At 38.0% G+C, this 288,358-nt stretch overlaps 5 protein-coding genes across 10 annotated transcripts in view; 3 read left to right on the top strand and 2 right to left on the bottom strand.

Moving 5' to 3' along the window:
• Positions 1–36,936, bottom strand: part of ME1 (malic enzyme 1) — a 126,870-nt gene extending 89,934 nt beyond the window's left edge. Inside the window, exons 1-3 of one of the 2 annotated variants that reach the window (XM_026665158.2) lie at positions 36,663–36,936; positions 9,829–9,962; positions 2,899–3,048 (exon numbers count right to left, since the gene is read on the bottom strand). In XM_026665158.2, the coding sequence (XP_026520943.2) occupies positions 2,899–3,048; positions 9,829–9,962; positions 36,663–36,749 (371 nt within the window). In that variant the 5' untranslated portion in view covers positions 36,750–36,936. Of the gene's footprint in view, positions 1–2,898; positions 3,049–7,631; positions 7,747–9,828; positions 9,963–36,662 lie in introns of those variants that run through there. The other variant, XM_087944112.1, reaches the window with a different exon arrangement.
• A 35,501-nt stretch (positions 36,937–72,437) lies between these two features.
• On the top strand, positions 72,438–84,221 carry PRSS35 (serine protease 35). The gene is made up of 2 exons (XM_087944075.1): positions 72,438–72,887; positions 81,437–84,221. Exon 2 carries the CDS (start codon positions 81,448–81,450, stop codon positions 82,681–82,683), a length of 1,236 nt encoding a protein of 411 aa, XP_087800201.1. The 5' UTR covers positions 72,438–72,887; positions 81,437–81,447; the 3' UTR covers positions 82,684–84,221.
• A 17,259-nt stretch (positions 84,222–101,480) lies between these two features.
• On the bottom strand, positions 101,481–192,017 carry SNAP91 (synaptosome associated protein 91). Its single transcript, XM_087944065.1, has 30 exons — positions 191,462–192,017; positions 190,308–190,467; positions 150,936–151,078; positions 147,458–147,533; positions 145,528–145,630; positions 142,916–143,009; positions 142,309–142,420; positions 141,160–141,266; positions 139,879–139,920; positions 135,421–135,491; positions 134,323–134,328; positions 132,826–132,853; positions 129,060–129,169; positions 128,113–128,219; positions 123,976–123,990; positions 123,641–123,811; positions 120,900–121,007; positions 120,115–120,384; positions 119,864–119,944; positions 119,634–119,705; positions 117,495–117,578; positions 114,429–114,512; positions 111,308–111,451; positions 108,981–109,130; positions 108,282–108,312; positions 106,353–106,464; positions 105,112–105,192; positions 104,301–104,405; positions 103,653–103,755; positions 101,481–102,856 (listed from the first exon to the last, which is right to left on the bottom strand). Exons 2-29 carry the CDS (start codon positions 190,435–190,437, stop codon positions 103,663–103,665), a joined length of 2,730 nt encoding a protein of 909 aa, XP_087800191.1. The 5' UTR covers positions 190,438–190,467; positions 191,462–192,017; the 3' UTR covers positions 101,481–102,856; positions 103,653–103,662.
• RIPPLY2 (ripply transcriptional repressor 2) lies at positions 191,987–236,352 on the top strand. 2 transcript variants are annotated; one of them, XM_087944054.1, is made up of 4 exons: positions 191,987–192,218; positions 229,762–229,834; positions 230,858–230,922; positions 236,063–236,352. In XM_087944054.1, exons 1-4 carry the CDS (start codon positions 192,142–192,144, stop codon positions 236,226–236,228), a joined length of 381 nt encoding a protein of 126 aa, XP_087800180.1. In that variant the 5' UTR covers positions 191,987–192,141; the 3' UTR covers positions 236,229–236,352. The 2 variants fall into 2 exon arrangements, with proteins under 2 accessions (XP_087800180.1, XP_026520940.1); XM_026665155.2 differs by lacking the exon at positions 191,987–192,218 and adding an exon at positions 229,322–229,539.
• A 4,790-nt stretch (positions 236,353–241,142) lies between these two features.
• CYB5R4 (cytochrome b5 reductase 4) lies at positions 241,143–275,592 on the top strand. Of its 4 annotated transcripts, none has more exons than XR_015745412.1 (16): positions 241,143–241,333; positions 243,288–243,441; positions 246,483–246,583; positions 247,808–247,892; positions 253,778–253,819; positions 261,450–261,504; positions 262,934–262,991; positions 263,528–263,621; positions 264,898–264,930; positions 266,440–266,562; positions 268,177–268,317; positions 268,861–269,013; positions 269,280–269,430; positions 270,984–271,070; positions 272,989–273,127; positions 273,990–275,592. XR_015745412.1 is itself a non-coding variant. In XM_087944017.1 (16 exons), exons 1-16 carry the CDS (start codon positions 241,259–241,261, stop codon positions 274,042–274,044), a joined length of 1,572 nt encoding a protein of 523 aa, XP_087800143.1. In that variant the 5' UTR covers positions 241,143–241,258; the 3' UTR covers positions 274,045–275,592. The 4 variants fall into 4 exon arrangements, 2 of the variants coding, with proteins under 2 accessions (XP_087800143.1, XP_087800153.1); XR_015745414.1 differs by having other exon boundaries at positions 270,844–271,070; positions 272,963–273,127; XM_087944017.1 differs by having other exon boundaries at positions 272,963–273,127.
• The last annotated feature ends 12,766 nt before the right edge of the window (positions 275,593–288,358 follow it).

Here is a 288,358-nt window from a genome sequence, read left to right as displayed (position 1 = left end):
CTGATTCCTGTTATTATTAAAGAGTTGAAGTCACTGGTCAGATGTCTGGTCTCCTTATTCTCCAAACTTAACAGTGGGCGTGGCAGGGGAAGGATACTGTAAAATCTCCAGTCAGAGGTGGTATTTGCCAGTTCTCCGAACTACTCAAAATTTCCACAACTGGTTCTCCAGAACTGGTCAGAACCTGCTGAATACCACCTCTGGCCTACAGGCCTTAGGCTTCTTACCCTACCTAGGCCTTCAGGCCTTGGGCCTGCTTCCCACCCAGCCATTCTGCCAGGCAGGCTCAGGCCAGTTGCAGAAGCTACCAGTGTGCATGAAGCAGATGAGAAGATATGTCACTGGTTCGAAGTTTTATAAAGCTTTATGAATCTATGGAGATGATAATATCATAAATAAGCCAACATTTAGCAAATTATATAGCAGAGTTTTTATTTCAAATTCAATTGTTATTCTACCATTTTTATACTACATTTTAAAAAAAGCAGAAACAGCTTGTTTATAATTTAAAAATACATTTCTTTTTCTTCAAATGATTCCAAATGTGTCTTAAGATTATATAAAAATGAGTATGAGCTATTGTGCTGACATCAATTTTTCCTACTGGGATAATTCAAGAATGCTCAAAGAGAGGCTTTGGTGTCTTAGTGCTGTATGAATGGGTGGTCTGAATGGGTTACTGAGATTGCAATTTTTCATACTTTTGGATATAACACAGTAAAGTGAAATCTGAAAAACATATTATGTCATTTTCCCCCCAATAAAGCTAAATACTCAGAATATGCTATAACATTTTTAGTTTAGCAACCCAGTTGTAACTTCATCCATTATTGGTAATACAGTGGGGTTCAGTGTGCTATTAGGACAAGCGGGTCTATTGAATAATTATATATTAAGACTATAAAGGATATTCTGGAAAAGGCAAGTATCTTTGTGTCTTATTCACATTTATGATTAGTCCCATAGGTTGCATGTAATATTGGAAAGGACCTAAGTAAAGATTACGAAGTGGAAGAGATTGATTCAATGAATTTGGACTTGGGAGTAGTTTCACGTTGGAGGGGATTTTTTTAATTATTATTACAATATGTCTACATTAGGGCTTTCACTACAACTTTCATGTATTTTCTTTCTTATCTCCAAAGAGTAGGAAACTTTTAGCAAATCATAGTGAAAGGGCCTCTAAGAACTATAAAAAAGGTCCTTCTTTTGAAAAAGCTTGGCAGGGTTTGGGTGTGTGAGTCAAATAATATGGTTCCGGTTTATTGAGGTACATCCTCAAAACACAAATATCCATATATGTTAGAGAACATTACAGGAAGTACAGTCTTTTACAGACACCAGATCGCTTCCCAAAAATCAACAGCTTTAAAATAAAAAAACCTCAGAAGTCCTTTTCCCAGAATGCTTGTGAAAGTGAGTACTATATGGCAGTGAAATAAAATGGGGCCTCCGTGATATATCTTGCTAGGAGGATATAACTGAAAATGTATCTGCCTATAAGGTTGTTTCCCTTATTTCTTAGTAATAATATAAATACAGTAATTGGTAAAACGTTACCATAAGGACACTCAGAATTCTTTCTTGACTAGTTCATTCATTGATGTTACAAATGATTACAGGTAGTCCTCGACTTACAACCATTCATTCAGCGACCATTTTCCCTCAGAAAGTCAAAGGGGACACCAGCAGGGAAGACCACATGTCACTGGGGTATATCCTCCCCACCTATCTCTTTAGCCCTCAGTGTTTACATTGCACTGGCCATTTGCGCACCCTTGTACATCCTTCCTGACCCAAAAAGTCCCTTTGGCTTAATGAAGGAAATTCCAGTCCCAACTGCCAATGAAGTCAAGGACTACCTGTATTAATTAGTCTATTTCCCTTTAGGCTAAAATCTAAAAATCCTGACTTGATTAAAGGTAGTTCACAACTTACAACAGTTCATTTAATGGCCGACGTTACAATGATGATGAAAAAAGTGACTTATGCCCGTTTTTCACGTTTACAACCATTGCAGAATCCCCGTGGTCACGTGATCCATTCAGATGCCTGGCAACTGACTCATATTTATGAAGGTTGCAGTGTCCCAGGATCATGTGATTTATTTATTTATTCTGCAACCTTCTGAGGAACAAAGTCAATAGGGAAGCCATATTCATTTAATAGTTGTGTTACAGCTCTGGCAAGAAAGATAGTAAAGGGGGACAAAAGTGACTTAACAAATGTCTCACTTGGCAACAGAAATTTTGGGCTGTAAGTCGAGTAGTGTTTTAATATTAGGAAGGGTCAAGCAGTTCAGTAATGAAGTTTATCACCCTTTAAAAAAAGAATCAAGAGAACTGCTAGAAAACACTGATGTTAATCAAATATACTCTGAGAAAGCTCTGGAACACAATTGGCTATCAATGCAACTGGAAGAAAAATAAATGTGAACTGCAGAAACTGCCTGATCTTGCCAATAGTAGTAATAGCGTCTAACTGCCTTTGTAAATTATGTTTTAATATTTTACAAAAAATACATTATAAAATATCCTCCAGACATTTTTTCTTTGTGATTAAATTATATGTTATATGATGATAGCATATTAACAATATAAATTTATTTTCAATTTTTTAAATCAAAGTAGGATTGGATTTTCAGTTTTATTTTCAGTTTTATTGTTATTATTAGGCAATATTAGTTTCTCTGCAAAGCCATCTAAACCAAACATTTTTTTATTGTCAGTGTTTTAAAAAAATAAAGTATTGATATATTTTTGCAAAGTGTACTTAACATAGTTTGAATTATCTTAATTATTCCAGACTTGGATTACATTCAACTATGCTGAAAAGCAGAAACCTATGAAGCAAGAAAAAATGTACAATTACTTAAATGTGAAGTATAACCTTACATACCTTGGTCTCTGAAATGCTATACCATACTGTTGGCATGCCAGACCCACAGTGGGAGTATAAACAATAGGCATAAATCTTTCAATGTCAGAAGTCAGCACTTTATAAAAGAGTGTTTCATTTTGATCCTGAAGACCCATTAGCAAAATATACCTGTGAAAAATGAATTATAAATTAGACAGATTTCCATATGTTGCTCTGAAGTAAATTGAGTGTAACAAAGTATAAAACAGGGATTGTTTTCTCATTAGAGTTATTTTTACCTATGGAAAATGCTTCTTTCCGTTAGAAAGCTTATTGCTATATCACCAGTGAAGCTAGTGAATCTGTAGCAAATGTGAAATTATTTAGCATATATATCATTTATTTTGCTATTCATTCTACATCTTTAGGGACAGACTGAGTTAGGATAAAAAGATGAATATTGTTTATAAAATGAAACATAACATAATAAAGCATCAAACTGTAACACACTTTTAGAATCTAAAAAAACTGTCTTTTTTATTACTGTGAGAAAGTCAAGGATTCAGTTTTCAATGGGCTAGATAGGTTATTCTCAATATGATTGAAAAAGTGGACCACTGTAACTAAAATAATAATAATAAAAAGAGCTGCGTTCCACACATAATCTTACTTTTACTTTTATGAACTGACTGAAATAAAATGTGACAAAAAGGCTGTTATACATTCAGTAATCATAAATAATACTTTTAAATTATTTTATTTTTCACAAACTACATCAACATAAAGCTAGATATATCTATATGTGAATATTTTGTCCATCTACAGAAGCCTCGCATTGTTTTTCTGTTCAGAGGAGGAAGCACTGTTGCAATCTATTAAAATAGCCCCCAAAGGACCACTCTTCCACAAGCAGCTCCACATATGTAGTCTCCAGGTAATTGCCCAATCACACAACAAACTAAAGAAACCTGCTTTTTCCTCTGCCTTTAAATCCCACTCCTAGTAGTAAAGAAGATCATACGCTAATCACAACTCACAACAGTTATAAATGAATCCTAATGTTTATAAATCTATATTCCTCAACTTAAAACAGCTCATTAAGTGACCGTTCAAAGTTACAATGGCTTTGAAAAAAATGACTTATGGCCATTTTTCACACTTATGACCTTTGTAGTATCTCCATGATCAAAATTCAGATGCTTGCCAACTGAACTCATACTTATGACTATTGCTGTGTCCCAAGGTCACGTGATCCCCTTTTGCAATGTTTTGACAAGTAAAATTAATAGGGGAAGCCAGATTCATCTAACAACCATGTTACTAACTTATCAACTACGATGATTCACTTAACAACTGTGGCAAGAACGATCGAAAAAATAGGGCAAAATTCATTTAACGAATGCCTCATTCAATTTCAGGAGGGTAATCATTTTAAAGTACCTGAATTTATAATCCCTGATTCTGAATGCTACACAATTTGGTGGTTGAACTTTTTTTTAATATACATTTCATTTCATTTCCAAAGGAAAGTAACAGGTGGAAAACATATTACACATTGCCTAATCTAAAGTATGCCAAACTGTTTAAGCATGCATGGCAGCCAGAAATCTGAAAGATAGACTTTTTCTGAACAATTGCCCTTTTTAAAAATTTCTTTATTCTCTATAACCAGCTGCTTCTGCTTAAAAGGTCTCATTTTATTTTATTCTTCTGTTCATTTATTTGATGGCAAATATATAAAAAAACGTTTTGAGTAAGGTATGAGGAAAAAGTCTGCTAAAAGATCTTTCTATACTAGAAAGCCTTGTATGGAGTTTAAAATTTTATTCTGTTTCTTAACTGTCCTCAATTTTATAGTAAGCAAAATATGCTTTTTAAAAAAGCAAAAACATGCAGCATAACTAGGGAGATAATGGAATTTGTGATTTTTCAAAAACACACAATTTATCAAATCTAAAAAATACTTTGAGGATAGGTATTGGGTATATAGCTCTCTTTCCAAACCAGCTGGTGTGGCTTGGCATTTACCATATTTTTCCATGTATAAGATGATACTTTTTCTTCAAAATATTTACCGTGTTTCTCACAAAATAAGGCCAGGCCTTATTTTTTTTTGACCCCCGAAAAAACAGCTAGGCCGTCTTTTCGGGGGTGACTTAATTTCCCCCCCTTGCATCCTCGGGTGGGCAGGCAGCAACAGCTTGGATGTTGACCTCGGCGTTGGTGGGGCACTTCATATCGGGAGACCTTCCGCCAACGTTGCTTTCCCTTCTCCCGTGCTGCTGTGGCGTTTAGAGCAACGCCGCAGCATTTGGCATAGACACGCACGGCCAGCCAGGGCTCCTCCCTGCAACCAGAGCCCGGCGGAGACACTCGGCTTCAGGCGTTCCTGCCGCCGCCTTCCCTTCACCTTCGAAGGCAAAGCCAATTCTTTTAAAAACGACGCCCTACTACCGGTACAACAAAGCCTCCCCTGCCCGAGAGGGCAGCCCAACCTTACGTGGGGAGGCGAATCTCCCGGGGCCGCAGCACAGGATCGGCCCATCCTGGGAGAAGCACCCAGCCGCCATCCCTGCCTGGCGCCAGGCGGAGCACGAAGAGCTTCACCTGGGCGCCCAGCGCAGCTGACAAGCGGGCCTTCCTGCCTGGCGGCGGAGCTCTCGCAAGGCAGCGAGCGCCTCCCCGCCAGGCCCTCCACTCATCCCGCCAGGGCCACACCAGAGCCATGCGGGCTGGGCAGAGCCGGGAAAGCGAGCCGCGGGTGCACGCACGCCTGCCAAGCAAAAGAGCCATGCCGACCCGAGCTTGGCTTCCTTCCCAAGTCCCTCCAGCCTGAACCTGAAGGGGCCACTGAGAGAGGCTGCCCAAGGCAGTGATAGCGCCCACCTGTCCGTGGACAGGGAGGCGAGGTGACGGCAGCGCTGCTTCCCTGGCTGGCGGGTCCGGTGGAGAGAGCCTGAAGCCGCCTGTCCTTTCCACCCCTCGCCCAGCCTGTCCCCGTTCCCACGCATCTCCAAATGCGCCGGCAGCTCCAAATGCTGCAGCGGCACGGGCATTGGGCAGAGGCGCTGACTCGGCGGGGCTCAGCTCAGAGGACGCGGTGCAGGCCGTCGCCTTGCCTCCCTGTCCACGGATAGGTGGGCGCTATCACAAGCTCGGGTTGGCCCGGCTCTTTCACTTAGCAGGCGGGTGTGTACCCGCGGCTCGCTTTCCCGGCTCTGCCCAGCCCACACGGCTCTGGTGCGGCCATGGCGGGATGAGCGGAGGGCCTGGTGGGGGGGCGCTCGCTGCCTTGGTGAGAGCTCTGCCGCCGGGCAGGAGGGCCCACCTGTCAGCTGCGCTGGGTGCCCCAGGCGAAGCTCTTTGCCCTCTGCCCGGCACCAGGCAGGGATGGCAACTGGGCACTTCTCCTGGGGTGGGCCGATCCTGTGCTGTGGCCCCGGGAGATTTGCCTCCCCACGTGGGGTTGGGCTGCCCTCTTGGGCAGGGGAGGCTTTGTCGTACCAGTAGTAGGTTTTTAAAGAATTGGCTTTGCCTTCAAAGGTGAAGGGAAGGCGGCAACAGGAGTGCCTGAAGCCGAGTGTCTCCGCCAGGCTCCAGTTGCAGGGAGGAGCACTGGCTGGCAGCGCGTGGCTGCGCCAAATGCTGCAGCGTTGCTCGAAACACTGCAGCAGAATGGGGAGAATGGAAAGCAACAGTGGCGGAAGGTCTCCTAATATGAAGTGCCCCACCAACGCCAAAGTCAATGCAGGCAGCACCATATCCGGGTATGCAACAAAAGTACTTCCTAACGGCAACCCCCCCGCCATTCCCCGCCATTTCGCATGTTTAATATAGGCCTTAATTTGGGGGGAGGGGCTTAATTTGATTTTATGCCGATAAAACATGCTGGGACTTCCTATTGGGGGAGGCCGTATTGTTGGAGCAACATGGTACCTAAAAATGGAGGGGTGTCTTACACATGGGGGGCAGAGAGGAGATCTGCGGTTGCAAAACTGCCAATACCTTATCTCTGCAAACTCGCCTCAGGAGAGAAACTTCCAATTGCTTAAAATATTGATTTCTGAATTTAGGTAAGAAAAGGGGGGGTATCCTATGCATGAGGGTGTCTTATAGACGGAAAAATATGGTAAGCTAAAGGGACGTAGGCTCTTCACATCAGTCACAGTATCCCCATCATTCATTTTGTTATTGGTTTTCTAGAACTACCAAGAGAGAAGAGACTGTGAAGAATAGCTGAAAATTCTATAATGGAACCCTGGGGCACTATATTCTGCTTCCATAAAGGTAATGGCATAATATGTCTTTAAGATGTCCACATATGTAATGTATCAAGGCCAAGCTACCCATGCATACCCTTTGTCCTTGATAATGGATCTTTTTTTTAACTAATAGTCCCCACTTTAAAAAAAAGCAATGAGTGAAAAATATGGGGGAATGTAAAAGGAAGGAAGTATTCCAACTCCTCATTTAAAAAATTATTTCACAAGGTTCATGTAACCATTTTCCTGATGAGGGAGTGGATGTTTATAAAAACAGAGAATGATCTCAGAGCAGCGCTTGCAAACCAACTAGAGGTAACCAAAATAGAAGCGGAAGTGAAATTCTGAGCATGCCAATCTAATTTAGCATGGTTGAGTCAGCTAACTAGCTTTTATTAATAGTAATAAAATTGCCTGTCCTCCCTTAATCTCTTTCAAAACCCACATCTCTATGGATGAGAGGAAAATATATTTAAGAGAGAAAAGAACAGACATATGATTATTACTTACACTAACAATAACTATTATTAACTATTGTTGTTTCCAGAGCTTGGAATGGAATCAAATAAAACAGAAAGTGAGAAGTTCCAGCTCTTTCATGCTTGCCCTTGCTTTTCCCCAGCAGTCTTGCTTTTGGGTGTAAAAAGGTAAAAAAAAAAGAAAGAAAGAAACATTTATGAACTGATCAGGGGAAAGCAGATGCTCTTTCAGAAGCTACACTTAAAAGTTTTTAAACTTGATTGAAGGAAGTTTGAAACTCTGTTTTTTCATAAGTTTGCTATTTATTATAATCATATCAAACACTTGGGAGGTCCAATCTGTGTGAGGTCTTTCACATTAAATCATTTTAAAGAAATAAACTTTTGCATCTCTAGTTTATGTCTTATTAAATGTTATTGCGCTAATGGTTTCCTGCATGTTATATGATATTTACCTTGCATTACAATCACAAATAACATTTCAGCCAATGCTAATATTTCTCTATGGGTAGAAAATTAGTTGGCAAAGTTTCAAATGTTCAAAGGTTTGGTCAGATTCCCTTATCACTAATAATCCTTTCTGTTGATTGTCATACATGTCTCCTCAATCAAAAATATGCATGTGAACTTGACATATGGCTTGGGAATTTTTTGTTTGCTATTTTTGGCTGATCTGTATGTTCAGATTCAGTTTTATATGAACCATTCTTTGCTTTTGGAATTAATCTGGATCTTATGTACTAAACCTGATGGACAGATATTTTTAGATATTTTCTAAGAAGGGCTAAAAAAATCAAAGCCTTTTACAAATATTTAGCATTATTATAATATACCACATGCATATATATATAATTAGCCCTCAGCCTATGATCATCCAATCAGTGACCATTCCAAGTTATGACGGCACTGAATGAATGGTGATTATGATTAGTCATCAGATTTCTGGCTGTCCAAGCACCCCCACAGTCACACTATAGAAATCTGAGTGCTTGGCAACATGTTTGCACTTATGACTGGTTGTCAAGTGCTCCAGGATTATATGATCATTATTTACAAACTTCCTGCTGGCTTCCCCAGAAAATCAGTGGAGAAGCCAGTAGGGAAGGTTGCACATCTCTGGGGTAAGTCTCTCCACCTACACATCCCTCATCCCTTCTACACTCATGCCACACTGGACACCCACACATCTTCCTTGACTTGCACAGTACCTCTCCAACACTTCCTCATACCATCACACAACAGCCACACAAACATGCAAAACTGATTGGGACTAGTTATAAACTGATTCATCTGTTCAGGAAGTAGGTAGCACAATCCTTAAAGATGCTTCTGCCCACTTGACCACAAAAATTCTCTCTGATTCTTTGAAATTTAATTTTCAAAATGGACAGCCAAAAGTATTTCAAAGAGGAAATATATCTTCTAATAATTCGGATTTATTTGGCCTTATTGCCTGTAGAGACCACACAAAGTTATAGAGCTGTGGTGGCGAACCTATGGCATGTGTGCCGGAAGTGGCACGTAAAGCATATCTCTCTGGGCACGCCAGCTGCTGCCTGTGGTTCTTCTGGATTCCGGCGCACGCATGCATGCGGGAGACCAGAAACTGGAAGAGCAGCTCCCCAGTGTGCATGCGCAAACCGGGAAGCTGAGCTTCTGGCTTCCGGTATGCGCATGCATGCCAGCCAGCTGGTCTTCCGGTTTCTGGTGTGCAGGTGCATGCAAAGACCAACTGGTTGGCACACATATGCACCAGGGAGCTGCTCTTCCGGTTTCCAGCACTCCCCTGCCAGCACCCTGTGCTGAAAAGGTTCACCAATGCTGTTATAGAGTTTATCAATAGGGCGAATGAAACATATCTTGTGGCTTCAAAGAAAGAACAGACCTATTTATTTTTGTTAAAAAGGATGCAAAAATATCCATTTAAATGAAAAGGGAAAAAAAGACTGAAATTTGGGAAGGAAGAAAATTTGGGAGGAAACAAAGGGTGAAACAAAGATGTTACAACAGGCAAGACAGGTAAATGCAGGAAAACATGCATGGTGGAGTATATTTGTATATATGATCCTGGAAGAAAACCAGAAATTAAGATGCATAGACCTTGAGTGTTGGAGCTGTGAATGAAAGAGAGGGAATGCATGAAAAATATGTAACTAATTGAATGAGGTGTTTATAAAAATTCCCCCCACAGTAGAAAGATAAATAAGCATGCCCCTTGAAGACTTCACCTATCCAGGTCAGTTGCTTGTCTTTCAAATTTTTTCAGTTCGATTAAAACTTGCATGTCTTGATTGAAAAAACAGGGAGGTAGTAATCCATGAATATTAAGCTGCTGTCTCTCTTCCAGAGTAAAAGCCAGGCCCTGTATAGAAAAACAAGCAAACAACAATAATCATTTTAGTGAATAACTTTTTTAAAACATGGAGGTCTATTTGCTAGACAAATCAATACTGTTCAACAGTGCCTCTATCATCTATCTATCTATCTATCTATCTATCTATCTATCTATCTATCTATCATCTACACATTTTACTATATAATCATGTTATGCTTCTAAAATATATGCTAAATCCTTCTCCCACACACACAACGCTTGCTCTTCCTATTTCCAATAGCAATTCTGTGAGGTACATTGGTTGGAGAGTTAAGTGATCCAAGCTGCTCAATCACCTATAAAGATCAAGAGTTGATATAAACCCGGTTTCCCCTGCTTAGTCCACTACCTTATCCATCATACCACACCTACTACCTGGGGTCCTTCAAATGTTTAGGCTTTTGGTTTAATATTACTGTGACAAGAGACTGGATCATAAGTGTCCATTCTAATGTGACCACATCAAGAAAGTTAAACTAATGTTCCTATAAATCTGTTCAATTAAATCATTTCTCCAGTACCTCAAATACAACCAGGAAGAAATGGGGGAAACCCAAGAATATGAAAATTGCAGGTGTTAAAACTATTTTACAAAGTTTCCGTGACTGCAGAAAGATTTGATTCATTTTAAAGAAAACATGTTTAATTGAAACCACGCTGCGAAAATTTGAACCACTTGCAGCCAAATCAGAAACCTGAGCTCAGTGGTAAACATAATTTCCAAAGATCATTTGAATTTGTATGTCAAATATTCATTTGTTTTGGCCAGCTTCACAATAGTCCTGAAATCTATATATTATTGATTGGACCACACATTATTTGTTCTCACATCATGTGAAAATAAACGATTTTTACATCTTGACTTATTTCATCTTTTTCTTTCAAATATGATCTTTTTCTGTTTCTAAAAAATATAAACTACATTCTTTCTTTTCTGCTAAGTTATATAAATATGTGCAGGATATATGGAAGGAAATGTGAGCAAGGTTGCATCACTGAAAGAACTATATTCTTTCATAAATAGAGTTTACGCATGAGCTTTACTTTAAGATTATTGCTGTTAGTTACAGAGAGAGATTAGTTCTTAAACATGTCAAATCTGCCTTTAAAATGTTTTTTTTTTTCATTTTAGGCTTTTTTTTACACAATATTGAAAATCAATCTGCTGAATTCAGCAACAAACCTTTCAATAGCCTGAATTATATTCTTTTGCATACTACATGACAAAAAGGGTGAAAAATATTTTAAAATTTAATATGTTACGCTTATTTACAATATTTTCTGGTTAAGTCTTGTTCATGGTTACTGTCAATACAATGGTAGTGAGAACATCTGAAATGAATATAAGTAGTCCTTGACTTATGACGACAATTGAGCCCAACATTTCTGTTGTGAAGCAAGACCTTTGTTAAGTGAGTTTTGGCACATTTTACTACCTTTCTGGTCACAGTTGTTAAGTCAATCACTGCAGTTTTTGAATTAGTTACACAGTTGTTAAGTGAATCTGGCTTCTCCATTGACTTTGCTGGTCAGAATTTCACAAAAGGTTACCCCAGGAAATTGCAACAGTCATAAATATGAGTCAGTTGCCAAGTTTCTAAATTTTGATCACGTTGGGATGCTGCAATGGTCATTAAGTGTGAAAAATTGTCATGTCACTTTTTTTCAGTACAAGTGTAACTTTGACCAGTCACTAAATGAACTGTTGTAAGTCGTGGACTACTTATTTGTAAAAAGCAGAGGGAAAGATTCTACACAAATAAATTCACTGAATATTATTCAGTTGGCTCTTCCTTAGAGTCCTATCTAGGACTCATTTAGCATTACATTCAAGCAATGTACCCTAGGTCATTTGCTCATTTCTTGAAAAAGTTAATTTCCTAATCAAAGGCCCAGTTAACTGACTAATGGCAAACAGGTGTAACTCCATCACAATATTTTGAGACAAAAAGCATTAAAAAGAGAAGGCTCTATTTGTATCTGTGCCTATGCATGTGATGTAGAACCTAAAACAATGGCCCACACCATTAAGTGGATCAGTGGTGGGATTCAAAAAATTTTACTACCGGTTCTGTGGGTGTGGCTTGGTGGGCATGGCCATGTGACTGGGTGGGTGTGGCTTTTTTTTTTTTTGCTTTTTTGCCACCCCCACCCGTTTTTGGGAGCTATTTATTTTATTTTATTTGGTTTGTCAATTGCTTACAAGATAATAGGTATAAGTAAAAACATAGTTATGAATACATGGATACATATAAGAAAAATAAAAGAAACAATAGGACAGGACGGTAGGCACGTTGGTGTGCTTATGCACGCCCCCTACAGATCTCTTAGGAAAGGGGTGAGGTCAATAGTAGAAAGTCTAAGGTTAAAGTTTTGGGGGTTTGGGGAAGAAATCACAGAGTCAGGAAGAGTATTCCAGACATTGACCACTCTGTTGCTGAAGTCGTATTTCCTGCAATCAAGTTTGGTGCGATTAACCTTGAGTTTGGATCTATTGTTTGCTCTTGTATTTTTTTTTTTTTTAAAAACAAGTTTTATTAATTTTTAAAACACACAAATTATCATTATTCATTACATGTTTAAACCTTTTTCCATTGTAAATTTAACAAGTCAGATAAATTATGATTCTGTTTTAAACCATTTCCATATAATATACCAAAACCTCTTATTCAATTTCTCTTTACTTCTCTTTACTCTTATTCAATATCATTATTATTATTTCATCTGATTCTTTCTGACTTAGTTACCATTATTCTCATTCTATATTTCTACAAGTTTTTACCAATTCTCCCCCCAAAAAAGACATATACACACAACACACAAAACATAAAAAAATCTTTTTGGAAAGTAACTTGGACCCAGGTGTCTCTCTCTTCATGGACTTCAATTATATTCATGCTCATCTTACATATCATTACTTATTTTATTTACCATTCTAAGCCTTCTATATTAACTTCTCCACATATTTCACACTTCTTAATTCTACCTTAATTAATCATCTTAGTTTAAATCATTATATTTGTATCTTTTGTCCATTTTTATCATCCCTTTGTCTCATCCCTTATGAAAAAAAAAGAAAATCAGTTTCTCCTGAAATCATTAATCAGAGTATGATGCCTTTCTATCTTCCCCTAAGTTAATCAAATTAATCTTTAAAATAATATCTAATACCCAATCAGATTTTGCTTGGTACATTCTATCTAACTAATACATCCAACACAATTAAGTGCATAATTAGACAATAAATCCAAATATTAAAAAGAAATACTATAATAAAAATTTTATAATAACATCAATACCATAATTTTACTAAACTCTTTAATTAAAACAATATTCTAAACCTCTCCTATTATTAAGTTTTAAAGCCAATCATTTTTAAACATTTTAACATTTTAATCTTTTATCAACTCTTAAACCATTGCAATACTACCATCTCATCTTATGTACCTTGCAAAATCTTTTTTTTAAAAAAAAAATTATACTTTATCCATTATCCATAAAAAATTCCTTTTTTCCATTTAATTTCAAAACATTGTAGCTTTTCTCCACCTTTTCCCTTTCTTTCTTCTCCCAACAAACCTTTCTACCCCCCCCTTCTTCTAGCCTCTGCCTTACCGGCTTCCCTTCTCTGTCGTATTTCTTTTCCCCTTTGTTTACAATCATCATATTGGTTTTGCACTTTATTTTTCCCTTTCTTAAATGTTTTTTTAGATCTTAAGTCCTTAAGTCCTTTAGTTTTCTTCTTTTCTCTTCTTTTCTTTTCTTTCTCTCTTCCTTTTTTCTGGATCAAATTCTGAGATTCATTAAAGATGGCTCCTTCCTTTCTTTCTTGTTCCTCTGCTGTCTTCATCTGTTGTAATTTTTGTTGATAATTAGTAAGCGCCATTTCTAAGAAAAGGAAAGCTTCTTCCACACCATCTTTACCATTTTTTTTTGCTTGTTCATATTCTTTTCTTAGTTCCTCAACAGAAAGAGCCATTATAAATATTTTCTTTTCTTTTCTCCTTCTTTCTTCTTACAACAACCAGAATATTCAAAAGAAAATAAAAAAAGATAAAACAGTCCCAAAGTTATCAATCAGTCCAAACCAAGGCAGAGTTCTCACTTTCTCCTTCTGGGGTAATATCAATCAAAGAGAAAGAAAGTCCAAATCTGTTTAAAATCTTATTACAATATATTCTAGTCTTCAAATCCTTAAGACATCTGCTCCAACGAAATCTTAGCATACAAATATTTTCTTTTTAATCCTCTCTCTTCCCACTCATCGCTTAAAACCAATTTCCACCTAAAAAATAGGTTTCTTAATATCCAGTTATTTATTCCGTAGGAAAGAGGAAAGCTATCCTTTCAGCACCTTCAAGCAGCCGCTTTTTTCCTCTTCTGGCAGGTATTATTCAGAAAGTCATACTTTTCAGGAATTTTATTAAATATGTCTTAGAGTCCTAGGAGCCAAGAAAAACTTTCTCCTCTCAATCACTTTCTCCACTTCCTCCTGCGCATTCTTACCCGGCTGCCAGCTTCTTTGTGGCGGCCATTACGGACCGCCGCTGCACCGTCCTGGGAAAGGGGTTCTGCCGGCCAGGGAGGGGTCTGCAACACCCCAGTCCCTTCTCCGGATCCCCCTACCTTCAGCTGCCCCTGCAGGGCAGCCTAGCTCGTACCCGTGTGGGTCAGAGCCCCAAAAACGGCTAGCGCGGCAGGGATCGCGCAGCTTCGCAAATCCCTGCCGCTCATGGCCGACAAACCGGAAGACCCCTATTGTTTGCTCTTGTATTGTTATGGTTGAAGCTGAAGTATTCATTGACAGGTAGGACATTGCAATGTATGATTTTATATACTGCTCAAAAAAATAAAGGGAACACAAAAATAAGACATCTTAGATCTGAATGAATGAAATATTCTTATTAAATACGTTGTTCATTAATAGTTGAATGTGCTGACAACAAAATCACACAAAAATTATCAATGGAAATCAAATTTAGCAATCCATGGAGGTCTGGATTTGGAGTTACACTCAAAATTAAAGTGGAAAAAGACACTAAAGGCTGATCCAACTTTGATGTAATGTCCTTAAAACAAGTCAAAATGAGGCTCAGTAGTGTGTTTGGCCTCCACGTGCCTGTATGACCTTCCTACAATGCCTGATGAGGTGGCGGATAGTCTCTTGAGGGATCTCCTCCCACACCTGGACTAAAGCATCCCCCAACTCCTGAACAGTCTGTGGTGCAACGTGGTATTGGCGGATGGAGCGAGACATGATGTCCCAGATGTGCTCAATTGGATTCAGGCCTGGGGAACGGGCGGGCCAGTCCATAGCATCAATGCCTTCATCTTGCAGGAACTGCTGACACACTCCAGCCACATGAGGTCTAGCATTGTCGTGCATTAGGACAAACCCAGGGCCAACCACACCAGCATATGGTCTCACAAGGGGTCTGAGGATCTCATCTCGGTACCTAATGGCAGTCAGGCTACCTCTGGCAAGCACATGGAGGGCTGTGCAGCCCCCTAAAGAAATGCTACCCCACACCATTACTGACCCACTGCCAAACCGGTCATGCTTGTCGGGAGGAGGGGAAAAAAAGAAATACCTTAGGCAAATGTCAGGCAGGCGGGTAAGCGAGCATCGGGTGGGACGGCGACCAGATCGGGGGCATGGCCAGCCAGAACTTACTACTGGTTCAGCGACCCATGCCACCTTCTTGCTACTGGTTCGCCCGATGCGGTGCGAACTGGTTGAATGCCACCACTGAAGTGGATCATTTTAAAATAAATGACAGGCTCTTTGTTTTATAAACTTTGTGTGTCTAATGTAAATGAACCGAAGGAAAGTCCTGCTTCTTTTATAAGTGATATTGAATGTTATCTTGCATGTAAAAGTCACTGATATCGTAGCACATTTATAATTTATAAAATTAGCCATTTAATTTGCCTTCAAGCATTATGAACTGCCCACCAAGACATTTAAATTTAAGTACAAAAGATGGAAAAACAGTCAGACTAAAGTATAATATCATACTACAGGTATGATATGAAGAATGGCAAAGCTCTCTTAATCTGAGAATAAACTGTAATGCCCTTGCTTTAGATAAACACTATAAAAACTTAGAGAGGAAATAATTATATTACCACATCTAGCGCTGATCATAAGTCAATCCTGTTTTTAAGGCCACAGCTAGTGGCCATATGAAATGATTTATATTGTTCTGAAAACATTGTGATTTTCATAATATTTTAGAAGTAAGAAAAAATTCCCACAAGTCTGTTATGTTAGTTATGATATCTATAGTGGAACATGTAGGAGCCAGACAGTAACACTGTCTGAAAAATAGACTTTTCTCTCCTGTGACTGTCTTCTGAGATTATTCTGCTTTCCGTCTCTAAATGTGATGGTTTCAAGTTACTGGTTCATGAGACTAGGAAATAATTCTATACTCTTGCACTAATAGATAGTAAACACATGAGATTTTCATCTTTGATCCTCATTACTAACATATGACAAGTATGAGCTAGTCTAACTAACATATGACAAGTAGGAAATTCTGTTATGGGTATTCACTTCCACTGTTGGCTCACACTTATTTATTTTGTCTTATCATATTTTCTACACTTATAACAGCACAAAGCTACCTTTCACTACAAAAAGCTCCTTTTTGCTTAGGTTATTTACATAATATATCAAAATATTGTACAATGTTTGAAATACCCGGAAGTGACCTACACTGGAAATTGTGACAGTATGTATTATAGAAAACTAACTAGTTCATGAACTAGTAAATTTAATGGTATCAGAGATTAAGCATTTAGTTGATTGAAGGAATGAACTCACAACCTCTCCAAAGACTATCTTTGTTTTTGCCATTATTCAGCCAACATTCGGAATGAACCAATCATAACTGCCATTATATAATGGGCCCATAGGAAGTGCAGGATTACGATCCTGCTATGCAAATGAATCTTTATTAATTACATTTCTTTAGTTCACAATATACACATTTTACTATATAATCATGTTATGCTTCTAAAATATATGCTAAATCCTTCTCCCACACACACAACGCTTGCTCTTCCTATTTCCAATAGCAACTCTGTGAGGTACATTGGTTGGAGAGTTAAGTGATCCAAGCTGCTCAATCACCTATAAAGATCAAGAGTTGATATAAACCCGGTTTCCCTGCTTAGTCCACTACCTTATCCATCATACCACACTTACTACCTGGGGTCCTTCAAATGTTTAGGCTTTTGGTTTAATATTACTGTGACAAGAGAATGGATCATAAGTGTCCATTCTAATGTGACCACATCAAGAAAGTTAAACTAATGTTCCTATAAATCTGTTCAATTAAATCATTTCTCCAGTACCTCAAATACAACCAGGAAGAAATGGGAGAAACCCAAGAATATGAAAATTGCAGGTGTTAAAACTATTTTACAAAGTTTCCGTGACTGCAGAAAGATTTGATTCATTTTAAAGAAAACATGTTTAATTGAAACCACGCTATGCGAAAATTTGAACCACTTGCAGCCAAATCAAAAACCTGAGCTCAGTGGTAAACATAATTTCCAAAGATCATTTGAATTTGTATGTCAAATATTCATTTGTTTTGGCCAGCTTCACAATAGTCCTGAAATCTATATATTATTGATTGGACCACACATTATTTGTTCTCACATCATGTGAAAATAAACGATTTTTACATCTTGACTTATTTCATCTTTTCTTTCAAATATGATCTTTTTCTGTTTCTAAAAATATAAACTACATTCTTTCTTTCTGCTAAGTTATATAAATATGTGCAGGATATATGGAAGGAAATGTGAGTAAGGTTGCATCACTGAAAGAACTATATTCTTTCATAAATAGAGTTTACGCATGAGCTTTACTTTAAGATTATTGCTGTTAGTTACAGAGAGAGATTAGTTCTTAAACATGTCAAATCTGCCTTTAAAATGTTTTTTTTTCATTTTAGGCTTTTTTTACACAATATTGAAAATCAATCTGCTGAATTCAGCAACAAACCTTTCAATAGCCTGAATTATATTCTTTTGCATACTACATGACAAAAAGGGTGAAAAATATTTTAAAATTTAATATGTTACGCTTTATTTACAATATTTTCAGGTTAAGTCTTGTTCATGGTTACTGTCAATACAATGGTAGTGAGAACATCTGAAATGAATATAAGTAGTCCTTGACTTATGACGACAATTGAGCCCAACATTTCTGTTGTGAAGAAAGACCTTTGTTAAATGAGTTTTGGCTCATTTTACTACCTTTCTGGTCACAGTTGTTATGTCAATCACTGCAGTTTTTGAATTAGTTACACAGTTGTTAAGTGAATCCGGCTTCTCCATTGACTTTGCTGGTCAGAATTTCACAAAAGGTAATCACATTACCCCAGGACATTGCAACAGTCATAAATATGAGTCAGTTGCCAAGTTTCTAAATTTTGATCACGTTGGGATGCTGCAATGGTCATTAAGTGTGAAAAATTGTCATGTCACTTTTTTTCAGTACAAGTGTAACTTTGACCAGTCACTAAATGAACTGTTGTAAGTCGTGGACTACTTATTTGTAAAAAGCAGAGGGAAAGATTCTACACAAATAAATTCACTGAATATTATTCAGTTGGTTTCTTCCTTAGAGTCCTATCTAGGACTCATTTAGCATTACATTCAAGCAATGTACCCTAGGTCATTTGCTCATTTCTTGAAAAAGTTAATTTCTAATCAAAGGCCCAGTTAACTGACTAATGGCAAACAGGTGTAACTCCATCACAATATTTTGAGACAAAAAGCATTAAAAGAGAAGGCTCTATTTGTATCTGTGCCTATGCATGTGATGTAGAACCTAAAACAATGGCCCACACCATTAAGTGGATCAGTGGTGGGATTCAAAAAATTTTACTACCGGTTCTGTGGGTGTGGCTTGGTGAGCATGGCCATGTGACTGGGTGGGTGTGGCTTTTTTTTTTTTTTTTTTTGCTTTTTTGCCACCCCCACCTGTTTTTGGGAGCTTCCTATTTATTTTATTTTATTTGGTTTGTCAATTGCTTACAAGATAATAGGTATAAGTAAAAACATAGTTATGAATACATGGATACATATAAGAAAAATAAAAGAAACAATAGGACAGGACGGTAGGCACGTTGGTGTGCTTATGCACGCCCTACAGATCTCTTAGGAAAGGGGTGAGGTCAATAGTAGAAAGTCTAAGGTTAAAGTTTTGGGGTTTGGGGAAGAAATCACAGAGTCAGGAAGAGTATTCCAGACATTGACCACTCTGTTGCTGAAGTCGTATTTCCTGCAATCAAGTTTGGTGCGATTAACCTTGAGTTTGGATCTATTGTTTGCTCTTGTATTGTTATGGTTGAAGCTGAAGTATTCATTGACAGGTAGGACATTGCAATGTATGATTTTATATACTGCTCAAAAAAATAAAGGGAACACAAAAATAAGACATCTTAGATCTGAATGAATGAAATATTCTTATTAAATACGTTGTTCATTAATAGTTGAATGTGCTGACAACAAAATCACACAAAAATTATCAATGGAAATCAAATTTAGCAATCCATGGAGGTCTGGATTTGGAGTTACACTCAAAATTAAAGTGGAAAAAGACACTAAAGGCTGATCCAACTTTGATGTAATGTCCTTAAAACAAGTCAAAATGAGGCTCAGTAGTGTGTGTGGCCTCCACGTGCCTGTATGACCTTCCTACAATGCCTGATGAGGTCGCGGATAGTCTCTTGAGGGATCTCCTCCCACACCTGGACTAAAGCATCCCCCAACTCCTGGACAGTCTGTGGTGCAACGTGGTATTGGCGGATGGAGCGAGACATGATGTCCCAGATGTGCTCAATTGGATTCAGGCCTGGGGAACGGGCGGGCCAGTCCATAGCATCAATGCCTTCATCTTGCAGGAACTGCTGACACACTCCAGCCACATGAGGTCTAGCATTGTGTGCATTAGACAAACCCAGGGCCAACCACACCAGCATATGGTCTCACAAGGGGTCTGAGGATCTCATCTCGGTACCTAATGGCAGTCAGGCTACCTCTGGCAAGCACATGGAGGGCTGTGCAGCCCCCTAAAGAAATGCTACCCCACACCATTACTGACCCACTACCAAACCGGTCATGCTTGTCGGGAGGAGGGGAAAAAAAGAAATACCTTAGGCAAATGTCAGGCAGGCGGGTAAGCGAGCATCGGGTGGGACGGCGACCAGATCGGGGCATGGCCAGCCAGAACTTACTACTGGTTCAGCGACCCATGCCACCTTTCTGCTACTGGTTCGCCCGATGCGCGGTGCGAACTGGTTGAATGCCACCACTGAAGTGGATCATTTTAAAATAAATGACAGGCTCTTTGTTTTATAAACTTTGTGTGTCTAATGTAAATGAACCGAAGGAAAGTCCTGCTTCTTTTATAAGTGATATTGAATGTTATCTTGCATGTAAAAGTCACTGATATCGTAGCACATTTATAATTTATAAAATTAGCCATTTAATTTGCCTTCAAGCATTATGAACTGCCCACCAAGACATTTAAATTTAAGTACAAAAGATGGAAAAACAGTCAGACTAAAGTATAATATCATACTACAGGTATGATATGAAGAATGGCAAAGCTCTCTTAATCTGAGAATAAACTGTAATGCCCTTGCTTTAGATAAACACTATAAAAACTTAGAGAGGAAATAATTATATTACCACATCTAGCGCTGATCATAAGTCAATCCTGTTTTTAAGGCCACAGCTAGTGGCCATATGAAATGATTTATATTGTTCTGAAAACATTGTGATTTTCATAATATTTTAGAAGTAAGAAAAAAATTCCCACAAGTCTGTTATGTTAGTTATGATATCTATAGTGGAACATGTAGGAGCCAGACAGTAACACTGTCTGAAAAATAGACTTTTCTCTCCTGTGACTGTCTTCTGAGATTATTCTGCTTTCCGTCTCTAAATGTGATGGTTTCAAGTTACTGGTTCATGAGACTAGGAAATAATTCTATACTCTTGCACTAATAGATAGTAAACACATGAGATTTTCATCTTTGATCCTCATTACTAACATATGACAAGTATGAGCTAGTCTAACTAACATATGACAAGTAGGAAATTCTGTTATGGGTATTCACTTCCACTGTTGGCTCACACTTATTTATTTTGTCTTATCATATTTTCTACACTTATAACAGCACAAAGCTACCTTTCACTACAAAAAGCTCCTTTTTGCTTAGGTTATTTACATAATATATCAAAATATTGTACAATGTTTGAAATACCCGGAAGTGACCTACACTGGAAATTGTGACAGTATGTATTATAGAAAACTAACTAGATAAATGTTCATGAACTAGTAAATTTAATGGTATCAGAGATTAAGCATTTAGTTGATTGAAGGAATGAACTCACAACCTCTCCAAAGACTATCTTTGTTTTTCCATTATTCTCCACATTCAATAAAACTGATATTGCTCAAAAAATAGAAAGCAGTAACAATAGCAAGGCCTGCATAATAATCAACAAAAAGGACCACATAATTGTTCCCCAGACGATCCCTCTACAATGAACTTTGAACAAATTCCAAAGTTAAGATCTTAAAAGCCCATAATAAGTAAATACTGTAATTCAGTTAAGCTAATAAGGTGATTTTGTTTGGAATTCTGTGTGGTTGCTATCTTCTTTGTATTCCTTTTTTTAAAATAAAGATTTGACAATTGACTTAATAAGGGAATTTCTTATTAAATTTTCCTCACCTAAAAATCTGCATTTTTACATGTCTACCTTTTTTTTGTTTCTGGACTGGTGCAAACTTTGTAATAGGCTGTATTCAGAGGTGGTATTCAGCAGGTTCTGACCAGTTCTGGAGAACCGGTGACGGAAATTTTGAGTAGTTTGGAGAACCGGCAAATATCACCTCTGACTTGCCCCGCCCCCATCTATTCTCTGCTTCCCAAGTCCCAGCTGATCGGCTGGATCTTCTTTTGTTGCCCTGCACAGGAGAACAGAGCTGGAAAGCAGATGGGAAGGGAATGAGATTTTGCAGTATCCTTCCCCTGCCACGCTCACCAAGCCACACCACGCCCACCAAGCCCTGCCCACAGAACCGCTAGTAAAAAAAATTGAATCCCACCACTGGCTGTATTTCAAGTTTTTAATAGGATGATTCAAAGCGCCTTCTTTTCTGTTTTTGCTGGGATTTGGCTTAAGTGAAAAATGTATAATGAAGGACTACGCATTCTCTGCCAGACAGACTAGCATCTGATAGAGGTTCGGCTTAACCAGGTTATGCTCTCTCTTTTTTTGCTGGGGAACCCTTGGAAACATTCTGTGATTGAGGCAATAAATTCCATTTCCACTTTAACATGCCAAACAAAGATAAAACTGTGTAAAATATCTTCAAATCTCTTCATCAAAGATGTTACAAAAAGAAATGGGGAAACAGCAAACAAATAAGGCTGGTTATTGATACTAAAATTATGAACTCTAAACAGTCACAATCACTGACATAGTGGAAAATGAGGAATAAACTCAACTCGTATAAACAGTGCCCAGGTGATTATAATATACTGATATTATCTTACTACAACAGAAGGAGCTATGGATACTGTGATGAGATTTCTACTCCCTTTAGTAAGTAAGTAAGTAAGTACTTTAGTAAGTAAGTAAGAGTTGTTAACCTAATCCTACGTAGCTTTTTCTCTGGTAATATCACACTACTAACCAGAGCATACAAAACATTTGCTAGACCAATACTCGAATACAGTTCATCAGTCTGGAACCCACATTACATATCTGATATTAGCACAATTGAGAAAGTCCAGAAATATTTCACAAGAAGAGTTCTCCACTCCTCCACTCGCTGTAGAATACCTTATGCCACCAGACTTGAAATTCTAGAACTAGAAAACCTTGAATTACGCCGCCTTCGGTCTGATTTAAGCATGGTATATAAAATCATACATTGCAATGTCCTACCTGTCAATGAATACTTCAGCTTCAACCATAACAACACAAGAGCACACAATAGATACAAACTCAATGTTAACCGCACCAAACTTGATTGCAGGAAATATGACTTCAGCAATAGAGTGGTCAATGTCTGGAATACTCTACCCGACTCTGTAGTTTCTTCCCCAAACCCCAAAAACTTTAACCTTAGACTGTCTACTATTGACCTCACCCCTTTCCTAAGAGGTCTGTAGGGGCGTGCATAAGCGCACCAACGTGCCTACCGTCCCTGTCCTATTGTTTCTCTTATTCTTCTTTTATTTTTTCTTATATGTACCCATTTCATGTATTCACAACTATGTATTCACTTATACTTATTATCTTGTAAACAATTGGCAAATCAAATAAATAAATAAATAAAAATAAATAAATAATGATACAAACAGATTAAGCTTTTTTCCCAACTAGGAGCCACAGGATCCATTACTACGTGTTATACTCAAAATATCATGGAAGATTTTTTTTTTAAGCCAAACTGGCATTTTTCTAATGAAAGCCCATGCAAAATTCCATCAATGTTGCATGGCTTACTAACTACTATTATATCTCTAACAATTTATTTCCTTCTTTAGTTCTTAGCAAAAACTGGAAATGGAAGATACATTCCTAGCTTCCTGCTGAATTTTTATAAGCTCCACATGAGATCAGAAAATATTCCAGAATAACTAGACTGAAGAATAGAAAGTCAGCCAAGGTTGTTATTGGAATAACAAGGATTTAACCTTTGTTTTATGGGACCATAATATTATGGGTGCAAAGAGGATAATGGGAAAATATTTGCTAGACTTTTAAATCATTGCTGCAGTAATCCTCTCTTCTAGGTCTTCAGTGCAGGTTTAATTTTTGTATTCAGCTCTTGTAAAATAGTACTCTATGAAGATCCAAATGCTGCTTCTATCATCTGCAAAGGACAGTATGAGGGGAAGAAAAGCCAAACCTATCTGCTCCGCCACATTCTCTGCAATTCACAGAATCCTTAGAAGAGGGGGAGGTCACCTGGTTGGGCAGGGTGGAGGGAAATGTGTTACCATGGGCAACACGGCAAAGAGACTGATAAATTTTACACCTCCCCCCCCAAAAAATCTAATCCCTAAGAGAATGTTTCCCTAGGTATCTACAAATATGTCTTGCTGTAAAATAAAATACATAAATCACAATGCTTCTAACTTATTTTGTTAAAGCATCCTCATAAGATCAAATGACGTTTATATGTTTCACAGTAAGGAGCAAATAGTAAGGCACACAGAGTTGCCACATTTTGTAGGATTCCTTTCCACTTTTGTCTTCAGAAAATCATATTCAATTGCACACACTTAACACCCACAAATCCACGTATTAAACTTATGAGAACATTATCCAGAGGTGGTATTCAGCAGGTTCTGACCAGTTCTGGAGAATCAGTAGCGGAAATTTTGAGTAGTTTGGAGAACCGACAAATGCCACCTCTGACTGGCCCTGCCCCTTCTATTCTCTGCCTCCCGAGTCCCGCCTGATCTTCTTTTCCCCCAGGAGTGAGGTGCAAATGGAGATTTTACAGTATCCTTCCCCTCTCACGCCCACCAAGCCATGCCCACAGAACTGGTAGTAAATTTTTTTTAATCCCGCTACTGACATTATTTTTGGAAACACTTTCTGGTGTAATCATGTTGCTGATGTGAAATCAAAATACAATACAAATGTATACAATTAAATAGCTTAATTTATGCTAGTCTATGAACAAAAATGCCATATAAATTAACATATGACATAATTTATTTTGATGACTAGAATTCTGTATGAATACAGAAATATATAAAGAATTTGACAAGAATTTGTAAAATGAAAAAATATTCTACCTTAGTGTTATGCTGAATTTTTTCTTAATTATGGATCATAGTTCACCCAATGTGAAGGTAAATAATGATATTTATATATAACTATGCTGGATTTGAAATGCATTCATTGTGCATGCAACCTCTGATCAGGCTAAGGACTTATCTTAACCACTAAGTACCTTACTAAAAACTGAGTCTCATTCATGAAATCATTATTTTCACTTTAATTAATTAAATTTTAATTAATTTGAATTTAATTTCAGAATACAGTATGCAGTTGTGTACAGTTTGAATTCAAAACTGAGAATAATATGCAAAAGATTCTTTGGAAACTTACTACAGTAATAGCATTTAAAATGTACAGAAGGCCAAAGATATAATACCAGCCCAGAAACTTTAGTAAAAATAACAAAATAAATTAAAATTTTGTTACCCTCTTTTGGTTTTTGGAATTCAGATGGTATATCTAGTCCAGCACATGTGGCCAAAGAAAGATTTATCTATAGCCATCCCTCAAGAGTTGTTCATGGACCAAGTCCAGACAGCTTTTAAAAGTCAAAGCTGCTTTATGCTCACATTAATAATCTCCATGTGCAATTCTCCTGTGTTGAAATCAAAGTAGTTGAAACATATCGCATCCACACAATTCTTTTCTAGATCTCTGTCTTTTATAATTATTTGACTACAAATCAAACCTTCTAATAAATGTATCAACAATGCTTTCAGGAAAAAAAAAAACCTTTAATTTCTGAGCATCTTGGAAAGATACAAGGAAGACATCCTAAATATGCTGATGCATTTCAAATGTATACAGAATCGTATGGCTATATCCTTGTAAAATGTCAAGACTCAAACAATATGTTTGAATTATCATACTTAATGACCACTTATCACTCTAAGCCATCTTTTATTTAGTCGTGATTTCTTGAATCAATCACAATTGGATGGACACATCCAAGTTGTGGTTTATCAAGCATAATAGCAAAGTTTAATGTACTAAAGCAAAAGCAAAACAAATTACTTAATTTAGAGTGATGCACAAATGCTTATGGTAAGTACTGTATATTCTTTTCTCCCTCCCTCCTCTTTTCTCTCTTCCCTTTCCAGAAGGCATGTAAGTGGCTGCTACCTGGCAGGGAAAAGGGCAAAGTGTGCAAGGGACCAATGCAGTATGAGTGCAGAGGGACCAGCAAAGAATCCACAGGTGGGGGAAACTTACTAGTCTGTCAGATTTCCCATTGACTTTCTCCCTACAAGCTTCCTAGGCAGGAAGTTGCACATCCAAAGCCAGCAGACAGTAAATGGTGAATGCAAGGTGGGGAAGGTGCAAGAGAATGTGCAAAGACATCTGTAGGGGGCATGCATAAGCACACCAATCGTGCCTACCCTCCTTGTCCTATTGTTTTTTATTTTTCTTATAAGTATCTATCTCATGTATTCAAAACTATATTTATACTTATACCTGTATCTTGTAAGCGATTGACAAATCAAATAAATACTAAATACAGTACTGAAATACAAAGGGTGCACTTGCAATCTTCCCTGCCGAGTTGTCCATTGACTTTCTCCATGCAAACTTCCCCATCGACTTGAGGGAAGCTGTCAGGCAACGTTGAAAATAATAAACATGTGAGTGCAGCTGACCACAGCTGGGCAGTGATGGTGCTGAAGCGGCAACAACTTTCCCAAATTTCATTCCCACAGGAGTCATGAATCCTAGGATTCTGTAAGTTAATCCATTGAGTTACCTTGGTCCAATAATTGTTGCCATATGCCTTCCAATTTTGCCCAATTGTAGGTTATGAATCCAGCAAACACACAAGATTGAGTAGTATACAGACAGTCAAAACCATCTCTGCATTTGACAGTAACTAATACAGTAGAGATTATTTGAACTTTGCCCTTCCTTTTTTCATACTTATTTATACAGATTACAACCTATATGGAACCCATAAGAAGGAACATGGGAATTCTGTCACCAATTTCTTTGGTAGGCATGAAAGATGCATTACAGAAGCTTGTAACCACAAATCCTTCTGGAGTCTAGACCTATTTTTTATTACTGGAACTCTAAACATCAATATTATGGAATGATAAGCATTATTTCTGTCTAAAAATGATTTAACAATTCACTATATTCAGCTATAGGTGCCTACATAGCTCTCAAATTGCATAATTTAAATTTCCATCACTTCATCTATATGAACTAATTTGAAATATAGAAATATCTCCTCACCTCACTAATAGTAAGAAATAGAACTTTGTTATAGTCAGAAGTGAAAGGCATGAGACAAGCAAAAAACAAAACTTCCCCACTACGGGTATTTCAAGGAATTGATAGGGCACCTTTTTTTTCAAAGAATTCAAGGTGATATCATTGTTCTGCCTCTCCAACATTATACTCACAATATGATACATGTTTTTATTCCAAAAGAGCAAAGGTTGTAGAATAAGAGACTACATGGGCAACAGTTGACGTATACACTCAATGTGCTACTTTACATGAACAATATGCTTTCTCTCCCTCTGTCTTTCTCAGAAACCACTGTATTCTGTAGACATTACTAAAAGCAGTGTGCAGACAGCTGATCATCTAATTGCTAGTTACAAGATGGACTAGGGCAAGGCTGCCTGGTTAATTTTGTGGCAGACCAGGGATTTATAAAGGAGAAGGAAGAAATAATAGCTATTGTTGCAGTACAAATAACAACTTTTCTGGTATTAAAATCAGTAGGTGCTCTCATGGCACTCTTCCAGCTTTCACACCAGGTTCAATATGACACCTACTGTCAGCTGTTCATCCGAGATTGAGGGGGTGAACGATATCAACTCACTCCTGAAGCTTTAGTGAAGTTTTTTATTTGTCTTCCACACCACAACAACAGGTAACAGCAATCAAATTATGTTTAAAGTCACCTCTGGATTGCAATGAAACCCAGAGCTGTATTTATACATGTTATACTTTGGATAACAATATAATTACTATAACCACCTTCCGTCTGGCTTCACTGCCTAACATCCGGCATCCTTTAATTCAGGGATCCCCAACCTTTTCGACGCCGCGGCCCGGTTCCGGCGTCAGCTGGGTCTGCGCCCGGTTCCGGCGTCAGCTGGCGCGCCATCTTTTTGACAAAAATCACTTCCGGTGACGTCACGGAAGTGATTTTTCGTCAAAATGCAGTGGCGCTTAGCGCTTCTGGTGAGCTTTTTCGGGTAGAAATGGCTTTCTACCCGAAAAGCTCACCAAGCGCTGGCGCCATCTTTTTACGAAAAATTGCTTTTTTACCAAAAAGATGGCGGCGCCCAGCAACCAGCGGCCCGGTAAGGCTTGTTCTGCGGCCCGGTACCGGTCCGCGGACCGGCGGTTGGGGACCCCTGCTTTAATTAAAGAAACATGGTAACTGCACCTTTCCCCTGCTCGATGAGCCCATGTACCCTCATTTATTTCTTATCATTATTACAACATCACCCCTTGACATTCAGCCATGAATCATTATTATTACACCACTCCTTGTCAGGAAGCCGATGTTAGTTATTTGACGAATATTCATTATAGCGTCCACGTGGTAACACCAGGCAAGTGGAAGAATATGGTCGTATCACATCCTGGCTGTCTCGGCTCCAGTCCGTTCTTTATTGGAGTTGTGACACCTACTTTTAGCATTATTTCATCTTACATGTCAATATGTCTGTTACAAATAGACATTCATATGATTATGCTTTACTCAGAAACCACTGTATTCTGTAGACATTAGTAAAAGCAGTGTGCAGACAGCTGATCATCTAATTGCTAGTTACAAGATGGACTAGGGCAAGGCTGCCTGGTTAATTTTGTGGCAGACCAGGGATTTATAAAGGAAAAGGAAGAAATAATACCGTGTTTCTCCAACAATACGGCCTCCACCAATAGGAAGCCCCAGCATGATTTATTGGCATAAAATCAAATTAAGCCCCTCCCCCCAAATTAAGGCCCATATTAAACATGCGAAATGGGGGGAATGGCGGGGGGCTTGCCGTTAGGAAGTACTTTGTTGCATGCCCGGATATGGTGCTGCCTGCGTTGGTGGAGCACTTCATATCGGGAGACCTTCCGCCACCGTTAATTTCCCTTCTCCCTTGCTGCCGTAGCGTTACAGCAACGCCGCGGCGTTTAGGCGCAGCCACGTGCAGCCAGTCAGGGCTCCTCCCTGCAACCGGAGCCCTGAGGAGACACTGGCTTCAGGCGCTCCTGTGACCGCCTTCCCTTTGCTTTCGATGGTAAAGTGAATTATTTTAAAAACCTCCGCTCATCCTATCAGGGCCGTGCGAGCTGAGCAGAGCCGGGAAAGCAAGCCGCGGGTGTTTCCTGGTTCTGCCCAGCCCGTACGGCTCTGCCCTGCCCTGGCGGGATGAGCGGAGGTTTTAAAATAATTCACTTTACCTTCTAAGGCAAGGGAAGGCGGCCACAGAGCGCCTGCATAGTATACCAACAACAAAAGGCAAATCCTCAAGGTGGGCTGGAGGGAGGTGGCTCGTGCCCCGGGCTGCTTCAATGCAAGGTCCTGACTTGCAGCATCCTGCCGTTGCCGCCGCGTCCTCCCTCTCCGACTGCAAAACTCGTGTGCTTCGCCAAGCGCTCTGAGCGAGGCGAGCTCTTTCATACATAGAGAGAGGGAAAGCGTAGCGTGCTCCGAGAGGCTGGCTCTTTTCTCTAGCCGAGGCTGACAGGAAGTGCCTCCAGGGCCGTGGCAGGCAAGCGCGGGTGTTTCCTGGTTCTGCCCAGCGCGCGCGGCTCTGCCACGGCCCTGGCGGGATGAGCGGAGGGCCCGGCGGGGAGGCACTCGTTGCCTTGGTGACATTTGGTGCCTCCGCCGCCTCCTCGCCATCGCAGGTGGCGGTGGCGGTGGCAAGCGGCGGCGCTTCGCTGAGGGAAAAGAAGACAGCGCAGCCACCTTGCTTGCTTTCCCACCTGCCCGCCCCAGATGGCCTCAGGAGCGGCGGCAGTGGCAGCAGGCGCGCACACTCCTGCCGGCGAAGGGAGGAGAGGCGAGGAAAGAGAAGGAGTGCGGCAGCAGCGGCTGTCACAGTATTGTCTCATAGCGGGGCAAGGCTGGCAAGCTGAGGTGGCCGCACCAGAGAGCGTCACTGCCAACCCCGTCGTGAGGATAAAGGAGCGGGATAGAGATTCAGTCAGAATCGGCTAGAGAAAAGAGCCAGCCTCTCGGAGCACGCCGGCGTCTTTCCCTCTCTCTCTATGTATGAAAGAGCTCGCCTCGCTCGGAGCGCTTGGCGAAGCACCACGAGTTTTGCAGTCGGAGAGGGAGGACGCGGCGGCAACGGCAGGATGCTGCAAGTCAGGACCTTGCATTGAAGCAGCCCGGGGGCACGTAGCCACCTCCCTCCAGCCCACCTTGAGGATTTGCCTTTTGTTGTTGGTATACTTCTTCCAGGCGCTCCTGTGGCCGCCTTCCTTTGCCTTAGAAGGTAAAGTGAATTATTTTAAAAACCTCCGCTCATCCCGCCAGGCCGCGGCAGAGCCGTACGGGCTGGGCAGAACCAGGAAACACCCGGCTGCTTTCCCGGCTCTGCTCAGCTCGCACGGCCCTGATAGGATGAGCGGAGGTTTTTAAAATAATTCACTTTACCATCAGCAGGAAGGCGACACACAAGCGCCTGAAGCTCAAAATCTCCTCAGGGCTCGGTTGCAGGGAGGAGCCCTGACTGGCTGCGTGTAATGCGCCAACGCCGCGGCGTTGCTGTAACGCCACGCAGCAAGGAGAAGGAAATTAACGATGGCGGCGTCTCCAACATCCAACTGTCGCCGCCCGCCCACCCGAGGATGCAAGGGGGAATTAAGTCACCCCGAAAAGACATCCTAGCCGGTTTTCGAGGTCAAAAATAAGGCCCGGCCTTATTATGTGAGAAACACGGTAGCTATTGTTGCAGTACAAATAACAACTTTTCTGGTATTAAAATCAGTAGGTGCTCTCATGGCACTCTTCCAGCTTTCACGCCAGGTTCAATATGACACCTACTGTCAGCTGTTCATCCGAGATTGAGGGGGTGAACGATATCAACTCACTCCTGTAGCTTTAGTGGAGTTTTTTATTTGTCTTCCACACCACAACAACAGGTAACAGCAATCAAATTATGTTTAAAGTCACCTCTGGGTTGCAATGAAACCCAGAGCTGTATTTATACATGTTATACTTTGGATAACAATATAATTACTATAACCACCTTCCGTCTGGCTTCACTGCCTAACATCCGGCATCCTTTAATTCAGGGATCCCCAACCTTTCGACGCCGCGCCCGGTTCCGGCGTCAGCTGGTGCGCGGCCCGGTTCCGGCGTCAGCTGGCGCGCCATCTTTTGCGAAAATCACTTCCGGTGACGTCACGGAAGTGATTTAGAAATTGGCTAGCGCTTCTGGTGAGCTTTTTCGGGTAGAAATGGCTTTCTACCGGAAAAGCTCAACGTGGCGCCATCTTTTTGAAAAATTGCTTTTTTACCAAAAGATGGCGCGCCCAGCAACCAGCGGCCCGGTAAGGCTTGTTCTGCGGCGGTACGGTCCGCGGACCGGCGGTTGGGGACCCTGCTTTAATTAAAGAAACATGGTAACTGCACCTTTCCCCTGCTCGATGAGCCCATGTACCCTCATTTATTTCTTATCATTATTACAACATCACCCCCTTGACATTCAGCCATGAATCATTATTATTACACCACTCCTTGTCAGGAAGCCGATGTTAGTTATTTGACGAATATTCATTATAGCGTCCACGTGGTAACACCAGGCAAGTGGAAGAATATGGTCGTATCACATCCTGGCTGTCTCGGCTCCAGTCCGTTCTTTATTGGAGTTGTGACACCTACTTTTAGCATTATTTCATCTTACATGTCAATATGTCTGTTACAAATAGACATTCATATGATTATGCAATTGTACCATATGATTTACATGTGACAATGTAATGTACAAGTTGAATTCTGTTGTGCTGAATCAACCTGAGTAGAGTCAAAGAACCAAACCATCAAGAGGTAATTGCAGTATCTGTCACTCCTGACTGACACACCAGAGTAGGTACACAACTCAAAGGAAAATGCTGCTGACAGTTCAGAACAGAAGCTCAAGGATGATTCAAAAATGCCGGTTCCCTGTTTGTTGCTAAGATTTCCATGAAAAAAAAAACTTTTATTATTAAAAGTTTTTTTTGAAGCATTTGAATGCAGGGTGCATCAGGTGCAAATCTTAACATATACAGATAATCTTCAATATATGAGAGCAATTAGGACTGGAATTTCCATCACTAAGCAATTCTGTGGTAAAGGAAGAATGAACCAGTTAGCAATGACAATCCTTGGAGTCCTGGCTGCCAGTAACTGCATCACACAGTCACTAGGCTAGGCAGCTTCCTGCCAGTTTCCCCACAACTGAAGTCAGTGGGAAAGCTGGTAGAAAACTGCAAGACCCAGGTGTACAGGTAGGTAAATGGCTGTTTCTGGGCAGGAAAGGGAATAACGTGTGTAGGAGGCTCAGGGAGAGTGCACAAAAGGTGCAAAAGAGTGTGAGGAAGGGCTAATTTTATTTATTTGAGGAGGACTAATCAAATATCTTTGAAAATATATTTGATTAGCACTATCCAATTCCAAATGACTCTGAGTGATTCACAATACATGCGTGGGAGATGCAAAAAGCATCTCAATGGGTAGAACTTCTAAGATACAGATGTTTTTGAGCCCTAGCTTCATATTCTATAAACAAAAAAGAAACTAAAATAAACATTACAAATCTCTGTTAACAGAAAGGACTTTTTTTTTTTTTTTGCAGTTTTGCAGTATGGCTCCCAATGATGCTCAGGAAAATAATCTGCACATAGGTAAAAAATTTAAGGATCCTTGAAAATTTGAATGTGGTTTCATTTTCCCTAAATTATCTTGCATATGTTATAAAAGAAATAAAGTAGACATAGCCCAATTTTCTATTTTTGGAATTACAATTCCTGTTTCCAAATAAGAATGAGTGTTAATTATAATTTTAAAAAGGTTGACAGAAAATATGCCAATGACCTCCAAGGAAAATAAAAAGTTAAATATCATTTTCACAGCATTTAATTAAAAAATCACCAAACTTTCCTGTTATTTCCACAAGGAAATTGACTTAACCTTGAAAATGTTCTATTTAACTAAACTACTGATAGTTTGTCTATCTTCCTTCCTCTGCAAAAACACTTACTCATATTTAAATGTTAGTTTTTGACTGAAAAGTATGAATGTTATAAAGACGTTCAGAAGATTAGGTTCCACTCTGCCAGGTATATTGTCATATATTGCACCTAGATTGTTAGATGTTAAAGGCAAGGCCTTTGTAGAATTTTTACAAAGTGACATTTATTCCTAAATTTAATCAAGGGCTACAAGGACATGCTATCTTTAAGATATATAGTATAGGATGCCTTTTAAACTGTATGCAAACATGATGGAACTAGATTATCTTCACATTATCATTACAGAGTCACTATGGACACCTGCAACATCCAACCACTTAAACTAGAAATTTCTTAAAGAACAAACACAGCTTTTAACAGGTAATGTTCAAGTCTAGTTCTTGAGAAATAATTTATCACTCCTATTCTAAATCTGATATTCCAACTGATAAAAGAAATCAGGTGAAGCAGAGCCAAATAAATTTTAGGATGGATTCTAGGAATAAAACTAAAAAAAATAAAGATAAGAACATAATATTAATATAAGTTCAACACTCCAATATGTAATGATCAAAAGATCAGCCTTTCTCAAACATTTTGCCTGGATGAACCCTTGAAATGATTTTCACAGCTCAGGGAAACCCTACATAAAAATCATTTAAAAATATGAAAATTTCATAATACAATCACTATTACAATAACCTACAAAACTCATGTTTTACAACATATACAACAGCAAAGTGACAGTTGGCAACTGGCAGCTAAATCATACCATATAAAAATTCCCACGACTATGAGAAGTAGCATTGTGCAGCAAGAGAAGTTTAAAAATACATTTTTCCCACCACACTCTCTTGGAAGTCCTAATAATCTTTCATGAAACCCCAGTGAGAAAGGCTGGATTTGATTGATGACATTCTTCTATTGCCAAATGGAAATACAGTACTTTCTCTTCAGCACCTTTTGCAACAACTAGTACAGATTTAAAATCCAACCCCCAAAACTAAAAAAAAAAGAGCTTTAAGGGAAAAGCAGGAAATAAAGTTGAAGCACAAAGCATAACTTCTCCAATTTTCTGAGTTCACAAAACAACACATGTTGAGTTGTTAAACATGCTGATATAAAATATGATTAGCTAGTGGTTCGATGTTATATAAACATACTCAGTGGTTTAATATCCTTGCAAATACACTGATAATTTGGTAACTCCTCTTTGTGAAAGACTTTATTTTTCACTGCTATTATTTTTAAGCAGAAATATGCTTAAATATTGATAAAGGTAAGTACAGAGGAAAGGGATAAATAAAATTTACTAAGTGATCATATATAGCAGAATATGCTCCGTATAATTTAATTTACAGTACCTGTAACATCTTAGCACTATAGGCACACCTTATTATCACAGCAGGTGGCAGCACCTACCTGACTTTGTCTAATCTGAGAAAAGCTAAGTAGAGGCACACCTGAATATGAGTTAGAAACAAAACTACTATACAGAAAATCCAAGGGCTCTATGTAAATAAGATCAAAACATTTTTTTTAAATAGAGTGGCAAACTATGTCCATATTTTTCTCAAACATGTTCAGGTAGTCATTAATAGTCAAGTTCAACATATTAGGTGCATTTATTTATTTTAGAAATGTATAAGGTTGCCAACTCTGGGTGACATACAATAAAAACCATTATACAATATATTAAAAATCCTAAATTCCATTAAAAGTTGGAAAAGTACAACCTGTTGGAAGAGCATTGGTGAAAATTATATCCAAATTACTGCCATTTGAGCAAAAAAGTTGAAAGAAGCTAGTTGCACAATAACGGAGGTTTCATTTTTATTATTTTAACAATATACAAGATGACTTGAATTTTTTTTCTCATCAACATGACTGCAGTCCTATGATTATTTCTTCCAGAAATAATTCCCAATAAATGCATTAATTTTAATGGGAAATCATTTCTCCTGAGGAAATGCTTGTTTTGCTTTCTACATGAAAGAAGCCCTAACCAAAGGTTTTATCATGTATTTGATGGACCAAATATTTTTACCATTTTACTACATGGCATGGTATTATGAAAGCTTTATAAAGTTATACTGATTCCTGCTCTCAAATTTTTTAAATATAGTAACATCCATGTAGATCTTAAGTTCAATGTGAATTTAGCCTGTTAGGCTTTCTTTCCTGTTAGGCAAATTTCACCCTCATCCCATATTAAGTATCTTTTTTTTATTGCACTGAATTCCATCCCCCACCTCTTTGTGGCCTGATCCACAAAGTCTGGTAGTTTCACTCTAATCAGATGAAGCTGAAAACGCTATGGAGAATGTTGCTTCGATTGTTGTAGCCAGTTGAAGTAGTGTAGGAACAGACTTTTTTAAAAAATGAAATAGTGCACCCTGACAGGAAAAATGAAACAGCACAATGTTCTCATGATAGAGACATTGCTTAATCTTGCTGAAAAAGCCAGATATTGTTGATAAGAAGAAAAAGCTAACTATGGTTTGATTATTTGTGTACATTATGCATGCACTGAAAAGGTTCACACAGTAGATAGCTACGGTAGTACCCCTAAGAAAGCAATGTGGATGGGTAGTACAAGGTTGACCTAACAAGGTATACTGTACAACACAAGCAGTCCTTGACTTACAACAGTTCATTCAGTGACCATTCAAAGTTACAACGGCACTGAAAAATGTGACTTATGACCACTTTTCAGAGTTCTGACCTTTGCAGCATTGTCATGATGATGTGATCAAAATTCAGACTCTTGGCAACTGGCTCTTATTTATGATCGTTGCCCTGTCCCAGGGTCATGTGATCCGTTTTGTGACCTTCTGACAATGGGGAAGCCAGATTCACTTAACAACCGGGTTACTAACTTACCAACTGCAGCAATTCACTTAACGGTGGCAAGAAAGGTCGTAAAATGGGGCACAACTCACTGAACAAACATCTCATTTAAGAGAAATGTTGGGCTCAATTGTAGTCGTAACTCGAGGACTAATTATACTTTCTGCTTACTATTACTAAGAGCTGTCAGTGTTTAACAGGGGTTACCCTCCGTCCCTTGGAACCGCTTCACCTGCTATTTTCAGCATTAAGTGTTTAAGCCGCCAAAAGCAGACGGTCCCCCTTTCCATTCTAGCCTTCTTCTTCTTGTACGTGGAGTGTTATCTTGTGTTGTTTTCACACGTTTTCACACACTACACGCACAACCCGTCCGGTCTGCAGTTAAAACTCCAACTGAGATCGGCGTGGATGGTTCCTGCCCAAGGAGAGCCCAACCAATCGACGGAGCCTGGGTTCAAATTACGAGGGAAGGCGGCTACGGGGCCGCCTGGTTCCTGCGCCGAACGACGGTAGTTCTTGTTTCCCTTTTAGCTGACAGGGCGAGCGCCGAGGCGGAGCCAGCGCGGAAAAAAATACAAGCCGGCTCGGCTAAGCCAAAAAAAAAAAAAAAGCGTGGAAAAAAATGTCATGCCGCCTTAAAGTCTCGGCGCCCAGAGAGAAAACTCTCCTTGCTTTGGAAGCCCGTCCCGGGAAAAAAACGAAGGGCTGGAAGCGAGCCGGACCTGGGCTCCCCCGTTGCTCTCCACCCCAAGACAGCCGCTCTCGCCCCGCCGCGCCCCTCTGCTTCCATCCAGCCACCCTGCCCGACCCGCCAACCTTGTTGAGGGCTGGGTCGCGTAAAACATCGCAGCCCCTCCTGGTGGTCCACCTAGGTTTCCTCCCGGCAGGTGCGACGGCTTCCATGCTCGTGGCCGAGCCGGTTTGCGGAGCAGGGGAATCGCTGGAGGGGCGGATGAGACGCCTGTTGCCGGTGGTTGACGCTTATGGCCGGGACTGCTGAGGCGGCCGCCTCTTGGGAGGAGGAGGAGGAGGAAGAGGGAGAAGGAACAGAGCTTCCCCAACTGCCTCCTCCTCCTTCTCCGAGGTCAGTACGGCGTTGGGAGTCGCTGAGTCATTCCGGAGGAGTTTTGTTGGAAGCAGGTGTTTCTCCGGCGGACGGTATTAGCCGTGAGGGGCGCAGATTCCCACCGATCCGGGTGGCATGGTTTTCCTTGCCTGCCACCTTAGGTTCCCACCTGCGGCACCTTGGGAAATCTAGAGGGAAAAGATAATTTGAAGTGAAATAAGCCCCTTGAGCAAATATTCAAGTGAGGTTGAGTGCATGCTGATGTATAAAAAGGTAGTTAAGAGTCACCACAATTTTAGGATAGGGGACTATTTATTTTATTTATTTATTTATTTGATTTGCCAATTGTTTACAAGATAATAAGTATAAGTGTATACATAGTTGTGAATACATGAAATGGGTACATATAAGAAAAATAAAAGAAGAATAAGAGAAACAATAGGACAGGGATGGTAGGCACGTTGGTGCGCTTATGCACGCCCCCTACAGACCTCTTAGGAAAGGGGTGAGGTCAATGGTAGACAGTCTAAGGTAGACTAGGAAAGAACTGGCTCTTGCAAGCTGCCCTTCTGGTCATGGATGTGGAAACCAAGAGTGTGATTTCTTCCTATGTTGAGATAGGAAGCAAATTAAAAAAATATAGGCCCTACACATGTTTATGTGTTTAAAAATAAAATGCAGATACTCTCAGAAACCTACTCTCACCCACAGTTGAGTTAGTATTGGCTATTTGGGGGCCTTATCCCCATCCCACCATGGTTACCATCTGCCATAAATAGTAAAATATTTCCAGGCAAATTTAAGTTCTGTGTACAAAACAATGGTGATTTTGGAGCAAGAACTGTGTGAGAAGGCTACTTGTATTCATATATTTCTTAACTAATGAATAAAAGAAAAACAATTGTATGCATTTAATTGCTTTACTATTTGAGCATATTTTCTTTCATTGCGCTTAATTCACAACACCACCGTTTGCAAATTAATACAGTAATGGCATAATCTCTCCAACCATTAAATATATTGTCCAGCCTATTTAATAGCCTATAATACTTGGCAACCAGATTCAGTTTGGGTCCTGGTATTTAATCTGTGGTCAGAATCTCTTCATTAGGCAAAAGCTTTTTGAGTTTTAAAATGCTAATATTTTGTAATGTACAATATTTTTGTGGAGACAAAACTTTTCACAAAAGTTGTTTGGGCCAACAACACTTTGGGCTTCAAGGATCAGCCTTGAAAATGCATAGATGTTTAATTTGTAAATGTCAGGAAATACCTCTTGTACTTTCTGGAAACATTTTCTGTCACATCATTTTATAATTTACCTAAGATGGTGTCAGTTTACAATTTAACTATGTGCTGGCGAGTGTGCTAAGCTTGCAGAGACATCAAGGGCATTAATGAAAGTATGGATTCTTCAGCATACATATAATTTATCTGTAAGAACAGCACACATATAATTTATAAGAGCCTACAGTATTGCTAGTGCAATTTATGTAAATATAGTTTAGCTTACTTAATTCTGTCATTCTATTTCTTATTTCCAGCAAAAGCAAAGAAAATCTGTCGTTATAAAGAAAACCTCTTGCCTTTTTATTTAGAAGCAGTTCTAGAATCAAACATCTTTTTTCCTGTAGTAAAAAGTAAGTTTAAAAGGATGAGGTAAGAATGCTTTTACAGCCCAGTGTTTAGTTGCTTATCACAAAATAGATTGCAGTCTTGATGTATTTATTTATGTTGTTACATTAAATTTAGTGTACAACTGTGCTCCAATGCAACAATTGCTGAGAGGCAGAGGATGTTTCTGGCTATGTTCAATGCTCTAAAAGTGGAATGACGGTTTGGTTGAGTCAGCTTTCTAGCCATATGAGATCATGAGTGCCAGGCTCAAACTGTTAATCGAGCAATAATTACTGTATAACATGGGGTTATACTTTTAGCATTAAGGGAAGCAAAAAAAGTAGCACTGTTGTGCAATGAAGTAGTTCATTTTATCTTGTAACCTGAACTGTTACTCTTAGTCCCAATAGTAAAAGGATGCCTTGTCCCTTGAAATCAAGGTAGCTGATCTCTCAGTGTGTTGCATATTCTTACCAATATGCAAGCAAGCCTTCCCTAGATCAGCAAATTGTACAGACTTTAACCTTCAAGTCCAAAAAGACAGAATGGGTTTTTTTTTTTAGTGACAAGGTTTTCAGATGATATGGCCTCAATCTAGCACAAAGGGCAGGTTACTGCTGTTGTAAGCAGCCCCTTCTATAGTCAACTGAGTATAAATAGGTCCAGCTATTTCCTTAAACTTCATTAAGAATCAGGTTTATGTAATTTCATTTAATGAATCAGCAGGAAAGATTATCTATCTTTCCCAGGAGAGCTATTGTTGACAAGAACAATTTAATATTAACATGGAAATAAATTCTTATTAAGTGAAAGATCTACTGAGAGTTGGTTAACTGTGTTAAAGATAACTGCATTGGTGTAGTGGTTAAGGTGCTAGCTAGAAACCAGGAGACTGAATTCTAGTTCTAGTCCCATGAAAGCCTGCTGGATGATTTGGGCAAGTCCTTCTCTCTCAGCCCAGTCTACCTCACAGTGTTGTGAGGAAAATAGCAGGAGGAAGGAGTCTTACATATGTTTGCCGCCTTGAGTTACTTATAAAATCAGAATAATAAATAAATATTAAAGTATTTTGCAAACCACATATATCTTTTTTTTTAAAGTGAAAACCTGGATTTTTTTTTCCTGGTTGAGTAGTTTATTTTAATAAAATACCTTAATGGTGTTGAAAAAAGGAAAGATCTTGGAGACTGCAAGGCTGGCTTTACTGTTGTTAGAGACTGACCAAAAAGAAATCAACTATAGGAAAATGTTAAATCCAACATTTATTTCAAGAGGATTGGTGGAAAAATATGGCAGGAACTTCAGTACATACATGTGCAATCTTCCCAAATCACAGAACAGAAGATTCAAAAGAAAACCTTTCCTAAAGGGGTCAATTTGTCTTGAAAAGTATCCTGGATATAGGTCACAAGACAAAACAATAAAAAAGGGCTCAGAAAGAGAATGATTACATTGCAGCAAAACTCAACCCTCTCTTCTACCTTTCCTCAACTGATAGCGCGCATGCACACTTCACACGCACATGTGCCTGATGCGTGCTGTACATGCGTGTAAAAAACCTTAAGCTGTGCCGCCTGTACAGCTGAAAAGTGCTGCGTGCAGATGCGCAGCGTTTGAAAAGCCACTTTTTTCCTGGTCTATCAACCTCAGCTGTGCTGCGCAAAGCAGCTGACGTTGAAAAAGCAGGAAATAAAGGACAGGTAAGAGCTCAGGCGGTTTGGTGTCTGCTGCTCTTCAGAGCTACCAGTTCTATAGAGCTGGGCAGAACTGGTAGCATCCCACCCAGTGGTGGGATTCAAAAATTTTTACTACCAGTTCTGTAGGCATGGCAGAGAAAGGATACTGTAAAATCTCTAATCATAGGTGGTATTTGCTGGTTCTCTGAACTCAACATTTCTGCTACCGGTTCTCCAGAACTGGTCAGAACCTGCTGAATACCACCTCTGATCCCATCCCTGGAACATACCCAATAAACTTCCTCTGTTTTATTATAGTAGTCCTGCTTACTCATCAGACTCAAGAAGGGACTACAAGAATACAAAGTCATGAAAAGAATTAATGCAATGGGTAAAGAACCACAGCAGAGCTTAGACTTAAAAACTAAGCTAGCTGACCTGTATCTTGCTGGCAGTGATGAGAAAGACTGAGAATGCTTCAGGGATGTTGTCCATTCATGTACACTGAAGATATTAGGACTCTCCAGCAGCATGACTGGTTTGATGAAAATGATGAGATACAAACTTTACTTGTTGAAAAGCATCACTTTTATCATGTCCATCAGGACAGTTTATCATCAGCTACCAAGAACGCTTTTTCAATTGCTCGTAGTCCAAAATAAGCTACATAAAGTGCAAGATGCCGGGCTGAGCAGCAAGCAGACAAAATGTAGGGATATGCTAATAGAAAAGATTTGAAATAGTTTTATTAAGTCTTTAGCATTCCCTGGAGACCTCAGTCTGTTGGGAAGACCAGTGTAGATGGTACAGCTTTCATTATGGAGAAGGTTCAGATCCTGCAGAAATGGTCATCCACAACCAACCATTGTTTATTAATAAAAGATAATAGACAGGATTCCCCATGTTGATACCAACTCCACCATGATTGACCTGATGGTAATAGCATCAAGAGCTGAATTGTACACTTAATGCAACCAGTGTTGATTTCATGAGTCTTCAATACTGTCAACCAAAAAAGCCCATGGAGGGTCATGTCAAAATTTGATTAAATTCAGATGGTATGTCAGTTCCATCTTGGCATGATGGCCTAGTGCTGGAAAATAGAGAATCTTCTAAGGCAGCGGTGCCAAACTTGCATCGTCACATGATGTATCACGATTTTTCCCCTTCGCTAAACCGGGTGTGGGCGTGGCCAGCATGTGACACATTAGCTTGCAAGCCGCAAGTTTGACAGCCCTGATCTAGGCATTCCCAGTTATCAATGGTGTTAAATAGGGCTGTTTGCTTGCTCCCACACAGGTCAGTAGGATGTTTATTGTCATGCTGAATGATGTCTTTCAGAACAGTGATGCTGGAATCAAAGTCCAGTGCAGAGAGGATGGGAAGCTATTGGCAAAGTGAAAGGAAATGGTTCTGGGAGACTTCCTCTTTGCTGATGACTGAGCCCTGAATGCAGGCTCAGAGCCAGAGATGCAAGTCAGTATGAATAAATTCTCTATAGCTTGTGACAACTTTGGATTCACCATCAATACACTCAATCAAAAGGCTGAAGTAATGCACCAGTCTGCTCATCATGTACCACACAGAGTACCCAACATCACAGAATGGCAGAAACACAATGGACCAGTTCAATTACCTTGGCAGCACCCTGTTGCCAGTAGTGACCATTGATCCATAAGTTAACTATAGAATAACAAGGGCATATTCAGCTCTCAAGTATATTGCACTCAATTGTATGGGAATGTCAAGGAATTAGTCCAGCAACAAAATTGAAGTTCTGCAGAGTTGTGGTATTCATTATCTCTCTGTATGCCTGTGAAACATGGACTGCATATTGAAAGCATGCAAAACTGTTCAACCATTTCCACATGACTTGTCTTCTCAGAATTTTAGGCAACAGATGGCTTTTGTTCTTCACACTTCTCTCCACTTGCAGGAATTCATAAACTTATTTTTAATCTTCCACCTCATTCACTCTTTCTATATTTGTTCTGCAGTTTAGTTGTCATTCAATATATTTGTATGACTAAATATTGTCATAATGTATGATCACTTTTGTATTCATTCAGCAACAATATATTCTTGACCCAAACACTTATTTGCTTTAGAACACAACACTTTTTAAGTATCCATTTCCGCTGCATTTATTCAACTTTGATGTTTCTCTTGATAGACATAATTCTCTCTTCTATGTAAGAAAACAAGGTGAAATAGATTATTATAGATAACCATTTTCCATTCTTTCAGTAAGCATTTATTTTTTGAAGCACACCATGTGTATTATCAGAAAGCTTTCTACCCTTCCAAGGTCAGTAAAATGAGGACCCAGATTGTTGGGGGCAATATGCAAATAATACTTACATTGTGAACCTCCAAGAGAGTGCTGTAAAGTGCTATGGGGCAGTATATAAATCTAAATGCTATTGCTATCCACTACATTTCTACCACATTTTTCCACCCATTTTTTTTAAGTTAGCATTCTACCAAAGTTAGAATTCTACAGATTCACTTACTTGTTCCAATCTGTCCATTTTCACTCTAAAGCTGAGTAACAAAAATCTGGAGTAAAACAACTAAAAATGGATCATATGAACAAAAATGTATTTGTTAAATCCAAATGTCTGTTGAATCCAAAATTATATAATCAATGTCAATTACATAATTAAATAGTTGAACTTTAATGCTGTTTGTGTCACTATGGCAGATGCAAGAATTAAAAGACATAATTTGACACAAATAATGTAATATATCATGTTCCTTATAATAACAAAAGGTGACTAGCTTCCATATCTGCTGTTCTTTCAGCAATTGCGATTTTGAAGATCCATTGGGTCAATATTATGGAATGCGCAGAGAAAAACAAAGTATTTTTGCTTATCTGCTGTAATTGTCCTGCCATGAACCAGTTTTATCCCTATGTAAACCTAGTAGCTGTATGCTGCAGATAGAGCCTACATACTATGTATGTAGGCTGTATCTGCACTACACAATTCAACAGTATTATTGTTTCAACTTTGTATGCCACTCAAAGTTACTGTTGTGAGATGAGCAGCCATATAAATCATGGTCCTGATTCTTGGATGGGAGACCAATAGGAAATCACAGGGCTGGACTGGAAAGCTGGAAAAAAAAATCCTGCAAGAAAATGATGGCAAATTGTTTCCTTATTTGATTGATTAATTGATATAGCCACTCATTTCAGATACATCAGGCTGTGTGGCTTACTATCAAAATACATACTTATAATCAGACATCTTAAAACAACCTTTAACGTAACCAGAAGACAGCTATTGCTTTTGGAAACCATCATGCAGACTATGTTACCAACCTGACAACAGAATAAAGTAAATTTTATAAATGTGGTAGCAAGCCTAAAAATACATTTTGAAATTATTTGACACGTTTACGTTTATGTTTAGAAAACTTTTTGAAAAAAGATACAATCAATGTCAATAATCTCATAACAGTCAAACATGACCTAAGAAAGCAGTTCACTTTATTCTTGTCTCTCAAGTACAAATTTATTGAAGACCTTTGTATTCCATATATTGGTAGCCCACCACTTACGATCCCAATTGGGTTCAAAATTTATGTTGCTAAGTGAGACCTTTGTTAAGTGAGCTTTGCCCCATTTTATGACCTTTCTTGCCACAGTTGCAGCAGGGGTTCCACTACTGGTTCGGTGATTACGCACACAGCTTTCCACACACCAGCTGAGGCCTACAGCACCAATCGGCTGAGAGGATTAAAAAATAAATAAAAGCGCCCAGGCGGGTGGGAGGGCTGATTCTGCACTTTTCTTTTCTTTCTCCTCTCAGCTGATCCTAGGATGCTTTTTTCCCCTCCTCTCAGCTGATCGTGGGAGGCTTTTTTTACTACCGGTTTGGCCAAACCAGGCCGAACTGGTAGCGTACCACCACTGCACAGTTGCTAAGTGAATCATTGTTATTGTTAAGCTAATAAACATGGTTGTTAAGTGAATTTGGATTCCCCATTGATTTTGCTTGTCAGATGGTCACAAAAAGGTGACCCCGGGAGATTTCAACCGTCATAAATAGGAGTCAGTTGCCAAGTGTCTGAATTTTGCTCACGTGACCATAGGGATGCTGCAATGGTCCTAAGTGTAAAAAAAATGGTCATAAGTCACTTTTTTCTGTGCTGTTGTAACTTTGAATGATCACTAAATGAACTGTTGTAAGTCAAGAACTACCTGTATTAAGCATCTCTTTGGTCTTCTGATTAAATTTAATATCTGTTGACTTTATGTCAGTACAGCTGAAGTTTCTAATATTTCATATTTTCCAGGAGTTTGGATGTTTTAAGCTAAAGGTAATTATGCAATCCCGAGATTCTGATGCTTTTTCTTGGCAAACGGTTTTGCTGGTTCAGCTTGTTCTTGTTTTCAGTCTGCACTCATAGGCAGGACAAGATCAACTGGTTGATCTTGGGTGGGGGCGGGAATCCTGGCCTACATGTTGTCCTTCTTCCACACATTTCCTACTTTACAATTTCCGTTTATATATATATATATTGAATGGAATGAATCCAGGGCTTGCTTCAAAAGGAATAAATCTTTCTTCTCCTACTTTCTGCTTACACTTACTTTTAAGTGATTGCTAATAGTTCTTTACTCCTGTGGTTGTTTGTTGATTTTCATGATTTCTGATTACATGCTGAGGAACGTCCACCTTTGGCTCTTTTACCTTGCCTGCATATAAATGTGCCATTGACTGCCTCTCAATTGGTTTCAGAGGTTGATTTTTTTTAAAAAAAATGCAAACACGCCCAAAAGATGCCCACCCTTACTATGTATGCTTTTACTTTTGGGTTTGTGATTTTTATCCTTTGTTTCTATAGTCTCCCAACTTTTTGAAGACTGGTTGTCTTCCTGAAGTGACTAGTCAGAAGAAAAGAGACATTGGATTTGTTTTATAGAAGGAAAACACAAAGACAGGAGGAATTCAAACTGAATTGCTTCATGCTGGATTCAAGGAGTACTTTCCAAGAAATTCATCCTTACCGAGTAAATATACACAGGGTCAAGCTGCAGAAGATATAGGAGTTCAAGCACACATTAAGGTGAAAAGATTTTAAAAGAATAAGCAAAATAATATTAGTGAAGAAAATTGGGTGGACTTTGTGCACTAGTTGGAAACAATTAAGCCGAGTGTGCACTGTGGAGGAAAGTTTAATTGCACAATATAATGATGCAATAATGAAAGATCTCAAGAACATTATGTGGATGGTGAAACTAAGAAACAGTGAAAAAAAAAGGCATATTATTTGTACCAAGGTAGTGATTAATTAGGGGTGACGAGTTATTTGCTCAATGAAGGGTTTGGTGATCTTAAAAGCAAGCATATGCCTTACGTTTCTGTATAAATGATGAATACCAGGAGTGGCAGGACTGGAACAATTCAGCAACATAAAAGAAGTTAGACTTGTACCGTATAGTACTATATTGAACATGTGCCCAGTTTTGTAGGGAAGAAGTCTCCATCCAAGGTCCCTCTCATATTTCAGGTTAAGACTGGGAAATGCTTAGAAATGTTGCTAAGCTACTTAGTATGAACTATGTTGAGCTACATAGGATAATGCAGCTTTCTGTGTAGCACGCTTCCTTCTCTGTTTTTGCTGGTGGCAACGTGGAAAATACACAACTGCTTTGTCTTAAAACTATAGTGCAATACTGTTGAAGTGAGGAAGAATTTGGGGAGCGAGAAAAGAAAACAAACATGAATAAAATTGTACAGTTGTTAAAATTAAAAATAACATCTGTTTAGGCCTTGTTCATGTAGTAGCCTGAAGCCTACTCTGGTAAAGTTACTGGAGCATACTGAATGTGGGAGTAAGGATTTACTACAATGTTCAATCATCTCTTTCAGTTTCTTAGAGAAAGGTAAGATTAATATATTTTGTAACTTCATAACGTGAAGTTAAGAACCGTAATTTCATAATGTGAATAGGCATATTACCAATAGTTGGGTGAGCAGGAAAACTTGCATGACCGGAATATGTTTAATCTATAACATCCTTACTTTTCCATATAAAGAGCGCTTCTGAAAATCTGAATCCAGCTTTTCAGGAGCCATATATAAAATCCTGGAACTCGTGAGGCTTTCTGGACAATATCCTTAATACTATGTGGTCAATATCAATTCAAGATCCATTGTTATCTAGAAAAGATAGATATGCATACATTTGGTTTGCAATAATGCCTGAAAGTAATTTGTATGCTGTTGGCAGCCAAGTGATTGGCCTGTAATTTTCACGTTTATTTCTCTTTTCTGCAACCTTTTGAATCAAAAACGTTCTTTCAGTTGTTAGCCATTTTTCACTTTCTGGTGTTTCCAGAACCTGATTCATCTGGTTTGCTAATCTTGCATGCAAACTTGTTAGTGAACCAGGGGCACTCCAGTTCTTGACCTTCTTTGCTTGTTTTTTGCACCATTTTTTTTGCTATGTGAACATCTTCCATTCTATTTAGGGAGCCAGTGGTCATATGTGAAATTCCTAGAATAAAATGATAAACAGGACTGTAGCTGTATTCATGTACTGTTACTCACTGTCTAGAATTATTTAACTGAGATGGGTAGCTATAGATATTGAATAAATAAAAGTCAGATAAGCTACTTAGTTTACTCCACTTGGCTATTTGTACACATGATGCTGATCCCTGTTGACTATGAAGTAACTGCAGATGGACTTTTATAATGAAACGAGTACATACATTTGTTATTCCAGGTCCGGTGGACTCACAAAAAACATAACATCTCTATTTGTACAGCAGCCAAACCATTTGTTTAATGGTAATTTGTTAGAAAAACCACAATGCGCTAAATTTGCAATGCATGTTAAGCCATAAACATATAAACCACAGTAGCTGGTTCATATAATAAGTTAAACTCAAAATGAATGAGCCACATCATTATCTAAGTGTGCTGTATAAATGTAGCTAGCATATTAGTTAGTATTGGTCGATTTATATCAATCCCACACGCTATGGAGTACTCAAGTTAGCTAACAATCCAAACTATAATATAAACCATAAATATTTTTCATTAGGGCTTGACATCATCCTCTCTTCTGTTCAACATCTGCAACATCTGCATAAAACCACGGGTGAGGTTATCTGCCACAGCATCCTTATGATGATGATACCCAACTTTGTATCTCTATCTCAAATGCCCATATGAAGCTACCAATGCATTGACCCAGTGCCTGGAAGCTTTTGGGTCTGAGTTGGGCAGAACACACTTTAGTTGAACCCTAACAAGACTAAGTGGTTGTGACTGTTTGAGCCCCCTGGGTCAAGAATGCCTCTATTTTGGATGGAGTGGCATTTCCCCAGGCAAGATTGGTTCATAACTTGGGAGTCCTCCTTGATTTGAAGCTACTGTTCAAATAATAGGTGGAAGCTGTGACCCAGAAGGCCCTTGCACAGGTTTATCATGTGCATCTTTCCTTGGTTGGGGAGGAGGCTTTGGTTGTCTGGAAGCTACACTGGGTCAAAATGCAATGGGGCCAGCAGTAATTCTTGATGTGCCCAGGTGTTACCACTGCCATATGAGTTGCATAGTTGGCTTTCAAGGTGCTGGTTATTACCTATAAAGCCCTATATGGTATAGGGCCTGGATATTTGAGGAATATTTGCAGGGGTGGATGCTACCGGTTCTGTCCGGCTTTATAGAACCGGTAGCTTTGAAGAGCAGCAGACACAGAACCGGTTCTCTGTCTGCTGCTGTTTGGCCCACACACTCACACTCTTACCTGACCTTTATTTCCTGCTTTTTCAACCTCAGCTGCTTTGTGCGGCACACCTGAGGTTGAAAAAGCAGTAAAAAAGTGCTTTTTCAAATGCTGCGCATCCTCACGCAGCGCTTATCAGCTGTCCAGGCAGCAAACGTAATCACCAAACTGGTAGTAACACCAGTTGAATCCCACCCCTGAATATTTGTTTCCAATTGTTTCTACCTGCCCAATGTATTGAGTGTGGTCCAGATCCCCTCCACTTAACATTGTTAGCTTGCAGGAGCTAACCACCATATTTTCTCTGATGTGGCTCCTATCTTCTGGAACCTGCATCCCTCAAAAACAAGGAGGGTGCCCTCTCTCCTGCGTTCCCAAAAGTGGTAAAAAAATCTGGCTTTTGTCCCAGGCCTGGGGTTGATGTTTGTTATTTGTTCAATAGCCCCCTATTTTGTTTTCTTGCTTTTGTTGACCATTAGATGATTTTAGGCTGGGCTGTCTATGTGATTCAATGTTTTTAGCTGTTTTTTTTTTCCTGTTTTTCCTAGTTTTGTACACCACCAAGAATCCACTGAAGTTAGACTCTGAATTTATTGGCTGGCAGCCAATAAATTTAAATAATTAAATATTTAGTAAAAAATAAATAAAGCTAGAGATGTTATATTTTCTGGCTGAAAAATCCCGGCCAAAAAGCAAGGTCTTGATTGGTTATCTGAAGATGGATAGTACCCAAAAGTTCCAAGAAGTTCCCTTGGAGCTCTGAAACGTATCAGTGAGATGATAGAATTTACTACTGATGCTATAATGTGACTTGGCCTCTCAACTTTATTTGTATGGATTTGGGTAAATGAGAGGGGAAACAGAATAATCCATGAATGGATGTAGTCAGTTCTAATGAGGGCAATCTGTTTCAAAGGAATGTCTGCTTTATAAGGATGCATTTTTGGAACAGATAGTCTAAGACCCTAATTCAGAAAAAAATCAATTTTATTCAGTTAACACCCAGTTTTGTTCAGAAGGCCCAGGAAATAATAGACTGGTAAAGGAAAGAAATCAAAGGTTAGCCAAGATACAGGGTGTAGCAACCTTCAGAATTGCCCAAATTGCATATATTTAAAGGTATTAAAGTTCCATGCAAACCTGGGTCAAAAATGGTGCTAGTGCATTATAACTATTTGCTTATTAGTTTCTCAAAATACTGCACTGAGACAAATATGCAATACACAGACCATTTAAATGAGAAACTATTAGACTTAATAAAAATAAAGTTATCTGGTTTAATACTGTCTTTTTATCAACAAAAAGCAATAGGCACATTATTTAATGTGTATGGAAACTGTATTTTTAGAAGAAGGTTGATATACTACTTTTTCTGCAGTTTATAGTGATAGAAAACACCAATGTTAAAGGCAAGTTGCTAGTTTAAAAAAAAACTAGCATACTGGACTGCAAAAACTTGGACCACTAATAGACTGCAGTAGAGAGCTATAGTGTTCTGTCTCTGATTACTGCCATCTAGTGGTCATTTGTATTTTTGTTGTCCTAAATAAGTAATCTTAATTTTAGGATGCAGGTGAATACAAATGTTGTAAACTAAGAGATTTATATTTCTATTCATAGGGATCAATTTAGAAAGGTTGTTATCATATAATTACTATCCTGAAAGTAAATCCAATTAAACTCAATGAAACTGATGAACTTATGTGAACAAAATAGACTACATATTAACCCCGCATTTTAAAAATGTAAATCTTATATGTAATACAAGCTTGTCATTATTACCATGTATTATTACCAATGCCAAGCCTGTAAGATGGGTGTATCATCTAAAATAATAACTAGAATAGAATAGAATAGAATAGAATAGAATAGAATAGAATAGAATAGAATAGAATTCTTTATTGGCCAAGTGTGATTGGACACACGAGGAATTTGTCTTGGTGCAAATTCTCTCAGTGTACATAAAAGAAAAGATACATTTGTTAAGAGTCAAGAATCATAAGATACAACACTTAATAACAGTCACAGGGTATAATAAGCAATCAAATCATACTAGGAAACAGTCAATATAAATCGTAAGGGTACAAATGACAAAGTTACAGTCATACAGTCACAAGTGGGAGGGGATGGATGATAAGGAGTGATGAGATTAATAGTAATAGTAGTGCAGACTTTGTCAATAGTTGGAGACGGGTGGGGTTCTACTAGTTTGCACCTATTCGCTAGAACCGGTTGTTAACATTCTAAGCAGTTCGGAGAACCGGTTGTTAGAAGAAATTACTGGCCTAATCCTGTAAGGAAGGCAGGAAGGAAACATTCTGGTGTTGCTTACAGAAACTGCCTCTTCGTTAACCCTTATTACATTCTTGGCAGGACTAGACTTCCTGTCTCAGGAACTTCTCTGGAGTTTTTTTCCCCTCCTTTGCTGGTACTTTGCATGTGTGGAGTGACCATTCAAAGTTACAATGGCACTGAAAAGAGTGACTTATTCACAATTTCAACTGTTGCAGCATCCCCACAGTCATGACAGGGCAGGCAAGGAGATGCATGCCTCGATGTGAGTGATATTGAGTTGGCCACGCCCAGCCAATAACATGACCACCAAGCCACGCCCACCAACTAAGCCACACCCACAGAACCAGTTGTTAAAAATTTTGAATCCCACCCCTGGTTGGAGAGTGTTGAGGGAATTATTTGTTTAGCAGAGTGATGGCATTCGGGGAAAAACTGCCCTTGTGTCTCGTTGTTCTGGTGTGCAGTGCTCTATAGCATCGTTTTGAGGGAAAGAATTGAAACAGTTTATGTCCAGGAAGTGAGGGGTCTGTAAATATTTTCACAGCCCTCTTTTTGACTCGTGCAGTATACAGGTCCTTGATGGAAGGCAGGTTGGTAGTAATTGTTTTTTCTGCAGTCCTAATTATCCTCTGAAGTCTGTGTCTGTCTTGTTGGGTTGCAGAACCAAACTAGACAGTTATAGAGGTGCAGGTGACAGACTCAGTAATTCCTCTATAAAGGAATAAATTAATGGCTATTCAATTACAATCAGTACCGTTTTCCTCTAGATTAAAAAAAATCATCATGAAATGTATCTTGGCAATACATTTCTGTGGCTTTTGTAATTTTGATTGGTGGAGTCCTTACTATAAAAAGGTAACTATCTTAAAATTATTTTATTGTATGATACTAGATTTCAGTTAAAAACATCTGAGTAGCCAAAAAGGAAAAGAGAACGGAACTGACCTCTAACATATGACTCAGTGACAATCCCCTATTTATAAAGCTATGCTGAAACACTACAATGGAATGTTATGAAGCTTACTAATTTAACCATTATGGGCCCAAACATGTCTTTAGCAATAAAATTATTATATTTATCAGGCCCAATACATGCACTGTACCTCTTTTTACTAAAAAGTCTAAGGTTATGGATGTTCTGCTTTTTTAAAGTTCTTAATGCAAACACAAATTTAAAAATCTCCACAAAAGCAACAATGAACTTTCCTGGAAAGTTTGCACAGCTAGTGTAAATACAATACACTGTACAGCATTATTTAAGCTAATTGTCTGGGCAGCAGTTTAAGTGGGTTATGAGAACAGAAAGTTCCATTTTACGGTTTTGGCCTATAAACATTCCAGGGCTTAGAAGCTTTTCATAAAAAAAACTTGCTGTGAAGGGTTTGAAGCCAACATATGTATGATTTGCAGCTTTCACACTACGTGTACTGTATATCTACTCAAATCAATGCCCCATTTTTCAGAATAAATTTAGCATTCACTTTTGAGCGTTTGTTTTTGTTTTCCCTAAAATTTTCCAGAGTATGTGAAACAAAATACATTTTCCCCCAATGGAGATAATGCATTTCTTTGGTGAACTAAAATGAAAAAAAAATTAGTCTACCTATTTTCAGAACTTTGCCAGTTATGAAATCTAATTCTAAATTATTCAGGTTTGACCAGCCATTGCAACACCCACAGTTTCTTACATCAGCAATAAATGACCAGAATTGAATCATATAATTCAAAAATTACAGGCTTGATCTGTTTATAGCTGAAAGGAATAACACCTTGAAGTTGCAAATAGCAATTTCCCCCTCTGTGATACCTTCCAAGTATATAAAATTTCAACTCCTGTAAGCTCCAGCCCAGCAAGGCCAGTTGATGAACCAGAATGAGGCATTGCAAGGGATTTTAGGAAAGTTTAGTTTAGTTCCACTGAAATCAATGTGACAAGTATATATTGGACTGCACTGCACCCTTATAGCATAGAACATTATATATAGTTCATGTTATTCCGAGTTTTAGTTGCTTTCATTTAAATCACATATTACAAATTTCTATGTTGTAAAACTATATGCTGAAATAATTTTATGGTTCTTTATTGTAAAAATATGACATGGGCTGCCTCTTGTCCATACCCTTGGTGACCTCAATCTACCTCTTATAAACTAGACCCTAAATGAATATACATCCGAACCCATACATGCAACCCTGTACAATGCTGTTACCACACTATGACTGGATCTATTAGTAACAAAAAACACTAGACTCAACAACTGCCTCGACCTCATCTTCTGCACAGCTCAAACTCAATTTATGGCCTACAAATACAAGAACCCTTTTCAAACAGTGACCACAGTATGATTGACTTTTGTCTCAATTTACGCCCTAACAAAGAAGATCATAATGATGGATCTCCAAAATACAATTTCAAAAAAGCCAACTATGATCTCATAGATGCCGACCTATCATCTCTTGATTGGCACTTTCTGTTCTCTAACTGTAATACTACAGAAGACCATTATAATGCATTCTTACTTGAACTTGAAAGAGTCATTAAACTATATGTACCATTAGTAACCCCTAAAAACAAAAACAAAAACAAATTACCCATAACAATAAGTAAACTTCATTCAAAAAGGGTTGGCATAAGTTTTACTGTGTGTCTTTTGTTTTTATGTTCTGTATTTTTACCCTGTGATACAATGCCCACACTCTATGAATTGAGTCAGGTTACAAAACTCAAAACAAACAAATAAACAAAACAAACAAGAAATAGAATCCTTAGGAACAAATAGTTATTAATTAAAATAATATTTTGGTTCAACTCAAAATGCTAAATTTGCTACATTTATTGGTGACTAGAAATCCTTTGTAGATTTGTAGCATAAAAATAAAAAAGAACTTGTGGATTATGACTGTGATGATTATACAAGATAGATTATATAAAAAATAATATTATGAAGTTGGGAGCAAGAGAAGCTAAAATATAAATGTACTTACAACTGCTGTGGAAAATATTAGAAGCCATTAGCTTGTATATCTCTTAATTTCTTTCTTCTTCCTTTTGCCCTTACTTAGTTTTTATTAGTTTTGATCTTTTCTTTTAAAAGTTTTAAATACACTTGCACCCACACATGCACACAATTTGCAATTTGTTATCATTTCTCCTGATATGCTCTGTGTCTGTTTCTCTAATAACTCTTGATGCTATGAATACAAGGGAATAAACCCTTCAGCGCTTCAGATTATTAGTCTGAGGTCAATCTCCTTCTGCCTTTCTTCCCAGGTGGTAAATTTTAACTAAACTCATAATTTCTTATAAACATATCTCCTTTCTTCTTTTTCCTGAAGGCCATCACTCTGCTAAACAACTAATTCCCACAACACTGTCAAACTGTTTACTAAGACTGTGTTACTTTTATTCTTTTCACCTTTCCTATTACCTATCTCCTCTCACTTATGACTATAACCGTGTTACTTGTATCTTTACAATTTATATTGTTTTATTTGTTTCCTAACATGATTTGATTGCTTATTAGTAACCTATGACTCACTAAATGTTGTATCTTATGATTCTTGATGAATGTATTTTCCCCTTTATGTACACTTGAGAGCATATGCACCAAAGACAAATTCCTTGTGTGTCCAATCACACTTGGCCAATAAAGAATTCTATTCTATTCTATTCTATTCTATTCTATTCTATTCTATTCTATTCTATTCTATTCTATTAATCATTAGTTAAGTTCCTACTCTCAGGAATATTGATGAAACACAGAACACATCAATCTTCAACAGTACACATTTTATTCCCATATTGTCTTTGAGAAAATTCCTTCTTAACTAGCTGCTGAACATTTCATTCATTACTGGATTTCCCAAATGTATCACTGTTACTATTATTGGTACAGTTCTATGTGAGGTCAGTGGGGCCTCTCACTCCTGGATACATATTATAGCATTGTCATCCAAAAGAATATTCCTGATTCTTAGCCTACTTGTTTCATTTTAATTTTTTTTAACTAAAGTTCAGTGTGGAGAAAACATTTTGGATCTCAAATCCATTTATAGTTAGAACTTTGCTCTTGACTTTTGCTGAAATTAATTGCAGACATACTAGCTTCAACATACTGAATTTGACCACAGTTTTTTAAACTATGATTTCTTGGTTAAGCCAAATCTACATAAAACCACATTTCTACTTATCCTGATGTGCAAAATTAACCTAAGTTGTTCCAATGATTTTAGTGAAATGTACCAGAGAAACATAACCCATGAAGTACACCTCACTGTGATTGATGGGACATTTTTCTAGGTACATACAGTAAGTATTGAATTACAGTTGCCATAAATACATTTAGAAAATTGGGCAGGATTGTGCATGCATTGCTTATCTGTGCCCAACTAGATTTAGTCTAAAGCAGACCTGGGCATTTTACGGCTTCTGGGCACATTTCTAGCCCTTTGGCTGTCTTTGCCTGGCCAGGGAGGTGGGAGGTCAATTGGAAATTAGAAATCAAATGTAAATAAGTGAGCTGAAGAAGGCAGGAAAAGCATCCAAGTCATGTCCCACTCTGCGTGATCGCTGTGCAACCCTTCAATCGGCTGGTGGCTGTTAGGGTTTTGAGATTAACCCCTAGAAGAGTATTGCAGCAGTAGTCAAGCCAGGCAACCAAAGGAGAGCGGAAGGGCCCCAGAGTATACACACACTGAATACAAACACTGTTTGTAGTTTAAATAGTTTTTAATCCAGTTAGAGTTCAAAGCATTGTCATTCAGTCCATTAAGTCATTCACAGTATTTCCATCCAGTAAGACTCACTAGTATAGTCCAAGTTAAGAGTCCTTGCAATATCTTTATCAGCCGATAAAGATATCTTCTCCTCCTCCGGTTTCACTCTCCAGAGAAACAAACGCTGGATATTCAGCAAACAGTAGCAAACAATAACAGTTCAGTCACAGGCACTCACAGTCAGTAATCACAGTTAGTCGCAGCAAGACACAGTTAGTCGCAGCAGCACTCAGTTACAGCCAGTTACAGACAGTCACAGCTTCTAATGCTTCCTTATATTGTAACTTCAAACCGCACCCTTAATCGGCTAATTGCCTGCTGCATTGTGCTTAAAGTGATAAGCACTTAAACCATGATATCTAAGTTTTATATATTTATTCACCCAAACCATATTTGGTATCAATGTTATACCTAACATACTCCCTTTTGGGTGAAATAAATATATAATACCTTTACAATCTTATCCCATATTTTTCACAACTCTCCTGGTGCTTACTGGCACCTTGGGCTTTAGTAAAATTATCAGCTAAATTGTCCTCCGACATACAGTACTCTAGCTGAATCATCTTACTTCTTACAGATTGTCTCACGTTTAGGTATCTTAGATCTGTATGCTTGCTCCTTGTTTTTACTCCAATATTTGTGGCCATTTGAATTGCTGCCTGATTATCTTCATGTATAATTATAGGATAATCTACAGTTATACCTATATCAATTAACATTTGTTTATACATTATTAATTCTGTACATAACAATGATAAACAGGAGAATTCTGCCTCCATAGTAGACAAACTTATATGCTGTTGTCTTATTGACTTCCAGCCTATTAATGTATTACCCAGCATTATGGCTGTTCCTGAAGTCGACTTTCTTGTGTCTCTTTCTGATGCAAAACTAGCATCTGCATAAGCACTCAAAATTAAATCACCCTTTGGTTCTAAATACAATGAATAATTCATTGTCTTTTTAAGATATCTTAATATCCTCTTAGCTGCAATCCAGTGTCTTTCACATGGTGCAGAATTGAATCTAGCCAACTGATTCACGCAGTACGATATATCTGGTCTAGACCAATTACTAATATAACTCAAACTACCAATTAAAGATTGATAAATCACCTTATCAAACTCAGGGCTTTGTACATCAGTGTTGCTAAACTCCTGACTCATTGGAGTCTTAGCCGGCTTACAAAGCTCCATCTTGTAATCTTTTAGCAATTTGCTTATCTTATCTTCCTGAGATATCTTAAAACCTTTCCGTGTTTTCTTTATATTCAAACCGAGATACTTCTTTATCTCCCTAATTGCTTGATCTTTATTCTCTTTCCTAATGATGTTATTATTTTATTTGCTTCATCATTAGTTTCAGTTATCAAAGCAATATCATCTGTGAATAGTAATAATAATGATACTTTCCCATTTGTCTCCCTCTTAAACAGACATGGATCGGCTAAACCAGCTTTAAATCCTATATTGTCTAGTTCCTTTACAATATACTGGTTCCATTCATAGCCTGATTGTTTAAGACCATAGAGACTTTTCTTTAACAACCAACAATCATTATTATCCTTATTTTCACTTTTAATACCAACAGGTTTTTCATATAAATAATATGTTTTAATGGGGCATGCAAGTAAGCAGTTTCCACATCTAGATGGTTAACTATATAGTTTTTACTAGCTGCCCACACTAAAGCTGCTCTCAAGGTTGCTGCCTTAAGACTAGGTGCAAACACCTCATCATAGTCATTAGCATTCTGCCTAAAACCTTGGGCTACTAACCTTGCCTTATGGATTAAATTACCATCTTTATCTATTTTTACCTTAAATATCCATTTGCAGCTAATGGATTTCTTTCCTACAGGTAATTTGGCATTTTCATAGACCTTCATATCACTTAATGAATTCAGTTCCTTATTCATTGCTGCATACCATTTTTCTTTTTCCTTATTAGGATACTTTTTAATTTCTTCTACAGAATTAGGAACTTGATTAATCTGGCACACTGTGTTAGCCTGGTACCTATCAGGCGGTCTAGATACACGTGTAGTTCTTCTGGGAATTACAGGGCTTACAGGAGGACTTTGTTGAACTACTACCTGTTCATCTTCCTCATCCTGTTCAGCTATTGAATCTGTTTCTTCCTTTATGGGCACTATTTCATCCTGTATTTGTCTCTTTACTTTATTTTTAAAGTTACAGGGATAACTAATGGGATTTCTATAGGATTCAATAATTACATCTTTATTGGCATCCTGTTCTAATTTCTCCCATCCTTCATGTTCTAGAAATTGGGCACTAGCACTACATAACACTTTAGATGTGCCTTTCTCCCAAAATCTATATGCCCTATGGTTTGCCTGATAACCAACGAAGAAAAATCTTTTAGCTCTATGTTGCCCTTTTTTTCTGATTTGTGCAGGAATATGCACCCATGCTGGTGTACCAAATGTGTGCAGGTAACTTAAATCAGGTTTCCTGCCATGCCACCTGGTAAATGGAATTTCACCTGTTGTTGTATTAACAACGTTGTTCAATATGTTATTAGCACACATTGTAGCCTCCCCCACAAAGAATCAGGTAACCCAGAATCATTTAACATTGTTCTAACCATTGCCTGTAGTGTTTGGCCTCTTCTTTCTATAAAAGCATTGTGTTCTGGCCTGTATGGAGCAGACTTCTTATGCTCTATTCCAGCTACCTTAAGTCTGTTCTGGAATTTGTTATTAATAAATTCCGTGCCATTATCTGTCACCAGGGTTATCAGTTGTCGTTTAGACTTTCTTTCAGCAAACCTAAGCCAATTGAAAAAATGTTGATATGTTTCAGTTTTGCTTTTCATTAAATAGCAAAACCCATATCTAGAATAATGGTCCATAATGCTCAGTATATATCTAGCACCCCCATACTGGGTTTCTTTGGACCTATTATGTCTGCAAATACTACTTCTAAAGGTTCTTTTGTTTTGAAACCATTTAGCCTATTTGCAGGCAATACTTTGCTCTTATCTTCACAGCAAACATTACAACGCAAATATTTATCACAAGGTTTTAACCTTATTCCTTCAGATAACTCAACTGTACGTTTTAGCATTTTAAAATTTACATGCCCCAAACGCCTATGCAATAAATGGATACATTCTTCATGAGGCTTTATATTATTAAATACAGTTTGAGCCTCCCCTTTCTTACTATTATCTAAGACATATAATGTTCCATTTAAAGCTGCAGTTACCCTTTTGTTATCTTTTTCAATTATGCAATTATTATCCTTAAAAGTAATTACATAACCTAATTTATCTAATACCCTTACTGAAAGCAAATTAAACTTTAGTTGCGGTACATACAACATTTTTATATCCTGGTTTATGTACGGACAACGTGCAAAACCTTGACCTTTCGCTTTCAGGTTCCAGCCATTTGCAAGAGATATATGTTGAGAACTTGTAGACATTTTTATAAATTTTGTCTTATCTCTTGTGATGCAGTGGGATGCTCCACTGTCAACCACCCATAAATTATTCTTCACATCAGAGTTGATAAACGTGGCTAGTTCAAATGCTTTCTTTGGCTTTTTTACATTCTGGCTTTTTCTCTTTTTGCAGAATCTTGCCAAATGTCCTCTGCCTCCACAATTAAAACATTTTTAATTGTGTATGCCGTTGAAGATAAATTCTCTTCTTCCGGGTGCTTTATTTTGCTTTGCTGGTTTCTTTCAAGCTTTGAAGATAATTTCTCTTCTTTCTTATCTTCTCTCAGCTCGTCACGCTCACGCCTTCTTCTGGCTTCTTCTAGTAGCCTGCCTGTAATCTCGGTTAATGAGAGGCTTTCTTTTGGCAATACTTCTAACGAAGTCACATAGTCATCATAGCTTTGATCTAATGAAGATAATATTATGTAGACTTGTTGCAGTTCATTAAATATAAGCTCTTTTTCTTGCAAATCTTGAAAAATGCTCTTCATACAGTTTAAATGAACTAACATATCTCCATTCCTCTGAAGATGCGTTCGAAAAAGCTTCCGTGTAAGATTTATATGTGCTCCTACACTGTCCCGAACATAAATCTTCCTGAGGTTCTCCCAGCAGTTTGCAGCATTTTCTTCTCCACGAATATGGACAAGCTGCTGATCACAGAGAGTCAGTCCTATGATGCATAAAGCCTGCTCATTCTTCAGTTTAAAGTCTTGTAACTTTTCTTTATCATCATCATCAGCAGGATCCCATCTACTCACATCTGGTGGGTTTGCTATAATGTCCCACAAACCTTCTCTGCGTAGAAGTAAACTACATTTCATTGACCATGAAACATAGTTTGTTCCATCCAGCCTGGATATCATGGACAGTTGTGACAAATTTACTTGTGCCATTGCTCTTCAGATATTTTGACTATTTTAAACTAATTAAAACAGTTTGTTTTTACAGTAATGTGCAACTCACACCAACTCTCTCTGCTATATCCTGGTTAGTTAGACTATGCTGCTGGGCCCATAACCAATGTTAGGGTTTTGAGATTAACCCCTAGAAGAGTATTGCAGCAGTAGTCAAGCCAGGCAACCAAAGGAGAGCGGAAGGGCCCCAGAGTATACACACACTGAATACAAACACTGTTTGTAGTTTAAATAGTTTTTAATCCAGTTAGAGTTCAAAGCATTGTCATTCAGTCCATTAAGTCATTCACAGTATTTCCATCCAGTAAGACTCACTAGTATAGTCCAAGTTAAGAGTCCTTGCAATATCTTTATCAGCCGATAAAGATATCTTCTCCTCCTCGGTTTCACTCTCCAGAGAAACAAACGCTGGATATTCAGCAAACAGTAGCAAACAATAACAGTTCAGTCACAGGCACTCACAGTCAGTAATCACAGTTAGTCGCAGCAAGACACAGTTAGTCGCAGCAGCACTCAGTTACAGCCAGTTACAGACAGTCACAGCTTCTAATGCTTCCTTATATTGTAACTTCAAACCGCACCCTTAATCGGCTAATTGCCTGCTGCATTGTGCTTAAAGTGATAAGCACTTAAACCATGATATCTAAGTTTTATATATTTATTCACCCAAACCATATTTGGTATCAATGTTATACCTAACATGGGAGGGAGAGGAGAAAAAGTTCTTTTCTGCACTTACGCAGGGCTCACCCCTCAACTGGAGCACCTGAGGATTTTGAGGACATCAAATCAGGGTACATTGGTTCGGGCCAGTGGTGGGATTTGAATAACTTAATAACCGATTCTCTGGCTGGGTAAGCGTGGCCGGTTGGTCATGTGACTGGGTGAGTGATGTCACTGATGACATCCAACCCCGCCTCCCGGCCACTTGCCTCAGAGGTAGGAGTTAGCTGGTTGGGGCTAACCCCACCACTGGGTGGCCCTGCCCATTTTCAGACTGTTTTTCGGGCCGTTTTTAGGCCATTTGGGGCCATTTTCAGGCCAAAAAAGCCTGGAAAATGGCCCAGAAAACAGGTTGAAAAACAAGCAAGGGCGGGGCCAGCCAGTGATAGGATTCACCAAACTGCGCAAAATCCTAATTACCAGTTTGCCTGAACCAGTGCGAACTGACAGCAGCCCACTTCACAACAGTCGCAGTTCCTCCTATGGCTCCTTGGGAAAATAAATTGCCCACCCCTGATCTAATGTATAGCTTGTCACATACTGTTGAGAAAACATATATAATTGGTTATAGATTATGCAGCAGGAAGCATAGACTTTAACAGGAAACAGTTGTAGAAAGGTGTAAGAAAAAAAATAAGATTGCTTCTTTTCAAATTATCTAATTAGTTAAAGATAGTTAAGGTAGTGTCTCTGTGTGTGTGTGTGTGTGTATCTCTATGTAGATATATTGTCATATATCTACATAGAGAGAAAGTGTGTGTGTGTGTGTGTGTGTGTGTGTGTGTATACACACACACACTCTCTCTATGTAGATATATGATAATTACATAACAGTAAGGAAAATATCATAGTACTATGCCTCCCCTCACATTTAATGATTTCCTTTGTTTGGTCATAGTGTGATAATTTGGACCATCTAGTGGGAGAAGCCTTGGTTCTTGCAAGCCTTTCCTTTGAATCACATTTTCTTTCTTGCTTTTACTGTGTCTTTGGTCTTGCTTAACTGTGTCATTGGTCTTGTTTACTCATTCGCAACACTGTAAGGATGTTTTAAAATTCCATTCAGTGAATGGGAATATATTGTAATAGATATACACGTACCCAAAATTCTCGACTTAATCTTGGTTGAGCAGACTTTTGATTTTGACTTGACAAAGCAGGGGGTGATAGCAACCGGAACTGTCTGGTATCTAGTCTTCCCTCTCTTTACTGCCGTTAGAAACACTAGGCCCACAGGATCTGATTCTCAGCCTCCCTGCTTCCTCTTTTGCGGTGCACCAATCTGTTGTGGTTGTGGTTGTCAAATCATCTTCAGTCACAACATGGTTTCTTGTTTCTCAGATTTCCTTTTTTCCTGATAAGTCCATTTTAACTGACAGGCGTTCACTTATCTATTAAATCAAAGGTCTACTATATTAAATTTCAGACTCAACTGAGATTCTCTTTGGGAAGTACAAATTTCAACCTTGCACAGATGTTAATGAGAGGCTATGAGTGTTACTGTGCCACTTTTCTATAAAAGACTGTTTCATTTGTTCCCATTTCTTGTACTATCCAATGGCATCTTGCAGATGTCACTGAAATTATCAGATTGACCATTTAAATTATGTCCTCATGTTCTAATGAAAGTCCTGCCAGATTATTGTCAATTCCTAACACCTTGTGAACAGTTTCCAGGCTTACTGCAGATTGGAAAGTGGCAAAAGGCTTCATAATTAGCAATGGTTTAGTATCAACTTCAAAGCACTAAGTCAAAAAGTCAACGGACTTCTACTACTGCTACTTCGATACAGGCAGTGCCAAGATTTCTCCTATCAGATACATGTTGGTGATGTTCACAGCATCTGTTCATGCATTTTGTTGCCAACTGAATTTCTTTCAGCATCTCCATTCTATTTGACTCAGTAATAGCTTCATCTGTGAAAGCCTTGACCCAATTCACCAAACAAATGTTGTTCTTTCAGTGCCAATAACTTTGAGTTTATCTACACTGTCAGTAGCTCTGCATCAAGAATAACAATCCCATATTTTTGCAGTTGCTTCTGGTATCCTCTGTAAGAGTATTAGCTAGAAAGCATGGGTGTAAAATATTATTGAGGAGATTTTTAAGAAACCTATGTACTGTAGGTCCCCTGCTGTTGAAGTCTTCTCTGAATGTTCTTCTTCAGGTAGTCCTCACCTTATGTCCAGAATGAAGTCCAAAATTTCTGTTGCTGAGCAAGATGTTTGTTAAGCGAGCTTTGCCCCATTTTACAAACTTTCTTGTTATTGTTGTTAAGTGAAACTGCACTTAAATTAGTAACAGTTATTTACTGACAGCGAGAACAATTAATCAGCTTAACGGGTTGCCTCCAGAACTTGAGATTTTTAAGAAGAGATTGGAGAGCCACCTGTCTGAAATGGTATAGGGTCTCCTGCTTGAGCAGGGGATTGGAGTAGAAGACCTCCAAGGTCCCTTCCAACTCTGCCATTCTGTTATTCAGTCTTCTATTTAGACTTCTTTGTGAAAATGAAATGATATGGTAGATGTTACCGTCTGCAGTAGTCAAAAAGTCTCTGGATTTGAGCCCTGCAAGCTGCTAAAATATATGTCCAACTTTAAGGGATTTGCTGATCCCCATGCAATTTTTTCCCCATAATGATCTAACTCTAACTTGGTCCTTCAACAATTCAATGATGCATTCATTGCTACTCTGAGTCCCCCCACCTTTCTCCTCTTTCCTTCCACCAGTCCCAGCATTACAGCCTTCTTTAGAGAGCTAGATCTTTGCATAATGTGTCCAAAGTAGGATAATTTGAGCCTCATTATTGTGCCTTAAGTAAGAACTCTGGGTTGATTTATTTGGTGATCATTTTGCTTGTTTTCTTGACTTTCCACAGTATTCTCAGGAATCTTCTCCGACATCAGAGTTCACAAGTGTACTCTTCCTATCTTGTTTCTTCACAAGTCCAACTTTGGAGAGAATATCAAGACTTGCATAATTCTGATCTTTGTAGGTATGACACATCAGGGCATTGGAATACCTTTTCCATGCTTTACCAAGTGCTTCTCTGTGGCATATTTCTTGTCTGCTTGTTCCTTTAGGATGGTAGATCCTAAAAGGGAAGAGGTAATCCACAGCTCAATCTTCATTGTCAATTCCAAGGCTGGTTGTTCTGATTATGGTCATTAGTTTGGTATTTATATTTAATTTTAGTCCCATTTTTTCACTGTTCTCTTTTATTTCTATTACAATACAAATCCTTTACATTTTCAGTGACATCATGTGACTGCATTGCAGCACTTTCTGGTTTTATTTATTATTTTTACCCAACTTCATTACTTTATAAGTAACTCAGAGTGGTGAACATACATACTCTTCCTTCTTCCTCCTATTTTCCCCACAATAACAGCCCTGTGAGATAGGTTGGACTGAGAGAGAATGACAGGACCGAAGTCATTCAACTGGCTTTCATGCCTAAGGCAGCTCTAGAATTCAGTCTCCTGGTTTCTAGGCCACCACCTTAAGCATTACTTCAGACTGGTTCTTGTTCCTGTCGTTAAGTGAATTCCACATCATCATTAAGCAAGCATGTCATGGGATCTTCTGCCAACTTCCCAATTGACTTTGCTTGTAGGAGGCCAACAAAGACGGTTGTACATGGTAACCAGGTGACTGCAGGATATCGCAACATTGTAAAAACGAGCAAGGTACCAAGTGTCCCGATTGCAATCCTGCAACTATAGGGATGCTGTAACAGATGGAATTTCATGGCCTGGTCATAAGTACCACTGTTCATTATTCATCTCAAGTTTGAATAAATGAATGCTTATTAAGTAAAGACCACCTATGTGGTAAAAATGTTCCAGTACTGTATGTTGTCTTTCAGGTTGGGCTCAAATTATTTCATAATATCTAATATTCCAATCCATTTTGACACAGTTGGTTTGGATACAGTTCTTGCAGCATTTCCAAGGATGAGCCTCCGCAATTTCTTCTTGATTGCCCAAGGAAGCCATTGCTGGTGTTATGTGAGAGCCGTATCCAGATCAGCACATTAAGTAAGAGCTTAGCTGCTACTATGCATGTTGTGTCAATCAGTTATGCGTGAGATGTAACAACTAGCAAAGCTGCTGTACATTGCAGTGTATGACTAAATAATACAAGCCGGCATTACACAAGGACTGTTTTTGTAACAGTAATTTCAAATTATTTTTTAAATTTGAGCCAAAGAAATACAAATACATGTATTTGTGTATAATATAGTGCAGAACATCTAGCTTCAAGATTAGCTTGATTTTTCCAGTATAGTAAAAATCTCTTTTCAGCTGCAAACGAACTGCAGAATTACAGCTCTGTACAGCAAAAGAAACAACTTTCCTTCTCAATCTTTCAGATACAACATACAAACCTCTATTGTAATACAATTCCAAGTCTCCATTAGGATCTTGCTCTGCCCATCTGCCAACATTAATTTCCTTCTTCAGCCCTCTACAGAAATATACAATGGTTTACTCTGATTTTTTAGTTTGTGTTATTTAAAAAAATCACCCATGACACTTAAATGGCTTTCTAAATACAGTTTTCTGTTCCATTCAGCAGACTCCTCAGAAGGCAACAGCTCTCAGAAAGGACCTAAGCCTGAGAAAATATCTCACCCAAACTGGGTGTCAGGTTTACAGACTTTGCAGCCAAAAAGACTTAGGGCTTCCAGGCACAATGAAGGTTCAGTGAAGGTGTTTGATCTGAGTTTTCCACAGAGTTTTGCCAATCAAATAAGTAATACTACATACTGTTTGGCTGTTCTGATGGTGTCCATTCAATTGTCTGCATTTCCCTGCCTCCCGACTCATTTTTCTCCCCTTACACTACAGTACCATGTGGCTTCTGAAGCAGACTCATTGTCTCTTGATGGGCTTGTTCCTTAAGGTTTTAAAGCTGAGAGTGAGATATTGTTTTGTTGTGGCCAATGTGTTTCCTTTGCTAAATTGTCCTAGAATAGGTTTACAACTAAACTTGACTTAAGGGCAGCAACAGTTACAAAATATTCCATTTTAGTGCCTGACTTTGTATTCTGTGATCGCATCAATCTTTGCTATTCACCCTAAAGAAAGCTCCAAGATTAATTGTTCCCAAAGACAGTTCTGCCTATATGTTCAGATGCCTAGGAGAACTTGTTTTTCAAACTTGTCTTATTTTAACCTCACAAAAAAATAAATAAATCATAGGATGTCATTTAGTCTTGTTCCTAATAAATTCGAGTCCATTTCTGGTTGTATCCATAGGAGTTTCTGCAAATAAAATCAATTTAAAAGATACTGTTGAATCTGCAACCCTGAGAATATTAGACTAAAACAGCATACATTGTCATATTATTGATTTAGTTACTTAACTAATATAAGAGTTGTTTATTTTGATAACTATGTAAATGGACTCTTTAATTTTCTTCTGGCAAATCCCATGGTATAAATAGACTGATGGGTTGCTGCTTTTCACTTTTAAAGGATTGTTCTTCCTACATATCCACATTTCTCAGAAAGATTAACTGTGTTTACTAACTTTGCCTAAGAGATTAATAGAAGCAGACAAAATTACCCGCAGGGCATTTATTTCATCATTTTGGAAACTCCCTTAATCCGAATAAAAAGAAAAGGGACACTTGCAACTCTAACTTAGTATTTACATTCCACCTTTACTGGTGTATGTCAAAAGAGGTCAGAAAGTGGGTGGAAAAGGAACCCTCCCATTCTCTGAAACCTGTGGTACCTGTCTTTCTGCTGCTTTGAACTGGATGCTGATTTTGAAGTTTTGGGTTTGTTTGTTTTAAAAAAAGTTCTTTATTTTTGTATGCTGCTCTAAAAGCCAGCTGCTAGTGAGAGACAAATATTGTGGGAGATTATGATAGAGTGGAATAGTTCCACTGTTACCTTGCCAAACAGGAAAATCAACACTGCTCGGAAGGGAGATGGAAAGAGTGTCTGTCTCAGTGTAAAACTGGTCCAGATCATATGTAGCATACATCTTTTTTTTTCCTGGCAGCTTGCTGGAATTAATGAGAAAATCAGATATGCAGAGCAGCATCTTAGGAATCGGGAATTAACAAAACTAAAAGATAAGACTAGAACTTTGGTACTCGACTGATTCCTAGTAATTGATTAAAAACTCACAGTATTACACACTGTTAAGTGAAAATTGGTTAGCAAAATATTAAATAATTTAAGTATTTGACAGGTATGAAAAGAGATGTGCTATTAATGCAAACAAGGGTAATCAATAATATAATTGATTTTACATGCTTTTTGCATTTAGTTATTATCTATTCCATGTCACTGTTGTTTTAAGCGGGTAGGTGGGAGTATTAGTGCATTCAGAAATTATTTAGATCCCCTTTACTTTTGTCAATTTTGTTATGCTGCAGCCTGATTCTACAGTTGTTGAAATCATTGTTTTTCTCATTAATCTACATTCAGTACTCCATAATGACAAAGTGAAAACAGAATTTTAGTAATGTCTGTAAATGTACAAAAAAGAAGAAACAGAAATATCACATTGGCATAAGTATTCAGATCCTTTGTAACAGCACATGAAATTTAGCTCTAGTGCCTCCCATTTCTCTTGATCTTTGCTTGGAGTTTGCAAAAAGCACCTGAAGGACTCCCAGACTGTGAAGAACAAACTCTAAGCAGGCTTTTATGTCTTTTGCATTGAGGAGAGGCTTCCATCTAGCTTCTCTTCCATAAAGCCCAGATCGGTGGAGGGCAGCCTTTTGGAACTCACATCTCCACACAGGATCGCTGGAGCTCAGTCAGAGTGACCATCAGGTTCTTGGTCACTTTTCTTACTAAGGTCCTTCTCCCTCGATTGCTCAGTTTGATTGGGCGACCAGCTCTTGGAAAAGACCTGGTTTCACCAAACTTCTTCCATTTACATAAATGACCTCTGTGATCACATTAAGAGCAACTGCGTTCTTTTCGCTGATGATGTAAAGCTGTTCAACACCACAGACAATACTGCTACCCTACAAAAAGATCTTGACTATGTATCAGAATGGTCAAACAAATGGCAACTTCAAAGCTCAACAAACAAATGCTCTGTCTTACATATTGGCAAAAAAATCAGAAAATAAAATACAAGCTGAATAGTCAAGACCTTGTTGAGGATCCAAACTCTGTCAAGGACCTTGGAGTACTCATCTTTAATGATCTAAGTGCTACAGCCCACTGTAACTACATAGCCAAAAAGGCATTAAGAGTTGTTAACCTAATCCAACGTAGCTTTTTCTCTGGTAATATCACACTACTAACTAGAGCATACAAAACATTTGCTAGACCAATACTCGAATACAGCTCATCAGTCTGGAACCCACATTACGTATCTGATATTAGCACAGTTGAGAAAGTCCAGAAATATTTCACAAGAGTTCTCCACTCCTCTACTCGTTGTAGAATACCTTATGCCACCAGACTTGAAATTCTAGACCTAGAAAACCTTGAATTACGCTGTCTTCGGTCTGATCTAAGTATGGTATATAAAATCATACATTGCAATGACTTACCTGTCAATGAATACTTCAGCTTCAACCATAACAACACAAGAGATACAAACTCAAGGTTAACCGCACCAAACTTGATTGCAGGAAATACGACTTCAGCAACAGAGTGGTCAATGTCTGGAATACTCTACCTCAGTGGTCCCCAACCACTGGGCCCTGGACCAGTACCAGTCCATGGATCATTTTCTACCGGGCCACCTATTTTGCTTGGGTGCCGCCATCTTGTTTCAATGGCACTTGAGAAAGTGCTTCCGGGTGAGCTTGTCGGTCATTGGTTGGAAAGCGGCATTTGGGTGCTGAAGGAATCCTCGCGCCTTAGTTTCGTCGAAGGGGGGGGCTTCGAATGAAGAGCCGTCCCGATGGCAGTGGAGTCTCATGTTACTCAGGAGGAGATTAAGAAAGAGCCCGAAAAGCCCATCGACCACGAGGAGGAGGAGTTGAAGGTTGAAGGTGGCGGGGTGGTGGGGAGAAGCGGGGGACGGCTGGCTGGCCGGTCACTCGGCTCGCCTTGCCTTGGTCGTGCGTGCTGATGCCGGTACCGGTCCGTGGATCATTTTGTACATTTTGTACCGGGCCGTGGTACAAAAAAGGTTGGGGACCACTGCTCTACCTGACTCTGTAGTTTCTTCCCCAAACCCCAAAAACTTTAACCTTAGACTGTCTACTATTGACCTCACCCCTTTCCTAAGAGGTCTGTAGGGGGCGTGTATAAGCGCACCAACGTGCCTACCGTCCCTGTCCTATTCTTTCTTTTATTTTTCTTATATGTACCCATTTCATGTATTCATAACTATGTATATGCTTATGCCTATTATCTTGTAAGTGATTGACAAATCAAATAAATAAATAAATAAAATAAATTTGAGAATTATGGAGGCTGCTGTGCTCTTAGGAACTTTCAGTGCAGCAGAATTGTGCCTTGCAATAATCCTGTCTCTTAGCTCTGCAGGCAGTTTGTTTGACTGCATGGCTTTTGCTGTATGCATTGTCAGCTGTGATGCCTTCTATAGAGAGGTGTATGCTTTTCCAAATTTTTTCCAATCAATTTAATACAGGTTGTACCATTCAAGGTGTGGAAACATAGCAGCCATGATCAAGAGGAATGGGAGGCAGTAGAGCTAAATTTCACATGTTATTGCAAAGGGTTCTGAATACTTATGTCAATGTGATATTTCAGTTTTTTCTTTTTAATAAATTTACAGACATTTCTAAAATTCTGTTTTCACTTTGTCATTATGTAGTACTGAATGTAGATTAATGAGAAAAAAATGAATTTCAATAAACATAGAATCAAGCTGCAGCACAACAAAATTAACAAAAGTGATCTGAATACTTTCTGAATGCACTGTATATTTTCTGAAAATATACTGTATATTTTCCTTTTGGAGGAAGTGGGCTTTTAGACACTTAACTAGGTACCTTTTCCTCATGCAATGAGTGCCATTTTCAAGCCATTTATATCTATCGATCAAATAGATCAGAAACACATCTGTCTGTCTGTCCCACTTTGTTACTTTATAAGTAACTCCAGGCAGCAAATTTCCTAATACTTCTACTTTGTCCTATTTTCCCCACAACAACCCTGTGAGGTAGGTTGAGTTGAGAGAGAGTGACTGACCCAAAGTCACCCAGCTGGCTTTCATCGCTATCTGGCCAATAACACTGTGGTTATATCTCGTTATTTATCATTTATCAATAAATTAAAAAAAACTTCACCATGCAACTGTTTTTGTTTTTAATTTAAGACTGCTATGTTTAGTCCTAAACTGTGTTAAGGTATCAGATTCATGAAGATTTAGTGGTATGAATTTGGCCTTTCTTATAACCTCACTGAACAGTATGAAATTGTTTAGAAGACAGAATTGCAGCTTTCTTCCTTCCATGCACATGGGAGAGAAAGGAATGTATGTAAACAACTATTTCTCAGGCACAATAATTCATTTAATCCGTGGGTCTTAGTTTAGAACTATAAGTGGTTCTCAAACATTTTGGTCTCAGGACCTCTTTAGATTCTTAAAAATGTTTGTGGAGCCCAAAGAGCTTTGGTTAATGTGGATTCTACTTATACTGTATTATTATTATATTCTGATTCCACCTTTTTATAAATAACTCAAGGGATTAACATACCTGATGTTCCAGCCTCCTCTTTTCCTCACAACAACACTTGAGGCAAGTCATTCTGCTGGTTAATTGTCCTCATTGTTAGAAAGTTTCTCCTTAATTCCAGGTTGCTTCCCTCCTTGATTAGTTTCCATCCATTATTTCTTGCCTTGTCTTCTGGAGCTTTGGATAATAGGTTGACCTCCTCTTCTTTGTGGTAGCCCCTCCAATACTGGAATACAGCTATCATGTGCCCCCCCCCTCCTTCTTTTCTCTGGACTAGCCAAACCCAAATCCTGCAAGCCCTTCAAATACTGGAATACTGCTACACTTCAGCCTCTTGCCTATACTGTCAGGTGAATGCAGGGTAGAGTTGACTGTAAAAACAAAAGCTGTGATTGTTTTCTACTGGAATGAACCTTCCTCCTGCTGGGATTTCTAGAGATCCCTTCTTGAAGTTGCTGCTTGTGCACCATTTGTTTGTATCTCAACTGCCTCCCGTTTTCCAAGGAACTCAAGTTGGTGTCCTTTTAGGGAAAAGAATGAAAGCCAGAGTTTTCCTGTTTTCATGTACTAGTAAACTTTCATAGCATGAGCGAAGTCATGTTTGACAAAACCTCATTACCCAGGCATTGTTTGGAGTTGTGGCTCAGGCTATGATTACTTTAGATGCATGTGAATCTGAACCCAAGCCAAAATTGCTTGGGTGTGAAACTAAAATCAATTTGGTGTGAGACTAACATCAATGTTTAATAAAACAGCTGGCTAATATTGCATTAAACCATTGTTCGCTTAACCGTGCTTACTGAATAATCCACAATGATTGGATCTTTACACACTGTGCTAAGCCATAAACAGTGGTGGAAATCCAAACTTCAATTTATAGAACACACTAAACTAAAATTAAACCAACTTCATTAGGTGATGTGAAAGGATAAGGAAATTATATTGAATTGTATAAAAAAGGCTTGGGATAGCAATTCAGGTAATCCTCAATTTACAACCACAATGGAGCCTGGAATTTGTTGCTAAGTGAGAAATTTGTTGAGTTTTGCCCCATTTTATGACTTTTGTTGCCACATTGTTAAATGAATCCCTGCAGTTGTTAAATTAGTAACCTGGTTATTAAGTGAATCTGGCTTCCCCATTGACTTTGCTTGTCAGAAGGTTGCAGAATGTGATCGCCTGATCCCAGGATACTGCCAACTGCCATAAATGTGAGTCAGTTGTCAAACATCTGAATTTTGATCACATGATCATGGGGGATGCTGCAAAGATCACAGGTGTGAAAAATGGGAATAAGTCACTTTTTTCAGTGCCATTGTAACTTTGAACAGTCACTAAGTAAACTGTTTTAAGTCCTAGACTACCTGTAGTAAAATAATTTATTTTTTAAAAAATTGGTATATGTGGATAACTGAATTGGAAAAGTAACCTGAGTTGACTGGACACCTGGAATTATAGCAGTAAGTCTGGCCTTTGCCCACCTCCATTCTCTGAGCTGGACGGGGTGTGTGCACATTGGGCTAGATGACCTGCAAGGACCCTTCCAATTCTGTTAATTTGTTAAATTCATCTGATGGAGTCTTTTCTCTCTTGGATTTTTTTTTTTTTTTTTTGAGGGGTGGGGAGGCCCTTCTGCTGATGTTTCCTTCCCATTCTCTCTAGGGATGCACTTGGAGGCCTGGGCTGCAAAAACAATACAGAAACCCCAACTCTTTGCCACCATTGACCATCATTTGTAGTCCATCTATAGAAGTCCCAAAGGTGCTTTTTCAGGAGACAACTGGACTTTTTTCTTTTTTTTTCTTTTGAAGACGTTTCACTTCTCATCCAAGAAGCGTTTTCAGCTCAGACAGGATAGTGGGGAATGGAAGCATTTATATATTCCTTGCAGACAATCTGCAATTTGCATCTATAGAAACTTTAATGGGGGGGGGAACCCTCCAATGAACCCTTGTATGTGTATGGAAGAGGGGGAAAAACCAAGAAAACAAAGAACCAGCCAGCCTCCAAGTACATTTATAAAACACGAAAAACACTCTGGTTAGCTAGGTTACCTAAAAAAAATTTTTTTTAAAAAAATCACCTCATCTCTCACTTTCTTGTTATGGCTTTTCAATTTAAAGTAAAAGCCATAACAAGAAAGTGAGAGACGAGGGTTTTTTTTTTTAAATTGTACTATATAGAAAAATACCCCTCACGAGAGTCCTCCCTTTCTTGGGATATCTAAATAGACTGCCTAAAGGAGAATAAATCCGAATTGCCCGCTTGCTCTGTGGCGCCCCGTATCGGAATTAAACCAAGGAACGCGTCGAGAGGAGTCCCGAGCAGGAATTACCCGGGAACGAGAACGCGATAGTGTTGTGTATCGACTGCTGGCGTATTTCGCTCTGCAATTAGTCTTGCACGGTTTTGCACAGCGCGCTTCTTCTGCAAAAGCAACCCTTGCAGGTTCCCACCCACCCCCGCCCAATTTGGGAAAGGAGAAGTCCGTTACCACCGACCATCCGTTGTTCCCCCAAGCAAACCGCCGCCAAAAAAAAAAAAAGAGCGCCCTCTGTTCCTCAGGGAAAACGTAACCCCCCACCCCCACCCCGCTTTCTGGTCTCCACGACAGGCGCGAAAAAGCGCCAAATGCCTTTTGGATCTGGTGAATCTGAGGGGGAAGGTTCCAGCCGCTCGGCTCTTGCTCTTGCGGAGCGCAGCCGTCCACCTCGCTGCCCTGTCCGGGAGCGCCGTCCCCACCAGCCCTCCCGCCACTTCGTCGTCCGTCCTTCTCGTTTAGCGCCGCTCTTCCCCCGCCCACGAGGCTGGGAAAGACCCTGGCAAGGCGGGTCCCCCTCCGCCCGCCGCAGTAGCCTTCGCCAGGACTCTCCGAGCGTGCCGTCGCGGCCGCTACTATTGCAGCTACTATCGCCACCATCGCCACCCCCCCACCACTCCCGTAAGAGTCAACCGAAGGCGGCGGGACTTCGGTGGCGCGCTGCCCCTTTGGACGGCTGGCTCTCTGCGCGTGCTTCAGATTTTGGGATTCTCCACTTTGGGACGTCCTCGCGTTAGCGGCTGCAGAGCTTGGGGAGCCAAGAGACTTTGGTGAGCGGTGGTGGCCCGTTTCAGGTGAGGTACCCGGGGTTCCTGGGTTGCGTTGATCTTCAGCCCCCCTCCCCCCCCTCTGAGGAAAAACATCCCTACGGTTGGAGTGGCTTGTCTGGAAGCAGCGCCGTTCCTTGCCTTTTAGGATGATTTTCGGTGCTGAGCAAACCTGCCAGCAAAGCACGATTTCAACGGGCTGTTAAGGGGGGGGAAAACTCGTGGGGTTGTTGACATAGGAAAAGCTGGATGCCAACTTGGATCGTCATCGGTAGCCAAAGGTAGATTTCATGAAAATACGAAACCCAAATGGTCGGGGTGAATCAGAAGTGCGGGTGCGCAAATTGCGCGTCTGGGGAAGAAAAAAAAGTTAGGTTGAGATTCCGTGCCCCTTTAGGAATTGGTACGAGGGAACGGAGCAAATACCGGTCCGGCCATAGGACCATCCCCCATTCCTAAGAGTCACTTGGTTGAGTTGGGCGGCCAAAGAAATGGGAATAACTACATTGAATGAAATAAATAATGCTCTACTGATGAAATCAAAGATATTAAAGACAAATTGGTCGGAAACCTCCGTGAGCAGGATTCAACACTATTTTCTTCTGGTTTGCACATCATTCTTGGAAGTATTCTTAGGAGGGTAACAGTGAAGCCAGAGGAAGATTAAACAGAATTGGGTTTAAAGCCCAGAAAAGTAAGCTTAGGGGTGGAAGTGGTTAGCTATGTGTACTTTAAGTAGAATTTAGGCATTGGTGGATGCATTTTACCATGACAAATATTTTGGTTTTTTGCACCACTGGTACACAAAGGTCTTTGAGTATTTATTGAGCTTCTGTATGGATTTGACAGGGCAAAAGAGTTTGCTCCCTTGAAACAGTCAGCTTTTAAATTCAGAACCAACCCTGCGTTTCCTTTTTGGAAAACTGACACTAATTTTATCCAGATTGCAGCTTCTGAGCTCTTGTGTGTTGGAATCACAAAAGTCTTTCACTAAGGTTACTTATTTGATTTTCAGCTCCAGACACCTTGTTTAAATAAATGAAAATAAGGCAGCAGAAAAGGAGAAAGGGAGGGACCCTAAAATGTAATTACATTTAATAAAAACAGCCAAAGCATTTTGATTAGTCTGTAACACAGAGTTAATTCAGATTCCATGTGAAAGTTTTTGGCTTAAAAGACCTATGGATTCCTTCACTTCTGAATACAAGTGAATATGAGGCAAAATGAAGTCACGGCTAATCCCAATTCCATATTTTTCTTTCATTTTTTAAAGATTTCTTTTATCCTATCTTTATTATTTTTATAAATAACTCAAACCCTGTGAGGTGGGTTGGGCTGAGAGAGAAGGACTAATCCAAAGTCACACAGACGGCATTCATGCCTAAGGATGGACTGCAACTCACTATCTCACTATGAGCTATGGTGGCAGAGTTGTTAGAGTGCAGTACTGCAAGTTACTACTTCTGGATGCCTGCAATTTGGCAGTTCGAATCCCACCAGGCTGAAGGTTGACTCATCCTTCCGAGGTGGGTAAAATGAGGAGCCAGATTGTTGGGGGCAATATGCTGACTCTGTAAACCGCTTGGAGCCATAAAGCACTGTGAAGCGATATATAAGTCTAAATGCTATTGCTATCTCCTGGTTTCTAACCTAGTGCCTTAACCACTAGACCAAACTTTCTTTTACATCAGACCCACAGAAGAGTTTGGCTGCTGGCAAATCTGAACCTATTTTACTTATGAACTATTCCATGGCGCTTCCCAATTTCCACATACCTGTGGAAATTTGAGTGTGAAGGTTTTGTGCTCCCACTGGAATTATTTAGAAAGGAAAGTGATTTAGCAATATATTAAAGATAATTTGAGATTTCAAAGGTCTTCTTATATTGCAGAGTGAAAGGGAAATAGTGTTGACAACCCTAACCCTAAGAACTCAATTAAGTCATTACCAGCACAGAGGGAAGAAAACAGTTTCTTTGCCAAAAGTAATTTTCTCTCTCCTTGTAGTAGTTTCAAGGTTTTTTATTTTTAGAGAATTTTTCTTCCCGTGGGAGCCACTGCCACTTAGGCATTGAAATATTAATTTCCGCGATGCTGCATATACATTGCAATGATTCATAAATCGACTTGTGGGCCATTATTTTGGAAACATACCAGTTCATATTGCATTTTGGATGCAAATGTTCAAGAAATAACTGATAAAATAACTAGAATAAGATTCTGGAGTTTGTCTCAGATTACTGTGCACTGAGCCAACTACACCCTCAGATATAGATAGCTACATTTTATGTTTTCTTTTTCAAGTAGGGTGATGGTGTTTAGTTTCAAAGATCATATAGTATATACTGCCAGTCATTCTCTCAGCCCTAGGAAAGAGGCAGTTACAAACCACTTCTGAAAAAATCTTGCCAAGAAAACTTCATGCACTTTTCCAGGCTTTGCCAGGAGTAAAAAAACTCACCCTAAGGGACAAAAAAAAAAATGGCATAAAATGATTGGATTGGAAGAAAAAAATGGGAGATGGGTGGGAATTTTTCCAGAAGAGAAATAAATAAAATAAAAAGACATCCAGGTGTACTTTAAAACTGAAGCAATTATTAGGGAAACAAAATCTTAAGCGGGAGTCCCAAGAGTGTGCCAATCTTGAACCTTTTTCTAGATAATTCAATCCATTTCAGATAATAATTAAACACCCAACCCGTTGGGTTAGGGTAGGAAATCTACATTTTATACAACTGAAATTCTGAGAAGATATAGTAAAAGTATTCCTTGGGGATGCTATATCTCAATCAAATCAGGGGGAAAAAAACAAGAGACTTTCCAAATTATAAATTAAAACAGGAAGATAGATTGTGATGGCACTCCTAGTGAATTTTATCTGCTTGTACTATAAAGCTTTTACAATCTAAGCATAATAAGGATTAGAGTAAAAGCAGGTTCTGTTGACAGTGGGTTCTATCCATATGCAAGATGTTTTCAGAACTATAAGCTGCTCTGGGAAGTTCTCATTATTATTAAATCTGGCAAACCTTTACAATGTGTTGCATGGATGATAATACAGGTCAAAAGAAGTAAAGGATGAAGTCAGTCAGTGAAGTTCCTTTTAACTGTGCTTATTGCATACCCCTTTGGCCTAATCAAATATCTTACATGCATTTCATGGGTTGGATGCAGAGATTTTTCTCCTTTGCCTTCTTGGCATCTTTCTCAGGCCTTTTTACTTGGAAAGTTCTGCCCATAGAATCCCACTGCTATTTGGTGATTGTTTTTCCTGGCTAGCTTATGGAGATAAGGATGAATAACAGCAGAAAAAGTATTTCCGTACTGTACTGATAGATGATAGGTTGTTTTTTTTTCAAATGTAAGATAGGATTTTGTTTAAGGCCAATATTTAAAGTTCAGGAAGCATTTTATAAAAAAACAAAATGAAATGCTGTGTACTCAGGTTTGCAGAGACTAAAACAGCAGAGAGGGAGATGTATGAATAAGTACATAGGAATTTGAGGAATCCTTGATGCTCTCTGAGTTGGATTGCTTTCTTGTGGATATTTCATTACCCATCTAGGTAACATCTTCAGTGCTAATGAATATGGGGTTTGCTTCTTGTTTTGCATACAGTAGCTTGCCCTATGGGTATTGGTGGGAGTGTGGTTTTCTCTACAGTGGCGCCTTCATATCCCTCTACTTATGACCATAACCGGGACCAGAAAATCAGTTGTTAAGTAAGGCATCACATGACTGCACCCAATTGTATGAACTTTTTGGCTGCAATTATTAAATAAACCATTGAATCATCACATGACCAAGATTTGTTACTTTCCCAATTGACTTTGCTTATCAGAAGTCAGCTGGGAAGGTTACAAATGATGATCATGAGAACATGGGATATGGCAGCCATAATAAATGCACCACAATTGCCAAGCCTCCAAATCACAATGACATGCCATGATATTTTCAGCACTCTCATAACTTCAAATGGTAGCTAACCAAATGATCATATGTCATACCCGAAGCGTATTATTTTTTATTGAATTGTCTGGTGTTAATGCCTTCATTATCTGAGCCTTTGCTACTAGAGAGTATGTGTTTTGGTCTGTTTATTGTTTTTCTTAGCTATTTTTTCTTGGCCCTTTGGAATGGTATGTAAATGTGGTTTACGTTGTGTGTCTGTTAATAGCTGATTTGTCTGAATGCCAAGCTTCCAGGAATTCCCTAGCATTTTTGGACTTAGCTTGGTCTAGGATGCTCACACTTTCCTAATTGAAACTAGGGTTGAATTTGTGCACGTGTTGTGAGAGTAAGGAGTTTTCTTTGTGTCTCCTGACTTCTAGTTGGTGTTCATGGATAGGGTCTGCCAGTCTGTCCTACATAGTGACTAGTACAGTCTGTATGTTGTAGATCGGGGTGTCCAACTCACATCATCATGGCTGTGTCACATGATGTATCGGGATTTCCCCCACTTCACTAAATCGGGCATGGGCAGGGCTAGCATGTGACACATCCGGCCTGCAGGCTGGGAGTTTGACAGCCCTGTTGTAGATGATTCTTGTTTTTTCTTCTTGGGCTATTGAATCTTTAAGTTTACTTAAAAAATTTTGGAAGGATTTATTTGGTTTCTGTGATGCTGTGTGGTTGAAATATTAGATATACCGTAGTTTAGTTATCTATATTCTGCTGTGAGTGTGTGGGTTCTTTCATTGTACAAGAATGGGGATTAAATCAGATAGAAAAATAATGTATAGAAGTGTTATTTTTTTCGTAGCTTGTGTTAATCGTTCTACAGTTGGTTGGGTGGTCAGGCACTTTTTATGAAAACCATTACAATACATACAAGTGTTCAAATCACTACAGAACAACTAAACATCAAATTCAGAAGTAAAGGATCTTTCTTAGCCTTGCTGACAGACAGTAACTAAAAAGTACAAGGACATTCAAAACATATGTACTATCAAGGAACCATTGCTGATTCACACTGTCCATCATATGAATATAATAATATATTCAATGAACATAGTCTGAAGTATTGAAACATTTTTATAATGCATATGCTCTTGAAATAAATTTTCTGCCCTCTAGTGGTTATTTCACAAACATATTTGAGTTTAAGATGAAAGGAAAGTTAAAATTATTTGTTTTACTGTAATTCATCACCCACACAGTCTTCAAATTGAGGCAAAACAATTAAAAATAGATTTAAAACAATATATAAAAATACAATTAGTTATTATATAGCGTATAAAAGATATACTTCAATAACTTAGGCTTAAGCAACTTGCTCTTAGAGTTAGTCTTCCTTAAATCTGGTTTAAATAACTTAAACAAATTTTTAAATAACTTAAATAACAAACAATGGTTAAACTTAACACACAGAGAGAAAAGTCTTTATAAATATGTCCATAGGATAATAGTACAATTAGCACTAAAAAGTATTAGTCTCTGAGATAGTTTAGTAGGATCCTTTCAGATAGGACATAACTAGGTTTATGACCAAAATTGTGCTTACACCACCAAAAATCATTAATCCAAGCATTATTTTTCTATCTGATCTACTCCCCTATCTCCCAATAAAAGAAACCACACATTTCACAGTAGAATATAGTTAACCAACATTTTAGCTCCTTTTAAGAACTAAAGCATACCTTGGCTGATAGGCACATTTGAAAATTGAAGCAATGTTTAACTGTGATAGAAGGATTTTTGTGAGTTTAAAACATGGCTGCAAAAGTGGGAATTGCCAATCATTAACATAAAGGCCCTAAGACGAACTAGTGAGATTTCTCTCCTCATAACCTTCTAAGTGGTCATCTGTCACTCTTTTCAAGGCTTTAATTTTTTTCTGGAAAAATGGTCTTTACTCCCCCACTATTATTATTTTCAAGGAATTTATGGGAGAACTACAGGCCATCTTGAAAGCAACTCTCGTGATGCTATTGCTTAATTTACTAAAGGAGAAAAGGAAAAGTGTCCAGAAGTGCCAATGTTGCCAGTATGGCTGTTTGATTTGTGCCATGAAGAAGGGTGGGTGTTGCGGCCTCATTGGCACCTATGAGAAGCTCCCTTGTGGTAAGCCAAGGAAATCTCACATTACTGAGTACAGTATATGTGGAAATGAATCAGAAGATGGATGAGAAGTTACCTCAGATTTTTATTTCACTACTGGCAGAAGTGAGTGGAAGAGAGACAGAAAACAGGGAAGTGCATGCTTATTGATGTTGTTTCTTTTATTTTTGAGGTGAAGGAGAATATGGTGGCCAGAGGAGGAGTCAAGCCACACGTTTATTCTCTGCTGTGATTAGGATAGCCGCAGTCACACTGTGGCACTGTCCTCCATTACATCAGATGTGCCCACAGTTAATTACAAGTTACCTTGCTGAATTTGCTGCAGTAAGAAGTGTATATTTAACAAACCAAAATGCAATACAAGAAGCTGGTGTGGTTCTTGTGGTTGTGTTTAGGGCTAGTTTCAGAGCACTGCAATATTCATGTTATTCTTTTTATACAAACCATTTGAGGGAAGAGACACTATTAATACCTCCAGGTTTAAAAAAGGATCTCTCTTATTGAAACAACAGGTTGGAAAGGACTAGAAATGTAATATAATTATGTGTGCTGCTGATTTTGAACGTTCATCAAAATAGAGGGAAATAACATTTAATCTATTGTTGCTTTCGAATATACAACTATGGCATCCTGCAGCAGAACATCCCAACTTGGTGTTCTCCACAGGCATTCAGAATAAAATTTACAGAATTTTAGGAATTGCCCTCTGACTAGTTAAGTCCATGCTTAATTTTGAATTACTCAAATTAAATAGTGCAATTTCTATTGATGTGTCAAATAAAAAGTTTAACCCGAAATTAACTTTGGAAGGTAATTGGCTCTGGACTTACTCCAGAAAAGCGATGCAGAAGAGACAAAACAGCTGCATTTCCTATGCAATACAGGGCAGGTGGTTCTTTCCTCTTGTCCTTGCTCTTGGGATTTCCCCTTTCCTCCTAAAACCAGGGTCCCATGGTACTTAACAAGCCATTCTGCCATCTTTGTCTTATCTAAATATGGCTTTGCCAGTGGCTGCTTTTCAAGCTAATTCAAGGGTAAACAGCACAGCAGAAGATAAAAGTTGTTTCAAACATTCCATCATTGGCCAACATGGAAGTACGCTGGATGACTGAAATAGAAAAATGTGAAGATACTCCAAGCAACTACAGAAAAACTAGAGAGCTGGGAGAATGAACTTGGGAGCCATGTGAAAGGGGCCTTAGTGGTTCATTTCAGAGTGGATTTGATTTAAATCAAGTCGATTTAAAGCATGATTTAAATCATTACTAAAATAGCTTGATCTAAAACAACTCAATTTAAGTACTGATTTTTAAAGAGCAGCTGTCATCTCTGTCCCGCAACAGCTCCTCTAACCCGCTGTTGACTCACCGACAGTCCCAATATTGCAGAATATACAGCCTCATGCTACATAACTAAGCTCCATTTCATGCTGAATAAACTAAATTATTAATGTATCTGAAATAGAAAACTACCTTTAGATAGATTTTTTTTTCCCAAAAGCATTTTATTAAAATAAATTTGATAAAAATAAAACATCTGATTTAAATTTTAAAAATCTGATTTAAAATTTAAAAATTATCCATTTTTATCCACCCTCGTGTATTTATTTTACATAGTTTACGAGATATACTGAAGGTCTGGATTCAGTTTGAGTCAACCTAGATGTTTATCAAAGATTCTTGAGAAAGGTATTTCACTTCTGGATCGATCCTGGTTTGTTCTATCTTTAATATTGTTAAATATAACAAGTTCAGTTAGGAGATCTACTGAAAATGCTAGTAAAAAAAAAGATTTAGAAATAAAATTTTCAAAGGCATCCGCTGTGACAGTTTTACCTCAAACTCTTAATTGTTTCTAAAATATGTTAGTTCAGTAGTTATGGATACAGAATACAAGAACTGGAATATGCTGTGTATAAAGTCCTGGATTAAGGTTGAGGAGAGATTGATTTCAATCAACAGCAAAGAATCCTTGATGATTGATTTTGGGGCAGGCAGTTTTTCTCAGCCAACCTACTTCACAGGACTGCAGCTCAGAATAGAAGATGGAGTCAGAGCCCCACATAAGAACCTAGAAGTCCTGAAGGAAAGCAAGGATGTATTAAAATTTTAATTTTTTTTCTAATACTACACAGTACAAGCGTAGAGAATCATATATTTGTAAGGAGATTTTAAAAATTATCAATAAATAAAATATTTCTGTCTTTGCTAGCCACATGAGAAGATATTGGTATATCTAAGATGCAGAATAAAATTTCAAAAACCTAAAACCTAAAAAAAAAAAGGTGCTGATAGCTATTTGAATATATTACCTGTATTATATTTATTGTCTTTGTCCAGTCACACTGATTATTCTGGGAATAAGGAGTACTAAGTCGTAAAGTGGGAGTTTTTCATTGTCTTTATAGGGCCATATTTAATAGTGCTGTGATACAAATTTACAAGATTTATGGTCGCTTTTGTAAATTTATGGTAATTAAAATAATATTTCTCTCACACTTTTTTTTTTTCAAAACAGAAACAAAGCACATGATGGCCTTAGTTCTGCTAATTTCCACTCTTGCCTTCAGCCTCACAAATGGAATAAATCTACAAGATTTTAGCTGGCAGTTAAAAAAAATACCACAGATTGTGAAGGAAAAGACTTTCTTCCTTGACACTCCTAAATATGAAGCCAGTGCCAAATTAGAATTGAGCGGTGTGTGTGGGATTGAATGCCAAAGGACACTGCCAGTGCCACGTTGGTCTGATCTGAAGGAGCTGCTTTCCTATGAGACAGTCTTTGAGAATGGCACGAGGACCTTGACAAAAGTGGAGGTTCTGGGGATGGAGCCCGATGCAGTTGTAAACATTACTACTAAGATGCCAGCAAGAAGGAAGAGACAGGTCTATGGCACAGACAGCAGATTCAGCATTTCAGACACTCGCTTTCTGACCAACTATCCTTTTAACACCGCAGTCAAGATCTCCACAGGCTGCAGTGGTATCCTTATATCTCCAAAGCATGTACTCACTGCTGCCCATTGTGTGCATGACGGTAAAGATTACATTAAAGGCACCAAGAAACTGAGAGTGGGGCTGTTGAAGTTGAAATCCAAAGGCAGTGGCAAGAGACGAAGGGGAGCCAAGAGGAGCAAGAGGGAGATCCCAGAAGTCAAAGAGGATGAGGTTGACTCCAAACTCCAGAAAAGGAGATCTGGCGGTAGAGCTGGAAGAAAACAAAAGACTCTTCCTGTGTTGAATGAGAGGAAGTCAGAGCGTAAGCCTTCTTTCCAGTGGACCAGAGTTAAAAGTACTCAGATCCCCAAAGGCTGGACAACAGATGTGACAAGAGATGTTGCAGTAGATTATGACTATGCAGTTTTGGAACTCAGGCGTCCCCACAAGAAAAAATACATGGAACTTGGCATCAGCCCGAATAGCAAAATGATTCCTGGAAATATGATCCACTTTTCTGGATACGATGCAGACCGAGCTGGCCAACTGGTTTATCGCTTTTGCAGCATATCTGATGAATCCAGTGATCTCTTCTACCAGTATTGTGATGCTGAGCCTGGTTCTACTGGTTCAGGAATCTACCTCCGCCTTAAGGAACCAAACAAGAAGAAATGGAAACGCAAAATCATTGGCATTTATTCTGGCCATCAGTGGGTGGATGTTAACGGAGAACAGCAGGATTACAATGTTGCAGTTCGAATTACACCCCTCAAATTAGCTCAGATTTGCCTCTGGTTAGGGAACAATGACACCTGTGCACAGGGCTAATGATAATGCAGGATCACCTAATATCTAGTAGGGTTAGGCAATGGAAGTCATGCGTTGACTTGCTTTGGTTGTATTTGAACTTGACATCAGAAATTAGATTTCTTTGTATTGAGGAACAACAAAAAACAAATAACTCAGCTTTTATGAGAATTTTTTCTGCTAGGTTAATTAACCATAGACATGAGGTGCACTTAAATCCCAGGTTGTGTATGTATGTATGTATGTATGTATGTATGTATGTATTATGTATGTATATGTCTCCCTCTCTCCCTCCCTCCCTTTCTCTTTCTCTCTGTCTTCTTACACACACATATGTAAGTATAAATCATTCATACTAAAGAACAAATATTCTTTGGTCTTTCAGTTTATTATTCAGTTAACACTTTAAAGAAAAGATTCTTCTCTGGTAACTGGTATTATTAAAACATTTATTATTTTATTTCCAACATGTTAACTTATCTCAGGGTTCTGCTCAAATAAGCATCACACATTCATTATTGAAACATAGAGAGGTAAAAATGGTCTTCACACTTTGATGGTCCTACCAAGTTAGTGTTTAAGTATTTCTAAAGTTTGGGAAAACCATTTTCTTGAATTCTAAACCAATAAATGAAGCTTAATCAAAGTGGCATGTTCCCAATTTGAAGAAAAGAGAACCATGTAATTTAAATGCCATTAAATTATATTTAGAAAATAAACAAAAATTGTATTTGTTTTATTCAGTCACTATTTTGAACAAATCCCTGCCTTTTAAAATATCACAATGGTAACATGAGATACACAAGTTGCACTGTTTCCCAACCTCAACAACATGGGGCTATGAAAACTTCAATTCCTAAAATGCTTAGCAGGGGTTATGCTGGCTGAGGATTTCTGGAAACTTGAAGTTGCTGAGTCACTTAAAGTTGCTGAGATTGGAAAACCTTTATTAGGATTTATCAGTGAACCTTTCTTTCTTCAAATGATAGGCCACATTGTGGAAACAGTTCTTCAGATTTCCACAACTACCAAAGCCAATAATTACCGGTATTTGTTAATTAATCATGATCTAATGTTGTTTACAGAATTTGTAGGTTAACATTTAGGTAAATGTATTACTGATTTCTTATGTATAATTCTTCTTATAAGAATTCTTATGGGTTCTTTTACTAGAAAAGGATTTAAGGTAAGCTTGTTATTTAAAATGTACACATTTCAGTAGTTTTTCAAAATAATATCTCCTGTGCTTTCTGCTTCAAGGATTGTCATGTATGTGAAGGCCATTTGGAGAAAACAAAATCATCGGAACTCTAATATGTAAAGTTAAGGCGAAATATTCCTGGCCGTATGTAATCTTGGTTTTATTAATATTATAATTATTTTAACTTGAATTGATCAACATTTTTGTAAAAAAATGTGTAATAAGAAACAAAGTTTTTAAATATATGTATAAATGTGAAAATCACTAAATTCTTAAAAGCACTTCAGTGTGAATAAAATATTCTTAAATTTGTTTTTTGCTATAACTTTTGAAAAAGTATTAAATGTAGAATTGACATTTTTATTATTTGAAATGTTCATTTCAAAATATTCCATATCAGATTAATTATAATCTACAAACCTTATAGAGAAGTATTCTTATTTTAAATTATTTTTATGAAATATAATATCCTTAATATTATAATATCCATAAGAAAAGAAAGAAGACAATTGTACATCATGATGTTCTCAAAAGATATAAAACATACTAAAGGTTTGCAAGACTAATTTAAAACTAAATTTTATTTGTCTGGAAAATGTGTTCTAGTTTCTGTTATACTCAACAAAATACTAAGCACAATTCACAGGCAATGGATATTCCAATTCAATAATATCACAGGTTTCCTACCAATGGCTTAATAGTATTCTCAAGCAATCATAAGACATCCCTCTTCAAAGAACTATATGTTCTATGTCAGAGTATGAATTGGTATCAATTACTGAAGTACAATGTGAAAATAAGAAAGTGAAAGTTGCATGTTATATTGCTGATCACTGGATTTACTGGATTTAAGAATTGGAGATTAATTGGGGGGAAATTATGTAATATTTTTAATAGATGGGAACCAGAGGAAGAAAAATTCATCTAGGTGTCATAAGTGAATGGGGAAAAAAGGAAAAAATGCAAAACTCCGTAGGGTTACTGTATATACAATATCTCTTTGTTTAATATGGGATTTAAGCAGAAATCAGCTCATATGTACAAATGGAAAAATAATACATATAAATATAAAAGCATTAGTTTATTACAAAAATAGAAAATTAGCAAAGGACAATGTACGAATGACAGTTAGGGATGTGCAGACTATTCCATATACACAGATAGATAGCTTTTGAACAATCTATGAATAGAGTGAAACATGCACGCACAATATTGTTTGCTGTAATTGGAATCTGGTATGCTTTGGATAGAATCCCAATTACAGCCCACCCACTCCCGAAATTTGGATAGCTCAACCCTGTAAACTTTGCAAGGTGTAGAAGTCCTGGCTAGTTGTTTTATATAACTTGTCCCGGTATGTGGGAAAGATCTTGGGAGATGGAGGGAAGAGATGTTGCCTAGGGAATAGTCAGATAAGAGGCAGCATAGCCCACAGAAAGAAACTTCCCTAGGTTCTTGGACTATAAAGGTGATAGTGGAAGAATTGTACTTTCAAACTTGTAAAATATCTGGTTGTGTCTCCTGCCTTGTCTAGGCCCTGGTTCAAATTGATAGATGGCCACTGCTGTCAGCAATATATCGTTTCTGTTTATCATTGGACACCTGCGGTTATTTATTGGGGTTTTGTTTCTCTGTCTTAATCCTTATGAGTAACCCAAAACCTCACTTGTGTGAGATGGGCAGTTATATAAATTTTACAAATATATAAATAAACTGTAATTTTAATCCCTCGCAAAGAGATCTTCTTCCTTTAGTCCTTTACACAAGAGACTAAGGGGGAAAATCTCTGTGAGGAGCTAAGAGAAAAAGTTTTTAAAATGCACAGGCCATCCAGAGTGCCTAGGGCATTATTTTTCCATCTGATCTACTTCTACTAAAAGAAACCACATACTCAGAGCAGCATGTTGTTTTAATGTACAGGGAACGGATGGGATGTCAACTGATATTCAAATGCCACTCTTGATCAGGTACTCCAAGAATTTTTTAAAAAGTTCCATAGCATGAAAAAATAATCTGTTCAGCAGAGAATATGTATCACTGCAAATTTGCTGAGCAAGGAATTATATCTCCTGCTGCCAGGAAAGCCACCAAGATACAGGAATATCTTAGACATATGTTAAAATTGGATGTTTACAAGTGACAAAAGACCAAAAAAAAACAAAAACCTGCACTTTCAATTGAAGACGGCTGCCTTCCAAATGGAAATGACAAGTTCCATAAATATTCCACAAATATAGACTGAGAAGATGCATCGCAAGACCTTTCCTACATCAAGAGTAACGTACTAATGAGAGGGATAAAAAAACATAAAAGAAAAAATACTATATAAACAGACTGTACATTTTTCAGACATCAAGGCATTCGTTCCAACAAGGTTATTAAAGTGTAGATCATTGTTACCACTTCAAAGTAATCCATATTTCCATTTTATCAAATCCTATAATTAGAACAAGGGCAAGTCCAGGTGAAAAGTTCTAATTCATTTGAGGTCCAAAAATGAGTTTGTGAATAGTCTTGAGTGTGCCTTTCCTTATCTTTACCATAGTTATTATGTGGCTGTGGTGGTTGCAATTAAGCTTCCTGTTCCTTGTGGATACAAGTTTTAACCCACAACTGAAAGAACAAGAGACATATTCAGACAATGATCATCTCCACGCAGTATTATACAATATAAAGCCTCTTCATCAATGATGCACTGTCACAGTGCTTGGCTGGATGGAATAATGTTAGTGTTATAAAATTATAAAATGTTATAAATCTCTACAATTAAAATGGTCATTATTGCCATTTTCTCTTGATGTACAATGTATTTTCACAGTGCAATTTAAAATCCACATGAAAAGGTAAGAGTTTCTTTCAATCCATGTTATGTACACATATACATAATATAAGCATATATTACATAAGTTATTTAAAAAAAAAAACACTTGGAGGACAATCAATTAACTTTCTGTTTCTTGTGCCATTCTTAACTCAACAAAAGAATGGCTAGTTGCGTACATTTAGACAGTGAAAGATTTTATGGAACTATTTTTTCATTTTAGTTTGTTAACAAATATGAAACTCAGTGCAGTATGGAATACATAGATATCCAACAGGGTAGTTTTTCTCTCTAGTTTTACATAAATGTAAGAAAGTTGGATCAATTGCATGCTAAAAGTACTGGATTATTTCCTGGACATTAATCTCAATCTGAAGTTTTTTTCATCAATTAAAGAAATCAATGGGATGAGAAAGTAAAGAGGTTATAGAAATATAGTGTGACTGTAGCAAGGTGTATTCTGAAGCAGTAAGACTAAGGTTAGCTATAAATCTGATCTGTGCTGAGATTAACAAAATTATAAATAAAAGATAAATATAAAATAACAGCAAAAAGACAAATCTGTCTCTTTAATTTTTATTTTCTATACTTCATAGTTTCTCAGCAAGAATTGTTTTTGTTTGGAAAAATGAATTCTTACTGATAATATCATGGTATGGTGACATTTACATAGGGTTCTTGTCACACAGCAATCAAAGCTTTCTCAAAAGCAAAGGCAATATAATTCTGTTTCCAGATAAATCTGGTATTCACAACCCCATACTTGAGTTCTCATTTCATAAATGAGATTTTGCCACTGCTATTAAGTATGCCCTTAAGCATCTCAATATATGTGGTGGAAAGTCAACATTAAGCAGGAAAATAGAATGGCAGGATGAAATTTCAGTAGAGAGATGCCTAGTGCTCCTATTCTATGCCCAGAAAGAGGATAAATCTCACTTTGGAAATAAAACTGAATTAATTTTATCCACCGAGCTGGCCATAATGTGCATCAAATGGGAATCTGTTTATCTATATCTATATCTATATATCTATATCTAATCTATATCTATATCCATATCCATATCCATATCTATATCTATATCTATCATCTATCTATCTATCTATCTATCATCTATCTATCTATCATCTATCTATCTATCTATGCAGAAACAGCTTTTGATTAATGGCTAAGGTTATGTAAACATTTGCTGCTCTAGATGAAGGCCCTAGCCAAATTTTGTATTTTGAAATCACAAATTAGGGTAAACTCCAAATGGGGACAGGAGGACAGATGATTTTCATAAACGTTATCTTCTCTGCTTCAGTAGTCACACTTACAAGTATTCCTACATGCACCAAAGATATGAACATGTTGTGAAAATACTATGCCAAAAATACAGGATTTTGACTCTGAAGTTAAGGAAACTCTTCTCCATATTATATCACACAGCTTCACACAGTTCACGGTTGCTACATAGCATCCTTATATTGTTATTTCTAGGACAAGGCTGACACATCCTAATAGTAGTCCTGCAAGGAAGCACAGGTTGCCTTGGCAACAGGGATACATTCTTTTGCCTCCCTTTTTCTCACTTTCCTCCTGGCCATTTCACTGAGGACAAAACACCATTTTCATGACAGTCGTGAAGAGGAGTGCCAGCTAGGATCACACAGCTACAATGACTGCTTGAAGATGGCCTGAAGGCCTCAGAGAGGACAGGAGGATAACACAGGCCTCAGTAACGTTGGAAGATTAAACACCAGAGGAATGAAAGGAAAGGAGACTGGGGAAAAATAGGAAGGGAAAAGAGAAGAGAAGGTATGTGTTATATTTATTTCAGGTGTGGCCAGCTGAAATTATACAGAAGTTGACCAGAATGGCATTAGGGCAGAGAATGAGATCTACACCGATCTCTCTTCAGCCGCCCATGGCTGGGCCTCTCTCCCAAAATTGGTTCCCTGCCGCTGGCTCACTCTAATTGTCAGGCCAGCCAAGGGATATTCTGGGGCTGCTTTAATCCTTTGTTGTGAGGTTTTATGTTTGCAAATGTTATAGTAGTATCCTTCCCAAGAACCAATTACCATCTACAAAAGAGAAGATAAGGAATTGCCTCGAGGTACCTGGAAAACTGCAGGGGGAGCATTGCAGTCTTCAAACAATTAAAAAAAAGACATTTTAAAGTGTATAACTTTAAAGGAAAATATTGGGGAAAATCAGCACACACGTCCAAAAATCAGCACACACATCCACTGCAGCAGAGGTGGTATTCAGCAGGTTCTGACCAATTCTGGAGAACTGGTAGTGGAAATTTTGAGTAGTTCAGAGAACCGGCAAATACCACTTCTGACTGGAGATTTTGCAGTATCCTTCCCCTGCCACGCCCACCAAGCCACGGCCACAGAACCTGTAGTAAAAAAATTTGAATCCCACCTCTGCATTGCAGTCTATTTATTCTAATGAAGTACTCTTCTAGGGCAGGGGTCCCCAACCACCAGTTCCCGGACCGGTACCGGTCCATGGATCATTTTTTACCGGGCCGCAAAGCTTGGGCACCGCCATCTTGTTTCGACGGCGCTTCCGGGTTTTCGGTTGCTTCCGGGTTTTTGGTTGGAAAGTGCTTCCGGGTTTTCAGTTGGAAAGCGGCGTTTGGGTGATCACGCCTTAGTTTTGTTGAAGGGGGGGGGCGGCGGCTTCGAACGAAGAGCCGTCCCGATGGTGGTGGAGTCTCGCGTTACTCAGGTACCGGTCCGTGGAAGAATAAATAATTGTGAAACCGGTCCCTGGTTCAAAAAAGGTTGGGGGCCACTGTTCTAGGGTTCATCTCAAAATCTGCATAAGCAAACTGCATGTAAATATTTATGTGTTGCCTAAAGTCAAATAAAAGCTGTATCAAGCTCAAATAGAAGATAACTGTGTCCTAGTTCTATTATTGAAAAGAAGAAGTAAAAAGAAGGAAACATTTAGTATGAACAATGGTTGCAGTTCAGAAACACATATAACATCATTTTGGATTTGAGAGTCATAGTCCAGGAATAAAACAAAAATCACATGCAGAGAATCTAACCATGTATGTGTTCATGCTACACATCTGTTGTTGTTCAGTGGCCAAGGCATGTCTGACTCTTCCTGACCCCACGGACCATAGCACTCCAGGATTTCCTGTCCTCCACTATCTCTCTCAGTCTGCTCAAAATCATGCCCGCTATGTTGATGACACTACCTAACCATGTCATCCTCTGCCATCCCCTTCTCCTTTTGACTTCCATTTTCCCAACATTGGGGAAAGCAAACACCGTTTTTCCAATGAGTCCACTCTTCTTATTTGGTGGCCAAAGTATTTAAATTTTAGCTTCCATATCTGTCCTTCCAAAGAATATACAGGGTTGATTTCCTTTAGGATTGACATGGGTAATGTAATCAAAATGGTTTATAGCTGCCATTTACTTATACAGGTAATATATGAAAGAGGATATACAATAAACCAGACCTCTGAGGCTGGGTAGGTTGGGAAGACTGCAGCAGTGTAAATGATGGAAAGATAGAAAGCTTGTTTTTTTATGGAATTTTTAGAAGTCAAAATGGATTGAACTACAGTATTAAGTCATTATTACCACCAGTATGTTCTAATGTACACTGCTCAAAAAAATAAAGGGAACACTTAAACAACACAATGTAACTCCAAGTCAATCACGCTTCTGTGAAATCAAACTGTCCACTTAGGTAGCAACACTGATTGACAATCAATTTCACATGCTGTTGTGCAAATGGAATAGACAACAGGTGGAAAGCATGGGCAGTTAGCAAGACATCCCCAATAAAGGAGTGGTTCTGCAGGTGGTGACCACAGACCACTTCTCAGTTCCTATGCTTTCTGGCTGATGGTTTGGTCACTTTTGAATGCTGGTGGTGCTTTCACTCTAGTGGTAGCATGAGACGGAGTCTACAACCCACACAAGTGGCTCAGGTAGTGCAGCTCATCCAGGATGGCACATCAATGCGAGCTGTGGCAAGAAGGTTTGCTGTGTCAGCGTAGTGTCCAGAGCATGGGGGCACTACCAGGAGACAGGCCAGTACATCAGCAGACGTGGAGGAGGTCGTAGGAGGGCAACAACCCAGCATCAGGACCGCTACCTCTGCCTTTGTGCAAAGAGGGACAGGAGGAGCACTGCCAGAGCCCTGCAAAATGACCTCCAGCGGGCCACAAATGTGCATGTGGCTGCTCAAATGGTCAGAAACAGACTCCATGAGGGTGGTATGAGGGCCCAACGTCCACAGGTGGGGGTTGTGCTTACAACCCAACACCGTGCAGGGTGTTTGGCATTTGCCAGAAAACACCAAGATTGGCAAATTTACCACTGGCGCCCTGTGCTCTTCACAGATGAAAGCAGGTTCACACTGAGCACATGTGACAAACATGACAGGGTCTGGAGACGCCGTGGAGAACGTTCTGCTGCCTGCAACATCCTCCAGCATGACCGGTTTGGCAGTGGGTCAGTAATGGTGTGGGGTGGCATTTCTTTAGGGGCCGCACAGCCCTCCATGTGCTCGCCAGAGGTAGCCTGACTGCCATTAGGTACCGAGATGAGATCCTCAGACCCCTTGTGAGACCATATGCTGGTGCGGTTGACCCTGGATTCCTCCTAAGGCAAGACAATGCTAGACCTCATGTGGCTGGAGTGTGTCAGCAGTTCCTGCAAGACGAAGGCATTGATGCTATGGACTGGCCCGCCCGTTCCCCAGACCTGAATCCAATTGAGCACATCTGGGACATCATGTCTCACTCCATCCACCAATGCCACATTGCACCATAGACTGTCCAGGACTTGGGGGATGCTTTAGTCCAGGTGTGGGAGGAGATCCCTCAGGAGACCATCCGCCACCTCATCAGGAGCATGCCCAGGCGTTGTAGGGAGGTCATACAGGCACGTGGAGGCCACACACACTACTGAGCCTCATTTTGACTTGTTTTAAGGACATTACATCAACTTTGGATCAGCCTGTAGTGTTGTTTTCCACATTAATTTTGAGTGTAACTCCAAATCCAGACCTCCATGGGTTGCTAAATTTGATTTCCATTGATAATTTTTGTGTGATTTTGTTGTCAGCACATTCAAGTATGTTATGAATAAAGTATTTAATAAGAATATTTCATTCATTCAGATCTAGGATGTCTTATTTTTGTGTTCCCTTTATTTTTTTGAGCAGTGTAGTTTCTTTCAACCTGGAGCTGTGGATAAAATGATCGCCATCATCATTCCTGTTGCTGGAAATTTTATGTGTTGATTTTTGCATCTTTGGGGAATGCTGGATTATGACAAGTGGGTGGATATAATGCTACATTTATTATCTTTAATATAGGGCAAGGGTGGCAAATCCAGATAGCCTGAAGTTTAAATGGTTGTCCCTGAAAGGCATATTGGGTGCAATTTCACACACTCCTATGTTTTAGCTTCTGTAGTAGATTGTGTAAATAAAATAAAAGTTCTATCTAATAAGAGCACTGTATTTTGCATAAAAGGGACAAAAATAGAACATTGCACCTCACAAAGCTCCCGATCACTAAATTGTGGCTGACATCAGAGATAATTAATCTGTACTCATCTAGAGAAAGTGACTCAGATGTCAGCACTGCTCAACCTAAACTGGAAAAGACAGCCTTTAATTTCAACAAGTTAAGGTGGAGACATCATTGCAAGCGCATGACAGTTTACTAAGTGGACCCTGTGTCTGCTCCTCTTACCACATCAGTTGCTAATTGCTGTTTTGAGCTGAAATTATATAGTGTTTAACAGCTGGGTGCAGCCATGTATTTTATCTGTATCATGACCACATTGGAGTGTTTCTGCAGCTGGAAGCCGGTTTAGAATGACATCTGCAGAACTGGTACCTCCTGTTCATTTTGGAGTCTATTTGTCCAGCTAAATTTGGATGCAAACTTTACAGCTGAACATGAAGCCAGGAACAAGAGAGTACCTAACAGGCCTTAATGTATGTTATATGTATGATACCCCCCACCATTACTGACCCACTGCCAAATCGGTCATGCTGGAGGATGTTTCAGGCAGCAGAACATTCTCCACGGCGTATGTTGTACTGTATGTATATATGTTATGTGCCATCAAGCTGTTTTTGACTCCTAGTGACTGCATAGATTTTCTCCACACTCCATCTATTTAAATCCATCCATTATTACTAAGCAGGGCTCCAAACAGTTTAATTTTGGTCATTAAAAGTACTTAATCTAAAGTATGCTGAATAATTTTATTTTTACCCAACAACATATTCTCTTTCAGAATAGCCAAATATAGGAATTACCAGCATAGTGCTCATGAGAACTAATATAAAACTATTTTGAAGTGTATCTGCAACTGTATAGTCTGACAAACCTTTATAAATTGTGTGACTGAGGCAAAATAGGTCTTCCACAAGTATTTCTAAAACATCACACACACCCCATTTTAACATGTCATCTTGAGCAGTTTCGAAAAACCTTTCCGATAACCCATTTCAACAAGTTTTGTTTTTTGAGCATTTAAATATGCTCCCTTGAGAATATTGTTGGAGTCGTAATTGTATACTTGTTAAAATGCTTCTTTCTCAAGATATTGACCATTTCTTATTGAAATTATTCATCAATCTATGACAGTCCTTTTTGGGTCCAAGGAGGGTATGCTGTTGTGCAGCTCATCTGTGAACACAGAGAGAGTTCCAATCCCCGTCTAGAACACAGAGTCTTGAACAGTGTTGCTGAACCTTTTTGGCACCGAGTGCCAAAACAGGAGCACATGCGGGAGGGAAACCGAAAGAGCAGCTTCCCGGCATGCATCCTCGCACTAGGAAGCTGAGCTTCTGGTTTCTGGCATGTGCATGCATGCTAGCCACCTGGTCTTCTGTTTCTGGTGCATATGCACGTGTGAAGACTAGCTGGCCGACATGCATACATGTACTTGCGCACCGGGGAGCTGCTCTTCCAGTTTCTAGTGCTCCCATACGCGCAAAGAACAACTGGCTGGTGCACATGCGCATGCCGCAACTGAAAGAACAAAGGGTGACAGTTGGCATGCCCAGAGAGATGGCTCTGCATGTCACTTCTGGCACATGTGCCATAGGTTCGCCATCACAGGTCTAGAATAATGGGGGAAATGGAAGTACATTTTCATAGTAACTGTGAATGTTTTTGGCAGTACTGTCTTTAAAGCCAATAGAGATTTCATAGCACTGGATTATTATGAGCTGCGGTGATGCAGTGGTTAGAGTGCAGTACTGCAGGCTACTTCTAGTGACTGCCGGCTGCCTGCAAATTTGGTACTTCAGATCTCACCAGGTTCAAGGTTGACTCATCCTTCCATCCTTCCGAAGTGGGTAAAATGAGGACCAAAATTGTTGGGAGCAATATCCCGACTCTGAAAACTTCTTAGAGAGGGCTGTAAAGCACTGTAAAGCGGTATATAAGTCTAAGTGCTATTGCTAAGTGGTCTTTGCCAGCAGGTTTTGTCAGCAGCCAGAGCTTCTAGTTCGCTTGGCTGGATGTCCCAATGGTGCATGTTTCTTTCACAGCATCTTTGATGCACCTCCCAAACTCCAATACATTACAGAACAATTAGTAAGGCACACAGTGATCATCCATTCTGATAACTTGTCCCACCCACCTCATGTGGGCTCTGATAATCAGAGACTCAATGCTGGTGGACTCTGTGCGATCCAATATCTCCAGGATGCAGATATGGTCTTGCCAACAAATGTTGAGGAATGGGCAGGGCATGTGAAACTTCTCTAGTTGATATGCCTTTGGAACAGAGTCCAGGACTCAACATCCATATAGAAGAAAAGAGACAATCACCTCTCTGTAGACTTTCTGCTCGGTGGTGATCTACCTATCTATCTATCTATCATCTATCTATCTATCTATCTATCTATCTATCTATCTATCTATCTATCTATCTATCTATCTATCTATCTATCTATCTATCTATCTATCTATCTATCTATCTATCTATCTATCTATCTATTTATTTTGATAACAAAAGCATGTATGAGAAAACAAGTATAAATATGAACATAACATATAAACATATAAGTGTACGAATAAATGAATAAATGGGAACAGTAGGATAGGGACAGTAGGCACACTGGTGCGCTTATGTACACCCTCTTACAGACCTCTTAGGAATAGAGTGAGGTCCAGGGTAGACAGTTTCAGGTTAAAGTTTTGGGGGTTTGAGGATGTAACAACAGAGTCAGGTAGTGCGTTCCAGGCATTGACCACTCTGTCATATTTTCTGCAAATGAATTTGGAGTAGTTTACTTTGATTTTGTATATATAGATGTTATATTGATTGAGCATACCAGTGCTTGGTTGGCCTTGTTGATACTGGAGTCATTTCTTTGTCCAAAAACCCATTGATTGAGGTGATGCTTCCCAAATATTTGAAAGTATTTATCAGCTGGTTGTCGTCATCAGTGATTTTTGGTTCTATGGGCTTAGTGTTTGGTAAAGGCTGGTAGTTTACACTCATTCGGAATGATCATACATAGCAGCATCTGAGAATCTGTTCTTCATCAACTGTAGATCATTATCCTTATGTGCCAGGAGTGTACAGTCATCAGCAATGCAGATTTCTTGAATGATCGTATGGAGGCACTTGATGCATTCAAGTGGTGAAGGTCAAAAGAGAAAGCTCTCCAATTGTACTACCAAAAGGTACACTCCATCTTTCAGACCCTGGAGAGCATATAAATATATATTTTATAAATTTATGAAATATATAACAATTATATTTTATAAATTTATACAAAATAAATGGTTTATTATTAAAGTGGTGTTAAAATTCTTGAACGTCTAAGCTGAAGTATTAATTTAGAATAGTAGCTTATACTTCACCATATAGAAAGCTGATCTTGTCGAAAACACTCAAGCAGCACTTGTAGTACAACTCAGATTGTTTTAAAAACAGAGAAGTATGTGTAAAATTGGAACAGAGGGAACACACCACATTCAAATATGAACTTGCACAAAGTAACTCTAATAAAACTGTGGTAAAACAAATTTGTGTAAAAATCTTGGACACATTTTTTTTCTTGAATAGAAACAATATTCCTCACATAAACGGCTGGAGCAACTGTGCAGTTTAGCTCAGCTTTTGAAATTTACCTGAATACAAGTTATGGAGAACTTTATTTCAGGTACCAGATGTCAGCCACCATGTCCCCCACAAAAACCCAGTAACTTTTAAGCTTGTAAAGTACTATGTTGGCAAATTTCATGTTTTATTTGACAACTTTTAAAAATATCTCAAAGCAAAATCTTTTTAGTTGATGATTGACTACAAACAAAAAATATATATGAAAACCACTCAAAAATTACAGAGCAACTTAAAACTAAACCATAATGTTAACTTATGGACCAAAATGTTCTGAAGATCCAAAAAACAAACCAACCACCCAGTAAATAGAAGCTGCAACACTATATGAAGTCTTTCCGCAAAGCACTTAAGACTCCTTGTTTGCTGAAACAATTTAATATAACATAAGAACTGTATTTAGAAAGGAAAAACTGCTTTCACCTATTTATAGATTATGCAGTTTTGATTTTGCTTATTGCTTTTGATTAATCAATAAACCTTGATTATCAAAGGAGGATGAGAGTTTTTGTGCTTATTTTACATTATAAGCTCCTGTAGTATGTTCACAAAGTTGCATGCTGTTTTCAAAGATTTTTTAAAAAATATGGATGCACAAAGTTAACATGCATATACAGTATTTCTCTGGATTGTAGCTAATTAAATCCCCTTAACTTTTTTGAGTTAGTTTGGCAACAGGACATTCTGAAACACTTCAGAATATTCAAATAGGATTTTTTAAAAATGTGGCAAGACAATCAGATACTCAACCCCATATTCTATATGCTGTCATAATTGATAAGGTGACAACTAAAAAGACCAAAGAAGTAATGCCGCCATGTCAACTCCTAATAAATCAACCTTTTTTTCCCCTGAGAGATGCGGCTAGAGACTTTTGATTTGAATGGGGGTGCATGTCGGAGTCCTGCTAGCAGGCCTAAGACAAAAATAAAAAAATAACTTGTAACTTCATCCAAATTTGCAAATGAGAAATGTCATTGAATTCAACTGGGCTTACTTCTGAATAATTATGCATAGGTTGCACTTCCTGTCAGTGCTCTGTTTGGTTTTACCCACCCTTATTATTTTTATAAATAATTCAAGTCAGTAAGCATACCTTGTATTTCTTCATCTTATTTTCCCCACAATCCGGTGAGGTGGGTTTGATTGATTGATTGAGAGAGAGAGACAGACTGGTCCAAGCCATCCATACAGCAGAATGGGTGATCCAAACATTGTATTCTATTTTACTTTAAAAAGGACAAGAACAAAAAATGGAAAGAAGGACATACAACTAAGGCAGAATATCAGCAGATAGCCAGAATCTGCAAAGACGAAGTCAGGAAAGCAAAGGCTCAGAACGAACAAAGACTTGCAACAAAAGTCAAAGATAATAAAAAAAGTTTCTTCCAACATATAAATAACAAGAAAAAAAATCAATGAAACAGTCGGTCCACTAAAAAGAGAAGATGGCAAGGAAATAACAGGCAACAGAGAGAAAGCAGAACTGCTTAACTCATTCTTTGCATCGATCTTCATGCAAAAAGAAACTATAGCTCAACCTACCAAAATCATAACTGTAAAAGACAGACCAGAAATAAAAGTTAAAATAAACAAAACAAAAAAAATAGTAAGAGAACACATGTCTAATCTTGATGAACACAAATCATGGGGCCTGATGGATTACATCCCAGAGTTTTAAAGGAGCTGGCAGAGGTCATCTCAGAACCACTGCACCGTATCTTTCAAAAATCCTGGAGCACCGGGGAACTACCAGAGGACTGGAAAAGAGCTGATGTGGTTCCCATCTTCAAAAAAGGAAATAAAAACAGGCCTAGGAAACTATAGACCAATCAGCCTAACATCAATACCCAGGAAGATACTAAATAATAATAAAAAAACAGATCTGCCAACATCTAGAAACAAGTAAAGTAATAACTAGCAGTCAGCACGGGTTTGTTAAGAACAGATCATGCCAAACCAATCTTATTTCATTCTTCAACATAGTGACTACATTAGTAGACCAGCAAAATACTGTACACATAATATATTTAGATTTCAGCAAGGCATTCGACAAAGTAGACCACAATCTACTTCTTAGTAAGCTAGAAAAAAATGGAATAGATAGCACCACCACTAGATGGACTTGCAACTGGCTGGCAAACTGTACTCAACGAGTAGTTCTTAATGAGTCTAAGGCTACATGGAGGGAAGTAAGCAGTGGGGTGCCACAAGGTTCTGTCTTAGGCCCAGTACTCTTCAATATCTTCATTAATGACTTAGATGAGGGAATAGAAGGGGAACTTACCAAATTTGCAGATGATAATAAGCTGGGAGGAATAGCTAACTCCTAAGAAGATAGGCTCAACATCCAGATGGATCTTGACAGACTAGAACACTGGGCCATATCTAACAAAATGAAATTCAATGTAGAGAAAAGTAAAGTCCTACACCTAGGCAAGAAAAACCAAACGTACGCATATAGACTGGGTGAAACCAGGCTCAATAGCAGTAACTGTGAGAGGGATCTTGGAGTCTTAGTGGACAACCAGCTAAATATGAGCCAGCAGTGTGCAGCAGCAGCCAAAAAAGCTAATGCAATCCTAAGTTGTATTAACAGAGGGATACAATCAAGATCAAGGGAAGTACTAATACCACTCTATAAAGCCTTAGTAAGACCACACCTAGAGTACTGCATCCAGTTTTGGTTACCACATTATAAAAAAGATGTTGAGACTCTAGAAAAAAATACAGAGAAGACCAACCAGGATGATCAGGGGACTGGAGACTAAGACATATGAAGAACAGTTACAGGAACTGGGCTTGGCTAGTCTAATGAAGAGAAGGACCGGGGAGACATGATAGCGGTCTTCCAATATTTGAGGGGCTGCCACAGAGAGGAAGGGGTCAAGCTATTTTCTAAAGTGCCTGTAGGCCAGACAAGGAATAATGGATGGAAACTGAACAAGGAGAGATTTAACCTGGAAATAAGGAGAAACTTTCTGACAGTGAGAACAATCAACCAATGGAACAGCCTGCCCTCAGAAGTTGGGGGAATGCCATCACTTGAGACCTTCAAGAAGAGATTGGACTGCCATTTGTCAGAAATGGTGTGGAGTCTCCCGCTTGGGCGGGGGGTTGGACTAGATGACTTATAAGGTCCCTTCCAACTCTGATTATCTGTTAATCTGTTTTTCCATATGCTAGAGAACAGTTATCTGCACAATTGGTTCTTAGTTGCAACCACAGAAATCCTGTCTGAAAGAATCTTGAGTCTGTGCAGCTCCATTTCACAGCAAATTCCAGACTGTCACCAATTACCTTTATATGATTATCATACCAGTGATGTGATAAGGTGAAAAGGATGACATGGAAAGCGGCATGGTGTATTTCTTTACATTTATCATACCATACTGTTATCCAGCAGGGGGCAGCCTTGGTTTTAAAAGCTTATGTTTCAGTTTAACATTTCTTAAACATTTTGAATGTTTAAGAAACATTTCTTAAACATTATTATTTTATAATAAAACCAGTTCCCAACTCAACCTTCTAAGCATTAGGTTTTTTTTTTCTAACCTTTAAACAGGAATATCACGTGTGAAAACTCAGCAAATATTCATTTTATTTCCAGTTTTAATACAAATTATTTGAATAGAAGTTATAATGAAACAGAAAGAGGCTGTTTCTAAAAATCAGGGCTGCACAGGAGGAAAAAAAGCACCTTCATAACCATTTTTTTTTGAAATACGTTAAACAAGATCTCCACTTAACACTTTCCTCAAAATTAAAATATTGGTCTGCTAAGAAGCTTCCCGCTTAAGCCTTTGCAGTTAATTCAAATAATGCAACTGAACATGTCCAGACTTGATCAACAGGATTTAAAATTAAGGCTTCAGAATTATTACTTTTCCCTTTCGTTTGTGGAGATGGAGAGGGCTATAAATGCAGGGCTATTAAAAATCTCAAAATCAAGAGTAAATTGTCTTTATGAATACATGGCCAATGAAGCAGTCTGGAATTAAAGCATCTTTCTTTTGAATATAACTTTGTGTACAATGTTGAAGTCTTTAACGATCTAAATTAAGATAATATAATTCTCTCAGTTAATTAAAATCTAACCTCCTTCCTAAAGCGGAATCTTGAGCACAATTCTGGGAGTTTTTTGCTATATGGACTGAAGAAGTCTACAGATAGTCCTCAACTTGCAACAGTTCATTTAATGACCGTTCAAAGTTACAATGGGATTGAAAAAAGTGACTAATGACCTACCGTTTTTCAGAGTTACCACCTTTGTAGAATTCCTATGAGCATGTGATAAAAATTCAGATGCTTGGCAACTGGTTCATACTTATGACCATTGCTGTATCTCAGTTCAAAAGCATGCTGCTTCTCGCTCTTATTATACTGGCATATCTACAGCAAAAATACCCCAAAACAGTGCATGTAGCATAATCAATATTACGTCCAACTTCCATAAGCATTATCCTTTCATGAATTTGTCTTATTTCTTTTTAAGCTGGCAGTGCTATAGTAAGGGACTCTGTGATTTAACTAAATACTGTGCCTGTTATAAATTCCCATGATCAACTTTACTGGGTTATCTCACATCTCTCACAGAAAAATAAAATCCAATCTGACTGTTATTAAAAAACACTGTAGCTGCTTTCATCAAACTATAATTTTACATTCCTCTATTATGTTTTTCATAATCCTTTTGATATTTTTATGACTCAGCCAGGTACACTGATACTAAAATTCCCAGAATGTGGCCAGCATACCAAAGACAGGGAATTTCAGGAAATGGCAGTTCCAAGTCCTCATTCTAGTTGAGAAAAGGGTTCCTAGCTTTAGGATAATTTTATTTGTCCTATTTAGAACCTTTTCCAAATCTGCAGTACGTCTTTTGAGATGAAATCACTGTTAAACTTGTTTCAATAGTTAAAAAAAACACGTATTGCAATGTATCAACTGACATCAATATCTTCCCAGTATTGATTGATGCTGCTGTGCATACTTTTTTAGAACCAAGCTTCAATGATTGAATAAATTGCTATAGAATAACAATACAGAGCACTCTATTTCAGATTGTTGAAGTGACTTTGCACATTTCAGGAAATTTATGTATATGAATTTTAAAATGCTAATGAATTCCACAGAGGGTGTGTTGGCATACATCTGACATGACTTAATTTTAGAATAAAATAACAAGGTCATTTTGTTTTGTAGAAAGGTTAAAAAAATGTAAACTCTCACGGTTATATACTGGTTTAGTATATACCACTTTCACTACTGCCATTGGCTGGATAGTGAATAAGCTTTAATGCTAAATGACCCTGGTCTAGAAAACAAGATTTCTTGACATTTCACCATTCACATTTCACTGTGTCCGGCATCATCAGAACAAAGAAAATGAGCAGGGTTTGACTGGGCCCTTGTTTTTAATAGCCGGGTGTTCTGACTTCTAACTGGCCTTAAGTTGAGTTGGTTTCTCATTGGTGCAGGTTGGTGTCTCTGCTCAGTTGCCTAGCAGATCACTTTGCCTTTAAAGATACCACAGTTGCTGACAAAACATCGAGAAACCTGTTCTCTAGACCACAATTATTAAACTCTGAAAACCAACCCTACTGCAGTTGTACTCTACTATAATCATAAACTGGATAATTTTAAAAAAAATAGAGACCACTTTATTTTGAATTTACTTTGATCAAGGTGTTTTATTGCATCTCAGAGGGTATACATGCACTGGGTTTCCTCAAACCAAAATACAAAGCAAATCCATTTGAAATTCTCTCTCTAACTCTCTGTCGTTACAAGGTATGTTATCCCAACAATATACAACCACTTTTTAAAAATAGTACCACATGTTGATTAAATATTAATTTGAAAGACTTAGATGAACATCTTTCCAACCTAATATGCTTTAACAAAGAGCTGCCAAGCCACTTGTAACACTGATCAACAGTGACCTTATTAAGAAGTCAAAAATCTTAAGCTAAGCCATCAGCACACACAGTATGAGAGAACAAACTAAAATGATAAAAGAACACTTTTGTTTACAGTAAAGGGCATAATTCAGGTTCAGTGTGACCTCTAATCACAAACAGTACAGAAAATACATAGTGCTGTATGGGGATGAAAAACACTAATCTAAGATATGTACAGAAAAGAACAAAACTGACAGATGTACATAAAAGCAAAAGGGGAGAAAAATTCATGATTTCCCCCTGGAAACAGTGGGCAGCCCAAGTAGCCTGACAAACCTAAAGGAGTTTGTTTTTGTTATGTTTGAATTATATGGCAAGAAACTTACCCTTTACTTGTTTTCAGTGCATTTTAAATAACAATGATAAATATGATGGTTTTAATGAAAATAAAAGACACTTTTTAAAAAGAAATCTGATAAAATATTTTTATGTGGGGGATTTTTTTAACAACCTTTGTCACGTAACTTGATAGAAGATTATTAATATGAATTTCATTCATATTAGTAGATAAAATGTCAGGAAATTAAAATGTACCCCACAAAAATTTGATAATAATCTTGCTTGGGGAAAAAATACATTCCACACACTTTAAAAAAAAGGATCAACAGTGTTCTTCTTGCTACCTGATATAAACACAATATTGTTTTGTATAACAGATATGCAAAGGGAACTGGATTTGAAGAGAAAATTTAGAGGGTCGCCAAGGTTATTTACATTAAGACCTCCAGAAACACAGACACATCGCTCCAAATGGCTCACCACACAACAGCTGCATAATCTGTTCCTAATGGATTGGTTCAGAAAAGCACTAAGAAGGCATCAGAAACATACATCCATTGTTTAAGTTGAGAAACACATAAATTATAACCCAAGTACACAAACAGAGAGAGAGAGAGAGAAGGGATAACAACTAAAATAGTACACATTCCTATGATCACTTTCACAGCTGTGCTACACGTTTTGAAAGTAGGAGAGAAGTCTGAGTAAGCACTGGGTTTGGTACTGGTGGCTCACTTGGAAATTCTGAGCAACAAAATTCTTGTTTGCAGATTCCAAACTTGCGTCTTCACTTATCCTTTCACAAAACTACAATCACAAAAAGAGGGGGGAAAGAAGTGTTATTAAATTTAAGGGACAGCCATTCAAATTCAGTTTCATAATCTGATTTATATGCCAGACGACCGATGATATAACTTTCCTTTCCCTCAGCTATGTAATGATCTCTTCTTTTTTCCTAAGATGTAAAATAATTGGAAGCACATTTTCTTCCACATCTATTCTATAGAAGAGTTTCATACACGTATCATTCTCTATCTTTGGCACATATACATACACACTGAGAGAGCGACAGACCTGTAACATTTGATTCAAGATACTAATCAAGTGCTTAAATTCCGCTCTTGGAGTGGAGAAATGGTCAGGAGAAATAGGGTTGTTTGATAGCAAGTGTGCTGCACACACGAATGTCTGTGTTTTCTGTGGGTAAGAATCAGAGAAGGGAAAGAAAGATACTGCTGCTTTTAAAGTTCATAGTTTTTACTGCCTAGTGCAAACTTTGTCCCTTGCTCAGGAGTTATAGGTGGCTCATAAGGAAGCCTTCTTTCCTTTTCTCTCCACAATAATCTTTCTGTGAAGCAGAATGGGCTGACAAAAGAGTCCTCCAAGTGAGCTTCCATGACTGGGTGTGAACATATATACCTGGGTGTTTTCTATCCTAGTTCAACCCTTCAACCGCTACATCATGTGAGCTGTTCTTTCAGCAAGCTCAGTACTGAATTAACACCATTCAAATCAAAATAAATTCTTAGCACCCCCTGTGAAATATAAAGGAGAATACAAGCTTGAATATATTCGGGGGAAGGATAGAAGAACAAGAGCATACCTTAAATAGCTCATAAGAAATCTTTGATGTTAAGATCTGCTAATGGGTCCTTTGTTGGGGGCTTCTTGGGGCTCTGGGTGGCAGGTGTTGGACTTGGAGAAACCTTGAATAGTTTTCCATTATTCCAGAAGGATAAGGGCATGAAAGAAAAAAAAATACAATTACAACTATTATGATCCATCTCTAACCAAAATTAATATGCACTTCACAAATATGGGCTTATGCTCTGTCCCACTGAGCAAATATGAGAACTATTGTGATGTTCAGTTTTTAAATTAATAAATAAAAACTGAAATAAAATCACTTTATCATGTATCGTCTCTCTTTGAGGGAGGTGAGAGGTTTAGAAGTATGAAATATAAATAAACAAATACATCTGAACATTCACTGGGAGGAGGAATCATTTTTGCACCAGTGGCATATTTTTAATAGTTAAACCAGCTTAAGAAATAGTTTTTTAAAAAAGGGGTATTAAAAATTAAAAACTAAACAATTACACAACATTTATATTGTAACTTTGAAAAGTCTTGATGGTTTGAATTGAAAACAGTAACATGTCACACTAGACTGCCTTCCAGAAATAAAAAGGACTTAACAAAAAGGGGATTTTTTTCCCCCTGTTTTCTCCAAAACCAGGCAAGTTCTTACTTGTGCACCAGGTCCTGCAGCTGCTCCAAATGGTGGCCTCATCATCGGTTGTCCATATATAAGAGGCTGCTGTGGCATCATCCCAACGCCAGCTCCAGGAGGCGGCTGGAAAAGATTTGAGAACAAATAACGTCTAAGACAGGGGTCCCCAAACTTGGCAACTTTAAGACTTGTGGACTTGAACTCCTAGAATTCTCCAGCCTGCTATGTTGGCTGGAGAATTCTGGGAGTTGAAGTCCACAAGTCTTGCCAAGTTTGGAGATCTCTGGTCTAAGAGATGCCATTTTATCAAGAAATCTCTTGATAAAATAGGAATGTTCCATGGGGGGTGGGGGTGGTGCATGTGCGTGCACACACACATTTTTGGTATCTTTCTCAGATGTGAACCAATTTCCACCTACATGCATCTCAGAGTAGAGTATATTAACTTAAGATGTCAGCTAGAAATTCCAGCAACTGGACTGTGAACATTGCATCAGAAGAATACATTATTCAGTACACAATACATTGTATGCATTTCCCCCCAGAAATAATAACATGTAATGCACATTTTTCCTGGGGGGGAAAAAGCATATATTTTGGCCACAATGTTCAGAAGATAAGCTTCAGGATGTGGATCCTTAAAACGCAGTTGGGAAAAAGACGACTGTTTTCCAGGAAGAACTGCTGTGGTATCTCCAGTAGTTATTCAAATTGTATTTTCCCAGATAAGATTACTGAGATGTTTTAAAAGGCCAGTGTAAAGGAAGAAGAAGTCACTTGGAGAAGTGGAAAGTAGTACTTTTCCCCTCCTATCTGAGTTAGTCCTTACCATCCCAAATCCTGATCCAGTTTGTGGAGAAGCAGCACCTGGTGTAGGGGGGCCAGCACCTGCTGGAGGCACAGATCCTGTCTAGAGATTGGAGTAATAGAGATAAATCACTAACTGGTTAAATTTTATACATATAAAAACAGTTTAAAAGCCCTCATGTATTGACAATTGTCAAATGTCACAATTTTCAGCACTTATTAAAGAACTCTAGGCTGCCAACATTAAGGTGATATCAGATCAGTTAACTGCAGGCATTGTATCCTGCTGCAAATACTTCATTTAATTAATTATGTGTTGCAAAAAGCTAGACTTATTCTGCATACAAAAATGTTGAAAACGACAAACACAGGAGGTTGGTTTTTTAATGGAATCAAACTGTTTCTGATTACTCCAATGCTTTTTATGTGGAGCTACATTTAAACAATGTCCAGAAGATGTATCTGGGAATGCAAAATGTGCCCAAAAGGCAGCTATTCAGCAGAGAGTAAAATGACTGTACCTTTTCCTTATAAATGAAGAGGATAAAATATCTAAAAGAAATATTCCTGCCCCTCTGTTTCACTGCACAGATAGAAAAAATACCTAGAAATACCTATCAAGCAGAAAATAACTTGGTCTACAGATGCAAGGGTTATTTGCAAATTAGTATCTCAAGTTTAGGTTGACTGTAAAAATAAAGAAATTTTGCATTAGTTTGGTAGTAGCCAGGTCTCTCAGTTAGTATAACTTCATAACAAAAGGCTACTTACATAAAAAACAAACGCCCAACCTTTCTGGTAGAAAAAAAAAACACTTGCATTTAGTCTATTGCTTTCCTTACACCGGGAAAGTTCATTACGCTGTTCAATATTTAATATGTTACAGTCTTTTGTTAAAATGTTTCCTGTTGCAATTTCACTATTACATTATTATTTATTAGCTTGCAAGAACACAACTCAATTATATGAAAACTGCAAAACAAACTCAAAATATATTATCATTTGAGAAACGAGGAAGTGTTCCACTGCTAGAACAGTAAGATAACAATGCAGCATATAACAATAATAGGATGGGACTCCCATTTCCGTAAAAATGTATCAAAACTGCAGTTTTGGAATAGACAAATGATGCTGATAATTTTGGATCTCAAAACTTTAGTATATGGCTGCATTTTGACATACTAACTCTGTCCCAATAGTTTAGCAGTCATGTTCACATGGAATTTTCTACATCTACATGAAATGTGCGATATCTCCACATACCAAGGGGCTACTCGGAGGAACCCCAGACGCCCATGTTGCAGGTGCTACTTTCGGTTGCCAGTTGGCTCCTCCTGTTAACTTCTTCTCTCCCGCATTCCACTGAAGGTCTCCCCTAAGATTTAGAACGATTTAGAATACGAGTGCTAACTTATTGGCAGGCAGAACTACATAGCATAGCAAAATTCTGGGCTGGAATCTTGCTGGCGTAATTGCATGATTACAAGCTGGTATAAATTTCAAGTCAACATGACCGAATCTTCACCAAGCACAAGGAAAAACAATGCAATTTGTAAAGTGTTTTCGATGACAAGCGCAAAAGAATTTGAAAACCCATTAACTGCACTCCACAATACAGAAGAAACTGCACCATGCCTCTGGATTAATTAAGTACTATATATAGTGTCACTGCTGTACCTCTTCATATTTATTTAGGAATAGAGATAGTCCTGGACTTAGGACTAGACATTTACTGACCATTTGAAGTTATGAAGGCCTCAGAAAGGGTGCCTTATAGCCCATAAATCATTTTGGGTGTTGTAAAATGTCAGGTCACCATCCTCGCAGTTACCTGATCACAATCTGGGCGCTTGGCAACTTGTTTGAATTTACGACCAGTTGCCAAGAGGCCCACAATCATGTGGTCACCATTTGCAATCTTCTCTGCTGGCTTTCCCAGAAATTAACTGGGGAAGCCAATAGAGAAGGTTGCAAGTTGCTGTTGCCTGCCAAGGGGATTCTCTCTTTTTCTCAAGGGGCTGGCTAAAAGAGCTACCTGCCAAGGGAAGTTGAACTGCTTCAGTTAGGTGAGGAAATGGAACTCAGATCCTGATGATTTGAGCTTCATTGCTGCACCCCATGGAAGGAGTTTCCTTTGACACATGGAGATGACATCCGCAGGGTGCAGAAATGTAGCTCAGATTCTGATGATCTGAAATCCATTTCTGCACCCCAGCAAAGGATTTCCCGTCTGTGTGCGGAGGAGAGATTAGAACCTCCCTGGGGTGCAGAATTAAATTCAGATCCTGAAGATCTGAGTTCCATTTTTCACCCTGCTGAAGGAATTCCCTTCCATGCACGCAGAGGAGCTAACAGCCTTTGGCATGCAGCTCTTTCAGACAGAACGTAGAGGGAGCCAAAATCAAAGCAGAGAGGTAGTGCAATAAGGTAAGGAGCATGGGGCGTCTCAGATGGATGGGAGAGGACTTGAGAGGCCAGTGCAGGCCAAGCACAAGTGTTCCTCCACGAGGACCTTGAAAATCCTGTTTGGGTTTCAACAGGGAACATTTCCAGCCTCTTAAGGCAGGGATGCCAAAGTCATGTTGTCACAGCGGTGTCACATGACATATTGGGACTTTTCCCCCCCTTTCCCCTATCCCGGGCATGGGTGTGGCCAGCGTGTGACGCATCTGGCCCACGGGCCGGGACATTTGACAGCCCTGTCTTAGGGTCTTCCACCCCACATGCATGCCAAATGGGACTCTGTCCACTTAACAACCTGTGTGATTGTTTGATGGCCACAACCAGGAGTGCTGAGGCTGTGGTCATTGAGTGAAGCAGTCATGTGGGCAGTCATGTGGCATCTCACACTTAAGGACTGCTTTGCTTAATGTCTCAAATTCCAGGCTCAATTGTGGTAGCAAGTTGAGGATATCTGTAATTTACATTTGTTTTTTAGGAAAGTGAAGAAATTGTGGAGATTACTGATATTACATTAGGTTGTAAAATCTGACATTTTGGATTGGAAAAAAAAATTACCATTTTGACTGTTTCGCAAAATCATTCTACCTTTTGCAATATTAGATGTATAATAATAATTAACCACCAACACCACCATCAAAAGGCCATATATGGACTATATAAAAATATTGACTACAGTATTACATTAGAAATACACAACTATCTGGGACTTTGCATTAACTAGCTACTTACTTCTTTGTTGTGGTACCAGAAATTCCAAGATCTGCAAAAGAAACCAGGAATCTTAAAAGATTGTTTCATATGATAGTAGATGTCAAGAAATAACATGTTTGTCCACCAAATAAATAGGCAACTCAGGTTGAGCTGACTTAGGCAGCATTCAGTCAGTTATCTAAAAGTTACAATAAACTATATAATGATAAAGTTAGATTTTATATATAATTACACTATATCTCTGAAAATTTTCTTATACCATTCAGTCAGTGATGTCACAACTCTAACTGATCTAGACCTCAACTTACCTGATTACTTTCTTGATTACTTTCCTAACTATAAATACACAGGACATAATAAGCTAAATTTAAGAAAATGTTAATTGTTCCTCCATAACAATCATTATTTTTATATTTTCCACTTTAAAAGCTACTCTTAGAAATATATGTTTTGTTAAACAGTCCATTACATGGACTGAGCAATATGAAAACATGATGCACCTTGGTCTCAAAAGTTCAGGATGAGAAAAGGAACTTTCTGTTACAACCTAAATTGTAACACAACTACACTGTCCTCCCACATAAGGGAAGAAACACACCCTTCAAAACATAGTAACTGAACTCAGGAATAGCCAACTGGTGCAGTAAGTGTAAGTGTAAAAGATCAACGGTCATAAAAAGAAAATCACTGACAAACCTAACAATTTATCTGACTTACTTCCTACTAAGTTTGCAAGAGAGGAATCAAGATCACTTCCAATGGGTTTGGTTGCAGCTGAAGCAGAAGCAATGGCTGTGCCTACACAGGACAAAGTCTGACCAGTTTGCATTGTAGTGGGCATAAGAAGATCACCTAAGCCATCAAACACTGGAAAATTTAAGAAAATCAATAGATTAGGAAAAATACTTTTTCAGGCAATTAAACTTTCACATAATAAACAGATGCTTAAATGGAGAATCCACAACCTTTTAAAAACATACAAAAATCACTACTGATCTTTGAACCATCACACAGATTTAATGCCAACGTAATGCCAATGGAAGGCATGCATGCTTTTTGACCAACACATTGAAATAAATGAATTCCAAACATACTACAATAAGACAAAGCATTAGACAACACTGACTTTTTAAAGTATGAAAACAGTCCATGTTGCTGTACTGCACACTTTTATGTTTTTAACACTCATATATGGTAGAATTGATTCACATATTATTGTGTCCAGAAATCTAATGAGAATGTTACCATTTTCTGGAACAGTAAAAAAGAAAAGTCAGTTTGACATTACTTTCACCCAGTATGGCCCCTAAAATTAATTCAGGTTTTCCTATTCATTTCTGGATTTTTCCAACAACATTTGAACCAAAGGAATCACCATTTATTAGCCAATTAGCTATTTAAGACTTACATGAGGGTTTGTCTGAAGTGGGAGTGTTGCAACTAATTATTATTTCCTGATTTACAGATTTGGAAAATAATCATAATAAATAATGGTCTCTTTTGTAAAGATTATTTTTATTAAAATATTGACATAACAAAGGAAGCTAGAAAGTAAAATGAATGCTTTCTAGGAACAAGTTCAGGGAGAGGGGGGAAAAAGGAGCAGGTAGAAAGTAAAGTAAAAGACAAAGATTTGGGGTAAGCATTGTTTTTGCTGTTGATAGACATAACCTGGGAAATTTTTTTTAAAAATCCAGTGGGTGGGAAATCTTTTTCAGTGGAAAGAGCACGGACTATGTACTTTCAAGTTTGTGTCACTGTTAGCAACCACAGATTTTTCTCCAAGATGATCTGCCATAGACTGGCCCTTTGGGTTTTGGAAAGGGCACAGATAGGAAATTCTTGTAAAATAGGGGGAGGGAGGCTGCATTAATATTGCCATGGGACAAGATGAGGGCCTTTCTCCTTATTGATTGTGGGTAAAGTCATTACTACTCTGCTGCTAATAGAAGCACCACAGTAGTCATGTGTTATTTACTATGCAATTCGTATCAGGCTGTCTGGGTTTGAGATGGATTTCACAAAAAACCCAATGATGCTCTACACAAAACACATTTATATCTTCCAACGAACCATCAAGATATATGGACCAATATGGATAAGATGGGCATCAACTCCCAGAATTCCCAAGCCAGGAAGAAATTGGCATTGAAGGTTCAAATGACAATCATGTAATCATGTGGCACTTGTGGCTTTAAGTACAAATCATGTGGCACTTGTGGCTTTAAGTGCAAATGGGTTGCCAAGCATCCAGATCGTGATCACATGATTGCAAGGATGCTGGAACAGCTGCTGACCAAATGGTTGCATACCAAAAAAAAACAAAAAAAACCAACAACTAATATCGTCCCACTGTATCTAATGAACCAGAACTATCTAATCCAGGCAACATTACATAGTCAGTAACGCCAATTCATAACAGATACAGTATGCATGCTAATGGTAGTAAGCAGAGTTGCACTATGCTCCGGCAAGCAGTAACTATAAAGCAAAGTACTACTAAACTATTTGGTTTCTTTACTTTTTTCTGTTGCAGAACTCACCCAAAACGCAAATTTGTAGCAAGGCCCCAGCATGGTAGTAGACAATGAAAGAGACACAAACAGAAACGACAGAGCAGTAATGAAAAGTCAAGCCTTGTGTCAAAGGACAAAATACACTGGACCTCCTTTATTTTTAAATTCTGGTGCCATGCGTGTTTGGGAAAGGCTGTGGAGAATGGCAGCACCACATAGCCATATGCTGAGTTGTACAGGAATAAAGGTATCTGCAATTTCAGGAGCTTCTTTTAAATGACCATGCATATAAAGCACATGCAAAAAATACAGAATATAGGCACTTTGGTTTGATGTGTGCTGAAATCCTATGGAAGAGAAGTGGGTAGAAGGAACTATTTTGCAAATTATACATTAAAAGTAGTATACTACATATTCATCTGTTTCTGAATGTTTTCATGAAAAAAAAACAAATACTTTAGACATAAGGGAGAATTACAGTAGCATATTTTGGAGACGAAGGCTGCACAGAAGAATCCTTTCACTCACCTGAGGAATCAAAGGAACTGCCAGCAGGGGAAGGAGAAGGGGCTGCTCCAAATGCTGCTTCAAAATTGGGCTGCAATATATTAGCCTGAGCTGGTGTGATAGGGGAAGGTGATGGAGAAGGAGCAATAAAAGAACCTCCAAAGCCTTTTAAAAAAATTAAAGAGAAATAAATTAATTATTAGCCTAATACTAAGAACTAATCTACAGGCCTGAAAAAAACATTATAATTGGCTTTGACAAACAAAGTTCCTTTCCTCTTCTTGATGGGATTATTATTGTTGTTCCCACAGTGAAACTAAAAGGCACCAAGGATAAATGCAGAAAAGTATAGAGGGGGGGTTAGCAAAATTTTGTTGCCCGTAAAAGTATAAAGTGTGGAAATGAGCAACAGTTGGTAGGTTAAATGTGGATTCACACAAGATAAGGAGTTTGCCCTGCAGAATTCTGCTCTTCTACAGGTCCCTGAAAAGCAAATCAATGAGAAACTTTTATTTAAAGAAAACATGTTTTGTGTGAAAGTGTTGATTCCTAAAATAAACAATATACAACAGAAGTATAGCATGCATATGAATGCATGAAAAGGTTAGTGAACTGTTCAATAGAGATTGAAGCCAGGGACATTTGATGTTCCCCTTGTTACATAATGTATATGTATACAAGTATCTAATGAATGCCTGTGATTGGTCTAGTGTTGTCAGGGACATATACAGTAGTTTGGCAGGCAAATACGTTGCAAACCTAAATGATTTACAGCAAATATTAGATACAGTACTTGTATAATAAAATAAGGCAGCGGTCCCCAACTTTTATGGCTTGGCGGCCCATGCGGGAAAAAGAGGAACCGGCCCACAGCTTGCGCTAGTTGAGCTGCACACGCATGTGCACTGGCCCGCTGCTCACGCAAATCAAGCTCGGCAGGTATGTGTCGGCCAGCCGTTCATGCAAGTTGAGCTGCATGGGTGCATGCCGTCCTGCCACTCACACAGGCGCAGGTGTGTGCCAGTCCGCCACTTGTGCAAACCAAGCTGTGGAGGTGTGCGCCGATCCGCTGCTTACGCAAATCAAGCTGTGCGGATGCGCGCCAGCCTGATGCTCACACAAGTGAAGCTGCGTATGCACGGGCCCACTGGTTCTGAAGGCCGTGGCCTGAGGGTTGGGGACTCTGCAAAATGGAGTGTGGTTCTGAAAATTAATGTACTAATGTGAAGGCATTTGTGTTTGACAGGCAAGATGGAATGAATAATTACAACAGATACATAAGTGGCAAAACAAAGCAGACATACAAATTGTGTATCTTAGTAAATATTTTCTAGCCATGAGAAAATGGAGACATTTTGAGAAATAGAAAAGTAGTGGGTAGCACATATTCTAAAAACGAATGGAAGCAAAAAAAGTGAAAAGGCTATCCATAAATGTGTAATTCTGCTCATTTTGTAAGGATTGGAAATGTCAAGAGAAATGAAAACACTAATTGGAAATTGCTTACTTAGAAGTAAATGTGGTAAAACAAGAAGAGATGGGGTCAAGAATGGATGCTGAAAGAATACAGATTGAACACAAAAGCCAGTGGGTATGAAAGGAGTACTTTAAAGCTTGGTGATACACAGAGACTGAATGAGTATCAAATTACAAACAAGTAGGAACAGTGCTTGTTGAAAAGGGGAAAACTGAGACTATTGGATGGAGTTAATAAGATTTTCAGAAAAAGAAATGTAAAAAGTTATTACATTTTACTCCTCCCCCACCTTCTCTGAGGTTTACAAAATGTTGCCTTACTTCACAAGGGATTAGCACAGCTTTTTAAAAAAGGTTAGATTTGCATCTGTGTAGGAGAAAGGTTGCACGTTTACGTTTATTATTTAAAAATTAATCTCAGGAAGACACAATAGGCCAGCAATTAATGTCATTCTTTCCCCCTATGTGTTGTAAACAGTTGGCGGATTTGGCATTGATTAGACTAGCAACCCATTTTGACAACTGCTATTTCGGTTTGTAGGAACTGTTTCTCCTTCCTGCTTTAAATTGCAGAAGGAATAACCTCGAGGAACAGGAGGAAGAACTGCAACCAAGACAACACTGAGATAAAATAAATCTGAGTCAGGCTAGAATTGTAATCTGAGTAAATATTTCAGGCAAGACCCTCCCTACTTCTCAGAAGGTTAAAGGGAAAAGGGAAGCAAATTCAGACTTATAAGACTTTGCACTCTTGTAATGAAAACAATATTAGCATGCATGACTTTAGTTTTCTAACCTGGTTTACCTAGGACTGACGGAACAAAACACATTATACACATTAGCATGCACTATCAAGTTTCAACCGTAGCAAAGAAAATCAAACTATAAAGCATATTTTCTGAACTGTGTATCTCAAATAAAACAAAAGGTGAATTGATACGTAGCTATTTATCAGAATGTATGCTTTCTAATAAATCTGTATCTGTTTTATATCTTCTCTTTTGGGTGTTCATTGAATATTCAAAGCAGTAACAACAATAAATTTATGGAGCTAGAAATGGAATTTCTTTTGAAGTCTAAGTGAATTTCCATTCCTTGTCCTGTTGAAGACCCTAGCTTCAGACATTCAGTAAAACAAGCAGAAAGCCATTCTGAACTAACATAAGAAATACCCTGTCATATAATTTAATTGGTTCACGTACCCTGGATTGAGAGGATCTTATTTAGCAACAATTTGTGCCTTCTTTCCTGACCGTTCTTTCAAATCTAGTACACAGCTGTATACCATAAGAATCAGATTGCTACTAATTACATGTTACTTAGTAATTATTATAGACTAATAGTATAAACCAATATGTAGATAAATAGAATAGTATCATATAAATTCATAGGTAAACAGGGGGAACACATGAGCTTCTCAATGTCTTAATTACAACTAAGGATATTTTCTGCAAGCAGCAATTACTAATACTTATGATTACTAATATTTATAAAGAGAAATTAATATAGCTTCCTGGAGTGGTAAGTGTCACAGAATGTTTATAGTTTGGAAGTATAGTAGCCTTAGTGATGGTTCATTGGCTATTATTTTGGTCACAGTACAGAAAAGATGCAGTAAAAACATGCACACCCTTTATTAAAAAGTACCACAATTATATTTCATTACCAGCTAATAGGTCAGCAGAAGCAGAAGTACTAGAAGCAGTTGAAACTGCAGGTTGGGGCTCCGAAGGGCCACTTCCAAAAGCATCTTTTTTTTCCCCCATAAGGCAGCAATAAAAGATAATAGGATTTAAAGATATTGTAAATATATAAACATGTAACATTTGGAGGAGAATGCAACTATGAATGTGACATGATTTTCAAGACCATAAAGGAAGGATTGGTAAAATATATGAAACAGCCCGAGGAATAGTTGTATCCGAATAGAAGGAGGAGTGGCAGAACCTGAGAGCAGATTCAAAAAGAAGAACCAGCCTGGAGTTTCTATGTTGACCACGTCCGTTTATGGCTACGTAGAGAGTCCAGGATGATTCTTCTTTTGACTCCAAACCCAGCTTCCGTCACTGCTTCTCCTACAAGTTGTTCTAAAATCAGAAGAAACCAAAGAAGGACCCAGACAATTTCAGAAGTATGGCAGATGTACTGATGAGAAGGGATGGCAGTGATAAGATTTTCCACAGGAAGATGACCCCAAGAAAACTGCTAGCTTTCTGAGAGCGTGTTCTTTTCCTCATTTCTCCAAACCCTTTTGAAACTAGTTTTGCAACCCTGTGTAGATCTATGCATAGAAAATTTAAGGAGACCGTAAGTATTTCCTGTCCAAAGTCCAGTAGAATTTTGTAGGGTATCATTCAATTCCTGTGCTGCTGCAAAATACAGGCCTTGGATCTCCCTTTCCCATAAACCATGCAGAAAATTAATAAAATGTATTGTCGCTTCCCTAGTATCATTTCATATTTTCTTAAGATCTTGTATGTACTCATCTAGCCACCTGTAAATACGTCTGAGCAAACAAAGGAGTAGCTGCAAAATTCCAAGCCAAATTTCTTCTTTTGCATTTTAAAGTGTATTGCTAGGTCTGGTGATGAAAAGGAACAGCATGCCGACACTTCGGCAAGGAGGTGCTTTTCTCACTAGCTGTAACCATAGTTACATGAGGGTGTGGTTGTGCAGTCAGAAGGCAAGATATGTTGTAGCCCAAACAAATCCTATACAGAGGCATCATGAACAGGACACTGAAGGTTCATGGGAAATAGTCTGGAAGCAGATACTCTTAATGAAATAAGAAGGGATGGAAAAATATTGGTATCTTGTCATTTGTAAAGTGGCCACTTAAGAAATCAAAAACAAAAAGTACTGTGAGCAATCTGGTGCTTTGCCATTGCCAAAAAAAAAAAAAAAAGTGAATGCAGACAGTAGGGATGTATAAAGCATTTGAATAAAGTGCTTCGCAACTTCACTTCACAGGAAAGAAAATCAATGGAGGTTTCTGTTTGTTAAGACATCTGCAAATAGGTTTTCGAAGCAGGCACAAAAGCTGTGGCTCCAGAATTCAAAAGAAACCCTTTATTTTCTCTTTTCTAATGCACTGTTTTCTTCTTTTCCTCCTCTACATTTTACCTATCCATTCATCATCGCAGGTTTTCTGTGCACACGAGCAAGACAACCTCTGCTTGTTCCCACAAACATACAGTCCCACAAGAATACTCTCTGTTGCCTCTCTTTCCTTGGTATTCTGCAGCTTTCCTTTTCTGGATCTCATTTCAGGAGAACCTGCAGACAGATTGTTCCAGCACCTACTGAGCTGCCTGTTTGCCTGCCTTCCCATCTGCCTTTGGCAAAAATATAAAGGGCATCAGAGCCAGGCGAGACAAAGAGAGAGAGACTAACTGCTATGAAGCATATGGAATACTGATTGCTTTTCGTTTGATTGAGACGGAGGCTCTACCAAAAAATAATAATAATCAATATATCAACAGTATTTGCAGGAGAAAAATTTCCACAGTATTTTTATTTTTGGTATCTGAAATGAACCAAATTTATTTGTAAAATTTAATGAGTGTGCTATCTAATAACATGTTTCATATCTATTGCTATTCTGTAAATCTGAGGATTTCCCTAATTTATACTGCTTCCAATCATAAAAAAATGTATCTTCTGTAAGGTAAACATTCTGCCTGGTTGTATATCATCACTGCTCTTAATGAAAGTTGTCATCATTTGTGCTTTTTCCCCTTTAAGTGTCTAATGTTTTCTTGAATAATATCGCAAATTATGAAGGACATGTCTTTTTGATAAAAAGCAGTAACAGTTTGTGTTTTATGCTTGATCACAGTTATACCCTTCGTGGTTTGTAACTAAAAGACAGTAGATACTATGTATTAAAATAATTTCAATTAACATCCCAGAAGCCCATATACCAAACCTGGGCATTTTACAGCCCCCAGGCCACATCTGGCTTTTTTGGGTGTCCCTAACAAGCCTGTGTGAGGTCAATCGGAAATTAGAAATCAAAGGTAAATACAACACACAATACAACTGCATTACTTTTATTTTGAAGGTGACTATTTTTTTTCCAATTTACGTACGTGCGTCCATGCATGCGTGTAGCCCTATTCGTTTCCCACACCTGCCATAGAGAAATAATTGCTAAGCATCACAAGAGCAGCCTCAATTCTACCAGACTTGTCTGAACAGATAAGACAGATAGATGACAGACAGATAGATGGATGGATAGATGGAGGATAGATGGATGGATTTAGATAGATAGATAGATAGATAGAGATAGATGATAGATAGATAGATAGATAGATAGATAGATAGATAGATAGATAGATAGATAGATAGATAGATAGATAGATAGACAGACAGACAGACAGACAGATCCCTCACTCCATCCCTAACCTACAAATAGCTAACAGGTAGCTGTCAAGAGAAATATACATGCTGTAGAGAAGCATAATTGTAAAACTGAAAATTCTATACTGTAGGAGGAAGAATGAAATAGTTACTTGAACAAGAAAGGAATTCCATGCGTGGAAATAAGGACAGATGACAATAAAAAACACACACCCCAACTGCATTTTATAACAAAATGTTAAAAAGCAAAAGAAGCACAACACAGTATAGCACAACTGTTGTGAAATGTTGAATTGCTGGCAAAGAAAAATGAAATGAACCCTGAAATGAAATGGGAAGTACTTGAATGGTGAGGAACAACAATACCCACCACAAAACAGGTCAATCACACCTGAAGAGTCCACTTTAGCCGGGGAAGCAGTGGGCAGGGACGATGGTGCTGCAAATGCGTCCACTGGAGTAAGCATGATAATATTTAGTATCAGCAAATTAGGAATGATGAGGCCATTACCTTGAACCCATGACAACACAATGTATATATTGGGAAGACTTGGAAAAACTAAATTCCCTTTAAATTTTTCACAGAGTATCCACTATAAAAGCAGATATGTTTAAAAATTAGATTGAAAAGAAAAAAACTGTTCTTTGGCCATTTTTTATCTATCTTGTACACACGCAGGGACTGCATACGGTAATAATACATATGGGTGTGTGTGTGTGTGTGTGTGTGTGTGTGTGTGTGTGTGTGTGTGTGTATGCATGCCTTGGTTTTATATTATTGCATGCATACACTCAAGAGCTGTTGTTTTCAGATTTCTCATTTCATTCATGCTATGGGAATTCTGGTTATCTCAAAATATGATCAAATTTTATAGCCAGAAATGTTTAACTATTTAGATTTCCTGGATTCTGGATAGCAGGAAAACTTCCTGATCATGGCAGCTTCTTGATCCTTCTTTTAATAGATAAGCTGTGGAGGTCAGTATTATGACCCTAGGACCTGAAAATGCTTATTAATATAGCAGGTAACTATCACTTAGAACTACATCTAAATCACCAAGTAAATCTGTCAATAGGGAAGATGCTATAAGACTATGTATCTCATAAATTTATTTTCCTGGGTTACGATTATAAACAAGCTCTCCTGGTGGCTTTTGACTCTGTCCATCTTTCAGCAATAATTTGAACAAGAAATTGAATGTAAACTGCACATAGAAGTCTGTAAACAGGATTAGCACTACAAATTTAGCAGAAGGTGGCACACATTGCCTTCCTAAATTAAAATAATTATGTTTTCATTTTCTATTATCAAGATCTTATGAGTATAATTAACAGTTTCATGTTCTAGGTCAACTGCTTGCGTGGGAACTTGGGCAAGTCTTATACAATCTAAGATTTGTGGGAGGGAGCTGCCTCTTTTTAATTATAACAGCGTAAATGTTTTCAAAGGCAACAGTTCCCAACCTTTTGGGGGACGGGGACAGGGCAGTTTTTCCGTGGACCAGGGAGGCGTGGTTTTGCACGCTGCCTGAATCCCATGTCTATATGGATGGGGGCTTCAGTTGCTTGCACAGCCCGGTTCCTAGTGAGCCACGAACCAGTGCCGGTCTGTGGACCAAGGGTTAGGGATCCCTGATCAAAGGTCATCTAAAATGACTCAGGGAATATTCAGGAGATCAGTTCAGTTTTGACTTTACTAACTTTTCAACAGTGTAAAACTGATCATGTTTCGCAGGTATTGTGCTGTCCCAGCCAGTCTATGGGAATTGGATAGTTACTTAAGAATTATGAGCTGTCCCATTAAGGGAATGCATCATGGTAAATTTAGTTAAAGGTATCCTGGGAAATGTAGTTCATGTCGCATGGTCACATCTGTAATCCCGATTGGTCACTAATTTGACCCTCGATGGGTTGGGGGTGTTTCCCTCACTTTTGCCTGAACTCCCTAACTCATGGCAGCTGCTTTCTATTGCTACGAGATGGGTTAGGAGATAACCATCCTTTACTACCAGGCAAATATACAAAGGATTGGTCATTAAAGAAGAACTTCGTCACAAATGTGAGTTATGAGGATACCTGATGAACCAATAAATGTACTTTGTTATGGATGTTTTGTGGAGTTTATCTATCTACATCTGCACAGCTCGCAAATCCATTACTGTGCAGGATACAGAAAAGTAAAAGATGGCTATCTCCTAACCCATCTCGTAGCGATAGAAAGCAGCTGCCATGAGTTAGGGAGTTCAGGCAAAAGTGAGGGAAACTCCCCCAACCCATTGAGGGTCAAATTAGTGACCAATTGGGATTACAGGTGTGGCCACGTGACATGAACTACATTTCCCAGGATACCTTTAACTATATTTACCATGATGCCTTCCCTTAAGGGGACAGCTCATAATTCCTAAGTAACTATCCAATTCCCATAGACTGGCTGGGACAGCACAGGTATTTTGGAAGGAAAGTGACAAGCCACAAGAGTATAACTTAGGTCTAAAGAGGAAGTGCCTACCTGATAAGAGATCACCAGTGAGAGAATTCTCGGGCCCAGGAGAAGCTCCAGTAATTGAAGAAGAAAAAGTATCTTGCAGAAGCCAAAGGAAAATGAATTACAAATTACATGAAGATTAGAGATAGATATGTATATGATTGAGAAAAAAAATTGCTCAGCAATCAAATAAAATGGAAATCTAAAAACACAAACTTGCATTATTATAGGATAGTACTTTTATATATATTTACCTGTCCCAAATAGGTCTATGCTAGGAGCTGCATCTGGCTTAGGTGGTGCCGGAGCCTCAGCAGGTGTGGATTCAAACAAATCTAGATGAAGAATATATTGTGTCTTACTAATTTGTATCTCCCTGTTGTAAACCTTGTTTCTTTTCAAAAAATAATTGCCATATAGTCTAAATATGCAATAGATTTTCACAGGCTGAAAATCTAATTCACCCCAAAATGTATCAGTTGAAAGAAATAATTAAGTAAGTTACCACCAAAGATATCTAGAGCAGCAGGAGGAGCAGAGGTGGTGATAGAGGTGGTAGTAGCAGATGTAGTAGCAGTAGTGACAGTAGCAGTAGTAGCAGCAGTTGTAGCAGGGACTGGAGGGGCCACAGCAGCAACTGGAGTAGGACTGGTTGCAGAAGGAGCTGCACTAGTTGTAGGGGTAACTACAGGAACGCCGGTCTCAGCTGGCTTCATAGCAAAGAGGTCCAGCTCAGGAGCAGCCTCTGCATTGCCTTCTGACGGGGCAAAGGGGTCTTGTAAAAGGAAACGGCAGAATATACACATATAAAGGATCAGCCGGGAAGGAGATAGGAAAAGCCACACCCTGTGTGGATTAAATCATACACACACGTACCATCATTTATACATACATGCAAAACAGAGATCAAAGGCACAGCTTTGTTAACTACTGTTGATTCTCTGACATCTGTACTAATAGGTGCCCATTTGCCCACATGCATTCTCCCTCTCACTTACTAAACTAAGGTGTTTCTAACTGGAGAAACATTCCACCAGCTACATGCAAGATTCAGCATTGTTAACATTTTTCAATTAAAAAAGGCTTTGGCGAGCAAATCATGTAGGAATGCTTTCTTGACACAATTTTGTTCGATTAGAACTTTTGTCCAAATACCTGGGGAAAACGTGTGTTGGTTTTTTTTTAGAACCCCTCCCCCATCCTTAAGTGATAAACATACTGCCATGAAGTTTATTTTAATTAGTATGACACACACAACAACGACAGATGAGCTAATGAGATGGAACCCACCATTTCCTGAGCATGCATCAAGAGCTGCTGCTACAGGGGTTGGGGTAGCTGGTGCTGCTGCCCCTTCAGGTGCTGTAGGGGCTTCACCAGGAGAAGCTGCAAAGGCATCTTGAGTGCAGGTTTAGAAACAGAAATTAAGAAGAAGAATAAAAAGAAGAAGAAAATATAGTAAAAGAACCAAGTTAAATAGCATAAAAAAAAATCCCTTATACAAAATGCAGGTTCATAGGGTGAAGGTTGCATTTGTTTTGTGCAATTACCGTCAGTTTTCAAACTAAACTCAACCCACGTAATTATATTAGGTCACAAAGATCGCGACAGTCTGGAAGTACGCACAAGATAAGCAGAAAAGCTAATGGCGAAAAATGCTCCTTGTATAAGGGTCTTGAGCAGCATGCATATGTAACCTCCAAGGGGGAGAAAAAACCTAATAAATAACATAAAAATAATTCAATAATCAATATTCAATAACCAATGTTCTTAACAGAGTAACTTTTCCTGTTCTGTCAAATTGTTTCATATATTATTTAAGATGGGGGAAGTAAGTTAAAAAGGAGTCCCTGAGGACTTTATTCTGCTAGTGGTTGTCAACTTTAGGGGGTGATAGTCATCTCTGTTTCAAGGCCATTGAGCCAGAACTTTCTGAAGACATTTCTGTGGCCATGTAGCTTGCCATGACAACATGGTGTGCTGTTACCTTCCCACCGAAGTGATACCTATTTATCTACTTGCATTTGCATGCTTTCGAACTACTAGGTTGGCAAGAGCTGGGGCAAGGACGGGAACTCACCGGTTCATATGGCACTTGGGTCTTTCATGGCACTGCCGGCTTTCCAGTCAACAAGCCCAGTGTCTTAACCACAGAGCTATTGTGCCGCCCTTGGAGAAGTAAAATAGACTAAAAAATGTTATTAGACCACAGAAGGAAAAGTTGAGGCACCCAATTGCTCTTCCCTCTGGTATCTCACAGTTAAAACTTCAAGTTAATTTTAAGGATAAGCTTAGCTTTACTACATCATGAGAACATTATCAATGACCAGTTCCAGTCACTTTGAATAAGGATATTGATTCTAATCTTTTTATCTGGCATCCTCAGTGATAAAAATTCACTAGCCTGTTTATGCAATGCTGAACTATCCTTTAGAGTTAATCAAAGCAAGTCCTCTTTTATCAATCCAAGAAAATGAGGAAATTGGGTAAAACGTAGCTTCTACTTTTTTCAAAGCATTAATGTTACTGAGAGGCAGGAATTTTTTCTAGATTTGAATTTAGAAAACTAGATCTAGCCTTTTTCTGTTTCCCACAACTCAGTGGATATTCCTGGATGTCTCTAATTACAGCAAATGCAAATGCATTGTTTTCTCAACCATGTAGCCCAAGTGAATTGTAGTCTATATCTCTCTGTCTATTAATTGTGTACAGTACTACAAACCCTGCCAACTTCAGCAGCAGGAAATAAGATTGTGCAAAATGATCAGAAGAAACAGGGAAAGATTGAAGTAGCCACAATGGTGGGGAGTTTGAAAAGGCAATTCAGAATTAAAACAGGACATGTTGGTTTTGCTGCCATGCAATTTCCCACTAGAAAGAACAAACTTACAATTTCTCTAGAAACAGGAAGACTCACATGCTTATTACGACACAGACAATTTAAAGTTAAAAATATTCATCCTTGAAAATAAAAATCCTGCTGTCTATTCTAAAAAGCTCACATAGACATGCATCTGATCTGCAACAGAACAAGTTAAAGCTGCCTGTAAGAACTATTAAAGAGCAAAGTAATAAGAAAAAAAGCAACAGGAAATGGAGTCTGCCAAATTCTGATTGTGCTGAACTTGTATTCTAATAAATGAAGCTTTTAAGCAATTTTGTTTTGCTTAACACACGTTACAGAAAACTGTATGGCAGTTGTCCAATAACTGAGAACATTTCAATTTCAAGAACTCTACTTAGCTAAGGTAAACAGGAAGCTATACCCTAAAAGTCACACTGAAATGCTGAAAGCAGATACTGAAAATGGGATAAAATTTCACAGCTGTTATATTGGAAACATTTTGCTTACCTGAAGAATCACTAAATCGATGTATGTATGTATATTTGTTTTATAGTATGTACTTTTCCTCCTGAAAAACTTTTATCTTGTCAAATTATATTATTCTGCAGACTACAACTTACCAGATAAGGCAAGAGAAGGGCCAACCTCCTCACCCCAGTTTAGCATAACATGGTTAATGGTGATAAGTGTAGCAATACCAATAGATCTATTTCTCCCATTCAGAGAAAGAAACCTCTACAATATTTATAACTGGCATCTCTGGTGGGCAGATTTTTTGCTTAATTATCCAAAGTTCAATTTGCTTCAGAAGGTATAGCTGATACATTTGGGGTAGTAAAGTCAGGTTGAATACAGCTTCAGAACAAGGGACCACTCTTAAGCAGAGAAGGGAAAAAAGATTAAGCTCTTCTACAGGTCTCAAACCGATTGCTATTCGCAAGGAAAGAGATTTACGCTGCTTAATATAACACATTTATGACAGGTAAGTTCATTCCACCCATGTTCCTATGAAGATTACTTCCCATAATTATTTTTGCATGCGGTAACATGCACGTCCGGTCTCTTTTCAAAATTTTTATTAATGCTGTAGGTGAGATGAAGAAAGCTACCAACACCGACCAATGTTTCCTTCATCCTCCCCGTGTTTCAGTCGAGAAAGTGGTAGTGAATAAATCAGCTAACTAACCTCCAAAGAGATCCACCTCAGCCGCAGCAGCCGGAGGAACAGCACCAGTGGTAGTTGCAGAAGTAGTTGCTGTGTCAGCAGTTGCAGCAGGAGGAGCTAGGATGGGTTCTGGTGCAAATGGATCTGAAATCTGTGGTTCAGAGGTAACACTGGAAAATCCAGCCAAACTGTCTACATGCGTCCATACAGGAAGATCAAACAGGAACAGTAAGCAGAAAAGGCCAAAGTAATACTAGATTGCACAGTAAAATATATTGAACAGAGACAGGCCTAGTCTAATTGAACATTTAAACATTTCAGCTGGAAGAACTGCTTAGAAATCAAGCATTACTCACCCTCTCCCAGGAGGTCTGTAACATGTCCGTTAAAAGACAGCATTGTAAAGAAATAAAGAGGGTTAAGAAAGTCAACATGCATGCTACTCAGCAGTCACTCTCTGCCAATACGGGGTTATTCCAAATCAGCAGGATGCTGATCTAAGTCCAGGTATGTCACAGGTATTGGCATGCAGTTTTACATGATGCTGTCACTTTTCCTTTTCCAAAGCTAGAAACAAAGACTTAAGTGACTAAGGCTTATCTCAACCCATCTCTGACACAGCCTTACCCAACTACAAACTACTGTTGACAGGAAGAATTAACTTGATATATATTTTGCAAATATTAATAATTATTTTAATTAATTATTAAATTAATAATTGATACCAGAAGTATTTCACGAGAAGAGTACTATACTCCTCTGCTCGCAACAGAATACCCGATATCACCAGGCTTGAAATTTTGGGCTTGGACAACCTTGAACTACGCCGTCTACAGTTGGACTTAAGCGTAGTACACAAAATTTTCTGCTACAATGTCCTACCAGTCAGTGACTACTTCAGCTTCAATTGCAACAATACAAGAGCACACAACAGATACAAACTCAATGTAAAATGCTCCAAACTTGATTGCAGAAAGTACGATTTCAGCAACAGAATGGTCAATGCCTGGAATGCACTATCTGACTCTGTTGTTACATCCTCTAACCCCCATTCCTTTAACCTTGAACTATCCACTATTCCTAAGAGGTCTGTAAGGTCTGTGCATAAGTCCACCATCGTGCCTACCATCCCTGTCGTATTGTCCCCATTTATCCATACCTATTTCCTGTATTCATACTCATGTTTATTCTTATAGCTATCATCTTGTAAGCGATTGACAAATCAAATAAACAAATAAAACAAAATAAAATAAAATAGCGATTAGTTTTTTTCAACACCATGAACCTGAAACTGCTTGAAGAAATGGCACAACACTTCACAACCCAACTGGTAACAAAAGCAGCAGAGAACATACTTTTAAAATCACATAACCAAGGCCGTTTAAAAAGTCTAGAATTAAACATCTCTGCTTGAATGCAAATTAACAATTCTAATAGTGGGTTTATCGTTTGGTTGTAATGAGCAATGACACCGAAGTCTTAAAACTGTTTTTATTACACAGGTTTCCTGCATTTTATAGAAGTGTGTCATCCATCCACTGATAAATAGAAAAGGACTTTTCCCACCTTTGAAGCTGCAGAGGCGAGCAAAAATTGCCTGAATAGCTGTTCAATAATTCTTATCCCTTCCAGGTCAAGAGTGAAAAAAATTGCCTGAATAGCTGTTCAATAATTCTTATCTCTTCCAGGTCAAGAGTGAAAAAAATTGCCTGAATAGCTGTTCAATAATTCTTATCCCTTCCAGGTCAAGAGTGAAAAAAATTATAAGCTTATTTGTGAATTTGGAAAGGAGACCCATAATGCAACCACGTAAACATTGTGAAGCAAAGGAGGCAGCAGCTTTGGGATTTACAGAAACTCTCTCATTGCCATTTCTGCCCTGTGCTTCCAACAAAAGTTGTGACAATTTCCCTCTGGAAAATTCTCTCCTTGTTCCAGAAATTGTCCAATTGATGTTAATTAAGACTGTGCCTAGGAAGAAGCCATCCAACAATAGCAAGAGCAGCCAGAGCCTTAATTCTGGTATAGGATTTGTGATGACCATTGCCCAAACATGCCAATCTTGTTTTGGGTAGTGTGTATGGCCCATTTCCAGAGAAACATATTGTTTGATGGCTTCATAGGCAGCCCAGAACACTCCATACTATGCTAACTGAGCAAACAGGGGAAAGAAGTCTCCAGTTCTTGGGTAGTCAATGCCAAGTTCTGGTCAGACTTGGCCATGTTTCTCAGCAATATGTTTGGCTGTCTGGTTGATTTGATGGCTCTGATGTCTATGTGTGATTGCATGCACATGTTCTCCATTCATGTTCTTGTGTACTAAAGGTACACAGTTCTTTAATGCATTTTGCTGCAAAGCCACATTTGAACTTGTTGGTTGGCTTGTTTGCTGCAGTTCTGTCTTCTCAGATACTTTAAGGAGAAAAAATTATTGTTAACTGAGGGTGAGTAGATTATTGCTTTTGTACTGCCGCTTATCTCAATATTATCACCATTCGTTATTATCAGTTGATGGATTTTGGGAATTATGATCATGAAAATCTTTTGACAGTAATTAGCTAATTCATCTAGTATCACTGATCATCAATAGCAATTTCCCTAAATTACAGTTTTTAAACATTAAATAGCAATAGCACTTAGACTTATATACTGCTTTATAGTACTTTATACAGCCCTCTCTAAGAGGTTTACAGAGTCAGCATATTGCCCCCAACAATTTGAATCCTCATTTTACCCACCTTGGAAGGATGGAAGGCTGAGTCAACCTGGAGCCTGGTGGGATTTGAATTGCCATATTGTAGGCAGCTGGCTGCAGAAGTAGCTTGCAGTAGTGCACTCTAACCACTGCGCCACAGAGGCTCCTAAATGTAGTGCTGTCCTTTAGAACCCATAGAAAAGCTACATCTTTGATCAATCCTAACAAAAACTCTCCGCTCCCCCCAGAAAGGAATTGTTCTCTAAAACTATCCCAGATTGAGCACTACTTGTTTCTAGAGAAAGTACTGCATCTTCTATAATTGTCAAAATCGAAAATTAGATCCTGCAGGAATACAATCCCTCCCTTCACTGTTGGAGCAGTGTTGATGTAGGTATAGGATTAAAAATAAATTTCCCCTCATCCTTCCTGGAAAGACTCTTGAGATAACTCAGATATATGCGGATGTACTGAACAATTCTTGCTTTGATAGGGCAAACTGGGGAAGGAAAAAGATAGCGAAAACAATATTTCATTAAGTCTCAGAAAGGAAAGACCTATCTGCATTGTTCTTTAGGATAGGGCATAAATGGGATATTACATTTTTTTTCTTTACATTTGACCTCCTGAGAGAACAGATGCATAGCCAGAGAAAGCATGCAGCTGACAATACATTTATTTCCTTCTCCTTTTTCCAACACTGCCAAAGCACGTATTAAACAAAAGCAATGAAATGAAGAAGATCTCTTGAATAGAACTCGCTTTACCACTATGAAGATTGAGGGAACCAATTCAAGTGGCAAAAGCTGAAGAGAGAGCACCCTAATTGTTTATATGTATACATTACATGTGACCTTATAGCCCAGAGGGCAAGAAGCAACCCTAGTTGGTTGTCCAAGTCTCTTGGCTTCTTTTTCTATTAGAGAATAAAGGCAGGTGTGCGCCACATAACTTGGCCGGCCACTCTCTTGGGTATAGTGAAGGATACCATTAAAAAATTTAACCCATAATACCGGTGTTAGTTTGCTGCAACAGACAAGGTTGCACCTTTGCACATTGTTAGAAACAATTTTAATGCCACTCATCAAGAAAAAATTATATAACTTAAAATGCTATTTTTAAATGACTAAAATCTTTCTGCCCTGTTGGTTTTATGATAGGTTCAATATTCTCAAAAGATGTTAAAAATGTTCTGAATTCCAACAGTACCCATTGTAGTTCCAACCTCCTGTATTTTGAATGGCAATTTAAAACATTCAGATTTTAAATGTTCACATTCCTTCTCCTTCAATAGAAGGAGAAAATTAAACCCAACAGATATCGGAATATAATATAACATAGTGCCAATAAAATGTAAAATGAGAAACACATTTTAGAATTTCTTTAAATTCAACCACAGGCTGGTCCATGAAACAAAACCTTCAGGATATGTTTGTTTGAAACATACAATGGAATAATGTAAATTATATTCAATTCAAAAATTGTATTCAAAAAGTTTATTCTGAAATTAAAATATGTTATAAAGATGAAACTTTAAAATTCATTATAATGGTATTTCCCCTTTCAAACTGAAGATTTCTAGAGATGTTAGACCACTTAGTTCTGATGGCTGGTAGGTGGAAATGTTGTAGTCTGACATATCCGGAGGCCTGAATGACTGAGAAAGTCCAATTTACAAAATTGCTGTAATCAGCACAAATAGTCTTAGACATATGAAGGTGGATTAAGAAAGCATGGTCAGCATTCCAGCTTTAGTCTGAAATTAAATGTTAGGGAACCATAATCATAAAGGTTTTACCTCCCCATGAAGTTGTTCCACCCGTGGGAGCTGCTGAAGCTGCTTGTGCGGAGCCAGATGTGAAATCTGGTTGAAGATCTAGAAGATCACTGGAGGGCTTGGAAGCACTATGGAAAGGGGGAAAAAAAGTAATTTGGATAAAAGTCATAAAAATAATTTTGAAGAATTAATTTGCAAGAGTTAAACAAACATAATGGCATATTTCAGAACATAATTAGAACAGTACAAATCGTTGTGACCTTATATCAACTTTCCCCAACCAAGTGTTTTCCAGATAAGTTAGGCTACAAAAGTCACAATTTGTAGATCAATAAAGCTCATTTATTCCTTATTAATCCACATTCCACAAAATTTTCAGGCAGAAAGAATTTGTAGGACATTTTGTAGGAATACCGTATGTCTACAGCCTGTTGGGATCTGTTCTCCCCCCTCTGAAAGAGAAACATTAAATTTTGAGGGTGGTTATGATTTGTACACTAAAGTTATACATACATGCTTTGGCTTTTGTTTGCAATGTATTTATAAAAAACGTCTTCTATCATTGAAGAAATTTAACAGAAACAAAAGCAGCAGCACATACTTTATAACATCTTGCATGTAGTGACCACAGTGGAGCCCAAAATGGCTGTTGTTAAGTGAGACATTTGTTAAGTGAGTTTTGCCCCATTTAATGACCTTTCTTGCCCCAGTTGCTAAGGGAATCACTGCAGTCGTTAACTTAGTAACATTACTTAAGTGAATCTGCTTTCCCCATTGACTTTGCTTGCCAGAAGGTCACAAAAGGTAACCACGTGACACAGCAACCGTCCTAAATATGAACCAATTGCCAAGCGCCTGAATTTAGATCACATGATCATGGAGATGATCACTAAATAATCTGTTTTCAGTCAAGGACTACCTGTACCAAATATTTTAAAAGTAAGTATCATAGCTGCAACCAAACTAACCTGACTGGAGCCGTCGTTGAAGATGTTGCAAAAAGATCAACTGGTGGAGATGTATCAATACTTTTTGCTGGGGTAGAATTGGGAGAGGTAACCGTTGTGGCCGGAGAAGACTGGAAAAGAAGAGCTGGTTAGGACATACCACATTTATTTGATTTATTTAAGAAAATTTACATGGCCACACACTCACTCTCAGCAACTCTGGGCAGCTTACAAAAAGGTGCAATAAAAAGGTGCAATTTTTATATGACACATTGTACTTAGATATCATTGTTGAATTATTTACTTCTGTCTTCTAAATATGCTTAAAAGGATAAATATCAATTGGGAGGGGGGAGAAGTTCACGAAATACCCCTCTTAATATTATATCCTTAGTAATTTCTTGTGAAACAGGTTGAAAGCAGGATAAAGAGCAGTAAAAGAGATTGGGGGAAAGTCAGTAGGATACAAGGAAGTTATAACCTTTAGATCCACTTCCCAGCAAGTCAGCATTAATACTTAGCTTCCTTCCTCAGATGGAAGGAAAGCCTGCAAATATATGCAGATTTTAATGGTGAACAAAAAGCTAAAATATCCCCATTTTTATAGGAAGTTTCCAAACCTGCACAGGCTCTCTCAAAAATTCTTTAGTAATATTACAACACAGTAACATGAACACTATTTAATCATTATGTAATAAACTTCAAATTCATTTTATAAAAATCATTCCATTTTAAAATTATTTTATTATTTTTGATAGCCCTTAAGGAAAAGAGCACATAGGCTAATATTAAAGAATCAAGAGCCAAAACAGGAATTACAGTATGAAAAGCATTTCAAAAAGTCTGCTGTGAACATGTCCCTTGAATTTTTGTTCACAACTTAGCATTATTTGGGGATCAATGACTAGTAAGATCTCAAATTTCCTGGCCAGCACAAAATTGGCATTTTGTCAAGATCCACGTAGGAAAAGAAAAAATTGTTGTTTCTCCAACAATACGGCCTCCCCCAATAGGAAGTCCCAGCATGTTTTATAGGCATGAAATGAAATTAAGCCCCTCCCCCCAAATTAAGGCCTATATTAAAACATGCGAAATGGGGGGGAATGGTGGGGGGGGCTTGCCGTTAGGAAGTACTTTTGTTGCACACCCGGATATGGTGCTGCCTGCGTTGACCCCGATACGAAGTGCCCCACCAACGCCGAGGTCAACATCCAAGCCGTCGCCGCCCACCCGCCTGAAGATGCAAGGGGGGGGGGGAATTAAGTCACCCTCGAAAAGACGGCCTAGACATTTTTTCGGGGCTCAAAAAAAAATAAGACCCGGCCTTATTATATGAGAAACATGGGTAGCAGTATATCTTTCCATCAAGAATGCTCCTTTGTTGTAAGAGTTCACATACATTTACAAAAACAGTACACTCCTAATGGAGGGCGCGTTTATGGAGTATAAATCTCTATACAATAAATGCCTCATTTAAAGGCTTCGAAGTCAAGTCTGTTTTAAAAGTTGGCTTTATCATAGTAGATATGATAAAATTCAAGTCCCACTGAAATCTTTTCTGGAAAAGTATTCAGCGTATACCTTAAAAGTTGGACAACCTTGTGGATAAAAGTGATGTTAATATGAAATATTTTGGACAGAAATTTTCATGTAGTTAATTATGTAGGAGGTGACAACTCTGAAATGTAGACTCTTTACTATGTTGTCAGGCAGCTGATGGACAGCAATAGGACCTTTGATTCTGGAATGTTGAATGAAACATTGTAAGACAGGCTTTTGTGTACTATATGAAACATTAAGTGTGGTAAGAGAGGCCTACTATATCATCTAAGTCCATTTGTTCAGGATATGGTAGTAACCTTCAACCATTGTATCAGAACTATAAAACACTCTGCTTTGCCATGCCTTTAGGAAAGAAATTAAAATATTTTCATCCAAACCTTTGAATTACTGATTATTCTTGTTGATTTTTTTTTTCAACTGGATTTTAACTCTTTAAAATTATTCAGCTTTTGTTTTGTCTGTTACCGAGAGGGATTTCAATACTAAATATTCTGCATCTATATTTGGCTGTTAGGAAAACTGCACAGTGTTGATAAAAGACAGCATGGGTTTTTATATAAAGAATCTGCTATGAAATCATCATAAAATGTATTAGTGAGAAGGCAGTCTTAGATTTAATCCTAAAAAGTATTTCCAACCTTATTTAAAAACTCTATTACCAAAGCAGTCTTAGCCACCAACCTCAAAGCTGTCAAATTTGAATCTATAGTAACTAGGAAATGTCCAAGAAACCACTATGTTTCACATTTTTGTTTCACAGTAGGAAATTTTTCCATTCAATTATTTTCGAAGTTAAATCATGCATGAAACCTCATGTAGAATGAATTTTTAAAAAGCTTTTAAAAATATAACCTTCAACATGTCCAGTAGAATGTCAGAAGAGCTTATAAGCATGGAAATTACTTTAAAAAGGGTACATTTGTAATGTGAAAAATAGGTTAAGAGCGTTATTACAAAATAGCTGGCAGGAAGAACAATTATAAATACCACAGACAAACATATCCATTGCTCAAAGTGTAGTTTGCTGGCTCCTCACCCACCTATTCTAGCCCAGTGAATTTCTTTAGATTGGGTTTAAAATTGTCACACATAGGGCAAAGAAAAGCTAATTCTTTCCCTTTTTTGTTGGTTTTTTTTTTATAGCTGACAAAGAAGTAACTCTGTTTTGTGCTCACTACAGAACACAACTCTGTGTCCACTATAGTCCAAGTCCTGTTTCACATTAAACCAAAGCCCAATTTGGCTTATTAGCATGTTGTGTGAATGTGTTCATTACACAATGATATGTGCACTTCCAAGGCAGATTTCTTAGCTGTTATCATGTGCACTTGTGGCGCAGTAAGTAATACTCATTTCGCCAGGCACACTTATTTTCAATTTCCCGTGCCCTAAAATATTGCAGCCTAAATTCTAAGATGATACTGGTGAAAGACAGGACAGCACATGATTAAATCCAATGAATGTACATTTTCTCCCTTAAAATTTAATTGCTGGTTATAAATTCACTCGTCATGCAGTCCTTATATCTTACTTTTGAGTGTGTCAGAGAAGGTGTGCAAGGGTGTGCAACATGTGCTGTATTTGATCAGGGAGTGTATATTGCTCTACAAAAGTGGCTAAACACAGTGTTAATGCAGAGGGGCTGTAGATGAAGCATTGGTGGGGAAGATCTACACTGGCAACTTACAATCTTTGTAAGACTTTCTGGAGATGCTGGCATGGAAAGTTTTCAAATGATGATCCCATGATTTCAGGGTGCTTAGCAATCTCGCGTTAAGTACCATCTTGCAATTTCATGACTCCGGGTAGGCCGGGATGCCCAGAACCTTCAATACCAATTTTAATCTCCATTCATTCTGTGCTGTTGTAACCCGGAACTCATGCTCATGATTCAAAGACTACCTATATTACATAATGTTTGAATCCAGGGAAGCTAGTCTCCCTTTGGTGCCACTGAAATCCCAGCTATTTCAATGAGGCTTGATTTCCTAAGGATACATGCTTATGTTTGATTCTGTAGTTTAATCTTCTGGAAAGAAGTCACGGTGGAAAGAGGCCAACCTGCGTAATATTTTTCACATAGAATTGAAAAGTAATATAGGTGTGTGGGATGTAAACTAGAAGAGATCAAATATCAATTTTATACATTCTTACAAAGCACAAGACTTCTCTAGTTTACATACTTAATTGAAGACTCAAGTAGTAATATCAATTTTTAGATTACCTTGCCCAAGGGGGAAGGAGCACCAGACCTAGAAGAATTAAAATAAGAAAATATGATTCAGGAATAGACTTTATTTGCTAGTTGTAAACTCACAAAAAAATCTGGCAGACTGTTATAAATATAATTTTAAACAATAGTGATTGCCTATGCAATTGCAAAACAAATGTTTTGTTTTAAAAACAGATGGGAAAACATATTAAAAATAGGAACTACTCGTTTCTTCTCAAACCTTTTTTCATTGCTCTTTTTTAAAGTGGAAGAAAATATTTAAAATATTCTCTAATAATTTCACTTTAAATCAAACATAAAATGGTTAAAATGTGAAATTAATTGATCTGTTTGGATATCATGGCAAATCACCATATAAGTGCCCATGAAAATGATAAAAAGATAAAGGATCAGGACAAATAGAAATGTTTATTGTACTTCAGAAAAAGCTGACTTAAATATGTATTTATCTTAATCTTACCCCTGCTAAATATTGCCCTAACTGCAACAGTGACATTTATTTTGTTTAAAAGCAAATAGTGATGGTGTCACCAAAAATAAGAGCTATTGTATTCTCAGAATTCACTAGTTTGGTTTTCATTTTTAGTTTTACATTTTGTTGAGCTATGTTTTAAAAAACAATAGCCTCTTTCAAGAACAGATTCATTCCTAAGTAATCAAACATGCAGTATTTTTGGCAACAATACAGAAGTAGTTTTACGTTGTTTATTTTCCAGAATTTGTTTTTTAGTTCTTACTCTTATCTTCCTGATGCTGTAGTCTCTCATTCAAATATTAATTTAGCTTTTCAGGAAACCTTGGCTAACACGATCTAATCTTGATATGGCTATATTTTAAAGTAAATTAATAATTTTGTAGATATTAGCTGTATAAAAGTATATTTTTAATTCTGTGAATTGTGTAGTTTTATAACCTTATATTATACATGTAGTACTGCATATATTTATATTCATATCTATATAATTTAATTTGATATTTCTGAACTATCCATCCCCCCCTCTATATATATCTAAACCTTGCCCTAAATCCAACTCGTAAATTAGAGACTTATAATCTCCTAACAAAGTTCAATCAATACTTATTACCCAAATCTTTAAAAAAAAGTTTCTTTAACTTCCCTTTGATTTTGAATAGTTTATTAAAAAAGATTGAATGTGGGCTCTAATCACATCCACAAACCATTATAGGAGATTAATCTTTTTATCATTTAGTGCAAGGAGCTAAATAAAATCAGTGAGCCAGTAAGCCAGATAACAATTTAGCTAGCAGTATGAGTTTACAGTTAATTATCTTTTTAGAACAGAAATTATATTTTCAAAAATACTATAAACATGAAAATTACTATTGTGCTTCACAGGCATTTCATTTTCCAGAGTTCCAAAACAGCATGCCAATTACTGGTAAGAAACTAATATTCATAAAATATAAGCTTTCATTAAAGAGACTGATACACACAGGCATACACATTAGTGTATTAAGTTTACTTACCCATCACTAAATGGCAAAAGATCCATTATGCAAATAAAAGAGAGGGATACAGAAAAACAAGATCAGTAAATATGTCAGCCTATTTTAATTTCTTACAATTACTACTAACATTGGATGATAAAATGCAGACCATAAAAAAGTCTGCTTAGAGTACAACACAAGAGACTTTATATGTTAGCTTAAAAAGTGGTTATTTGTAGCATGTATTCTCAGGAGGAATTTCTGGAGTTCTGTTGGCCTTACATTAATTAGGATTACAACCTTGGTTAAACTTAACTGGACTATATTAGCTACCTATAATATTCAGACATATTTTACTTCAATTTCTGTGCAACACAAAGGCCAGATCTCCATTTGAATTAACATCATGTAATTGATTTTGGAATATGCAAAAAATGCAGAGATAAAAAGGAAGCAATTATTAATTTTATATAATCTCATCAATGCATCTAGTTTTTTTACTATACCAAGTGACAGAGCCAAATTCCAAGTGTACTATGTGATTGAAGAAACCCACTGATACAAACTACAAATTTCTATCTGTTTTAATCATTTATAATACCTGTAAATATTTACAATTGCAATCCTACATGGTCAAAGCTACCACGTGTAATAGCACACATCTACTTTGTGTTTCCCCATTACAGCTTCTTTCATCGGCTGGAAACATGACTGTTATGCCATTTTTGCTGCCCAGGACAAAGCAATCATATACTTCATACCAACAGGTAAGCAATAGTATCACAACACATATATGTACCACCCCTTCTGAAAGGAAGACTGGAGATAATGTTTTTGTGTGAAGAAGTATGTGTATAGATACTAGAGAAGTTCTATGTTTCTAATATTCCTTCAATAAGTGGTTATCAAATGCAAGCAATAAAGCTATCACAAAGCAATGAGAAATTCAGAAACAGAGACATACGTGTGGCTTATTACAATCATCAGTTGAGATCCTGTTTTGTGTTTACTATAGCATAATGAACGCTCAATGCTTTTTCTAGTAAGGAGCCAAAAACTTCACCAAGCAATGCTCATATTGATACACAGATTCTCTCCCCGCAACCTCTTTATATCAATCTATAAAATCCTTCATACTTGTTCCCAGGTTTCTTTCCTTCCAAAGTATTCAGATGCTGTTCAAGAGTCTCCATAAGACTACTGGGAGCCTAAAAATATAATGAACAGATGGATTTTAAACCAAAGAGCATTACAAAAAGCAACTGATGCAGAGCTCAAGAGGCATTTCCAGAGGTTTTTTTTTCTTTGAATTGATTATTTGCATGGATATGCTATTTATTTATTTGTTTGTTAAATTTATTTGCCGCCTATCCCACTTAATGCATAAAACAACTATGCAAAAGACCCCTTCCATGCTACTATGGGTTGTACATTATGCCGAAGTACATTTTTTGAAGGAAGAGGTTATTCGTTGGAATACAAGCTGAAACCAGAATGGGTATATATTAAACATTACGAATAGCGCAAATGTTAATCTTTATGAAAATATATGCATACATACCTAAAATACATATTCAATGAAAAATCTGACAATTTGTTCTCTGTAGAATTAGATCTGTAACACAGCAGCAAACTATACACTAAAATGGACACAAAATCTGAGGTCCTTATACTAGACCTTTCCTTCCTGTAATGTTAACCAATGCCTAGCACACTTCACTTTCTCATGTCTTAATAATATAAAGGAGGGGCATAAGACACAGAATGCATTACATATTAGAGGCTCTGAATACTGAAGGTTAGTGGTCGGAATTCTGTTTCTCATAAAACCTAGTTAATCCTTCAAAGTTTATGTTACTGGTCTGAATATTTCTTAGAAGCAACTTATGACGTACTTCAGAATTATTTTTCAGACCTGCTTGGGGCACATTTTAATTTTTTAAAGGATCATAAAGTAAGAGTTTTCCAGTCAGCCAATGTAAAAGCGATAATATAGGTATAATCGCCAACACTTCCCTTTTTTCCAAATGTTAAAGAAATATATTTCACATCCTCCTCTATAATGATATGCATTATATATGTTCTTCCTTTAATATATTGTTGTAATGGATCACTGAAGAATCCTGTTCTTCATCATAAGACAGAAAAGCAGTCAAATATTACAGTTTATCACCATTTCTGGAAATGTAAAAAGGCACTAATAAAATACTGAATACAAAATCATGAAATGTATCATAATTAGGAAATATGTTTCTAATCTTCCCAAAACAGATAATGAAGGGTTCAATTACAATCAAATTTTCCAATTTATTGATTCATAATGTGTTGATAAGGCACCAATTTTTTGAACCCACACATCTGTTGATTAGTTTATATAAATAGTTAGAACATATCTATTTAACAGTAAAATAAATATATAAATGAATATAAATAAAATAATATAAAAACAAAAAGTAGCCTTTATACTACTTCAAAGCATAATCAGAAATCTCCATTCATGAATCCATAGGAAGTTTGATGTATGGAATTTATATGAATTGATAAAGCCAAGTTTTCCTCAAGTTGATATGGATGCTTGAGAATGTCACGGATACATTTATGTTTTCTCTTGGCAGCAATTTTGAACTGGTTTGCCACTGCCTCTGTTTATTTGTTTTTTAATTTTCCAATCTAATCTTAATCTGTTACTCTGGGATTCCCTGGTGCTCTCCCATCCAAGCACCATTAGATCTGCCTTGCTTGATTTTTGAGATCAGCCAAGGTCAGCTAAGTGCTGCCATCTAGCTGGCCATTTTGGAAAATACTTTTGTAATTAAATGATTATGTAATTAAATGATTATTCAATAAGTCTAAACATTACTTGCAAACTGATAAACTTTCTGCACTTTTATTTTGCTTTTTGTCTTTTTCCACCATTTCAACTTCCTTTCTCCCTGCTTGTTTACTTTTTACTCATGTTATTGAAATTTAATAAATTACCTTAAAAACAAAAGAGAACATTAATCAAGGCCACTAACTTATTCTGTTCAAATTGAAAGATGCACAGTTAACTAGGTGGAGCAGACTTTTAGGGAAAATAAATGATTACGCTATTATTTATTTATTTATTTAGATATATATAACAATAGATCATCAACTATGCAACATGATTATGCATGTATTCAAAAGTCAAATTCTGTTCTTGTTTCGTTCATTTATATAGAAACCATTTTTTTACTCTGAATGTTTCACTACCTATGGCTATGGAACCTCAGCAAAACTTTTAAGAAACTGCAAACATGGTTCATATTCTAAACCATGTACAAGGACTTTCAAAACTGCTCATACACTACTTAACAGCAAGGATGTTAAGATATCCAAAAGAAAGCAAATGCTTTCAGCCTCCATGTTGTTTTAAACTACTGCTTTAGCTGCCCGCCAGCAACAGGAAAGCATTAAGTCATGGCATTGGCTTTTATGAGTGAGGAACATTCTATCTTGTCCTCACTGGATGATGATGGGAAAGTCTTCACTCTCTTTTACTGAATATAATACCAACAGCAGTCTTAAAAAGACCAGTGTGTCGAATTAAACCCCTGAACAATTTCCTAGTGCACTAAAATATGGGAAGATATATAAAATATATAAACACTGGAAGATATAAAAATTCTTATTCATGATTAAGGGATTTACAAAACCTCCTGTTTCAATTTAAACAAGATTACATTTCCAACACTCACTTTCTAACTATGATTGAGCATTATCACGTAAAAGCACAAAAGAAAAATGATAACCAAAGCAAGACAAGATACTTCATGTTCCTTTGAAGCTACAGTAATCATATATTCTGTCAAAAGAAAAACATAAGCAAAATGAGAATGGTAGCTGAATTTATTTACTGTACTTCGAACAATTTCTAGCACATTACTGTGAAAAAAGGCCAATGATTATTTTTATAGTTGTGCAACTTTATATCAGTATAATTTTAATTCTATCTACCTGTAATGTGTAATTAGAAATAAATCTGTTTCATTTATATGCAAAGTATTAAATTGTTATACTGATAGGATGCCATTGTAATGCTTGCAAGTACTTAGGTTAAATTTCTGCAGAAACTACTTTATTTTTGTCTAGCAACATACTTCATAAGTTTTTAAAATGTTGCTGAAATATTTGTATTTGCAATAAACAACATTTCCCCAATCCTTAAAGGTAGTTATTATCTCTTTATATTACCAATACAATGATAAATAATAACTGCACTCATGTACAAAGTAGAAATATGAATAAATTTTTTCATTTCTTTGTATTGAAGTATTTTACATGTAATAGTTCATAAGCAATTGGTTTTACTATGGTAACCCTAAACCTATCTCTTCCTTGGAAAGAAAACAATTAAGCGATGTTATGGACCAAGTCAAAGCACTAGATACAAATCCTAAAGAACTTCTTTTCTCAAGTGTACTATTTGCATTCTCAGACCTTCCAAAGGTACCGTATTTTTCAGAGTATAAGATGCACTTTTTCCACCTCCAAAAGTTGTTGGAAATGTCTGTGCGTCTTATACAGCGAATGTTGCTGAAGCCCAGCCCACCCACAGGCCCCTACCCTTTGGCCTCTGCCCCCCAGCAATTTACCTTCTTGCAGGAAACAGCAGCCTCTTTCACCTTCATCACAGCCTGATTAGCACAACCAGCTGATTGTCGGTTGGATTGGCCTCCTGATGATCAGCTGTTTCAGGCAGCAGGGATTGCCACTGCCTCTGTGCCGTCTCCACACACCCCATTTTCAGCCTCTGTGAGCCCTGTTTTCGGCCTCTGTTTGCCCCATTTTCCACCCGTTCCGATCCCTGCCGCCTGGAACGGGCTGAAAATGGGGCATGCGGAGGCAATAGGCGATGGCAATCGCTGCTGCCTGAAACAGCTGGTCATTGGGAGGCTGATCCAACTGACAATCAGCTGCTTGTGCTAATCGGACTGTGCTGAAGCTTAAACAGGCTGCAAGGAGGCAAATTGCTGGGAGGCAGAGGCAGATTTTCTTATCTTGTTTTCCTCCCCCAAAGCAAGGTGTGTCTTATACTTCGGAGCATCTTATACTCCGAAAAATACGATACTTTCTTTCAAAAGGCAACCGAACTTTCTTGTTTTGCTTGAAAACATTTTGCTTCTCATCCAAGAAGCTTCTTCAGTTCTGAAAGCTTCTTCAGTTCTGGTTTCATAACCGAATAAGTTTCTTGGATGAGATGCAAAACATCTTCAACCAAAACAAGGAAGCCCAGTTACCTTTTGAAAGGAAAGCACCTTTGGGACAACCATGACATGGATGATTGAGAATCTCCATAGACATTGCACTTTCAGAGATTGGGAACAAATTGTACCTCTAGAAAGGAGAAAAAGATGGAGGCTTTCATTATATACAGTATTTTTAAATACCCTAAAAATGGAAATTCTAATCTAGAAACAAACATATGATCAAACTATATTAGTCAAATGGTTGCCATTTTCAGGAAGCATATCTTTAAAATATTTAAAATAGTTAACGCTTTTAGGCTGCATGCTAAATGAACAGAACTTTTTTGTGTTACCTTTAATTACTGTCAAGCTGAATGCAACTTACTTGCGTGAGATCGGGAATATCGCCTTTGTCAATTCCAACTTGCTGTGGATCAAGGAAAAAATGAAAATAAAATGGTTTCTGTCAGAATATATTCATTAACTGGAATAGAGCTTCGTAACAAAGTCAGCCAATGAGAGCTGAATTGGGGGCTGAAACTTAAAGAGAGAATCTGGGCATGGTTTATCTCTGTTCTGTGCTCAGCTCTAAAGTGAAAGAGAAACTAGCCTGTCTTGCTTGCTTACTGGAAATGAGAGATCTGCTCTGAGCTACTGCTGCTTGTGTTTTTGCTTATGTTACCTTGAAAGAATCTACAAATGGTATTGTACTCATTTTATTATGTTAATAAAGAAGTTAATTATCCTGCTGAACCAGTCATCTGTGTATTTTCTGGACTTGAATTTATGCTGCAAACTCAGTTTCAAGTTTCACATTTGTGATCACAAACCAAAAAGCAATATAAATCATCAAGCAACAACAGGTGAACTGAATTAAGTGTAACATAGCTTATTACCATCTGACAGAGAGAAACTTCTAGAAGCTTTCAAGATTGAACACAGCCTTTTTGAGATAAGCCAGGCGAAAAAACAGATACTTTGCGGATTTCACAAATGCAACTCTGTTGTTGTAGATTGTAGTAATCAAATTTTATTTAAGTGATATTAATTAATTAATCAAATAAATAAACAAATTTATTTTCAAGTTTCTCTCTGGCCCATCTTATTGTAAACAATCCCAAGATTTTTAGTTGTTTTTTTAAATACATCTATTAGACTTATTGTACATCACTCAGAATCTTTTTGGAGTTTGGCTGTTTTAACAAATACAACAAAATCAACAAAATCAAGAAGAATTTTTCTTATGCTTGCTTTAATCTCTGGATTGGGTGGTCTTTAAGGCTTTCCTTAATACCGTTAATTCTTTCACACATTCTCCAAGTATATCTCTATTTATTTTATTTTATTTTACAGTTTGAGGCATAAGTCTCTGGGACTTTTTTTACACACTATGAAACATTCAGCTGAAAAATCATGCATACATTCAGTGTTGAAAACCAACCACCTGGTGAATACTTCCATTAATTGACTGTCATTTCTTTCAGTTTTAGGAATGTTCACTACTAGTTAAATCACAAATCAACATACTATCGTTTTAAACGTGTAACTGACATTAAATATAATCATTATCTCTTCCATCTTCGGCTGTTTTTCACAAAATTCAGTACATTGCATAATATTTGCAATCTTTACAGCCTATTGTTCTTTCTATGAACGTTTCACTTACCTCTGCAACTTTAAGAAATTCTGATACTCTCGTCATCCTAGTAAGAAACCGCTTATAAATTTCAAGGGCATCTTTGCACTGTCCTTTCTTCATTTCAAAAAACTTCTCTGGAAGAGATACATTCGACAATCTCAATCTCTAGTATTCTTCATAAGCAGAACATTTGAAGATTTGACATTTCACTATGAAGAAAAATCTTCATAAGTGATATTATTAAAAAGATGGCAGAAAGCAATTGTGGGCAGATTTGTTTTTTGTCCTATTCCACCCATCAAACTTCTATGAACGATCCCAATTTCAAGTTTTATTTTATAGTATTCCCTATTCCTTTTTCTTTCTTTAAATGGAAATTCCAGGAAAATGTGTTTCTAAGACAAAATCAATAATGAATTAAAAAAACCTTAGCTAGCTGAGTGTGTTTGCAACCATTTGCTTGGTACAACTTTTTTTTTTCTGATAGGAGCTATTTATTTGGGTGAAAGAACAAAAACATGAAAAGATGATCTGTGCCAAATAGGAAGTTTGCTTCATTAATATATTGCCAAAAGCGTATGTTAAAGTGCTTATCTAAGCATCACTAAATACAGTATTTGGACACAGCCAGATGTTTGTAATAAAAAACAAGCCTTCAATATTTAAAATAGCAAAATAAGACTTTGGCCTTGAATTTGCTACCTGGATTTCTGAGACTTATTCTTCCACTCTATTATTTTACAATAAGAGCCGTGGTGGCACAGTGGGTAGAATGCAGTACTGCAGGCTACTTCTGCTGCCTGCTGGCTGCTTGCAATTTGGCAGTTCGAGTCTCACTGGCTCAAGGTTGACTCAGCCTTCCAAAGTCAGTAAAATGAGGGCCCAGATTGTTGGGGGCCAACATGCTGACTCTGTAAACCTCTTAAAGGGGGCTGTAAAGCACTGTGAAGCGGTATATAAATCTAAGTGCTATTGCTATAATGATGCTGGTTCTTATTGCTTAATGCAAGTTGCCTAACTAAAGTGCTTGAGCATAGAGATGTTCCATGCCTGTGATTAGTTAGTTAGTCAGTCAGATTACAGTGTTTCTGGAAAAAAAAGATTTAATCTTCTTTTGAAAGAATATGACTAAAAATAATTTGGCCACAATCATAGGTCCAGAAAAGAATGACATACCTAATAAATTAATGACTCCATCATTGTAACAAGCAAAAAGCTTGATGAGATCTTTGAACAGAAGCATAAATGCAGCATTTATGACCCCATTTGTCAATTCATTTGGATGAACCTATATAAGAAAAGCCCATGATTCATTATAAACATACAACATTCAGACTAGCTTTTCTTTCAGCACAATGTAAAACATTAGCCAATCTATTTATTGTTAAGATTAAGGAGTCTAAACAGAAGTCTAAACAGAAAGTATGCTTCTGAAGATACAGTAAATTCAGCAATGCTAAACTACAAGAATGATCAGCTGAAGTTAGGCTGCTGAAACTAATAAAATCTAGATAAACCTAGTAAGAAATTGAATATTAATGCACATCACATCATTTTGAAGTTTACGCAACATTAATGGTGAAATGATGACACTTGGTTGTGACCTTCAATGAAGCGCAAAAAGGTAATTTAATCTTCAGTCTTCAGCTTTTTTTTTCTGCAGCTTGACAAAATGCAATCACTTTCCTTTTACAAGCTAAATGTTTCATGGTTTTGTAAAATATTCAAAGTAAGAAGCATTTTTCTATAACCATAAAAGTGTAAGGAAAATATAAGCACATACATCAAATTCAAGAAGTGCATCTATTTGTCCCTGTAATATTGGCATGCTCTTCAGTAGTTTTTCCGGGAGCATTGTCCTCATTACACCATCAGCCCTGAGGAAATAAAAGTAAACCCAATTTATATATCTTATTGTATAACAAATACTTTGAGGCATTCTGTAGCATTTAAAAAATATTCAATTCTGGATGAAATAGTCACATAATCATGCTTGTAATACTGTCATCTGAAATTATCATTAATATTGATAGACTACTGGAAATAAAGAAAAAAGAAATATTGTATCTAAATATTTATTATCATCAACTAGTAATGGTTAATTTTCAATCAACACTGTGTTAATATCATTGTACTGAAACAATATAACATATTAAGGTTTGTAAAAACATAAGGAAAAAAAGGGAAAGATTAGTCAAATATATTAATGGCAATTCAAATGCCACAAGAGGAGTTTTAACCTGATTAATAAATCTTCAAAATCTGTGGCCAAGCTCTTGGCATCTGCCAAAAATGGTATCATTTATAGGGAAAGGCTGATTAACATTATTTTATGTGATCAGTGTTTGATTTGCTATTTAAAAACTGAGTATGTTCTGTATTTTAGTCCTTTCTTCTTTGCATCATGATTTCTGTATTTTTTATATGTTAAAGTAATACTTAAAAAAACATATTGGATATGTAATCTCTGGAGTTTCTAGAGGTATAATCTGCTACTTGGCAAAAGACATTTCTCCAACATGAAACACTTTAATGAGTCTCTGTGTTTTGCCTGGGAGTCAGATGCAAAGTACTATTTTTCCCCCTATGAAAGTATTGGTAAGTAGCCACATAAGCCTGGAAATCAGAAAGGGAGAGTCCATCTGACAAGTAAAGAAAGGTTTAAGTTTTTGCTACAGCACATTAAATAAAAACTGGGAAGCTGCAATGATAATTGAAATTGAATAGGTGGTTAAAAAAACAAGTAATGTTATACCTAATATAAACTCTTGAGATTTTGATGTTTGCATAAACAATGGTTTCAATCAAAAGTCTTTCGCCATTTATTATAGGCCATTAGCACTAGGAAATGTGCAATGTGGCTGTAGAATCTTACATTAGTTAAAAATAAGTCCTGTATGAAATATGGCCACAAATCATAAGGGAACAAACCCTTTAGTGATCTATTCCATACACACTCAAATACTTTCTGATTGCATCAGGAACTATAGTGCAATGTTAAATAAACTATGTTTATTCTTATACCTGTATCTTGTAAGCGATTGACAAATCAAATCAAATCAAATCAAATAAATCAATAAATAAAATGTTCTCTTCAAGAGCTGGGTGCAAATCTGGTCTGCAGGAGTGCCTAACAAAGATCATCTCTTAAAACTAGGCTGATAGTCAAGCTCCCTCAAAGCCAATTTAGCTACAGAAACTGTTTCACTGAGAGTCTTTCCCCAAAGACATGCCCTTAGGTGAGAAAGTCCTATTTGATAAAGATAATGCATACACGATTCCAGTGATGGGATTCAAATATTTTTACTACTGGTTCTGGGGGCTTGGCAGGGGAAGGATAATGTAAAATCTCCAGTCAGAGGTGGTATTTGCTGTTTCTCCAAACTACTCAGAATTTCCGCTACCGGTTCTCCAGAACTGGTCAGAACCTGCTGAATACCACCTCTGCATGATTCCCTCACAAAGCAAAAAAGGCACAATGGATGTCTTTCAGTTTATTGCCAGAGTTTTACTATTTCCTGATGGATGCTCTGATGGCCATAAAACCCAAGCAGCAACTTAGATCAAAAGACTAAAAGTTGAGAGGAACAAGATCCAAGTACTAGAGGAGGAAGAAATCAAAGATGTTACTACTGAAACCATCAGAAGAAAACTAATGGAAAGAGACTGAATTCAATTTTTAAACAGAATATGGCGCGAGAGAAGACAGGAATCCTAGCAAAATGCTGGGCTCTTTAGACATTCTATTGCAGAGGTGTCAAACTCAAGGCCCATGGGCCGGATCCAGCCCATGGGGTGCTTAGATCTGGTCTGCAGGGCTGCCCTGGAAATAGTGAAGGATCAGCCTGCCGTGCCTCTGCTCTCCCCAAGCTCTATTTTTGGCTGTGACTGCCTCCTGTAACACTCTGCCAGCGAAAATGGACCTCTGTTTTCGCTGGCAGAGTGCTTGGGCCACTACAGGTGCCCCAACATGAGAGACGTTGAGCTAGCCATGCCCCCCTGGCCACACACACACACACACCCTTTGATGCGGTCCTCAATGAAATCGAGCTTGACACCTGTCTTCTATTGGATAAACACACAAAACAACCTATGTTATACTTAACAAATGGCAATACTTGCATGCCAGAATCCTTTTTAACACGTTTTCAGTTTGGTTCCTTTTTAATTATTCACACAAATATAATAACAGGAGATTGTTAGAAATAATTATAGCAACATTCAATTTGTTGTATTGAATAGTAGTATAATATATTTCAGATCTATTTACTTCATTCAATTTAGGTTAGGTTAGGTTAGGTTAGGGTAGGGTAGGACCGCACCAGAAATAATTACAGCAACATTCAATTAATTACTTTGCAACAACAATATTGATACTAAATAAGGACAACTTACCCCTTTTTTACTCTTGCAAAATCAAATGCCATTTGTCTGTATGAAAATGCTTTCTCATTCAAATATCTACTGTAGCGCCTGATAAAAGTTGACATATCGTATCCTAGAAAAAGAAACCATAATATGGAGAATTTTGATTTATTAATTTATTACAGTGAGTGAGAAAAAATAATAATGTTAATGATGCAAATCTATTGGGTATTTCAGACATTATTCCAACACTCTAAAAGTCTAAGTAATAGAAGGGCCACATACAGTAATTGCCTAGCTATTGACATCAAACCAATTGTTATCACCAATGTATTAGTACAGGGGTCAGCAACCTTTTGGACCTCAGGGACCACCAAACTCATAACACTAATATGAATCCAGCATGCTGCTCGCTGAAGCGCCTGGACTCCCACTGATGGGATGGGGTCCTTCAGGCACTTAGCTTGGCTGCCTGTTTCTGCAACCTTAAATACTCAAAGAGGCATTTGGACCCGCTTCCCACAGAAAACAAAACACCAGTTGCGCTGTGGCCCACCAAAATTTTCTCACAGACCACCAGTGGTCTGCGGCCCACTGGTTGGCGACCACTGTATTAATATAACATATATAGTTTTTTTAATTATTTCTCAATCAATGAATATTTCCCAAAATCTCTTCTTTAAATACAGGAGGTCACATTAATAAACCCCAAAAGAACAGAAGAGAGTATCTCATACATTTCAAGATACGATTAGTTTTGAATAACAGGCAATACTTGTTACAGTAATCACTGGTATACACATTCTGATCTAAAAATTTGTTAAACTAGAAAACTGTTGGATCAATGTGTATTGGATGCTGATAAAATAAGACAAGCTGCACTATATGATTGATAGGGCTATGACGAAAGAGTAAGAAGACAATTCCCCTATAAATATCCCTGCAATGTGTTCATGGAGTTTTGCTGCAGAGAAAGGTTTACATACAGTATAGCAGAATTATGCAATCTTTACACTGCCAGGATTTAATTCATAGAATCCTATATGAAGTTATTTGTTGACAGCCTTGGGGAAAGAGTACACTATTAAAACAACTTTTCGTCTTAGAAGGTTTTCCCCCCTTTTCATTTTTTCTTTGCACTGTCTCTTTTCCAATTAACCTGACTGTGGTATATTTAAACTTTTCTGTATTAAGAGAACAAGGCACCTACATTCCTCCTCAGATACTCACATCAACAAACCTCAAGTGACAGCCTGCCAAACCATATTTCAGAGGAATTAACAGATGTAAGGCTGCCTACAGATTTTTTTTTTTTTTTAACAAAACATGTTTACCAGGAATTGGAAACTTACACTAAACTGACTAGGTCTGACATCATAGCAAAGAATCAGTATAACAATCCTTTGCAGAGTGTTGAGCCTGGTATAAGTTCTTTGTTCCTTATTAAACAAAAATGACCATTCATTATTAAGCATTCAACTTTATCTTTTATTTTTATCCTCATTCGATATAGAGAACCATATCTGGAACAAACACATAAACACATACAAATACATTTACTTATATTAATGACACAATATTCATTATATTAAAGCCTTTTTTCCAGAGTATAAGTTTTTTATTACCTTCACACTGAGGACTAATTTTCATTTGTTTTCTTAAGAAAAATACTTTAAAAAAAGCGGAATTGTTTCATTTTAACTGTGACTTAAAGTAACAATGAGGTAGCATCTCAAAGTGCTTAGAAAGGCTATTTTGGTGTATTTAGAAAAGTACACAGAAATGCAGATTAAGAGCAAAGATAAATTTAACCTTTACTGTATAAGTTTATGATAAATATTTGCTTTAATCCAAATATGTAAACCTAAAACTATAAAAAAAAATGTTACGTTTCTGCTCATGTTATTTTCAGTAAATAAAATACCACACTAAACTTGATAAAGTGAATTGCTTTTCTCACCGTGTGATCCACTTTTGTCCAAAAAATTGCTGAGATTGAATAGTGTGTTTCTAGATGCCAAATATTGAATAAATCTCTAAGAGGAAGAAAAACAGAATAAAATGAATTATCTCTCTCTTCCTTTTTCACTACAGATCTCTAAACATATTTCATTTCTGCTGTAAAAAAAAACCACAAAAATTTCATTACATGATTAGTATCTAATTTGTATATATCTCTAGTTATATAAGCTTATATACAATTATCTAGACTCAGATGGTAAGTTCAAAAATCTGAATATGCACTGAATCCTCCCATATTAAAAAAAAGTTAAACCATTCATGTTGTATTAGACATACCAATGTTAGAAGTGAATTATTTGAACATATGACAAGTTTTAATCTAAAAATTTACAGACAACTGCATTTTACATACAGTCAGTACCTCTGATCATATGTAAAATGCAATTAACATATTGCTTCTTTGAACAACATTGACACAACAAGATTACTGCTAACATATACTAAACAACCATGTCTCGTTGGGTCATCCTTTCAAAGTTATTTCCTTACCTAAATAGAAAAACAGAATGGTCAACAGCAGGCAAAAAAGTAGTGGAAGCAACAGTGATTTCTGACTTCCTGCCGGCTTTCCCACTGACTTTCCTTGTGGAAATTTGGCAGGGAGCACCAGAAATCTCCTTCCCTTCCCTTCCCCTGCAGGCAGTAAAGGAAGCAGGTTGGGTGAGGGAGGGAAGGAGGGACTGTGAGACTAGTTAAGAAACTGTCATGCAACACTGGAAATAAAGATCAGGTTGAAGGATGCAGCAGCAGCCACCAGCACTGAAACAGCCATAACTTTCCAACTTTCATTACCTTGGGAGTCATTGAGCCACAAATTTTGGACAGATACTATAAATTAGTTCATTAGAGGTGCCTTGATTCAAAAATGCTTTCCCTAAGATGCACCATTTCTCCCACTTAAGACTACAACCTACTTCTTGGTAAACTAAAAAAATGCGGGATAGACAGCATCCCCACCAGATGGAGTCATAACTGGCTGATGAACTACACTCAGCATCTAATCCCAAATGGAACTATATCTATATGGAGGGAAACAAGCAGTGGGGTACCTCAAGGTGCCACTTTAGCCCCAGTACTCTTCAATATCTTTGTATTCTGAAAATTTTAGTGGTATATAGATTATATTAAGGAAAGCATTGTTTTCCATTTGAATTCCAATTCAGGAAACCGTAAGATCACATTTTACTATTATAGTACAAGAAATTATTCTGGATAAAAATAAAATAACAGTCTATAGTCTGAGTAAAAGAATAGAGACCCCACTCTGTTTATATGCTAGGTTTCCAAAAGAGCAAATAACGTGACCAATGTATAGAAATACTAGTTCACATAAAACTAAGTTCTCACTCTCCTCCAGTTTTAGATAAAGGAATTGTTTTCTTTTCTAGGCAAAAACTTATTGTGTATGGGGTATCAGCAGATATTTATTGAAACTGATAAGGGAGACTCTGTAAAAAAAAAAACTTTAAAGATAAGATTTGAAGCAAATACTTTGCCATGCATTCAAAGTAAAAAAAAAATATAAAATGAGATCCCAGTTCATAAATACACACATATAGTGTAAGAAAATAAAAAAAGGTTGCCTCTTTTTAAAAATTATGAAAATATGTGTAGATCAAAGCACTTTTCTTTGTACCGTATTTGCGGCGTATAAGACGACTTTTTGCCCTGAAAAACATGCCTCCAAGTGGGGGGTCGTCTTATACGCCGGGGGACTCCGACTCCCACTTCGAGCTTGAGTTGCAGCCAGGAGGGAGGCTGGGGGGGCGTGTGTGTGTGTGTGTGTGTGTGTGTGTGTGTGGCGGGTGTCACTCGCCACGCGCTGCGCAACCTTTCCCCTCTTCCTTCCTTAGCGGTGTGGGGAGGAGAGGATTCAAGATCCTCACGTGCGACGTACTTTTCTTTTTCTTTTTGCACGCAGGTTTTGCATGCGGGCGGCTGTAGGTTAAGGATGGGGAGCCCCGGGTGGGTTATCAGGTTTTACGGTGCTTCCAACATGTGCGAACGGTGGGAGAGCGGAGAAGAGAGCAGCGAGCGCCCGCTGTGTGAAATCCTGCCGTCAAAGCAACACTGGGGGAGGCAGGGTATAAATTTACCAGGTTAATGTAGCAATGGTGATTAATGCCCAGAACATTGTTTGCGGGTATTGGTGTGTGTGTGTGTGTGTGTGTGTGTGTGTGTGTGTGTGGTGGTGGTGAGGAGAGGTTGTCCTTTGAATGCGGAAAAGTAGGTGTGACCTTGTGTAGGAAAATAAAGAGATCCTTTTTAGCGTGTTTGGCTTCTTTGCCTCCCTCGTTCGTTTTGACGTGGAGATAATGGCCTTCGGGCGGGAGGGAAGAAAACGGTAGCTGGATCATTTCAAATTTCACTTACTCTCCTGCCTCACTTCAATATGTCTGAGCGATTCCAGATACTGGAAGACTTTTTGAATGAAAGTGTTACCTCCATTTTTTTTTTAAAGAGGGCCACTTGGGGAAAAAAAGATTCTAAGGAATTCCTTGTTTCTTGATTAAAGAGAAGGCATTGAATATACTGTTCCTTGGCAGCCTTTTCAGTGTCCGGGTTTTTGGTGTGTGTGTGTGTGTGTGTGTGTGTGTGTGTGTGTGTGTGTGTGTGTGTGAGAGAGAGAGAGAGAGAGAGAGAGAGAGAGAGAGAGAGAGAGAGATCAGCTGTATTGAGAAGAGAACGTTTCCTGTGTTCTCATTTTATTTACAACATATTTTACGCTTAATGGTAAGCAATGAAAAATATTTTTAAAACTCATTTCTAAACTCCATAGCTATTTGCATATTCTTGGTTCAAAATTGGATTAGCTCATTTCAAAATTGTCCAAAGCAGAAAAGTGCGTCAAAAAAAAAAAAAAGTGCAAAAGTGGAAGGTGTGTGGAAGAGGGGTAGTCTTATACGGCGAGTATATAACAAACTCTATATTTTGAGTGGAAATGTTGTGGGGTCGTCTTATACGCCCAGTCGTCTTATACGCGGCAAATACGGTATATCAGAGAAGTACAGAGATCTTATTTTTACATAATAACACTAAATTCTTTCAGCGGATTCTAACATTGCATGACCAAAGGCCTAACAGCCTAATGCAGTTACCTACCTAAATCCTGAATTTCCATATTCTCTAACCTAAGATTTATTTCAAATGATCCCCAATCTCCAGAGCATATATATCTATTAGATGCATGAAACGCTGGGGTAGAATTATCTCCTTCAGTAAGCAGAGTGGATCATTTATCCTCTGAAACATTCATAGAAGAAAACCCCACATAAACTAAATATTTTATACTGCCTTAACAGCGTATCAGATAAGCTCACTACTTGCTATAACTTTTTCTTTTTTTAGAGTTTATGAGACAAACACAGGCTTTCTTAACAATCCCTTGCTTTAGCTTTGAGGGCTAAAAAGCTTACCTCATTGCCATGAACCATTAGATGATGTGTTGCAACTAAGGCTTTGAAGACAACAACCCAACTAGTGTTTGTCGCTCTTTCAAAGAGGGTATCAGCCATTTGTGGAATGTTGACATTTGTCTCATTTGTGGCCTGGATTAGGTCTACAATATTTGGAGAAGAATAGTAACAGTAAATATAGAGAGAAGATGATGTACTGGTTAAAGAGAATATAGTTACAAATTACTGACCAAAATCATTACATGAACAGTAGTAATTTCGCTAAAAAATAAGTTTAAGGTTAAAAATAAGCCATTTGGTGTATAATACTTAGAAAAACCAATATAAGATAAAATGGAAAACAGTTCCTTATTGGATGGTCTAACATTATTGCTATTGCCAAAGTTTATTTTGTGAGAGTTTGTTTTTGCAGTGAACGAATAACAAGGGAGAAGAAACAGTAAAAAAGCAGATAAAAAAATATGCGGCCCAAGTCCATTTTGGATTTGGCTCAATTAAAAATTATAGCCATATTTGTGTATATGTATAAATGCTTTGCTGTTTTAGTCTTTTTTTTAAAAAGTTTTTATTGGTTTTTAAAAACAAATATAAACAAACAAAACATAAAAACATCAAACCATCTTCCATATGTATACATACAGTGTGCCGGTTGGTTTACAAATTGTTTTGTGCTTCCATTTCGTAGTCTTCAATTACAATTACATTGCATATAATCTTGTATTTTCAATCAAAAATTAAATACCTTAGTATCATTATTAATCAATCATTTGACTATACTTTTATTCATTCATGTTTTACAAGATAATAATAATTTACTTAGTTTGTTTTATAATAGTTCATATTATCATCCCAAATCTATCCTAAGATCATTTTGTAGATATAATAAGAAAGAAGTAAATCTTTATATATTTATTATTTTCTAAAAGTCTACATATTTAATTACTGTATTTTATTGTCTAACCATTGATAGAATAGACCTCAAATTTTATAAAATTGTTTATCCTCTTGTTCTCTAATTTCAAATGTCAATCTACTCATTTCAGCACATTCCAATATTTTCTTAATGATTTCCTCCTGTGATGGTGGTTTCTCATTTTTCCAGTTTTTGGCAAATACAATCCTAGCCGCTGTTAATACATTTACAATCAGATATTTCAGGTCTTTACTATATATTTCAGGTAAAATTCCCAATAAAAATATCTCTGGTTTCAAGTCTATATGTTTTTTTGTCATTTTTTCCAACCATGTGTGGAATTTAGTCCAGTATTTTTTAGCATCCACACAAGTCCAACACATATGGTAATATGAGCCAGATGTTTGATGACATTTCCAACATTTTTCGGATTTATTCTTGAACATTCTTGATATTCTTGTCGGGGGGAAATGCCACCTGTAAAACATCTTATACAAATTTTCTTTATATGCTGTTGAAATTGTCATTTTATAATTTTGAGACCACAATTTTTGCCATTTCTCTAAATCGATCCCATATCCAAAATTCTTTCCCAAAGCAATCATTGTTTCTTTGACTTGTTCTTCTTCTAGCTTAATTTCTAATAAATATCCATACAATTTTTTAATCACCTTTTCATCAGTACCTGTCAAAATCTTATCTAAATCAGTCAATTTATCATAGAAACCTTCCATTTTAGAATCTTTATCATACCTTGAATGTATTTGTGCATATGAAAACCAATTCATCTTTATAACTTGTTCCTCTAGTTTTTGTATAGATTTGAGTTTCACTCAATATTTCACCATATCTAACTGTTTGTTCCTTTTTGTATATTATAGGATAAGAAAATGCTTCAATTGTCGATAGCCAGACTGGAATTTTCAAATAACATTGTCTTTTAATCTTCTCCCAGTTTAACCACAGAGACTCCCGTATATAATGTCTTCTAAAATACCCCTGTGTGTTAGTTCCTTTATACCATAAAAAAGCATGCCACCCCAACAACAAATCATGTCCTTCTAATGTCAACAATCTAGTATTTCTTAGTGTTATCCATTCCTTAACCCACATCAGATTTGTAGCTTGATAATACAACTCTCAATTAGGCAAACCAAATCCTCCTCTAATTCTAGCATCTTGCAAAAGTTTTAACTTTATTCTCGCTTTCTTACCTTGCCATATATATTTCAACACAATTTTATTTAAATCTTCAAAGTAATCTTTTCCAAGCCTAATTGGAATTGTTTGAAGCAAATATAAAATTCTGGGTAATATATTCATCTTGATTGTTGAAATTCTCCCTATTAGTGACAGTTGCAAATTTTCCCACTTTGCCAGATCTAGCGCTATCTGCTGTTTAAGTTTGATATAATTATTCTCTTTTAATGTACTACATCTTGCTGTCAAATATATCCCCAAGTACTTGATCTTATTTGTGACCTTAATTTTCAATATGTCTGCCAGTTCTTCCTTTTGTCTTAATAGCATATTCTTTGTCAAGATCTTTGTCTTGTCTTTATTTATTTTCAAACCAGCCACCTTTCCATATGTCTCTATCTTTTCTATCAATTTTGATGCTGTTTCTAAAGGGTCTTCTAAGATGAAAACCAGATCATCTGCAAATGCTTACAGCTTAAATTCTTCCTTTTTGATTTTCATTCCTTTTATATTCTTTTCATCTCTAATATTTACAATACAAAAATTTATGCCACCAGATAAAGACCGAATGCACCAATTATCACATTAAACAAGAGGAAAACCTTCTAAGCACCAATTCCACCCGTGCTTTTACAATTTTGTAAACAACAAACTAAAAGGCTCAAGGTCCATCCCTCCCTTGATAGGACCTGATGGTAAAGACTGCAACGATGACACCATTAAAGCCAACATCTTTAACACATTCTTCGGCTCAGTATTTGTAAACAGCAATGGATCATGCCCAGTATTTCCTAGCCGTACCACAGATAACAACAATGATCTAATACATATCGATTTCACAGAAGACAATGTTGAAAAATCACTACGCAATCTAAAACCATCTCTATCTATTGGACCGGATGGAATATGTGCCTACTTCTTAAGAAAGCTATCCACTGCCATAGCCAAACCTCTAAGCATAATCTTTGAAAAATCTTTCAGGACCAGCTCCTTGCCTAACCTATGGTCACAAGCCACTGTCATCCCCATCTTCAAAAAGGGAGACCCAAGCCTAGTTGAAAATTACAGACCAATCTCCTTATGCTGCGTCACCTGTAAAGTCATGGAATCAATTATTAACCAATCCATCATCCTCCACTTAGAGACAAACAACCTACTCTCCAATAAACAATTTGGTTTCAGAAAAAAACTATCCTGTAATCTGCAACTCTTACACTGCAAAAATATATGGACGACACAACTCGACCAGGGCAAAGCAATAGACGCAATCTACATAGACTTCTGTAAAGCCTTTGATTCAGTGGTACACGACAAACTACTCCTAAAAATAAAATCTTCAAATCTCAACAAATAAATGCTCTGTCTTACATATTGGCAAAAAAATCAGAAAATAAAATACAAGCTGAATAGTCAAGATCTTGTTGATGACCCAAGCTCTGTAAAGGACCTTGGAATACTCACCTCTAATGATCTAAGTGCTAGAGCCCACTGCAACTACATAGCCAAAAAGGCATTAAGAGTTGTTAACCTAATCCTACGTAGCTTTTTCTCTGGTAATATCACACTACTAACCAGAGCATACAAAACATTTGCTAGACCAATACTCGAATACAGTTCATCAGTCTGGAACCCACATTACATATCTGATATTAGCACAATTGAGAAAGTCCAGAAATATTTCACAAGAAGAGTTCTCACTCCTCTACTCGTTGTAGAATACCTTATGCCACCAGACTTGAAATTCTAGAACTAGAAAACCTTGAATTACGCCGTCTTCAGTCTGATTTAAGCATGGTATATAAAATCATACATTGCAATGTCCTACCTGTCAATGAATACTTCAGCTTCAACCATAACAACACAAGAGCACACAATAGATACAAACTCAAAGTTAACCGCACCAAACTTGATTGCAGGAAATACGACTTCAGCAATAGAGTGGTCAATGTCTGGAATACTCTACCCGACTCTGTAGTTTCTTCCCCAAACCCCCAAAACTTTAACCTTAGACTGTCTACTATTGACCTCACCCCTTTCCTAAGAGGTCTGTAGGGGGTGTGCATAAGCGCACCAACGTGCTTACCGTCCCTGTCCTATTGTTTCTCTTATTCTTCTTTTATTTTTCTTATATGTACCCATTTCATGTATTCACAACTATGTATACACTTATACTTATTATCTTGTAAACAATTGGCAAATCAAATAAATAAATAAAATAAATATTTCTGTTTAGCACTTCCAAAGTTAACACAAACAACAAAGGTGATAGTGGGCACCCTTGTCTTGTTCCTTTTCTTATATTGATAGAGTCTGTCAGTTCTCCCTCTATCATTACCTTTGCCGTTTGCTTATACTATATAGCTTCTATTGCTTGAATAAATTTTCTAGCAAAACCCATCTGTTCCAACAGTAATAACATGAATCGCCAATTCACATTATCAAATGCCTTCTGTGCATCTAGAAATATCAGAGCCATTTATTTTTCAGGATGTGCCTCGTAGTATTCCAAGGTGTCCAAGATTACTCTCATATTGTCTTTAATTTGTCTCTTTGGCTGAAATCCATTTTGATCAGGATGAATAAAATTATTTACATATTTTTTAAGTCCTGCCAATATTGAAGCAAAAATTTTATAATCTGCATTTAGTAGAGAAATGGGTCTATAGTTCTTAATTTGTAATGGATCGGCCTCCTCTTTTGGAATAAGTGTAATATAGGCTTCTGACCATGATTTAGGTATCTTCTTCTTTAACATAACTTCATTCATAACTTCTAGCAATGGAAGATTCAACGATTCTTGTAATGTTTTGTAAAATTCTGCCGGAAGTCCATCTGGGCCTGGTGCCTTTCCATTATTTTGCTTCTTGAGTGCTTCAGTTAACTCCATCATCGTTATATTGCTTTCTAACATTGTTTCAGTCTCTTTAGGTATCTGAGGTAAATTAGCATTCTGTAAATACTGTTTAACTCTTTCCTCATCAATATTCTCTTGCATATATAATTTCCCATAGAAGTCTCGAATGATTTCCTTCTTCTCTTTACTACCATAGCAAACTTGGCCTTGGTCATCTATTAATTGCAATATTTTCCTTGATTCTTTCTCTTTTCTCAATTTGTATGCTAACCATCTACCTGGTTTGTTTGCGTCTTCAAAGTAGTTCTGTTTAGCACCTCTAATTTTCTGTGCTAATTCTTCTTTTTCTATTTGACCCATTTTATGTTTAATTATATCCATTTTTAGCTTAATGTCCTTTTTCTGTGGCATTTTCTGTAGCTCTTTTTCAAGGCTTTTATACTCATCCTCTAAGGCCTTTTCATAGTATTTCTTTTCCTTGTATAGTCTATTATCAAGCCTCTAACATACACCTTCATTGTATCCCATACATTCTGAATTGATGTATCTTCTTTTTTGTTTTCTCTAAAGAAAAAAGGCAATTCTCTCCATCCACTGTGTGAAGTCTTTTTCCTTTAAAATAGTATTATTTAACGTCCATCTAGATCTTCTTTTTTGTCCTTTCCATTTAATTGTCATTGGATTGTGATCTGCCCAAGTACTTGTTTCAATATTTATTTCTTGAATATTAGTTATTAATTCTGTTGACATCCATATCATATCTATTCTGGACCATGATAAGTGTCTATTTGAATAGAAGGTGTATTTTTTAGTTTTAACATTTCTTTCTCTCCATGTATCTTTTAAGTTTATTTCATCTACCATTTTAAAAAAAGATTTAGGGAGAGTCTTTCTGTTTTAATTCCGTTAAAATCTCCCATCATAACTATATTAGCATAGTCCAGTTCAATTATTTTCATATGTAATTTTTTGTAGAATTCTTCTTGTTTGTCATTTGGAGCATAGATTGCAATCAGGAGTGTTTTCGTATTATTGTCCATTATTTCCACCATTAATATTCTTCCATCATCATCGGTATAAATCAATTTTGCTGGGGTGGTCCCTTTAATATATAAAACCACTCCTCTTTTCTTACATTGTGTCAAGGAAGTAAATATTTTCCCTAATTTTGGCTGTATTAACAATTGTTCATATTGTTTTTTAATATGTACTTCTTGTAGACAAATTATATCAAATTTTAATTTCTCTAATTTATGAAAAGTTTTCCTTCTTTTAACGGCTGAATTAAGTCCATTTATATTAATTGTAATCAATTTTTTCTCTTCCATGGTTATATTTTATAGTTAGGTTTAGCAGCTCTCGTAGATCTTAATTCACGTTGTTCTTTGGCTTCCACCTTTCCACCTACTGCACCTTCTTCTTTTTCAGTCACCATTTGGCAGTCCTCTTGGAATTCAATTAGTGAGATCTCTTTTTCTGCCTCTTCCTCTTTCTCTCCAAAAAATTCTGTATAAAATAATTCAGCTTTCTCAGTTGAGTCAATTCTATGTCTATGTTCTTGCCATGTGAACATTAAACCTTCTGGAATCAGCCATCTATAATTCACCTCTTTTTTAAGTAGCATTTTAGTCAGGAATCGGTATTCTCTTCTCATCTCTCTCACTCTTCTAGGTATTTGTTTCAAGACCACAATCTCCTTGTCTTTATATTTCAATGTTTTCTCTTTTGCCACTTGCAATATTTGCGTTTTAATGGCTTTCTTTGTAAATCTAATGTGAACTTCTCTTGGTAAGCTATTTCTCATCACATATCTTGTGAAAACTCGATAAACCTCATCTATTCCATCCATCATCTTCTCTTGAGTTATTTCCAAAGCTTCAACAAGTATTTCTATCATTATCTCAGCTAAGTTTTGTCCTTTTTCTTCCTCTACGTTTTGGAATCGAAGATAGAATTCTGATCTATCCATCTCCCATCTCAACATACCACTTTTATCTTGTTCAACTACCGTTAATCTATTATCAATATCTCCAATCTTCTTGTCTCTTTGTTTATCTTTTTTGGAATCTCTCATCATACTTCAACATCATTTGTTGGATGTTCTCCACTTTTTCATCAGTTTTCCCTGTTCTTTGTTCAATTTTTCTCTGTTCTTTGTTCAATGTTCTCTGTTCTTTGTTCAATGTTGTCTATTCTCTTTTCAATATTCTCTGATCTTGCTTGAATATTTTGAATTCCTTGCATAATCATCTGCAGAGTCACTTTTTCTTGTTCTTTTTCTTGCTTTAACATTGTCTGTATTGAACGTTGTCCTCCAGATGGTGGAGAGGAAGAAGTAGAAGTTGAACAACCAGGAGCTGTAAATTTGCTACTCATTTTAAGCAATTCAAAATCTTCAGGTTCTTCTAAACCTTAATCCAATTGTGAAATAACCAATTATAGTTCAAAATAAAAATAGTAGAAAAAAGAAGCCCAATAGTAATGATAAAAAAAGAAAAGAAAAAAAAGGAGGACAAAATTTCTTCAGGTTCTTGTATACCTTAATCCAATCAGTAGATGAAGAAAAAGGCTTGAAAAAAAAAAAAAAAAAAAAGGAAAAGGAAAAATTCTTCAGGTTCTTCAACACCTTAATCCAATTGAAAGGTCTCAAATAGAAAAGAGTGCATAAGAATAAACCAGAAAGGTAGATGAAAAAACAAAAATACCAGGAAAGGAAAAAAAGGCTATTCCTTTAAAAAAAAAAATTAATACTAAAGCTTTCCCTTTAAAATAAAAAGCAAACGTAGAGATTGGACTTCCAAAGAAAAAAAAGAAAAACAAAGACAAGCTCCAACAAAGCCAAAAACCCAAATAGTTATTACAAGAAAAAAAAGATAAAATGAAATACAATAAAGCTGGTGAGGAGGGATAGCACAACTTTGAAAAAGTAAAAAGAGCACACTGCACTTTGTTTAATTATCCAAGGCTCTTATTATAGCTCTCTTCTCCAAAAACTTATCACCTTTTTTTCCCTTAGATTTCAACACCAGACTCCAGCTGCTAATAGAAACCCAGAAGAGCACCTGTAATAATACTCTCCCATGCTCTTCCCTCTATCTTATCAAATAGCAATGTCCTTGAAAAAGAGTCTCAGTTCTTTCTTTCTCAGCTTTGTCTGGTCACAGGGAAATAGAATATTTTCAAGCCTCTAGTTGGCAGTGTTACAAAGTTTCCTTGCTCTCACTTTCCCCCTCCTTTTCCAAGAAAGATATAATAAGAATTAATAAAAAGAAAGAAAAAGATATTTTTTAAAAAAGAAATAACTAAAAGGGAGCCTCTAGCCGAAAATATTACAAAATCAAAAAGGAGAAAAAGAAATAGATGTAAAAGAAAAAACCAGTCCAGTTTCAAAATATAAGATCATGTATAGAAAATCCAGCAATGAGAAAAAAAACCCATTACTTTGACATTCCTGTTTAAAATCGCCGCTTAATCACTTCTGTCAAAACTTTTACAGATTCTTTCTTTTCCTTAGGGTGTCCTTTCAAATCTTAGAATAAAGAAAAAGTTCTCACCAAACCGGCACACTTTCTCTTTCCATTCTCTTTTTTTTTTTTTGGAGCTGTCCCAACTTCAGCAGCTTTAATGGCTGCCTCTTTGCCGCTGGCAAGAAGAGCTTCTCCTGGATCTACCAGGGACTTTGCAGTATCCCTGGGATTGCGCAGGATGAGCGCATCCTGAGGTATCCCACAGGATGCGCTCTTCACTTTCACTCGTTTCTTCGAGACGGTTTAGATCTGATAGGACCGTCCAGGAGCAAAGATATCGGCTGCGATCTCAGATCTCCGAGATTGCATGCCATATCGTCGCGACGCCAGCTCCGCCCTCCCGGAAAGCATCTGGTGTTTTAGTCTTTTCAAAGTCATGCCATTCCCATATCAGAATACTGTAACCAATTAATTAACCACATTCTTTTTTTTGCTACTCATTGTCTGTATTCTGCACAGTAGTGGATTTTTAAGCTGTGCAGATGCAGATAAATAAACTCAACGAGACGACCATCACAAAGTACATTTATTGATTTCATCAGGTATCCTCATAACTCACATTTGTGATTAAGTTCTTCTTTAATGACCAATCCTTTGCATATCTGCCTCGTAATAAAAGATGGTTATCTCCTAACCCATCTCGTAGCAATAGAAAGCAGCTGCCATGAGTTAGGGAGTTCAGGCAAAAGTGAGGGAAACACCCCCAACCCATCGAGGGTCAAATTAGTGACCAATCGGGATTACAGATGTGGCCACGTGACATGAACTACATTTCCCAGGATACCTTTAACTACATTTGCCATGATGCATTCCCTTAAGGGGACAGCTCATAATTCGTAAGTAACTATCCAATTCCCATAGACTGGCTGGGACAGCACAACTCACTTTATAGCTTTGCCTTCGAAAATACTAAATGAGTAACCTGCAGGTTTGAGTACCTAGTGTACAAGAGACATCTTTTTTTACATTATTCTCTCATATCCATTTCTCTTGTAACAGTTCATGCCACAACATCTGTAGCAGAAGGAAATTCATTGAGACTTTTCAACCATTTCTACTTTAGACCAATACATACAGAGTTGGTTTAGAATCAGTTTAGACATTTATCTTTATCTAAGTTTAGTTAAGCAAAATGAGAGAGACAGAGAGAGAGAAAACACTTATGATTTTACACATGACTGGATATTATACTGTCAATCAAGTTCAGAACTGAATAATTATTGTTGCCCAACTCAATTGTCTTTTAAGGCAACATGTAATAGATACAAAGATATCACATTACAAACATAAAACAAGCACACAGAAAACAGCAAGTATTATCCAGATTTAAATATGTCTACTTAGTTGTAGTATATTGATTGATTTAATGACAAATTTCATTTTCTTTTTTGTACACCTGTCTAGAAGCTCAGTGACAAAATCATGACATGCTAGAATAGAGCAGATTAATGTGAAGCAATTTATACTATTGCAGATTTATTCTTATCACTATGCTCATATCGATTCCTATGATGATCCTATTTCTTCCTGTTATATTTCAGTAAGAATTGCTATTATTTATAGATTTTAATCTTAGTTGCTATAGAATCTACTACTTATAAAGCTCCTGGACATCCACATTGATACGGAAGGTATAAAGATCAATACGGCCTTAACATTCAGGACTCATAAGCAGTAATTTAAAGCAACTTCCTATTATTATATTCAAAGCAGCTCAGGTACACTTTTGCTGGCATAACAATTTTCTAAACTGGAATCAGCTTCTTCTCCCAAGACCGGTACAGTAAAAATCTCATATATCCACAGTACAGAATGGAAAAACTCACCGCAGCCAACTCGCCATGACCAACTTGACACAGTCAATTCACTGCTACCAACTCACCATAGCCAACTCGCCACGGGACAATTCAACAATTCAATTTAATTATTTAAAGTGATTTTAGTTTTTATCATTTTGTCCTTGCTTTGGCATCCTTTCTTTAATGATTCTCTTTCACTATTTCTTCAATATTACTGTACCTCTTGTCCCATGATGAGTTGGCCATGGCAAGATGTCATAGACCAGGGGTGTCCAACCTTGGCAACTTTAAGACTTGTGGACTTCAACTCCCAGAATTCCTCAGCCAGCAAAGCTTTGCTGGCTGAGGAATTCTGGGAGTTGAAGTCCACAAGTCTTAAAGTTGCCAAGGTTGGACACCCCTGTCATAGACCCTCCACAGTAGCACTGTATATGCTTGGAAAATTATTCTACAGAAGTTCTTTGGAGTTTATATGAGCATAGCATTCCTCTGCTATTACAGTAATTAAAGCAGCTTTTGTGTGAGCCTGAAAAAAGATGTGGCTTCTTTAAGGGTTACATTATTTTTTAATGTGAACCATCTTCGCAACAATCATAACCATCTTCAGAACAGTATGGATAGCTGAAAAAATAGGAGTTGTTTTAATAAATGGTAAAGAGATATTGTACTCATGTGAAGTCAAAAATACTTCTTCTAAATCATTTTCAAAGTTTGTACTGTATTAATACACATTTTTAATTCTTCAAATACACATTTATAAATTCCTTGTTTAAAATCAAATCAGAAAGAGGTCTAAGTGCGTAAGATGGCTCATCTCTCTGTACGAAGAGGTTCATGAGGCAAGGAGTTAAAATTGTTTCAATAATACTGTAAGAGCAGGCAGCAATAAAATCATTGCTAAATAATTACTGTTATTGCTAAATAATAAAATACGTAAATAATTGTGACACAGGGAAGGTTATATGACTCAAAGTTAACCGCACCAAACTTGATTGCAGGAAATACGACTTCAGCAATAGAGTGGTCAATGTCTGGAATACTCTACCCGACTCTGTAGTTTCTTCCCCAAACCCCAAAAACTTTAACCTTAGACTGTCTACTATTGACCTCACCCCTTTCCTAAGAGGTCTGTAGAGGGCGTGCATAAGCGCACCAACGTGCCTACCGTCCCTGTCCTATTGTTTCTCTTATTCTTCTTTTATTTTTCTTATATGTACCCATTTCAGGTATTCACAACTATGTATACACTTATACTTATTATCTTGTAAACAATTGGCAAATCAAATAAATAAAAATAAATAAATAAATAAATAAATACGCTGTTAAATGCTTCATCACTCACAACTCTCTAAGTGTAATGCAGCAGTAGTACAGTCACCACAATAGCACATGATCAACGATTCCTGGATATGTTGAATCAGAAGGAATGACAGAGACAGTTGTTTTCATTTCCCAACATCTGTCATCTAAAGCGACACTCTCATTCTGGTCATAAGGATGACTTCAACAGAATTGTAATTATCACCTCACAGAATTCTACATCAATTTGGCCCAAAGGGGGGAAAAAAATCCTACTTGGAAAATATGGTCTTACTTCATGCAGAGAGTTCTCAACTTAGGACCACAATCAGCACCAGAATTTTTATTGCTAAGGAAATTGCTGTTAAGTGAGTCACACCCAATTTTACAACCATTACTGCCGCAATTGTTAAGCAATTCTCTGCAGTTGTTAAGTGAAACACTGCAATCATTAAATGAATCAATTTCCCCCACTGACTTGGCTTGTCAGAAAGCACCTGGGAAGGTCACAAATGGTGATCACATGACCCCAAGATGCTGCAACAGTCTTTAAAACGTGCCAATTGCTAAGCACCCAAATTTTGAACATGTGACCCTGGGAGTGCTGCAATGATCATAAGTGCAAGGACCAGTCATAAATAAGTCACATTTTTTCAGTGCCACTGTAACTTTTGACTGGTTGCTAAACGAATGGTTGTATATTGAGAACTACCTGTACTCATCTGGGCCCTACTCTACAAATATATAGAGCACTGGAGCTTTCAAGACACATTTAATAGGCAGCTGGGGAATGCTAAAAGTTAACCTGGGGACAATTTCAAATCACGATCAACTTCCCGCATGAATACAGCCATGCAACTTCCTGATGAAACCAAATATACTGTGATAGAAAAAAAAAGCATGCAGATCAGAGGTGGTATTCAGCAGGTTCTGACCAGTTCTGGAGAACCAGTAGTGGAAATTTTGAGTAGTTTGGAGAAGCAGAAAATACCACCTCTGACTGGCCCTGCCCCCATCTCTTCTCTGCCTCCTGAGTCCCAGCTGATCGGCTGGGTCTTCTTTTGTTGCCCTGCACAGGAGAACGGAGCTGGAAGGCATGTTAGTGGGGTGGGGAGGGAATGGAGATTTTACCGTATCCTTTCCCTGCCACGCCCACCAAGCCACGCCCACAGAACTGGTAGTAAAAAAATTTGAATCCCACCACATGCAGATTAGTAATCTGCAAACACAAACATTTCCTGATTTGGTATGTGTATTTATATCACTTTGATCTGAGGAATACAAACTCTTAAGGGATGTTTTAGTTTGACAGCACACCATCTAAATGGGCGATTTGTGATTTATATAGCTGCCTAGCACAAATACATAACTCAATCATGCTTCCCCTCACTTTAGTCAAAACAAACAAGCCATTATATTAAACAAATAAACATCAAAGTGCTGTCAAGAAATAATGATGGTCAAAAATCATCAGGAAATACTTAATTTTTTAGGACACTGTCAAGACTCAATAAGCAGACTGAAACAATGGATTGGGGGCATGCTAGTGGTAAGAATCCTTCTACATCCCAAGATACGGTCCTGCCAGGCCCCTCCATAGAGACCAAGCAAATGTGATGCGGTCTTTTTACTTCAGTCTCTCCCAGGCTGGCTGGTTTATCACTATCACCAACTGTGAACAAAAAGCTGTATCTGACTTGTTTAGCTGGGAGGGGATTTAAGCAATGATGCTGCAACTTCTCAGTTGCTAGGAAGAGGTATGGCATCTGGCCCTATGCTCTATACCTTAGCATTTCACCTCACTCCTGAAGATGGACCATGAAAGACACAGCTGTCACTTGTCTCAAGCTGGCTGTGTTTGGGAAACAAAAGTTGCAAACCCGATTCAATTTTGTCAGGACACAATTAATCTAGAATACATTAGACAGTTTTAATTGTATTCTCACAAACAGAATAGAGACCTAGTTTCTGTTATAACACCACATTTATACATATCAGTAGTTATATTGCTTTCCTGAATATATAAGAATGTCTATGTCATACCCAACTACTCTTTTGTTAATGATCGTCTCTCATAACTTTCTTCCATCAACCCTAACCTTTCATCCAACAACAACTAAATGTATATTTAAAACTTTATACAATTGATGGAAACTAAGATAGAACACCACAAGGGCTTTTTTTTTTTTAATCTTAGCCCCCGCCTTTTTTCACCCGTAGCATTTACGGATAGATTTAGGGTGAATCCACTGTTTCTTTCTCCAATTGTCAGTAATCAGGTTGAATTGACATCAGGTTGAATTGACATCGTTTAACTCCAAACTTGTAGCACAAATTAAATAAGGGTATAAAATAATGCAATTTTTTTCTCATTTTCCCTGAGAACCACTCAATTTGAGAATTTAAAGCAGCCCACTCCAACACTACAGTTCTTTATAAACAGAATATTTCCTATACGTTCTCTCCAACCTTTCTGGCTCTGAAAACCAGCAGTGGTGGTGGAGGCCGGGAGGGGGTGGGGAGAAGAGGGGATGGTTTCGTGCAGGTGTGCTGCTTTCACAAATGTAAGTAAATGAACTTACATTTGAACTTACATGAACGTATATAAATGAATGCATGTGCACTCGCCCACCAGTTCCATAGTCCAGTTCCAGTTCGCAGCCCAGGAGTTGGGGACCCCTGCTCTAAAGAGAATTCCAATATTTTGGTAACTGATCACAATCATGAAGGACAAACACTTAGGCTCTCAGTCCAGGAAGGCTCACGGGAATGATTAAATTGCCTTGAGTTAGTTAAAAATAATTCAACCTGGTAGGGGTCCAATTCTGGCCTTCTTCTTCATGTATAAAAGCAAGCAGGGGTATATATCCACAGAGACTAAGATTTTCATTCACTTTCCATTTTTCAAAGAAGGAACAAGTCTGCAAATTACAGATCCATCACCTTATTAAGCATCATTAACAAGATTAATACTAGTTTAACATTCATATTGGAAACCAAGGGCCTGGTTGGAAAGGGCGTTGGTCCTACCTGAACGCTTCTTCTCGGGGAGCCGAAAGGAGAATCCAGGATGGGTAGTCTCTAGTCTCCTAGCTCTGCAGACCGAGTTGAAAACTGAGGACACACCCCCTGGTAACATTCCCCTGTTCTGAACGACATTGAAGCGAATTCAGCTGCTCCTTGTCCTCCAACTGATAGCTTAGTTGATACTGCAAAAAAAAGGGGACATTTCCTCCCTGCTCTGACCTGACAGAATACAGGGTGGGACTGGATTCTCCCTTCCCGCGGGACCCTTCCACGGCAGGGAAAAGGCACCAAGCGGAGGCCAGGGGGCGGATGACGGGGTCCCACCCCGACCCTGGGACCGGTCTCCAGCCCGGAGGCAAGGAGCAATTTGTAATGTCTTGGAGGGTCACGGCCAGGAGCTCTCATGTCCAGACAGCCTCGTTGCCCAGGCGCGGTGGTCGCTGCCTCTGGTTGAGCGCAGGCCTGGGCGGAGCCTCTGTAACCAAGGCTGCAACCGACCAGCGTAGAAGGGCCCCGCCCAGTGATGCGAAAGAAAGAACGGACAGGGCTTAAGGGCCCTCCTAACAAAAGGGGCCTTCCTCCAGGCATGAGAGGTCTGGACGAGGAAACAACTCCTGACGAGTGGAAAGGGCCTTGGGCAAGGAGGGTCACCGAACCACCTATGAGACCGGCCTGGCGACCGACAGGCCCACCAGGTCGGCAAACCAAGGGCGCCTGGGCCAGTAAGGGGGCTACCAACAGAACCTCCGCCCTATCAGTACCTTCCTGATTGTCCCCAGAATCAGGGGAAGGGGGAAGGCATACAATAGTCCCTGGGGCCACCTGCACTGGAGAGTGTTGACCCCTTCTGCTCCTCGTGCAGGGAATCGAGCAAAGAACCTCGGGAGGTGCGTGTTCTCTGGCGATGCAGAGAGATCCAGAATCAGGCGGCCGAAGTGTTCCGTCATCTCCTGGAACAGACTGGGATGCAGTTGCCATTCTGACTGGTCGACCGTGGCCCTGCTCAACCAGTCTGCCTGCACATTGGACACTCCTGAGATGTGTTCTGTTTTTAGAGACAACAGGTGTCTCTCCACCCACCTGCACAATAGAGTCGCCTCCTGCAATTGAGATCTGGAGCAAGTGCCCCCCCGGCCGGTTTATGTGGGCCTTGGTAGCCACATTGTCCGTGAGGAGAAGAACATGTCTCCCCACCACCTCCTGCCTTAGATCCTTGAGCGCTAACCAGGCAGCCCTGAGCTCTAGCCAATTTATGTTGTGGGCAAGATCCTCTAGTGACCACCTCCCCTGGGTGACCTGGACTCCCAAGTGAGCCCCCCAACCATACAGACAGGCGTTGGTGGTGATGGTAATCCTCTGGGGCTCCCTGTAGAAGCATCCCTGATCCATGACTTGGGACTGCCACCAATGGAGAGAACGAAGAACTAGCAAGGGGACGCGAACCCTCCTTGGTGAGTTGCCCCTGCACGCCCTCTGGTAAGGAAGCAGGAACCACTGTAGGGTACGGGAATGGAAGTGGGCCCATGGGACAATCCCGATGCATGATATCATCTTGCCGAGAAGTTGAGACAGCAAGATGATAGGCGCCTCTCTGGAAGACAGGATCAGCGACGTGACTTCCCTGATACTGTCTTGACGCTCCTGTGAAAGAAAAACCTGGCCGGCCAAGGTGTCTATGATAGCCCCCAAATACAAGAGCCGAGTCGATGGTACTAGGTGGTATTTGTCCAGGTTTATCGAGAACCCATGCTCTTGAAGAATCCTGATTGTCGACATCAGATCCTCCTCCGCCTAGGTTCGGAAAGAGGATGATATCAGGATGTCGTCCAAATAGCATTGGATCCTTATGGGTAAGGCTCTGAGGTGTGCCACTATAGCTGCCAGGGGCTTGGTAAAAGTCCGTGGGGTTGATGACAGGCCGAACGGGAGAGCCCTATATTGAAAATGGTGGCTGCCATAGCAACACCTCAGGAACTCATGGTGGTTGGGGTGTATGGGCACATGGAGATAGGTCTCCATCAAGTCTACTGAAGCCAAAAAATCTCCCTCCCGCAGTCCCTCTAGAATGGAGTGGAGGGGGTGCATCTGGAACCTTCGGTAGATTAGATGTCTGTTGAGCCCTTTCAGGTTGAGGATTGCTCATCACCACCACCACCCCGAGGCCTTTGGAATCACAAACAACATTGAATAGAAACCCTGTCTCTCCTGGTCTTCCAGAACCGGCTGGATGGCCCGAATGTCCAGCAGATGGTGGTTCACCAATTCCATGAGATCCCTCTTTGAGGGGTCCCTGGAAATGGGGCAGTACACAAAGGCTCTTGGGGGGGAGAAAAGAAACTCCAGAGAGAGATCCGACCATAAGGTTGACAGAATCCAAGCATCCGTCGTGGTCTGTTCCCACCTCTGCCAGAACAGTCCCAGACGGCCCCTGATGGGAGATGAGGCTCGGACATCACTTGTTGCGCCTGAAGGGTCTGTTGGAACCCCTAAAGGACCTTCTGCCCTCTTGCCTCTGACACCCTCTGGCAGCAAAGGCCTGTCTATCGGTCTGAGGTGAGGATCTTTGGAAGAAGGGCCTACTTTGACAGGGAAAGCCTGCCCCAGCTTCCCCCTATTTAAAGGAGGGCTTCCTGTAGTAGGGTGGGGACCTGTAATCAAAGCGCCTCCCCTGGAAGGGCAGGATCTTTCGCTTGTGCCTAGTTTCCATCAAAAAAGGATTCAGGGCCTCCCCAAAAAGCCTCTCTCCCTTAAAAGGAGCCGACGCCAGCTTCCATTTGGTTCTAATGTCCATCTGCCAATTTCTTAGCAAGAGGAGCCTACGTGCTGTTATGGAAGAGGCCATGGCTCTGGAAGAAAATTTGAGGGTGGCATCAGCAGTCAATTGAGCTGCAGCTATAATCTTATTCAGGTCCTGATGCAACCTGAGATCCTCAGGTGGGATTCTGCCCTGAAGCTGCCTCAGCCACGGCAAAGAGGCCCGAGTAAAAAAAAAGACATGGTCGTCAATGCTCTGATGGCCCAGGCGTTGGCTTAATGAGCTCTCCAGAGCACCATCTCCTCCTTCCGGTCCTCCGCCTTTAAAACATCCTCGCATCAGGTGGGATGACAGATGAGGAAGTTAGGGCTACCATTGGGCTAGCTACCTTTGGCACTTCCATAATGTCCAAAAGGTCCTTGTCCACATTAAATAAGATAGAATTCTTTGGCAATAATTCCTATGGAGCCCAGTTGAGTCCTTTCTGCAAATTCACTCCACTGGAGCACATCCATTTTGCATTTTTAAGAGCAGTCTCCCATTCTGTCTCAAATACTGGGTGGAATATAGAATACAGCTATCCACAGTCAACCTTTGGTTAAACCTAGATGTTCCTTCTATCAATTGGCCTAGTACCTTTAATACTGATTGATGACAATAAAAACTGTAAGAAGGAAACAGAAAGACTAGATCACATTCTCTCCAGTAACCTATGCTCAGATAAACAGGAATTAATACCAGGCAAACAATCACGCAGAAAACAATATCCTGCTCCCACCAACACTAGCAGGGCAACCTATTGTACATAAACAGGAAGCAATTCCACATAACAGAAATAACAGGAAAAAAAATTCATATACTTTTAACAGAAATAACAGAATAACAGAGTTAGAAGGGACCTTGTAGGTCATCTAGTCCAACCCTCTGCCCAAGCAGGAGACTCTAAACCATTTCCGACAGATGGCAATTCAGTTTCTTCTTGAAAGCTTCCAGTGATGAAGCTCCCACAACTTCTGAAGGCAAGCTGTTCCATTGGTTGATTGTTCTCAGTCAGATTGTCACATTGATATTACCTAGTTAAATAATGAAATATATGCAAGGAAACAACCAAGCTCAGAGATTATCAAGGACTCCATAGTTCCATGAGTGACATATATTCTCTTATACTCTAAGCACACTTTTTAATTTTATAATAGTATATAGTTACAAGAAATCTTCATTCTGCAGTCACAATTGGAACTGGCAATTTGGTTGTTAAACAAAACAGCCTTTTAGTGAAATCACAAGTTTGCTTATAGATAGATTTCAGTTTTTCTTTGCTTTACAGAAGATCATAAATACAAGAATTGGTTACTTTTTTCATCACCCTCTTTACCGCAAACAGCCATAAAATGAGGACAGCCTGTATTACGATAAATATAACTCACAGGTACAGATTTAATTTGTATTTCATAATTGTCTTATAAAGTTTTATATTTTTATTATTTTGAGTTCCATAGTAACTTCATACTGACAGAGGACAAAAAACTATTTCACAACTTTATAGCTGACATCCATAAAATTTACAAATATGGATTATTCTTATGGCCATCAATCCTATAGCAAACATCATAATTTGTTTTTATTTTATGGTGGTTAAATATCAAAATATCATTTACTAATAGATAATAAAGAAAATAATGGTGAATAGTATTGACTGCATATTTGAACAGATAATGTCCTAATTTCTTTTCTTCTTCAGTTTGGCTTCTTTTCTGGCAGATCAAACAGAAATTTCCAGACTCTAAAAGTTTTAAATGCTGAAACCCCCTTCAGTTGACCCCATCAGAGCAATATCCACTACAAGCTTTTTCATGTAATTAACCAGAAGGTTGAAAATTATGTATAGAATATAATCATGAATGGGAGGCTGAAAAGATTTTGTAACAGAATTGACCATCAGTACAATTCTCCTCATGATCCAGAACTAGTAAAGGCAGCTTCTGAATCACTCTGACAGCTGTGCACACTTTTCTTTTCCCAATTTTAAACTCTCCATACATCCTCGCAAATGCTTGAAAGGAATTTATTTTGCTGTTTCTTGTTGCTTGTTGTTTGTGTATGAAAAGCCTATTTCCTCCTTTTTTTACTCATTTATTTATATTTTTTAATGAAATACTTAACGATGCTATTAAAAATAAACAGACAGTACAGGAAAAAGAAAAAAGAGAGGGAGACTATAGAGACAAATGTCTGTGTAAATTAAATAAACATACAGATAGTCCTCGACTTACAAAAATTTCTTTAGTGACTGTTTGAAGTTACAACAGTATTGAAAAAGTGACTTATGACCGTTTTTCACACTTACAACTGTTGCAGCATCTCCATGGTCATGTGATCAAAATTCTGATGCTTGAGAACTGACTCACATTTATGACGATTAGTGTCCTGGAGTCATGTGATCACTTTTTGCGACCTTCTGACAAGCAAAGTCAATGGGAAAACCAGATTCACTTAGCAACCATTTTACTAATTGAACAACTGCAGTGATTCACTTAACAACTGTGGCAAGAAAGGTTGTAAATGAAGCAAAATCCACTTAACAAATATCTTATTTAGCAACAAATATTTTGGGCTCTATTGCGGTCATAAATCAAGAACTACCTGCATGTAAAAAATTATTGGGAAATGAGGAGTTTGAGAAAGCACTGTCCTGTATATCATCCATATTGATGTACTTTAATTAAAATTCAATTTGCAATTACATTTGCACTAATTTAAATACTAACCAGCATCAATTTTGGGGGTTCAGATCAGACCGATCAGAGGAATCCATTGCAATACTATGAATCAATGTTGCCAAGCAAACAAAGGATAACTGGATGTTGAAGGAATATTCTATTAATAGCTTTCTACTTTAGGAATATATGCTTTAAGGCTTTTATGCTGCACAAACATTTCTTTCAAATCATGTTTAGGTTAGATTCCAGAAGTGGTATATTTACATAATGTTTCTTGATAAACAGTGCTTCCATTTACAGTGGAAGTATTTGTAATCATTCTATTTTTAATCAGAATAAAGATATAACAACTTCTAGCAAAATAATTAGACACTAGCTATTAAGCAGTCATTTACCTTTCATCTGAAAATCAATGCATCTTTTAATCAGCAGTAGTTATATTCCAGGCAAAATCAGGGGGTATATTATTTTTAAAAGCTGTTTGGATGCACACTGTTGGGGCATTTTTGGGAGTAGAACCTAACAGAACAGTCACTAATGGGCATCCGCTTTGAATTAAACTTGGCTATTGATTCAGTGATGATATTCAATGCCTTATTTCCTACAAGTTCAGAAGTTCTGTGTAAAAATCGAGTCAGTATGTGAGTCTACTTGCAGAGGAAGAATATTATACTTCAAAGTAGGGAGATAGGTGGCTCCAAAATGCAATAAATAAAAATAAATTCAAAAAGAATGTTAGTAACTAAGTCACACAGTTTCCAATTAAATCCCAGCTTATCTATGAAAACTGCATTTTTACAATTGAAAGTTGTAGTTTTATTTATTAAATGTATTTCCCACAAGGTAACTCTTGATTATTATTTGTTAATATTTGAAGGTGTTGTAAGACTCGGTAATTTAATTCAGAGTTGTCAAGAAAAGCGTCACTCAATGATGGCAGTCAACCTCATGCATTATACCAATGAAGCTCAGCTGAAGGATAGATGATCTGATGCTCAGCATCTTTGGTCTGTGTAGCCAATATCAAGATACAATGGGAAATATAATTCAAATACCTGGGTTGTCTACTGCTGCTTAAATAAATATCTATTGAACATGTGGATTAGTTCTCTCAAACTACCCCAGAATAACTAACAAGTGGACGAGTTTCCCTAATGGTTCTATGTTAAAAAAAAAAAAAAGACTTATGTTCTACATTGAAACAAAAAGGGGGAACAGACAAAAAGCACCTAGTATTTTGAGAATATTTTTCCAAGAAAATTTTATATTGCTAGATTACTGAAAGAGGAACCAAGATTACTGAATAAAGAGGAACCAAGTCCCACTCAGGCATTTTTCTGAAGAGGAGGCATGGAAGCAGATGTTATTAAGCATATAGATCACACAGTAGTCTCACTCCATATCACCCCAATTTTCAAAGCTTATTTCCCTGTGTTCGAGTAGAAAGCCATTTATCGAACTTCATATAAGCAAGAAATCTGACAAAACAGTTCTATGTTACATGTAGCAATAGCGATAGCACTTAGACTTATATACAGCACTTCATAGTGCTTTACAGCCCTCTCTAAGCAGTTTACAGAATAAGCATATTGCCCCCAACAATCTGGGTCCTCATTTTACCAATTTCGGAAGGATGAAAGGCTGAGTCAACCTTGAGACGATCAGAATCAAACTGCTGTCATTGAGCAGTGAGTTAGCTTACAACACTGTATTCTAATTACTGTGCCGCCACAGTTTATATGTAAACTTAAAAAATACTATTTATATTCAAGAAAACATAAACAGAAGTCTACTGCCAACCTCTGTCTCAACAGGGAAAGGTAAATTGTCTGGATTATTAAACCTCAACCCTCTTATTCAATATCCTTAAGTCTATACAGATATAAAGTCTGAATTGTGTGTGATTTCTCATTAGATAATAAAAGTGAAAGATAGTTTGAATTATTAGTCAAATCGAGGGGGAAGAGGAATTATCAGATGCCTTATTTTTTCACTTGCCAGTCATATGAGGATCAAATCCTTACTCACTAAAAGAATACAGGATCAAAAGTAAGTATTTAAAATTTGCATGGAAGACGGCAAGAAATGATCTCAGCGGTGACTAAATTCCAACTGAGAAAGCGTCTAGGTTTGTCTTATTCCTTAGCATTTCCATTCAGATCCTAACGCTAACAGTTTCCTTCTCATGAGTAGGAGTCAAGGCATCAAGTCTATAACTCTGGGCTTTCACTGAACATTTTGCCATTTTACCCTAGTTTTGTAGGTGGATCTGGACTAAGAAAACTGAATCTGGATTTCTTGATCCTCTATTATGACTTTTTTGACATGAAATCCCCCTGAAGTGTTCAGCTGCTGGCATAATTTGTTTCTCCCTGACCTTTAAAGCACACACTGCAATGAACAGCAAAATTCTTCTGAAATCTCAACCAGTTTGGGATTCTTCCTACTACAGTAGAAAGCTTGTTTGATAATATCCTTAAATAACCTTAATGTCTTGGTCCTATTTCATTGTAGGTCTACAGTTGTTCTCAGCTGTTTTGACCAAGGTTTGAGTCTCACATCAACCACATACACAATTAGTACAATCGCAAAAGTCAATGGACTGCTTGTGTTTTTCCATTAGTATGGCATTTAAATGTAAGATCACACTCCAGAACAATGTTGTCTGCCACTATGTGATGTAATACAGCCACCCCACATTCACCACTAATTAGCAAGATCATGAAAATGGATTGATGGTTGAAAACTAGAAATTATAATACAACTAGTAACATGAATACTAAAGTTCAGAACATTGACCTCAAGTCTGAAATGCAGTTACAAGCTGTCAAAACCACCTATGGTGTGCTTTGGTGAACTGTGATCTAACACATGCAACTCCAAAAGAAAAATATGAATAGGAAGTACAATGATGAATATCTAAAAATCAACATAACTGAACTGGAGAACCAACCATACTATACTGAAATATATATTGAAGAATATTCTTGACTAGCAAATTTATGCTAAACATTATTATATTTAATTTTGAACCAAATTTTCTTACAAACTTTTGTTTTAAAAGGCCTTTAAATGGAAAGAATGGGAAGGCATACATAGTTGCAACAATAATCATTGCAGTACTACAGTATCTTATTCTCTAACCACACTCAATGTGTAGTTCTCAATGGAACTGCATCGACATGGAGGGAAGTATGCAGTGGGGTATCCCAAGGCTCTAACTTAGGCCCAGTACAATATCTTCATAAATGATTTAGATGAAGGGATAGATGGGAACTCATCAAATCTGCAGGTGACATCAAGCTGGCAGGAGTAGCTAACACTCCAGAGGATAGGCTTAAGATACAGAAGGATCTTGACAGACTTCAGCATTAGACCATATCTAACAAAATGAAATTCAGTGGTGAAAAAAGTAAGGTTTTACACTTGGACAAGAAAAACTAAACTCACAGGTATAGTATAGTTGGTACCTGACTCAATAATAGTAACTGTGAGAGGGATCTTGGGGTCCTAGTGGACAATCACGTCAATATGAGCCAGCAGTGTGCTGCAGCTTCCCAAAAAGCCAACGCAGGCTGCATTGATAGAGGGATAGAATCAAGATCACATGAAGTATTAATACCACTTTATAATGCCTTGGTAAGACCACACTTGGAATACTGCATCCAGTTTTGGTCACCATGATGTTAAAAAGATGTTGTGACTCTAGAAAGAATACAGAAAATAACAATGAAGATGATTAGGGGACTGGCTAAAACATGTAAAGAACGATTGCTGGAATTGGGTATGTCTATTTACTGAAAACAAGGACTAGGGGTGACATGATAGCCATGTTTCAATACCTAAGGAGCTGCCATAAAGAAAAGGGAGTCAACCTATTCTCCAAAGCACTTAAAAACAGGACAAGAAGCAATGGATGGAAACTAATCAAGGAGAGAAGCAACCTAGAATGAAGGAGAAATTTCCTGACAGAACAATTAATCAGTGGAACAACTTGCCTCCAGAACTTGTGGATCCAACACTTGAAGTTTTTAAGAAGAGATTGGAAAATTATTTGTCTCAAATGGTATGGGGTTTCCTGCTTGAGCCCTTCCAACTGTTATTCTGTTAAGAGTTCACATACTCTTAAAGAAAACATACAGTGGTGTGTTTGTTTATCTAGGTGGTCCCCATATTTTTTGGAACATTTATTTATTGATCTGCAATTGCAAAAAGTCTGAGAAATACTGCCATAGAACATAAGATACATCATTCATGGTATGCAGGTACTTATTCAAACCTGAATTGCATCGAAGGTTCTTGTACTATTTCTCCTATTAACAGAAATACTGTTCTATTTAAATTATTTAAAAGTTTGCGTCAGTACTATAGCTGCTATGATTTCATCCTAACTCTGGATCACAAAGTAATCTTAAATGTGATCTGACCCCATTTTTCTTTCTTCAGGTCTGCAGTCACACATTAAAAGTAAACACAGATGCATGGTATTATATAACAGCCACGTTCATTTGCCTCATCATGGGCGACAAGTAGAAATGATCTCTAACACTAAGCAAAGGAAAAGGTGACACTCGACACAGAATAAGACTAACTGCAAGAGTTTTTAGTAGTGCAAGATTCATTTAAAAAGCTAAGAGTGGAGGCAGACTTGATAGGCTGCCACAAGTATAATAGAACCTTATATGTACTGTGATATATAATGATTCTTTTTAAGACCCAATCACCTTTGTAATATTATTTGTAAGATTCTATTATACCTCTGTCAGCCTATCAGGCCTGCCTCCGCTCTTAGCATTTTAAATGAATCAAGCACTACTAAAAACTCTTGCGGTATCATACATATGGTTTTCTTTTGTGGATTTCACTAATCAGGGAGCTACAGATGCATCTAGCTCTTCACAGGAATGCTTGCAATACTGTATTTCCATTGTTCATGAAAAAAAACAAGCATTTTTAGCAAATGCACAGACAAATAACTAGCTTGAGGGCTCTCCTTGATTTCAAACTATCAGCAGAGGCACAGCAGGCTTCAATAAGGAGAAACGCCTATGGCTGGCAAACCATTTTCAGCCCTATCTGGATAGGGATAGCTCAGCTTCAATAATTGATGCTATAATAAATTTTGCACTACTGGCAAAAAAGACTTAGGAACATTCACTTGAAAGCCCAGAAATTGCAGCCTTTAGAGAACTACTTGTTACTTATAGGAGGGCCGAAAAGGATACATAATACTGGTTCCTGAACTGATGGGCTGCTACCTGTGAGCTACCAAGCCTAAATAAAGGCCTAAGCAGCTTAAGATCCAAAAATATAAAATACTGCCTCTCCCAGTATTAACCAACTAATGAGCTAAAATCAGGGGAGACCACAATCTGTGGCCTCAACTGTTAGATATGGCTCAGAATATCCTCAGAATATCCTTGTGATATCCCAAATTCTATTTTAATGAGTAAGAAGCATCATTTAGTCTAACTGTATCTTGTTTTAAAAACCAGTTAAAGACTTTTGTATATCTTGGCATTTGCAGAATAGCTATTGTCCCAAGACCAGACATTACCACTCAACTCTTTAAAACCTTATTCTATTATTACTTTTACTGTCTTGTTTTATAGAACTTTGTATCATCCTCTGTTTTTCCTCTGCATGCTATTCATAATAGCCTTGTCCTATTAATCTTAAAATATTAGCCCACATTTAAGTATTATTATTCACTGAGATCAAATTGGCTGGAAAACAGGGCTGGGGAACTACAGCTCCTAGATTCTCCACCATGATAAATACATCTGTTGGGAATTATAATTCAACAATGTCTGGCGGGTTCCCAAGAACCTAAGAGTTACTTAATTTTGCAAAGTATTAGGTATTTTTGCCATATCAAGTTAGATATAAAGGCAAGATAAAAATATAATAATAATAAAGTGCTCTGGAACTTTGGAATTCAAACAGACCAGCACCTGCCACATAACACCCCAAGTGTTGATAAGACAGACAAAAAAGTCTGGATAGTGAACCTATAAATAGCAAAATAGAAAAGAAAGAACTGGAGAAGATCACAAAATACAAGACCTGCAAATAGAAGTAGAATGACTGTAGCAAAAGAAAGCACAGAAAGTACAAATAGTAACAGGCGCTTAGGATGCAACCCCCCAAAATCGGGAGCACCACGTGAATAGCAATGGCAATAGTGTCACGACTCCAATGACGAACGGACTGGAGCCGAGACAGCCGAGACACAATACGACCATAGTCATTTACTTACCTTACATTGACTGTGTTACCACGTTGGCATTATGATGAGAATTCCTCAAATGACTGACATCGACTTCCTGGCAAGGAGTGGTGCAATAATGAAGATTCATGGCTGAATATCAAGAGGGTGGTGGTGAAATAATGGTGCGGGGCAAATGGGGGATAGGGTGAATTGTCACAGAGGTGCATGGAATCACCGATAAGGGGGAAGGTGCAGTTACCATGTTTCTTTAATTTAAGGATGCCGGATGTTAGGCAGTGAAGGCGGCCGGAAGGCGATTATAGTAATTATGCTATTATCCAGTGTATAACATGTATAAATACAGCTCTGGGTTGCAGCGAAAACCAGAGGTGACTTTAACAGATTTTGATCGCTGTTACCTGTTGTTGTGGCGTGGGAGACGAATAAAAACTTCACTGAAGCTACACGAGTGAGTTGGTGGTATCTTATCGTTCACCCCCTCAATATCGGACAAACAGCTGGCAAATAGCACTTAGACTTATATACCACTTTATAGTGCTTTACCTCTCTAAGCAATTTACAGAGTCAGTATATTGCCTCCAACACCCTAGGTCCTCATTTTACCCACCTCAGAAGGATGGAAGGTTGAGTCAATCTTGAGCCTGAATGGGATTTGAACTGCCAAATTGCAGGCAGCCGATAGTCAGCAGAAGTGGCCTACAGTACTATCACTGCGCCACTGAGGCTCTATCAAAACATCATCAATACTGACAAAAACACCACTAATCAATTGTAAAAGGCAGCTTTATTTGGAATAGTTTATCTCCTGCGACAATAACTTTAACACCATCAGAAACAACACCTGCCTTTCTCAGGTCCTTGGGAAAGACTTAGCCGGTGGCTAAAAATGCCAAATCTTGTCTAATTGTTAATCATTAACAATAACATATCAAATAAATAAACCTAAATACCCCCCCAAAGTCAACATAAACCAGAATCAATTTCTTCACTAAATTCCAGTGTAAATTCCTACAAAACATTTTGCATGGTTTAAGAAACATCTTCCAGTTCCATGTCAAAAGCCATAGTTTTTGTGATTAGGATGCAGTATTGTAGGCAAACTCTGCCCACAGCCTCGAGTTCAAATCTGACTGGTCCTCAAGGTTGATTCAACCTTCCATCCTTCTGAAGTTGATAAAATAAAGACCCAGATTGTTGGGGGCAATATGCAAATAACGCTTCTTCATTGCAAACCACTCAGAGTGCTATAAAACGCTATGGGGTGGTATATAAGCCTAAATGCTATGGGAAGTGGATAGTTACTTAGGAATTATGAGCTGTCCCCTTAAGGGAAGGCATCATGGTAAATGTAGTTAAAGGTATCCTGGGAAATGTAGTCCAGGTCACGTGGCCACATCTGTAATCCCGATTGGTCACTAATTTGACCCTTGAGATGTTGGGGGAGTTTTCCTCACTTTTGCCTGAACTCCCTAACTCATGGCAGCTGCTTTCTATCGCTACGAGATGGGTTAGGAGATAGCCATCTTTTACTACAAGGCAGATATACAAAGGATTGGTCATTAAAGAAGAACTTCATCACAAACATAGGTTATGAGGATACCTGATGAACCAATAAATGTAATTTGTTATGGACATCTTGTTGAGTTATCTATCTGCATCTGTACAGCTTCAAATCCACCTCTGTGCAGAAGGCAGAAAACCTGGAGAAACAATACTAATAATAGGAGAAATGTCTACAAGAATCAGGAAGCAATCATAATACATCTACTATGCTATAGTACATAACATCTATTGACAATTTGCTTTTAAAGGACCCTACGAATTTTCAAGGTGTACTCCTTGATCATAAAAATATTATCTATTTCTTCTTTGGAGAATTCTTTTTACAGGCAATTCTTTTGACCATAGTAGTTAAAACTCCTGCTAAATATTAAACTGTATTTCATTTGCAGCCTCTACTTTCTTTTTAATTTCATTCAATAGCAATACATACCTCAGTCTTATAAACCACTATATACACAGACATATAGCCTTATATCACTGTTTTCTACAATTAAACATTTGTTACAGCTAAACCAATAAATTAGGCTTAGGAGGAGGAGAACAAGCCATGATATTAAACAATGGCCTTCAGTGATTCAATATGCTATCTCGACCTAATTTTCATATCCATTATTTCTAACTTGTCTGGCTTCATATGCTTCACCAAGTTTTTTAACCATGCTTTATAGGCAACCATACGGAATGCCTGATAATTCATTAAGCCACATAATTGCAGTTATATTTAGCAACCTGTCCAAACACAGGTGCATTGGACGTAGTGCAGTTAATTTAAAAATTTAAAGCACAACTTGTAACCAAGGCTTATTTGTGGCTCACCTGTTAAGCAAGGGCTTTAAATGTCATTTGAATGCATTCTAAGAACTAGTTAGTTCTTAGGGAGGGAGTGCCTTTGAAGTCAGTGTTGACCCCTAATGACTGCTTGGACTATTCCCTGTTTTCACAACAATAATGGGGAAGAACTGCACATCATGGGAAGCTAAAAAAACAAATAAATCACATGATAAGAGTATTACATGTACATTAGGGTAATGATAAATTATAGTAAATTGAGGCCTCATGGAAAGGAGAAAACTGCCAGTGTAAGGACACAGTGTAAAGCACAAAGCTATACAGCCCACTGCTTACCGAATACAATTATATAAACATCTGAACTAATTTCAACATTCCAAGGTGGCTCCACATCCATTTACTCTACTCAGGGTGTGCTACTGATACTCCACACCCATTTGCACTACTGAGAACACAGATAAACCTCCAGATGGCCTCAACAACTCTCTAAAAGAATGCAAATGACTAGCTGTCTGCAAGGAGTATAAATCTTCCATTTCCACCATCCAGTCAGAGTTGAAGCAGCTTCTCAGACAAGAAGTGAAATGTCTTCAAAGAAAAATCAGAAAGTCCAGTTGCTTCTTGAAAAAAGCACCTTTAGGACAACTATGACCTGGATGACTGAGAATCTCCATAGACATCTGAACCAATACGACAGATATTATTGGTAACTAAGCAAAACTGTAGAGTTCCACTTAGAACTCAAAAACCTGGCTCAGATGACAATACTACTCTATTCTGTGCTTAACCTTAGAATGTCATTTAAATAGGGTCCATGAAACTGAATACATCTGGCTTCTCCTTAGCTTATCTTGGCTTTGATTCTGAGTATCATTTATTCCTGGAGATGCATCTAATGAAGAGTTACCAAAAAATAATTTTACTTTTCCTGCTCCAGATAAAGTCCCTGGGACTAGCCAGTGAAGATATGGATTTGTATTTTTTCACAAATGAGATACAGGAAGTTATGACTGGCCAGCTACTTCAAAGTTAGCATGGATATTGACCATGGGGTTACAAACTTCCTCACAGTTAACATTTAAGGCACATAAGCTATGGGCAAAATTGTATTTTTAGTCTGTCTCCATTCTGAGGGAGGCTGAGCCTAGAAAGTTGGAAGTAAATTTTATATGGGTTAAGAGCTGGCTTGCAGTTTCATCATGAACATTTTGAAACATGTCAAAGTAAATCTCTTAGGCAAGCCCTACAAAGCAAAAGTTTTGTGTTGTCTGTCATTTTCCCCACCAAAAGAAAGTAAATTTACATCCTCGGCCCCAAAAGACATGCTGCTGAGCACTTCCAACCCTTGCTGCTATCTCCTGTGGCTTTACTAGCTGCAGAACAACTGATTTTGATTTAATAACATGGCCCTTTTCCCTTGCCAAGCAGTGCAAGCCTGCTCTTAGAGAATACTTAAATGACCATGGTTTGCAAATACAATCTTGTCAGATAATTTCTTGCTGGAAAGTGTTGCAAATACAAATTTACCAGTTTGCATTTTTATGGACAACAGATAACCAAGTCATCGTTGTCTAAAAAAATCAAAACAGTGGAAACAGACAGCTACCCTGAAATTACTTATTAGGAAGTTAGCCTCAATGAACCAAATGACAAAATAATCAAATGTTTATTTGGATGCAATTACTAGTCAGATCAATTAACCAAAGTTTGGAGAGATATGTATTGGACCAAACTCGTGTCAACATGGCATCGTCACATGACGTATCGGGACTTCCCCCCTTCACTAAACCTGGTGGGGGTGGGGCCAGTACATGACACATCTGGCCCGCACGCCGTGAGTTTGACATCCCTGTATTAGACTAACAGAATAAAAGCAATATTAATGATCAACCTAAGGATACCATGTAAAAAAATATAAAGCAATCTTTCCAACCTGTTTAAAAATGCAAAACGTCTTTCCTTTGAGCAAAAGAAAGTGTGGGCACAAACAAAAAATTGGGGAATCACTTCCAAAAATGGTGTACCACAACAAAGAAATGCTTCCTGAATATGCAGTGCAATTTAATGAAGGTACTTATAGAGGAATCTTTGCACAAGAATCTGGTCAGATATGCAGAGGAAATCTTCCATTAGATTCTGGTCCCAAGCTATCTCAGATTTTTAATGTATACACTAATATTTTGAGTTGGCTGCAGAAAAGGGCTTGGGGTGGGATTCTACCATTTCTGTCCGGCTTTGTAGAACCAGTAGCTCTGAAGAGCAGCAGACACAGAACCACTTCTGTGTCTGCTGCTGTTTTGGCCCACTCACCCGCCCTGGCTCTTACTTAACCTTTACTTTCTGCTTTTTCAACTTCAGCTGCTTTGCGCAACACAACTGCGGTTGAAAAAACAGGAAAAAAGTGCTTTTTCAAACGCTGCGCACCCGCACACAGTGCTACTCAGCTGTCCGGGCAGCACAGCTGATGACGTTTCATACCCGTGCACAGTGCGCAACAGGCGCATGTGCCTGCGCAGTGCGCATGCGTGCGCAAAACGTAAATCACCAAACCGGTAGTTACACCGGTCGGATCCCACCCCTGCTTGGAACCAAGCAGCTAATGAAGCACTAGAATCATCTAACCATGGCAGTTATTTTGGGTAACTGAAGCTATCTGCTCTTCTCATCGTAATAATGGATCCAGGAGCACTTCCATAAAATAGAATGAAATTCCATCCAGAAAAGGCTAAATACCACTCAACTAGAGAATGAACCACCCGCCATTTGTAATTCCTTCTCTGGATTGACTTTCAATTTATCAATTCGCATCCAGTCCATTATTCTACTCAGATATCGCCACCCACCACTTCATCTAAGTTAGATGATAAGGAGAAATGAAATTGGGTGGGCATCCTCATGGAACATTTTCACTTGTATTTCCAAATAAAGTTTACATACAACTATGGGAGAAAGTGAACCACAGGGCTTTCCAGGACTCAGTATAAATTGCCAAGAATATAAAGCAGTAAAGTTTTTGGTAATGGATGTTCAAGTAGAAATTGCATTACTATAAATAAAACTTTCTATACTCATTCCGAACAGTTGATCCAGACATATACCATGCTCAAGGTTACTGAAGATTTATGGGAGGCCCAAGTGAAACCTAATGGTTGCATTTCTCTTCTCTTTCAGCACCGTCACCCAAGTCTGACTAAATCATTTTTTACAAGAGTATTTAGAGTTTGTCACTAACCAGTCACCTAATAATCCTTCCTTAAGAAAAGGATGATAATAATTACTCTGATGTTGTCCTCCATTTCTGGGTCCAAAGACTTTTCAAGGATGTTCCAATGCTGTCTCTTTTCGGTATGGCAATACAATTGCATTTCAAAACAAGGAATAGATTCTCTTGGCTCCTATCAGCCATTTCATCCTTACTAAATTATAGCAAGCTAAAGGATGATATCATGCATGCAAGAGATAAAGTAAACTTATCTAAGGATATTTTCCAAAACTTTAAACCACAGGTGGTATTCAGCAGTTTCTGACCAGTTCTGGAGAACCGGTAGCAGAAATTTTGAGTAGTTCAGAGAACTGGCAAATACCACCTATGACTGGCCCCGCCTCCATCTATTCTCTGCCTCCCAAGTCCCAGCTGATTGGCTGGGTCTTCTTTTGTTGCCCTGCACAGGAGAATGGAGCTGGAAAGCAGGTTAGTAGGATGGGGTGGGAATAGGATTTTGCAGTAACCTTCTCCCAGGAGTGGGATGGGAATGGAGATTTTGCAGTATCCTTCCCCTGCCATGCCCACCAAGCCACACCCACCAAGCCAGGCCCACAGAACCAGTAGTAAAATATTTTGAATCCCACCACTGCTTTAAACCTCAAACGAATTCAAGCAGAGCAGACAATGAATATCTCCATTCTAATGGAATTCCATCAATAATGGTCAGGGATGGGATCAGGGTTGCCAGATTGCAGCTTGGCTCTGCGGCCAAACTCAAGTCAAAATACGGCCAAATTCGGCCAAATTATTTTCTCTCACGGCCAAATTTTTTTATGCAATATAACATGAGGATATATTGTTTTTTCTTTTTTTAACTGTTTTTAGGAGGGGGGGAAAGACTCATCGTCATGTGAGAATGCTCAGACATGAAATCTATCCGCCCGAAAATAAGTGTGTGTGTGGGATTTTAACAGAGGGAAGACGTAGGGAGAAGGCAAAAGCGACGGAAGATCCTTCAGGGGAAACTGAGGGGAAGACTCACCCTTGGTCCAGATGAGCCCCCTTCCCCACCCCTAAGGAAGCAGAGACAGCCAGCAAGGGCAGGCAAGCCCCACTTCGCAGACTCCGTCCGTCCTCGCTACCACCCACTCACCCAAAGCCACGAAGTCCCCCAATCACGCAGCCCAGAATTGCCCTCCCCTCAGGGGGCAGCAATGACGCCCGGCGTTTCCCGAGACAAGAAGCTCCACCGTGGCTCTAGGCTCGCGGGCTCAGAAAACAACGCGAGCCGAGGTGGCTTCGGCTCCGCTTGGCTTCGTTTCCTCAGCCCCAGCTGCTTTCAGTCCCCTCGGGAGGAGGAGGTGGTGGTGGTGGCAGCAAGGGCCAACCTCTGGGGCAGCCCAGAGACGCCTTCCACGTTTTAACCCTTGCTTGCCCGAAAGCAAGGACAGCCCAGTAACTCCGCTCGTAACCTGGAGGCCAGAGGAGGGAGGTGGAATGACACGCCTTATTTTCCACGTTGACTTTAAGCGCTGCCGACCGAGTGTTTCACAAATACCAGTGGGACCTCCGTCCACCACCACCCTTCCCTCTTTTGCCTCCTTCCTTCTGATCTTTCAGGTTTTCCCAGTATTTGTTCACAGCTGCGTTTTCTCTTCTGCCGTGCTAGGCGTTGAACGCGGGGATTTCTGATTCCCCTTACACGTGCATGGATATGCCGCGGGGCATTTTCTTCCAAATGCCCCACGGACAGAGAACACTGACTCATTCTTCCCCTTCGACATAACTCTCGCGACACTCCTGCTCACGTTGTTAAACGTGATGTGTTTTGGGCGCTGGTATTTCTTCGATCAGCAGAGCCGACAGGGTGGGAAGAAAGAAAGCGAACATTAGGAGAGGTTGCCTAACATCATGACTGACAAGCACCTGAAACCAATGAAAAAGAACAGCGAACGATGACGATCTGACAGTCATTTTCATGCGAATATATTGTACTGAAAACCGGTATTCGGCCAAAATTCCGATTTCATGGCCAAGCAGCTTTCGTACGGCCAAATTTCTGGCCAAATAAATTTGGCCGGAGACATCATTTTTTTCATGGCCAAGCAGATAGAAATATGGCCAGATTTCTCGAATTTGGCCGGAAAAATGGCCAGATGGCAACCCTGGATGGGATTCAAAAATTTTAACAACCAGTTCTGTGGGCGTGGCTTAGGTGGTGGGCATGGCTTGGTGGTCATGTGACTGGGTGGACATGGCCTGGTGGTCATGTTATTGGCTGGGTGTGGCCAACTCAATATCACTCACATCGAGGCACATATCTCCTCGCCTGGCCTCTCATGACTGTGGGGATGCTGCAACAGTCGTAAGTGTGAAAAATGGTCATAAGTCACTTTTTTCAGTGCCATTGTAACTTTGAATGGTCACTCCACACAAGCAAAGTACCAGCAAAGGAGGGGGAAAAAATTCCAGAGAAGTTCCTGAGACAGGAAATCTAGTCCTGCCAAGAATGTAATAAGGGTTAACAGAGAGGCAGTTTCTGTAAGCAACACCAGAATGTTTCCTTCCTGCCTTCCTTACAGGATTAGGCCAGTAATTTCTTTTAACAACCGGTTCTCCGAACTACTTAGAATGTTAACAACCGGTTCTAGTGAATAGGTGCGAACTGGTAGAATCCCACACCTGATAATGGTGTTAAATAGGAACAATTTTTAGCTTGAAGGATTTTGTAAATTATTACAGTTAACCATTGAGAATATGGCCAAGTCCCTTTCCGGAATAAATCATAATAAATATTTCAGTATATAAAAGAGCTCCACCAGATGACACTGCAAAATGCTGTGGAACTGAATCACTCTCATAACAGAGCAGACTTCACAAAGATATCTAATTCAGTTTTTCTTTTATGTGTCATCAATTGAACCCTGGCGTTTCAATAGGAATTCTATGAGAAATTAAGGAACAAAAAAAAGAAAAATTACCAAATGTGGGTTCCAAATTTTCTAAGATGTAGAAGAAAGGGCAGCGTTTGTAAACTGACACTCAGGACCTCCAACTCCTCAGGTAGTATGGATGAGCATTTGCATTCATGACAACTCATTGCTTTGCTGCTTGATCAGGGATTTGGGGAAAATATTCTCTTTTATAACTAAAAGATTAACTAAAAGATAAAACTTTTGAAACCACCTGCTCTAACTCATATTCACTCAGGTTCCGTAGCTGCATTCCTGTTGACTTTATTGCCAAGAACTTATCTTAACCTGTCAAGGAAAAAGATGCTGCTCAATTACCTGAGTAAATGTCATATTGAAATACTAGTCATACCAACTGGAAAATCCCACAGGACTCTAGCAGTGTATTTAAAACCATTAGAGTTGATTACTTTCAATGAAGCAGGTGCAGAGGTTCAAAATCTGAGGCGTCAGTGCCGCAGACAGACTTGATATTCTTGGAATGATGTCTAAAATATGTTATCAGATTAATATTTTTAATAAGGAATTCAACGTTATTCAATGTAGGACTGGTACAACCATATTAACCATATTTTATTTCAATTATGTGAAATGAGCATCTTTGTAGGCCCTTCAAAGAGTGCCTGTGGATAAGTATTTGGATAGTATTTATGGTATTTGCTCAAATACTATAGAAAAATCACACTGCATGTGCATATTGTCCCAGGTGTGACCTATATCCACACTGAGGAATGGGTTGCTATGCTGAATATATACTGTTAGAAACATGTTATCAGAATCTATTTGTGAAATTTCATTCAATACTAATCAAATGTGCTTTTCATTACATCTCCCGATATGTTAACAGTTCATATTTCAGATTATTAAAATGGCTCTACTCCTTGCCAGAATACAAACATAATCATCTGAAAATGTTTAATAATTGCCATACTGTAGTTTGAATCTACTGGTGAGATTTAATTACAAATGTTCGTGTTTTGAGTGCTAGCAATCATTCTACTAGTAATCAATCAAAAGCAGAGGGCAACCAAATTAAGATCACTTGTAAATAAATCTAAACAAGCAGTTCTTTGAAAATCATATTGTCACTGTATGCATATTATTAACATCTATACATACAATAATGGCAGATGTTTTGACTTGTTTCTTTTCACAGTAGTGCCAAACTTTCCCTTATAGCTAGGTTAACATTGTTATCTATTCTATGGCACCAAATAAGCCATTCATAAAACGCTAACCCCAATGGTTTAATTATTTTGTCTGCAAGTCTTAACTTCACAAAAGGGAACTAGTGCACTCTGGAAAATTTCTGCAAAAGTCCCAGAAGCTTTTACTGCATATTCATTTATTTTGCACTTATGCCTTCCCAAGTACCAGAATCTTACTACTACAGATAGTCCTTGACTTACAACAGTTCATTTAGTGACCATTCAAAGTTACAATGGCACTGAAAATGTAACTTTTGACCATTTTTCAGTTACGAACTTCGAAGCATTCCCGTGATCATGTGATCAAAATTCAGATGCTTGCAACTGCTTCATATTTATGACTGTTGCAGTGTCGCGGGGTCATGTGATCACCTTTTTCAACGTTCCGACAAACAAAGCCAATGGGGAAGCCAGATTGACTTAACAACTACATTACTAACCTATAAACTGCAGTGTTTAACTTAACAACTGTGGCATGAAAGGTTGTAAAATGGGGCAAAATGCACTTAACAAATGTCTCATTTAACAACAGAAATTTTGGGCTCAACCTCCATTGTAAGTTGAGGACTACCTGTATACGACAATTAAAAATTTTAGTATTATTTTCTGAGACACTTGAAACCAAAAAACCAGGACACATAAAAGGGGAAGTATTACCATACAGGTAAGCCTTGCTTCTGCTTATTTATTTTTAAAGATAAAATCTCAATTTTTTACTATCACTATATGTACACAGTATACATTTCTGTCATTTTACTCTTGCTTCTGTGCTTTATGGGTATACCATATTCAATCATCTTTACAGAAAGATCAGAGAGCAGCAATGGGATATTCAGATGCTAAAATGTAAAATTGGTCATTAATAGAAGAGCACCAAGTGATTCTGGCTGCACAAGTAGAAGACATCAATGTTACCCCACAAAGTAATTTCCTATGAACTTCAGTTAAAGAAAAAGAATTCAGAGCACCTCAAGCCTTTTCCTAATCCATCCTATACTTCACTACTGGTAAATATAATGCAAATAAGCTTTTCCATCAAGCTCTCCATGGTCGTAAAATGGGGCAAAACTCACTTAACAAATCTCACTTAGCAACAGAAATTTTAGACTCACTTGTGGTCATAAGTCAAGAACTACCCGTATCTATTGCAGTATTTTGCTCACTACCACAAAAATCACATGCTACCCCAATGACATTAGTACATTACTAAAACATTAGCATCTAATTTAGTATATTTTTGATTAAAATACCAAGTAGAAACAACAATGGACTGACAACAAACATTACTGAATTATCCTTTTATGAAATGACTGTTTTGATTATTAAATGAAGCATGTGGAGAATCAGAACCTCTATGCATGACTGCTTGGGATTATATAGATTATTAACTTAATATATTAAGTTACAACATATTAATTACCTTGCTATGGAAACATAGTAAGAAATAACAACTTCAGGGGTTGCTGCGAGTTCACTACCTTATAATTCTGTGACACCCCACCCCAAAAAAAGCTGCAATAAGATATGAAAAAACAGCACAACTTGTTGTTTTAGAACCTCCTGCCTTGAGTATGACCCGCAAAATCCCAATATATCATACAGTTGTGTAATTGTAATCTGTCATGTGAAATAAAAAGTATAAAATATAAAAGAAAATATAAAAGAAATAATTATAATAACAATTCAATTTCCAATCCATTTAAAATTTAAAGTTAAATCAGATTGAGATAACACACACATACTGGAGTGTAACTCTGGCCCAGCATTCAAGCACATTTTTTCCTATAAGGCCAGAAAGATTTTAAGGAAGTGTAAGCAGATTTCAGGCTTGACTAATTCAACAAACCATGTAATTTTTTTTCTTTTAGAATGAGTTCATACATCACATTAAGCCAAAAAGAAACGCCATCACATCCTCGTATAATTGGCAAACTGGAACACAAAACTCTACTCCTTCTTGAATAGTGCTGTTTGGGAGGGTGGCCATTTTGTTTCTTCTTCAAAGTGACAATGTGAACTGATAAAATATTTTACTCCACCGTGATTTGATTTCTTAACACTTATTTGTTTGGTGCGACCAGAAAAAAATAAATTTTCAATTAAAAGGAGCCCAGAATATGGGGCAGTACATATGGTTTTCTGTGACTTTCCACATGAGAAATATCCTATTTTGCAGAGAGTTGTTGGAAAAGGATAGCTTCTATATTTTCATAACAAATCTGCCACTGCCATGTATTGTCTGTAGACTTGTTCACCTTGAGATTATGGAAAGATTGACCATAAATGGACAAAAACATTATAAAAACTATACATGTGGCTGTATCTTCTCATTCCTACTAGTACTGGTTTAGCTCCACAACCTGCAAACACAAAATCATATATATAGCACTGACTGTCCATCAATGTTTAACTCAGGAGAAAAGAACCGGTGACCCAACAGATGAATATAAAACCTATGAATCATGGGTACAGATGGTAACAGCTGTAACTCAATAGTACCTAGAATGTTATAGATTGATGTCCACTCTTAACATAAAGTGATAACTCATTTTGATATATCATAGGATAGAAGATCAAGCTAAAATACCAGAAGGAATTAAAACTCACTACAAAATATAGTACATACATTTGGCATTCCTCATTTAACAATCACAATTGGGACCACGAATCTGATCATTAAGTGAAGTGGTTGCTTATTAAAATCATAACTGTGCTTACAATCTTACTTCAGCTTTCTTTGCTTTACAAACCTGCAAGGATTGGTCCTAAAATTATTTTTCATCATTCGAACAGCATACAGTCACTAAACAAGGCCCACCTGTATTGCCAATATAACCATGTCCAACAAAACATGCAACAGTTTGCTTTGATAACTGTTGAAGAACTGAGTTTTGGATTCTGAATAATGAAGATATCCATTTGAATTATGCCTTTTCTAGTTTAACACTCCTAATACACAATGAATCATTACAGAGATTACAATGATGAAGAACTATTCAATTCCACTATGTTCAAAATTCTATTTGAAAAGAATTTTACATTGCTAGTTAAGCCAAACACTAATTCTGGACTGAATTCAGCTAACCAAAGCAAGCATGGATATTTCACTGTTTTCCAGATTCACAAGATATCCTGCTATTCAAAATGAAGAAAATGGCCAAACTTAACTTCAAAACTTATGCAACAACAAATTCATTTTTCCAAGACGCCTCACATAAAGCTTCATCAAGACAGCAGATTGGTGTCTGAGGAGTATTGAATTGTATGCTTAAAAGTGACACATGACCATGCATATAAAAAGATGCTTACAATCCAGGTGTTTCTTCTTGGGGCCCATCACTTCATGTGTGGTTGCTTTGCAGACCGCTCTGGCTACAGCTGATCCTGTAACGCTGTACTGAGCAGCTGCGATGCGATCTGTCAGCGTCTGACCTGACATCTTCAACTAATTCTAGGACTGCTGCCACTTCTATAAAGAAGGGAGGGGTGGAAAACAATTGAGGGGAGGAGAAAAAGACAAGACAAGATATTTTGTCCATTAAAAGTAGATTCCCTGTAAAGCCTGACTCAGTTCACTCCTTCCCCAACCCCCATCTTTTCTGTTGTGTAACTGTTTGCACTGAAATGTGTGGCCACTGATGTTTTAGAGATGGGGGAATAAAGAGGAAATATGACTCAGGCGATTAAGACGTTAAGGTGTGTGTGTGGGGGGGGGGGGAGAGATTCCTTTTCCTTCTGTGAACTGCATCCCTTGATCAATATGATGGCGGTTACTGCAAACTACCACCTCCCTCTCCGTTATTTATGTTGGAGGGAGGGCACGAGAAAAGGCTCCCCCACCCACCCCGCGTCTCCAAAGCGCAGGCCTTCCCATCCGAGCCTCAAGAGGGCTCCCAGAATGAATTTAATAGCTCGTCTCCCATTCGGCCAAGGCCACTTATCCACCCCGGCTTCCTCTTGCAGCCGGTTTCCACTGCAGCACCGGTTCTCCCCCACCCCCCCGGTCGCCCTGCGTTTCCACTCCGCTGTCTGAGGAGAGATTATATCATTGCGCCATATTATGCCCTCTCGGAGCCTTTTTTCCTCCCCAGTCCACAGGGCAGCAGCTCCCTCCTCGAAGACGAGACAACCCGCAGGCCGCTCCATTCCCCAGAGCCCGGCCAACCCCACCCCGACATCACACACCCCAAAACCCCCATTCCTTCGGCTCTCTTCCCTTACCCAAATCCCTAGTTTTTCCTGCTCTGCAATGCAATCCCCCCCACACACACTACCAGCACTTCCAATGCGTAGGGAGCGACGATACCAGCCGCGTCTGGTTATCCGGGCACAGCGACACCCTCATTCCACATTCCCCCACCCCCACCCATGCTGAAGACTGCTAAACGCCGGCGAGGCCTTCCTTCTCCCCCGCCCGCCCGCCCCCCACTCCCGGGAACGCAGAGGAACCCAACGCGGCGAACCTGTCAACACGCTCCCCGTCCTCCCGGCGCGCGCCGCCGTGCCTCTTCCTCTCCCCTGCTTAGCTCCCGGGTCTCGAGAAAGGCCCCCGTCGCCGCCGATCCTCCCGCCGCAACCCTTCTTGCCCCCGCCCGGCTGGCAGCAGCTGCGCCGAGAATCCCTCCTCCTCCTCCTCCTCCTCCTCCTCTTCTCCCCCAGTTCGCACCGGGCGCTTTGCTCCAGCGCGCGGGAAGGCGCGCCTAGAGCGCACTTGGCCTCTCCCTCAGGTGCAAGGAGGCTGGCGAAGGGTGAGGGGGGATTGGCCGAGAGGAAGATGCGCTAAGGCTGCGGCGGCTCCGGCGGAGCGCAGCTTTTTCCACGCCCAAGAGCTGCCGCTATTTCTAGCTTAATCTCCGCTTGCTCGCCTGGCAGCCTAATCTCCGGCGAGCGCGGATACATGCGTTCCCCGGGGTGGCCCTTAGAGCAGGAATGGGCGAATGCCTGGCAGGCGTACGATACGCTAAAGCTTCTCCGCCTGGCAAGAACACACCTCTGTCTTTCCTCCCGGTTGACTCTTTCGTTCTTTCGTGGAACCTGGGGCTTTTTTTTTTTCTCCCACCCCCCTCCCCGCCGAATCAGGTGACCCGGAGCAGACGAACCGAATAGCCCTCCAGGGGCCGTAAAACCGGAGAAAGTCCCCCGTATGCCTAAAGGGGACGCCTGTCACCATCGGGATTTCCCCCCTTTGCTCGTCGGGGAAGGAACGAGGCGCTTAACCACGTGAGGGAACGACGTTTTTAAACCAGGTCTGAATGGGTTGCTCAGCAGAGACGGTCCTTCCTTCCCCGTTAACTTAGTTCTGCCCTTTGCTTGTTTTATTGCACCGGGAGTGTGCGTATCCTAGATCCTATTTCACGTGGTGGACGCGTGTAAAATAATCCGTGTTTTTAACTTTCTGTTGCAAAATGTGAAAGCCAATCTTGTTCCTCCGTTTTTCTGTTTCTGTTATGTTTCCTGAGCTTCAAGTTCTTTCGACGTTAATATAACAGTTGAATATTACTACTGGTGCAGCTTAGCAGATAACCAATAACGCCTTACGTCTAAATGTGATTGCTCGAAAATGCAGAGATAGTACCAAGTTTAGGGTGTGTAGTTCAAGACTGCGCTGTTAAATGTATCCATCGGCAGGTCTCTCATCAGGTCTCTCCGTTCTTCTGTGCCATGGTAATTCCAGCTATTGAAGCTGTTAATCAAACTGGGTGTTAGTTTTGCCGGACATCCTCTTTTACCTTCACCTTTCTTCACTTGTAGTCACACTGAAACTGTAAATGAATGTACAGGATTCTAGGTTCCCATAAGCCCTCAGAGTAAAATATGGCTAAAGAGTTTATGCTCCAGTGTACTCTGGAAATCCAGCCAAGTATATATAACTTACATGAAGTTTCTTAACAGTGATGCAAGTTACAAAAATACATTACTTTTGTTTTTAGAGTTCAAAATGATTTTGCTTCTGTGAGGGAGGTATGTAGGAAAGGTTGATTTTTCTAATTAATCATACTATTACTTAGACAGAAATCAGTATGATACTACTTGCATGGGTTTATTATCTTGGCCACTGTTTACAAAAGCCATTTTCAAATCATTTTATATTGGATAGATTCATAAGGATGATTTATGCAGAATAATACTCAATAATAAATAAATGCAGTAAATACTTCCTATTTAATCCTAACGTCACATCCTTCATGTACTGTATCCTATTTTAAAGTTTTGGTGTGTGTAGCCTTCATATACATTATAGTTGCATTATATTTTGAGGACCACAATGTGGTTCATTATGATAGATTATTGGTGTGTGCAAAACAGGTAGTTGGGCTCACCTGACAAATGAAGCCTCAAAGATAATTGTGTTGTGTGAAAAAGCTGTTGTGGTTTGTAAATCAGTGATACAGTTCAACACAATATGCAGGTGTTGAATCAATTGGTGCTTAAGCAACATTCTGTGATTTAAAAATGATGGGTTATTGCAATAGTAAATGTACTGAGTCCATTAACAAGACTTCTTCATCCATTTGCCTAATAATTTTAATTAATGCTTTTAATAAATTAAGAATATGTACAAAGCTAACCTTCCTGTAACTTCTGAGTCTTTCCCTACCTACATCTTTTTTTAAAAAAAGAATGTTAACTTGACCATATCCCCATCATCTAATAAAAATGTCAATCTTTATTTCACATTTGAATTTCTTCAAAACTATGAGGTAGATATCTCAAAGTTGGTGATCTGTCAATTTTTAATTCATTGATAAAGCTTAAAGCTTAATTTCTTGCCATTGTTATTTGAAAAGTCTGTTCAGGTAAGCATCAGTATCCTAAATGTTCTGCAGTGAGGACTGGTGAAAGTAATTAATATAGCATGTCTGCCCTTTAGCATTGTTTTCCTTGTGGTCCAGTAGTCTGTTTGCCTTCTAGTTGGATTCCTATTTCCAATTTAGATTTTTTTTTTATTATTCATTGTAATGTTTTAGAAATAAACTCAAATATATGTAATATATACATTATTTATTAACAAACTTGCAATTTAATCTGCAGAAGGAAAACTCACCAAATACACTTTTTCCAAATGGCTTTCTCCCTTATGCTTTTATCTACAGCTACCATATTTGGGCTACAAAAATACAAATTTCCACAAGAATAGCAGTAAAGAAATACAGAAATATCTAATATTATAATTTGTTTTCTGGATCTCATGCACTTGACAACCTGTTTGATATTTACACTGCCCTCTATCTTCAGCCTCACTACCTCATCTTAGATTTTTTTTTTAAATTAGTTTTTCCCCCCTCCCAATCAAGTCCTTAGCTTCCTTCTTTATGTCAACAGCATGAACCAATAGTTATCTCAATAATACATTTCTGTGCTTGAAACTGTAGTGTGTGAGCCATGTATGTGTTGCCTGGTACATTTATGTACCTACATCTATAATAGTCTCCTAGCCAAAAGCTAAAGAGAATATGCATATACAGAATCAGGAAATCAGATCTTTAGGAACATTTTTGTCCTGTGCATGTAAATGCTCTCTTCCATGGTTGATGCTCTCTGTAAGTTATATTTACCACTGTAATTTCTGCCTGAGTAACAAATATTTTAAACTGACCACTGCTTTTATAATAGGTTTTGTGGTAAAAAAACCACTGAGTTTGTCAGCTGGAAAGCAAACAGCCTGAGTTCGATACACAAGTGCCATGCAGTGGGGTGAGCTCCCGTTATCTGCCCCAGCTCCTGCCCACCTCGCAGTTCAAAAGCACGCAAATGCAATAGATAAATAGATACCACTTTGGTGGGAAGGTAACAGTGTTCTGTGCTCCTGGGTATATCTCATGCTGGCCACATGATCACAGAAATGTCTTTGGACAATGTTGTCTCCCTCAGCTGAGAAATAGAGATGAGCATCGTGCTCTAGAGTAGGATACGACTGGATGGGGGAAACAGGGCCCTGGGTATAGCTTGAATATATACCCTGACTTTTGGGGAAATAGTAAAAGATTTCTTTCTTACTGGAGAAATGTTATGAGAAAACACAGCACATATTTAACAACATAATTTTATTAGCAACTATACATGACAGATCTCATGTCAAATATCTTTCAAGCTGTTTTCTCCTGCTCTGAAAATTGAATGGGATTTGGAGAGGTCAAACTCATAGATTATAAAATGTAGAATTGTATCCTGAACCTATTACTAGACTTCATTCTGACGTTTCAATCTTCAAAGGGTTCATTGCCTTGAAAGACACAAGTATTCCAACCAAAGAGAATGCTGACACAATGTTCCACTTTACTTGGCTAGAAACTGAAGATGCACTTGTTTTATTTTGGATTTACAAATGTATGTGACCAGAACATTAGACAGTTATTTGCACTATAAAGGATAAAATAAGTTATTCCTTTTTTCTTTGACATTTTTTCCATAATATCTGGATTTATAATTAATGGATTTAGTATTAATTAGATTCCTGTTCTGTTTCTGCTAAGAATGCATCCATTCATGTGATTGTTACTACCATCAATAGCCTAATCCTCTGCTCTATGCTTGACTGTTGCATTTATATAGGGCTCTCATTCCAGCATTAATTACTGAATTAATAGCATTAATAGCATTAATTACTGAAATAGATAAAAACCTAACAAGTATTGTTCAGTGGGCTTTTGACGATATGGGAACGATGTCATCTACAGAAGGCCCAAGTTGAACTATATCATTAGAGTAGGGGTGTCAAACTCAAGGCCTGTGTGCTTAGATCTGGCCTGCAGGGCTGGTCTGGAAGCAGCAAAGGACTGGCCTGTGGTGCCTCTGCCAGAGAAAAAGGAGTTCGGGAGGGCACACGCAGCCCCATGCATCCGATTTTCGGCCCTAACGGTCTCCTGCAGCCCTCTGTCAGTGAAAACGGAGTGTGCAGCCCCCCCCCCCAGCTCCGTTTTTGCTGGCAGAGGGCTGCCGGAGGCCATCGCAGCTGAAAACGGGGTGCGGGCCCCCTTTTTGCTGGCGGAGGACTATCAAACAAACTAAAAATGAAACAAAAGGAGAATTGTTTCCCCTTTTGCATTTGAGCATGCGAAAAGGGAGAAGAAAAGAGAAAGGGAAAGAGGAAAGACAAAGAAAAAGAAGGGAAGATGGGAAGAGAGCAAGGAAGGAAAAATAAGGAAAGAGGGGAAGAAGAAAGGAGAAGGAAGAAGGAAGGAAAATGAAGGGAAGGAAGTTTTTAATGAGAGTGATGGAGGGTCTGAGGGAAGTCCTGCCTTAGCACTTGGCCACCACAGGTGCCCCCCGACACGAGTGATGTTGAGTCGGCAGATGCTCAGAGCTGACTTTAATCAGATGTTCTCATTACTTCTTGTTGTCTCTACCTGCAAAGGAATAAAACCTCTTGCCAGCTTGCTTGAACTGGTTTGTTGTAGTTGGGGTAAAGTCACAAACTGATTTAGAGTTCTTTTGAATATACATGGAAAGAAAGCACACCAAATTGGATGTTTTATGAAGAAGTGAACTTGCATATACTGGAATGAACCAGTTTACATCAGAAGTTTACATGATATCCTATTCAGGGTATGATCATATGAAATAATGGGATTGCAATGCTGTTGATAAATATACTCAACTGTAACCCAACAAATAATACAGCAGATATCCAATAAACAATATACCAGTGGTTGCATTTACCACTGATGTAATAACAGAACATACTGAGGAATTCTATACCAAATTGAAGGAAATACTTAATGCAACACCTTGAAACAACCTAGTGTTAATGGGGATCCGAATGCAAAAGTTAGGAACGTGAGAATAACTTCTGATACTGAGAAAAAGTTTAGGAGTAGTTACTGAAGGCAATAAATGGATGCAGACTGCCCTTCGTTCACAAATGAGACAAAGTTTTGTCCATGTTGCACTAAAATGTGAGAGACTGGAGTAAACCTATAAATAGGTCTCTTATTTGAAAGTAGAATATTTACTGGAATATTTGTGCTGTAACTTATTACTAATATTATTAATCAGACCTTGAGAAATATATTCCATAGATTGCTAGAAAGGGAAGTCTGACAAAGAAATGGGAAGACTAGAATTTTAGGATTTGTCTGAATAAATCAGAATCAACTGGTCCAAGAGATATCCCTAGAGAAGCTGTTTGTGATGCTCATGTTCACGGTGGGGGGATGGGAGGGAGAGGAGATGAAACCAAGGAAAGATGCATAGACTTCATTTCCCAGAATTCCCTAGGGAGTTGAAACCCACCAATCTTAAAGGGGTAAGGCTGAGAAGCACTGCTCTAGAAGCTTAGTTTCTAGACATTAATGTAGACTATGGTTTTTCCCGAGGACCTTTGACAAGTGACTATGCACCATCTAACAGGATTGTAACTACTTGGGATTGGATATAACTTTGTGGCTTTGAGTTGATTTATATAAATAAACTGTATCTTGTTCTTTTACCATGGATATTTTAACTGTGCATTATATTGTAGTAAGCCCTCATGAATCTTTTAGAAGCATATAAATGTAATAAATATATTTATATAACAAACACAATAACTGTACAACTGTATATCATGGAAGTAAATACATTGCAGCAGGGGAAATATAATATGCACAATATCAACAATATTATTTGGCCCTCCAGGTCTCTTCAAACTGCAAATTGGTGAATAGAATATGAATTATTTGTATCAAATAAGCATTTTAAGGTTAGAAAATTAAAGAGCATAGATAAGTATGCCAGCAAGATTTGACCCGGAAGACAATCTAAGGAACAGATTTAATATGTATGAGAAAAACCTAAGGAGAAGAATAGGACATAATGTGAAAAAGTGAAGAAAAATCTTACAACTTCAAAGAAGAAAATCCCCTATGGCTTTTAGAACTGTTATTGCCAGCAAGGGAATGCTTTAGACAATAAAAAGACTGCACAGTGCCTGAATGAAAATTTTAAATATCAAACAAGAAAAGTATCTCAGTATGTTAACAAATAGTGGAAAAGACTAGAGATGTTACAAAAAAAATATCACTAAGGTGAAAGATTACACAAGTATAACCCTGAAGCAATTTTTACAGAAATCATTGAGGCAAAAGAAGATTTTAAAACTATATCAAAACCCTAAAGAGAATTATAAAATGACAAAAACATTTGCAAACAGAGAATATATGACAAACACAATTGTGTATGTTAGACAATAGATCTGCGAATTAGAAAAGTACAGATTCAGATGGCCAGTGAATTGTTTATAGCTTTGAGAGAAAAAGTGTTAGCTCTATGTCAACAAATAGAGAACAAGAGTGTCCTAGAAATTGGAAAAGATCAGTATGATGAGATGAGAAGTGCAAACAAAACATGTAAGTTACTCAAGCTCAACATTTTTCCCCACATGCTAGCAGTTTTAAACTCTTACAAATAAGAATAGAGCCATATGGAAAAAGAGATGCCAAATGCCAGGCAGATTTCAGAAAAGATAGAGGGACTTGAGATCAGAATGCCAACAACAAAAACAGGCTAATCAAAAAAGCAAGAAAATTGGAAGGAAGTTTGGTTACCTTTATTGATTATAACAAGGCTTTTGCTTGTGCAGATCATACCGAAGTGTGTCCCACATTAAGACTAATGGGTACATGTCTGATTATTCTAATGAGAAACCTTTATTAGGAAGGGTGCCATGGTGGCACAGTGTGGTATTGCAGGCCGACTCTGCCCATAGTCTGGAGTTTGATCCTGACCAGCTCAAGGTTGACTCAGCCTTCCAGGACCCAGATTGTTGGGGGCAATATGCTGACTCTGTAAATTGCTTGGAGAGGGCTATAAAGCACTATGAAGAGGTATATAAGCCTAAGTGCTATTGCTACTGCTATTATGAGCAAAACAATATCAGAATTTAATTTGAAGAAATTGAGTGGTTCAGAATATAAACGGGAGTAAAACAATGACACACATCATTTCTAATTTATACAGTAAATATTTTAAAAGACAGTCTTGAAAGGGTGACAGCTGGAATCCATACTAGAGAGCAAAAATATTTAAAAAAAAGATGTGCAGGCAATACTACTTTGTTTACTAAAAACAAAGAATACTTAGAAAAGTTCATTATGAAAATAAAGTCATTATGAAAGTAAAATGAAATGTGTGTGTTTTTTTAGTTAGTAAATGTTAGTAAAAAATTTTCACAGCTGCTACTTTTCTCATAAGAAAGGAGGAGCTGCTACAATGTAGACAAAGAAGAGGAAAAGCTGGTGACACTTAAAGAAATTATGTGAGAGGAAGGCAAAAATAAGGATGGAAGTCTTGAGATGGAGTAGGCCAGAAGGCAATGCGCGTGCCCCCCCATGCCCCCTGTGCATGCATGTGTGACTCCCCCGGATGTGCAGCGCATCTCTGTGCATGCGCGCATGCCCCACGTGTGCCACGCATCTCTGCGCATGTGCGCACATCTGTGCACACCCGCCCCCCTCGCATGTGCACCAGATACCCGAAAATCAGCTGGCGGACACGCGGTATGTGTGCATGCACAGTGGGGCTCTTCCGGGTGACTTCTCGCGTACTGGCAAAAGTGGCCCTGCATGCTACTTCCGGCACACATGCCATAGGTTCGCCATCACGTGAGTAGGCAGTTTTGCAGTGCTACAGATTTGTGTGATCTGGGGCTGGGTCCAGAAAAAGACCACTGAAGTGGTCTAGAAGGGTCTCAAGATTCCTTCTACAGGTATTTCTTCCTCATGCAGATGGCTTTCATGGGAAATTGAAGACCATGTTCAACAAGCTTGAGATAAACTACCAGCCAAACATCTTCACTTGGCCCTAAGTACAAAGGAACAGCAGTCCACATATTTCATTAACATTAGGGATCTGTGTAAATCCTGAAGAGTGATATGTACCTTTAAAAAGCTTGGACAGATATATATATATATATAAATAAAGCTTTTGTTTTATAATTGTCTTGCCACTTGACTATACTTATTCGATTAGAGAAAGATGAAAGAATACCAGGAAAGGAATACAGTATGGCTTGTTTGGCTGTTGTTAGGAAATGCTGCTTAATTTTTTTAAAATGAAACAAGCAAGTGAGAAGAGAAACCAATAACTTCCTTTATTTTACTAAAAAAAAGAGGAGAAAAAAAATTACAAGAACATATTGTGTACTGTCGGTTGATGGATTCCATGAACCAGTGAGGGCCTCATGACACTGGGTTAATGTTAAATATTAGAAAAATAAAGATACTGTCAATATGCATGCTTAGTGTACTTGTAATTGACAGTGAATATATTAATTTTGTCTGCAAAAAAAAATTAACTTTTTTTTTTTTTACCCAGAATGGATAGGCATTTTCTGCAATTCTTTTGGTGGAATAATGTTAAATTGATATGGTTCATCATTAATATAAGTAATAATTAACAATCATGTATATTGTGTATTGCGTAGACAAGGGAGGGAAGATATATCAAAATCCTGGTTTCAACTGCAACATCTCTTTGATAAAATTTGGCTCATGCTTCAATGTTAAATTACAGATAAATATGTTAAAGTTCAGTGTATTCAACCATTTTGAGTTACAAGTGATGCAAAAACAGCTTGAATTATTTACTTTCCCAGTTGAGTGGAAAAACAAGCAGTAACATCACTGCAGTGTTCTAGTAAGCCCACCTGTCAGCTCAAAATGATTTTTCACTCATCTGTCATTTCTTTAAACCATCAGCTTTCATACAATTATTAAGCTGCTAAACAGCAAGGTAATACATTTCAGTCTTGTTATACATACTTGAATGACAAATGCTATTTTATACTTTATTTGGGGGAAGGGCTTTTTCTCTTCTAAATCCAAATATATTCCTTGCAGATCTTATAATGCTTGCTTGTGGAAAGGATGCTATGTTTCTGTATGTTGATATTGATTATATCCCACCTGAGAGTAGATATTAGCATTAGAAATATAAACCTAAACAAATAAAGCAAAAAAAAAAAAAAAGCTTGCATAGATAGATTGGATTTTGAAAATGAATGAAGCTGCAGAATGAGAACAGAGCAGCTTGTTCCTAAAAAGAAAAAAAGAAAAAAAAGGAAAAGTTCTGGTATGTTTCCTGTACACCAAACCTTTAATAAATGTGGTATAATAATTAACCTACACATTGCTACAAATCAAACATTGCTTAAGAAATAGTTCAAAGCTCATATTTTCTTAAAATAATTGAGTTTCATGATTTCTCGAATTGGGATGTAGCTTATATGTAAGGGAGAAAATACTACCCAATTTCCAATGTAAGTGGGAACCATTTTGTTAAAAGTTTGTAAAAATTGTTAAATTGCTCAGCTGAGGATTTGGTTTTGTCAGGGAAAAATGTAAGTCTGGAGAAGGGAGTCTAAGGGATTACCTGCACTATCTCTTTCAGCTCTGCTTGTCCTGTACTCATGCCAGCTGGACCACAAGCAAACTTAAGAGGACCCGTTTGGAGTGAGATGCTTTGACCACCGCTTGCAAAATATTCATTTAGGACTGTAGGCTACGACATCTTTCATTGCTCAATTCCCCTGCTGTTGTTGCAGTCTCCCAACCAATTACTTTCTATGGACAGACTTATATTGCTTTGTGTGTGTGTGTGTGTGCGTGTGTGCATGTGTGCATGCACACACATTTTTTTTCTTTTTTCAGTCATGTTCAGTTCTCAGAGACAGCCTAGACACCTCCTTGAAGTTTTCTTGGCAATGTTTTTCAGAAGTGGTTTGCCGCTTTCTTCTTCCTAGGACTGAGAGAAAAAGACTGGTCCAAGCCTACCCAGCTGGCTTCGTGCCCAAGATTGTACACATATACATACATATAAAGTGCATGTATGTACAAAGCTGGTCATTTTACATGTGGACTACCCCAATGTACTGTACATGGGCCTGACTTCAAAAGCGACAGCTGGTCTAGAATGTAATGGCATGAGCAATTCAGAGTTGAGCTCATTATGCCTACGTTTAGCACTTCTGCTATGCAAGCTACACTGGTTACTAGTGAGCTTCTGGGCACAATTCATGGTGCTGGCTGCCACCTATAAAGCCCCTCAAGGCATAAAGTCTGGCATCCTGAAGCTCTCAAATAGACTGAGGACTTTGGTATGTGGCCTGTTTTGGTTGCGGTCTTAAGGTTTCCCCTATTATGTTTAGCTTTATATCATCCTATCATGTCTGCTTTTAGGCACCGTATTGGTTTTGTGCAGCTTCCATAGTCCGTGCAGATAAAGCAATCAAATAAAAACAAACCAATAAGCAAATTAAAGAACCGAATGAACAACAACTACTTTTGAAATGAAAATTATGTTTTGTATTTTCCATGCTTTTCCTGAGTAACACTGGTTTAGGTTTTGCTACAGCAAGTCTTTCTCACGAATATAATTACAACATTTGCATTACAGGTAGATTATGACCATTGCAACACTCCTGTGGTCATTTGATCAAAATTTGGATGCGTAGCAGCTCACCTGCATCTCGACCACAGGGGCGCATCAAATCAACTCCTGCCACATCCCTATCTTCCTCATCCTCTCTGCCCTTTTGATCGCCCTGTACTTCTTTCATCCTGCTGTCCTGCCAGCCTTTCCATCCTGTTCTTGCTAAGCCTGCGACTCTGTCAGGAATACAGGTTCCAAACCTAAACCTCTTTGTTCACTCCATTCAGAAAATAAAGACATAGTTTCCCCACCCACATCCATATACTTCATTTGTTTTCTTTGTAAAAAAAAAACAACAAATTATGAGAGCAGGTTGCACTAATGCCTCTCAGGGAGTGGCTTCTCTACTGAAACTGCTATTATTGATGGCCAATGCATGAATTTAGGTTATTACTGTTGCTCAGACTTCTAAACATTGTGAGACTCCATAGAATTCGAATCCAGCAACTTTTCCCCAGAACTAATCAATGCTTTATGTGCTAACTCACTACAAATATGTTTCTCTTTCTGATCACGTTTCTCTTTCTGCTTATGAAAAATACAGTGATGGTGTGAGAAGATGACAAGGGAAACATATTATTGTTTTTCAATAATATCCATTAATAATGTTGTTGTTTAAACCATTTAGTTGTGCCCAACTCTTGGCAACTTTATAGGCATATGTTCTCCATGCTACCTTGTCAAGCACGTTTTTCAATTGTTGGATGTTCAACTTTGTACCAGATTTGAAGTTGTCAAGCCAACGTGTTCTTTGCTTGTCCCTTCTTCTTGTTCCACTAACCATTCCTAAGCATCATTGCCTTCTCCAGTGAATTTGCCTGCAAGACATGGCCAAAGTAAATGAGACATAATTTTAGTAAAGTAAAGCAGACATGAGTTTAACTTCTAGCGTTGTGTCTGCTTTTATCCATCAATGTAGGAGAGTTATATAATTATCATGCAAAGGAAGAGATTTATAAATGATTATTATTTCTGAAGCCAGGAATTCTGCCATTCCACCATATTGGAGCACATTTTCGTATCCTTTCTCGTTATAATACATTTGCAATAAGTAACTTTGCATCCAATATACAGTCATTGCCAGCTGTATGAATCTGCTGACGAAAAATAAATCTAACACTATACCCTTACGTTACAGAAAAAGAAGGGAAACTAACATAAAGAATTGCATCGTTTATTATTTGATTTATAAGGTGCTTGACAACCAGTGTCCTGATCCTAAAGGAGAATATCATTAACAGTGAAGGCACAGAAGACTAATACATTGGGTAATTTGAGGGTGATGCATCTTTGGCAAGGGAAAGGGGAGATTTTCCTGTTTCAGTAAACTTGCCTATCGCTTTAAATTTAAATATTGGCATACTTATACAGCTGTATTTGGATGCTTTGCCAGCAGAAAAGCTGCTGCTATGGATGAGTTTAAGTTCAAACACTATAGAATTGCAAATACAGTATATGTCTGGGGGGCGGGGGGTTGGATTAAAAAATTTCTAGAGCATGGGTGTCAAACTCATCACATCATGTTGCCATCAAGTGACGTTTTGCAATGTTTTTCCCCTTCGTGGAGTTGGGGTGGGTGGGGCCTGCATGTGACACATCTGGCCCACGGGCCACCAATTTTACACTCCTGTTCTAGAGGCTTCAGCGTTTTGTCACTGAAAGTCACAACACATACTTATAAAATATACACACACTGACTGACAATCCATACAAAGCACTTATTGAAAATATATTTATTTATGTACATAGTTTATATCCTGTTTGACTCCACAAATTCTGGGTGGCTTCATTAAGATCAGAATACCAAAATGTTCCCAAGATTTCAATTTCTTCATACAGTAATTATTTTTCAACCAGGACAGTGCTCATAATTTTATGCTAACATGATTAGTTCTAATAAAAGTATTCTATTATTATTCTGTATCTATTGCTATTATTACTGTATAGCCACATACACAGCAGCCTAGATGTCTTCAATGTGTATTGATTATAGTATGCAGACCAATAATTGACTTTTTACCCATTGGCTTAGCTACCTCCTTTCTCACCATACCAATTCCCATTTGGCTGCCCAGTTCACCGCAGAGTACATTCTGGGAATCTCTTTCAATTTGATTTTATTAAATGTTCATTACTAAGAAGTCAGTTTATTTCTGCCAACATTGCCTTTAAAGTGATTTTAAACTGTGGGTTGTGACCATCTGAATGGACCCAAGCAATTTAGAAAGGTCACAGTATTATTAAGATAAATCAACTTTTGTAGGCAAAATGAAGTGAGTTTTTTCAGTGTTCCCACTTTTCCTCAGTTTTATTCATATATTTTATTCACTGGAGAATTGCAGAAATTCATATATGGATACCTCTGCCCTAAAATAACTATTCACTGACTTAGTAGTTGTATTGTACCTTGCTTCCATTATATAGTGTTTATGGGGTTTCTAAGTGGTCTATTATGGAGACAGAGACCAGTTCCAAATACACTTAACTTCAAGGTGCCCTTCCTTCATAAATTTCACTCCTTTTTCTGTAACTCATTTCCTCCTCCTCCTCCTCCTCCTCCCTCCTCCTCCTCCTCCCTGTACTTTGAAAAGCTCTAATCTTGTAGATATAGGAGATAGTTTTATTTAGTCAATAGATGGCGCTAAATATCCATATAGGAAACCTTTCAGTAGAATTGAATAGTTTAAAATAGAAATATATGTTTTTGATCAAATGTTACCATCATTTAGAAATATAGCAAAATAATTTTCTCCTGATACAGTTGTAATGGTCCAGTCTGAAAGAAGTTAATTAGTTTATGTTCTTATTTTAATGTCTTCATATTTATTAGATTATATTATGCATTTGTAGTTTCTCTTAGTGTCTTTTTCAATATAATGCATGGAGACCAGTAAGAGACTTTATGGAAATTTATGAACATTTTATAAATTATGAACATTTATATGGATCCTCAATTATGTTTTGCTAAACCTTTAAATTATGTACTATGATGTATGTATGTATGTATGTATGTATGTATGTATGTATGTATGGTATTCAGCTTTGTTCAGGTATTTTCCCACGTCATTGTAGTTGTGCTTTTAAAGTTGTAGCAACGTTTTGGCAGAATCTCATCTGCCATCATCAGGCTTCTGTATTGTGTCCATCAGACGAACACAATACAGAAGCCTGATGATGGCAGATGAGATTATGCCGAAACGTTGCTACAACTTTAAAAGCACAACTACAATGACGTGGGAAAATACCCGAACAAAGCTGAATACCATACATGTAAGTACCTGCGAAAACTTAAGTGTATGTATGTGTGTGTGTGTGTGTGTGTGTGTGTGTGTGTATATAATATATATATATATATATATTTATTTATTTTTTTCTTAAGTTTTCGCGGGTACTTACATGTATGGCCTTCAGCTTTGTTCGGGTATTTTCCCACGTCATAGTAGTGGTGCTTTTAAAGTTGTAGCAACGTTTCAGCAGAATCTCATCTGCCATCATCAGGCTTCTGTATTGTGTCCGTCTGTGAGTCAGACTTTTACAGTGGTTTTCAGATTTAAATTTGGGGCAGCCTATTGCTGTGCCAGAATGGTTTTTTCTTCATCCTGATTGGTTGGGAGTCTTGGTCTGTGTTTATTGGTCTCGGAGTTTGCTGTGTTCTGCTTGATTGGTGTCTCTAATATCTTCTGTCTGTTTTTTGGCTCTTTTTGTATCTTGATTGGCTGGCAGCATTGTGTTGCTTTATTGGAGGCCTTTAGTGCAGCTTGGCTTCGGGTAAATGGACGGCTATCATTAGTTAGGAAGCTGGGTTTCATCTGGGTGCCTGGTTGGGATGTGTTTGAGCTGGAAGTATCAGGGGGGATCTGTTTGTGCCCAGGTGTTTGCCTGGCTTGTGGTGTGGAGATTTTTTTGTTTGTGAGTGCAGGCTTCCAAATGATGTGGGAAAATACCCGAACAAAGCTGAAGGCCATATATATATATATATAAATAATATTCCTGTTTTTATTTTTAATTTCACTTTGGAACTTCTTGAGAAATATTTGAAATTCTGGAAACATCAATGATGTTATGTAGTAGAGACATCCAAGATATTTCTCTGTACATATACAATCCTATTTTTGTAGGATGGGAGAAAACTCTATTTCTTATACTATTTTCTAATAATACAAAGTTTGGTATTTTGAATACTCTATAAACTGGGATAAATCAAACATGTATCAAGTATGTGTCATTGGGATCATTTCTGTTCAGTGCATCAAAATGTATTGAAAAATCAAAAAATGGGCACATTTTATCATATGTGGTGAACTTGTGCTAAAGCAAAAAAAATGTTGGACAAAGATACACAGGTGGCTAGAAAAGATGATAGGGAAACATGTAGATTTTAAACTTGAACTGTTTTTATTAAGTATAATATCAGAAAAATTTAATAGGAAATGTATGTATTTAATTAACATTACATGTCGTAACAGCAGCGAGGATTATATTTGTACAATATTGGAAAAATGAGGAAACACTGTGAGATGAAGAAATAATCAAGATACTAGATCAGTGATGGCTAACCTTTTCATTGGCACGTGCCGAAAGTGCACATGTGCGTTTAGGTGCACGCACACATGTGCATGCACCCATAATGCAATGCGCATAAGATTCCCCTGCTCCCTGTGCATGCATGCAGAATCCCCCTTCTGCACGCTGCGTGCCTCTGCACATCCACGTGCAACCCACCCGGCGCCCCTCTGTGCATGCGTGCACGACCGTCCATGTGCACCTCATGCCTCTGCGCATGCACGTGCGTCTCTCACACACACCCTGCCTTCCGCACATGTGTTGCAGATACCCGACAATCAGCTGGCTGGCCAGAGGTGCATGCGCATGTGCAGTGGAGCTGATCTAGGGAGACGGCTTGCGTGCCGGCAGAGATGGCTCTGCGTGCCACTTCCGGCACGCATGCCATAGGTTCGCCATCACGGTACTAGTGTGTGCAGGAATGACATTGAACATTAAACAGAAAGAAGACACAGAATACTATCAAACATGGAATCTATTTTATCAGTGGTTCGAAAAAAGGGATGATGATTAAGAATGTAATCAGTGTTGTTAAGCAAATTAAATACCCAGAGAACACAATGTTTATTAAGCACTAAGAAATGTCATTAATAAAAAATCAATAAAACTGATAAAAAAACATATATATTGCAAAATATCAGGTCACAGGCATTGTTTTGACCCTTCCACAAAAAGCTTGCCCTGGCATTTGTCAAGTAAGGAGCATTATACTGAGGACAAAAAACATGTTTATAGCATGATTGGGTGCCTGTTTTACAAGAAAGAAGGACCTTGAACAATGGACATGCAAATAGTTTTATAGAAATCTGAAGGCTACAAGGTCAGAAGTCCTAGACAATCTAATTTATGAGCTAGTTTGGGGAAAACTAGCTAGGTTCTTGTCAATTTACCTGAGGTGGATTCCTTGTTAGTCAAGATGGGCCTTCCAGAAGGACAGCAGAGCTGAGGAAGTTCTTGATTAAAGGAGATGGATTGTTGAGGTCATCAGTTGATAAGGAGAGGATGCAAATTTGGAGTATCTCTATGTTGCAATTCTATTGTAAGGCTTGCCCTTGGGCTGTAAGGTGACAGGGTGAGAAGACCTCTATTCTTTGGTTTGATGGGATTGCAGGGTGCATTGTCCGGAGCAGGGAAGTTCAATTTGAGTCTGATGGGATTATTAGGCAAAAAGAACTGGTTCTGACCCTGGCCAAATGCAAAAGAACACAGGTGGTGAGGAGGAAGGGAGGGGGTGCAGCTTCCATTTTGTTTCCTAGATTTTCTCCACTACAAGCCCATTAATGAGAAGATTCTCCACTACAAGTCTATTAATGAGAAAATTTAACACTTTATCTCATGGATTAAATATAGAGCAAGGCTACTTTTCACACTGCATTATTATCCAGGGCAATAATGTTTATGTAATGGCTGCTTTATATTTAGTCACTTTCAAATGAAACCTAATTCTATTCCTTCTTCACCACTTCCGTGTGTTACAAATTCCCAGTTTTAATAAGGTGCAATACTAATGAATCTGAAGTTTTTATCCACCCCACCCCCCAAATCCTCCCCCTTGCAAAATGCCATTTATAAAAGGCAAAGCTTGAGAAACTAGAGTGTGCCTTAATTATTCCAAGGACTTTAGAAAAGTGGGATGACTCTGAGATAATGTCTGATTTGCTGGCTGGACCCCAAAATCCAGAGTGTCCTTGATTCAACAAAGCAACAGTCAGTATTCTGAAAAAGGCTGCTTTTCACTCATATTGTACGTTCTATAAAAAGAAAAAAGAAAAAGGAAATGGTGATGAACAAAGATGCAAAGATTTCAAAAGAGAATAATAAGTAACAATTTCATTTGGAAATTTGAGCGATTAATTGTTACTTCCCTTTCCCAAAATAGTCCTTTTTAATCTAGAGATTTAACTTCAGTGGCTTTAGGAGGAAGTTTCTTTATTAAAACCTTTTCCTGCATGGGTACAATGCTATCTGTTATGGTTCAAGACTTAACAAGGTTTGCTAATGCTTGTATTTTGGGGCTTTGGGTAGATAGATTCAAAGCACCTGCCTTTCTAATTCTTCTAGAGTTGGGCTGAAGGGAAGACATTCTGGCTGAAAGGCTGACGCCTGGGAAGCTCTTGGAAGGAGAGGTTTCAAACACTCCTGTTTTATAACACCTTCCCTGTCTAAAACAACTGTTTACCTAAGCCTAGCCTTTCTCAGGACAATAAAATTCAAACTTTGATGGATTTATTTCCCTTCAAGACAACACGGGGGTCTCAGTAACTTTTTATTCAATGACATGACAAGGCTCAGGGTAAAGGTGACTTCATCTCAAGGTCAACTCCTGTAGGCTTCATTTCCAAAATAAGAATTATAATGATGATGGAAGTGAATTGCCACTTTATTCTTCTGGGATGATTTTGTTTCAGCCCCCTCCCCCATTTCCCTAATAATCTTTCATCCAGTTTATTAGCCAGTCTTGAGCATGTGTGATTTTTGACATCAATGAGGTCCTGCCAGTTGCTGAACTCTCCTCCTGAACATTCTTATTCTCATCTAACATGTGATTAATATAGTATCAGAAATAATTCTGTGTTACATGCCCGGATCTTTTACCTCTTTCCCCCACTTCTCTTTCACCCCAACAACAACTGTAAGACTTTTACAGAAAAAAAAGATCTATTCTTTGAACCACACTCTGTACATCTGGGGGGGAAAAGCTTATGGGAGAATGTATTTGCTTATTTTTCAAGGGACACAATAGTCTTCATTTTTAAATTCTTTATCAGATTTTTAAAAAGATGAAATTGCTTAATGACCATCAACTTGATGGCCTTCTTAGATTACTAAAAAGCTATTTGTTCTAATTTCCCTAATCATTTGATAAAGAGATTATTTTTTTGAATGGGGGAAGAGAAAAGGGACATAAGCATATTCATGTTTTCCCAATAATCTATGGGTCAATACTGAGCTACTTTAGAACAGCGGTCGCCAACCTGGGCCTTGAGAAAATTTTGGTGGGCCACAGAGAAATCTCACCCCCAGAGCACCCTCCCGAAGCAATTAATCCAGGCTGCACAGAAACACAAAGCTGCGCTGCCCACATGGCCCACAGGAACGCTCCCCGCCCACTTACTCCTTACCGGGCTAAACTTGCCTGCTAAAATTGTTGTTTTTCCTTTTTCTGACCATCAGCTGTTCTGCTTTGCCGGGAGATTTAGATTAGCTAGGAAGTAGGAAATGGTTGGATTTCTTGCTTTCTAGCTAGTCTTTAGATCTTCAGCTCTGCTTCCCTTAGGACTGAAGGTTTGCTTGCAAGCAAATTCAGTGCAGACTCACGGCAAGCAAATTTGAGAGACTGAGCTAGCCGATGGCAGATAGATAGATCACTGAATGATTCTGTGAGCAACTCAATCTGCCTGCTTTGCCTGGTTTTGGATAAAAGTTGCTCTTTTTTATAAAAAAAAATCAATATTTACATACATGGTGTGTTGTGAGTTAATTTTGTGAGTTAGTTTGCTAGCAAATTTTATGAGTTTGCTTGCAAGCAAAATTTATGTGACAGACTGAGCTAGCCAATGGCAGATAGATAGATTTCTGAATGAATCTGTGATTCTGTGAGCAACTCAACCTGCCTGCCTGCTTTGCCTGATTTTGGGTAAAAGTTGCTCTTTTTTTATTAAAAAATCAATATTTATATACATATTTATAATATTTACATACAAGCCATGCCCAGCCAGTCACACGACCACCAAGCCACACCCACAAATTACGCCACGCCCACAGTTAGTGGTCCCTGGGATCTAAAATTAGGAGTTTGATGGTTCCTGAGGTCCAAAAGGTTGGCGACCCCTGCTTTAGAAGACAGTCTCAAAGAGAGGTAATTGCATTAAATTGTTTTAGCAAACACACTAGAATCTCATGAATCTTAAAGCCCAACCAATTTATTATTTCACAAATCAATGAAGACAGAAAAATATTGGAATCCAGATACAACCACGGTGGCCGCATGTTTTATCGTTGTATTTCTGAAACTTTTTCAGATGTGTGAAGTGTGATCCACATAAAATTTGCAACATAACCTTACCAAGATGTCTTCAAAATAATCCCATCAGAGCCCGAGATGCTTCACCTTCACTTCTCATCCTCCACCAGTGAGTAATTCATACCTTTCCTCCTTTGGGATTCATTTTCTCCACCTTCATTTCTTCTCCCTGGACTTGCCCTCATTTTTCTGAGCTTTTCTTGGGTCTGCCTGTTTTGAAATCAGAGATCTCAGTAGCAGACAGCTGCTTTTCTATCTTTGTTACCCATATACCACCCCCCAACGACATTAATATAGCTCAATTAAGCCACATTCATCAACACAATTATAGTACAGATTGCAAAGCTTTTCACCAAGATTCATATTCAGATATTTGTCAAAAATATCTACATAACGGTTATAGATGTGTGTTTTGGTGTATGTATACAATTAGATACATCCACACCACTTATATACTGCACACATATGCACATCCTTTAGTGTCCCACTGCAAAATTATCTTTCTTCTTCTCTGCAGCACCAATCTTCCTTCCTATGGTATGAACCTATAGTATGGAACATTTAGGAATACCACTTACACTTATATACCACTTTACAGTGCTTTACAGCCCTAAGCAGTTTACAGAGTCAGCCTGTTGCCCAAACAATCTGGGTCCACAGGAAGAGGAATCTCTGACCTTTTCTTTCCTGGATTATAGACAGGTAATAATTAAGCAACACAGAACTACTTTGTATGCTAATTTCTCTGTAGAAGCTTAGCTATCACTTATCAGAGTTACAAAATACAAGTCACTTTCCCCCTGGAGATGAAGAGAGAAGCATTTATTTCATCATTAATGCTATTGGCCATGGAAGTTCAGTAGACAGTAGCCATTAATTACCAGCCTTTCTCCCCTTTTATTTACAGGCCCTAAACTAGATTTATTGGGGTGGACTGTTTAACTCTCTGAAGATCTAAATGGCATAGTCAGCTCCGATCAGGCAATGTCACTAATTAATTTTTCTGGAAGGAATAGCTCCTTGATGCTTGTATCTGCATATTAGTCATAAGAGATAATTTGATTCTCTGTCTTTCAGGCTTTTCTAGGGTTTTTTCTTCTTCTTGAATTGTACTTTTCCCCCATTTATTTTCCCACACACAAAGGCACAGTTTCTCTTTAACCCTTGAAGGCTAAATGGAAGATGAGGGACATGCTGAAAATACTTCTTGTTTGACAAAACTATACTGTGCTTTCTAAAGAAAGAATTTGAAAGCCCAGATTCCCTATTGAAAAAAGTGACAAGAAACAGTGTGTGATATTTACTTGGTTGTGTATGTTTTTTAGAACTTCTATTAATCCCACATGTGAGATGCTTAAATACTGTAGTTAAGGTTTCCATTTATAGCCTTTAAGGATTGGAGACATGCGCCAGAAAATTTTGTGTGGGATTAACATTGCATATGAAAAAAAAACTGCATACCGTGATATAGACATCAAATGTGGCTGCAGAAAATAAATGTTAGAGAAGTATTTCCTGCCATATGTAGGAAGTAGATATATAAAGATTTTTAATGCCTGCATTTATAAAAAGTAACTGAGACCTATACCCAAAATAGAAAAAGGAAGTAGAAGAAATATTAACCCGAGAAAGCAGATATTTGGAAGAAGGGATCATAGTGATTGATTTTGCATATTCACCAGACGAGTTTTTGTCATAATATATCCTTCCAACAGCAATTAGAGTTTTCCCATTTTCTCTATTTATGATTATGTTACTTAGGACAGAATTCACCAGATTTATTGAACTAACTGTGCAATTTGTTCTATATCATGATCCAAGGGTCAAAATCAGTGGGGGACTAAGGACATTGAGATTACATATGACTATACACACAGGAAGTAGTTCCAGAAGCATTTATCCTGCTATATTACTGTCCAAATGAACACTTATACCTGAACCTAAAATAATAACCTGTTTTTATCCAATAATCTTAGAACCTTTAAAAGTTCAGGAGGACCCCATTTTTCACCTACACCAAGAGAACTAGAGAGAGCCCTATTTTCTTGGAAACAGCGTACTACAACACTAAAAGAAACTCAGGGGATACAAAGCTAAACATATTATATTTGTGCACATAAATCACAATAGTTGGATTGCCACACAGTCCTAATCTATTGGCCCTGGTTTGCAAAACACTTTGCTTAGATTTATACATCACATTAAGCCACAAAGCAATTGTATTGTGACTTGAGTATGTTGTGAAAATCCAATACTTATACTGTGATTCTGCAAAAGTTTGTTTTGAGTTTCATGGCTTTTTTTAGTGATTCCACCGCCAAATAAGAATGAGGGTACAAAGTCAAGGAAGATTGTTACAGTGTTTGTATTATTTAAATTATAGGACATAATCCCACTCAATTATTCTTGTTTATTTTATTCAGAACAGAAAATATAGCAAGTGGTTAAATCCAAAACCTTGAAATCTATTCCCATAATAAAGAATGAATTATTTGATTCAGAAAATAATGTTTGAATCTTACAAACAAAAAAAGAAAATAACTTCTCTATGGCAGACCTTTCTTGAAGGCCCAGAAACAGAAGATAGGTTATCATTTGTCAGGCTAAGCCTTCTGACACCCCTGTTTTCTAACTTGTGTTCTCTTCCCTATTAGACAGATCATTCTGCATAGGGCACTTCACTTATATTTAAAGTTTAGCATATGCAGAAAAAACTACACCAATGTCCTACTGTGCCTAACCAACAGACATACCTAAATAACACTATGAATATTTTGATAAGCATGAACACTTACACACAAAATTTTAAATATTGTAAATCCTATTTCCCGAGTATCTTTATTCTTTAGATTGTCTGAACTATTCAGTAATTCTCTTCCTGTGCCAGAATCACATAAGAACTGTTTGCTTTTTATATATAACTGATACAATATTGCTAAGGGAAATATATTGTACCATTGTGTAAATAAAGAAGAGCTAAGGCACTTCCATTGAAGGACTGTACCAGTTTAGAAGAACCTCTTTAATCCCTTTAATGTATTCAAAAGCTGGGCTGATATATTTCTGGTCAAACAAGAGTAAAATTATTTTTTGTTAAAGTTCTGCAGCTTGGAACCTGTGGACCAAACAACTGTCCATTTGCAGAAATTTATATCTCCTCACAAGGCCTGTCTCCTAGGTTTCAGATTTTCAAAAAGAAAGGTGGCCAGATGGATTTTGGTGCCCCAGTCCCAAATCCAAATAAATCCCTCCCTCCCTCTGGTTTACACAAAACCAAAGAAATATGCACAATAAAAAAAATAAAAACATGGGTAGTGCTTGCAAGTACTGTGTCTCCTCCCACTTTTTTTTTCCCGCAGGCTCTACCACCATTTCAGGTGAGACAGAACTTTCAGTTCCTTGTTCCTTTGGAGAACTGGGTGCGAAAGGGCTTTATTTTGTAGAGATGTTCATTCTCATTTGGGTTATTCAGAGGTGTCTAATTCACAGAATCCAGTTGCTACTTTTCTAATTATGCAGTAATGGTAAGGTTCTGTAGCTATATTTATGTCTGAATCAAGTTGTTGCTGAGCATCAGGAAAATGCTTGTTTTTTCCAGATTAACACTTTATTAATCTGCACTATTTAGCATGAAACAGAACTGGTTGGCAATCACAGGTCTCCTTCGATATGTCTTGCTGACTTGCTTGCCAAATCTATCTACAGTCCTATATAGGCCCATCTAAGTACAAAGTAGACTTACCCTTTGCTTACTAGATCAGTCAAGGACAGATAGATGCTGCTGCATACATCTTTTTACCCATTTTCTTGCAATTATGTTTTCTAAAGTAATGCCAATGTATAAGTTTTTAACCACACCTGTCAACTGATCTTAAAAATAATATTTCATTTGTACCAATTATAAAAAAAATCTATTAATGTCAGACTTATTTTGACTAAAAGAACTTCTACAATTAGCAAACTAAAATCTCTAGGACATTCTGCCAATGTCACTAGTTACTGTTAAGTTATGCTTTAAAAAAGATATTTTGCAGGGTTTTTTCTAATTCAGGCATCCTAAGAAATATCTTCCTTGACCTCTTCTAGCTAAGTTTTCTGACCAAGAACAAGTACTTAAGCTACCAGCTCAATATATGCAGCGAGAGACAAATCAATGCCAGACTTACACCCTAATTAACAAACTGGTAAAGCACGGATATTTTAGCTGAAAGTAACACAAAATTCAGTCTTAACACAGAATTAAGGCTGAGATTACTAAACTCATCTGAAACTAAGGTCCTGTAATTATCTAATATGTTGACACTTGTAGGTCAAACTGAATCCACATAATCCAACTTTACAGTATGTGGATCAGATTCTTCATTTAGGTGACTAGCACTTAATAATAATGTCTTGCTTTGTAGTTGTGAGTCATCAAAAGTTAAGCCATCACATGATGAGAAATCAAACAAGATTTGTAGGTGGGAAAGTGTGAAGGAATGTGAATCATCATTGTTTCTGACTGAAATTAAATGTTTCAGGCTTTAGTTTTAAAAATATACCCAATGTAGACAAATATGCTGAAAATATCTATATTACCTTTGCAAAATACTGTGCATTTCCGGTTTCAATATAGAAACCATTAAATAAGGAACTTTGAGGTGTAGAAAAATCAGATCAGAATTATAGCTGATTGATTCTGTAGCATTATTTGGCTTTCAAATGAATAAATTTGAGCTTTCAGTTTAGCAACTTCCAGGGGCATGATAGGAGAACAATTATGGGAAATAGAGATTAATTTCCATATTGTCATATTTTTCATCACACTGCGCATTAAACATTGTTCTCAGTTACAACTGGAAATTAATTGGAGTTGCTAGACTCTGTCCTTAAGCAATGTCTATTAAAATATCATTAAAACTAGATCCCTTGTGACACAGAAGCTGACTATGATTTCCCATATACTACATCTATAGCCAGATTAAGATTAATCAAGAAAAGCAATAAGATTACATCATATGGCAGGGGGAAAAGTTTTTGAAAGTAAAGAGTAAAAAAAGGACTGAATAAACGCTTGGATTCTAAATATATTTCTTCAGAAATTAGTAACATTGGTATTCCTTTTCAAGACTCTGCAAAGTTGTATATATTTAGACTGGTAAAGCCCAATGGGTGCAAAATTACGTTAAAAAATATTGACAAAACCCCCAGAATTTTGAAAGAGTACCTGCAACTATCTGATCAGCAGTGTGACTAAATAGAAAATAATAATTGGTTCCTATACATACTGTTAATTTAGTTAGAATATAATTACATATTGGCAATCATAATTACCTCAACTTACAACACTTTGCTTAGTGACTGTTCAAAGTCACAACAGCACTGAGAAAAGTGATTTATGACCAGTTTTCACACTTATGACCACCGTAGCATCTCCATGGTCACGTGATCAAAATTCAGATGCTTGGCAATTGACTCATATCTGTGACGGTTGCAGTATTACGTGATCCCTTTTGCGACCTTCTGACAAGCAAAGTGATATTTGAAGCTTTTCTGGCCATTTGTGAGTGAGGAAAGAAATTTTACTTTTGTAATGGCAAGGTTTTTTATTAACATTATGAAGCTTTTATCTGGAATGAAGTTGGAATTGTATTGTATTCAGCATTAAAGGAGACATGTTTATGTTTGGTGAATTGGATTGTACCACTTCCTCAGGTATAATATTTTTTGCCTCACACCACCTCATACTGAGGCTGCAGTCCTAAGCAAGTACATTTATCAGAATTGTGTCCACTGTACTCAATGGTTAATCTAGCCAGCCAGCCAGCCAGCCATTATAAATATACTATATCAATTCATTAAAATTAAGCCCAGGATAGCATAACATCTTACCAAGTATATTTTTTTTAGTGATGAAGTAATAACAGAGAAAAAGTAGCAAATAAAACACTTCAAATAACAAGAGTGCTCTCCAAGAAAGAATGAAGGATATAACAAAGGGTACTCCACAACTAGTAGGTACCAAAATCTGGGCACTAACACAGGAAACCTTTGCCCTGCGTTCCACCAAGTTTAACTCAGTTGCATGCAATTCACTACCTAAGCAAAATTTTCAGTGGACCAATAATGCAGTGAAACTCATTTTCAATTCAGCATTTCATTCTATAAATTGGATGTATGATAATTGAAATGTAGACCTGATATATTAGCAGTTGAATGATGTATAAAAATAATTGTACTACATTATTTTGATATCATTGCTAAATTGAGGATTCTTGAACTGTTTTTTTTTAATATCTTAGAGGTAAGGAACATAAGCTGCAATGTAGGTTATTATTTTATTATTTGCAGCAAGATTTCATTTGCAGGGGCAGAATTTCATATGTGGAGAATAGGCAGATGGTAACTGCATTTGTGTTTTTCAGGCTACTTGTGATAAGTCATTCACAGATACAACTGATTTTAAATGACCAGCATATAATTAGAGATCTATAATTCCTAATACTACTGCAAAATGGATCTCTGATCGTTATTCCTGCAGCAATCCTCATAATTTTAGCAGCATTTTTACTTCCAGTGAATTGGCTTTATACAATTATACTTACATGTTAAATTCACACACTGATGTTGTTTTTTTCAGACAAAAAAGATTTTTATACTAGTTTTTTTTTTCCACCCTTGTAAGCGGTCTGAATAAATATCCTGATCTTAACTCATCAGGTTCTAAAAACGCAGAAATACAATACACTATCAATACACAAATGCATATACTGTAGATTCAAACTGACTTCCATCTGAACAGTGTGATTGAGTGAGAGAAGACGGTTCTGAGGTTAAAAATCACCAGTCATACAGACCGTGGAATCTTTGGTAATAAAAGGTTCTCAACCGCGCAGTGTCATCAGTGATAAAGAGGCGACAAACTAATTACCTTGAATGTTTTTCTCCCATCCCTGGTGAAGCAAAGCAGAGGTCTGGCTGAACAAGTAGAAATGTTCACACATTCAGCATTATATTTTATATACAATTGGTACAGAATTCTATTTGTTATACACCACTGAAAAGATACAATGCTTTCCAGCAAGAATAATGTTTAAACCACCTTCACACAGAATTAGATATTAAGAGTATGGAATGTTTTCCATCTAGATATTCCCATGTAAAAGTGCCATTAGCACCATCATGTTAAATCTCACCCTGAGCCATCTGTGAGCACACTCCTTGTTTAGAATAACACACTCCAATCTACCAGGATCTCACTGTATACTCTCGTGTGTTTTTATTAAATGGCATGGCATATTAAATGTTGACACATAAAACATTTATCAAAACAAACTCAGTTCCAATTCAGGGTGACTTGAATTATAATGTTTTCGCCTTCTCCATTTCCTAGAGTACATAACTCCAAGAAGATAAACCCCTCTTCTGAATGTTTGAAATATTAGAGCTATACTAATGAGCACTAAAAGCAAAGATTCAAAAAGTGAAGAAGTCCTGGTTATTTCTTTGGCACCAGGCACTATTGCTGTTCCTTTGCTGCTCTTCCTCTTCCATCTTCTAGCCATTTTTATAATTTCTGGTTGTTTTTTTAAATAGTTCATTTTAAAGTCTATGCCGATTTAATGTCTATTATTTTATTATAATTTAGTTTTTCTCTTGGTATTTAAAATACACTTTTAAAAACTATTCATATTGATTTTATTATTTTTATTTTTTAAAATTTGGTCATCTGCTCAGATAACTGGTTATTTAGTAGATAAAAATAAGTTTCTTAAGGAAAGGCAGGATATAAATCCAAGAAACAATAATAACTACAACAAAGCAAACACATAATAAACTTATATTTGAGAATGAGAATATATCTTTTGATATTTATACAATGAATTTCAAATTAATAGTATTGATATAATAGAACTCCAGAGCTTATTTGGGCAAGTATATTAATAAAATATGCAAATATTAGATTTCCCACTATTCTTTAAAATTCTCATTTTTTCCAACGCATGCCTCAATAGTTCCCTTATTTATCTGTATTCTCTTATTTATTTATCCTCTTATTTATTTAATCCTTTAACTGCATTAAAATGATGCATCATAAGACAACAGTTTTTGACCCAAATGGACTAACTGATAGAATGTATCCAAAATCTTGGAACTCCCAAGGGAATGAAATTTGGGGAAGTTGCCTGCTTCAGCGCTACTGGCTATTGTTGGGCTACTGAGCTGCTGCTGCAAGCATGTGATCTTCATTTCCAAGTTCCATGACAGTTTCCCAGTCAGTCTCGCAATCCCTCACTTCCTCCCTCCAGCAATTGCTATTTACCCATCAGCTGGGAAGAGAAGGGAACAGGGAAGAATGGAGAGGTAGGAGGAAGGGAAGAACAAGGAGGAAGGGACTCCTTGCACAACACCTTTTCCACACACCTAAGCACCCCCAGGCACCGTTCCAAAACCATGCTACCACCATTCCCACATGCTATCCCTGCCTGGCACAGCAAGAAGCCAGGCTGAGAAAGTAAGGGAGGGAGGGAGATTTCTGATGCTCTCTGCCCAATTCACACCAGAAAACACAATCAGGAAGCCAGCAGGAAGTCTGAAGTCTCTCTTGCTCCTATTGCTTTTTGGGTCATTCTGTTTCTCTGTTTAGGTAAAGAAATGTCTCTGAAATATTGACCCCAATGGGGGACAGGTTATCTTGTAGCATATAAAGTATTATATTTTAACTTCTAATCTGTTTAAAAACTGCTTGACAATCAGCATGAAAGGTAGAGCTTCTGCAGGAATCATATGCTACATTTACATAATTCTTCTACTAGTAATGTCTGAATCAGAAAAAAAAGAACATATACTCTATTGTAAGAAATTGGTTTGTGCATTGCAATCTCCTGCATGCTTACTGAAGAGATAAATCCTTCACTGTTCATTGGACTTATTCCCAGATGACGTAGACCGCAGTCTAAATATGATTCTGAATCTAATTAAGAGTTTAAGTTGTTAATTAGAACCCCATGGTATTATTGGGAGGTCTTTTCAAAATCTCTTTTTCTATCTGGGTTTTATCTTTCCATCTGTATAATATAGACATAGAACGTTGATGTCTCCATCAGACTGGCAAGTTACCAGTTATTTCAACAGAAAACCATCCATAACTAAAAATGCTACTTCTTGTCTCTCTCCATAAAAATAACCAGTTCTTCATGATATCTAGTTAAATTATATAAAGTTGAAATAAAAATGTATTATGGTATTAAAAGGTGTTTTTCTTCGCAATAATCCATTGGAATTTACTTTCCCTCAAATGTATCCATGCTATTACTTCTAATTAATTAAAACAGATGCTATGAAAGCAAAATGAATAATATTGGTAATGTCAGCGTTCCAGAGAAAATCCATTCCTTCCAGTAACTCCAAGTCACACTCCATCTCAAAGTACTTTTATTGGAACAGTACTTGGCACATACTGGGGAAGTCCAGAACTGATTTTTCCCAGCTTCCCCACACAGTCCCAAGCTACAACCCCCACCTTTTCCCCCTCATCACCAGATCACGTGCACAAATCCCACAGTAAGTTTTATTTTCCTCTGTAGCCACACTCTGTAACCTTGAACTATCAAAATAATATATTTTGTCTACTAAGAGCTACTCAATTTACATCACTCCCTCTCCCACATTCTTCAACTGTGTGGCAGCAATGGATTCCATAGCTGACAGGTAAATTTAAAATAAATAAATAAAATAAAACAATGATTACTAGACATTTTAACATGGTAATTTCTGTATGACAGGGCTGTGCGGATTCTGATTGTACTATTATAAAACTACAACATTTAAAAAAAAAAGCAGATTTGTCACATAGCACAGGTAGTCCTCAACTTACAGCCATAATCGAGCCCCAACTTTGTTTTTAAGTGAGGCATTTGTTAAGTGAGTTTTGCCCCATTTTACGACCTTCCTTGACACAGTTATTAAGTGAATTACTGCAGTTGGTAAGGTAGTAATCCAGCAGTTAAGTGAATCTGGCTTGCCCATCAATTCTGCTTGTCAGAAGGTCGCAAAAAGGGATCACATGACCAGCAACAGTCCTAAATAGGAGTCAGTTGGCAAGCATCTGAATTTTGATCACATGATACTGCAGAGGTTGTAAGTGTCAAAAACAGTTCGTAAGTCACATCGTTCAGTGCCATTGTAACTTTGAATGGTCACTAAATAAACTTGCTGTAAGTCGAGAACTACCTGTGTAATACCACTAACATTCAGAATTCAGAGTTAGATAAAGCTAGGGTGGGCAAAGTAAGGAGAAACTTTTCTCCATTTGCTGATTTTTTTTCTATTGATTTATGTTATTTATTTATTTATTTATTTTGTCAAGTGATTATAAGATAACAGGTATAAGTATAAACATAGTTATGAATACATGAAATGGATACATATAAGAAAAATAAAAGAAAAAAAATAAAAGAAACAATAGGACAGGGACGGTAGGCACGTTGTTGCGCTTATGCACGCCCCCTACAGACCTCTTAGGAAATTTAATTTCCTAAATAATAAAAATAATATATAATAATATAATAATAATAAAAATATTTAAGAGACTTAGCTATCTACCTACCACATGTGACATAATTCTGGGCAGTTCACACCACCAACAATAAGTAGATAAAAGAAACAGTAAAATCTAACATTCCAAACCCGACTCCCTATAGCAATAATCCTTGATATTTATCGATTTAATCAATTTGTACTGCTGCCGCCATGTCAGGCTGAGAGCTTGCTGAATATTGGAGAGAGGGCATCCCACAGAACAGAATCCACTACTAACAAATAGGCTTCCTATTGTCCTGCTAGATGACAACATTTCAGAGAAGGAACCTGGAATTTGGCCCATCCTATCTGACCTGGTAGATTGGGTAGATACTCTGAGAGAGAGAGAGACAGCCCTACAGAGAGCTTAGCTTTGGGCGACGCAGGGCTTTAAAAATAATAATTTTTCGGTGAGATGGGAGGCATATAAGTTAAATAAATAAATATATAACTACTCCCTAGTTTGATTATACCTGGAAAGAAACTGGAAGCTATGTGCAGTGCTGCATTCTAGACTGAGAAAATGACCAAGGCATGAGTGATTGTCCTTCCAGTCCAGCTATGTGTCAGATTACCTCACAAGATGAATTAGTGCAAAGTTCCCCATTAGCCACAGCTGCCACCTGCTCCTCAAACAGCACCTGGGAGTCCAGCAGGACCACCAAACTGCTCGTTTCCTTCTGGTGGAGGGCTACTCCAATGAGAGCCAAAGATAACACCTATTTGGATCCAGGAGGGTCAAAAACCAGTGGTGGGATTCACCCAGTTTGCACCACTTCGGGAGAACCAGTTGTTAACTTTCTGAATAGTTTGGTGAGCTGGTTGTTGGAAGAAATCATTAGAGCAGAAAATCAGTTCTTAAATTATTTGAATCCCACCACTGTCAAAAACCCGTGGTTATCATCTACCAGTACTATCTATAAATAGCTAAGTTATCCTGTTGTATCTCCCCTTTGGTGAAATGGGGGGGGAAAAAGGAAAACATTATCTTAAAGAAGCTTAGAATTTTTAACCAGTCTAATGTTAGATGCTCACACATTTAGTATACAATATGCAGGCAAGGCTCATAGGTCTGCCTTATAGCTTTCTTTTTGGCTCTTTTGCTAACGGATAGTAGCTAGCTAACTATGGCTCTTCATATTTTGACTCAACTGCACCTTTAAAAAAACATAAAGCAAGCTTCCATTGGTAAATATCATAGGAAAAAAATATTTTCTTCTCTGATGGTTTTTCCATCCATACAATTTGTGTCCTGATTTCCCAGTTTTGTCTTGCAAATACTGATGATGATAACAAAGGACATTTATTGAGAGGTGGGAAATTAGCAGGAATGGAAGTTAAGGTACCTTTGCATTGGAAACTATAACTTGGGATAGCTGCACATGGGACTGCTATTATGCATAAAGTGATAGTCTAACCCCTCCTCTTCCTTTGTCCCTTCTAGCAGCAAAGTAATTCGATTCAGACTGCAGTTTACTATCATCTGGATAGGGCTGACCTCAGAACCAGAAAGTTGCTGTGGGTGTTGAGAATAAGAATACTGTACACTAGATCTGGGAGGGACCCTTAAAGGTCTTCTAGTCCAACTCCCTGCTCAAGCAGGAGACCATTTCAGACAAATGGCTATCCAGTCTCTTCTTAAAAGCCTCCTGTGATGAAGCACTTCTGAAGGCAAGTTCAACTTCATTGTTAGAAAGTTTCTCCTTAATTCCAGGTTGCTTCTCTTCTTGATTAGTTTCCATCCATTGTTTCTTGCCTTGTCTTCTGGTGCTTTGGATAATAGGCTGACCTCCTCTTCTTTGTGGTAGCCCCTCCAATACTGGAATACAGCTATCATGTGACCCCTTGTTCTTCTTTTCTCTGGACTAGCCAAACCCAAACCCTGCAACCGTTCTTCCTGTTATTAGTCTTCAAGCATTTAATCATCTTAGTTGGTCTTCTCTGTACTTTTTCCAAAATCTCAACATCTTTTTTGTAATGTGAGCAAAAGTGAATGCAGTATTCCAGGTGTGGTCTTCTTACTAAGGTTTTATAAAGATTTTCACGGGTACAGGTATGCAGGTCTTGGCGTGTTCGGGTCTTTTCCCGTGTAAGATTGAGAGTATCCTGGCAACGTTTTGATGAGGTCCCACTCGCCATCTTCAGGCTGGTGCTTTCGGCTTCGTGCTTGTGCGAGCAAAACGTGATCGGAGCTGCCGTCTCCCTATATATACTGGTGGGGAGGTTGGCTGTGTTGTCATTTCTTGATTGGTTGATGGAGTTGATGTTTGGCTGGCTTTTTCCTAAGAACATGTGTGGCTGAGGTATTGGCTGTGTGTCTATCAGCCTCCTGTGTTGTAATGACCTTGGTAATGGGCTGTGTGATGACCTTCTGAATTCTATTGTTTTTTATAAAAAAAAGCAACTTTTACCCAAAATCAGGCAAAGCAGGAAGATTGAGTTGCTCACAGAATCATTCAGCGATCTATTTATCTGCCATCGGCTAGCTCAGTTTCTCAAATTTGCTTGCCGTGAGTCTGCACTGAATTTGCTTGCAAGCAAACCTTCAGTCCTAAGGGAAGCAGAGCTGAAGATCTAAAGACTAGCTAGAAAGCAAGAAATCCAACCATTTCCTGCTTCCTAGCTAATCTAAATCTCCTGGCACAGCAGAACAGCTGATGGTCGGAAAAAGGAAAAATAGCAATTTACCAGGCAAGTTTACCGGGTAAGGAGTGAGTGGGCGGGGAGGGTTCCCGCGGGCCATGTGGGTGGCGCAGCCTTGTGTTTCTGTGCAGCCTGGATTAATTGCTTTGTGGGGGTGCTCTGGGGGTGAGATTTCTCTGCGGACCACCAAAATTTTCTCATGGCCCACGGCCCACCAGTTGGCGACCGCTGCATTAGAGCAAGGAGGCAGGGAATGCTGCGGGTCCCACCCCTGAGGGAGATATACCTGCTGGGACCTAGAAGAAGGGCCTTCTCTGTGGTGGCTCCGTCTCTCTCTGGAACATCATTCCCTCAGAGATTAGAATGGCCCCCTCATTAATACTATTCCGAAAGACACTGAAGACCTGGTTTTGCCAGCGGGCCTGGGGAACCCAGAGAGGATGGAACCCATGAAATGGCTAGTATGATCCGCTGTCATCGGTCTCGGGGCTGGGAGTTGGTTTTTGTTTTTTGTTTTGTTTTTTGTTTTCCCAAATTTTGTCTATTGTACTTTACTAATTTATTTGATTCTTTTTGTTAGTTCTTATTGTTTTTATTTTTATTTTTTGTTTTAAATATGATTTTACATTGTATAAGGCGCCTCGAGTCACCATGGGCAAATAGGTGGCAATATAAATCAAATAAATAAATCAGTCTGGGCCAAGACATTAAGAAAAGCTGGAACTGATTACTACTTGAATGGGAAATTACCAGGGTTGTAGGATCAATTGGGAAACCCTCCCCTCCCCCCAAACATAGCAAATCACCTTCATACTGCTCCATGGGTGTTAACGAGAAGGAGATTTTATCTTTCATACATAGTACTTTTATTTAAATCAATTTAGGCATTGCCCAGTTCTGACTAACACTGGGCAACTCACAACATAATGCCATAAAAAACACACACAAATACAAACCAAACCAAGGTGGGACCTGGCCATTATATACAGACAAAAACAATAAACATCCACTCAGTAAGGGGTCCCATCCATCTCATCCCAAGGCCTGGGAGAACAACCAAGTCTTCCAGGCTTAACTGTTTACAGAATGTCACTGATATTTGTTACCAAGAAACTTCTGCTGGTGAAAGCTTAGTCGGTGGACATACTAACAAGATTCTTTGCTCCAACAAGTCATGATGGTGACTCCTATGTAAAAATGGGGAAGGTGCCCTTTAGATCAGGGCCATGCAAAGATACACAACTTACAACAGTTCATTTAGTGACCATTCGAAGTTACAACGGGATTGAAAAAAGTGAATGACTGGTTTTCACTAGCATCCTCATGGTCACATGATCAAAATTCGTATGCTTGGCAACTGACTCATACCGTAATATTGCAGTATCCTGGGGTTACGTGATCACCTTCTGATATGCAAAGTCAGTGGGGAAGCCAGATTCACTTAACCACCGAACTTAGCAACTTCAGTGATAACTGTGGCAAGAAAGGTCATAAAATGGGACAAAATTACTTAACAAATATCACGCTTAAAAACAGAAATTTTAGGCTTAACTGTGGCCGTAAGTCGAGGACTGCCTGTACTATGTGACAAATCCGTTATTTTGATTTTTTGTAGTTTTATAATAGTACAATGAATATCCGCACACCACTGTCATACAGAAATTATGATATTAAATGTCTAGTAAGCATTGAGTGAAAATAAATTCCAATGGATTATTGTGAAAAAACCTTTTAATAATACATTTTCATTTCAACTTCATATAATTTAATTAGATATCATGGAGAACTTAACACTTAACAGAAATGTTGGGCTCAATTTTGGTGGTAAGTCAAGAATTACCTGTAGTTTTACTTTCTCATGCAATTCTTTAATTTGGTTACTCCACAATTCCAAATAGTGATGACTATCATTCCAATATCATTCCATTTTAATGGAGTATTCCTATAAAAATTGCTGCCACCAATGCTGATGATCCAGATTCTCCATACTCATATCTTCCTAGAACTTTCTTTTCCTTGCTTTCCTTCCTGTCTGTCTTCAGCCACCAATGTCCTTAGCTCCTGCCAACTACTTTCCCTGTAACTAAACAATTCTTTTAATTCCAGAGCAAAATAAATCTGTTTTGTTTCATGCATTAACTAAAGTACCCAAAACAGGTGTGTTTGGGTTTGGAAACAGACCTTCTGAAACCAGCTGTTCCATGCGTGGAACTGTTTGTGCATGGAATGTTTTTCACATTCCTACTTTCAATCACAGATGGTATCTATGTGGGGCACTTTCCTGGGTTGGCAGTACAAAAGCTTTGGTGATTCATAAGCCCAGAGTCGCTTCACAGAGTGAGATGGGTAGCATATAAATTTAAATAAAGAAACAAACTTTGTTAATACTTAGCTTTGCTCCTTGGCATTTATGCATTGTTTTTAAAACCTATATAAAACCACTAATTAAAATAATTTAGGGGAACTGGGGTTAAGTATTATCAGAGTTGGTTCTACGACAATTTGCCAACTTGCACAGCCAACTCACATCAGGACAACTCGCGTCAGGACAAGTTACACTAATATCAAAGAAATAGTGGAATAGAATAATTAAAGAAAGGAATGCAAAGGGAGGGACAGAATGAAATGTGAATGGCAAAAATTAAAATATTTATTTATTTATTTTAAATAATTAAGTAGAATTGTTAAATTGTCCCACAATAAGTTGTCCCATGGCGAGTTGTCCTGGAGTGAGTTGTCCATGGTAAGTTGGCTGCAGCAGGCCAGTTGTCCCATTCCGTGTCAGAGTTATTCCTCCTTGCTATATTAGCCAGATAGTTCAGAGTACATGCTGAATCAGTGTCTAGGACAGTGGTTCTCAACCTGTGGGTTGCGACCCCTTTGGGGGTCGAACGACCCTTTCACAGGGTTGCCTAAAGACCATCAAAAAACACATATTTTCGATGGTCTTAGGAACCGAGCCATAATTTTATGGTTGGGGTTTACCACATGAGGAACTGTATTAAAGGGTCACGGCATTAGGAAGGTTGAGAACCACTGGTCTAGGACCTGCAGTCTTCTAGTATAGTGGTCTCCAACTTTTCTGTCTGCATGAATGGGTGGTGGAGGCGGGGGGGGGGGGAGATTGAATGATTTTGTGCACACAACCTAATCCTGCACATATGCAAATGACGCTTCACCCACTTGTCTGCTGCTTGCACAGCTCAGTTCCCAATAGGCCGCGGACCAGTACAGATCCACAGACTGGGGGTTGGGGAAGAATAATTAATAAAATGTAATTATTTAAATCTTTACGTTAATTAATCTACATCAGACAGAAATGGTATTCACTCTGTTCTGTTTCAAGGTTCTCTTTTGCAGGATTATTTCGGTAAAGTCAAAGCTTTTTTTTCAGGGATCTCCACAGTCTTAGTCTGACACAAATAATTTTATTATACTGTTCTCTGAAAAGACAGGTTTGAAGTTTCAAAAGTAATTTTAAAACCAGCTCCATGTGGATTCTATGACTTAATGTACTTTTTTTATCAAATTTGATAAGTGGACTTCAATTTTTCTTCGATAGGAATGACCTTAGAGAATGCACAAGTTCTAGTTACACAAAAATTAAATTACCACAACAGAGAAAAAGTCATGTTTGTTCATTAGAAACATTTCAGAATCTAATAAGTAAGGTATTATTTTTTTACTGAGCTCTTATCAAAAGAATTACAAAATGGAATTCCGATATATGAAATGAAATGGCCTCTGTATGACGTTGGTTAAAGACATTCTGGAAATTTCCATGGTTTCCAAGAAGTTGCATATTTGTTGATCGAGCCAACTCCAAAGTAAAAGATTCCATATTTTTTATTGGCTGCAGATACACAGTATTCTGAAACGTTATTCATGATATCAATCTTTTAAAAAAATAAGCATCTTGAGCCTAGGAAGTTTCAAAAACCAGATTCCTATCATCAAATATTACTTACTCTTAAGACAACCCTTTTTCAGTTGGACTATACCAGGAGTAGGCAACCTGCAGCTCTAGAGCCACATGTGGCTCTTTCCCCCCTCTGCTGCGGCTCCGTTGCCGGTTGGCTCCACAATTGATAGGGCATTCAGTTAGGAGAGGTAGAAGAAAAAGGACACAGTGCTAGGAGGAGACTCTATGGTGAGGGAACTGCCATAGAGTTTGGTTAGCTCCAGAATTGAAGGTGTGGGGAGGTTCCAATTAGGCTCTTTGAGTATTTAAGGTTGCTGATCCCTGGACTATACCAAATGCCAGACAAGTGAATGCCTAATAAATCTTAAAAACTTTGGTCCCAGTCTTCTCTAGTTGGCATGGCCAATGGCAAGGGATTAGAGAAGTGGTCCAAAACATTTTATTTATTAGATTTTTAATCTCACCTTTATTACTTTATAGGTAACTCAAGGCAGTGAACACACATAAAATTCATCCTATTTTTGTCTGTTACAACGCTGAGAAAAAATCACTGGTTCAGACACCCAACCGGTTTTTATGCCAAGGCAGGATGGGAACTCACATTCTTCTGGTTTCTAGGCCAGGATCTTAGCTACTTCACCAAATATCTGGCAGGGACTACGTGCTTATTTATAACACATAATAATATATTACATCATAATATAATAATATAAGTTGTATCAGTAATTTATGTTACTTATTGCTGTTTTTGGATGATGGTATACCTTTCATTTTTAGCTGTTATGTCTTGCCTCCTTTCTCTTCTTGCTGGCACAATTTAAAGTGTTAAGTACCATTACTGTTGTTTAATTCTATTGTGTGATTGCTCGGGCTATTTGGATTTCCAATATATCCATAAATGAACGGATAGCAATATTGCAACAGCGCGTGGAAGCGCCGTTCTTTCTATGGCAAACTCTGGATATTTCCTGGCTTCTTTCTCACCCAGGACCCTGCGGACGAGAGCCCAAGCGTGAGCTTCCTCTCTTCAGGACAAACAGCCATGTGTCTGCTCAAGTGTGATTAACGCTCACTTGCCAAATCTCTCCCTGGGCCATTTGGAGCTTGCACGCGTCCACGCTCCTTGTTTACCCCACTGCAGCTTTCACGCGCAGCCTTTTTGTTTACCTCTCCGGCAAATGAGATAAGGTGGCTGGGAGGCTCCTGAGCAATCGTTATAAAAACCCCTCGGGCGGCAGCCGATCCACACAGCCCAGCGCGGGGAGGAAAGGAAACGAGACACTTGGCCGCGTTTTACCCGTGTGATTGGCTGGGGCTGAGTGCGGCCAGAGTCAGAGCATGGAGACTTCGCCGCTCTGCCTCCACAATTCTCCGCCGCTTGGAACCGCAAACTCCCGGATCTGCTCCAAAGACACTTCAGGGTAGCTGAGCTCAATCACCACAAGAGCCCGTAATGGGCAACCCGAGCAAGCCTTGGGGCGTGAGGGAGGTCCCCATCTTTTCCAGCTGCTTCTTGATCGCGCGGGAAAAATGGAGCCGGCCCCGTCGGTGGTCCCGGGAGCTTCCAGAAGCCGATTCCCTCCCCCTTGACTGAGCCTTACCGCCACATCGCGGCTAACGCAGCGTGTCTAATATATTTGCAGGTCCGAAGGATTCTGGAGACCTTGGATCCCCACCCCAAAAGATGCCGAAAGACAGCGTGTGCAAAAGGTTGAGGTGAGTGTGTCCAGTAGTCACAATTATGACAGCCCTTCCACGTGGGATTAGGCTACAGGAGCTGGTCTTTCTTGAATGGAGTAATTCGGTTTTCTTTCACTTCGGAGTGCGGTGAAAGGAAGGAAACGTATGCCATTAACGATTGCTACTACTACTATTATTATTAATGCGCCAATATCTTTAGTCCAGATTCTAGATTCTAGATATTGGTGCATTAATAATTATAAAAGATCTCACTGCGTTCCATCAAAAAAACATAAACTAAAAGGCTGATTTATGGAGCAGAGGATTTTCATTACTAAATTAAGTTTGCATGTTGGGGGCTCATGTGACTGAAATATAATTCCTAAATTGGTTATGCCTTTTTGCAATGTAATATATCAGTTTGTGCTAGGCACTATGAAAGGCAGCAATTTATTAATTCGAATATTAAGATTTATGATGATTGCACAATCGGGGGAGGGAAAATAACTATGCGTATTGCGTTAGAGTGCTTGGGGTGTGCTGACTAAAATGAAATCCAATATTTACTTTGATATCACTGAATGACCCTGGGTCACTGAAAGACCCATGCTCTTTCAGCCCAGCCCATCTCACGGGGTTGCTGTTGAAGGAAAAAAATGGAAAAGGGAGTGTCTAATATATTTCCTGAACAAAAAGCAGGAAACAAGGCATAATATTAAATAATAAAATTATGTATTTTTATTATATGCCACCCAGAGTCATTTTCCTGAAATGGAAGGCTTTGATTTGATAAAAAATGTATAATTAAATAATCAATTTCAGATTTCTTCTTTCTGAAAGTATCAGAAATTTTAACCATTCTTTTTGTGTTTTTACAAATTTTATTAATTAAATTATTAAAACATTGGACACGGTGTGATCATCCTGACATTCCTTTTTTGTCATACATGTTATCATATATATTTTATATACATTTATGCATTTATACATTTGTACAATTCATTTTTATCCATAATTAGAAATTTCAACCATTCTGTTGACCTTTATTTCCTGCTCCAGTTGCACAGCCCTTCTGAGGCTACAGAAGACTTTGTAAAACTTGCACAATATACCCACCCAGTGAGGTAAGATAAAACAATTTCATTTTTTCCTAAAACATAGTATTTAGGAAAATACAAAGAGCCTCTGTGGCGCAGTGGTTGGAGTGCTGTATTGCAGGCCACTTCTGCTGACTACCGGCTGCCTGCAATTTGGCAGTTCAAATCCCACCAGACTCAAGATTGAGCCTTCCATCCTTCCGAAGTGGGTAAAATGAGGACCCAAATTGTTGGGGGCAATATGCTGACTCTGTAAACCTCTTAGAGAGGGTTGTAAAGCACTATAAAGTCTAAGTGCTATTGCTATTAGTGAGACTCTCAGGATTAATCTTTTCCATTTTTCCCAGCAGGGCTCCTGTGCCCTAAAAAGCTACCTATTGGTGTGTGTGTGTGGGGGGGAATCCAATAGGTAAAGCCTTCAATTGAACATATTTTCAGGTAGCAGTTAATCATACAGAAAGGTATCAAGAAAGTTGATAGGATTGTATATATTTATTTCAAATAGCATCTGAAACCACACAAAACACATCAGGACTTCATCTAGTAGCTAGAAGTTCTCTGACTGTTTTTGGGTCTCCCCCTGCTTCGTTCTCTCTCTCTCTTTTGTTCTCTTTCTTTGTCTCTCGTTCTCTCTTTCTCTTGTTAACTCTCATGTTCTCTTGTTTTATCTTGTTTTTTTCTTTCTCGTTCTTGTTTTCTCTTTCTCATTCTTTCATTTTCTCTCATTCTCTCTTGTTTTTTCTCTCTTTCTCTCTTTCATTTTCTCATTTTCTTTCCTGCCTTCTTGCTTTCATTCTCTTGTTTTCTCTCTCATTCTCTCTTTTTTCTTCCTCTTGTGTTCTCTCTCTCGGTCTCTCTCTCTCTCTTTTGTTCCCTTTCTCTCTCATTCTCCCTTTCTCAGCCCAATCTATTTTACAGTGTTGTGTCTGGAAAAATAGGAGTACTGCTTCTGTATGAAAGGCAGAATATAAATAGAACAAAACATAACATCAGTAAATAATTAATACAGCTTTTTCAACATGATTTCTCAATATTTTTGGCTTCTCCAATTATTAGCCTAGCGGTTAAGACACTGGGCTTGTTGATTGGAAGGTTGGCAGGTCAAGACCTAAGCACTGCGCCACAGAGTAAGCTCCTATTCTTGCCCTAGATCCTGCCAACTTAGCAGTCTGAAAGTATGCAAAGGAAAGGAAAAGGAAAGGAAACAGCGTTCTGTGTGCCTCAGTGTGTAGTTATGCTGGCCACATGACCACAGAAATGTCTTTGGAGAATGCGGGCTCCCTCAGCTAGAAAACGGAGAGCAGAACCGCCCCTAGAGTTGGACATAATAGGTCAGAGAAAACCTTTACCTTTTTTTTAAACTATAGACTCGACTGACGATCATTTGTTTAGTGACCATTTGAAATTACAACTGCACTGAAAAAAGTGACCTATGAATACTTTTCACACTTATAACCATTGCAGCATCCCTATGGTCATGTGATCAGAATATGGGTACTTGACAGTTGACATGTATTTATGACGGTTCCAGTGTCCCAGGTTCATGGATCACCTTTTGTGACCTTCTGATAAGCAAAGTCAATGTGGAAGCTAGACTTGCTTGATAACCATGTTAATAATTTAACAACTATAATGATTCACTTAGCAATTGTGGAAGGAAAAGTAATAAAATAGGGCAAAACTTACTTAACAACTGTCTTGCTTAACAAATAAATGTTGGGTTCAGCTGCGGTCATTAGTCAAGGACTATCTGCCTTAAGAAGATTTCCTGCCAGTGTCTTCCACATTTAAAGTATATGTTGTTTTAATTTTGTGGTTTTAGTGATGCTCTGTTATGTCTTTATTCTTTTTAGCATGTGCAATATCAGTTATAATAGATGACTTTTATCTGTTTTGGAGCTGACCATATCAATTGTCAGAGTATCTTTTGAACTAATTAGAAGACAGCAAAATACTATTTTCTTGTGATGTTTATGTATTTATTGCCCGTAAAAGGTAGAGGCAATTCAAATACATTTATTTTTGAAATAATATTTTTACTTTAGTATTACTTATTAAATTTATTTATTTTTTTAAACAATTTTATTAGTTTTTTAAAAAAACAAAACAAACAAAACATAAAAACATCCAGCTTTCTTTCATAAATATACTAACAGTGTGTCGGTTGGTTTACCAGTTTTTGTGCATTCATTTCGTAGTCTCAATTACAGTTACATTACATAATAACTCATATTATCAATCAAAAATTATATATCCTAGTATCACTATTAAACAATCATTTGACTATAATTTTATTCATTCATACTTTACGAGATAACTATAATTTACTTAGTTTATTTTATAACAAATCATATAGTCATACCAAATCTATCCTGAAAACATTTTATAGATATGATATCAAATAACAAAGAAAAGAAACATATCTTTTTATATATTCATTATTATCTAATATTCTATTATTGTATGTTATCATCCAACCATTGATAGAAAAGGTCCCAAATTTTATAGAATTGTTTATCCTCTTGTTCTCTAATTTCAAATGTCAATCTACTCATTTCAGCACATTCCAATATTTTCTTAATAATTTCTTCCTGCAATGGTATTTTCTCAGTTTTCCAATTTTTAGCAAATACAAAGTATTACTTATTAAATTTATGTGCCTTGCTATCCAAAGCACTCTTCTTATTTCAGAACAGACTTGAAGGATTTTCTGTCTCAAGTGCTAGAAAAGTTTAACGTGCTGTTGGGATTCTGAATCTTCACTGGGAGAGTTGTTTTCTGCACACCTAAATGTCTTACTTAGGTCATGGTTCTACCGTGCCACAAAACTGCCCTGGTAATATCTTTTTCTGTCATGTTCCTTGGATGTTCCTTGCCATGTTCCTTCATCTTCAATCCAGCTTCTAAGTGAAACAGCCCAACTTCTTCCATAGCTTGGCTGGTATTAAGATTGCATTTAGTCTGGCTCCATCCAGGGACAGTCTCATTTTCAGTGTCACTCCCATCATTCCACAGACTCTGCCCCTTTTTGTGCACATCCGAAAGGGTAAACTGGTGATGTGACAACGCCATACGACTTTCACTATTTCAGTGGAAATGTTGGCTCCTACAAAGGCTTCTGCTTGAAGAGGCATAAAATCTGTTAAGTTTTGTCACCATGACCTTGGAGATAACGGAAGAGGCATGAGTGACTGGCACAAGTGAAGCAACGGAGCATGTAGGGTTTGCGAGCAGTTTTTGTGAACTCAAAATTGTCGAATGTTAAGCATTTCAACTCAGCAATGAGGAAAGACCTTAAGACTGACTCTAAAGTGGTCACCCATACTGTACTATTTTATTTATTTATGAAATTTATATGCCTCTCATCTCACTGTCAAGTGACTCTGGAAGGCTTACAACTTTATTTTTTTCCTGCTCTTCCTCTGGCCACGTTGTAGCATCTATGTCAATTTTTATATTTTTTATTTATATGAGATATATATTCTGCCCTTCTCATGTTTTGTACCAGTCAAGAATAAAATCCCCAGAGCTATTAAATAGGTTGAATTTTGCTGGCTGATCTAAGCCCACATATTTAAGCAAAGTTTTCTTTAGAACTGATCACTGTGCTTTCCAAACCATGGCCCATGATTTTTAAAGCAATTGATAAAGAAATTGGTATGGATTGTTGTAGCAGATGTGTCCAAATGCAGTCAACATTTTTCTGATAGCTACAGCTGCACATTGGTTACACTGTGGATCCTTGCCAGTACAGGCTGAGGACCTCAATATCCAAGGCCACCTATAGCATTTCTGTATGGTTTCTCTCCTTGTTGACAGTCACCCTCTGTGAGAACAGGATAGGATGAATTAGAAACCTGCTATATTTACTTAAAAAAATAGCAGATAATGGAATATTATCCTGTATGTCATTTGTAGTAAGCGACAAAACTGAATTTTTGTGCAGTGCTAAACTTTCTTCACTGGATATAAATAACTTCTATGGAATTATTAAGTGCCCCAAATTATTAAAAACTGCAGCCATAAAGTCCATACCAGATATCTTTGAGTCCCATTTAATTTATGAATAAGACCCAATGTTAATTGTGCCAGAGAAGTTGCATTTGACTGTGGTTGCCATTTTTTTCAATATTTGCATATTTGATTATGCAGAGTGATTATAAATGTGAAATGACTTAAGTGTTGAATAAAATCTGAACTTCTCATTAAACATTGTGTGCTTTAATATTATTGATGTACTGGTAATCAAGCAAAATTTCAATATCTTAAATCATTGCCTTGTATTGCAAGAATATAAATTGGGATATTCATTGGGAAAATTAAGGATTCTCTTTCAATCTGGGGGTTTTCCCATAAGCATTCCTGGTTATTTGTACTACGTCTGCAGATGTGTGCTGATGGGGTCATATTTGCTGTAATTAAATATAGTGTAACCTTAAATTAACTTACCATGTCTTCCTGCCTATATGCACTTCAACCGTATTTTAAAATCCTTCCAGTTTTAAAAAGCACTTTCTGTTCTTAAGCTCCTCTTGAGAAATATTAGAATAGTGCTGCTGAATGTTCTTGAGTGTGCTTGATAAAGTGGCAGTTAAAAATGAATAGTTTCAATCCCAGAAGATGCTTTGGAGTCTCCAACGTTAATTGTTCTGCCTAGATATTGACTTTACCATTTTGAGGGAAGGTATAGATGTAAAATCTCAGCATTAGCAAATTCATATGCACAGAAGAATAGCAGATATGTGTTCAAAGATAAATTTAGAAGATAAATGTCTTCTATTTTATCACAGTATATTTTATGAAATATTTATGACAGATTTTGAGGTGGAATGTTAATGCAAATTTGACTTTCGTGCTTTTACAAATTAAACAGCATTAAGCTCCCTGAGAGCATAAAGGCAATCTTTGAACAAACTTATGCATTAATTATTTCAGCAGCACGTACTTGGCCTAAAAAGAAACTGTTATCTCTAATTGTATATAATTCCATTTTCAAATACTGCTAATATTAAAGAAGTGATCGTTTATTTTAAGCTATTTTAAGCTAACAGCCTACTGAGTAGAATGAGATGAAGTGAATTTAAGTAGAATGAGACTTAAGTAGAATGAGATGAAGTGATTTTAATTATTCCTTACATATTAAATTGCATATGTCTATTTGTTTTAGGCTATTCTGGCCCAAATCCAAGTGTTTTGACTACATGTATCATGAAGCTGAAGCACTTCTGAGGAACTTTCCTGTCCAAGCCACAATTTTCTTTTATGATGAATCAGAGGACGAGGAAAATAGCGATGGCACAGACCATGAGTCTGGAGCAGAAGTGGATAATTAACTGCACTGTTTCCAAATGACCCTGTTTATATTCCTTTATTTAATATTAATATCAAAATGCAATCATAATATTTTAAGCTAATTTATATGTAAGTTATTGTGAAATTAAAATTATTTTTATAGTACCGGTATGTATGGGTTTTATGTCTTATACATAATCTTTCCTCCCTTGTCCTTCTGAAATCAATAATTTACCGTGTTTCTCACAAAATAAGGCCGGGCCTTATTTTTTTTTGAGCCCCGAAAAAACGGCTAGGCTGTCTTTTCGGGGGTGACTTAATTTCCTCCCCCACCAAGAGTGGCCAATACACACGTACCTCTCCACTAGGCCGTTTCTATCGGCCGACGAAAGCTCCCCGAAGGCAGAGTCCTCAGCCGCTTCAGGGCGAGGCGTGTCTTTCAGGTGATGGAAGCTCCCCAAGGGCAGTCACCAGCCACTTCAGCCGGTAGAAGCAGCCTTGGGGCGAGCGCATATGCACACTCCCCTCGCCGCGAGGCCGTTTCTATCAGCTGACGAAAGCTCCCCAAAGGCAGAGTTCCCAGCTGCTTCGGGGCAAGGCATGGCTGCCCGTGTCCCCTCGCCATTAGGCAGTGTCTTTCGGGCGATGGAAGCTCCCCAAGGGCAGTTACCAGCCACTTCAATCGGCCGGTAGAAGCGGCCTCGCGGCGAGGGGAGTGTGTGCTCTCGCCCCGAGGCCGCTTCTACCGGCTGAACGAAGTGACTGCTGGGGGGATGGTCTGCCTCCCAGTGGCTGGGGACCTGCCTTTGGGGAGCTTCTATCGGCTGATGTTCTATCAGTAGATCGGGGTATTCTAGCCTAGGCTACCTGCAGGGCACTCCTAAAGGCAAGTTTTCTCCTCACCCCCACTCTTCCCCCATTTCTCTTCGCCTCGTGTAGTTCTAATGAACGATGTGAGAAATGGCGGGGAAATGCATGGATTAAATAGGCCTAAATTTTGAGGATGGGGCTTAATTTCACCTCATGCCTAGAAATCATGCTGGGCCTTCCTATTGGTGGAGGCCGTATTGTTGGAGAAACACGGTAGTTATGCCAAGAATTAAATACTAATATATTAATTCGTACGTAATTAAATACGTACTAATATATTAATTCATAAAATGAAAAGATATAAAATTATAGGGGTGGCCAGATTAAATAAGAGTGAGATGGTAGAAAAGATGGGTTGAGAGATTCTATATTGGGATTCAATATTTTTTTTAAGAAAGAATAGTGATTTTTATTTATTTATTTATAACTTTATTATTATGCAAATCTTCTCAGAACCTTCAGCCTTGTGGTTTTTAGAGTTACAGTAGTAACGTGAAAAGAAGAAACACAAATTTCGATGTTTTACACCCAATACAAATAACAGGTAGTCCTGGACTTACAATCTCAGTTGATTTCTGCTGCTAAGCAAGAGAATACTTAGCAGTAGGTGTAAAATCTCAGCATTAGAAAATTCGTATGCACGAAAGAATACCAGATAAGTGTTTGAAGACGAATTTAGAAAATACATTTCTTCTATCATATCAGTATATTTTATGGAAGATTTATAATAGTTTTTGAGGTAGAATGTTAACTCATTGTGAGATGAGTCTTGTCCCATTTTACGAGATTTCTTGCTACAATTGTTAAGTGAACCCCTGCAGTTGTTAAATTAGTAACATGGCTATTCAGTGAATCTGGCTTCCCCGTTGACTTTGCTTGTCAGATTGTAAAAGGGGATCACATGACCCTGGGACACTGCAACTGTCAAAAGTACATGCCAGTTGCCAAGTATCTGAATTTTGATCACATGGCTATGGGGATGCTGCCAGTCTTAAGTGTGAGAAACCATCATAAGTTATCTTTTTCAGTGCCATTGTAGTAACTTCAGTCACCAAATGAATGTAAGTTGAGGACTACCTGTATACTCACTCTATAAACTGCTCTTTTAAGTAGCATGATTTTTAATCTATTAAACTTAATGTTGCAATCTTGCAAGCTCCTAAATCAGGGCTGTCAAACTCCCGCCCATGGGCCGATTGCATCATGCGCTGCCCATGCCCGGTTTAGCGAAGGGGAAAGAAGACCCGATACATCACATGATGCTGCCGTGATGACGTTTGACACCCTTGTCCTAAATCCACTTCAACTCAAACATGGGCATAGGACTTTAGACCAAATCAGTAACTTTTAAATTCAATCATGCCTAATTTTCTACGGAAAATTTTTAATGTCATTTTTATTAGTAATAGCAATAGTACTTAGACTTATATACAGCTTCACAGTGTTTTACAGCCCTCTCTAAACAGTTTTACAGAGTCAGCATATTGCCCCCAACAATTTGGATCCTTATTTTACCTACTTCGGAAGGATGGAAGGCTCAGTCAACCTTGAGCCTGTTGAGATTCGAACTGCCAAATTGCAAGCAGCCGGCAGGTAGCAGAAGTAGCTTGCAGTATTAAACTGTACAGTACAGTGTTAGTTTCATATGGTGACATTTCAGAAGGAGCACATTGGATTGCATGGGTATTTCCCTTGCATAGACAGTACATAATTACATAGCTCTATTCAGTGTAAGAGCTGGGCAGTGTTTCTGATTGGAAGGGGAAATAGTGCTTGAGAAGTGTGTGAGGTCATGAACTTAGCACCTGCCTGCGGTTCTTTGGGGCAGATGAAGCTTTTCCCACGATCATGTAGCTGCCCTCGACAGATGAAATACGACCCTGGAAGAGATATATTGTGTTCAATTTAACGACTTGCAGGCAAATGCTACAGAGACACTGACACTCTCCAGAATTGCTATTTGCCTTCAAATATAGTATTGCAAAATATAGTATTGTTTCCTTCTTTTTACAGTGAGATTAATAGGACAATTGAATGTATTCTACCTGGAAGTAAATGTCACTATTCCAAGATTTTTATTTTTATACTTTTTAACATACAGAAAAAGAAAATAAAACATACATTACACATAAGAGAAACCAGTCAGGCCAGTTTTAACATATCAGGCTGTGATCATGTAGAGTAATATTGATCAGTCTTTCTATTATACTTATAGGAAGACACTTAAAAGACAGTGGTGGATATTGTACATATAATTGATCCAGGTAGTTCCTCGACCCAACGTCGCCCCCCCCCCCCCAACCCAAAAAAAACAAAACGGCTGGCTCCCCCCCCCCCCCCGGGGCGGCCCGCTCGAGAAGCGCGGGGCGGCTCCCCCCCCCCCTCTCCTTGTGTCCCCCCACCCCTCCACCCCCCCCCCCCCCCCCCCCCCCCCCCCCCCCCCCCCCCCCCCCCCCCCCCCCCCCACCCCCCCTCCACTAACTAGCGTGGTGATATTGTACTATAATTGATCCAGTAGTCCTCGAGTGACCCAAAGCTACAACAGCAGTGAAAAAAAGGCTTATGACGGTTTTCACATTTACGACTGTTGCAGCATCCTCAGGTCATGTGATCAAAATTCAGACACTTAGTAATTGACTCCTATTTATGAAAGTTGCAATGTGATCACCTTTTGCAACCTTCTGACAAGCAAAGTCAATCAGGAAGCCAGATTCACTTAACAACTGAGTTATTAACTGCCGTATTGTGTTATTCACTTAACAACTGTGGCAAGAAAAATCATAAAATGGGACAAAATTCACTCAACAAATATCTCACTTAGCAATAACATTTTGAGCTCAATTGTGGTCATAAGTGGTTGTAAGTTGAGCCCCATACTAGGCTCACCTTGTATTTCCAATATTAAAAATTAATCCTTTTTGTTTGGTAACTCTACTGTTGGTCATATAGGGATACATTCAACTTTTGTTCAAATTTATATGCACATCTTTATGTTATTGATCTGTACACCATCATGTACTGTCTGCTGCCCTGTTCCTGCCATTTTTTGCTAACAGCAAAGCTCAGTGTAAAAGACTTTATTTTAGCCATTGATCCTTTGCAGCAAAAATAAAGAGACCCTTCTCAGTTTACTTCCATCCTGAAATGACAAATTAATGGATCAAATATATTTGAGAGAGTTCCTTCGATACTCATGTAGGAAGAAAAATGCGGTCCAGTTCCAAGCCGGGAGAAAGGCGCTGAAAATAAAATGGAGACTGATTGATGAGCAGAACCAACATCATCATTATTCCCATCTTCCTTTATCTCCTTATGACTATAATTGTGTTGCATGTATCTTAAGATTTATATTGTTTACTTAGTATTCTAGTATGATTTACATTAATTTCTTTATCAGGTATCCATGACTATCACTAAGTGTTGTACCTAATGTTTTATGATGAATGTATTTTTACAATGACTATGATAATGATCTATCACTATTGTTGTATGTACACTGAGAGCTTCTGCACCAGAGACAAATTCCTTGCTTGTCTAAATATACTTGGCCAATAAAGAATTCTAATTCTAATTAACTACTTTATTATTTTAATTCTTATTTCCTTCCGTTTAATTACTTTGTTCCATTCAGGACTGGCTCTACATTAAGGGATCTCAGAGCCTGAAATATAGTTTCAGAGGTTGACAAAAAAATGATTTCGGCTGATTGCACACGCATTCTCCTATTCCATTCAAAGCCACCCGCAGACCCTTCAAGAAAGCAGCTTTCCCCCACCCACTATTTTTCTATTTATTTTTCATTTTATAATATAACTGAATAAAATGTTAAGGCCAAAAAATAGACAGCAGAAGCGCGTACGGCGCGCGCGAAGCAAGCAAGCAACAGGGAGGGGCGAGAATGTGAACTAAATGGAGTGGGGGGGGGACTTTCCTGCACACCAGCGAACGCCGCCGATACTACTTTCCCACGTCAATCAAAACAACGAAACTCAAGCGCGAGCCGGGGGTGGGGGTGAGGGAGGAGAAGCGCAGGAACAGCTCGCGCGTGCTCTCCCGGCGCGCGCCTGCGCACTCTCCCACCCCGCCTCTCCACTCGGGAGCTGCTTTTTCAGCGGGCCGAACCCGGAAGCGGTTTAAGCTCTTCTCTCTCCGGCTCCGTCTTTTTTTTTTTTTCAGGGAAGCGGAGGATCGCAACGGGAAGATGCTGAACGTGCCTTCTCAGTCTTTTCCTGCCCCCGACTCACAGCAGCGGGTGGCCATCGCGGGACGCAGCAAGGTGCGGGGCTGGGTGGCGGCTTTGGAGTCGCCCTGCCTGGTGGGGCTGCTCTGTCTCACGTCCCACGGGAGACTGGGTGGGTGGATGTCGGGTGGATTTGCGGAGCAGCGCTTGTTAAACGTGACGTGGGGAAGGAAAGGCTGTTTGCATTGAAAATCACCAGGTGGCGCGATTTGTAGCGGAGCACCTGTTTAATTTCTGCCTGTCGTGGAGAAATAATCCAACGGGAAAAGCGCGTTGACCAATTAAACAAAAGTTTTATATAGTCATATTGGCTTCTTAATGGTGTGTGCTTTCTGTGCGGCACAGAGATCTAAAATATTCACTCTTGCGTAATCGTTTGCAAAACAGACGTTTTGTTGGCTTGTTTTGGAACCCAGTTTATTGTATACAAGTGTTCTGCAAATCCTGATTTACAAGAACAACATCTGGTTGTCTTTCTTAGATGCTTATAGTTAATCCCCCCCCCCATGTCTGTATTTCATATTCGTGGATCAAAATAAAAGTGAGATGGGGGAAGAAGAAAAGCAGATTTTGGAAGTGGCCGAGAAGCAATATGATTATGTGCCATCGTTTTTTTTTTTTTTTGTATGTAAGAAGATGAGGTTTAAAGAAGCTCTTTGTTAACATGGACTATGGATTTTGTGATTGTGAAACTGGGAAGCCAAGTTGTTGATCTGATTTGCCTGTAAAAATCTGGCAAGTGGAATAGTGGAGAACATAAAGTTTCTTTAAGTTTGATAACTGTACCAATTTGTCAGCTGCTTCTGTTTCCCAGAGACCGATGGGAGAGCTCATGGCACACCTAGTCAGGATGCAGTTGTGATAGGGTAGCCCACATTACAGAAAGATCATGAAATGTGTGGTGCCTCTTCTGGGAAAATAGAGTCAAATAACCACTTCCTTTTTTTAACATTGTGCCTTTAATATCTCTGGCCTACTCTTTCTTACTCAATTCCTGCTTCTTGTGTAATATACTTATCTTAAAAAATTGAATTGATGTAGCAATTTGCTTTGTGTGCCAGTTACTAGATGAATATTTGTGATGTGAGCTTTGGAACATTGACGTAATTTCAGAGTTTGCTTTAATATGAACTGAAGTTTATATGCTGAGAAAAAATAGACCAGAAGTATCTTTTAAGGAAATTATGTTGTGACCCTTGAATATCCTGAAAACAGCACTTGTTGACATCTCTCAGTTTTGTCATTTACCTAAATTGTACCCCATTTATTACTTCACTGTCTTTCCTAGTAATGGAGGGCTATTGAGTTTCCATATGTAGCAGAGCAGTAGCTCTAGCTATAATGACTAGTTGTGTTGGATGCTATAGTTCAGCTTTATGGAATGCCATAAGTGTGTTTATTGATGTGTTGATTGATTACAATTTTATTGCAACTTTTGTATAGGAACTCAAGGTAGTGTATGTAGTGCTTCTTCTGCTTAGATTCAATAATTTCCAATTTTGTTAGAAAAAGACTCTATATTGCCATATGGAAATGAATGATATGGAATATATACTTTATAAATCATTCATCATCTTTTCAACATAGCCTAGATGTCCTTCTGTGCAATTGTGTATAGCTTTGGATTCACTATGTGACAAATTAAAAGTAAAGAGAAATTGTATTTACTGTATAAATGTAGAGTGGAAAGGGATGGACTGATATTTAAAAAATAATTGTGAATCACAAAGGAATACCTGATGTGCTAATCAGCAATGGAACGGTGACATTGATGAGGCAATGGAGACATGGCACCATGTTCTTCAGGCTGGAAGTAGCTGTGAAAATCTGGCAGCAGATCCTTACTTGTGGTGACATTTAGTGCCAGTGGATTTTTTTAAAAAAAAAGCGAGCTGTACAAGGGTGCCTGATCTGCCATATGTTATCCAAATATGCTATGTCTCTTTTATTTATTTTGTTAATGTTCTTTATTTTCCTCTTCTCTTTTTAGGTACCTTTGAAATCAGGTCGAAGTCTTATGGACTGGATACGGTTAACCAAAAGTGGAAAAGATCTAACTGGTCTAAAAGGAAGATTATTAGAAGTTACTGAAGAAGAGCTTATGAAACATAATAAAAGGGATGACTGTTGGATATGTATTAGAGGTGGATTGTTCTGTTGTTTGTTCTTTACTATATCTTAATAACTGATATAGGATAATAAATCTTAGGAGCAGGTAATTTGAAAAAATATGAGGAATAGAAGCTTTTTAAGCAGATACAATATCTTGTGTTTTATGCATAGCTAATAAAACATCCTAGCATTTGCTGCACAATCCTATTAGATATCCTTAGCAAGACTTATTTCTGTGCTTAGTAGTATTCAGAAGATGTATTTTATAGGGTTGTGCATACTTTTCAAATGATTTCCGAAGTGATTCAATCCTTTGTGAGTGTGGCACCCCAAACAGCCTCAATTTGGGGACAGAACTGCACTAGCATGTGAACACAGATAATGTTGCTTTAAGAACTGTAATTTTAATAAATTGATTCTTTAAAGAAACTCTTTTTCAAGCTCTTGCAGAAGCTTGAAAAAAAAGGGGAACAGCTTTAATGAAAAAAGAGATGTGGTTTGCTCAATTCGTGGACATCCTGTTTTTTACGAACCATATTTTTTTCTGTTCCTTGGAACTCCCTGTCTGAGAAACTGAATTTAGTATAGGTATTATTGGTTTTGGTGCTTCAGTTCTTATATGTTTGGATGGCTTGAATCATATATCATTTAATGCCCTATAAAATATAACACCTAAGTGTAATGGGAGAGATAGTAATATCACTTAGAAATTTTTTTGAATGAAGAAAGAGCAGATCTTTTTTTATTATTCAATTGAGAACCTTTCATTCATAAACAATAGACGACATACATAATGTTTCCTTTTTGTATTTTCCCCATAATAACTGAGAGATTGGATGGGTTCAGAATCACCCAGGGAGCTTCTGTGCAGAATGTGCAATCAAAATAATCTCTGATTTACAGGATCAATTGCAGCACTGATAACAGTATAATTGAGATACACAAAGATGGCTGCATACACAGAGATGGTTGTACCAAGTGTAATTATGAAAAAGCTGTTGATGAAGCTATACTATGGTGAAGTACTGTATCCTAGATAAATATCAACATATATTGAACATTTTTTGGCCTTTCATGATTTCTTCAAACATTTAAGTAGTTAGAATATTCTCTATGAAAGCCTTGGTGGTCTCTTGTGGTTGCTTGGTGGCAGGCATTTCATTACCTGAATAGGTAACATCATCACTGTTAGTGAGTGTGGAGTTTGCTCACAGTTCCTTTCAGGCATTTGCCAGAATGTGTGGAGAGTTCAAAATAGGAAGAGAACAGGAGTGTACATAGTTGTCAGCTGCCTTTACTGCTTATAGGTCATGTGGAGAATTGTGCTGGTGATCAAGTTGTCCCAAAATCTTTTCATCCCTCCGGTTTACATTATATTCTATATGCAGTTTGCAACTTTCAGGTAAAAACACGAAAAGGCTTGCAATGGATATTGTTCGGAGGAGATCAGCTGAAGTGACTTTCAGCTTTTAAAACTTTTAGAGTGTGGAAATGTCCTTGATTTCTGTTTGCCAGAAAGAAAAAAAAGCCAAACTGAAGAAGAAAGGACATAGGACAGGGGTGTCAAACTCGATTTCATTGAGGGCCACATCAGGGTTGTGTTTGACCTGGGGGAGTGGGGGGCGTGGCCAGGGTGGGCATGGTCATCTCGACGTCACTCGTGTCGGGGGGCACTTGTGGCCTGAGCGCTCTGCCAGAGAAAATGGGCTCCTGAACTCCATTTTCGGCTACGACAGCCTCCTGCAACCTCTGCCAGCAAAAACACAGCCCTCCCAAGCTTCATTTTTGCTGGCAGAAGCACCATGGGCCAGTCCTTCTCTATTTCCAGGGTCTAAACACCCTGCGGGCCGAATCCAGCCTCTGGGCCTTGAGTTTGACACCCCTGACATAGGACATTATCTGTTCAAATATGCAGCCAATACTATTCACCATTTTATTTTATTATCTATTAGTAAACTATGTTTTGATCTTTAACAAACATAAAATTAAAAATGTACTACATTACTTATTTATTTATTAAACTTGTATGCCGCCCATCTCTCCAAAGGCGAATCTATAGTATTAGCTGTGGGATTCATGACTATAATTTAAGAATGACCTCTAAATTTGTAAATTACAGTATATGGATACCAGCTATGAAGTTGTGAAATAGGTTTTATGTTGTCTGTCATGAAATTACTATTGAACTGAAATCTATAAAAATGTAAAACTTCATAAGATTAAAATTATGAAATTCGAATTAAACATAGATCAAGTATATTTATAATAACACAGGCAGTCCTCTCTATTAGGAATTATTGTATTATTCCTCTTCAGTAGAGGAATGTCTGCATAGGGTTATCAAGTGAAGATGTTTTGCCTGTGCTCATTTAGGTATGTGTTAACCTGTTTTTTTTCCTTGAACAAGCAGGGATACAAGGTATACTAATACATCCCGATGCTTTATGATGAAAGAGATGATAAAATTCATTTGTCAGCATAGAAAGTAAATGAAGCTGACCTTAGAGATAATGTATAATATTAATGTAAGCTGCTTTATATGCAATATAAATATTTTGCACTAGATGGCATTCCTAGTACAAATAACAAAAAATGCAAATACTATATAGCCATAGCCTATAATATGTATGTCTGCCTAGGAACCGGGAATATTTTGCCAATTTATCTTTCAGTTGGTTTCTGACTTAGTTCATTAGAAGGTCATTCTAATTTTTTTTTAATTTAGTAGGTTGTATTACAATGTTCCATTTTACTGTGTGCTTTATATAGAGCCCAGAAATCTCTTGGAAATGAAGTGTGACTTAATATTTTTTAAAAATAAACAAATAACTATACAGGATTATGGTTATGTATTTACTTGAGGTCTATTGTCATGGATGAAATGTTTTGACAACTATTTTTAGAATAAATGTTTTTTTATGCCATTCAATTCAGCTAACACAACCAGCAAAGCATAACCAGCTTCATTGTTTCAGTCTTTGTTCAAAATAAACATGACATTTTATACCACTTTTAGTTTTCAGCAAATTCCTCATTTAAATGGTATTTTTAATAATAGTTCTTTGCTTTCTAGGGCTTGTGTATAACGTAACACCGTATATGGAGTATCACCCTGGTGGAGAAGTTGAGTTAATGAAAGCTGCAGGAACTGATGGCACAGATTTATTTGATCAGGTAGCAGCAGAGTTAGTTGGTGTTCAATTTCTAAAAATATTGTGCTGCACACTAAGGGGTCTTGTTCCCAGAAGAAAAAAACCGCTGCTTTGTAATGCATCTCATTAAAACATTACATTTTAAGGGATAGACTTAGACTTAGAATAACTTTATTGTCACTTTGAATGTATACTAATCGGCATACATTAAAATGAAATTTCGTTGCATACAGCTCTCAAAGGGTTACCACCTCCAATATGCTGATATAATTATTATAATAACTAGTTATTAATAACTATAGCATAAATTTAAAGCATTCCAAAGGAAGTGAACCAACAAGGCTCACAATCTTTCTTTCTTTTCTTTCTTTCTTTCTTTCTTTCTTTCTTTCTTTCTTTCTTTCTTTCTTTCTTTCTTTCTTTCTTTCTCTACCTCCACATAGACAGACACAGAGGCACAGATACATAGATAAACTTACCTACCTTACCTAGGAGAAATTCATCTCAGATTAAAGTGAATGTTGTGAACTGAAGTTCTCTTTAAAAAAATTAAAATAAAATGCACAACATAGTTACGGTTAGTTTTGAAAAAATGGATTACATATTTAGAGTTCACCTGAGGAGGAAAGGCATAATTCCTTTCCTCCTTTATTCCTGCTATGAATTAATGTGTGGAATAGGAAGTGTTATATATAGCTCAGGAATTACAGGTAACCCTCAGCTTGATTGTTTAGCAATTGTTCAAATTTATAGCGGACCCTTCAAAAGCTACCTGTGATGGCCATAAGCCATCCTGCCCATTCTCAACCACATGATCAAATTTTGGATGCTTGGCAGTTGGTTCATTTTTACATCCATTTGTAGCATCCTGCACTCATGTATCTGCAATTTTTGACGGTTTGGGGTTTTCTTTCTGCCAATTTCTGGCAAAACACAACCAATGGGTATAATGGATTTGCTTAACAACCATGGTGCCACTTCACAACTCTGCAAAAAAAATAATAATTGTAAACTTGCATTTTGTGTAGTGACCTGCTTAATGACCACAATGAGTTACCATAATCTTGGGTTCAATTACATTTGTAAGTTGAAGACTGCCTGTATGTTTTTATTCACTTACCAACTTGCTTATTAGTGTTGCTTAATTGATGGGATTTAGAATATTTTCATGGTTATTTAGAAGTATGTTATCAAGTATGTTAGATGAACATAAATGTCAAATAGAAGCTTACATTTTTCCTGGCAGGTTCATCGCTGGGTCAATTACGAATCGATGCTGAAAGAATGCTTGGTTGGAAGAATAGCCCTGAAACCAGCAGCTTCTCTAAAAGGTATACTCTATTCCATAAAGTGTGCTCAATTTCAGTGACCTGAGTCAAGAATGATTGGCGTGGTCTTGTATAACATGTCTCAACAGCAGTAGCACCTGGCTGACTTTACTGGGCTTAGAAACTAAGTTTGCTATTAAGGAGTTTCAGATATATAGAATAGACGGTAAATGGAAACAATATTCTGGAAATAGACAGTGTGTAAGCCTTCTCCTGCGCTGTTGCCAGGAAAATAGTACAGATTTGTTTATGGAGTTATTAGAGGTTAACTTGAGGGTGTTTTTATCCTTGGAATATATAAAGAATATCAGGATGCCTAGCTTTATAAAAAATTACATATGTTAACTTTAAATACAAGACTCAATGTCAATAAACTCTCCAAAATGTTATTTAGAAGGCATGTGGTTTTCTACTTTATAGTGGATTTTTAAAAAAAAATGCTGGCCAAGAATATATAGAGATTTGTGTTATTGCTGCTCTTACACACAAGGTAATCAAGTAATTGGCAGAAATTTGCCATGCTTCATTGAGAAAAATACTGCTACTAAATAACTATGTGTACATTACACCTCAATTTCTGCAATGTATTACTATTTTGCTGGTTTCATATTTTAATATTCCTAAGAAAGCTATTCAGAATATTTCATGTTTGTAATCTGATTTGTTTCTGATGATCAATTAATGTATGCTAATTTTGCATTCCACTAGGAAATTTACATTTTTAATGAGAAAAAATTAAATAATAATGGATAATCTACAAGGGTCTTCAAACTAGGCAAGTTTAAGACTTGTAGACTTCAACTCCCAGAATTCCCTAGCTAACATGACTAGAGGAGGAATTCTGGGAGTTGAAGTCCATAACTCTTAAAGCTATCAAGTTTGAAGACCCCCCGATCTAACATGTATTTTAAAACAGAAAAAACAATAACAAAAGTGCAATTAAATACCGTATATACTCGAGTATAAGCCGAGTTTTTCAGCCCATTTTTTGTGCTGAAAAAACCCCCCTCGGCTTATACTCGAGTCAGATTCCCCTCTGAAAAAAAAATGGTGCGGAGCTCTGTAGCTGGGCAGCCGCTTCCCTGCTTCCGTGTTTCCTTTGCAACTTTTAAGCATGGGGGTAATCGGAAGCAGAAAAGTTCTTGCATGAGGATATATTGTTTTTTCTTTTTTTAACTGTTTTTAGGGGGGGGGAAAGACCAACCGCCATGTGAGAATGCTCAGACACGAAATCTATCCGCCCGAAAATAAGTGTGTGTGTGGGGGATTTTTAACAGAGGGAAGATGTAGGGAGAAGGCAAAAGCGACGGAAGATCCTTCAGGGGAAACTGAGGGGAGACTCACCCTTGGTCCAGATGAGCCCCCTTCCCCGCCCCTAAGGAAGCAGAGGCAGCCAGCAAGGGCAGGCAAGCCCCACTTCACGGACTCCGTCCGTCCTCGCTCCCACCCACCCAAAGCCACGAAGTCCCCAATCGCGCAGCCCAGAATCGCCCTCCCTCAGGGGGCAGCAAGGACACCCGGTGTTTCCCAAGACAAGAAGCTCCACCGTGCAATGAAAGCGCCCTGGCTCTAGGCTCGCGGGCTCAAAAACAACGCGAGCCGAGGTCGCCTGGCTCCGCTCAGCTTCGCTTTCCTCAGTCCCAGCTGCTTTCAGTCCGCCGGGAGGAGGGGGAGGAGGTGGTGGCGGCTCGCGTTGTTTTCTGAGCTCTAGGCTCAGAAAACAACGCGAGCTGAGGTCACTCGGCCCGCTCAGCCTTTCCTCCTCCTCCTCCCAAGCGGACTGAAAGCAGCTGGGGCTGAGGAAATGAAGCTGAGCGGAGCCAAGCGACCTCGGCTCGCGTTGTTTTCTGAGCCCGCGAGCCTAGAGCCAGGGCGCTTTCATTGCACGCGGAGCTTCTTGTCTCGGGAAACACCGGGGTCGTTGCTGCCCCGAGGGGAGGGCGATTCTGGGCTGCGCAATTGGGGGACTTCATGGCTTTGGGTGGGTGGGTGGGTGGGAGCCAGGACGTTGACTTTAAGCGCTGCCGACCAAGTGTTTCACAAATACCAGTGGGACCTCCATCCACCAGCACCCCTCCCTCTTTTGCCTCCTTCTGATCAATCAGGTTTTCCCAGTATTTGCTCACAGCTGCGTGCTAGGCGTTGAACGCGGGGATTTCTGATTCCCCTTACACGCGCGTGGATATGCCGTGGGGTGTTTTCTTCCAAACGCCCCACGGGCAGAGAACACTGACTTTCATGATAGTGAGATCATTTCCCAAATTAATTGATTCACTAGCTCAAAAGAAGAAGATGTTGATGACAGTGGGAGGCAGGGTCACTCTCCTTGCACGAAGGAAGAGCCGTTCTTATGATCTCTTCTCTCTCCCCATAATAAGTCAAGCCCTTTCAGCATGCGCGATCCGCTTCGCCGCTTGCACCTTGCAAATGCAAAAACCCCGGATTTTGCATTTGCAAGGTACAAAGCTGCGGCGTGCAGATCGCGTGCTGGAAAGGGCTTGACTGTATTACGGGAGAGAGAGAGAGAGATCATAAGAACGGCTCTTGCTTTTTCTTGCAAGGGAGAGAGTGACTCCTGCCTCCCACTGTCGCCATCATCTTCTTTGGGTTAGTGAATCAATTAAACCTTTCATGATAGTGATATCGTTTCCCAATTTTCCTTAAATCAGGGAAGAAATCACAAAAACCTTTGGACTGAGAATAAGCCTGTTCCTACGATGCCATTTTTGTTCACTGCAGTGTGAAAAGTGTGAAAAACACACTTCTTTTCTTCATCTTCTTGTTCCCTATTTACTGGTCTCTTTCAAAGAGGAAATTGTAAACATCAAACTTATTCTCAACTGTCCTAGTGAAAGTTTTTATTGGTATCTATTTTTATTTTTGAAATTTAGCAGTAGCTGCTGCATTTCCCACCCTCGGCTTATACTCGAGTCAATAAGTTTTCCCAGTTTTTTGTGGTAAAATTAGGTGCCTTGGCTTATATTCGGGTCGACTTATACTCGAGTATATACGGTATGTCAGAGATTTAAAAAAATTTTTTTTTGCTGTTTAGAGTGGAGAAGGATAATGGATATTGTTAGGGATAAAATACTTCACTATGACCATAACTTTTGGAAAAGTATCAGTTTCTTCAGTCATAATTTATCTATACTCAATATATTATACATGACATTAGTGTGTGTGTGTGTGTGTGTGTGTGTGTGTGTGTGTGTAAGCTATGACTTGATCATTTCTAGGGAGAATATGGAAAGCTAACATGTCTCCGTATTTGTGACTTTTTTGTGCAGTAGCTGTGAAATGACTTTTACAGAAGTACATCATAGTACCTTATTGCTGGTAAAGAACTGAGTTGTGGCTACATTGCTTCAGTCGGTTGCTATAGGTTAGCAAAGAAAAACAAAAGACAGATCTCATAATGCACAAACATATGAGTACTTGCTTCCAAGGTGCTTTGTGCATCAAAACCAACTTTCTGAGCAATCGTTTACAGTTTCATAGAGCTGAGGCATAAATTCATGTGTGTTGCTGCCAATGTCATGTTTTACTAACAGTTGATTTCAAATTAATTCCTTAACCCCTGATTTTTTTTGAAGAGTGGATGGTTCTGAAATACTTCTTCCTGCAGATGTGTATGAACACATGTTTAACCTGCAGCATTTGAACATCATGGAAGAGGGTTTTGCTGGCTTAGAGATATTTCATGTTTCATAATTATGTAGCATCTTTAAATGTCACGATGTGAAATTATGAATGTTTCCCCCCCACTCAGTAATAAGAAACCCATGTGTTTGAAGTTGATGCTACTTATCCTGTGAACATTCTGTCGACATCTTTGTCTTCTTTAAAACTGATTATCTAATCAATTTAGAGAAATCTCTCAAACACTGAATTTTGCTGTTGCTGTCCAGTTTACACTCTCTGGATCAGGGGTCCCCAACCACCGGTCCCCGGACCGGTACCGGTCTGTGGAACAATTTCTACTGGGCTGCTGGTTTGCTGGGTGCCACCATCTTGTTTTGATGAAAAAGTGCTTCCAGTGAGCTTTTCCGGGTAGAAAGCGGCGTTTGGGTGCTGAAAGAATCCTCACGCCTTAGTTTCATTGGGGGGGGGGGCTTCGAACAAAATTAAGGCGCAAGGATTCTTTCAGCACGCATGGCAAGGCGAGCCGAGCGACCGTCCCAAAGCCGTCACGAAGCCCATCGACACAGGTACAAAGGAGGAGTTGAAGGTGGCGGGAGAAGCGGGGACGGCTGGCTGGCCGGTCGCTCGGCTCGCCTTGCCATGCGTGCTGATGCCGGTACCGGGCCGCGGATGATTTTGTGATGCTGGTACCGGGCCGCGGATGATTTTGTGATGCCGGTACCGGGCCACGGCACAAAAAAGGTTGGGGGCCACTGCTCTGGATAATGTAGAATGGATATTTGACCTAGCAGAATAATGACTTATTTGCATCAGAATCATAATCGTGTGTTGCGAGACATTAACAACAGCACAAACAGCTTATAAAACAAGCCAGTTTTGCCCAACTTTTACACGATTAAATTAAGATTCAGGGACTAGGTTTCCTAGACAATTCCTAGGGTTGTGAGTGATTATTGTTCATTTTCCCCCCAGCTGGTGGCTGCTTTTCCCTTTAATTGTTTTGCTCTGCATCCGGTCCTTGTTCCAAAGCAGTTCTGTGCAATCTTTCCCCTTGTGCCTTCCTGCTGTGTTTGGAGTGGTGCAGTAGCTTTAAGGATAAATAAACAAATCACATAAATCTGTGTCTTTGGATGCTGGTATTATCATTAGGAGGAATAATAGTGCATTCCACGCTAGTCAGCTGCACACTAGTGTTGTCAAAATTTACCAGTGTTTTAAATGCTGTGTTTTAGGTTGAGGGTACACAGCTTCTGACAGTCATGGGTTTTACTGGGGTTTGTAGAGTCAACCCAATTTAAAAGGCTGCTTTTTAGTTTTTCTTACTTTTTAAATCATATTTTTATTTATTTATTGGTGATAGAAAGTATAAAAAGCTTTTAAAAACAATCATTAGACACTTTTTCCCATTACATCTCCCTCTGTTGATATAAAAGACTGCATTCCATTTTATTCAAGAGATGGAAGAACTATGAAAAATGACGTCATCAGAATAGATATGGTTGAACATTTTGATTCTAGTTTTGCATATTTGGGGAGGAGATATTAAAGAGTTAAATTGGTGGCATTAGCCTTGAGGAGTTTTGATTTGTTTGAGGATAATTCAAATTACACAAGTCTTTGTAAGGCTGTAGTCCCCCTCAGAGCCACCGATCCCCCATATGTTGAAATGTCCATATATTTTGACTTCATCTTCTTTGAAAGGGGGCTCATTTCATGGCTCATTTTTGTACCTCTGTCCTATTGATGTTTCTTGTGATACTGCCACAGTGCGACAAACTGTCTATGAGCTATCATCTTAGCCAATGTTTCCGCACCTTCATAGATACCAACTAATGGCATAGCCATGGAGTAAATGAAATTTTCGTGCAGTTTGGCTATCACGATTTTGTATCCTCCAGTAGATGCCAAGTGTGTTTGTCATTCACTAAATGACACCCTACATGCTAAGAGTGTAATACTAGTATACTTTTTATGGACACAAACATTACTCATGTTTCATGCACTTAAAATGATTGCAGTTGTGAAGGAAGCATCTTCATGTCGTTGGAAGTAGCTTTCTCTTCAGTTTAGTTCTCACATTTCTTAGAACTGATATTTTGTGTGGTTACTATTCAACTCTTGGTTATTTTTTCTTGAATAAAGCTTTTGGCACTTTTTTTTTTGCCCAGAATGTTTCCACATAGTATCATATCGGAAGAGATTTTCTTTATTGTGATCACTACAGTATTTTTTTGCATACTTTACAGAAATTTGTCTCCCTGTAACTGAAGAAAAAAGGACCTTGAATGGTAAGTATGATAAACATTCAGCATTTTTTTGCATACAATATAGAAAAGGAAATTCATCTATGGAGTAGCAAAATCTTGTACTGTACTGGATTTCCTACTGAAATATCATACCATCTATCTCCAGTTCACTATTGTAATCCTTTCTACCAACTGGGTCGCAATGTTCCATAGGTGTGGCGGTGAATAACAAAAAGGGACTTGAAGTACATTTAAAAGCATAAGACAATTTGAGAGAGAAAAAAGGCCTCATGCTTCATAGGAAGTAAATGCTTTGCCTTGGCAATTAGGTTTTTATTATATTTTACCCCCGATTCTTACTGTTTATGCCATGTCTAAAAATAATAGCATTATTAAAAAAAGAGAGAATGAGAATGTACTGTTATGAATTCTTTTTTGGCCTTTTTACAGAAAGTCTGTTCCAATGGCTCTGCTCTTGATTTTCTCCCTTGTTTTTACTTCCAACTCTTATACTACCTTTCTTGAATATCATATAGCGGAGTTTATTTACGCTTTCTTCTACTCCACCTCTCCTAAAAATAGAGAAAGATAATAACATAGAAACATGCTTATTTACGAATGTAAGAGTGTGGTTGATTCTGTTTGGTAAAGTTTTGCATCGTTGTACAGGTAGTCCTCGACTTACAGTCACAATTGAGCCCAAATTTTCTGTTGTTAAGTGAGGCATTTGTTAAGTGAGTTTTGCCCCATTTTATGGCTGTTTTTGCCACAGCTGTTAAGCGAATCACTGCAATTGATAAGTTAGTAACCCAGTTGCTAAGTGAATGTGGCTTCCCCATTGACTTTGCTTGTCAGAAGGTTGCAAAAGGGGATCACATGGCCACGGGACACAGCGATGGTCATAAATATGGACCAGTTGCCAAGCACCTGGATTTTGATCACATGATCGCGGGGGTGCTGCACAGGTTATAACTGAAAAGCAGTCATAAGTCACATTTGTCAGTTGTAACTTTGAACACTCACTAAATGAAGTGTTGTAAGTTAAGGACCACCTGTAGAAGAATCTTCTAATTTGGGCTTTTTTTGGACTTCTGGTTGGCTTGGTATCAATTGGTACTAGATCGTTCCCAAGTTAAGAGTTTATCTGGTAAGCAGACAATCTTTTTTGTTTCACTTCATTTACAATGCTGCTTTGTGGTGATAAATGGTAGGTCTGAAGTTGAAAAGATAAAACAAGGATCACCCCCTCCTGAGGAAAAACCGTTTCTTGAGCAAACTGAAGAACAGTACAGAGCTTTAGCTTTGAAATTATTCCCTGAGTAGAAAAGGCAACTGAGAAAACTTGGTGGGACTTTTTCACTTCAGAAGCACTTCCCCATCAATTATGGAACAGATCAGACATCTAGCCCTTGCTTATCAATGGAGACCGAGTGGAGCAAGTGGCCAGTTTTAAGTTTCTGGGTGTTACCCTAAAAGAGGACCTGACCTGGGGTGCCCACATTGCAGCCCTGGTCAAAAGGGCCCAGAAGAGTTTATACTATCTGAGACTTCTCAGAAAACAACAACTGAATTAAAAATTGCTGGTGACCTTCTACCGCTGCATTATAGAGAGCATTTTAACATACTGTACCTCTGTATGGTTTGCCAATTGCACAATGGCAGATTGGAAAGCACTCCAGAGGGTTAACGTCATTGCCCAGAAGATCATTGGTTGCCCTCTCCCCTCTTTGGAAGAGCTTTAGAGGTCCCGCTGCCTTAAGAAAGCTCAAAACATTCTCAAAGATCCATCTCATCCTGGGAACCCTTTTTTTGAACTATTACCATCTGGCAGAGGGTACAGAATAATAAAAACAAGGACAAATAGGCCGAAAAACAGCCTCTATCCCAGGGCAGTAGCTCTTTTGAATTCTGCTGTATAGTGCAGTGTTGGTGCGGTGTCAGGGGTTTTAGATTTAATGTGTGGAGGGTGAAGAATGTGTGTTTGTGTTTATTTTCATGGTCATAGTCATGATGTGCACTGAAGATGGTGTTTGATTTTGTTGTACGAGGTGCAATGACAATAAAGTAAACTAAAAAAAAACCATAGACTTCTAGAAAAAAACTGAATTTATAAAAAATTCACTACATTATGTGAAACAGTGCTTTTCAGAGATGAAGGAGGTATTTTAGGTCAGAAAATGGTAGCACTAACCCATTAATTATTGATTCACACAAAACAAGGATGACTCAACTTGAAATATATAAAGGAACGAGAAACAGTTTTAAAAAAGAAAGACATTCAGTAGGATGTTACAGGGCCCAGTTGATAGAAATTTATGATTTTTAAATATTTCTTATAATGTTGAGCAAAATTAGTTTGTAACTGTATTTATGGAGAAATATAAGTGCGTTTTTTAAAACTGAAGCAGGAACGAAAATAAGCTAAAAATTGAAAGTGAGATGGGCAGTTTGATAAATTTGATAAATCAATAAAATAAAAAGTGCTTATTGTACAGACACCTGTTTCTGTTCAGTACAAACTCCCAATCCTATTTTGTGAGATTTTTGAGATCTTATAATATGGGTTTATATATTTTTGAGATCTTATAGAATGGGTTTATATATGGCTTATATCTTGCTAAGTGGGTTCTTAGCAAATGGAACTTTGGTAGGAAATATTTTTAAAAGATGATTTTTTTTTTCATAACTGCCTACACAAATGGTTTAGAAGAAGTTATTCAGTAAAATTCATTTAGCAACAAAACAAAAATGGAGTAATTTCTTTTCTTTTTCCAATGATTCCTATTAAATTGGACAGAAGCTTATTGTTTTAGAATCAACTGAAGAAAATAAGTGGTAGTATTGAAATATTTAGTATTTTTCTAGAGGAAGATAGGCTTGGGGTAGGCTTGCGGTAGGTGAGGAGTAAATCCCTAAAGTACAGTTTTTATTATTTTTTTGTTTTTCTTTTTTTCAGTTCCCTTTTTTTCATTGTATTTTCCTTTGGTTTGAAAAATCTTTTTTTAGTTTTCAGAGTTTTTTTCCCCTTTGTGATTGTTTATGCTTCATTTCCAGCTATTTGAAACATTTATCACAAGTAATAAGTAATTATTTTTTCCTTTGATCTATGATTCTAATAACTGCTTAAAGTGTATTTTTGACATATTTTAATCATTTTCTGGAATGCAAAAGAACTTAGATGTTTTTCTAAGAGGAAACAGATGTTCTCTAAATTAGGCAATTTAATACCTAACATTGATTTCTTTTACAAGAAACTCATTCTTTCCCAAGAGAAATATCTTTTATCTAGGATACATATTCATCTTGATTGAAATTCAAAATTTGGTTAAGGCATCAGCATTTTTAAAGAAACAAGAAATAAGTGATCTCAATTTTTTTAAAAAAATGTTTATTAAATAGGTTATAACTTTATTTGCTTATATTGGTCTATCATAGAACATGCAGTTGTTTTACAGAGGTATTTTAAATATCTTTTACATTAACTGGGCGATTAGATCATTAATGGCTGGAAATTCAGAGCATGTTTTAGATCCTTTGTTAAACCATGCCTGTGTTCTAAATTATATTCCTGAGCATGGGAAGGGTTGCAGACATGCATATCAAAGTTTAATTTGACGATTCTGTGCACAGAAAAGAGCTGCGTTGAATCAGAGGAACGAAAATCAGATCCCAAGTTTTGTTTCTCTGGTCTACCACTCTTTCTTCCATGTGCAGAAGAGAACAACGCTGGGCCGGAGAAAGGAAACTTGGGGTCTCCCCCCACAGGAGTTTCCCTCCCCTCTATATACTAGTCTTTCTACCATTCAGAAACATTTCTGTCTAGAAGCCTAGATGTTTTTGAATTGTAGAAAGGTTGGAAAGAAACTTGGATAATACGGGATGCAAATTTCTTTTTTCAGGCCGGTATTGGAGTTCTCTTCTGTGCATGGAGGTGAGGAGGGGAGAAACACCAGTGTTGGGCTGAAGCAAAAAGCTTGGATCCTGAAAATCCAGGCTTCTGTTCTGTAAGCCCAGTGCTATAGTTTCATTCTGTGCATTGAAGGCGGGTGGGAACTCCCACGCTGGACTGGTGAAAAAAATAATCTTGGATCTTCATGATCCAGGTTTTGTTTCTCAAACCCACTGCAAGAATCCCCTCTCCTCAATTCACAGAGGGGAGACAAATCCTTTACCAGGCAACAGCAGCTTGAAAACTTCCCTGCCAGCTTCCCCATTGACTTTCTGGGGAAGCCAGCAGAGAAATTTCAAATGGCAATCACAAGGATGCTTGGCAACTGGTTGTAAGTGTGAACCTAGGTGCCAATGGTCCAAAATGCGAGCACGTGAGGTGTAACTTTGAGGATGGGTTATAGGTAACCTTTCCTGTGTTTGTCATAATTTGGAAAGGTTGTTAAGTGCCCGATTGTAAATCGAGGATTATGTGTAATGAAAAAGGAGGCCATTATAATCTGATTTTTGCATCTCATTAGACAAAGGGACTGTCTTGTGGATGGAGTAGCTCTGAAATACATTGATTTGTTTAATGTAGCGGTGAATTGATAATTCGGCATAACTGTCAGCTTGAAGTATCCTATATTTTTAGTATTACAGTAATTCATACAGAGAGAGGCAGAAGTGCAAATTTTTAATCTGATACAATAATATTGTAAATATCCAGTTAGTTTCCAGAGATTGCCAAGTAACCAAATTTATTTCTAATCTTGTTTTAGCATGGCTAAAATCACCAGATGACCTTTTGGTCTCTTCTATTTTTCTATGACCATTTTCCTATTCTTTTGCAAAATCAAAAAAACTATAATAAACTAGAATCCCAGAATTAATCAAATTCCTCAGTGTCTGTAAAGAATAAAGCAGGTCATGCTCCATTGAAAAAAAACTATAATGGTTAATAAATAGAAGCATCTTTTACTGTGAATGAGGATGTACAGTATTGTGGTATATTTTGTTATTTTACTGTGGTGTGGAGACTTTGTTTTCTTTCCTTCAGTAAGAATGAACAATAATTTTGATGTTGCTGGTACCTTTTTCTGCAACCAACATGGCAATTGTATTGCTTTATGTAGTGTCCTTGGCTGTTTTCTAAATGCGTTTATTTTGGATTTGTATTTATGTTCGGATTTATTCTGGGCTAAATCACAGACTTAGATTATGGACTGCACATTTTCTAGAGAGGAAGAGGAAGGAAGAAGTTTTCCTTTTAGCGTCCTTCTAGAAACAAAAGAAAAAGAAATGGTGTCAAGGATCAAGACCAGAAACTAGGTGTTCTACAGTTGTTTTCTACTAACAATTGAAAGCATCTTCCTGACCCATTTAGTCTTCATTATGCCAAAATAACAATAACAAGGACAAGAACAGCAGCTGTATGATGCTTTGTAAATTACTAGTGGGGAAATGGCTTATGTTAGTATCAGAGGTGTTATGAAGAAGTTATTAATAGAAGGTGGTCCATTTTTATGATGTACAATACTTCATTACAGTAAAAATAATCCATTAAAATTTGTTAAAAATACTACTACTAATATTAATAACATGTCAAACACAAGGAAAAGGGTTGCCTTTATTATCTTTCATCTATATAATAATTAAAGCGTAGGTTTGTCTGTTTGTAATCTTCCACTGGGTGAAATGGTGCATCATAGGGCAACAGTTTTGTTCACTCAAATGGTCTTATAGGAAGAATCTAAACTCCCATTCTCTCATTACTTCTGTTGGATTGAAATTTGGAAAAATTGTGGCCACTTCAACATGCCGTGCTGCTTTGGTCAGCCACAGTCACATGATTGTTATTTCCAATGCTCCCTGACAGATTCCCACCTGTCAACGGGGAAGCCGATAGGAAATCTAAACTCAGTTATGATTTCTGACACTCCCTGCCAGCTTCCCCCAGGCAAAATTATTGGGGAAGCTGGCAGGAAGTTGTAAATCCAAGGCCAGCAGGCAGGTAAGTGGCTACTGCCTGGTAGGGAAGGGAATGAGAGGATATGTAAGAGGAGAGGTAAGGGTTAGAGACAGTGCATGAGGGTGCGAGGGGAGGGCCTGAGAAGTGTGGCAAGGTTTAAGTGTGGAGAGACAATGTAGATGGGGCAGGGTGTGTGAAGTACACGTAGGAATGATGTGCAGGATAGCGGCATGAATTAGGGAGGGTGCATAGGGGTATATGAGTAGCTGGCATGACACAAGTGCAGAGGGACTTGGGGATGACCATAGGTAGGGAAGACTTAGCCAAGCAACTTGCAACCATTCCTCATTGACTTTCTCCCTGCCAACTTCCCACAAGCAAAGTCAGTGGGGAAGCCAGTCAGAAATTGCTCCTGCTTCCACTGTTCTTTTGCCCACACGTGGTAATTTGTTGATCTATTTAGCTAAATATCCCACCCGTGATAATTCTGTTAATCTATTTAGGTAAATATCTGAATTTATGACACAACTGAAATGATAACACAGGCTGTCTAGTTCCCCACAACATGATAAAAATGATTTTTTTATTTTTTTGTAATTGTTTTTCCGCTTTGTTATTTCTTATCCAGGACTGTTTCTTTAGCCAGCAGTTTCAACAACACATTCAACAACACATGTTTATTAGCGCTTGATAATTTATCTTTGCTGCCGATTTATGGTTGTTTGGATTTTTATAATCTAGGTATGATAATCTTAGTAAAAGAAAAATATGCAAACATAATTTTAAGACTCGGAAACGCCTAAGAGTGAATCTTTATTTGACACACACACAACTCCAATGCACCATGACAATGTACGGGTTTTTTTCCACCACTATTAAAGTCAAGCCAGACTAAAGAGGATTATGTAAGGAAATCCAAGATGTTGAAATAAGTTTTGAAAATTATATTTAGCTGATTATCGTAGAATCATTACCCAGTATTGAGGTTTGTACTGTGTCCCCCTTGCATGTACTGGAGCTAGTGCTCTTTTTACCCCTCTACTCAGGAGAGTTTGTGCAAGCACAAAAAAAGTGTTGTTGTATGGTCGAAGTTGCTTTTCCAGAATGCGTAAGTTCTTTTATGGGTTCTTCAGTGAGGATTGTTTAGCAACCTTGTTAATGACTTCTGATGTTTCTGAATATGCATCTGCTGTACATATTGAAAGTTTTATTTACAATTTGAAATGACAACATACAACATAATTGATATGCAAATACTCATGATTCATCTGATATAAAAAGAAATTATATGGCGAGGTTTTTCCATTTCCTGTGGCTTTTTAAAAAGTGACCTGCAAGCCAATATTTTCCTCATTTCTGTAGTTCTGGACATTTCTGTGTCCACCCAAAAGGCCACCCAAGACATTTGGAGTGGGTGGTCATAATAAATTTAAATAACAATAATAGTTTAGTGTAAGGTGTTCTGTGATGTCCCTCCCACTTTTTATGCTAGGATTGTGTAATCAAATATTTATATTAAACAAACAAATTCGAAAATGGAAGTTCTCAATTATTTCCAGTAGCCATCTCCATCAGTTTTTATGATTATTTCAACAAAATGATAAATAACAAAATTAATAGTATTTTTCATCTAACTCCATTGTTCATGAAAATCAGGAATATATTCTCCCCATTGTTTTTCCTGCTGTCCTGAGGAGTAATTTAGTCTGATAAATTCTTAATGCTAGAATAATGTTAACCATTGTACATTACTGTACTTCTTATATTTTATAGGTATACTTCCAGAAAAAAAAGTTTTGGACGACCGTTTCAAAGAAATACTTCCCAGGTATTGTCATATTTCAGCATTAAGTGAAATTCTATTTATTTTAAGGAAGGACTGATTAAAAATACATTAGAAGTATATTATATAATTTATTTAGTAATTGGAACAAATCAGCCAATATTGTAGAGATTAATTTCCCCCCATTTTAACCTAACTTTTTTTTCAGAGTCTGGTCTGCTAGTGCTTGGGTGAGAGATTGCCCAGCGCTATAGAATAGATTAAGAGGTCAGAAGAAAACAAGGCATCAGGAAACCATTTTGCATTTTGTCAAGAAAGCTGCATGAATATTTCTGTGAAGTCTCTTGGAGTTGATAATTATGAAGTCCCTTGGAAGGATTAATTATGAAGTCCCTTGGAAGGATAATTATTTTTTAAAAAAAATTAGACTTGTGAATGTTCATGTTGGAGTAGGTAGCTCAGGATGGCAAAAATCTATTATCATTTGCTCAGAAGCATTATTCTCATTACACAGAAGCATTCTCCTGCCTTGTGGGTATGCTTCAGAAAAATGAATAGATAAATATTTGGTTCTTCTATCTGGGGCTGTTTGGAAGAGTTTTCTTCAAAGCCAAAAGATAAATCAGTCTAAGTATAAATGTTGAGCAATGGTAGTCCATTGTTTCAGATGCTGCAGAATAATTATGATATAGTAGTACGTTCAAGGTTTTCTGTCATACACCTTTAATGATGCCAGTATTGCTTAGTTGTTTCAGACAATCAACTGAATATAGACAGTTTCAAGCCACTGTCCACATCTGGGGGTTAATTCTCACAATTTGTAGATTGACTGATGCAAGTAACATTTTTAGTTTAGTTCTCTGACACAAAGTGTTAAAGTTTTCTATTGGTTCAGAGTCATCAAGACAGGTCTGCTGGTCATAACAGATCACATAATGTTGATTTGGTTGAGAATTAATTCTCCACTCTACCTATAAAACTTAATGGGGTATAGGAACCTAGGAAGCCATTTTATACGGTCAGGATTCATACTTTGAATTAAACATTGTTTATATAAATAGCGGTTAAGCCAAATTATTTGTTTTCACAACTCAGTTGCAGTTCACAGTACTTAAATAGCTCTCTTGGAAAATTTCCATAAACAATTGATGTATTGTTAACAGTGTATTACCTAATGTAGTTCAAAATAAGAATACGAGACTGGAAGTTTTATGTTTAAGTGATTTTTGATATCAATTTATTTACATTTACTTCTATAAATGGATGGTAAGATAGAATAGAAGTCTCAATATCTTATTTGTTTATCAGAATTCTTGTGATGTTTTCCTTCAGTTTAAGGAGGCCTAAGATTATTCCTATGATTATTCCTGACAATTAAATAATATTTAATAAAAAATCACACATCAAGAAAAATCCCTGTGGAGGCACATATTTTTTTAAAAGAAAAATTTACAATTTTCTCAATTTATTTCAGTTATGACTGGTTCCAGACACAAGATTCAGTCACTGTGGTAATATACACTAAACAAAAGGTAAATAAATCATTTGACAGAAAATAGTTGCAATATTGTAATCTTTTCTTTTTTCAGTATAGGCTTGACCTTTGTTTCTTTTCAGTTCTGTTATTTTAAAATGTTTAAAGGTATCTTCATTTCTTGAGAACACATTTATTCATCTATCTATCTATCTATCTATCTATCTATCTATCTATCTATCTATCTATCTATCTATCTATCTACCTACCTACCTACCTACCACCCACCTCCCTCAGGCATCTTTTTTGCTGTCTTCACATGTCTGAAGTTTACTTCCACACTATTAGTATGACCCTTCTCTTACTATTGTAAAAATCACATTTCTATCATTTTTAAATGACCTTCTGAAACTAAACCTAAATAGTTTAATTGAACCAGATATGCATTCTTCACTTAGTTCCCTCATCCTCACTTTCTTCTTGTTGCTTCTTGTTGCTTTGTAAAGTGCCATTGATTGTGCCTAGTGATAATGATGTAGAACAATGTTGTAAGAGCTGTCTATACCTCATCCCCATTTTCCTTCCCTCTGAAAGGATATGAATTCTGAATGGGTGATAGCAGATATTCAAGAATGTACTTTAAGAGGAGAAATAATTGTGAAAGACTTCTCGTACCTTATACATGTTGGTAAGCTCTTTATTGGCATATTGATATAATTCATACTTTATCAATAAATAAATGGATTATGGCTGCATTAAAATAATACCAGTTCAGCGGATACCAATATTATGTGCTTTTTTCAGCTTTTGTATGTGGCGAAGGCTGCATTTATATCATAAGACTAGGATCCAATCATGTAAAATGTGCTATACTCTGTGATAGAAGAAAAATTGTTTATTCTTGGAGCTTTTTTTTCTTTGCACTTGTTTCTGCTCTTGAGCAAGATGTTTAAAAAACACCTAAACCAATTGAAAAATGAGATTAATACAGAATTTCAGATTCCTCAATACTGAATTTCAGTTGTTGTTGTTGTTAGTTGCGAAGTCATGTCCAACCCATCATGACCCCATGGACAACGTTCCTCCAGGCCTTCCTGTCCTCTACCATCTTCTGGAGTCCATTTAAGTTCTCGTCTACTGCTTCAATGACTCCATCAAGCCACCTCATTCTCTGTCATCCCATTCTTCTATTGCCCTCAATCTTTCCCAGCATTATGCTCTTCTCCAGTGAGTCCTTCCTTCTCATTAGGTGTCCAAAGTATTTGAGTTTCAAAGTACTGAATTTCAGTAATTGGGAGCAAATGGAAAATGCATGCCTGTGGTTTTTTGCATTAGGCACATCTAATGAGCAGAAATATAGGCTGCATGAAAATACTAAGAAGTATTGTTTGAAGTAGGTCAGAAATGTCTTCTATAAGAAGCAGCAATTCTCTAAATTTTATGTTGGAGTGTTTCCAAGTCCATCTTAAATAAACCATGGATTTAACTCGGAATACAGCATAACTGATCTACCACTGGGTTATCCATTCTTTTTCCCAGGGAAATTAGAGTTCCAGATATGCTCACTTCTTGCTCGGGTTCAGGGATTTGATGCTACATGAAAAACTCTGGTTTGCATACATTTTATCAAAGCTCTTTATTACACATGAGTGGTTGCTCCAAATTTGTTTTTTCCAGGTTAGTATAAGCCTGTTTTACATACAAAAACAGTTTTGGAATTATTACATACCATGGAAAGAGGAAAACTCCACAAATCTAAGGCTCATTCATGTAGTAATGGAGTTGTGGCAAATAGCTCGTTGTGTAAGTTTTCATTGTACAGACTTTCATAAACTGAAATACAACATGATCCATGTTTAAACAGTTTCATATTTTCTTTTTACCTTAGTGCTTAACAGACTTTATAACTAATAATCTTACGTAAATTAAAGACTTTTAAACCAAATTATATGGATCTGTTTCAGAACTGAGTTACGCAGTTTATGAAGATATGATAGGTAAGTAAATCCATTATTTTGTGGTTCAAACATGATTTTTTCGCTTTATCTGATTAACATACTCAAAAGCTGATGTAATATGAATATTCCATTTTGATTATTTTTTTCCAGGTATTTTTAATTTTTTTAAAAATAATTAGAGAGTGGAAAAAGAAAAAAAAAACAATAGAAGGAAAGCAGGAACAAAGAATTTATTGAAAGCTTCCAAAGTATAAAACTGAGGAATTTGCAAAATGCTAAAGCAAAAAGACACTTCACTATTCCTACAAATTATATTATATTGGAATAGATATAATTTTACAACAGTTCCACATTCCAAAACTAATACTAGAATCAAGTCAGAGGTGGTTTTTTTAAAAAAATCTTTCTTCTTTAGTCTAAAACAGGGGTCTCCAACCTTGGCAACTTTAAGCCTGGCGGACTTCAACTCCCAGAATTCCCCAGCCAGTTTTGCTGGCTGGGGAATTCTGGGAGTTGAAGTCCGCCAGGCTTAAAGTTGCCAAAGTTGGAGACCCCTGGTCTAAAAGATCACAAAAATAGGGCCAGAATACACAAGAATAACAATATCATCAGAGAACGATGATGTTACCTAGTTTGGTAATGAAAAGTCTGCAAGAAAATGGTCAAGGCTCAGAGGGCATCCAGGACCCCACAAGAACAAAATTGAACCTAAGCTAAACCAACTCGGGTCAGTCATTCTCTCTCGGTTGTAAGATGGAGGCAAAGGCTAATCCACTTCTGAAAAACCTTTGCAGGGATTTGTTCAGGTGATCACCAGGAGTCAGCACTGCCCCCCAAGATTTTCTGGCTTTATATTTTGTTTTTTATTTTTTTATTGTATACATTTGTATTCTATAACCTTGCAAAGGGATCTAATCCAAAAACAGCTTAACTGTAAATATGTGCTTTCAGACTACGGCACACAGATATTTTGGAAGTTTTATCTATGTATAAAAAAAAAGTTTCATTCAGTAATGCAGGGTTAAAACAGTTCATTTAGCGACTCTTCAAAGTGACAACTTCCCTGAAAAAAGTAACTTATGGCCATTTTTCACACTTACGACCGTTACAGCACCCCCCATGGTCAGGTGAACAAAATTCAGACAGTTGGCAACTGACTCGCATTTATGACCCTTGTAATGGCCTGGGATCATGTGAGCGATCACCTTTTATGACCTTCTGACAAGTAAAGTCAACGGGGAGGGGAAATCCAGATTCACTTAACAACCGTGTTACTAACTTAACAACTGCAGTGATTCACTTAACAAATGTGGCATGAAAGATCGTAAAATGGGGCAAAACGTACTTAACAAATGTCTCACTTAGCAACAGAAATGTTGGACTCAATTGGTTGTAAGTGGAGGCCTACCTGTACTACACCTTCCATTTTAAGAGACTGAATGAAGTTGCCCTCCAGCAGCACTGATGGATAGGGATTTGTAAAATGGCATTACCTGTGCAAAATGTTGTAGGTGTATTGCTATAGAACAATACTATGTATATTTTTAGTACAGATTTCTGAAAAAGTGGGAAAAGTGGAATTTGTTTTGAAGAAGAAAGAAGATTTGTCCTGGAAAAAACTTGGGCAGCCTCTAAAGAACCATAATTCTTTTGTCAAATGTACAGATAGAGGTAATACATTTTATTGTTCTACTCAGAAGTTCATTTCTGCACACCTCGTTTTAATTTTAGGGTATAAAAGAAATTCCTGTTCCCATTCTATACATTTTATTTTTTTATTTTTTATTTATTTATTTATTTTTATTTATTTGATTTGCCAATTGTTTACAAGATAATAAGTATAAGTGTATACATAGTTGTGAATACATGAAATGGGTACATATAAGAAAAATAAAAGAAGAATAAGAGAAACAATAGGACAGGGACGGTAGGCACATTGGTGCGCTTATGCACGCCCCCTACAGACCTCTTAGGAAAGGGGTGAGGTCAATAGTAGACGGTCTAAGGTTAAAGTTTTTGGGGTTTGGGGAAGAAACTACAGAGTCGGGTAGAGTATTCCAGACACATCTGTGAAGGAATATAGAGTTGACCTTCAGGAAAGCCGGGGCAAGCCATTAAGGTGGGACACGCAGAAAAGATTACACAGTCTTGAGGAGGAAGAGGAGGTCATGAAAAAGAAACTCGAAATAACCCCACTTTAAGTGTGTTTAGTATCAGATGGGATAGAAAAAGCCTGGGGCTGGCTTTTCAGATTGTATTACCGCATCTCAACGATAATTAACATCATCCCTTGAATGCCTTCCCTACTTGGTTTTGACCTAGCCTCTCTCTACAGGATCTGAATCAATACCTGCATGGATGTGCCAGTTTTAGGAGATGCTCTTTGGCGGAATTGTACATAATTGTGTACACTGCGTAGCTCAGAACATCAGTGCCTCCGAGCAACTGTAGGCAGTTTAGATAATAACAGGTCCCATTAATAAAACAGGATGTCTGTCAAACTTGTGATTTTGCTTTGGCCGGAAGCAGAATGATAGGGAAGAGAGAGCGTCTTTGATATTGACAAACGCTCTGAAGATATAAAGAAGTGCCTCGAAAACAAGAGAAATAGTGATAGTCCCCTAATTGTGCCTGGAGTTTCTGTCTACCTTCTGTTCACCCTTGCTTTTGTTGAAGCATTGATTAGCAGTAGCCTGACACACTTATTTCCGAACAAATTTTCAGGAGAATCTGTATGAAAAAGCAACATGAACGAGGATTAGACCATTGTCTAGGATTAGACTCACTGTGACAGTTTAGTTCACCACTCGGAGAAAAAGTGGTTTTTATCTGCTACACAGGCATAGCATTAGTTTGTACCTTTGCATCATCGTGTCTGTAATTGATTTGTTTTCCACCGTAAGACCTGAATATGTGGACCAGACCTTTTGGCTAGAAATGTACTTTGAATCCATATCTCAAGAATTTGAACATATTGGCATTATTAATATGCCAGTAAATATAAATGTTAATATTTTGAGATTAAAATGTTAATGCAATATATGAAAAATAGTGGTGAGCAGAATACTTGCTTGATATACTTTGTAAGAGGCAGAGGATTTCAATGACTTAGATTTAGAATTTTCATTCTGTTTCTGTAAAGAGAGTTCAGGTCACTGAGAAATTTATTTCTGAAATTCCTAAAAGGAACAAAGATTTTAAATGTATTTGAAGCATGAACGTTTAAAAGTGTTAATACTTGAGCAAAGTGAATTCAGTTAATTCCTCGGTTTCTGTGTTTCTAAGGTTTGTATTACAGGAAATGCAAGCTGTTGTCAAAAACAAATGTCACTCATGATACTAGACTGTTCTGCGTAGAGTTACCACCAGGAACTCATCTCCAAGTGCCAGTGGGACACCATCTTTACCTCAAACAAACTATTACAGGTAATGGGAATGAAAATCTTACCCTACTTCTAGATTTTATTGGTCCTAATTCTGATTTTCAAGGAAAGCACAAGGAGTTGATTCTTTTACTAAGGGAAAAACATATATCTTATGCATTGTATCATACAGCTGGGTTTTTTTGCTCATCTATTTGATGATAATGCAGTATTGTAAGGTATTTTCTGCAGTCCGGTGATTTAACATTTTAACAAATTCCTTGGCCAAAAGTACCGTAATAGCATAAATTGGATAGGATGGGTAGAGACAAATATACAAAACAGGTTGATAGTAAATATGATAGAAGAAATATTCTAATCAAACAAAATAATATAACATTTAACATTTAGTTTATAGCATGATCATGCATAGATTTTTGGCTTATTTAGAAATAAATTGTTCATGAATGTCGCACTTAGTTTATGGTTCTCATTATTCATCTGGATATTAATACGTTTGTTCTTAATATTTGTACCTTTTTGCACTAAAGCTGTTTGGAATATTTAATGCTTATTATTATGGATTTTTCTTTTGCACTGTCTTTAGGTACAGAGATAGTCAAGCCTTACACACCAGTATTATCTTGCTTGGTATCACCATTCAAAATCCTTTCTTTCAATGATAAGGCACAAATATTTTTTATGATTAAAATTTATCCTGGAGGACTTTTTACACCGGTGCTTGACAGTTTACAAATAGGTATGACGGACGTTTTTCTTCCTCTCTCAGAGCATCTCAAAATCTATTATTATTTTTTTCATTTTTCAAATATTTTCAAAATATATTATGCATTTTTTAAAAGAATAGTATTGTGTAGACTGCAATATTGCCCAATTTCATTTGTTCTATTATTTTCTGTAGAATACCTGTGGTGATGCTAACTTGTACGTAGGGAATAGAGGTATCATGATTTTCTAATCTTATCATTTATTGTTCTATATCTGTCCTATTTTGTTTTTTAACAGGAGACTATATTTCTTTGAGTAATTCTGAAGGTATTTTTAGAAAATCACAACTGGAAGATGTAGAAGATTTGCTTTTATTGGCAGCAGGCACCGGATTCACACCAATGGTTAAACTTCTCAATTATGCTTTGAGTAATAGTACTACCCTCAGGTATCTTTCTGTTCTAGAAGTTTCCTGTTCATTTGGGGGCATTCAAAGCCTTTTCCTTATATTGCTTCAAATAAACTATACTGTTGAAGTAACTGATGAGTGACTAACTTCATAATAATGATTGCCAGCATATACTTTTACATGCCAGTTTATTGATCTGCAGCTCTTCCTCCTTGTTTCCCAAGGTCATTGCCACATACCATCACAACAGCAAAAGGGAGAAACCAGCACTGAGCTGCCTCCCCCATTCCATCAACAAGATCCTTTAAGCTCCTCGTAAAGACAAAATTCTTTACACAGAAAGCAAAGTGTAACTTCAACCTATTACAACCTATTCTGTTTTTATTTTACTATTTGTATGCCCGAACCAAGCTAGCACCAGTTTTTACCGCTGCATGCAATAAATAGTGAGATGCACAGCACCACACAGACTGTATCTGGGAATGCCAGATGAAGGAAGAGCCACTGAAAAATTCATAGGCAAGGCATTTTGCTAATAAAGCACCAGCTTCTCACGCAACTTGTTTTATGGTAATAAAACTCAACAAACCTGTCCCTTGGCATGGACAGAACTCAGCGTACCTTCCCGTTGTCTGTCACAGGGAGCATTACTGTAAATATTTCCCTTTAATAAATCTTGCTGATCACACTGGCTTTTCACCCACTTTTTCTTGGGAAATCTTAATACAATTCTACTTTATCCAGCAGTGCCACCTTGAGGGCATCTGGGGAAAATGCTCTTTTTTCCTTCCTTCCTTCCTCCCTCCTTCCCTCCCTCCCTCTCCTTCCCTCGGAACACAATGATTATAGTCTAGAGAATTTATTTTTTTTATCTATACCCTTTCTAATGTTTGGCTAGAATAGCAACTTTCCTGGCATAGGTGAAAATCACATCATAACCATCATAAAAGCATTTTAGCCCATGGCCCAGATGCCATGAGATTCCTGTTCTTTATGGCAATCAAGTTGCTGAAATAAAAACACGAAATAACCTTGGTCTAATTTTATTGCCTTTGTTGACTCCTTATAACTCCAGACTAAACCTGGCTCCTGCTTTCTTAAATATGGGCTTTCCATGTTTAATAATATTGGAGGAATAATGAAAAATGAGTCTACTTCTATTTTTAAAAGACTAGAGTTACAAACCCCACAAAATGAGAAAACAGTTGAGAAGGATTAATCTGTTCTCTTTCCCTTCAAGAAAGAGAACAAAGTGGGATGGGAAGGATTGTCCCAGTGGATAGATAGGTGGCCCCCTTTTTCTCAGTAAGTTTATAAGGGACTCAGTTGTCTTCCCAAAGTGCCAGTTATAGAGGGTACTGTATTGTTCAAATGGGCAGAAGGGCTATTAGCTAAGAAGGGGCAAACAGAAAGCTGGAATCATCACATCTTACTATTTTTTGTGTGTTTCAGAGACCTGCTACTAGAGTTGAATAAGTGGATTAGCTAATGGCATTCTGGGAATTCTTACTGAGGTGTTCAGGGTTGTGTTTTTCAAAGAATACTGTATGTGTTTAAAAGCTGAACATTAAATATTGAACTATCCTCTTAAGGGCAGTAAAAATGATGTTCTTCAACAAAACAGAAGATGATATACTTTGGAAAAGTCAGCTGGAGCAGTTAGCCCTTAAGGACATGAGGTAATTAATAGTTTTCAGAAACTGATGTATACAATGATTTTGTATTTTTTTTTTAAATCCTTATACATTGAAGCCCTGTCTGCTGTTCACAATATAAGAATGTGATACAAAAGCTCAAAATTTAAGCAGGGACCTCTTTTGGGGAAACATCAGTGGAATTGGAAGAGGACCACTTAGGCTGCCAAATCTGAGCCCCTGTCCCATTCAGAAATCCAATTAAAGCATCCATGTTAAATGGCCATCCATCTTGGACAGTGGAGGGAGAACTCTGACTTTCTTTGAATTTTGTTCTACTATCAAAATTCATTGTTCCATGCCTTGCCTTCTAGAATAATAAACATAATTATTTTTTATTGTTTCTGAACTTTGTGACCGCATTCTATGTCTTTCTGATATCTCTAGCATACAGTATTTTTATTTATTAAGTTTGTTCACTGGCCATCTCATCACAAGGTCTATTGTATATATGCTGATATGTATATAAGCATTCATACAACACATATGCTAATAACTATGGCATTCTGGGATTTTATATATGTGTGTATGTGTATGTATGTATATATATATATGTATATATATATATATATATATATATATATATATATATATATATGTATGTATGTATGTATGTATATGTGTGTGTGTATGTGTGTATGGTGGTGTGTGTGTGTGTGTATATATATATATATATATATATATATATATATATATATATATATATATATATATATATATATATAAAATTTGTTTTCATATATATTAACACACACAAACACACACACACTGAGTTAAATAAGTGAATTGTCAGTGTTGGATGAAGGTAAGGCGAATAAGAATGGATGATATCCACTCCTGTATGCAAAGCTAACATGTTTTACTTTGAAGTTTTATATAGATACTCAATTCTTAGGAGCATAAGGCCAGGAAGACTTGAGAGCAAAGTTAATTACCTCTGTAGTATGTTCTAAAAGCAGACAGCCAAAATGCTTGAAAATAATTAATACTTCAAATAAGTGGCTGTCCTAGCACATTATTAAAATTATTATTTTAATAATTAAAATTATTAAAATTATTAACATCAACTTTTCAATGGGCATCCAGACCTTTTGTGAGCAGTCATTCACTCTGATTGGCTCAAGGAAGGGAATAAATGTCTGAAGATTCTTAGTCATCCAAGTCATAGTTGTCCCAAAGATGCCTTCAAAGAGGTTTTGCTTCTCATCCAAGAAGAAGCTTCTTGGATGAGAAGCAAAACATCTTGAAAGAAAAACAAGAAAGTCCAGTTTTGCCTCTTGAAAAAGCACCTTTGGGACAAGGAAGAGAATAGGATGTTCATTGTTCATTAGTCTTTTTGATGTCCCTAAAAATCTACTTCAGATTACAGACTCTGCGGAACAATGTAGCAGTGTGAGGAGAAAGACTGTTTGCCTTTTAGTAGTGATCTCAGCCCTTTAGACAAATGGAAGGTCAACTCTCGACCCAACTTGTTGCATTGTTGTGCCAGCTGTATAGAGTATAGAGCAGAACTATCCAGGATCAGGATCCTGATTCACTTTCTTGCTGGAAGTACAGATAGTTTTCATTTAGCAACCACGATTGGGACTGGCAATTTAATGATTAAGCAAAGTTGCTGCTAAGTGCTTATGGTCTTGCTTCAGCATTTCTTTGGCTTTATGGACCTGTGAAAGGCCTAAATATGAGGATTGGTAGGAAAGTTACTTTTTCATCACCATCTTAATTGCTGACGGTCACTGTAAATGGCAGTTGCTAATGGAGAAGTACCTTTTTGTTCTGCAGGAATTGGTATTTACATGAGGATGGTGGAATGCCTGTGGATTAAGCATTTGAAATGTGCATTTTAAACATTGGTGTCTTTAATTATTGTTTCTCAGGTTTGACATTCAGTTTGTTCTCTCAGAGCCAAAGAAAGAATGGCCAGGCAAACAAGGAAAAATCTCCCTCTCTTTGCTTTCTGAATTTGTGAAAAGAAGTAAACATGAGTCTAAAATACTTATATGCATTTGCGGTCCATTGCCATTTATGGAACAAGGAATACAGTAAGTGAAATGGGAACAGGAGATAAATACTGTTCAACTGCATATTTTGTACGTTGCATATTTTAAACAACTGAAACATTCACACTCACACATTATGTGAAATGTTTTGAGCATAAGTAGAGAAGACTATATTAAATAAATGGACAAATTTATATCACAATTAGCTCAAGTTCCTGTTTGAATCATTGTGGGTTCAATTGCATTTTATGAGCATTTTAACTCAGGTTTGTAAGTATGTAACCTCCATACCAGTGTACATATGATTTTTGGTAATTGCTGTTGCTTAAGCCATGGCTCATTGGACAAGCCATCTTTTAGTATCATTCCTTTGCACTGATAAGCACCAGATACCTTTTCTTAAGTTATAACTTTGTTACTGTAAAATACCTTACTGGCAATATATTAGAAAAGTACAACCCTTTGTATGACTGACCAGACTGATTTATATTTACATTTATCAGTATGAATGATTAATTAATGCTAATATTCAAGGGGTCTGTTTGGAAGCAATTTTCAATAAACCTTGGCACCACTAAATTAATTCTTTGACTCAAAATAGAGTTCTAGTTAAAGACTGTTTTTAAAAGAACTATGTTTATAGTTCCTATTGAACTTTGATTTAGTTTTCAATTGTGAAACAGGTCAAATGAAAACTTTAAACAAACTTAAAAGAGTAAATGTGACAAATGAATGTTCTCTTCTTCATTCCATACCTTAAGAATTGGCATGCCTGCCAAATTATACTTTTAATAATCTTACAGATTATGAGGAAATTAAAACAGACTTTTACATTACTTTTTTCACACAAACTAGATTTTCACATAACCTATATTAATTTTCCATTTAATATATTTTGTTTCAGGCTTTTGAAAACTCTTGGACACTCGGGTAATGATGTACATTGTTTTACCACATAACAAAAAGAGAACATTGGAACTCCTGTACATGTATTTCATCATCATATTTATTACTTCCATTTTGAAGTTCGGCAAGAAAATATTATGCATGAATAATGTTCATTTTAATATAAGTACTTGAATTCTGTATTCTCGGTCAAGAAATAATTTTATATTTTGCTTATTTGTAATTGTATTTATCTTTGCTACAATGTCAACTGAAATATTTTAGATAAATCAGCTCATTTTATATGCATTGAGCAGAATGAACTCTAACCTCCATTGAGTGAGGTTTAGTAGCATTCCTTTGCACTGATAAGCACCAGATACCTTTTCTTAAGTTATAACTTTGTTACTGTAAAACACTTTACTGGCAATATATTAGAAAAGTACATATAAAGTGGTTAACTCAGGAAAAAGATTGGTTACAATATAATCCTATTCATATGAAGCTCTAGTGTTACAAATGTCAACTTTGTGTTCTTACTCACAATACATAAATTTTATATAATGAATTACTTTTTGTATAAGACTAATAAAGCAAGGAAATGTTACTTTAAAAGGAAATATTTGTATTATTTCAGTCTTCTGTATTGACTTTAGGAGATTAAAAATTGCTTGACATCCCATATTCTGGAAGGATGGCCTTCTGAAGATAGGTAGTCTTCCAAGACAGTCTTCTAGAGAAAAATTGAAGAACTTATTTTAAATTAGTTCGCTCTGGAAATCTTGATCGGGAAACTCTATTAGATTTATATCCTTCTTTCCTCTAGGAGCTTAAGGCAATGTGTACAATGTTTCCCTTTTCTACTTTTCCACAACCACCACTCTGAAAATGACTGAAATTGGATAGGAGCCTACAATTTAACATCTTGACGACATTGGCCTTCTTTTCGGAAATATATTTAAGATTGTTTTGTATCAAAGTGTGGAAAAATGTATAACAGGGTCAATGAAATATTGATTTTAATGCTATAATTTAAAAAATGTAAATAGCTAATAATAAAACTTAGCAACAGTAAGATGGGCAAACGTATGCCTGTATCACAATGAATCTATAGCTGTATTTCTCAAAGGGAACCAGTTTTTACTGAATTTCATATCAAGGTTCTTCCCTCCCCTTGAGATCCCACTTCCTCCAAATTGTTCCCCTCCTCTCTTGAGGGAGAAATCTGGGATATTTTTCAAGTTGCTAGAGCTTGAACCTTGACTGAAAACAGGAAGAAAATTCAAAAGTTTTTTTTTCCAGATTATACTAAAATACTTGGTCTCTTTTCTATTGTCAGAGAAAATCTATTAATATGAAAAGGCTTTTACAAGATTAAGGGTGTTGAACAAATTACAAAATAAAGAATTGATGTGGTTTGTTTGACTTCATATATAGGTTATCAAAGTCCAATTGTATTTCCTAACCATTGTTGCAGTTCAGTGTGAGGTTAACCCCAGCGTTAATGTCAGAGTTTTCCAAACTCTGAGGTGAAACCTCCCTTGGGGAGGTGCAAACAGAATCCAGAGAAAGTGTGATGCACCTTTTAATTGCTTTGTTATAATAAATTCCGTTTTCTCAAAGTTTCAGTGTATTGTTTTCATTTTTCATTTGTATTCATTTTGGAGTTTGGATTTCTAGAGAAGTTGTGGCCATTAAGATTACACTAAAGCAGACCTGAGAATTTTATGGCCCTTGGGCCACATCTGGCCCCGCATGAGGTCAATTAGAAGTTAGAAGATAAAATGTAAATAAGCATATGCCACAAGGGGCAGTAAAAGAAGCTGAGTACATTGTTCAGTCAGCTGCTGAGAGAAATTTTTTTCTGCATCTGCGGCAGAAGAGCAGCAGCTGGGTTAAGATGAGACCACGCTCCCTCGTCCTTCAGTACATGAGCACCGGTAGCAGAATTAATTTCAGGGTATTTGTTCGGCCCTCCACGACTGTCCCAGTTTCTCAGGTGTCTCCTTGGGAATATTAATTGCCCACCCCTGCACAAAGGGGTGGTGTGATGGCAAAACGTTTAGGAACTTCTGTCCTCCGCTAGCAATGAGTGTAACAAAATGGTCTCCACAATATATGTGCCTCACCCTTATCACTGATAGAAAATGGTAATCGTTACATTAACACTCTGACTTGAGAGAAACAAAGACACGTTTTAAAAAACTTAACAGTTTGCTCCAGATGGAAAAAAAATGCTACAGTCAAACAGGATGTCCACACAAAAATGTAATAGAAAATTAAGGGGGGGGGGGAGTTGTGTATTTTCAAGTTAGAAGAGGTTGAGTGCAAAAAAAGATTAGCAATATCTTTAAAACGTGTGTAGTTAACTCAGTTAACTTAAAAGGGAGCTCTGCTTATCTAAAAGGGGAATTCTTAGAACTTATTTTTGAGAAAACTAATTGGTTTGGGATACAAAAAATGGGACATCCAGGGATGGTTATAGAATTTTATTCATTCACAGTAATACTACAGTAATACAATATTAAAACAAATGTGAAGAAAAAGTTTGTGTTATTACTTGATAGTTTAAAATAGCAATGCTGTGGGCACCAATGAATAGGAATTTTTGTTATGCAACTTAACTGTGGAGTTTAGCTGCCGCACAGTATTGTGATAACTCACAAAAGCTGTAGAAGGTTATTAGATAAACACAATTGTGGTTGCCTGAATTAATAACCAAAATAATCCTTTACATTCATGAACTCTGTCTTGGGTACCTGATGCTGAGAATTAGGAACAAGATGAGAACAATAGGGTTGTGTTTGCGCCTTGCTGGTAGGAGTTCCAAATAGATGGAATCTTGCATTTTTTTTCCAACATAAATTTTTATTACCACTGTATCATTCCCAACATAGATCTTTTTTTTTTCCTTTGAAGACTATAAGCGCAAACTTGCTCTGGAGTCCTGTTGTCATAGTAACATAGACAAGTGAAGTAAACCACCTGCCTCTTCCAGAATTGAAAAGGATGTGGATACAATTTATCCTTCAGTGGAATAGAAAAGTCAATGTGAGATCATTACTTAGAAAAAAAGATGTACAGCTCTCCACAATGCTGTGCAGCACGGAGGGAACATGTGTGCATGTACATTTTTTGATTCATATAATTTCCGAGATTGCATTTCCTTTTTCCTTCATCTTAAATAGTTGAGGAAGTATTTTAAAGTGATGTCTTGCAACTGCAGAAGGATATTGAAAACTGCAAAGTTCTATGAGATGGATAAATATGACGTCCAGCCTTTGAAATGAGAATGCGGTTACTGAAGTGACAGGTAACTTCTGTATGCTAGGATTGGCAGTCAAGAAATAAATCATAGATTGGCACTTGTTGGGATGGCAATGAAGGGCCTTGGAAAACATACACAGATTGTTGTGATGTGGGGCAGAGGTGGGTATTCAGCAGGTTCTGACCAGTTCTGGAGAACTATTAATGGAAATTTTGGGTAGTTCAGAAAATTGGCAAATACCACCACTGATTGGAGATAGCTAGACCAATACTCGAATACAGTTCATCAGTCTGGAACCCACATTACGTATCTGATATTAGCACAATTGAGAAAGTCCAGAAATATTTCACAAGAAGAGTTCTCCACTCCTCTACTCGTTGTAGAATACCTTATGCCACCAGACTTGAAATTCTAGAACTAGAAAACCTTGAATTACGCCGTCTTCGGTCTGACTTAAGCATGGTATATAAAATCATACATTGCAATGTCCTACCTGTCAATGAATACTTCAGCTTCAACCATAACAACACAAGAGCACACAATAGATACAAACTCAAAGTAAACCGCACCAAACTTGATTGCAGGAAATACGACTTCAGCAATAGAGTGGTCAATGTCTGGAATACTCTACCCGACTCTGTAGTTTCTTCCCCAAACCCCAAAAACTTTAACCTTAGACTGTCTACTATTGACCTCACCCCTTTCCTAAGAGGCCTGTAGGGGCGTGCATAAGCGCACCAACGTGCCTACCGTCCCTGTCCTATTGTTTCTCTTATTCTTTTATTTTTCTTATATGTACCCATTTCATGTATTCACAACTATGTATACATTTATACTTATTATCTTGTAAACAATTGGCAAATCAAATAAATAAAATAAATAAATAAAATAAATTTTACAGTATCCTTCCCCTGCCATGCCCACCAAGCCATGCCCACAGAATCGGTAGTAAAATTTTTTGAATCCCACCACTAATGAGGGGGCGTGCATAAGCGCACCAGTGTGCCTACCATTCTATCTTACTATCCCCACTTATCTGTATTTACTTCCTTTGTTCATGTTTATATTTATACTTACACCTGTTATCTTGTACATGTTTGACAAAACAAACAGATAAATAGCTGTCTCTATACCAACAAAGATTAGAATTGTGTGGACGATGTTTATTTTTGTGACACCATAGTAGCAAAAATGGGACTTTGAAAAAGCATGATCGAGGACGAGGCTTCCTTAATGGTGTTGGAAAAGACTCCAAAAACTGACCAGAAAACAAATGGATCACAGAATGAAGCAATCCAGAATTCCCCCTTGAGGCAAACAACGATAAGGTTCAAAGTATCATCTTTTGGGCACAATATAAGAAGACAAGGCTGCTTTGAGAAGTCTATAACGCCGGGAAAGATGGAAAGAAAAAGTTAAAGAACGACTAACAGCAAAGTGGGTGGAATCCATTCACCGTTTCATTATCTTAATTTGCCAAGTCTGAGGCCGATTGCTGGACCTCTTGTCCTCACTTTGGATTAACAACAACTTTTACGGATTCTTCTGTTGGTTGCCTACCGGATCTGGGCTGCAATATCCGGACCTCCGCTAGAGGGCAGCTGAGAAACGCCTCAGGAAACTCGAACCGGCTGAGAGGCGCCGGCTTGGTTGCGCGGGGGAAGGCGGTATGGCTGCTGCAAGGCAGGCTGAGAAAGTGCCGGTTGTTTCTCTGCGGCGCCCAGCGTCTTATGAATGAAAGCCGTCTGGAGATTGGGCGGCGGACTTCTGTGGAGAAGATCGCGAGTGCGCGCCTGGCGAGTGGAGGGAAAGGAGGGAAAACGTGGGAGGGTAAGTGTAACCTTCTCTTAACGCGTAAAGGAGCAAGAGAACGCGCAACCTAGTTCTCTTCGTGCAAAATGCAAGGGAGGAAGTGTGATCGCACTAGTCATTCGGTGGGAGACGTGAGAAAAAGGCGAGATGCTCAGGTCACATCGCCTCGGCGAACTTGGGATCTCTTTAAGCGTCGCCAGATGCGATCTTTGAAGGGGTGGCGACACGATTTGGACACGTCCACTTTCCTCCCTCCCCCCCAGCTTCGTCTGATCGCCAAATAATGTTGTTTTCACCTTTATGAGAGGGAGGCGGCTCTGTTTTTAAAAGGCACCCGAGAGGTTTGCACAGATGTCGCCCTGGGTCGATGGCAGCGCCTTGGTCTGTTGAGGGGAGGTTGTGTGCGGATAGTATGCGGGGTGGCTTTATGCAAATTATTCCGGTAGTAGAATAGCTACTCCGTTTGGGAATTCTCAAATGTAAACGAGGAAGGACGAAATATCTCCCTATCTCTCCTGAGGTTAATCTTACTCACTCTGGTGGTGTTAGGAAAGAGGTGACGTCTTGGTGCCACTTGGTTTATAAGCTGAAGTTGCTGCCCATTGAATTATGGCAGGCATTTATTTAGAATATTTTCCTGTTCTTCTGATTCTTCAAACAGATTCTCATAGATGCATACCAAAAAAATGTCATTAAAATTATAGCATACAGCTTTAAAAAATACATAATGCCCAAGATTAAAATAAAATAAAATAGAATAACGGAGTTGGAAGGTACCTTGGAGGTCTTCTAGTCCAACCCCCTGCTTAGGCAGGAAACCCTACATCACTTCAGACAAATGGTTATCCAACATTTTTTTAAAAAAAAAAATTCCAGCATTGGAGCATTCCCAACTTCTGGAGGCAAGTTGTTCCACTGATTAATAGTTCTAACTGTCAGGAAATTTCTCCTTAGTTTTAAGTTGCTTCTCTCCTTGGTTAGTTTCCATCCATTCTTCTTGTCCTGCCCTCAGGTGCTTTGGAGAATAGCTTGACTCCCCCTTCTTTGTGGCAGCCCCTGAGATATTAGTTGGTGTTTATTATTATTATTATTTGCCCAGTGGTCAAGCAAAATCTGTGCTTTCTCTCAAATTATCAGTCATCTTAATATTTGACCATTTTTGAAGCCATTTCTCTGTGCTAAACTTCCTCCTATTAGTTTTTTTGTTTAATTTTCAAAGCTAAAGTTTAGCTTTGAAAAAGTACTTTTTTAAAAATGATGGGACAACTGTAGGTTAATGGTAAGTTAATTTGTGGGTATTTCCACACTGAATGACATAACTCAAAAAAATATGAATGATTATTGAAAACACCATTGTTATTTGATAATGTTGATGATTGTTTCTGCTTATTCCACCAGATCTGGGAAGGTGGACATGTTCTGGGGTATCTCTATTAGAATCATAGAATCCTAGGGTTGGAAGGGACCACGGAGATCTTTTAGGCCAACCCCCTACCCAAGGCAGATCTTATTGGCAGTCAAGGCATTGACTTCCGACTCACTCTGGTGCAGTAGAATAAGGCAGTAAGATCAAAATTCAATTTTTTACTTTTACAAAATAGTGTAAACTAACCATTTCTATAACAACAAACCTATCTAAATACTAAAATCCAAAATCAAGGTTGCATTTCTTTCCACCTCAAGCACAAAGTCCAGAAGTGGTTTCCAGGTAGAAACAAATGTACTAATTCCTAAAAGTTGGAAATATTACATACATAAAGGAAGAGGGAAATATCTAAGATCTGGTAAAAGGTATGCTGTTGTGGTAATTACTGTAATGTATTTTGTATTTCACAGCTCTTTATTCATCCTTTGCAGCTTTCTTTTTGGACAGCATTTTCCCCGTTTCCTTTCATGTATTGCCCTAAGTCAAGACTGAACAATCCCAAGAGTCTTGCTTCATGCGCTTTGCTAAAGCATAAATCATAATAGCCAGACAAGCTGTATTACAGCATGATGTGGGAACTTGGCAAGAGTTCAAAAAGCCACATCACTTTGTGAAGAAGTTGAAAGGCAAAATGATTTGGATCCATTTTCAGAAAATTCAGCCAGTTCTAGTCATCATCACTTTTCTTGGCATAATACTGTTTATATTTAGTCCCTTCAAAAGAAGATAGAACAGATCAAGTGAAAACATTGAAGATATCTTCAATATGAATCTGGAAAATACACAACAATATAGTTGTACACTGTGCAATAACTTATTGAAATGGGCAGCTGTATAAATGTGACTATTAAATACATAATTTTCCTCCTCTTTTCTGGTTTATCTGAACTCAGATAGCCAGAGTGCAAAATCTGGGATGCAGTGAAATTTCAAGAAATTGTAAAATCCATCTAGAAGTTGTAACATATTAATTTGGTGTCAAATTAAGTTGGTTTCTTGGACAAAAACTAGAAAGGCATGAAAAAGGTAATCCTCGGAGCAAACCAAAATGTCAAAGAAAAGAATTGGAGAGAAGGAGAAAATGGAAGGCCTGAAAAATGCTTACCAGATGTGTCTAGACTACAAATCTGATGATCCTAGGGAGTAACACATCATATCTGGAGATCACACAATCTGAGGAAGGCTGAACAGGATAGTGCTCCATCTGCAAAATGCAGTTTAGGTAGCGTTTGAACAGCTTTATTGAATTATTTGTTGCTAGGCTCTAAACAAATTTCTCATTGCCTCAAGCAGTGTTAAAAATTATGTCCTGTTCTTTTTCAGCCTCTTAAATTTGGAGAAAATTGAGGAACAATGCTTTTAAAACCCTGATTTTCTTTTTCCCTTTCCCGGATACTTGCCTATAATGAATTTATTCTGCAATGTTTGTTCCTTGACTATTTTATTGATGTGCTTTAGGTTTAGAAAGCTTCTTCCACAGGGTCTAATTAACTTGTATTGGCAGAATATTTTTTTCTACAATGGCCTTTCAAATAACACAGAGATCTTCACGCTAACATATCAATCGATTGCTCCTGTAACCAAATATTTTCAGTTCAGTTTCATTTTCTTTCCTCCTGCTTGGTATTTGTGATGCAAACATATAGATAGATTAACAGAGTTGGAAGGGACCTTGTAGGTCATCTAGTCCAACCCCTCCACCCAAGCAGGAGACGAAGCAGTAGAACGGTTCTCTATTCCACTTTCCAGCTTGCTCTAATTTCTACTTCTATCTTTTCCATTATCTCAATGCCATTCTCAGCAATGTAATACAGTATGGTTTCTTAGTTTAATTCCTCCTTTGACAGGTGGCAAAGCCTAATTCAGCCATGTCGTTTGGGAATGTGTGAATCATAAATAATTTAAGTAGAGGAGAATACTTGAAATGAATTTGAGAGGTGCCTTCCTGTCTTCCAGAAGGAGCTAAACCTGAGTGTTTTATGTCAGCTAAATCTTACATCAGCAACCACAGGAGGGGGAAATTATTTCTTTGTAGAATAAAGTGAAAATCTGAAATCAACGTGGTTTGATGCTGACCTTTGATACAGAGCACCTCTGGTTTTATGCTTTATTCTGACATTGTTGCAGCATGTTAGCAGTAGGAATTGTGTATGTAGAATTGGTAAAATAATAATGCTAGATATATACCATAGACAAGGCAAAGAACAGCTCAACGAAAGTCCCCAAGAAACGTCTCTTTACCTACTTCCCTCTCAGTTTAAGTGGATGGCAAAGTTTCTAGATGTTGAGGGTCATAGCATGACTTCAACCCAAGTTCATAAATACTTTAATGGTCTGAACCCTGAGAGATTTGGTAGCCTCATTTCTTGTGCAAAATAATTCATTTAAGAGAGAGGTTCTGAACAGAGCAAATAGAAGTGGTACCATGTGAACACCTTATAGAAGAGGTGTGTCCAACTCAAGGCCCTCAGCTGGGATCCAGGCCACAGAGTGCTCAGATTTGGCCCATGGGGCCACCCTGGAAATGAAGGACCAGCCCACGGTGCCTCTGCCAGTGAAAATGGAGCTTGCAAAGACTGCGTGTGAACCTCCCAAGTTCTGTTTTCACTGTCAGAGGGTTGTAGAGACCATCACAACCAAAAACAGACTTGGGAGCCTGTTTTCACTGGCAGAGTGCTTGGGCTACCACAGGCACCCCTGTGATGTTGAGGTGGCCATGCTCACCCTGGTCAAACACAACCCTGATGCGGCCTCCACAAAATCAAGTTTGACACCCCTGTTGTAGAATAAGCACCAGGAGAACATAGAGTTGCATAAGAAAACAGGAAGCTGGACTTGATTTTGTTTGGGAAATGTTTCTGGTTCTCCTATAGTGCCAACAACTCAGCATCCCACAATATTTGAAACCTTGATTGTGCATTTAAAGTTGTATGTGAAAAGGGGTAAAAACAGAACTGGGTGCTATAAGAGTTTTTAAGATGGTTTTAAATTAGTTTAGCTGGATATAAAGGAGAAGATTAAAATGTTAGGTCTGATCTAAATAAAATATCCCATCATTTTTACAAAATGGATTGAAGAAACTTTCTCCTCCCATTATCTACTACAGAGCTTGTACTTTTTATTTTTGAAGGTTTGCTGCTTTGGATCTTGCACTATGGATACAGAACAATAGTAAATACACAAATGGAAAGGAGGTTTTTTTTTGGAAGGGGCAGCATAGAATGATAAATAAAAATAACACTGGTAGATATAAATTCAGGAAAAAAAAATCAGAAAGACTAGGTGAGGCACGATTACAGAGAACTTTGAAGACAAGCTTTGCAGTGTTGACAATAATGACACGATGCTAATTAATTTCATTTAGTTGCTTTTAAACATTTATATCTCACCTGTCCTTCCATACAGGTTTCCAAGGCAACGCGTACTTAAGCAATAATTGGATTGAGACTTTCCCCTCATTGTAGGGGAGAGAATGATTGCAGGTCAGAATGTTCCAAGCGTGGGCAGAAATAAATCATACATTAATGTCTGTGTTTTCATCAAGAATTCAACAAATGTATTTTTAATCAGAGGGGATGTAATAGCTTTATATTCTCTAGCAGAACCAACTGTGGGTGAAAAACACTGGGAGAGGAAGCACTGGTTCTTGAATTGATTCAGCAAGGGTCAGCATGAGGTCAAGAACCAACTTTTTGTAGTGCCACATGCTCTGTTATTGGCTGAAACAAATTAAGAATCTGATATTATTACCTAATTGCGTCAGTGAAACTTTCTATAGCAAATCAAATACGTTTGAGGCTAACAATATCACTTTTGCAGGCAAAGCAGTCTTCCTTGAGCTGTTGCTCTGCAGAATTTCCAAACTGGATTGTTTTGAGAGTCGAAATCTAATATATTTGGAGTAAATCAAGTTTGAGAAAGGCTGCCCTGTAACTTCAGTGGGTAGGTGCTGAATCAGCAAAGCTGTGGAGAAGAAACTTCTTCTATGCTTCAGCAGCTTTTCAGTTACCCAGGAAAGAAACTGAACCTATCATTAAGTTCTTAAGTGTCTAAAGAAAGAAGCTGATACTCACACATTTCAAAAATAACAGACAGCAGCCTCTGCCAAGTGGGATATGTAAAGCAATCTTAAACAGAAATCAAGATTAGCACCTTGGAGAGCTCCATGCGAAGCTCCGTTTGCTAAATCATAAAAAATACTTTAAAACAGGGACAGATTAAAGTAGCCATTACAACAAGAGTACACCCCCCAAAAAATCAGAATATTAAAACTGAGAACAAGATACAGTTCAAGGGGAAAAAAGCCAACATTTCAAAATGTTGTAAATTCAAAACCAAATACCTCAAGATCAATGCATTTTATGACAGAGGAAAGGAAATGTGTGGCCAAACTCTGCATTTTAATAAACATATTCATCTATGGTCTGTTGGTTGCAGCTTTCTACTTTATTAGTTTGAAGTATGGGATAAAATTCCATGCTCTCCCATGCCACTCATTAATCGATGAAGCAGTTGCCGCCTTTCAATAAGCTATTGTATTTTATTTTGTCAGCTGCAAGTTAACGATGAGTAGAAATACTGTATTACTACTTTAGGGAATTATTGTGCTATACAATTAGCTGTGTTACTGAATAGTTAATACACATTAGCTACATTTCTAGACAGTCCCTTAAATCTGCAAGGCAAACCAAGCATCATATGTGGAATTGTACATTTAACTTAATTATATATCACTTCGAATGTCTGAGATTTTTGTTCCTGAGAAATCTGTCTAGACATCTATTCTGAACTTGGTTTCTATATAGATACCTAAAATATTTTCATGTTGCGTTTCTAGGAACTAGATACCTACCTGATTCAGAGAGGATAGAATAAAATAGATGAGAGCACTAAATAACTTTCTGATTGGACCAGTAATGTCAGAAAGAATTATCTTTACCAAAGGACCCAGTCAAGGTTCAATTTTTCTTAAATATGTAAGACTTGTCTAATGGAAATATTCAGCAAGTCTTGCAGAAAAAATACTTGCATTAGACAAATTGATATAGAATTTTAACTGTTTACACATATATATTTTATTTTTTTGATCATATTTTTTCACTTTCTTGTTATACCACTTTTTATGTTTATTTTTTAATTCTCTTAACTATCACTGTTACTCTTTATCATTATGACTATTATGTTTCTGATTTGTTTTTTATTTGTTATTAGTTAAAAAGCAAAATAAATAAATTAGATTTTGTTTTCCATGTTTGTCTGTTGGAGCATTTAATTGCCAGCAATATTCTCTTTCATTTCTTCCTTTCCTCAACGAACTCTGCATATGCACTGAATCCCCCAAGTGGCTTCATTGAGTCTGTGTCTTTAATGGTTGGCTTGAATCCCATTTCTGACCTCTCTTTTGCACCCCCTTCCCCAAATAGATGGGCTCTTTTTTATGCCTGGAGATTTGGCTCTGGAGTTTTGAAATATACTTTTTCATTAAATTATTTTTATACACAGGGCTGCATCACAGCTGAGCTACTACAAATGTTTTATTATGGTCTGTGTTATCTGGACTTTCTTTTTTTATACCTTGATCATTGAAACTTAGCAAATTCAGCAGAAATGCTTTTGTAATTTTATGATTCATTGCAAATGAAAAAGTGCTTTCAAAAAGGAAAGCTTCTGTAGCATTTTTGGATAGCTATTTTAGGAAGATTTATCCTCTCTGATGTTGTTATTGCAATGTCTACATTCAAATTAATCCTCTCTCTCTCTCTCTCTCTCTCTCTCTCTCTCTGTCTCTCTCTCTGTCTCTCTCTGATATAATGGTATATGGAGAAGTTGTTTTTGCTGATCATCATCATCATTGGAGTGCCTAATTTGAGTCTTTTCCTTCCTTTTAATAATCTTTGTAATATTTAATAAAAACACCATTGTAGAAACAGGAAGCATTGCACTGCTAATTGTGTGAAGAAATCGCATTTCAAATATTTGAGCCTGTGAGTTGACCTTTCAAAATAATCAGATATTTTTGAACATGCCAGTATTTGTGAAAGATTTCATCCTGGTGGAGTTATGGTTGGCTTCCAGTTGGCTAAATGATATGAGCAAACCAGAGTCAGACTTTAATATCACCAGATCAATTCCTTACTCTCTTCCCACAAGCTATGAGTCCCTTGTCCTATTCTTTGGCCATGTAGAGAATCCAATAGAAAGTGAAGGCAGAGACAGTGCACACTGTGGACACAGCAGTCAGATTGATTAGAAAAAGCACCACAATATTACCCTCATTAATCTCATGCTGCTTAAGAACTCTGAAATAGACTTTAATTAGGCTGTTTTTACAGGCCGCTGTTCTGGCTCAGTCTTGAGGCAATTATTACACATCTCCCCCATTGGAATTTAAAAAGAAAAATGTGGTCCTTAAGAAACTACGGCTGTAAATTTCAACACAGAGAAATTGCTTTGTGATTTAAGAAGTGTTTCATGAAGAGAGTTATATTCTTATCGAACATTTTCTGGTCTTAATGCCTAAAGCAACAGGTCTCATTTTAAGAATGTAGGAGGGATCCTTCTGAATCAGAGCAAAAGCCACCTCGGTATCCTATTTCCCATGGAGGAGAATAAGATAAATTTGCTTGTGAGAATCCCACAGCAAGGATATGACAATAGTAGCAGAGGTGGTATTCAGCAGGTTCTGACCAGTTCTAAAGAACCGGTAGCGGAAATTTTGAGTAGTTCGGAATACCACCTCTGATGGGCCCCACCCCCATCTATTCCCTGCCTCCTGAGTCCCAGCTGATCGTCTGGGTCTTCTTTCGTTGCCCGGCACAGGAGAACGGAGTTGGAAAACAGGTCAGTGGGGTGGGGAGGGAATGGAGATTTTACAGTATCCTTCCCCTGCCATGCCCACCAAGTCACACCCACAGAACCAGTAGTAAATTTTTTTGAATCCCACCACTGAATAGTATTATCTCCTATTTGACCTGTAAGAACTGGTCAGGGGCATCTACAAAAAGCTTAAATTTCCTCAAAATGACCGGATGCGTCCTATGATGTCACATTGCAAGTTCAGCCCCTTTATGTAGTTACATGCTATGAGCAGTCCATCACCTTTTCCCCTTTTTCACTCTGCCGTGATCAGTTATGCAACTGTCATGGACAGATACAGTTAGTCCTCAATCTACAAGAGTTCGTTTAGTGACGGTTCAAAGCAACAGCACTGAAAAAAGTGACTTCTGGTCGTTTTCCACATGACCTTTGAAGACGCATCATGGTCATGTGATCAAAATCCAGATGCTTGGCAACTGGTTTATACTGATGACCTTTGCTGTGTCCCAGGCGTCATATGATCCCCTTTTGCGACCTTCAGACAAGCAAAGTCAATGGGGAAGCCACATTCACTTAACAGCTGTGTTACTAACTTAGCAACCGCAGTGATTCACCTAACAACCGTGGCAAGAAATGTTGTAAAATGGGGCCAAGCAAAACCTAACAAATGTCTCACTTAACAATATAAGTTTTGGGTTCAATTGTGCTCATAAGTGGAGGAGTACCTGTAAATTTCTGACCTTGATTTTTTTTTTCATTCAAGCTCTCTGGCTTGTTCTGGAAACTGTATCAGCTCTTAATTGCTTTTCTTTTGGCTGTCATAGGCTTCTAGTCCTCTAAGGCAGTATGAAGAGGGAAAACAATGCAGATTTCAAACAGGTGTGCCAGGATCAGCAAACAAAATTGCTGATCTTGCTGAATTACTCCCTCTTCAGCCTTGCCCCTGTTTCTTAGGAGGCTGACAATGATTAAAGGGAAACAAAGAGGGAGAAAAAGGATGGACAGTCATCTAGAGTGCTAACCAGTGGTGGTATTCAATTTTTTTTTTACTGCCGGTTCTGTTGGC

The sequence above is a fragment of the Notechis scutatus genome, chromosome 1 (genome assembly GCF_049901735.1).
Source record: "Notechis scutatus isolate UNSWTSFEM ecotype Mainland chromosome 1, rNotScu1.2, whole genome shotgun sequence".
In the NCBI taxonomy this organism is placed as follows: Eukaryota; Metazoa; Chordata; class Lepidosauria; order Squamata; family Elapidae; genus Notechis; species Notechis scutatus.
Note: the sequence above shows the minus strand (reverse complement) of the source record. Positions and strands in the feature narration are given on the sequence as shown.

What these genes read in the sequence shown, in the direction of transcription:
- PRSS35 (XM_087944075.1), top strand. Translation starts at nt 81,448, where the DNA reads ATGATGGCCTTAGTTCTGCTAATTTCCACTCTTGCCTTCAGCCTCACA.
- SNAP91 (XM_087944065.1), bottom strand. Translation starts at nt 190,437, where the DNA reads ATGTCAGGTCAGACGCTGACAGATCGCATCGCAGCTGCTCAGTACAGC. An exon ending in TAATGGTTCATGGCAATGAG is followed by an intron (nt 147,534 to 150,935) that starts GTAAGCTTTTTA and finishes TCTTCCTCTTAG; the next exon opens with AGATTTATTCAATATTTGGC. An exon ending in TGGAGTCATTAATTTATTAG is followed by an intron (nt 141,267 to 142,308) that starts GTATGTCATTCT and finishes TATCTCTTCCAG; the next exon opens with AGAAGTTTTTTGAAATGAAG.
- RIPPLY2 (XM_026665155.2), top strand. Translation starts at nt 229,457, where the DNA reads ATGGAGACTTCGCCGCTCTGCCTCCACAATTCTCCGCCGCTTGGAACC. An exon ending in TGCTCCAAAGACACTTCAGG is followed by an intron (nt 229,540 to 229,761) that starts GTAGCTGAGCTC and finishes ATATATTTGCAG; the next exon opens with GTCCGAAGGATTCTGGAGAC. An exon ending in AGCGTGTGCAAAAGGTTGAG is followed by an intron (nt 229,835 to 230,857) that starts GTGAGTGTGTCC and finishes TTCCTGCTCCAG; the next exon opens with TTGCACAGCCCTTCTGAGGC.
- CYB5R4 (XM_087944017.1), top strand. Translation starts at nt 241,259, where the DNA reads ATGCTGAACGTGCCTTCTCAGTCTTTTCCTGCCCCCGACTCACAGCAG. An exon ending in ACCAGCAGCTTCTCTAAAAG is followed by an intron (nt 247,893 to 253,777) that starts GTATACTCTATT and finishes CATACTTTACAG; the next exon opens with AAATTTGTCTCCCTGTAACT. An exon ending in AGTTTATGAAGATATGATAG is followed by an intron (nt 264,931 to 266,439) that starts GTAAGTAAATCC and finishes GTATATTTTTAG; the next exon opens with TACAGATTTCTGAAAAAGTG.